Below are 225,307 nucleotides of genomic sequence, written 5' to 3'. Positions count from 1 at the left end.
GGCTCTGGGTTTGTGTCCCTGTGCTGGGCTCTGGGTTTGTGTCCCTTTGCTGGGCTCTGGGTTTGTGTCCCTTTGCTGGGCTCTGGGGCTCTGTCCCTGTGCTGGGCTCTGGGTTTGTGTCCCTGTGCTGGGCTCTGGGGCTGTGTCCCTTTGTGGCCTCTGGGGCTGTGTCCCTTTGCTGGGCTCTGGGGCTGTGTCCCTGTGCTGGGCTCTGGGTTTGTGTCCCTTTGCTGGGCTCTGGGGCTGTGTCCCTGTGCTGGGCTCTGGGGCTCTGTCCCTGTGCTGGGCTCTGGGTTTGTGTCCCTGTGCTGGGCTCTGGGGCTGTGTCCCTGTGCTGGGCTCTGGGTTTGTGTCCCTTTGCTGGGCGCTGGCTTTGGCTGTGTTGGGTGAGGCCGGGGCTGGCACTGTCCAGCCCAGCCCATCCCTCGCTGTCTCCCGGGCCCGGTTGTTGGGGCTGCGGGATTTCCCGGCAGGGTTCAGGTTCCCGGCTCCCGCCCCGACCCCGCAGCTCACGCCGGGCTCTCTGCTCCCACATTTCCCCGTGGCTGCTCCTGCTCCCCCTTCCCAGGGCAGCTCCTCGCTGCCTGCGGGGAGGATGAGGAGGGGGAGGATGAGGTCCCTTCCTGAGGATGTGAATCACGCTCCAGGGGCGGCTGCCCTGCTCCCGCTGCCTCCTGTGCCCCGGCAGCCGAGCCGGGCTGTGGCAGCTCCGTGGAGATCCCTGTGGCCTGGCAGGCAGCGAGATCCTCACTGCGCTGGGTTTGGTGCTGCTCTGCAGCAGGAGCTGGTGCAGGGGAAAGCAGCATTAGAACAGAGGCTTTCATGGGAACAGGAGGGAGCTGGGCTGGTTTCCCCTCTGCGCTCCCCCGAGAGCGGCTGCTCGGGGCTGTTTTTGTGTGTGAGAGTCCCTCTGCACACCTGGGGACTGCCCCTGCTTTAACAAATGCAACAGCTTCCTCAGAGGAAGGAGCTGCTGGGGTGTTCATCCCCACGTCTCAGACTGCTGGGGCATCTGGGTCCTCAGCTTTGTGAAAATTAGCATGGCCGTGAAGATCCTGCCTTTAATATGACGTGACTCAGAGCGCACTAAATAATAAAAAAAGTAAAATTAAGTGGAATTACGTAAACTAAGGAAAGAAAGCAAATCCCCTGAGAGCAAGAACTGTACCTGGCTTTTGTGCTTTTGTACAGAGGCCCAGCAGTGACAAAAGTTTGAACATGATTATCATGATTATCAACACTCGTAGGGGGAAATGAAAGCCATATTCTCTGCATTCCACATGCAGCAGTTATGGGGGCTGTCCTTGGGAAATGGGAACACACAGTAAAAACAACAAGGCAGAGGCAGGCAGAGCCCAGAGTTTACAGTAAAAAGAGCAGAATCCAGCCCAGAACAGCTCCACGTGCAGAGCAGCAGCGCTGAGGGGAACACCTCTCTCCCCTCCAACAGTGCAGAGGGAAGGAGCCAAACTGCTCTGTAATTATTGCCATTATTGCTGGGCTCCTTCCCGTGCAGGAGGAGTTATTTGTGCCTCACAGCTCGCTGGGTGAGCTGCAGCGATCAGGGCTCCCGGGGCAGGGGTCCCCCAGCATGGCCAGTGCTGCTGGGGACAGAAACCCCCACGTGTGGCCCCCACACACCCCCATCCCCTCCCAGCACGGCACAGCCCCAGCAGCACCGGCTGCCTTTCATTTCTCCTCCTTAGCAGGAAAATCAGCCGGTGCTGAGGGATGGAGGCAGCCTGCTGTTCCTGCGAGGGTGATATCAGCAGGACAGGTCAGCCCCGGTTTATCACTGCAGCGAGCCTTTTAGAGCAGCTGCATAATAACAGCCCTGGGCCTATTTCGGGAAAGCCTCCCGGGTGTTTAATTCCATGGAGTGAGTGGGGCTTTCTTCACAGAAAGAGCATGTAGGATGGAGGGCTGGATCACAGCGGAGCAGGGATGGTCCCGGGCCTCAAAAGGGGAAGGATCACGTGGATGCAGATCCAGAATTAAACCCCAGAAGTGAGAATTTAGAAAGGCTTGTTTGTGGAAATAGGGTTACGTTTCCCTTGGAGTTGTCTCATGTTTTGATTTGAATTCTCATCTCCTCAGCACCCAGAGCAGGACGATGCAGCACCAGGCGGGCCCAGGGAGACCTGGGTGTCAGAGGAGGAGGCTGATGGATCTGATTTTCCATGTCTGTGGGTGCTGTCAGGGAGTGAGAGAGATGAATGGTGGATGTGGTTGGAAAACTCCTCTGTGCCAGCCAGCTGAGATGCTTGCAGGGGGTTGGTAAAAGAAGATCATTATTCCAAATGCAAATTCAAATTCAAAACATCATTCCCAGAGGCCCACTGAGCTGGTGGTTTGTGCCCAGTGTCTGTGTGAGCCCAGTGTCTGTGTGAGCCCTGTGTCTGTGTGTGTGATCCCTGTGTCTGTGTGATTCCCATGTCTGTGTGATCCCTGTGTCTGTGTGATCCCTGTGTCTGTGTGATCCCCATGTCTCTGTGATCCCTGTGTCTGTGTGTATGATGCCTGTGTCTGTGTGATCCCCGTATCTGTGTGAGCCCAGTGTCTGTGTGTGTGATCCCTGTGTCTGTGTGAGCCCCGTGTCTGTGTGAGCCCCGTGTCTGTGTGAGCCCTGTGTCTGTGTGTGTGATCCCTGTGTCTGTGTGAGCCCCGTGTCTGTGTGATCCCTGTGTCTGTGTGAGCCCAGTGTCTGTGTGATCCCCGTGTCTGTGTGAGCCCCGTGTCTGTGTGAGCCCCGTGTCTGTGTGAGCCCCGTGTCTGTGTGAGCCCTGTGTCTGTGTGTGTGATCCCTGTGTCTGTGTGAGCCCCGTGTCTGTGTGATCCCTGTGTCTGTGTGATCCCTGTGTCTGTGTGAGCCCTGTGTCTGTGTGATCCCTGTGTCTGTGTGAGCCCTGTGTCTGTGTGAGCCCTGTGTCTGTGTGTGTGATCCCCATGTCTGTGTGATCCCCATGTCTGTATGATCCCCGTGTCTGTGCGATCCCCGTGTCTGTGTGAGCCCAGTGCCCAGCCTGGCACAGCTGCTGTGCCCCAGCTCCTGCCTGGATCCCCTCTGGACTTGACTCATGTTCTGCAGAAAATCAGGGTAGAAAAGAAAACATTCTGGCCTCAACAGTGGGAAGTCTGGGACCCAGGAGGACCCAGCAGTGTCACTGCCAGTCCTGCAGAGGGCATGGGGCAGTGCAGGTGTCTCCATGGCCGGCACAAACACATCCATATCTACGTCCCACTGAATCCTGCTTGTTCCCTCACCTGCCAGCTCAGGCTGTGGGACAGGACGATGTCCCTGCCTTGGTGACACTGCCTCACGCAGGCCACTGGCCAGGTCTGTGCCTGCCCCGGGCTCTGTCCCTGCCCATTCCCAGTGTCCATCCCAGCCTGTTCCCAGTGTCCATCCTTGTCCATGTCCTGTGTCCGTCCCAGCCCATTCCCGGTGTCCATCCCTGTCCATTCCTGGTGCCCATCCCTGCCCATTCCCTCTGTCCATCCCTGCCCATTCCCAGTGTCCATCCCTGTCCATTCCCTCTGTCCATCCCTGCCCATTCCCAGTGTCCATCCCTGCCCATTCCCTCTGTCCATCCCTGCCCATTCCCAGTGTCCATCCCAGCCCATTCCCGGTGTCCATCCCTGTCCGTGCCCGGTGTCCATCTCTGTCCATTCCCGGCGTCCATCCCTGCCCATTCCCAGTGTCCATCCCTGTCCATTCCCTCTGTCCATCCCTGTCCATTCCCGCTGTCCATCCCTGCCCATTCCCAGTGTCCATCCCTGCCCATTCCCAGTGTCCATCCCTGCCCATTCCCTCTGTCCATCCCTGTCCATTCCCGGTGTCCATCCCAGTGTCCATCCCTGCCCATTCCCGCTGTCCATCCCTGTCCATTCCCAGTGTCCATCCCTGCCCATTCCCTCTGTCCATCCCTGCCCATTCCCGGTGTCCATCCCAGTGTCCATCCCTGCCCATTCCCTCTGTCCATCCCTGTCCGTGCCCGGCTCTCCCCGCGCATCCCCGCGGGATGCAGACGCTCTATGCAAATGAAGGGCGGCCCTGGCCCCTATGCAAATCAACATGCAAATCGAGCGGGGGGCGTGGCCGTGCCGAGACGCGCGGGGGGCGGGGCCTGCGGTGCCGCGAGGTGCCGGGGGCGGGGCCGGCGATGCAGATGAGGGCGGGGCGGTGCCGTATGTAAATGAGGGGGCGTGGCGCGGCGGGCGGTGTCGGAGCCTCCCGCCAGCTGCGGGCAGCGGCCCCGAGCGCGGCCCCGGCAGCGCAGCCGGAGCGGCGGCAGCGGCGGCGGAGGAGCGGCGTTAGCGGAGCGGGCCGGGCCGGGCCCGCAGCCCCCGCGCAGCATGGCCGAGCCGCCCGCGGCAGCGCCGGCCCCCGAGGGCGAGGAGGGCCCGGTGCGCTTCGCCCGCAAGGGCGCCCTGCGGCAGAAGAACGTGCACGAGGTGAAGAACCACAAGTTCACGGCGCGCTTCTTCAAGCAGCCCACCTTCTGCAGCCACTGCACCGACTTCATCTGGTGAGCCTTGCCCGCTCCGCCGCGGCCGCTCCGGGACACCGGCTCGGCGGGACACCCCTCCTCGGGCTCACCCTGGCCATCCTCCGGGCCCCCCTTTCTTTCCGTCCTGCTCCCCCCATCCCATCCCATCCCATCCCATCCCATCCCATCCCATCCCATCCCATCCCGGTGCCCGTTCCCCTCCGGCCGGCGGCTCGGGCAGGGTCTCTGCGCCGCGGGGCCGGGGCCGGTGTCTCACTGCGCCTCTCTCTCCGCAGGGGCTTCGGCAAGCAGGGCTTCCAGTGTCAAGGTGAGTGTGGCGCTGCCGGGGGGCTCAGGGGGTCCGCGCTCCGCCTCCGTCCCCCGGGACCGGCCCGAGCATCCCCGCGTCCCCTGCGGGCACCATCCCCGGGCACCGGCCCCGAGCATCCCCGCGGCACGCCAAGCAGCTTAGTCATTTTTTAATCAACCCAGCAACTAGTCGGTGCCTTTAAGCCGGTCGTGTCTCGTTAGCAGAGATAAGCGCCCGGGAGTTCAGCTAAATCCCCCGAAAAAGGCCGAGGGGAGTTTGTTTTTAATGTACTTAACGCCAAAACATGTGCTGGGTGGCGAACGGGCTGGGCGAGGGCTCCGCGGCTGGAACTGCGCAGCCGGCGAGGGCTTGAATGGCTTGGTTGTGTTGCTGGGGAAAAAAACGAGGCTTTATAACCAAGTATGTTGCGGTAGCCGGGTTACTATGACCATAATTCTTTGTTCCGATGATGCTGGGGTTCCGGAGAGGCTCTGCAGGGACCGGGGATGTCCCCCCGGGCCATTGGGCTGAATCACCCCGGCGTTATCGGGCTGTAGCCAGCCCAGCTGGGGGCTGCTCCTGCCCGGCCTCCCCTGGTCCCACCTGCGAGGGTTCAATCGGGGCTGCTCTCGCAGCTGCTGGCAGCGAAATTTTCCTTTTGTGAATATTTGGGACAGAGGTTTATTTTGGCGGGTGGCTGGCTCCCAAGTTGAGGTATTTGGCATGAAAACAAACGTGCTTTAGAGCTCTGAAAGGCTCCTCTTTGCAGCTGTCCTTGGGCTTTTGGAGTGGCACACGGTGTGAGGAGCTGGGCTGGGTCTGGAGCATCCCTGCAGCTGCCTGTACGAGCAGTGTCAGCCTAATCCAATTTAAATGATGCTGCTCCTCATCCGTAACACTTACCACACACATGTAACCTTAAAATACCAAAGCCATCTCCCTGCCACCTCCCAGAGCCCAGCCTGGAGGCCTGCACAGGTGTTGGCAGGCAGAGGAGAGTGGATGTGGAGACTAAAACGTATCCCAGGGCTGTTCTCAAGGTCACAGCTTCCCCTGGTACCTGAGGTTTCACACATGGCCAGCTCAGCCACGGTACTGAGAGGAATTCTGTGCACCCTGGTCTGGTGTTGCCAGGCATTCCTGGCTGTGAATGAATTCCCTGAGCTCCCTTACAGCGAGGTGTATTTGTGCAAACACCGTGTCTGTGAAATCCAGAGCGTGTTATGGAGGGGTGGGCACCAGCCCAGCCCGGCGGGGTTTGCCTGCGTTATTTGCAGAGCCTGCTCAGTTCTACCTGAGCATCCAGTGTCGGGTGCCTGGCGCCTTTCCAAGTCTCCTCCAGCTGTCAGGCGCTGTTATCCAGACCTGATACGGTGCTCCTGGTTCAAGGTTTGCCCTCAGATGGTTTTGGGCAGGGTTGAAGCAGCCCAGCTGGGCTCGGGGTGGCTGGGCAGTGCAGCCCCGGCTCGGGGGGCAGCAGCCCTTGTGAGCTGCAGTGGCACCAGCAGCGCTGCCAGGGGGTCGGTGCCACCGCCGGGGGTGTGGGACAGGTCTGTGACATCCCCTTGTGCCTTAGAACCCCCTTGGCAGGGGTCGGGGGTCACCGTGGTGTTACAGACATGTGTGTGCCACAGGGAATACTGACTGTGCGGCAGGGAATCCTGCAGCTCCAGCTCTGCACACCGGCCCAGCCTCGGCTTTCCCGAAATCACCGATCTGTGCGCCAGGTGGGACGTGCTGGGGTGCCCAGGGGAAGGTATTCCCGTGGGGGAGGCAGTTCTGGGGTGATGCCCATCACGGCGAGGGCACCCCAGCTGTGCCCCAGGGTGGAGGACGCTGCTCCGTGTCCCTGCAGGGCATTTCCAGCTCAGAAATTCAACCCAGAGGTGTCTCCGCTGCCACCTGCTCTGGAATCACGGCTTGTCCTGCTGTGAGGCAGAACTGGGGATGCCAGGGCTGGCGCTGCCCTGTCCAGCCGTGCCAGGGGAGCCGTGCCCATGCCGGACTGAGCAGGGATCACCATCTTTGGGTCTGTGCCCCACAGGTTGTGCCGCAGCTGCTGTTGAGCTTGGCAAATATTGGCACAGAGCAGAAAATGCCAGGGCCGGTTTGTGTACGGGGGTTCCTCAGCTCTGGGGTGAGGGTCTGCTCTCCCTTTGCCGCGCACAGCTTTAATTTAACTTTCCCAACTTCCCCGAGTGCCTCACACTGTGCTGCGGGATGGCCGGGGTGCAGCTGGGGCTCACGCCTGTCTGCTCCCAGCCGTGCCCGCTTTAAGTAGGTTTTCACCTGTGCCCTGATTTCTTTCTAGGGCATTTGCAATAATTAGATTGTTAATTAGCTCATTACTTGTGACTTTTGGCAGGAAGTTAGCAGAAACCGACTCTTTGTAGCCTGAAATACCAATGGGTACCACAAAATGCCACTTAATAGCCTGCTAATCTGCTGCTTATCCTCGCACACCATCTCCTCCTTATCCTCGTGCTCATCTGAGCACTTCCTGGGCCAACGTCTCTCTGGTGAGCCAGAAAGCGGCTGGGTGTGGGCAGGGAGGCTGAGCACAGCCCTCCAGGAGCAGGGCTGCTTCTGGCGCCCGGACAAAAAGAAATCAATACCTCGTGGGTGTTGGAAAGCCGAGGGATGTGCCTGGAGCCGCCAGGAGGATGTGAGCCGCTCCCGAGCGAGGCTCGGTGCCCCCTGGCTGCTCTCAGCCCGTGCTACAGAGGGGTTCTCCCCTCTGGAAGGTGCAGGGACTTGTCCGGAATGGAGAAAAGCAGCGTGTGTGTGTTTGCGTGCGTATCTGCGGTCCATCCAGGCAGTGCCAGCACCAGGGATGCTTTGGGAGGGAGGGAGGGATGAGCAGCCCCTGGTGTCTGCAGCCTGGGGAAGCCAAGCCTTGGCTCTCCTGAGGTGCTGTGGGATGCTGAAGGAAAGGGAGCTGCTCTGGAAGCTTCTGAGACCGAGTTCAGCTCGCCCCGTGGGAATGTGCTGCTGCTGGCAGCCGGCAGCCCTCGCTCCCTGCTGGTGTTTCCCCCGCCTTGGCACCCTCGGGGCCGTTCTGCTGCTGCCCAGGCAGCTCCTGCGGGTCAGGGCTGGCATCCTGGGAGGGGGATCCCTGCAGCTGGGCGTGCTCAGCCCGCAGCCGCTGTGGCTGGGCAGAGGTGAGGAGCAGGGGAACATGATTCACACTTGGGAGCAAAAAATAACCTGCATCTGTCGCTGCTTTCGTGTGTGCCGTGTAGCCAAGCTCTTGGAAAGGAGAATCTTGATTCTTCCTGAAGAGAAAGGGGGGGAAAAAAAAGCATAATTTGGTGATGTGTGCTTGGGTGTCACGCAGTAACTTTTCTGGGGAGAATGTTTACTTCTTGTCCCTGCTTGTGACTCAGTGAGCAGAGAGGCTCTTCAGATTAGATCTCCTTCCAAGGCTCGCAGCGCACAGGATTCCTCCCTGCAGGTTTGCCTCTCCCTGTCCTCCAAGGCCAGCGCTCTCCTTCTGCTTTGTGTTCCCACCAGTCAGCGTCTGAGGGCGGCTGGGAAATGTCACCCCGGCCGAGCGAGCATTTCTCTCTGCTCAGAGCCCTCCCAAGGCACCTTCCTCCCCCCAGGAGGAAGTGAAACCCATCACACTTCGCTCTCCCCTGCAGCCTCTGCGGGCTGCCCGGGCTCCCCTTGCCTGCACCAAACGAGGCAGAAACAAAAGCAAAACAAACCCCAATCAGCCCTAGCCGCCTCAAACCCAGTAATTTCGTGTCAACATATTATGCACACTGGAGAAATGTTAGTGTTCAAATAGACTAATTAAAAATGTTACTGCAATTACTTTTTTTGCAACACAAACGATGTTAATTATATAATGCTGCAGAAATTGGAAACGTGATTTTGGAGGGGGTTTTGGTGCGGCGGTGACGCGGCTCTGGGTGCTGGAACTGTGTCCCCAGGCCAGAGGGGTGTGTGTCCCCAGGCTGTCCCCAGGCCAGGAGGGGTGTGTGTCTGTCCCCAGGCCGGCAGTGTGTCTGTCCCCAGTGTGTCCCCAGGCCGGCAGTGTGTCTGTCCCCAGTCTGTCCCCAGGCTGGCAGTGTGTCTGTCCCCAGGCTGTCCCCAGCCCAGCAGTGTGTCTGTCCCCAGCCCGGCAGTGTGTCTGTCCCCAGCCCAGCAGTGTGTCTGTCCCCAGTCTGTCCCCAGCCCAGCAGTGTGTCCGTCCCCTGTCTGTCCCCAGGCCGGCAGTGTGTCTGTCCCCAGGCCGGCAGTGTGTCTGTCCCCAGCCCAGCAGTGTGTCTGTCCCCAGTCTGTCCCCAGGCTGGCAGTGTGTCTGTCCCCAGGCTGGCAGTGTGTCTGTCCCCAGGCCGGCAGTGTGTCTGTCCCCAGCCCGGCAGTGTGTCCATCCCCAGTCTGTCCCCAGCCCAGCAGTGTGTCTGTCCCCAGTCTGTCCCCAGCCCAGCAGTGTGTCTGTCCCCAGTCTGTCCCCAGCCCAGCAGTGTGTCCGTCCCCTGTCTGTCCCCAGGCCGGCAGTGTGTCTGTCCCCAGGCCGGCAGTGTGTCTGTCCCCAGCCCAGCAGTGTGTCCGTCCCCTGTCTGTCCCCAGGCTGGCAGTGTGTCTGTCCCCAGGCTGTCCCCAGCCCGGCAGTGTGTCCGTCCCCAGCCCGGCAGTGTGTCCGTCCCCAGCCCGGCAGTGTGTCTGTCCCCAGCCCGGCAGTGTGTCTGTCCCCAGCCCAGCAGTGTGTCTGTCCCCAGTCTGTCCCCAGCCCAGCAGTGTGTCTGTCCCCACGCTGTCCCCAGGCCAGTGAAGTGTCCCCAGCCCGGCAGTGTGTCTGTCCCCAGGCTGGCAGTGTGTCTGTCCCCAGCCCAGCAGTGTGTCCGTCCCCTGTCTGTCCCCAGGCTGGCAGTGTGTCTGTCCCCAGGCTGTCCCCAGCCCGGCAGTGTGTCTGTCCCCAGCCCGGCAGTGTGTCTGTCCCCAGCCCGGCAGTGTGTCTGTCCCCAGCCCAGCAGTGTGTCTGTCCCCAGCCCAGCAGTGTGTCTGTCCCCAGTGTGTCCCCAGGCTGGCAGTGTGTCTGTCCCCAGGCTGTCCCCAGCCCGGCAGTGTGTCCGTCCCCAGCCCGGCAGTGTGTCCGTCCCCAGCCCGGCAGTGTGTCTGTCCCCAGCCCGGCAGTGTGTCTGTCCCCAGGCCAGCAGTGTGTCTGTCCCCAGGCTGTCCCCAGGCCGGCAGTGTGTCTGTCCCCAGGCCGGCAGTGTGTCTGTCCCCAGCCCGGCAGTGTGTCTGTCCCCAGCCCAGCAGTGTGTCCCCAGGGCAGCCCTGCAGAGCAGGCACAGCAGAAAGGGGAAGCGGGGCTGCCCTGCTGCCTGCACGGATGGGCTGTGGTGCTGCACAGCCCGGTGCACACAGAGCTGACAGAGATGGGAGCCCGTGTCCCCCGCCTGTCCCTGCCGGGCTGGCCCTGGAGCTGTCCCTGGGCTGGCAGGGAGCTGTTTTGGAGGGATCCCTTTTGTCGGGACCTGTTTTGGGGTGCTTTTTGGGCCGTGCAGGGCAGGGACAGCTCTGTCCCTCTGCTGTCCCCATGCAGCACTCAGGGCTCGCCCATCTCTCTCTCTCACACTGGAAGTGGTTTCTCCTGCCCTCCCCCCGCAGTGCAGGGTGGGTTTTTCTTTCTTATCTCCGGAGATAGCTGGCATCCTAAAACCATCTGGGGCTGGCTAATGAGGGCGCCTGGTTCCTCGCTGGGGTATTTGTTGCTGGCCCATAGAACGCTGCCTGTGGGGCTGGAGCTGGCACTGGGCGCCGGGGTGGCAGCAGGGTGTGCAGCACGGTGCCCGATGGCTCTGACACCCCTGCAGGGGTTAAACCACCCCGTCCTGAGCCTCTGCCGCGGTTATTCTCCAGCCATCGAGACTTCCTGGGGAATTGGGTGCCTGGGCTGTCTCTAAGGAGACTCCTCAGCAAACAGGGCTGGCGTTTCTGCACGCCTGCTCGCTGGCACACGTGTGATCCTGCAGGTGTGTGGGGCACCCTCCCCGGGCAGCGAGCTGGGGGTGGGCTCCCACTGTCTGGGCTGTGAAACGGAGCAGGACCTCGAGGGTTTGGTGCCTGTGAGGAGCAGGAGGAGGGGCTGAGCCTGCTCCAGCACTGGCTGTGGGTTCTGTTATCTGCTGGGCTCTGTGGGAGCGGCATGGAGGGCATTGTGCAAGCCCTGGCTGTGGCTGCTGCCCTTCCTCCTTCCAGCCAGCACTGCTCCTCCTCCTCCTGCAGCTCCCCAGCAAGGACCTGAGAGCACCAGAGAGGCTCCTCAGTGCCCCTCGGGTCTGTTGGCAGGATCAGAGTGCCTGGGGAATGGAATTGAATTCACTCTGGCTGTGCCTGGGGGATGGAGTTAACTCCAGCTGTGCCTGTGACCCGGCCAGGGCAGGGTGCCTGCCTCACCCTGTGACAGGGTGGGCTCAGCAGGGCACGGTGGAGGTGCCTTCCCCTGTCCTGCAGGTGTGTGCTGGCAGAGGGGGGGTCTGCCGTGGTGCCTGGGTGGGACTGTGCCAAGGTGAAGGGTTTGGGGCTGTTCCTGCAGCTGTGGGAGGGTTGGCAGCACAGGACACAGCTGGCACACACCCCCTGTGCGTGCCCGTGGTCCGGCTCAGCCCCAGGGCCAGCACGGCGTGTGCTGCTGAGGTTGATGCCACCCGTGTGGCTCCGTGAGTCACTGCTCTGCCAGCCCATCCGTCCATCAGCCGCTCCAAGGGTGAGTAAGGAGCTCCCTGCAGGGGAGGAGCAGCCCCAGGTGCTGGGCAGCGCGCTCTGAGCTCAGGGAGGCTGCAGCCTGGCACAAAGGAGCTCCTGGGAAAAGGCAGTGGCACAAAACCGGGGGTGCTGGTGTGGGGGTCCTGCCTGCAGCCCTGGGTTGGCAGCCCCGTGCTCTGGGCTTGCCCTGTGTGCTGCCCACAGCTGGGGACAGAGATCACGGGGGGCTCCGAGCCCCTCCAGCCCTCCCAGGTGATGCTGCTGCAGGAAATGAAGCCTGGCCAAGGACGTTCCCCTTCCCTGGAATGGCTCAGCCCTGCGCTCTGAGGTTCAGCAGAACCCACAGGTGCTGTGCTCCTTGCAGGGACCCTGCAGGGGCTCCCTGGGTGGCACAGTGCCCTCACACCTGGTACCTGAACAGAGATGTGGGGCTCAGGGTGGCAGAGACCAGGGCTGTCCCTTGGGTTTGCCTTTCTGCAGGGAAAGGGCAGCTCTGGGCAGCTGTTCCCCAGCTCTGAGCCCATCCCTGCATCCCTGCATCCATCCCTGCATCCATCCCTGCATCCATCCCTGCATCCATCCCTGCATCCATCCCTGCATCCATCCCTGCATCCATCCCTGCATCCATCCCTGCATCCATCCCTGCATCCATCCCTGCATCCATCCCTGCATCCATCCCTGCATCCATCCCTGCATCCCTCCATCCATCCCTGCATCCCTCCATCCATCCCTGCATCCCTGCATCCCTCCATCCCTGCATCCCTCCACCCACCCACCCATTGCTGGTCCAGGCTGGTGTTGGTGGCCTCTGTGCCACAGCCAGGAGTCCCTGGAGGCAGAAAGGTGCCGTGGACATCAGGGATGGGAAATGACACAGAAACGGCCTCAGTTTTGCCCTGCCCCGATGGATGAAGGTTAAAAATCTCTCTGGGGCCCTGCAGCCCCAGCAGGGCAGGTGCCAGGGGCTGGGGAAGGGACAGCCTGGCCCTGTTCTGCAGCACCCTGCCCCAGGCACTCAGTGTTTCCATGAGAGCCACAGAGGGGACGGGGGGACAGGAAGGGAGCCCTGGTGCTGTTTGTAGCAGCTGAATTCTGTGTGAAGCAGAAGCAATGCCCAGAAGAGGCAGTGCCGGCTGTGGCTGTTCCTGGGAAGGGAAGGCGCAGCTCCAAACCACAGCCTGCTCCTGCTGGCAGCACCCAGAGCCCTGCAGGGACAGGCTGCCCTCACCCAGGAGCTGGGGATCCCCATGGGCCCCGCCTGAGAGGCTCTGGGGTCTCTGCGCCCCATCCCAAGGGGGGCTGTGCCAAGGAAGTGGCTCTGGCTGTGCTGAGGGGCTGCAGGGACAGACTGCGTGCCGGGGGCTGCCTCTCTCAGCCCCCCAGAGGGGTCTCTCAGCCCCTTTGGAGAGGGTGGCCAAGGCTGGGCTGGCCCAGCCAGGGGGATGGCTCTGGCCAAAGGGCTCCTCCTGTGTGCAGGTGGTTTGTGTGGCTTTGCTGTGCTGCCCTGGGCTCTGGGGAGCACTTTGCTGCGGGCTCTGGGGGATTGATCCGTCCTGGTTCGGACTGGCCTCCACAGGAAAAGCGAAACCGATGGAAATGTTGTGCTGTGAGGGGCACCTGAGCTCTGTAACTCACAACCTGCCAGCAGCACTGGCTGCTCCTGCCGAGGGTGACTCCTGCTCGTGGTGGGGAGCTGGCTGAGCCCTGGCTGTGGTTTCTGACAGCTGAGGCTGCCCCTGTGGCGGGCAGTGCCTTTCATGAGAGGTGACAGCTCTGCTCTGCAGCATCGTGGGGCAGATGGGGCTCAGCTCTGCTCTGCTGCTGCTCCCTGGCAGCTGCTGGGCCCTGCTGGCCACTGCCCGTTCCCTGTGCCCGTTCCCTGTGCCCGTTCCCTGTGCCATTCTCTGCCCATTCCCTGTGCCATTCCCAGGCCATTCCCTGTGCCCGTTCCCTGGGCCATTCTCTGCCCGTTCCCCGTGCCCGTTCCCTGTGCCCATTCCCAGGCCATTCCCTGGCCTTGCCTCATCCTGCCCCTGCAGCCCTGTGTCCCACATGGGGACAGGGCTCTGTGTCACCTCTGCCAGCCACGCTGTCCCTCCTGTGCCTCTGCTCAGGCTCTTTGCTTTTCAGGGATTTTGGGCTCACTCCCTCCGCTGTTTATCCCCCTGTGCTCTTCCCATTGTGTGGAAGAACAAAATAAATCCCAGTGCAGCCCTGTTCTGGAATCAGTGAGTGTTTGGGGTGGGTAACCTCGTGTGCCCCCTGTTTGGGAGCTGAACTCCTGTGCCCAGAGCAGGAGCCTCCCTGCCCAGTGATGGGCACTGGCTGCGAGTGCTCAGAGCTACATCTTGTCAATTTAAATAATTTGCTTCCATATTTGGTCTTGCTTTTGTGCCAGATTTATACATCTTGTTTAAATCTGACAAGCAGAATATACTTGCTGCTAATCCGAGCTGGACAAGGCAGCGCCTGCCAAAAAATCCAATATTAATAAGCTCCGGTACATGGAAGTTACTGGATTTGCAAACTTGAGGCTTGTTATGGCACAGCTCCCTGAAAAGTGGCTTTTTTGCATCTACTTAAATCTGGGTTTTTCCGAGGAGCCAGTCTGTGAGCTTCCCTCTTTGGGTGGGAAGCTCAGTCTTTGGAACAAGGGAAGCTTTCCAGCTCCGAGCAGGAGATGAGCTGTGTATTTTTGGGGTGTGGTTGGGAAGATGGGGGATAGCTGCTGTCTGTGCAGGGGGGTCTGCAGCAGGGCTGTGAGCTGTGCCTGGGGACTGGGGCTGCTGGAGCCAGGCCAGAGGAACCCAGGGCTGGAGCCAGGCTGGCAGAGCTGGGGGGGCTCACCTGGACAGGAGAGGGATCCAGGGAGAGCCCAGAGCCCTGGCAGGGCCTGAAGGGGCTCCAGGAGAGCTGCAGAGGGGCTGGGGACAGGGATGGAGGGACAGCACACAGGGAATGGCTCCCAGTGCCAGAGGGCAGGGCTGGATGGGACATTGGGAACTGGGAATTGCTGTGCCCTGGCACAGGTGCCCAGAGCAGCTGTGGCTGCCCCTGGATCCCTGGCAGTGCCCAAGGCCAGCCTGGACGGGTCTTGGTGGAACCTGGCACAGTGAAAAGTGTCCCTGCCCATGGCAAGGGTTGGAACAAGATGAGCCTCAAGGTCCCTTCCAACCCAAAGCATCCCAGGGTTCTCTGATTCTATGTTTAACATCTCCAGTCTCTTGTGGCTCTGCTCTTGTCTTCCTACATTTGGTATTTAGTCAGCAGCAGGGAAGCTAAAAAAGATTCAGATGTCTAAATCTCAGCCTTCAGCTGTTCTTCCTCTTCCTCGTGCTGCCTGCCAGCGCGCTCCAGCTGATCCCGCCGGTGGATCCCTCCCTGCCTTTTGTTGCCGTGCGAAAGGATGCAACAGGAATAGCTTCACCTTTGGGGGGAGCGGCTAAATGCCTTTGTTGTGCTGGTCCGCACAGAGAGCACCGGCTCATTGAATAGCTGACACCCGGAGCACATGAACAAATGCATTTTCATGATTTCCAATTATAGCAGAAGAATGAGAGAGTGAGGTGGTGAAGAGGAGTGAAAGCCGTCCTGGCTCCCCGAAGGCTTCCTGCAGCCGCGGTGACATCGCGATGAAGTCAGGATTGTTTTATAATATCACTGAGGAGCCGGAGTGAGGGGGAAGTGGCCCATGAATTTCATTTGCATCACTGAGTGGATTAGCTCCTGACGCAGTGCAAAGTCATTATTTACTGTGTCTCGGGCTCCGGAGCCCTCCCAGCGCAGCAGCTGCCGGGGAGAGGCGGATTCAGAGGGCGAGCAGCTCCGGGAGCAGCCCTGGGTGCTGGGACAGGGGTGGTGGAGCCCGGCATGGGATCGAGATGGAGCCTGTGCCATGGGGATGGAGCCTGGGAGGGGACAGGGATGATGGAGCCTGGCATGGCCCAGGGATGGAGTCTGTGCCATGGGGATGGAGCCTGGGAGGGCATGGGGATGGAGCTGGGAGGGGACAGGGATGATGGAGCCTGTGCCATGGGGATGGAGCCTGGCAGGGCTGGATAATGGAACCTGTGCCATGGGGATGGGGGCTGTCTGAGGATCAGGCTTTGGTTCTGGCATTCACTGCACTTCCATGCTGAACTTGAGCTTGGCTTAGAGAAATGCCTGGCCGAGCTCCAGAGCCTGGCCTTAGCTGAGAGCAGCCAGGAGGAGGAGGCTGCCCAAGGGACAGCAGTGGTGCCTGGGGCAGATGCACTGTCCCTATCATGCGGGAGCCATGCTGTGCCAGGCCATGCTGTGCCAGGCTGTGCCGTGCCATGCCAGCCCGTGCCATGCCAGCCCATGCCACGCTGGCAGGGACAGCTCTGGAGCCCCTCTGTTCTCACTCACAGTAAGTCACTGCCCCCCAGAAGATTTCTGCACAGCTGGAATTGATTCCCCAAATGGTTGTTTCTGATTCCCGTGCCTCAGTGCCATTTTTGCCGTGGAGGTGCCTTTGCTGGCTCTGGTGGTGGAGAGGGGCTCTGGGAGAGGTTTGCTGATGCTGTCTGCCCCAGGGTTTGTGTGGGCTGCTTGGGCAACCAGCCCTGGCTGGGGAGGGATCCACAGCTCCATGTTCTCTTGGTTTCTGGGGAGTTGGATGGAGTAATTTGCTTTTTGGGGGTCTGATCGGAGCCAAGTGCCCTTTCATGCAGCACGTGTGATTGCCAGGGGGTTTCTGAGCATGGCAGAGCTGCCAGGAGGGCCATCCCTGTGTGCGAGGGGCACAAAGGCTGAGCAGGAGCCGTGTGTCCCCTCCCTCCCTCCCCAGCCTGGCAGGGCAGATTTCTGCCCCAGGAATGGCTCTAAAACTGGACTATTTCCTTTTGTGTGATCCTGTGTCTGAGGACCATCTCCAACAGCTCGGTCCATTCATTTCCAAATCTGTGTTGCTGCTTGTATTGATGGAGAGGAGCCTCAGGGCCTTGTCAGAGGAGGGCTGAGGGCTGTCACTGGTTAACCTGGGCCATCCCAGTGAGGAGCAGCAGGGAGAGGAGCAGGACCGGCCCTGGTGGCTCTGCCTTGGCAGCAGGGCACGGCCACAAGGGCAGAGCTGCCAGCCTGGTGTCTCCCAGGGCTCCCGAGGTGGAACCAGTCTCACTTACTGGGTCATTCACAGACCGAATCTGGGCTTTTGGCAGGAGGAAAGGCTTTAATTAGCTGCTGCTCAGTAGGGCTGCTATTAGATCTTCAGAGCAAGATGCTGCCGGACTGGAAAAAACGCAGCAATAGCTCATTTGCTCAGGAAGCCATGATGGTGATTTGCATTTCGGTCTGGTGCTGAACCCTGGTAGAGAATTCTTCTAAAATAACTTCAAACTGCAGCTCAGGTTCCCTCCCTCTCTGCAGCTGGGTGGACGCTGGTCCCAAGAGCTGGGGTGTGAATTCCTTTGTTTGCAGCACCCAGCTCTGCAGGCAGGGCTGGGCTGTGGACATGTCCTGTCAGCGAGTGCTGCATGACAAATGGCTTCTGTCTCTGCACCTTGGAGCAGAATCCAATTCTACCTTATTATGTACCTAAAAGGATTTTTCTGCTCTGCCAGCAGCCCCCCTGCTGACCTGAATACCCAAGAGATGTGTGGCAGGGTAGGAAGCTTTGCAGTGCATCTCCTGAGCCTCAGCTCCGCCGCTGCTGGAGGACAAGGACCTTTGAGATGTGTTCTCAACACTTTGAAATGTGTTTTGGGCATTTTTTTTGTTTGTTTCTCCTGTGTTGTCAGCTTGTTTAAGTGCAGAATGAGAGCAAACCCCACACCCTGGGGCTGGCTCATGCTGCAGGCTCTGTGGTGGGAGCAATGCTGTGCCCTCACCTTTGGTTTGATGGGAATGTGGCTGTGCCCTCACCCTTGGTTTGCTGGGGATGTGGCTGTGCCCTCATCCTTGGTTTGATGGGAATGTGGCTGTGCCTTTACCTTTGGTTTGACGGGAATGTGGCTGTGCCCTCACCTTTGGTTTGATGGGAATGTGGCTGTGCCCTCACCTTTGGTTTGATGGGAATGTGGCTGTGCCTTTACCTTTGGTTTGATGGCAATGTGGCTGTGCCCTCACCTTTGGTTTGCTGGCAATGTGACTGTGCCCTCACCTTTGGTTTGATGGGAATGTGGCTGTGCCTTTACCTTTGGTTTGACGGGAATGTGGCTGTGCCCTCACCTTTGGTTTGACGGGAATGTGGCTGTGCCTTCACCTTTGGTTTGCTGGGAATGTGGCTGTGCCCTCACCTTTGGTTTGCTGGGAATGTGGCTGTGCCCTCACCTTTGGTTTGATGGGAATGTGGCTGTGCCTTTACCTTTGGTTTGATGGGGATGTGGCTGTGCCCTCACCTTTGGTTTAATGGGAATGTGGCTGTGCCTTTACCTTTGGCTGTGCCCTCACCTTTGGTTTGATGGGGATGTGGCTGTGCCCTCACCTTTGGTTTGCTGGGGATGTGGCTGTGCCCTCACCTTTGGTTTGATGGGGATGTGGCTGTGCCTTTACCTTTGGTTTGATGGCAATGTGGCTGTGCCTTCACCTTTGGTTTAATGGGAATGTGGCTGTGCCTTTACCTTTGGCTGTGCCCTCACCTTTGGTTTGATGGGGATGTGGCTGCTCCTTTCCTGAGCTGGGAATTCCCAGCTGCCCTGGCCTCTGTGCCAGGTTTGGAAGGTGCAGTCCCTCTGCTGTCACCTGGTGCAGTTTCCCCATCAGGTTACAAGGAAAGAGCCTGGTTTATCTTTGAGGTCATTTGAGCCATTTCCCCGGGGTGTGGGTGGGAACACGGGATAAGGAGGGTGACACAACCCAGCACATCCTGCCTGGGGACAGCCCCTCAGAGCAGGAAGGTGCCTGCAGCCCGTGCTGCCTGCTGGGCTGGGGACAGGAGCCACAGCAGCAGATCCCATGGTCCCTGCTGCTGCTGGGGAGCTCCCTCCAAAACCACCTCCCCTCTCCTGGGCTCTGCACATTTGGAATAAACTTAATTCCTCTGCCGGTGCTATTAACTGAGTCCGAGAGGATGGAAATAAATGCCTGTTGGGAAGGGCAGGCTGACTCACTTTCTCATTCTCCTGTAAATTTCCATTTAAGTTTCGGTTTAAGCTCAGGTATGAGGGGAGTGAAAGCCGGTAATTTGTGACAAAAACTTCTATTTTAACCCGCAGCAGAAGAACTCCCTTTTTAATTGCAGAAATTATAAGGCTGGATTCCTGTGAGGGAAGGCTGGCTGCAGTGGGTACCTGCTGGCTGCCGTGGGGGCCTTGCTCCACATCTCCTGTGGCTGCACACCCCTCCAGGGCAGGGGAGGCTCCCCTGGCCCACGCTGGGTTTGCTCTCACTGTGCTGATGGGGTTGGAAGCAGCACCATTGTGGGGTGGTCCTCAGAGCGGCCAACCGTCCCTCCTGCCAGGACTCTGTGGCTTCATGGTGTCCCCATCACCTGTGGCTTCATGGTGTCCCCATCACCTGTGGCTTCATGGTGTCCCCCATCATCTGTGGCTTTATGGTGTCCCCCATCATCCGTGGCTTCATGGTGCCCCCATCACCTGTGGCTTTATGATGTCCCCATCACCTGTGGCTTCATGGTGTCCCCCATCATCTGTGGCTTTATGGTGTCCCCCATCATCCGTGGCTTCATGGTGTCCCCCATCACCTGTGGCTTTATGGTGTCCCCCGTCATCCGTGGCTTTATGGTGTCCCCCATCATCTGTGGCTTCATGGTGTCCCCATCACCTGTGGCTTCATGGTGTCCCCTGTCATCCATGGCTTTATGGTGTCCCCCACCATCTGTCCCACCCCAGGCTGGGCTTTGCCTTCTCCATCACTCTCCATACACAACCAACTCCATATTTTGGTCGCCTTGCCCTCGGCTGGACCTCTTCCTGCTCTCTGGGGTTTGGGGGCAGCAAGCCCTTCCTGCTGTGGCTTGCTGGGGTTGGAAGCAGCTCCATTGTGGGGTGGTCCTCAGAGCAGCCATTCCTCCCTCCTGCCAGGACTCTGTGGCTTTATGGTGTCCCCCACCATCCATTTGTGGCTTCTTGGTGTCCCCCATCATTTGTGGCTTCTTGGTGTCCCACATCACCTGTCCCACCCCAGGCTGGGCTTTGCAGCCTTCTCCACTTTCCATACACACCCAACTCCATATTTTGGCCACCTTGCCCTTCCTGGACCTCTCCTGCTCTCTGGGGTGTGGGGGCAGCAAGCCCTTGGTGCTGTGGGTGGGGGGCTGCCCTGCCTGCCCCAGCACTGGGGCCCCTTGCCTGCTGTGGGTCCCTTATCTCACCCCTGGATCGGGCTCTGCAGCCGCTTCTTCCCTTATCGCTCCTGCCTGGCTGGAAATTCACTTCCACTGTGTCAGAGCGAAACACGAAAACTTCTTTAAAAAGCAGGAGGAGAGTCATGTGAGGGAGCGGTGTTGTGTCAGCACTCACAGAGGGTTCAGAATAACGTGGCCCATCTGGTGCCTGCCAAAAGGGGAAGCTCAGGGCTCCAGGGCAGGGCTGGGGCACCCAGGGGAGCTCTGTGGGACCAGCTGGGCTGGAGGGACCCCACAGCCCACCCAGTGCCACCCCTGCCATGGCAGGGACACCTTCCCCTGTGCCAGGCTGCTCCAAGCTCCATCCAGCCTGGCCTTGGCTGCTCGCAGGGATGCAGGGGCAGCCCCACGGGATCCTCCCCTCTTGCAGCCCCTGTAGGGACAGGAAGGTGCTCCCAGTCCAACGTCCCCCGGGGGTGGCAGCAGCAGCATCCCCTCCCTGGCAGCCTGTGCCCTAAATTAGAGCACAAGATGCTGCACTGGGTCCATATGGAGACTCCTAAAATAATAGCTGTCAGCTCCCTGCTGACTGGCACGGGGTGCTAAAGCTTTGGGCTTTGGGAACGGGGGTTTGGGGAGCAGGGATGGGGGTGGGCTGGGGCCAGACGGGAGGTGCTGCTGGCCTGGCCCCACCCGGGCTGGGATGGGCGTGCTCAGGACCATCCTGTGCTGCTGTTGGAGCATCCCCCACGCTCTGGGAGCTGCTGGCACCCATCCATTCAGCACCAGGCTGACGCTGGGCTGGCAGGGGGGAGCGCTTGTGCTAGAGAGGGAACCTGGGCCAGGTGTGCCTGATGTGGGGCAGTGCTGCAGGGACGTGGGGCAGTGCTGGAGCCCTGGCTCGCTGCTGTTCAACAGCTCAGGGCTCTGTGGATGCTGCTGCTCACGCTCCAGTCCCACCCTGCTGCCCTTTGCCTCTGATGTCCCTCCCTGTGAGGAGCTGGGCCTTGCATGTCTGATAACGAGCTCCTATCTCATCTATCTCATCTTCCTCGCTGCTCCTCGGGCCTGTTGGGTCTCTAATTGCTCTGCAGTGGCCGTGGGAGGTGGCTCCTGTCAGGACAGCTGCGCCTTTGATCGGCCCATTGCACATTCAGCTCTTGTCCTGCTCGGGGTTTATTTGCTGCCCGGGCCCTGCCAAGCCATTACACTGAAACGAGCGCCTTAATTGCGAGGGCTCGGCATCACCCTGGGGCTCAGCAGCCCCTGCTGGGATTGGGAGAGCTGTGCTGGGAGTGGGAGCTGTGCTGCTGCCCTGGCACAGCCAGCCAGGAGCGCGGCTGATGCTGCTGCTGCTCCAGGAGCATCTCTGGTACCCGGGGGCACCAAGCAAGCCTGTGCTGGAACAGCTCAGAAAAGCGCTGGTTTCTCGTGTCCAGTTCTCAGGACAATGCCCTGCTCCCTGTGGAGCTGCCTGCTGGGGATGCTGCTCCTCCCTGCACAGCCTCTGGCCCTGTGCTGCTGCCTTTGGACCCCGTCTGTGCTTTGGGACCCAGCTCTGGTGTCCCCCAAACCCTGGGGAGCTGGGCAGGAGGAGGCAGCTCCTGGCAGGATGGTCCTGGTGGCCTCGGTGCCTTCCTGGGGCTCTCTGTGCAAGAGGCAGGTTTTGTAAGTGGGGCTGTGCTGAGCTAACACAGAAACCATGCAGGAACTTCCTGTGAGTGACTCTGACTGGCAGAGGAATGAAAATCACACAGCCTTTGAAAGGGCTGAGATGGAGGATCTAAGGGTGCATTTCTGTGTGTAATGTGTGAGGAAGGGTCATTGTTGAAGTTTGTTTGCATCCACGTGGCAGGTGGGGGAGCAGCCTGCTGTGCCAGGGCTTGGGGTAACTGAGCTGTGTGTCTGGGGGAGGTGACACCCAGCTGCCACCCCCTGTGCCATCCCCTGTCACTCTGCCACCCCAGCTGTGCCCATGCGGTGTCCCTGTCACTGTCCCACCCCGGCTCGCAGCCTTCCCCCTCTGTGCCGTGTTTGCCATCAGCCTCTGCCTGTGCTCTGCCTGACACCCAGTGATTTTTCTCTCTGTGCAGGTTTCTGAGCAGTCTAAATTGAGGAAGGGGAGGATCGCTTACAGACACGGCGCTGCCTTGGCTCTATTTTGGGGGAGGATTTTTGAGGTTTGACTCAACGGTAGCAGCTCCTCTGCAGGGAGGGCCGGATTGATAGTCAGGAGCGCTAGCAGGTCAGGTGGGCTATTTTTGGCAGGGCTGTTTAATTGTCTGGTGTGATTCTTGCAGGGCTGGTGGCTGGATGATGGTTACTTATCTGCTGTCAGGGTTTGTTAGCGCCAGGCAGCTCTGGTTACACGCGGATATTGAATCAGAAACCCACGAGAGGGGCTGGCATCTGCTCTGTCTCACTTGCTTGGGAGGGTGGCAGGGGATAAGGCACTCGGCAGCTCTGCTTTAATGCCAGAATCTGCTCCAGGCCTGCTGTGAGTGTCTTCTCCCCCACCGCGTTGGGGCTGTCACTCGGGGGGCACCACTGCCCACCCGGGACTGCCCAGCCCGGCTCTGCTGCCCTCCCTGCCCACTGCACCCACAGGTTTGGGGTCTGAGGTGGGCTCAGAGGGGTTTCCCAGCCCCAGGCATTCTGTGTGCCTGGGGAGGGCTCTCCCTGCTGGATTTGCTGCTGGATTTGAGGAGGCCCAAGCCATGTTCCAGCCGTGCCCATGGATGCCCACAAACCCTGGCACAGCCCCTCTCCTCCTGCAGCTCCCCAGGCCCATCCCTGGGGGTGTCACCCTGCAGATGGGTGTCCCAGCATCTCCTGGTGCAGCATTTCCCCACCACCAGCGACAGCAGGCAGTGCCAGGGCAGGGTTTGGGTCCTGCCCAGTCCCTGGGAGTTGCTCAGACCTGGTTAAGGCATTGCTTTTGGATCTGTGGAATGTGAGTTCTCAGAACCCTCTTTGACCTTGGGGTGTTTCAGTCTTGGTCAGGAAATCCCACTGTGAGCCCTGGAAAAGGGAAGGGAGGATGAGGACAGGCTGAGGCAGGGAGGGTTTGCCTGAGCTGCTCCTCCTGCATGTCCTGCCTGTCCCAGCTCGTTTCTGGCCCTGGTTTCCCTGGCTGCCTCCAGTCACCAACGTGTCCAGCCTCCCCTTGGTGGGCAGCTGTGGCTTCAGCTGCAGTGTGACCTCTGCAGGATGGGGAAAAGCTCCTCAAAGGCCCCTGTGCCTAGTGAGGAGCGCAGTCTCTGATGTCTGTGTGATGGAGGGACTCGTTCCCTGAGCCTTCTGCTGCAGGAGGTGGGAGCCAGGCCCTGGGCTGGTGTCCCTGGGGATGGACGGTGTCCCTGGGGATGGACGGTGTCCCTGGGGATGGATGGTGTTCCTGGGGATGGATGGTGTCTCTGGCATGGACGGTGTTCCCAGGGATGTGTCTTGGGATGGCGTTCCTGGGGTGGTGCCCTGGGACTGTCCCCTGCATGCCCCCGGTGCCCCTGGCCCTGCCTGGGCTCCTGGCTCGGGGAACACGTGGCCTGGGATGAGTATTTTGTTCAGTTTCATTCTTAGGCTGTCCTTGCTGTGCTGACTCACGCCCAGCTCTGGGAACCCCAGCACAGGGCTGCTGAGGGGGCAGAGGGGGCAGAGCAGAGCTGGCACTGCTGGGACAGAGCCCAGAGCTGGCACTGCCGGGACAGAGCCCAGAGCCCAGAGCAGAGCTGGCACTGCCAGGACAGAGCCCAGAGCTGGCACTGCCGGGACAGAGCCCAGAGCCCAGAGCAGAGCTGGCACTGCCGGGACAGAGCCCAGAGCAGGGCTGGCACTGCCGGGACAGAGCCCAGAGCCCAGAGCAGAGCTGGCACTGCTGGGACAGAGCCCAGAGCAGAGCTGGCACTGCCGGGACAGAGCCCAGAGCCCAGAACAGGGCTGGCAAGAGCAGAGCTGGCACTGCCGGCTGTGGGGCCGTGCTGGTGCCTCGGTGTGGGGCAGCCAAAGGAAGTCTGAGGTCAGGCTGCGCTCAGAGCACCGCCAGGGCTGCGTGGGGTGCAGGGGGTGCAGCAGCATCACCCTCAGCCGGGTTTCTCCGGGGTTCCTCCAGGTTCTCCTGCAGCACAGCTGCTGGGGGGCTCTCTGGCAGTGCCGTGGGAGAGCAGGAAGGGGCAGCAGCAGGGCAGTGCCAGGGCTGTGCCCCAGAAGTCCCCGTGCGTGCCCCAGAGCGCTGTCTGTGGTATCACTTCCCCAGAGCTATTTCTGACACCGGCGGGTTCTCGCTGCTCGGCCTCAGCTTGGCTTGTTTTGTGTCTGGGGAGCCTGAGCCCGGGTCCTGGTGGGCAGGTCCTGGTGGGCAGGGTCCTGGTGGGCAGGGTGCTGGTGGGCAGGGTGCTGGTGGGCAGGTCCTGGTGGGCAGGTCCTGGTGGGCAGGGTCCTGGTGGGCAGGGTGCTGCTGCTCCTGGCCCTGGGAAGGTGCTGGAGCAGGGGCTGCTCTGCAGTCACACTCTCAGTGCCCCCAGGGACCTTGGGCTGTCCCCTCACCGTGCCCCAAGGGCCAGGTCCTGCCAGGGGGGCTGCCTCAGGCTCTGCCCATGCTGGCAGATTTGGGGGGCTGTTTGCAGGCTCTGGCAGTTTTGGGGGGCTGTCCCCAGCACTGCAGCACCGTGTCTGTGAGGGGTGTGAGTGGGCAGGCTGGCAGGGGGTGCAGCTCCTTGCTGTTCCTCCTAATTGCTCTCCCACTTTGTGCTCAGCGAGCAGGGAGCTGTCTTGGCTGGCTCCCTGGGGACCCTGCCTGCTTCTGTCATCCAGCGCTGCACCGTCCCTGCACAGGGCCCTTTCAAAGGAATCCTCCTCTGTTTTGACTCGGTCCATCTTCCCCCTGACGTGGGAATGATGCTCCTGCCTCCTGATGTGCTGGATGATGCCGGGGCTGTGCTGGAGGCTCCTCAGCGGGGGCGAGGGCTCCTGGGACGGCTCCCATGGGCTGTGGGAGCTGTGGGAGCAGGGCTCCATCCCCAGCCTTCGCCTCGACAGTGCCTCGCTCCAGACTTGTTACTAGAGGCTGATAATAAAATTTGTAGGAGGTTTTTTTCTGATGGAAAGCGTGGGGGAGTGCGGGAGGAGCTCCCCTGGTGCGCTCAGCGCGCTCTGGGATTGTGTTTGGCACCAGCCCGAGGCCGGGCCGTGGGGTGGGAGCCTGGATTTTGGGGACACGGGGGCTCAGGGGTTCCCTGCGCTGTGTGAGCCCGGGCAGGACCCAGGCATGGCCCAGGTGAGGCAGGGCTGGCCCAAAGCTGCCCCAGGAGCTGCTCTGGGGGCTGTGCCACATTGCTGTGATGTCCCTGCAGGGCTGGGCAGTGCCTTCCAAAGCAGCAGCACCGACCTGCTTGGAGCTGGGAAGGGTGCTGCTCCTCCCCTGCTGCTCTCTGGGAGCCTGGGATGCGCTCAGGCCGCTCCTCACAGCAAGCTCTCATTGCCCTGTGCCCTGGGATGTGCCAACGCTGCTCCTCACAGCAGCTCTCAGTGCCCTGTGCCAGCTGCAGGTGGCTGCTGGGTGCTGCTCTCACCAGGTGCCTGGCAGGGCTCAGCTGAGCTCTGTTCATGTCTCTCTGCAGTCACACACGTGCCCAATGACAAAAACTTTGGATCTTTCTCAAGGAAAGAATGAAATTCCATCCATGACTGCGTGGAAGGTGTTTGCAGGGAGCAGGAGTGCTGGGGAGGGAAGCTGCCAGCTCATGGCATGGGTTGGGTTGGAAGGACCTTAAAGGACACCCAGTGCCACCTGTGCCATGGCAGGGACACCTTCACTGTCCCAGCTGCTCCAAGCCCTGTCCAGCCTGGCCTGGGCACTGCCAGGGATCCAGGGGCAGCCACAGCTGCTCTGGGCACCTGTGCCAGGGCCTGCCCCTCCGTCCCAGGGAATAAATGAAAAGGAGCTTTTTCTGCACCAGAATTACTCAGCAAATTTCCCCTGGAAGTTGACTTCAGGCTGATTCTGCTGAACATTGATTGTTGGAGTTTTTTTTAGTTTTTTCTGGTTGTTGTATTTGTAGAAATAATGATGTCTAAGCGCTGTCTTACCAGCTGGTCAGGAATTCTCTGGAGAGCTGATAATTTCCAAAGGAAACATTCCTGCAGCAGTAACTCCCAGTTGGAGCGTGCCCACCTGGAGGCTTTTTCCCTGGAGGCAGGTTGTGTTTCAGTGCTGGTTAAACACCTTCTCCTCCCTGCAGCTGCCACCGGCCCTTCTGTTGAGAGCCATCAGAGCCCATCTCCACAAACCAGCTGCTTTGGGATTGCTGGGATGTGCTGCATGGACAGACAGTGTGGGGCGGCTTCAGACTGAGAGGGGACACTGAGGTTACATATTGGGAACGAATCCTTCCCTGTGAGGGTGCCCAGAGCAGCCCCTGCATCCCTGGCAGTGCCCCAGGCCAGGCTTTGGGGCACCTGGCACAGTGGAGGCGTCCCTGCCATGGCAGGGCTGGCACTGGGAGGGCTCTGGGGTCTCTCCCGGCCCAAGCCTGCTGTGGTTTGGGGGTTTCTGTGCCCCCAGGTGCCGTCCCAGCCCCATCCCACCGCTCCCAGCCAGCTCGGGGCTGCTGTTGCCACGGGAACGTTCTGGAGTGGGAAACCTCCTCTGATTCCCTCTCCCTGCTATCAAGGCGCTCAGATGGATCTGGAGTCACAAATACAATAGTTTTGGGGTGGTGCAGGGAGTTGAAGGATCTCTCCCTGCTGAAGGAGCTGCCTGAACTCTCTCGGGGTTGAATGAGATTTTCCCCTCGGTGCCCACTCAAAGCCCACTTTGCCAGCTCCGTGTGTGTGGGGCTGCTCCCTCTGCCACCTGCGGGGATAATTAAGACCTTCCAGGTTGCCATAGAGAGTATTTTGCCTCCTAATATTGCTCCAATTTATATTTGGGATATTTTTCTCTGAAATTGCCGGTGCAGAGGCTGCTGTCTTTGTCAGGTGCGCCGGTGGCAGGTACAGGAGGGGAGGCCTTACCCAGCCTGTCATTGGCAGCATGGAGGAGACGCTCAGCGCTCCTGCCATTTCTTTACCTTTGGTATTTCTCACAAGCACCATCCAGAACGTTCCTTCCTCGCTGAGGGCCGTCAGCAGCCTGCTGCAGGAGGGATGGGATCCTATGCAGGCCAAGCCCTGCACGAGGAGCTGGGTCTGCCCCTGGGAGCTTGCTCACCCTCCCTTGCTTCTGGAAACCCTTTCCTGCTTTCTGAACCCCCATGGCTCGTTCAGGTGGGGATGGAACCAGGGCTGCTCTGGGGCTGCAGCTCCAGCCCTTCCCCAGCACTCACCCCTGCTCCTCTGGGAAGCTGCAGCACTGGAAAGGGCAGCACAAAGGCTTGTGTTGAGTGAGAGCTTCACAGCGAAGGGCTGCTCTGAAGGGAGATGTGAATGCTGCCCTTGACCCCAGGATGGGAGCTGGGACAGCAGCAGGAGCTGGGGCTGGCAGGGAGGAGAGAAAAGGGCTGGGGCAGCACAAACACTGACCCCAGGGAGAAAAGGGCTGGGGCAGCAGCTGAGCCCTGCCTGGTCACCCCCTGACCCCTCAGGGCATTTCTGGGTGTGGGGTGAGCCTGCAGCTCCCCACAGCTGAGTGCTGGGGGCCTGCAGGGATGCTCGGGAGGGATCCTGGCATGGCAGGGCTTGCAGGGCAGGGAGAGAGCCCAGAGTGGGCTGGGCACGGGGGCAAGGGCTGCTCCTGAGCCAGGGCAAAGCCGGGGAGCCCTGGGCTCCTTGTCCCTGCAGCTCCCAGAGAGGGGACAGGGCAGTTCCAGCAGCTCCTGGAGAGGGGACAGAGACGGGGACAGGGACAGGGCAGCTCCAGCACTGGGGGCTGCAGCTCTCACTCACTCTCACTCACTCTCTCCCTGCCCGGAAGGAGCTGTAATTCCATTAACGAGCTGAATCTGCTGGGGTCAGCCTTTGCCATCCCAAATAAGACGGTAATGAAGGGGAATTAGGAGGTAATTGTGATGAATGGCCCCGCTGGCAGGGAGCTGACGCAGGTGGGTGGGTGCCTTGTGGGACCACGGCCCAGCAATGCAGGTGAGGATGGGAGGAGGGAGGAAGGTCCTGGGGGATGATGTGAGGCAGGAGAAGGTGCAGTCCAGGAGGAGGTTCACCATGTAAATGTGGTTTATTTTAGAAGCAGTTTGCTGTGAATTATCACCTGGCAGGGTGCAAAGCGTGAGTTTTTGGGGAGGCACCTTTTGGTGGGTGTTTGGCGTTCCAGAGGCCGAGGGGCAGAGGGGAGCTGCCCTCGGGGTGGCTGGCAGTGAGCCGAGTCCTGGGCTGAACCTGCCTCCTCTCCTAAAGCTCCAGCCCCCATCGCTGCCGGGAGAGGCTGTCTGCGGTGATTTACAGAGGGACCCAGCTGATGCCAGCTGCGAGCTGCGGGGGCTCCGGAGCCTTTGGCAGCTCTGCCAGGCTGCTGGTGCAGGGGAAGGGAGGATGAGCCCTGTGGTGAGGGGAGGGCTGGAACGGGCTGCCCAGGCACGGTGTGGAGTGTCCCTGCCCGGAGATACCCAAAGCCAGCTGGGCACGGTCCGGGCAGGCTGCCCTGGGCGAGCAGAGGGACACGGTGACCTCCAGAAATCCCCTCCAGCCTGAGCCGTTCTGGGGTTTTATGGAGAGAGAGAGATGGGAGAGCTGATGGAGCTGCGCTCCTGCAAAGCTTTGCTGGGGCTGAGGAGGAATGAGGAGGTGCCAAGTGAGGCTCTGCAGGCCGGGAGGAGCGAGCCCCAGAGCCCTGGAGCTCCCTGATGGTGCGGGGACAGAGCAGGGACAGGGGACAGAGCGGGGCCAGCAGGGACAGAGGGGACAGTGGGACGGGGGGACAGCAGGGACAGAGGGGACAGAGGGGACAGTGGGACAGCAGGGACAGAGGGGACAGTGGGACGGGGGGACAGCAGGGACAGAGGGGACAGAGGGGACAGTGGGACGGGGGGACAGCAGGGACAGGGGACAGCAGGGACAGAGGGGACAGTGGGGCCGGAGCAGTGCTCAGCAGCCGGAGCCGGCTCTTTCCCCAGCCGGGCGATGTGTTGTGACTGTTTATGTAAAAATAACAGATCTTTCCAAATATTTATCGCTGGATCATGTGCTGAGGAGCGGGTGCCGTGCGCTCGGAGATGGAAAGCCGCCCCCGAGCAGCTGCCAATCCGGGCTGGGGCTGGCACGGCGTGCGGCTCTGGGGAAGGGCAGCAGCTGGGGTGGTCACAGGGATGGGTGTGAGGGACAGCGCTGTGAGCTGGGCTGGCATCAGGTCTGCTTCAATGGACACCTATTTTAGGGGTTTTCTAACCCCAGACCCTCCCAAGTTTGTGTTGGCAGGAACTTTGAGTGGCTTTGGGGCAGTGTGGAGGGGAACCATCCCCTTGGAGGAACTGGGTGCTGGGTACGTGTCTCCCTGTGCAAGGCCAGCAGCTCAGGTTCAGGTAAAGCAGCTGAGGGTTCAGGCAGCCTTTAACCTCCCAGGATCGCTGTTCCTCCTGCAGGAGCTGCTGGGCAGGGCTGGGGCCGGCCATCCATCCATCCATCCATCCATCCATCCATCCATCCATCCATCCATCCATCCATCCATCCCGTCATCCCTCCATTTATCATCCACCCATCCATCCACCCACCTGTCCATCCATCCTTTTATCCCTCCATTCATCATCCATCCATCCTGCAGCATTCCCCACGCTCTGCAGCCGCTGCCAGGCGCCAGGCTGGTGCTGTGGGGATGCTGCATTTCCTTTTGGAAGGGGAAACTCCTGGTGGGAAGGTTGCTGGGAGCTGGGATGAAATGTTTGATGCAGTTGCTGCAGCTGCCCTGCTGAGGTGCTGGCCCTGCAGTGTGTCACAGGTAAAGGATGAGCATCCCTTCTGCTGAACATCAGGGTTTTATTCCAAAAACCAAACTGGTGGCATGGAAAAGCTGGGCACAGAGCTGGGGCTGCTGCCCATGTGAGAGATGGAGCTGCAGCCTCCGAGGGGTCACCAGGAGCTTCTGCTTCTCCTCATCTTGGCTGTGCTGGCAGCTCCTCAGAGAGCCTCATCTCTGCTCATCCTCAGCACAGGGCACATGGGAGAGGCCAGTGGGAGCTGCAGCCATGGCTGGGCACACACAGCTCAGAATTTCAGTATTTCTGAAATCTGCCCTGGTTTGTTCCTCTCAAGTGCTGCAGAACAGCTGGGAGACATTTTGGGCGCGCTCACAGATTTTTAGTGTCCCACTTAGTCTGTTATGTACGGAGCTCTCCCCTTCACTGCCTTACTCGAACAGCCTGGATGTGAAGCTGCCTCTGGGCACCATGGCTGGGGCAGGGTGGGCGCTGTGCCAGCACAGGGTTGGGATGGAATGTCCCCTCGTGGCACCAGGGCCACTCTGGGTGGCACCAGGGCCACTCTGGGTGGCACCAGGGCTGGCAGGAGCTCTGGGGCTGCATCCCTGTGCTTTGGGTGAGGCTTCTGCAGCCTGGCTCGCTGGGGAGCTGCTAAATTGCTTCTCCAAATGTCATTAACAATGCAAATGGGCTCCTTCAGCGGGACAGAGCTGCATGAAGAAGTAGGGCACGTTGGAAGCATTAACAAAGTCCCACTGGCCAGCAGGGACGGGGACGGGCACAGTGAGCCAGGAAAGCCCTTGCAGGGCTCCACGGAAATAAAGCAGCTCCTCTCCTCTCCCCTGCCCTCCTCCCTCGAGCTGCCAGCCCAGATAAGGCTCTCATGGAGCCAGTGGTGTGTGATGGCACAGGACTGCTCCCCACGAACAGCAAACCCAGTCCCTGGGCTGGTGGAGCTTTTTAGGGCAGCAGAAGGCAAAGGCTTCAGCCACTTTGTTACAACAAAATTCACCTAAGGGATAATTTCTGTTAAAAGAAGGTAAACCATGGAGCAGGTTTGATTTCCTCCTCCCCAGCAACGTGCTTTAAAACCCTTCCCTTAATGTGATCCTGCAGGGAGTGTCTGATTTCACCTTCCCTGCTGACCTTGGCCAGGGCTGGTGCTCCCGTGTCCCAGCTCTCCATGGCATCACCTTGAGCAGGTTCCTGAGCTCGTCCCACACACTGCTGCATCCCAGAGCCTCCCTGGGGACAGGGACAGATGGACTGGGACAGACAGATCCCTGGGACAGACAGATTGCTGGGACAGGGACAGACAGATCCCTGGGACAGACAGATCCCAGGGACAGAGCTGCCCACTCCTCCTGTACCAAGGTGACTCTCCAGCTCTGCACTGCCAGTAAAACCCTGCTCTGAGCAGCCCTGGCTGGAGCAGGGGCAGCAGCCACAGTAAATCTGCGTGTTGGAAATGTTGTTTTAATACCTTGTCCGTGGAGCATCGAGCACGGTGCCAAGTGCAGGAGCTCGGTGCCAGCTGCAGCCCTTTGGGTGTGCTGGAGCAGAGGTGCTGCTGTGCAGCCTGGCAGGACTCGGGGCCTGTTCTCCAGGCAGGAGAGCCAAGCAGAGCCATGGGATGCCCTCCCCTGCCCGTGGCCCAGGGCTGCGGCTGCCAGGGCAGTGCTGAGGGGTTCTGCTGCTCTGCTGCTGCTGGCAAACCTCTCAGGGAAGTGAGCATCCCTCTCCTGGCTGGGGCCCAGCAGAGCAGCAAGCAGCATCCCTCCTTCCCTGCCTTCTGTGTGCCCTGCCAGGTGCCAACGCCCGCCAGGGCAGCCAGGCTGGGCTGGCACTCGGGTGAGCCCCGTGCCAGGGCTTGGCCAGGTCTGCCTCAGTGGGAGGGTGAGCACAGCCCAGCCTGGGAAAGCCAAAGCCTCAGCAGGAGCCGGGGCTGAGCATCCTCAGGGTGGCCCAAGGTGTTCTGTGCCATTCTGTGCCGTTCTGTGCCGTGCTGTGATGTGCTGTGATGTGCTGTGCTGTGCCGTTCTGTGCCGTTCTGTGCCGTTCTGTGCCGTTCTGTGCCGTGCTGTGCCGTGCTGGGCTGTGCTGCAGCCCTCCCTCCCTGCAGCTGCTGCTTCCTGCACAGGAAGTGGCAGCATTTCTTATCTTGGCAGCTCCCTCCCTCCTTCCCTCCCAAGAGTTTAGGGCTGAGCAGGGCTGAGAGCAGCTGGAAGGCAGGTTGTGGGTGCCCCAGCCATGGCTGGAGTGCTCCATGCCCCAGCCCCTGTGCAGGGCGGTATTTTGGGGAGGTCTGGCTGCAGGGAGGGGCTGGGCTGTTGCTGGAACAAAACTGGGGGGGATTGCAGCTCTGTGCCCAGCTCTGTCTGTGCCTGATGTATGCCTGCCATCCATCCATCCATCCATCCATCCATCCATCCATCCATCCATCCATCCATCCATCCATCCATCCATCCATCCATCCACCCATCCACCCATCCATCCACCCATCCATCCATCCATCCATCCATCCATCCATCCATCCATCCATCCATCCATCCATCCATCCATCCATCCATCCATCCATCCATCCATCCATCCATCCATCCATCCATCCATTATCCCTCCATCCCTCCCTTCTCCTTGGCTCTGGCCCTGCCCTTGCTCCCCAGCTCTGCTGTTTGTTCTCATGCTAAAAGCCCTGTGTTTGACAAATGTTTTTTTCCCAGGCCTGGAAGTTTTGCAGCCCATTGGGATTCTCCTGTGCTGTTTTCCCTGCTCTCCTCTCTCCCTGTCTCCGGTGGGAGGCAGCACTGCAGGATGGACAAATCCTGTGGGAGTTTCCTCACACCCAGCCTGGGCCTGGAGCTGCAGGAGGGGGCAGTGGGCAGAGGCTGTGACCCCAGCAGGGCTGGGGATGGCCCCTTTCCCATTGCTGTGGGGATTAGGCCAGTGTGTGCAGTGTTTCCAGTGAGGTGCTCCTGGGAGGGTTTCACCTGAGGGATGGGCAGGGTGGGAGGCTGGCAGGGATGGGGGTCCCTGGTAATACCCAGGCTGTGCCATGCAGCAGCAGGGAGGGGCTGCAATAACACATCCAACAGCAGCACAGAGAGGGACAGAGAAGCATCCTGAGATGGTCTGAGAGCCCTTTGCTCAGTGGTGTGCCCAGGAGGTGTGCCATGGCAGGAGCTGCTGGTGCCCATGGTGTGCCCAGGAGGTGTGCCATGGCAGGAGCTGGGGGTGCCCATGGTGTGCCCAGGAGGTGTGCCATGGCAGGAGCTGCTGGTGCCCATGGTGTGCCCAGGAGGTGTGCCATGGCAGGGGCTGCTGGTGCCCATGGTGTGCACAGGAGGTGTGCCATGGCAGGAGCTGCTGGTGCCCATGGTGTGCCCAGGAGGTGTGCCATGGCAGGGGCTGGGAGTGCCCATGGTGTGCCCAGGAGGTGTGCCATGGCAGGAGCTGCTGGTGCCCATGGTGTGCACAGAAGCTGTGCCATGGCAGGAGCTGCTGGTGCCCAAAGTGCTGCCAGGGCACATTTGGACGGGGAGGGATCATTGAAACCCCAAGTTCATGGGGTCCTGTGCTGGTCACAGCCCCAGGGAAGTGCTGTGCTGTCGGTGTGGCCGCAGAGGGTTCACAGCCAGTGCTTGGTGTTGGGAAGCCAGGGCTGTGCACAGCCACACAACTGCAACACCAAATAAAAACCTTCTGGAGGCAGCTCCACCCTAGCAGGGCCCTGGCTAATTGATGCTTTCACTTGTAGTCGGATCGAGCTGTTCGCGTTCCTGGGTGCTCAGGAAACCCTTCAAACATTGTTTGGTGTGTGGAGAACAAGCCCTCCTAAGATGCTGCCAGCTGAAAATAAGCCCGAGGCAGCAGCAGGGAAGTCATTAGTCTTCATATCGGACACACAGAAATATGTTTCTGTTGTGTTCGTGATTATTTTTGTTTTCTGCACTTCCTGGAAAGCAAAGGGACCATGCAGCGTGGTGGTTTTTTTTAGAAATGCAGAGGGGAGCAGGATTACAGCCCGTGCTCTTCAGCAGTGTATAAGTTGCTCCCAGCCCTTGCTGTGCAGTGACTCTGGGCTCACACTCTGCTCCTGATGGGGTTTTGTCCAAAGAGCTGAGGTTGGCCACATTTGGGGGCTGGTTTGGAGCCCAGCTGGTGGCTCACTGGGCACCCTCTGGAGGGAAGGTGAGGCTCTGGCAGAGCCCCTTTGGGAGGGCTCCCAATCCCCTCACCTTGCCGGGCGTCCCTGTGCCAGGCTGGAGCCACCTCTGTGGATGTGCCCTCTGACCAGTGGCACCAACGGCACTGCTGATACCAGTGGCACCAGGGCTGGGACAGCTGGGTGGGCGCCAGCTGCAGGCACAGCTGGAATTGAGAGCCTTTGAGTGCCCAAAGACTTCACCAGCCTGATGTCCCTGCACGTCCCGGCCTGTTTGCAGGTGCAGGCAGTGCCCCTGGGCAGTGCCACCTGGGCTCTGCTTTTGGAAATAAGACAGTGCTCAGAATAGCCAGAATTAAGGGGGATGGAGGGGGGGTGCAAGGAAGAAGATGTGAGTGAAGTTCCCCTCTCTGTCTTGGAGATAAGCTCCGAAATCCAGCTTTAAGTGACTTGCATGATTAGCACTTTGGGGACTGGGTTTTTATCTGCCTGGAACAGGATTAATGCGCTGTGACAAACAGGACTGGCTTCAAAGCAGGCATGGCTGGGGCTGGGAGCTGAGGGAGCCAGGCTGGGGGTTATCTGTGCTGGGATGCCCTCTCCCAATGCCTGCCCTCTGCTCGGGGCACCGCTGATCCTGCCGGGATCCCTTCCCACCCTTCTCCCTGCTCCCAGGAGCCTGACCCACCGTTTCAATTACAATATTAAATTACCAGGTCACCAGAGTCAAAGTAGGCTGCCAAGTTTTTAATGATCTTCTCTTTCTTCTCATGTGGAGTTGTTTTGTTTTTTTTTTTTTTCCGAGCCTCCTTTCCATCTCTGCACTTTTAATTGAGACCATCTGTAATTTAACACATCGCCACAGTTGTGTAACTGGTGCAGGGCTTTAGGAGGACTCGGTGCTCATCCTCAGGGACTGCAGCAGCTTTCCACTGGCTTCCAGTGCCTTCCTGAGAAACCCAGAACTAATTGCCAGGACCGTTTAATCTGCTCCCTGGGGGCTTTGATTAATCACTCGGTGCTTATTTTCCATCTCTGCCTGCTGCAGGAGCTGAGGGTGCAGTGGTGGGCTGGGGCCGGTCCCCATCAGGCTGGTGTGCGGGTGTGGGTGAGTGGAGCTGGCTGCAGGCACCGGGGATGGCACCAGGGATGGCACCAGGGACAGAGCCCAGCCCTTGGGGTCAGGTTTGGGCTCACAGGGTGTCCTTGCTGCCTGTCCCCGCTTGTCTGAGGCACCAGCCCAGTCTGTCCATCAGTTCTGCATCTCAGGGGCTTCTCCTCTGCCTGGCCTTGGCCAGCCCCTGCCTGCTCCTCCTCCCCATCACCAGTGTCCCTGCTAGCCCTGGCCACGGTGGCCCCGGGTGTGGGGCTGTCCCCTCCAGCCCAGGCGTGCCTCTCACCCTGCCAGCCCCCTCGGATCACAGGGCTCATAACCCAGGCTTTAGGAACGAGTTAGGAGGGATTGGTGGCATGGAAAGAACCAAATTCCAGCTCTAAAACCTCCCCGATGGTGCTGCTGCTGCTGCAGTGTGAGCTGGCTGTGGTGGGGGACTGTTCCTGCAGGGCTCCTGTTGGATGGGAGCTGGAGCTGCCCTGGGCAGGGACGCAGGAGCTGCAGGAGAACGGTGCCTGCTCCTGGCCTGGAGCTCCCCCCAGCCCAGCCCTGCCCCCGTGTTTGGGGAGGGGGTGATGGTTTCTGCACACCCTGGGGCCATTCCCACCCTGCACAGCCCCCCTGAGGCTGCCCCAGGAGCTGCTGCTCTCTGCATGGCTCCTGTTGAGGTGGGGCTGGGCCAGGCACCTGCACAGGACATGAGGAGGGATAGAGTGTAAGGAAATGGTGTAGAGGGGATTTTCACACTTGAGGAGTTGCAGTTGTACCAATTACTAAAGATTAGGAACAGGCTTGTTTTTAACAAGTTACAGCTGTGCTTAATAATGATGAGTGCTATAGAGGGGTGGGTTAGCTGGGTGGGGAGATGAGCTGGGGCTTGTTGGTTGTGCAGTGAAGAAGGAGTCAGTGCTGTGGAGAGCTGCCTGTGAGAAATCACGGAGAAGGTATGGGACTTTTGCAATAAGATACCAACAGGCACAGGGCAGGGCAAGAGCTGTTCCCCCAGAGATGTTGGGATGCTCTGCCTGCTGCTCCCAAGCAGCTTTTTGGACGCAAACAACTTGGAGAGGAGGCAGGAGCTGCACTTGTGCCATGCCCTGGGTGGAGGAACCACATCCAAATGTGGCACAGGTTCTTGTGCCAGCCAGAGCCACGGAACCTGGCCAGCTACACTCCTGGTGCTGCTACCCAGGGCATCCCCTGTGCCCTGCAGCCTGTCCCTGCAGAGGCTCTGGGTGCTGCAGGGTGAGGGTCTCTCTCTGTGCACGGCGAGGGTCTCTGCACAATGAGGATCTCTGCGCACACTGAGAATCTCTCTCTGTGCACAGTGAGGGTCTCTGTGTGCAGGGTAAGGATTTCTCTCTTTGCACAGTGAGGGTCTCTCAGCAGAGTGAGGGTGTTTCTGCACACAGTGAGGATCTCTCTGCACAATGAGGATCTCTCTCTGCACAGAATGAGGATCTCTCTGTGCAGGATAAGCATCTCTCTCTGCACACACTGAGGATCTCTCTCTGCACACAGTGAGGATCTCTCTCTCTCTGCACACAGTGAGGATCTCTCTCTCTCTCTGCACACACTGAGGATCTCTCTCTCTGCACACAGTGAGGATCTCTCTCTCTCTGCACACACTGAGGATCTCTCTCTCTCTGCACACACTGAGGATCTCTCTCTCTCTGCACACACTGAGGATCTCTCTCTCTCTGCACACACTGAGGATCTCTCTCTCTCTGCACACACTGAGGATCTCTCTCTCTCTGCACACACTGAGGATCTCTCTCTCTCTCTGCACACAGTGAGGATCTCTCTCTCTCTCTGCACACAGTGAGGATCTCTCTCTCTCTGCACACACTGAGGATCTCTCTCTCTGCACACAGTGAGGATCTCTCTCTCTCTGCACACACTGAGGATCTCTCTCTCTCTGCACACACTGAGGATCTCTCTCTCTCTCTGCACACAGTGAGGATCTCTCTCTCTCTCTGTGCACAGTGAGGGTCTCTGTGTGCAGGGTAAGGATTTCTCTCTTTGCACAGTGAGGGTGTTTCTGCACACACTGAGGATCTCTCTCTGCACACACTGAGGATCTCTCTCTCTCTCTGCACACAGTGAGGATCTCTCTCTCTGCACACAGTGAGGATCTCTCTCTCTCTCTCTGCACACAGTGAGGATCTCTCTCTCTCTCTCTGCACACTGAGGATCTCTCTCTCTCTGCACACAGTGAGGATCTCTCTCTCTCTGCACACAGTGAGGATCTCTCTCTCTCTGCACACAGTGAGGATCTCTCTCTCTCTCTGCACACAGTGAGGATCTCTCTCTCTCTGCACACAGTGAGGATCTCTCTCTCTCTCTGCACACAGTGAGGATCTCTCTCTCTCTGCACACAGTGAGGATCTCTCTCTCTCTCTCTGCACACAGTGAGGATCTCTCTCTCTCTGCACACAGTGAGGATCTCTCTCTCTCTCTGCACACACTGAGGATCTCTCTCTCTCTCTGCACACAGTGAGGATCTCTCTCTCTCTGCACACAGTGAGGATCTCTCTCTCTCTGCACACACTGAGGATCTCTCTCTCTCTCTCTCTCTCTCTCTGCACACAGTGAGGATCTCTCTCTCTCTCTCTGCACACAGTGAGGATCTCTCTCTCTCTCTCTCTGCACACAGTGAGGATCTCTCTCTCTCTCTCTCTGCACACAGTGAGGATCTCTCTCTCTCTCTCTGCACACAGTGAGGATCTCTCTCTCTCTCTCTGCACACACTGAGGATCTCTCTCTCTCTCTCTCTGCACACACTGAGGATCTCTCTCTCTGCACACTGAGGATCTCTCCCATCCCAGCTCTGCTGCTGCCATGGTCCCGTCCCCACCCACTCCCCTTCCCTGCCGGCGATGATTGATGCTGCTCATCCCGCTGGCTCCAGCTCGTTCATTGTCATGCAGAGGATGTTGTCACTTCATTCTGGTATTTCATGGAAAACTGCAGGCGGCTCGGGCTGTTTTGTTCATGAAGCCCTTCTGAGAGCACGTGGCTGGGCCCGAAATACTCAGCCCCTTTCAGTGAAAAAAGAGGGGTTGGTAAAGAGTTCCCTTTGGGAAGCAGAGGCACAGCAGCCTCCCTGCCCCTCCGGCCCAGTGCTGGGCTGGTGTGGGGCACTGGGAGCACTGGGGACACCGGGTTCACAGCAGCTGTGCTGGCCAGGGCTTGCCCCAGGAGCTGCAGTGCCACTTGTGCCCAGCTCTGCTGCAGCCTGGCGTTGATGGTGACATCCCAGAGCCCCCGATGACATCCCAGGGTTCTGGTGACATCCCTGCCTTTGTCCCCCCACCAAGGAGCACCCAGCCCGCGATCCCAGACCTGCCCCATGTCACCTCCCCATCCCTGGAGCTGTTCCCGGTGCTGCCCAGAAATCCCTGAGGATCACAGCTGGGATTTCACCGGAGCTGACAGTGGGAAAACAGCTCAAGTCTGAGGAGCTGACGGTGGCTGCGCTGTAAGAACCCCAGAAAGCTTTTAACCAAAGCCGGGGATTAAATCCAAAGAGCACAAATTTTAGCTCAGCTCCTCTCTCTGTGTGCTCTAAGTGATTAAAAGCTGTAAAGCGCTGTCAGAAATTCAGGACTTCCCCTCCTGGAGCCCTTCTCTCCCCTTATTTTATGATTACCATGCTTCGCTGGCTCTGTTTGATGTCGTGAGTGTGATTTTTTAGCATGCAAAGGAAAGGAAAGCCGTGGGCAGCTCTGCCTGGGGCACATTTTGGTGCCTCCCCGGGCCGGGTGGTGCCTCTGACCCCGGGGGTTTGCCCAGCGTGGGTAGAGAAGCACAAAGCTCCCTGAAAAAGTCATTTTTTCTCTCGTTTTTTGGTGTTATTTTGTTTCCCTCAGTTTTGCTAATCTGAATTCCAAGCTGTTTCCCAAAGCTGTTGTTCCTTGGGAAGAGGAGTCGTTATCCAAATGAGAATATCCACAGGTTGGAAGGGAGCAGCCTCACACTGAGATGTGCTCGAAATAATCTCTGAGCTTCCCTGGTATTGGAGCCATCTGCCAAAGCTCAGCTCCAGCAGCTCCCCGGGGATGCTTGAACCCCTCCCTGGCTTTGATTTTTAGATGAATCTTGCTTGAACCTTCTCCTGTCTCTGTTAACTCTCCATCTGTCTCCCTCACTTGACATGCTGCATCCGAGGCTGTTCCCGGTTCTTCCAGAGCTCTCCCTGGCCTGAGGAGAGGAACAGAGGCTTCCCTTGGTGGGGATGAGTGTTCTGGGAAGGGCTGGGCTCAGGAGCCACCGGAGGTGACGGCCCTGAATTATTCATTCAGCAAAGGACCGGGGGAAATTGATGATTCCCTTCTGCAGAACACTGGGACAAGGCGTTCGTGCGATGCAATCAGAGCACCAAATGGAGCTCGGGGAAGGCAGGGCTCACCCTGCAGGAGCTGCTCGGCAGGGCTGGGCCCTCCTGCAGGTGAGGGTGTTCCATGTGGGACGTGGGGCCAATGCCCCTCCTGTGCCAGCTGGGAGCCAGCGGGGCACCAGGGCGTTTGCCACCCTGCTCCTGCCCTGTGTGCCATTTGTCACCCTGCTCCTCCACGTGTGCCAGGGCTGCCATGGGGTTTGTGCCCTTCAGGATGGGCTCAGCAGCCTCGGGAGTTTGCCAGGGAAGCGCTGCCCTGAGCCTTTCCCATTGCTGGGAGTGCATTTGCCACCCTGCTCCTCCTCTGTGTGCCAGGGCTGCCGTGGGGTTTGTGCCCTTCACTGCCAGTGAAGCTCTGCCTTGAGCCTTTCCTGGCCTTTCCCATTGCTGGGATAGCTGGGCTGGGCTGGGCTGGCTCCCAGGGTAGCCTGGTGCTGGTATCAGCAGCTTGAAGCTCAGACAAAGGGCCCTTAGGGCTTTTCCCGGGCACAGACCCCAGCCTGGGAGGGCTTTTCTATTCTGAGGGCAGATCTTTGGGCAAAGTGTCAGGTGAGGGATGGCAGGGAGTGCTCCTGAGCCTGCTCACAGGGTGGAAACGGGAGAGGAGGGAGCGTCCTGCAGGAACAGGGACCGTGTGCAGCCTGGGCTGGCAGGGCTGCAGTTTCTGCTGCTGCAGGAGTTGGCAGCAGGGTTCCAGGGCATGCAGCAGCCTCTGCTCAGAGCTGCACCCCTGCAGTCCTGCATCCCTGCACCCCAGGCACACCTGGGCAGCTGCAGCTGTTCCCTTGCCAGGGCCAGCCCTGCCCTGCTGGAGCTGCAGCCAGACGTGTGTTCTGCAGCCCTCAAACGCCTGGAACACGTTCTGATGTGGTTCCTCTGATTGGCAGCTCTGGAATCAGCAGGGAAATGCTTGATGGTTTTTCTGGAGGGTTTGTGAGCAGTGGTTTGAGCCAAGACGCCTTTCTCTGTCTGTGTGTGTGTGTATATATATATATATATTTGAGCAATACTGTGTTAGCATTTTCTAGCATTTTCTCTCTTTCCATCCTCCACAATAAGACGTTTCCTAGGGTTTGAGAATGCCCTGCTGCTGTGGTTTCCTAGCTCTCAAACCCAGCCTTCCAGGAGGTCTTTAGGATTCCCAGGACTGTGTCAGGATCCCAGGGAGCACAGGTGTGTGACCTTGCCCCGGTGTTTTGGTGCAGATCTTTTCAGATCTGAGGCACTGTCCAGGGGCTGCTGTGGGAAATGTGCATCCCAGAAAATGTCCCACAGAAGCTGCTGGGCTCGGGGTTTGTGTCCTTCCCTGCTCCCAGAACAGGGCTGTCTCCCCACACCCAATGGATCTGGCCCTGAAGGAGGGTTTAGGGCCAGGAAACCCTCCTGCACTATGCAGTGAGGAATGGGAAAGGTTAATCTTCCATTCTTGTTGTGTACAAACGGCTTGGGATGTTTGTAGCCAGCCAGCCAGTGGGATTTGATAACTTTATTACCCAAATAATAAGATTTACAAATTAACTGTCTAATTAGCGACCTGGGAAAGCTGCCGCTCGTGCTGGGGTTTCCAAGCTGACAAAGACATGGGCTGAGGCTGCTCAAGTGTGATGGCAGCGGGGAGGAGGAACAGGATGCAGCCTCCTCACATCCCCTGGGCAGGTCAAGGGAGCAGGGACAGGATTGCTGCCCTGAGATCCTGCTCCTGATTCGCCCTCATTTCCTTGTGCGTGGATGGAGCACTCACCTGAGCTCTCACCTGAGCGTGGGCAGGGCTCCAGAGGAGGGTGCAGAGCCCCCAGTGCTGCTGGGGCACAGTGTGACCGTGCTCACAGGGGTTTTCAGGTGAGGGGAGACACGAGAATGTTGACTCCATGTTCAGAAGGCTTGATTTATTATTTTATGATGTATATATTACATTAAAACTATACAAAAAATAATAGAAGGAAAAGTTTCATCTCAGAAGGCTGGCAAAGCTAAGAATAGAATGGAAAGGAATAAAAAACAAAGGTCTGTGGCTTGGACAGAGAGAGAGAGCCCGCTCTGCTGTGACTGGTCACCAATTTCAAACATCTACATGAGAACCAATCCCAGATGCACCTGTTGCATTCCACAGCAGCAGATTATCAGTGTTTACAGTTTGTTTCTGAGGCCTCTCGGCTTCTCAGGAGGAAAAATCCCAAGAAAAAGATTTTCATAAAGAGATGTCTGCGACAGCACAGAGCCCCCAGTGCTGCTGGGGCACAGAGCTCTCTCTGCCTTGCCCTGTGTGTGCAGGGATGTTCTGCTCGCCCATCTTCCCGTGGATTACCTTGCACAGGTTAGAATCACAGAATCCTGCCATGCTTTGGGTGGGAAGGGCCCTCAGAGCCCACCCAGTGCCACCCTGCCATGGCAGGGACACCTTCACTGTGCCAGGCTGCCCCAGCCCTGTCCAGCCCGGCCTGGGACATGCCAGGGATGGCTTTGAGGTCCCTTCCCACCCAAAGCATTCCATGGCAGGTTCAGCCTGGTGTCCCTCTGGCTTCCCTGCAGAGCTGGAATGGTCCCAGTTTCCCTGTCCCAGAGCCCAGCCCTGGCAGCAGAGCCATGCCCGGGGTGCCACAGAGCTCTCTGGGTTTGCACACACACACACTTAGGAGAAACCCCTGCTAATAGAGCTCTAATTCCTTCCTTCCTGCTTCCCAGATGCTTCTGTCTCCATGTACAAATGACAGAAATGGTGAGCAATGCTTTCAAGAAAATGTTTGTTTGTTTGACTCAGAAAAGCAAGTGAGAGGTCCTGCAAGGAGAGAGCTCTTGGCAGCTGTTCTGCCTCTAAAACCTTCTGGGTTTGTTTTTGTTCACAATGGAAAATGTGAAAAGGGAAACGAATTTGCAGCTGGATGTGGCAGGGCACAAAGAGAGGATTGTGAGGTTCATGGCTGATGTCACTTGCCTTTTCCTTGTTCCTTAGGAAAAGTCCCGTGGTGCTGCAACTGGAGCCTGCTCTGTTCCTGCACAGCTCAGTTTGGTTCCTGTGCTGTCTCCAAACCTCAGTCCCTGCTCCTCATCCTGCAGAGGCTCTTATTCAGTGTAACTGCAGCTCTGGGAAGGGACGTGGTAGATGGGAGAGCCCTGGGGCAGAGCAGAGTGTGGTACCAGGGCTGGTTCCTTGGCTCCCTTTGGGCCCTGGAGCTGTGTCATTGTGTGGGACAGGCATGGCAGGCATGGATGCTGCCCTCAGAGCAAACCAGGGCTGGTTCCTTGGCTGCCTTTGGGCCTGGAGCTGAGGTTTCACCTGTGGGACAGGCAAGGGACAAATGATTCTTTAGGGTCTGCACCTGCAGGAGATGCTCTTGCTCCACTCCCGGGGCTGAGGGCACCCCAGGGTTGCTGTTTCACACTTGATGGGGTGTTCTAGGTTGGAAAAGCCCCCAAGAATCATCCAGTCCAACCATTCCCCAGCACTCCCAAGGCCGCCACTGCCCCACCTCTCCCCATGCCACGTGCACATGGCTCTAAAGCCCTTCAGGGACTGGATTCTGTAGTTGTGGGGACTCTCACAGGTGTCTATGAGAGCACTCAAACCATGCAGTAACTCGTGCTCAGCAGAGCAGAGGGAACATGGGAGGCAGAGATTTCCCTTTGGGGCTGAGCCTGCAGCCCTGCCCCAATGTCCTTCCCTGCCTGTAGTCACAAAACCCAGCATGACAGTAAATTTGAAGGTGCTTATTTGGCATTTGTGGGAAAAACCAGCCTTGAAATTCAGAGCTCTGGCCGCACAAACTGCAGAGACAGCGCCGGCAGCTTCAGGCAGGCACATGCTGAAAGGGTTTGGTGGCTGTGGGATGGGGTTTGGCTCTGGATTCCTCTCCTGGGAGCCTGGGCAGGGGCAGTGGGATTGGTTTCCCTCTCCCGAAGGGCAGGGCTGGCATTGACGTGTGTGAGGGGAGGAGGACGTGCGCGTCTGCTGGTCTGGCAAACGGGGGCTGGGGAGATGCTGCAGAGAAGCAGAGCTGTGGGAGGAACATTGCCCACCTGTTCCCTTCGGTACAATCTTCCATTTTTGGCCACATGCACTTTTCAGCTCAGATCCACGTTCTCCCTCTTTTTATTCCCAGCAGTGACCTCAGAGCGTGTGCCACGGGTGACAGTGAGCTCAGGGAACAGCATTGTCCCCAGCCCTCCTCTGACGTGCACCCAACACTTTGTTCTGCCGAGTTTCACCAAAAGGCCTGGGGATATTCCATAAGGGTTCAAAACCTGCCAGGGGTTTGCTTGAAAACCCTCCTGACACTGCTCAGAAATCCACACGGCTGTGGTTTCTTTTGTTCCCTCTGGGCTCTGACATGGCTGTTCTTCGTTTTGTCATTTCTTGGCCCTCATGGTGCTGTGCCCTGACCCTGTCCCTGTGCTCTCTTTGCAGTTTGCTGCTTTGTGGTGCACAAGAGGTGCCATGAATTCGTCACCTTCTCCTGCCCCGGTGCTGACAAGGGCCCTGCCTCGGATGTAAGTACAGGTTCAGTGCTGGGCTGGGCTTGCTGGGCTTCACAGCGCCTGCAGGAGATGCTGCTCCACTCCCTGGGCTGCACAGCGCCTGCAGGAGATGCTGCTCCACTCCCTGGGCTGGCAGCACCTGCAGAAGGTGTTCCTTCAGTCCCTGGGCTGGCAGCACCTGCAGGAGATGCTGCTCCACTCCCTGGGCTGAGGGCACCCCAGGGTTGCTGTTTCACACTTGATGGGGTGGTCTAGGTTGGAAAAGCCCCCAAGAATCATCCAGTCCAACCATTCCCCAGCACTCCCAAGGCCACCACTGCCCCACCTCTCCCCATGCCACGTGCACATGGCTCTAAAGCCCTTCAGGGACTGGATTCTGTAGTTGTGGGGACTCTCATGGGTTTCTGGATACTTAAAACAGTCAAAGCACGCAGTAACTTGTGCTCAGCAGAGCAGAGGGAACATGGGAGGCAGAGATTTCCCTTTGGGGCTGAGCTGCAGCCCTGCCCTGATGTCCTTCTCTCCCTTGTGTCACAAACCCCCCAGCCCTGCCAGCAGAGTCCCAGCCTTGTTTCCCTGAGCATTTCTGTCCCCGTGGATCCCTGGCTTGGGGCAGCAGCGCTGGGAGCCCACTCTGCCAGCAGCACTCAGGTCTGTCTGGCAGGTTCTGGGCTTTTCCGTGGAAACTGGCTAATTTGGGGAACTGCTGGGAGAGAGGAGCTCGAATTGGGGAAACGACAGAGCACCACAGCTCTCACCCTTAAAAATAGAAGTGGTGGGAGCAGGCGGCATAGCAGGCAGCGGGAGGTGGAGGCTAAACACGCCTGGTGCCCCAGAATGGGGCCGTGCCCTGCCAGGGACAGGGGAGAGGGCTGGGCATGAGGCTCTGGGGGCAGCAGCACTTGGGGGGGTTTGTTCTGGTGCCTGTGCCCCTTTCCTGAGCCCTGCTGTCTGTGCAGCGTCCCATGGGGCACCCACTGCCCTCCCTGCACCCGTGCCACCAGCCCAGGGTGGCACTGCTGTCACCCACACAGGGACAGGAGCCCCTGAGGGCTCCCTGTGCCAGGGACAAGCAGGGAGTGGTGCTGGGGATGTGGGCAGGAGCTGGTGCCTGCATGGAGCGAGGGGCGAGGCTGGGCTGGGGCACCAGAGCATCCCTGTGCTGGCACTGCCAGGGCCTGTCCCAGGAGTAGGGGTACCAGGGCACCCCTGCTCCCTCTGCATGGCACTGCCAGGGCCTGTGCCAGGAGCATCCCTGTTCCCTGTGCATGGCACTGCCAGGGCCTGTCCCAGGTCACCTGGGGTACCAGAGCATCCCTGTTCCCTGTGCATGGCACTGCCAGGGTGCAGGGATGCTCTGGTACCCCTGCTGCTGCCACAGGGATGCAGGCAGGGCGAGCTTCCTTCCTGCTGCTCTGCCAGTCTTGCTCTTCCAGCAGCATAATTATATCCCTCATATATCATATTTGTAATTATATAATCATATCATCCTGAAGGAGCTTTGAAGCAGGAGAGGACGAGCTGCTTCAGCACCCAGTAATGCCTTGGTGGCCTCAGCACTGAGCCAGGGCCACGGGCTGTGCTGGGAACAATGGAAGGTGCAGTGAGTTTCCCCAAGGTGCAGTGAGTTTCCCAACGCTGCAGTGAGTTTCCCAACGCTGCAGTGAGTTTCCCAACGCTGCAGTGAGTTGAGTTTCCCAACGCTGGAGTTCCCTCTGCTCTGTGCCTGCTGATAACCACAGTGAGGATCCAGAGCCACCTGCACTGGGGGCTGACCTGGTGCCCTCAGGCTCTGCTGCTCACTGGGGTGGGTTTTGGTAAATCTTCATGAATATGAATATGAACCCCACAGAAAAGAGGTAATTTTATTGCAGGTGTCAAACCTTGCAGTGGCCCAGTGGTTCTGCTGAGCAGGGCAGGGATGCTGCAGCCTGGCTGGGGCTTTGCTGCCAGCCCAGAGCTGCTTTCCCCGTGGCCTAGAGCTGGAGCCAAGGATAAAAATGTGTTGAAAGCAAAATATCTCCTAGCTTCACTCCTTGAACTCTGTGTCTGAATAGTGCTGGAGAATTGGGGAGAAAACCATTCTGTAGCTGTGCAGTGCTGGTGGTGAACCTGCAAGTTTCCAGTTTAGCAGCTGGGTAATTCTGATTACTGGGCTAGAGCTGTGCCCTGGGAGCTCGGGGGGTGCTGGAGCTTGGTGTGTGCACTGAGAACCTGTGGGGAGCAGAGCAGAGCCCTGGAGACAGGGAAATGTCACAGTCCCCATCTCTGCTCCTGTCTGATCTGGCTGAGTCTGAGCCTCCTTGGGCAGAGTGGGAGTGTGGCTGTGTGTTTAACCTTGGCAGGGAGCAGGAGCTTCCATCTGGGAGAGAGCACTAATTACACATGATAGTGTCTCCAAGCAGGGAAAAATGAAAGATTAATTGCTTCTTGCAGCAGGGAATGGAGCAGCGGTGCTGCAGGCGCGGGGCTGTGTTTGTGCTGCACAGCTCTGCAGCAGGGCAGGACCTGGGCTCCTCACTGGTGTCCCGTGTGCCTGGGGTCCCTCCTGGAGCAGGGAGAGCTGCTGAGCAGGGGCTGAGAGCCCACAGCCCCTGCTGTGTGTGACTGACCCACAGCGAGGGCTCCAGGACCCAGAGCCAGCCTGGGTAATGTATGCCAGTTGGCAAACCTAATTAGAGCTGGAGCTATTAGCAGAATGCGTAATTATTTAAATTGTAGAGAAAATAATCATTAAGATGACCTTCTTTGCGTGATCCTGCTAAAGGTCATCTAATCAGGATGCGTTAATAAACATCAGAGTTGCTCTGGGAAGGTAAGGGGCCGGTGTAGCTACATTTCAATTTTGTGTGTAAATTGTCCCTGTTTGTGGGAGAGGAGCTCAGGAAGGATTCCAGGAGGGATTTCTCCATGGAAAGGGCTCCCCCATGCTGTGCCCCAGGCTTCCTCTTACCCTGGTGCTGTCCCTGAGGACAGGACCCCAATCCCTGCTCCCGGCTCCTTTCCTTCCTCTGGATCCCTGCTCCCAGCTCCATCCCTGCTCCCAGCTCCTTTCCTTCCTCTGGATCCTGGCTCCCAGCTCCATCCCTGCTCCCAGCTCCTTTCCTTCCTTTGGATCCCTGCTCCCAGCTCCTTTCCTTCCTCTGGATCCCTGCTCCCAGCTCCATCCCTGCTCCCAGCTCCTTTCCTTCCTTTGGATCCCTGCTCCCAGCTCCCTTCCTTTTCTCACAGCTCCTTTCTTTCTGAGCTGCCCTGGCCAGCATTTTGGCAAACCCTCCCAGCCTTCCTGCGACTTGCTGCTTTCTGTTGTCCTGCTAATTAACTCCTCCAGGCCTCTGCTGTGCCATCTGCCCCTGGAGCAGGCACCTGCTGCTGCTGACAGCTCCCGTGGGATGAAGATGTCTCAGCCTCGCTCCCTCCCAGCCCCTCCTGCTGCTGTCCCAGCCCCACCGAGCCTCTGCTCCCCCTGCCAGGCTGCCCTGGCTTCATCCCGGTGCCTGCCCAGCCCTTCCCTCCTTGGCCTGGGCAGGGCAGGGGTCTGAGCCCAGCTCAGAGGGATGGTGGGCTCTGTGCCCTCCCCTGCCCAGCCTCCTGCCATCCGTGCTTGCCCTGCCAGGGAAACCAGGGAGCCGTTTCTGCCTGCTGGGAGCTGTTCCCCGCACACCCGGGGGAACTTCCACACGGGAAATGTGGGGATCAGACACGAGGGTTTGGGTTTGTGTCCCTGCCAGGGTTTGCTGAGTGCGGGCAGTAAGCTGTGGCTGTGGTGTATTTGCTGTTATGCTGTTTAAATGACTATGAAATTCACTTTTAAATGGCCTCTTCCCATGAACTGCGCTAATTCTCCTTCAGCAGAGATAATTTAAAGCTTTCTTTGCAATGAGACGGGGAGAGCAGCAGCCCCTGCTCCTGAAGGCAAGGCTCTGTGTTCTGTCAAACGCAGCAGATGTGAGCGCAGAGGTTTCAAACACCCCTGGCTGTCCATGTGGGTGCAGCAGAGCTCCAGGGCTCTGGGGACCGGTGGCACTGTCACCTTCCACTGTCACCTTCCACTGTCCCAGCCCCATCCAGCCTGGCCTTGGGCACTGCCAGGGACCCAGGGGCAGCCCCAGCTGTGCCAGCGCCTGCCCACCCTGCCAGGGAGGGATTTTATTCTTATTTGGACAAGGAAACAGGAGAAACTTCAGATGCAATGAGTCAGGGCGGGGATGTTGCAGGGGGTGCTGGATCTGCAGCCCTGATGGGAAGGGAAGGGAAGGGCCTCAGCATGCACTGGCTCTGCTCATGGCATTTTCCAGCTCTGCTCCACAGAAATCTGTTCCTGCCCCGCTCCTCAGGCTGGCTCAGCGCTGCTGGGGGAGGAGTGGAGCCTTTTCCTTTCCTTTTCTTGGCAAACTTCTTTTTAACCATTCTTGTTTTAAGTCTCAGCATCTGCATGCGCAGTGTTCTCGTCAGTCCTGTCTCCGTGGTACAAAAATAGTCTCTGTGCAGCCACTGCAGCCCAGCTCAGCAATGATCCCCACCACTGCCTCTTTCTGGCACTTTCTCAGGCGCTGCCCAAGGTGCCCCTCTCAGCCAGAGAGAGCCCTGCAGCTCCTCCTCTGCAGCCTGGCTGCTCCATCGCAGCTTTGGCTGTGCCCCTGTGCTCGGGAGCAGGAGGGGAAGCCCTGCTTGGGGCAGGGATGCTGCTCTGGGGAGCCCAGCCCCATTCTGGGGGAGTCAGCCCTGCTTTGGGGAGCCCATCCTGCTCTCTTCCTTTTTCCAGCTCTGGCTTCTCGAACCCTGGGTGCCAGTGGGAATTCAACATCCTTTTCGTGGGGTGGGAATTGCCTCCTTCTGCACAGAGCTGGTGTTTTTTATGAATGACTGATGCTCTGGCTCGCCTGAGCAGGAGTCTCTGTTCCTGGAAGGGAGTGCAGCAGCTCGGGGGTGATCCCGTGGGTGGCACGGGCTGGCACATGTCCCCCGTGTCCCCCACGTCACCTGCCCAGAGCAGGGGTGCTGTGCTGAGCCCGGGGGCTCTGCAGGATGCAGGGCTGGGCAGCCACAGCTCCTCTCTCCCAGGATATTGCAAGGGAATCGGGATCACGGCGTGGGTTGGGATGGAACTTTCCAGACCATCCATCTCAAGTCCTGGCTGCCCGCCCTGAGTTTCATGGGGAAACTGCCCCCACCTCCTGTTCCAGCCTAAAATCCAGGCTTAAATTCTCTGCTCTCCTGTAAATGTCTGAGGAATGAGAAGGCTCTCAGACCTGCAGAGTCACTGGCTGCTTGGGGTGTCCAGAGCACAGGTCTGTGACCTGACACAGCACAGGCTGACTGTGACCCCTTGTCCCCTCAGCCTCCCCAGCTTCAGCCCTGCTGTCTGCAGCACTTTCCTCAGGTAAAACGTGAGATATTTCCAGTTTCAGTGCCCTGGCTGGAGCCTGTGCCCAATCCCTGGCACGGCACAGGCCAAGTTAAAGGAAGCTCTGTTGGTTTTCCCCTCCTGGGTGCCATTGGGGGTTTCTGTGGTGCTGAGCACCAGAGCAGAATGCTGGTGATTAATGCAGCTGGAGGCTCCAATGCAACAGTGCTGGGAAATTAATTTCAGGGGGATGGAATGTATTGGCGGTGATGTTATAGCTCGCTTCTGATTCCACTCTTTATTTATTTACTCTGCTCACAGTGCCCTGAAAAGGTGTCTCTGCTAATGCCTGGGCAGCTTTCCAGGCCATTAAAAAGCTGCTCAGCTCGAATGACAGAGCTGGGACTGAGCCTCATCCCTAACCCTTAAACAATTAACGTGAGCTGAAACCAAGCTGCTCCTGCTGGAGCCTGCCCTGCCTGTGCTGCTGCTGGGGTGTGAGCCCAGCACTGCCCTGCCCAGCCCCTGCTCCAGGCTCTCCTGAGCCCCAGGACTGTGTCCCGTGTCCTCCCTTGCAGGAACATGCCAGGGAATGCCAAACCCGTGCTCTGTCCCCGTGCTGGGCTCTGGCTCCCTGTGCAGAAGCTGTTCCTTATGGAAGTTCTCTCTGGCACAGGCGCCCAGAACAGCTGTGGCAGTGCCCAGGCCAGGTTGGAGGAGTTTGGGGCACCCTGGGACAGTGAAGGTGTCCCTGCCATGGCAGGGGTGGCACTGGATGGGATTTAAGTTCCCTCCCAACCCATTGCGGTTCCTTTATTTGGGTTTGTTTGGCTCTAACTCCTGCTGACCCTTGCTGGAGCCCAGGAGTTTGCCCAGTGCCTGCACAAGGGATAAACTGGGCTCTGCTGGCTCTGCACCCTCTGCTGCTGGGCAAAAATCTGCCCTTGCTTGTAAAAAAACTCAAAATATTAAAGTGTCCCCTGAGCAGCTTGGATGCCTGGGAGGCATTCAATGCCTGTGAGGAGAGGGCTGGCACCAGAGCACAGGAGATGTTCCCCGGGCAGGTTTAATTTAGATGGAATCACAGGTGGCTTTTCCTGCTCTGTGTGGAAGCTGGGCGCTGTCCAGCCCTTCTGTTGGTCTGTACCCACCACCTTCACCTGGTGCTTTCCATGCAAAGAGGGAGTTATTGGAAAACAGTGAGTCCCCAGCCAAGGCAGTGCATTGCTTTTCCATTGTTATGGCAACACGGATGAAGAGGAACGAGGCTGGATGCTGGTGCCTGCTGGAAGCGTCCCCACCAGTCGGTGGCAGTTGACTGAAGTGCATCAGCAGCACCTCCGGGGCCAGCTGGCACTGGGAACGGGCACAGCAGGGCTGCCCTGCCAACCCTGGATGCCAGTTCATAATCCTTGTCCTTTGTTTTCCTCCAGGACCCCCGGAGCAAACACAAATTCAAAATCCACACGTACTCCAGCCCCACCTTCTGTGACCACTGCGGGTCCCTGCTCTACGGGCTCATTCACCAGGGCATGAAATGTGACAGTAAGTGATGATGGCAGGGGGCTCAGGAGCCCCAGATGCAGGGCTGCAGCCCAGACCCCGTGCCCTGTGCTAGCAGTGTGGAGCTGCAGGGCTCTGAGTGCCCGAGGGGCACCAGCGGGCACCTCCTCACCCGCTGTGGGCAGTGCCTGGGGCTGCTGCAGGGAGAGGGGAGGGCAGGGCGCTGCCTTGGGGGGAGGCTCCCCCATCCCTCTGCAGCAGCATCCCCCCACATCCCTCTGTGCAACACCCCCACAATCGCCACTTCAGCAGCATCCCCCAGACTCCTCTCCAGAAGCACCCCCAGAGCAGCATCCCCTGCAACACCCTGTGATCCCTGCATCCCCCCACAGCATCCTGCCCTGCCCTGCATCCCCCCACAGCATCCTCTGATCCCCTGCATCCCCCCACAGCATCCTGCACTCCCCTGCATCCCCCACAGCATCCTGCCCTGCATCCCCCACAGCATCCTGCCCTGCCCTGCAGCATCCTGCCCTGCCCTGCATCTCCTGCATCCTGCACTCCCCCGTACTCCCCTGCATCCCCCACAGCATCCTACGGTCCCCTGCATCCCCGCAGCATCCTGCCCTGCCCTGCATCTCCTGCATCCCCCTCAGCATCCTGCGGTCCCCTGCATCCCCCGCAGCACCCTGTGCTCCCCTGCATCCCCCGCAGCATCCTGCGCTCCCCTGCGCTCCCCAGCCTCCCCTGCCTCCCCGCAGCCGCCGCTCTCCGCGCTGGCTCCGAGTGACACCCTGTGGCCGGGCCGGGCGCTGCCGCTCTCCCGGCGCTGCGGCGGGGGAATCGCTGCGCGGGGAGCGGAGCACGGGGGCTGGCGGCGGAGGGAAGGGATGGATCGGTGATTTTCCGAGTTAATCCTGTGTGTTCCTATTTAAGGGGACTGGGACAGGCAGCATGTGCGAGCTGGGCTGCTCCCTGCTCGGGGATGGGGAAGCTCGGCTGTCTGGGAACAGCTTATTCCTTAGAACCTTGGGAACCCTGCCAAGGGGAAGCGAGCTGCTGCAAAATGTAAATACTGATATGTGGGTCTCTATAGATAGATAGAGAGCTCTCCGTGCCTCTCCCTGTGTGTGCAGACACTCGGGTAGGCTTTAATGCCCCTTTTGGCTCCTGCTGGATCCAGCTGAGCGCCCCGGGGGTGATGGGGGAGAATTTTAATGAGCCAGCAGAACTGAAGCAGCTGAGTGAGGGCCCAAAGCCCTCTGGGGTCTGTCGGGCAGGGCCCAGAGCTGCTGGCAGGGGTTCCTGTGGGTTATTCCTGAGCCCGGGCTCTGCAGAGCCTCCAGCTGCCCCTGCAGATCCATTTGCCCGGCGTTCACCCCTCACACCGGCCCGGGCTGGGAGGGGGGCAGGCTGTCCCCGTGCCCCGCTCACGTGCTGAGTGTGCCCCGTGTCCCCTGTGCCCCCCAGCCTGCATGATGAACGTGCACAAGCGCTGCGTGATGAACGTGCCCAGCCTGTGCGGGACCGACCACACGGAGCGCCGGGGCCGCATCTACATCCGCGCCGACATCGACAAGGACGTGCTCACCGTCGTAGGTACGCGCTGCCAGGGCTGCCAGGGCTGCCAGAGGCATTGCGGGTAGGACAGTCGGGATGGACGGAGACGAGAGATCTCTGCAGCCAGGTCGTGGGATTTGGGGTTTATGGCAAAGGGCCTGGGTGCAGGGCCCTGCTGGGATTTGGGGTTTATGGCACAGGGCCTGGGTGCAGGGCCCTGCTGGGAGCTGCCACAGCTCAGAGCAGGCCCCAGAGAAGAGAGGGGAAGAGAGGATGAGAGGGTAAGAGAGCAAAAGCATAAGAGAGTAAAAGGGGTAAGAGAGCAAGGTTCCCGTTACAATACAATAAATCTTCTTCTGTGCTGAATATTCTAATTCTCACTAACCAATCTAGTACAAGATACAAATCCTACAGCATTTACATACAGCCTGTAAGAATCACTACATTACCACACTGTGTTACATTTTAAACCCTACAAATTCCTCTTTGGGCCCTTCTGCCAAGCTGTAGGGTCTGCTTTGAGCCTTGGGCCTGTCTGCAAGCAGAGGGTGTTGTTCCATCAATAGGGGATCACCTTCAGTGGCCACACCATTGTTTTCCAGTTGTTCAGTGACTGAGGGATCTCAAGGCTCGCTTTCATTTCAATCTCGCTTATAGTTTCCATATTCTCAAAATCTTTTGCCAGGCAATCATGTTGATAAGGCTTTCCTGTTCCATCTTCCCCAGCAGGCTGGGCAGGGGCTCCTGCCCACACGGGACCAGGCAGCCCAGGGCAGGCTGAGCTGTCTGGGTTATTCCCAGCTGAGCCAAAGCCAGGGGTGTGAAGTGCCCCGGGTGGGTGGGACCCTGACCTGGCAGCCCCTGGTCCTCCTCCATGGCTGGCTCTCCCTCAGCCTGGCTCCCACAGCCTGGCACCGTCGGGGGAGCTGTGACATCCTGGGTTGGGTCTGTGGGATGGGGGCGGCTCCGTGGTGCTCCTCGCTGCTCTGGTGGGCGCTTGTGTCCCCCGAGAGCCGGCAGGGCTGTTCTCAGGAAAAACAGCAAGTTGTTGAAAATGTTAATGAGAAACTGGGAAAAGTTGTGGAGGACTTCATAATTTATTTTTTGATGGATTTGTCCTTGAAGGAGAGCCTCAGTGAAGCAGGCAGAGCTATGTTTGCACAGGTCCTGCTTCCCAGGCACCCTCCTGAAGGTTGGACATGGTGATCTTGGAGATCTCAGTGATCTTGGAGGTCTTTTCCAGCCCTATTGATCCTGAGGTTCCCTCCAGCCTCCATCAGATGCCCGTGGGTGCAGATCCCACCCTGCTGCTGGCACCACGGGCTCCCTGTGCTGCATTGCCACCACTCCAGGGGCAGGGAGGAGCTCCCAGCCCCGTTCTGTGCAGCTGGATTCCATCTCTTCAGCTGGCTTTGAAAGGCTGGTTTATTTCTGGCCCGCTCTGGAGGTGTTGGTGCAAACGTGTCAGCTGTTGGCTTTTCCAGAAAGGAAGGGAAGCGTGCTGAGCTCTCCAGAGCCGAGTGGGAGTGCTTTGGGAGAGGAGAAATGGGCACTGGGGAGCCCAGGTGGCCCCAGAGCACAGCGGGCACCCAGCCCTGGGGAGATGGAGCCACCCAGGGCTGTGCTGGCACTGCTGGGGAACCAACTGGAGCCCTGGGCTCTCACAACAGCGACAGTGAGGGGCTGGAGCGTGGCCAGGGAGGGGAATGGGGCTGGGCAGGGGCTGCAGAATCCCTGAGGGAGCCGGGCAGGGGCTCAGCCTGGAGCAAAGGGGGATCAGGGGGAATTTCTGGCTCTGCACAGCTCCTGCCAGGAGGGCACAGCCGGGAGCAGGGGCAGGAGCACAGGGAACGGCCTCAGGCTGGGCCAGGGCAGCTCAGGGTGGGATTTTGGGAGAATTTCCTCCTGGGGGGAGTTAAAAGCCTCGTGGCTGTGGCACTTGGGGACATGGGACAGTGCTGACCTGGGCAGTGCTGCAGCAGGGGCTGGACTGGATGGAATCTCCCGAGCTGAACAATCCCTGCAGGGCACGCTGGGGAGTGCTGTGGGAGTGGGCAGAGCCAGGCTGCTCTGAGCAGATTGCAGGTGGGAAATGCCCTTTGCAGGCTCCCTGCAGGAATCCCAGCGAGGGCGAGTTCTGTGGGGGAGGAGGGGGATGCAGAGAGGGATGCAGGGGGATGGATGGAGGGGCATGCAGGGGGCTGGAAAGGGACGCAGGGGGGTTGAAGGGGGGATGGATGCAGGGGGATGAGGAGGATGGAGAGGGATGCAGAGGAATGGAAGGGGATGCAGGGGGCTGGAGAAGGATGCAGGGGGATGAGGAGGATGGAGAGGGATGCAGAGGAATGGAAGGGGATGCAGGGGGCTGGAGAAGGATGCAGGGGGATGAGGAGGATGGAGAGGGATGCAGAGGAATGGAAGGGGATGCAGGGGGCTGGAGCAGCCCCTGAGCCCCGCGGGATGTGAGGCAGCACCGTGAGCCCGCCCTGCTCCTGCCGCTCGGGAAAGCGGGGCTATTGCTGCTGCTGCTGCTGCTGCTGGGGCCGCGTTCCCCTCTCCCCGGGAATTGGGGATCCGTGGAGCCGGAGCAGCCGCAGGAAGGAGCCCGGCGCCTGCAGGCGGCAGCACGGGCACGGCCAATTCTGCTGTGGAGCTGACAAACCTGCAGGGTGTGCCCAGTGCTCCTCCGCTCTGCGCTTTCCTCCCCTCTTATTCTGGGTTCCCCTTCTCTTCGTAAAGCTGCTCTTTCTCTCCTGGTGGAAAACTCTGATTTTCACAGAATCATCGAGTGCTGGAATGGTTTGGATGGGAAGGGACCTTTAAAATTCATCTCCAAAGCTCGTGGGCAAGGAGATCTTTGACTAACCAGGCTGCTCCCTGTGTGTGTGTGGGGCAGAGGATGCCCTGTTTGTGTGGGGCAGAGAATGCCCTGTGTGTGTCTGTGTGTCTGTCTTGTCCGTAAGGCAGAGGGTGCCCTGTTCTCCTCCCCGTCCCTCAGAGATGTCCCTGTGCCCATATTCCCAATGTTCCCAGCTGTTCGTGCCCAGTTGAGCCCCCCTGGCAGCCCTGAACTTCCTCTTTACCCACCTGATGAGGGAAAACAGTGACCAAAACTGAAACCAATTATGCTGATTAGATAAACGAGCTGGAAGTGCATTAATTAATAATCACCGGCCCGGGCAGATGCAGCTGTAATGAGTGCTGTGCCTTTCCCATTGTAGGAGCACGCACAAATACATCCTTACCAGAGCATTAATTAGCTGTTTTAACTCACAGGGTGTTAATGAGAGTGCTGGGTGCTCCTGCTCTGGCTGTTGGTGCTGCAACTCAGCCCAAGCTCCATCCCCTCCAAATTCCCAGCAAGAGCTGTGGGATCGAGGGCAGGAGAGGTGATGGGCTGGGAGGAGGGCCTGCAGGGATCCGGGCTTTGGGAGGGTTTTAGCAGATCCATGGAATCCTGGAATGGTTTTTTAAAGGCCATCTGGCTGCAAGCCCTTGCCATGGGCAGGAGTGGGTTTGTTGTGGGGCAGCACCAGGTTTGCTGTGGGGCAGGACCGGGTTTGCTGTGGGGCAGCACCGGGTTCGTTGTGGGCTCTCTTTTCATTTCCCATCAGAGGGAGCCCCACGTGGCAGAGCCAGGAAACCTCTCACTGGGGTTTGTTTGTGCAGTGCATCAATCTTGCCTGTCCTTGGAGGCCTGGGGGCTGGGGAAGGGCCCTGCCCTGGTGCCAGAGCCTCAGAGAGCTCCTGGGCTGCCCCCCGTACCCCCATGCTCTGGGTGTGTGTCAGACTGATCTGCTCCCGCCTTCCAGGGACTCGTGGGTGTCTCTCCCCAGGCTCTGCAGTTACAGCTGCCAGAGCCATTCAGAGATTTTGTCTGATCTGTAACTGAGAGGCTGCTGCAAGCTTGGCAGAGGGAATTCAGGTATCATTCACCCCGGCACAGAGGTGACGGTGGCACTGCAGCAGTGTCCCCATGCTGTGTGCAGAGCAGGCATTGCCCCCCTGAGCCCCCCACCCCAGACACGCCCAGGGCTCACCAGCATCTCCCCCTGGCCACGCTGAGCCCCCAGTGCCATCTCCTTGGCCACACTGGGAGCCCAGAGTGATTTAGGGCTGGCTTTAAAGGCAATCGTAACATCCTTACTCATCTCTGTTAATAATGATGTTACTGCTTCTTAATGATGCACGGAACCGTCAGGATGTGAGAGGTATAAAACTGTTTTACATCAGATTTAGCTGTCAGATGGATGCCGTGAGTGCTGGCGAGGAGCACTGCTCCCCTGCCGTGAGGGATCGCTGCTGTGCCACTCCACGTTTGCATTTTTCCTTGGCTCCATTGTTGCTTTCTGCTTGAAAACTCAGGGAGTTTCTTAAGGTCAAGCAGAAGCATTTCGGGTTTTTAAATGAACAGATAAAATTATTCCCATTAATGAAATTCTGAGGCCTGCACGCTGAGATAATAACATGAGGTAATCAAATCTCATGCTTCAGGGCATAAACTGATTAACTGCAGGGCCAGGACGGCTTCTCCTGCTCCTTAAAGGGGAGAAGGACAAACAGCAGAGGGCTGTTCGTGGGTCTCCAGAGGCCGGGCTGGCTCTGGGACAGTGGCACACGGAGCAGAGTGGCATTGGTTCGGTGTGGCATCATTCAGTGAGGCATTGGCTCAGTGTGACATCATTCTGTGTCCCCTCCCAGTGAGGCATTGGCTCGGTGTGACATCGTTCAGTGAGGCATTGGCTCAGTGTGACATCGTTCAGAGTGGCATTGGCTCGGTGTGACATCATCCAGTGAGGCATTGGCTCAGTGTGACATCATTCTGTGTCCCCTCCCAGTGAGGCATTGGCTCGGTGTGACATCGTTCAGTGAGGCATTGGCTCAGTGTGACATCGTTCAGTGAGGCATTGGCTCAGTGTGACATCATTCTGTGTCCCCTCCCCGTGAGGGGACCCCAGGCTCTGCCAGCCCTGGTCTCCCTCTGCTGCTCCCATGGGGGTCCTGGGGTGTTTCTGCTGCCCCTGGGCAGGAGGAGGGTGAGAACCACCCCAGTGCCCTGCCCTGGCGCTGCCACCTGTGCCTGGCACTGCCCAGGGGCTGTCCCTGGGGCTCCCAGTGCTGCAGGGGCACTGAGAACACGTTTCCAGGCTGGATCTACAGCCAGGGAGGGGACAGGAGGCAGGAGGAGCTCGGGATGGGGTGTGTGGGCAGCCCAGGCTCAGCAGGCACTGGGAGCATCGTTCCCCGTGCCCTGGCAGCACCAAGGGAGCCCCAGAGGGTGGCACTGGGTGGGCTTTAGGTTCCTTTCTGATCCAAACAGCCCCAGGAGTCGGTGATTCTGTGCCAGCATCCCCAGCTGGTGCCACCCTCCAGGCAGAAGGGGCTGGAGCTGCTGCAGGGCCCCTCAGTGTGGATGGATGGGGGGGCAGCCACGCTTCCCACAGCTCTGCTGCCTCCCAGGCTGCTCCCAGGGCTGTCACCTTTGATAAACGAGCTCGTTTATGAACGCGGAGCAGAATTTTGGCCGCCAGTTCGATTCCATGGAGCTGGAGATTGGGCAGTGCTCCGGGAGGACAGCAATAGATGGCAGATTGGGGGGCATTAATTTGCTTTTCAAAGCTCTCTGGTCCCCAGCCTCATCAGCAATTCCTTGCTGGTCAGTTGGGAGCTGGGCAATTGGTTTTACCCTTTTCTCTGAAAGTGCCTTGGGCATCCTGTGGTGCTGCACACGGAGCTGGAGTTCTGTCCTCCTCCTCATGGCATTGGGGGATGCACTGAGCCCCTGTGAGCCCCCAGAGCTGCTGCTGGGATTCCAGGCTGTTCCCAGCAGGGCAGGACCCTCTGTGCCTGATCCCTGCTCTGCCCCTCCTCACAAACAGCTTTTCCCCAGGTTATGGCTCGGCTCCATCCTGACCCATCAGACTTCCCATCTCTGCTATCTGTGCTCAGCCTGGGGGCAAGATAAGATCCTTCTCCTGGCAGACAGACCTTTTTGGACTTAATCTGGGCGAAGAGACTCAGCTCGGGCTGGCTGTATTTAATTTGCCCAAGCTGCAATCCAATTAGGAGCAGCTGAGTCACCTCAGGTTTGCTCTTCCCGCTCTGCTGCCGCTTCCTGGAGCAGCTGCTGGCCCCCGAGCTGGGCGGAGGATGGAGCCCCTGGCACCCCCAGGGCCACGGGGGGCTCCGGGGTGGGCTGGGTGCTGGACGTGGCCGCTCCTGTGCCGCCTTTGGGCTCCTGCTCCCACCTCCCTCCCGTGGCTGCTCCCGCTCCTCGAGGGGAGCTCCAGCCCCAGGCCCCCACAATTCGCTGCAGTTCTGCTTCCCGGGGCCCAGGAGGAAACAAATCAGCTTTAAACTGCTTAAAGCCCGGAGCAAACAACAAACCAGCCTGTCAGAAAGTAAAAATAATCTCCTGAGCCGACCCTGCAGCCTCCCCCGTGCACGGGAGCTGCGTGTGCTCGGCGCTGACGGCGTCGCTCCTCATGTAATGCCCGTGTCTGCACAGATCCAGCCTAATTCTGCTTTTAATCACTATTTTCACACTTGCTCTTGGCACGCAGGGAAGTTGTCAGTTGTTGGGTATTTTTATAGCTGGAATGCTGAATTTAATCCTTTTTCTCTTCCCCAGTAAGAGATGCTAAAAACCTAGTTCCTATGGACCCTAATGGCTTGTCAGATCCCTACGTGAAGCTTAAGCTAATCCCTGACCCCAAAAACGAAAGCAAACAGAAGACCAAAACTATCAAGTGCTCCCTGAATCCCGAGTGGAACGAGACATTTAAATTGTAAGTACAAGGAAAACGTTTAAATTTCTAAAGTGAATTTTCTCACCACCAAGAATTCATGTGGCTTTATTTGCTCTGATTTAATTATTCAGAGGCATTGAGCTGACTCAAGTGAGAAATGATTCTTTTTTGTTCCGTAAGGGACACAGAAGCACCCAAAGCTCTGCCTTGACCCTGCTCAGAGCACAGTGTGTCTGGGCAGGAGCTCTGTGCTCTCTGTGAGGGTCAGATGTGCCCTGAGATCAGATGTTGGAGACCCAGCAGGCCCTGGGGACCATCCCTTCCCTTGCACCCTGTCCGCGTGGAGTGTGGGGGGCTCAGGGTGGGATCATCCCCTTTGCCATCCGTCCCTTTTCCATCCATCCCTTTGCTGTCCCCTTTTCCCACCCCTTTCCCTTGTCTCTTGCAGCCAGCTGAAGGAGGCTGACAAGGACAGGAGGTTGTCTGTGGAGATCTGGGACTGGGATCTGACCAGCAGGAACGACTTCATGGGCTCCCTGTCCTTTGGCATCTCTGAGCTGCAGAAGTCAGGCGTGGATGGATGGTGAGATGTCCTTGTTGTGTCACCACCAGGGTCACAGAGCAGCCCAGGGTGTTTGTGCCTGGGATGGGGCAGCCCCTCAGACCTCACAGCTGCCCTCTGCTCCAGGAACCCTCCCAGCTCCACGGATGGGGCTGCTGAGCATCGCTGCTGCCATGGGGAGTCTGTGTGGCACCAGGGCATGGACCATGGGCTGCCTTTGTGTGACCTCCTCCATGGCCTGGAGGGTTGGGAAATGGAGAGGAGGAGCACAGACAGAAGGCTAAAAGATAATAATGAAAACTTATGACTCTCTCCAGGGCCTTGACACAGCCTGGCTGTGATTGGTCATTAAATCAAAACGATTCACATGAAACCAATCAAACAGTGGCCAGTTGGTAAACAATGTCCAAACCACATTCCAAAGCAGCAAAACACAGGAGAAGCAATCAGATAATTATTGGTTCCATTTTTCTCAGAGGTTTCTTAGCTTCCCAGGAGGAGAATCCTGGCGAAGGGATTTTTCAGAAAATGACAGTGACACGGTGGCATTGTGCTGGTCACCTGCCAGTCCCTGATGGGGCAGGGCTTCCCCTCGGGAGGCCAGCAGGGATCTGTCCCTTCCCAGCTCCCAGTGCCCTGTCAGGGTGTGTGTGTGTGTGTGCCATGCACTGCCAGTTCCCAAAGCCCCTCCCAGCCTGTTCAAACGCTTGGAAGTGGAGATCTAAGTGGTTTTCCTTGTCACGGTGCTGGCTGGATAACCTGCAGGAGAAGGAGCTCTGATCCATATTTCATAGCCAAACAGCTGCAGTTAATGGAGGAGCCAGCTCAGGGCAGAGCCTGGGCAGGCAGGGCTGTCCTGGAGCAGCCCCTGGCATCACACCCAGTTCACCTGGGCTGGGCACCCCTGGGCTGTGCCCCAGCAGGGTCAAACTCCTGCCAGCTGAGTGGAGTTCCCATCATTTCTGACCACTGCTGCTGAAGCTTTTCTCCTCCTTTGTGGAGCGTCCTGTCTGTGTGCTCAGGGTGGCAGTGCCAGCCTGGCACGTGCCATGTGCTGTCTGTCCTTGTGGGGCAGCTGCTGGAAGGGCTTTGCCCACACCTGTGGCTGTCACCTGTCACTACAGGACACGAAAGAACACAAGCACACACCGCTGTTCTCAAGGTGAAGAAAAAAGGGAAGTTTATTTTCTGACTCCAACATTTATGGTTTTCCAAAAGTGACGGTGGATTGGAGGGTGACAGTGCCACCTCTGCAATGACACTGGTCAAACCAACAGCCCATCAACTCTCTCCTCCTCCATAAAGGAATGCAAAACAATGAGTTATTTACAGAAAGTGTGTGAGAAAGCTCACTACAAGAATGTCAGCATCAGAAGGCTTAGAAAATCTTAAAGAACCAGGGTGACAGTCACCAGAAGCACGATTTTGTGTGTGGGTTTGGGTCAGGAGTGGTTTGGCAGGGACACCAGTGCTCTGTGTGCCCACCACAGCAGGCAGGGGATGCACCCCCTGGGCTGGGGGGTCCCCAGGACACAGAGGGACCAGAACATCCCTGGGAGGGTCCCCTGGGTGCTGTACAGGGAGGGTGCTGGGGCAGGGGGCCCTGCCTGCCCAGCCCTGAGCTGTGCCCTCTCTGTCCCTGCAGGTTCAAGCTGCTCAGCCAGGAGGAGGGCGAGTATTTCAACGTCCCCGTGCCTCCCGAGGGAGAGGAAGGAAACGAGGAGCTGAGGCAGAAGTTTGAGGTGAGTTGATTGTCCTTGGGCTCAGGGGTGTTCCTCGCTGCCTGCCATGCCCTCAGGAAGGGGCTCTCCCTGGCAGGGCAGGGACGTGGGGCAGGCTCCTGCTGCCCTCAGAGGCTCCAAGGGGAAATGTCTGTTTGCTGCCTAATAAGCCATGGCAGTTCTTGCTGAATGATGGATCCAGACCTTGCTGAGTGAGCAGAAATTGGCCATTTCTCAGTGCAGCTGGAGCCTCCACAGAACCCCAGGAATGAGCGTGGTGCATCTGGAGACCCACATGCAATGAGCCTTGCAGAAATGAGAGAGTTGCCCTTATGGTTCTCAGCATGAACTCTGTGATTGCAGCACAGACTGGAGAGTTAGCTCCTGCTCTGCTTTCTCTTTATCTTATTTATACACAACTTTCCTCCTGCTCAGGGACTCAGTGTCAGGGCAGGAATCCCCCTCCAGCTGGGCTGCGGTTGGTGCTGGAGTGAGGATGAGGATGAGGAGTGTGCTGGGGCCTGGGACACGCCGGGGTCACCCCAATGGGTGTGGAAAGAGCCCCTTGCTCGGGCTGGCAGTGCAGGAGCTGTTCCCGTGCTCTCAGGGCTGCAGGTGACCTTGAGAGGGGCGTTCTGCAGCCTGGAGCAGCGCGAGAGAAGCAATTAGAGGCAGCAGCAGAGGCTGAGGTTCCCCGGGAGGGGCTGTCTGCAGGGGCTGCCGCAGCAGCAGCCAAATGGAGCCGCCGGGGTCGGGTTAATGGAATTTCACGCTAGGCTGAGCCCAGCACAGCCTCACAGTGCTGGGAGTGAGGGGGATAAATCCTGGGAGAGCCTTGGGGGAGCAGGATCAGCACAGCCCTGGGCAGGGGGCACCGGCCGCTGCTGGGGGCTGGGGCTTAAAAATGGGGCTTAAAAATGGGGCTTTGTGAGGGGCAGCTGTGATGGCCAGGGGCAGGAGGGGCTGTGTGTCTGTCTGTCTGTCAGGCTGTCTGTCTGTCTGTTCAGGAGGCTTTCTGTTCTGGACTGTTCCAAATGCGTTCGTGGCTTCCTCTGCCATCCCCTCCAGTTTCAGATGCAATCACAGGACATCTCCAATGGGAGGGACCACAGGGCAGCAATGGACGTGGGGCTGGATAAAAAGTCCCGTGTTTTACCTTCATGTATTTATGTTCACCCCTCTTTTTCTGGTGAAGAAGAGTCAGAGGCAGTTTTTGCCCCAGAAGAGCTTCCTTAGGGCTGTTTGCCATGCTCTGGATGGCCGGGCACAGGCAGGGTGGCAGGGCAGGCTGCAGTGTCCCACTGGCACAGGGGTGACCAGGGCCACAGGTGATTCCCAGCTCTCCGGCATCACCGGGATGAACTGGGAAGCAGCAGAGCAGTGCCACGTGCCAGGGCTGGTGGCTCCTGCAGAGCCTTTCTTGGTGCCCATCACGCCCATGGAAAAGGCTCCCAAAGCTCAGGGTGGTTTCTGAGCTGGGAAGGAGCTGCTCAGGTGGGATTTGGGGAGCACCCCTGGGTTTGCAATGCCCATTGTCCCTGCTGCCCCCAGTGATGCTCTCCTCCCTGCCCCGTCTCCCCTTCTGCAGAGAGCCAAGATTGGCACGGGCTCCAAGGCTGCGGATGAGAAGACACGAAATGCCATCTCCAAACTGGACAACAACGGCAGCCGGGACCGCATGAAGCTCTCGGACTTCAACTTCCTGATGGTGCTGGGCAAAGGGAGCTTTGGGAAGGTGAGCTGCCCCTGTGTCTGCTCTGAGCACCCATGGGGGCACTGGGAGCACTGAACACCCCCAGTGGGACTGGGAGCACTGGTATCACAGCACTGGGAGCCCAGCTTGGCTCCCCTGTGTCCCACAGGGGACCCCATAGATGTCTGATGACACCACCACAAACTGCATCCTTTTGGGAAGACAAGCTGTGTATTTAAAGCTCTTTTTTATTTGGTTGGGGTTTCCTTCTTCTCTAACAATTACAAGTATATGGGACATTTTAATTAACTTCCCAGACTGGTTGTGAGCAGTAACAGAATTTCCTTCTCCTGGTGATGATGTGACTTGGAGCCTTCATTTTTTCATTTCACCAATCCCAGATGCACCTGTCGCATTCCACAGCAGCAGATAACCATTGTTTACATTTTGTTCCTGAGGCCTCTCAGCTTCTCAGGAGGAGAAATCCCAAGGAAAGGAATTTTATAAAAGATGTCTGTGGCACCCCCATGCTGTGGGTTGGCATCCCGGGGTGCAGGACAGCCCTGTGCCCCTGCCCTGCTGCTCTCTCACAGGAATGTCCCCTGTGCCCCTCCCAGAGCCCGTGCTGGCATCTGGGGGCTCCGTGCCTGTGCCGCGTCCCCGCCGCCTTCTCCCCCTGAATCTGAGCAACATTAGCAAACTCCTCAGCCGGCTCTGCCTTATATAAGGGAGAGTGTGACAGAAACTGTTCCCTGGAACAGCATGTTATAAATATGCTAATTAGCGCTAATTAAAACAGCACGTTGGTTCCTCCGGGTGGCTGCGGCCTCGCCCTCACGTGTGCCTGCACCTCGCCAGGCATCCCTGGGCATCCCGGCACGGGGACGCCCAGGTGCCGCCGCCCCGGCCCCGCCTCCTGCGCCAACAGAGGTGCCAGATGTGCGGGAGGAGCCTGGCAGGGGTGTCTGGAGCCGGGAGAGCAGCTCCTGGTGTGCCCAGCAGCTGGCTGTGCCCATGGCACTGCCATCCCTCTCCAGGCTGGCACCGTGTCCTTCCCTCTCCGGGGCTGGCACCTGCTCCTGTGCCTGCTGCCAGTCCCTGCTGGCTGGCAGAGCTCTGGGGCTGCAGTCACACTGTTTGAGTGAACTCTGTCTGTCTCTGTTAACCCTTTGGCACCCCAGATGTCCCGCTCAGCGTTTTGCTCTCTCCAGGGTCAGCAGTGCCCACCCACTGCCCTCAGTGGCTGTCCAGTTTGACAAACTTGCTTTCTCTGTGCTCAGAACATCTCCAGTCCTTGTGCTGGAGCATTCCCAAACAAACACTCTATATTGCAGGAATAAATCAAGTTAAATATCAGCTTTTTTTCTGCAGCAATAAAAAGTTAAACAGGAATGCAATCTGCTTCCCAGCGAGCGCGCTGGCAGATGGAGATCCCCGAGCCAGGCCTGGGGGTGGAAATGGATGTGCCTGGGAAAAGAGGGGCGTGGGGCTGTGTGCTCTGCCTTGGCACGCTCAGCCTGGCACACAGGTGCCCCTGCTGCCCTGGGGTCCCTGTGGGCTGCCCAGGATGGGGCTGGTGGCAGCTCCATAGGGCTGGAGCCGCTCCCACGGAGGGAGGCAGCGCCTGGCACGGCCAGCCTGGGTTTGCTTTGCTGCATTATAAATAGAGCAGAGGGAAATTAGGTGGCTTGCTCATATTTCTGCAGCTGATCAATCTGTGGTGCTCTGGAGCTGTCAGGCTTTTTGGGGTTTGTGTTGTTTGCTGAGCAGGGTGGAGCCTTTGGGCAATGCAGCTCTGGGCTCCAGGGCAGGGAGGGTTCCCTGGGCTGAGGTGACCCCCGGGCTCTGCTCTGCTCTGGGTGTGACACCGGGCAGCAGGGCAGGGCACGGGCGAGGCTGGCTCCCTGCTCCCCTGTCACCCATCCGTGTCCCCGTCCTGGGCTCCGGGCTGTGCCAGGGGCACTCAGCTGTTTGGATCTTTGGGGTTTGGGCACCTTCAGACAGCAGCAGGAATTTGTTCCTGGAAAGGGTGCTCAGGCACTGGCAAGGGCTGCCCAGGGAGGTTTGGAGTGCCCGTCCCTGCAGGTGTCCAAGGAGTGTTGGGATGTGGCACTCAGGGCTCTGGGGACAGGGTTGGGATCGGGCACAGCTGGGATTCAGTGGGCTGGGAGGGCTTTTCCAGCCTAAAGGTTTTCTGGGGTTCTGTGACACAGAGGGGAATCCAGCCCAGCTGTGCCCCAGCAGCGCAGCCCTGGGTGGATTAGAGCCCCACTCACAGCATGGACAGCCCTGAGCAGGTTCTGCATTATGGGGGCACCCCAGCCAGGCTGTCCCTGCAGAGGGCTGGGAGCCAGGTGCTCAGCAAGGTCCCTCAGGGCAGAGGCAGCTGCCAGGCTCAGAGGCTCCCTGCTTTAGTCACCTTTCCTCTGACAGGGCTGTGGATGGCAAGGCAGGTCTGTACAGAACTGATATTCTATATAATGCTCTTACACTCAGGTAACAGGTTTAATTTGCCCTCAAAATACGTTCCTGCAGTGGTTACTGCTTCTTTTCCACCAATTTTGAGCAACCAAAGCACTTCTGCTTTTGTCACCTAAAATGAGCTCTGGTTTTAGCACCTGTGTGAGGTGCCGTGTGAAGCTCAGTGGGTGTAAAATGGTGATAAATGGAGGCACTGAACCAAAGCAGCTCCGTTTGAGCAGAGCCCCAGGGGAGGGCAGGGGTGCAGGCACTGTGTGAGGCAGCTGTGTCTGCTGCCCTGCCACACAAACAGGGCCTGCCTTGGGCTGGGAGAGACTTTAGAGATCACCCAGTGCCATGGTAGGGACACCTCCCTCTGTGCCAGGTGCTCCCAGCCCTGTCCAGCCTGGCCTGGGCACTGCCAGGGCTCCAGGGGCAGCCACAGCTGTGCCAGTGCCTGAGCCTTGCTGGGTTCCATCTCACATCACAAGGAGCTGCTCTGGGTACCCAGGGCTCTTCAAGGATGAGCAGGCGAATAAATCCCATCCCAAAGTCCCTGACAGCCCCATGGCTCAGCCCTGCTGTGGGATGAGCTGGCTGCAGCCCTGCCCACCCATGGCAATGGCAGAGCCCTGTGCCTTGTGCCCTGTGCCCTGTTCCCTGCACCCAAACCAGTGGGTGGCACCACAGACCTCACTCCCCAGGCTGTGCCCCAGACTGGAATCACAGAGTCTCTGAGCTTGGAAAAGCCCTCTGGGATACTGAGTCCCACCCTAGCACTGCCACCCCCTGTCCCAAGTGCCACATCTGCCATCTGTGAAATCCCTCAGGGTGGCACTGCCCCCTGCCCGGGCAGCCTGTGGAGCTGCAGAGGGCTGGAACACCAGAGGGTTCATTCTGTAAATTCTGTAAGTTCTGCTGGCCCTGGTGTCTCTGAAGTCACCCTGAGAGCCGCTCGTGTGTCCTCTGCCCGTCTGGCCCAGCCTGGAGCGCGTTTCAGTTCCACCCTATCGATGGTGCCTCCACGTAATTTATTCCCCGAAGCCCCGAGCTGCTGTTCCTGATCCATGCAGGATCTGTGCCAGCTCCTTCAATGAAGAGCAATTCATTTCCACCAGCACTCCAGTCTGAGGCCATGAGAGGGTGAGGGAGGGAAAACAGGAACCAAAGGAGGTTTCAAGAGGGTTTATGTGCCGGCAGCCCAAGGAGCAGCTTGAGCTGATGGAGCCTGTGCTGGGTCAGGCAGGGACCCTGGCTGGGCTGGTGGGGTTAACCCAGGGATTGGCACCAGCAGGAGCAGTGAATCCCATTTACTGCAGTGAATAAACCTGCACTGGGTGGGACTGGCTGGGACTGGGAGGTTGGGTGGGCTCTGCTGGCTGAGAGGTGCCTTGGCTGGGTGATGAACCAGCTCCTGATGGGGTCTGCTTATTGTTCTGGAGGGGGAAACTGAGGCACAGAAAATCATGGGGTTTTTTATTACCATTCACTAGAGTCTAACTCTTTTCCACCTCAAATATTCACCACCTTGTAATTTGATGGGCTCTGTGCTCAGCCTCTGGACACCCTCACCCTGAGGGTGCCAAACCCCTGAGGAGAGCTGGGCCCAGGGACCATCAGACCCCTGGGGCCGGCTCCTGGAGGCACTGAGGTGGTGAGGAAGGAGATGGTTAACCCTTAGGTCCCTGGATGCTCTTGGGAGCAGCTGTGTGTGGTTTGGCCCCTCCTCGGGGCAGCCCCCGGTGCGGAGCCAGCAGCTGGGGCCGTTCCAGCTGGAGGCTCTGCAGCTGCCCGTGCCCCTCGGTGTGCTGTGCCCCTGCAGGTGATGCTGGCAGAGAGGAAGGGCACGGACGAGCTGTATGCTGTGAAGATCCTGAAGAAGGACGTGGTGATCCAGGACGACGACGTGGAGTGCACCATGGTGGAGAAGCGCGTGCTGGCGCTCTCGGGGAAGCCTCCCTTCCTCACCCAGCTGCACTCCTGCTTCCAGACCATGGTAAGGGCTGCTGGGCTGGGCACCTGAGCACGGGGAGCCCGACGCTCTGGGAAATGGATTGGAATGGTGCCCCAGGCCAGGATGGACAACCTGGGACAGTGGGAGGTGTCCCTGCCCATGGCAGGGGTGGCGCTGGGTGGGATTTAGGGTCCCTTCCACCCCAAACCACTCCAGGATTTTATATTCTCTGTACATCACTGCACCTGCCATAGCAATTGTGTGTTCTCTGCCTTGGCAGCCTCACACCTTCTCCAGTTCACTGGCAAAGGTGCCCCCAGGACCAAAGTGTGTGTGTGTGACATGGAAGGGTCATGTACAACAGCTGGGCCCTGAGATGTGCTCAGCAGGGAGCTGTGGGGACACCAGAGGTGATTCCCAGCCCCTCAGGTGCCCACAGCATCCCTTAGGGCTCAGTGGCAAAGGGCTGCACTTTGCCCAGGACTCAATCCTCTGATCAAAGCCCTGAGCACAGGGAGAAGGCGAATCCAAACTGCAGGAAATCCACTTTGCCATGGGTGTGGGGTTGGGTTTGTGTGAGTCAGGAGTGCAGAGGGGACAGGGCACCTTCAATGCAATCCCTGCCTGGCCCTGGAGCAGTGAATGAGAATGTCCAGGTGCACATCAGTGGAGCCAGCAGAGCCCTTTAGAACGGTGACAATGCTTTCCAGGAGGATTACATTTTAATATTGTCCCAGAAATTTCATTTCCCAAACACACTGGGTGTATTTAAAGCCTGCAGCCCGGCTTTGCAGCGCAGCAATCAGGCTGAGGCAGGAGCAGCTATTTCACACAGCATCTCCTGGCATCTGAAGTGAGTCAGCACGGGATTATTCCTGGCAGACCCATAGTAGCTTAATAGTAATCGTATTTGTAATGTAATCAAAATGTATAGCAGGCTGTATTATCAAAGGCTGGCACAAAGCACTTTGATTTCTGGGAGCACGGGCCTGAGCACAGTTCCCCACCAGGGCTGTTGGCTCAGCGGCTCCAGGAGACACAGAAGCCCTAAATCTTGCCTTTAAAGAGCAAGGGAGGATGAGCAGGGAGAGAGCTCCTGCCTGGGGCTGGGGGACCTGAGAGGCCGCAGGTCAGAGCCTGGGCTCGGGCAGGGGGTGAGGGGGTCCCTGGGGGACCCCAGGTGAGCTGTGCCTTGGCAGTGAAGGGCACAGCAGCCACAGCCTCACTGAGATTGTGTGAGATGATGAATCACACAGTCCTGCAATGGTTTGGGCTGGAAAGGATCTTGAACACCATCCATGGGCAGGGACAGCTTCCACTGTGCCAGGGTGCTCTGAGCCTCATCCAGCCTGGCCTGGGCACTGCCAGGGATCCAGGGCCAGCCACAGCTGCTCGGGGCACCTGTGCCAGGGCCTGCCCACCCTCCCAGGGAGGGATTTCTCCCTAATATCTGGTAAGGGGTGGATGGGGAGCATGGCTGTTGTCCTGGCTCTGCCCCTTGTTCCCAGCGTGCAGCCAGGCAGGCCATGGAGCAGTTCATTGGCAGACACTGGAAGGAACCCTGGCAGTGCCATTCTGGCTGCCCAGGGACAGGGGCGTGCCACCAGCTCTGTGCCAGGCTCTGCAGTGCATTTCCATCTGTGTCTGGGGGCTGCCCAGGGGTGTGCATGCTGCAGCCCTGGCCAGGGCTGTCCTTGGTGGCAGGGGCAGGGCCAGGCCAGCTCGGTGCCCATCCCTGCTGTAGCCCATGGGCAGCCGTGCCATCTGCCTGCTGTCCCTGGTGGCAGGGGCAGGGCCAGGCCAGCTCGGTGCCCATCCCTGCTGTAGCCCATCTGCCTGCCTGAGTCACTCCCGGCTCTGCTGGGCACAGCACTCCCTTCCCCACCCAAAGCTCCTGCTTTTAGAGCTCAGCTGGCTGCCTCGAGAGGCAGTGTATTTAATGCTCTTCCTCCTTGAAGCAGATCGATATATTTAGGAGGCAGCTGCAGCCCAGCCCAGCGCTGCTCTGCCTGCTCAAGGTGACATTGCCACACGTGGGCTGGCCGGCCCTGCCAGGGCTGCCCTGCACTCAGGGGTGCTCCCAAACCCCCAGGCAGTGAAAAGCTGAAATCCCTGCTCTATCCCCTCAGTTTTACACAATTCCCTGCTCTATCCCATGAGTGCAGTGTGTTTTACACAATTCCCTGCTCTGTCCCCTCAGTGCAGTGTGTTTTACACAATTCCCTGCTCTGTCCCATGAGTGCAGTGTGTTTTACACAATTCCCTGCTCTATCCCCTCAGTGCAGTGTGTTTTACACAATTCCCTGCTCTATCCCCTCAGTGCAGTGTGTTTTACACAATTCCCTGCTCTATCCCATGAGTGCAGTGTGTTTTACACAATTCCCTGCTCTATCCCATGAGTGCAGTGTGTTTTACACAATTCCCTGCTCTATCCCATGAGTGCAGTGTGTTTTACACAATTCCCTGCTCTATCCCCTCAGTGCAGTGTGTTTTACACAATTCCCTGCTCTATCCCATGAGTGCAGTGTGTTTTACACAATTCCCTGCTCTATCCCATGAGTGCAGTGTGTTTTACACAATTCCCTGCTCTATCCCCTCAGTGCAGTGTGTTTTACACAATTCCCTGCTCTGTCCCCTCAGTGCAGTGTGTTTTACACAATTCCCTGCTCTGTCCCCTCAGTGCAGTGTGTTTTACACTATTCCCTGCTCTATCCCCTCAGTGCAGTGTGTTTTACACTATTCCCTGCTCTATCCCATGAGTGCAGTGTGTTTTACACAGCCCCACTGCCCCTGTGCCGCTGTGCTCCATCCCTGGGGCTGCCCCACAGCTGGGGGGGGGCAGCACTGCTGAGCCCAGCTCCTCTGGGTGGGCACTGCCAGGCTGGGAAATGCCCTGTGGGTGCTGGGTGGGCACTGCCAGGCTGGGAAATGCTCCATGTCGTCCCCTCTGGACCCCCTTTGCCCCCTGAGCATGGCCAGAGCGACCCTCAGAGCAGGCTGGAAGGGGTGAGGAGTGGGAGCAGCCCCCTCCTGCCTGCCCTGCACCCCAGCACTGCCATCCTGGGACAGGGCTGGGGGTGTCACAGCCCCTCCTGGGCCTGGCCCAGCCCTGGTGGCCCTGGATGGAGCTCAGTCCCCTTGGGAACTGCTCGTGTCTCTGTGCTTGCCCTGACTGGAGCCAGGGAGTGCCAGGGAAATGCCAGCGGGGACCTGCAGAGCAGCTCTCTGGAAATGGCTCCTGTCAGGAAGGGCAAATGTGCTCCTGGCAGGGAAAAACCTCTGGTTTAGGGGTTCCTCCACTTGCCTTCTCCAGGGGATGTGTCTGCAGAGGGGCAGAGCCCCGGTCCCAAGGCATTAATGCTCATGGGCTCTGTGTGGTCAGCAGCCCCTGGGGAGCACGGGGATGGTGGCTGTGCTCCCTGCAATGACAGCCTGGGGCTGCCAGGGCCCTTGGCACCTGTTCCTGACCCTGCAGGCTCCCTGCTCTGATCGTCCTGCTGCTAACTGCTCCCTTCTTCCCCCCAGGATCGCTTGTACTTTGTGATGGAATATGTGAACGGTGGGGACCTGATGTACCAGATCCAGCAGGTCGGGAGGTTCAAGGAGCCCCACGCTGTGTGAGTGCGCTGCTTTGGCACCCCGGGGTACCTGTGGGGTGCACTGTGCCACAGACAGAGCCCGGGGCTCTGCAGGGCAGCTCCTGGCAGGAATCAGGGACGGGAAGGTGCAGCAGAGCTCTTTGTCTGGTGCTGCTGCCTCCACCTCACCCTTGGGGTGCATTGTATTGTAAGTAATTGAGGGAAATGGAAATCGATAAATGTGGGTACATAAAGGCAATAGAAATAGATAAATGTAGGCACATAAAGGCAGTAGAAATAGATAAACGGAGGCACATAAAGGCACCATGCAGAGGGTGTGGAGGCTTCCTGGGAGACACCAGGGCTCTGCTCTCCCTGGTCCCTTCCCAGGGCAGGTTTGGCTGCTCTGCCAGGTGCCCAAGCCCAGTGTTAACTCTTGGCTCCTGTTCCTTGAGAGCTGGGCAGAGCAGGATGTGTTCCTGGGAGCCTCCAGGTGCTCACATAGACCCACAAACACTGAGCACAGCCTGGTGGGCTGAATGGTGTCTGAGAGCCCTCTGAGACCCGGGGCATGCCCCAGGGCAGTGTGGCAGTACTTGTGGCAGTGCCTGCTGGCCCCAGGAGCAGGGATGGCTCTCTGAGCCGTGCTGCCAGCCTGTCCTGAGGAGCAGCCCTGGGTCCAGCTCCTGCTTAATCCGTGCCACCAGAAGTGCCAGCCCCCAGAGACATCCCTGCCAGCTCAGGCTGCCCTGGATCATCCCCTGCGACCCTCCTCTGGAATTTCCCTGCCTTGTCCTTGCTCGCACCTGCCTGACGCGCTCCCTTCACTGCCACCCCATTGGGAAGGTTTTATTGATCTCCTGTAATTGTCAGTTTTAAACCTCCTCTTTCAGGTTCTACGCAGCAGAAATAGCCATCGGGCTGTTCTTCCTGCAGAGCAAAGGCATCATTTACCGGTAGGTGAGCTCGTTCCTGCCTCCCTCCTTGCCCCAGAGCTGCTCCAGGGCCTGTCCCTGCCCGTGCCACGGATGGGGCTGGCAGCTGCCCACAGCACCATGGCAGCATCCTTAGGGTTGGGAAGGACCTGTGGGATCACTGGGTGCAGCCATGCACGTGGTGTGTCCCAAAAGGAGCCGTGGGTGCCCCCGGTCTGGGGGAGGATCCTGCTTTACCCCAGCTGATGGGAAGGCAGCTCTGGCTCTCCCCTGCCCTGTTCCATGTGTTCTCTCCACACAACACAAATGCTCCCTGGCAGCCGGGACCAGCTCCCAGCCCCGGGTTTGGCCGCAGGGCCCTGCTCTCTTACGCTGCCCCTGGAGTCAGCGTGTGCCAGTGGCCTGTTCGAGCTCTGCGGTGCCACCCTGTCGCTTCTGCTTGGCCACCGAGGCTTCAGTGCCATCCCCAGTGCGCTGCCAGCAGCCAGAGGTCGCTGCCATGTGCAGCACCAGGCTCACAGGCTGCTGGCTGAGCTCTGGAGGCAGCGCTCGCTGCTCCTCCCTGCTGGGAGAGCTGGCAGAGCCCAGGGTGGAGCGCAGCATCCTAATGAGTGTCAGATACCATTACGTGCTCTGTGAAGGGAGATGCCAGCAGTGCTGCTGGAGTCAGGAGATGCTAAAGATGAAAGAAGTGGAGCAAACTTGACGTGAGGGCTGTTTCTTGCCATCAGCTGCTGTGGAGAGATTCTAGGTCTGCTGGTCCCCAGTGGCTCTGCTTCCTTCCTTCCTCGGAATCTGAATCCCAGCTCGTGTCCGTGTGCCTTTGGCCTGTCAGGGTTCTGAGCACTGACAGGATAATTAGAAAACACAGCCTTGAACCCAGCCAGAATGTAGAAACTGCACCAGAATGCCCAGTGCTTGCTACAGAGGTGTCCTTGAGGCTGCAGCATCCACCTCTGGAGGGTGGCTCGAGGCTGGGATTGAGATCCAGGGATGTGTGGTTGGATCCACCTCTACAGCTGGTGCAGAGGAGCAGAGCTGGGGGCTGGTACCACAAACAGGCACTCTGGGGCTGGGCAGCACGGGGAAACACAGCTGCTTTGTATTTCAGGGGGCAGAGTGCAGGTGAGGCAGGAACTTGTGTCACGGTCTGCTTTGCCCTGCAGGGACCTGAAGCTGGACAATGTGATGCTGGACAGCGAGGGGCACATCAAGATCGCCGACTTTGGCATGTGCAAGGAGAACATCTGGGATGGGGTCACCACCAAGACCTTCTGTGGCACCCCGGACTACATCGCGCCCGAGGTAGGGACAGAACTGATCCCTGTGCTCCCTCCTGGCCTTGGGCAGCTCTGCAGCTGAAACAGGGGTTCAGGAATTCACTAAATTCACCATCCCTGTGCTCCCCGTGCTCCCTCCTGGCCTTGGGCAGCTCTGCAGCTGAAACAGGGACATTCAGGAATCCACCATCAGCCTGCAGAGTTCATGCCCCCAGCCCTGTGCATCCCCACATCCCCCTAAGGGAACAGGGGTGCTGGATCTGCCTGCCTGGGGTGCTGTGTGCTGCTCCCACCTCCAAGAGCAGCACATCCTCATGCTGCTCTCCCTGCAGGGGGATTTCCTCACTGGGGTTTTCCTGTGTCCATCCTGCTGCCAGCTCTGAGCCTGCTCTGTCCTTGGCATGCTCAGACCCACTGCAGGTTGTTCCTGACTCACTCCTGGAAATGGCAAACCCAGGGCTCAGCTCTGCCCCTCACTGTGTGTGATAGAAGCTTCCAGCACAACATGACCAGTGAGAAACGGGATTATCAGTGAATAATATTTCCACGTGGAGGGGAAATCTTTGGATCTGTCCAGCTCACTGTTTGCAGTGAGGGGCCATGTCTGATGGGGAGAGGCTCCCCATCCATGGCTCTAGATCCCCACAATATGAATTTGGATTTGGTTATTACTGGTGTGATAGAGTCACACATTACACTTCCATGAGGTGCTGTATGGGCACAGTTTAATCCAGACTTGTGAAATTCAGAGCAGTAATTATTCTCAAATGTCTGTTCCCTTCACTTAAAAGTGTCTCTCCAAACTCTTGTCACTCTGCTGAATTTGCAATGATGAAGTTAGTATTTATTCATTTAGATATTTCAGAGAGAGATTCTCTTTGCTGGGACATCAGTGCTCTTGTGTGCTGAACCACATTGTGTTTGCTGCTCCAGTGAGGTTTCCCATTCCTGGATCCATCCCTCATCCCACCAGGATTAATTCTGGTGCTGCTGGTGCAGAGCTGGTGACTGTGGGTGATTAATGCTCCTTCACAGCAGGACAAATCACCAGCTCTCCCTGTGTATGCCCAAGTGTTTTCACTTTAACTCTTATTTTCTTCTCCTTGCCCTAATTTGTCTTTTTCCAAAAGCAGAACAGCAAGTGGGAAATTAGGATGCAAATCACTTTGGCACCCAGGAATGGCCCTGTCACCTGCAGGGCTGTGAGCTTCCCACACCAGCAGTGGGGAACAGCACAGGACAGGGGATTTCTTTCAAGTGCTCTTTCCTTTTGAAGGCCTGTGTGGTGTGAACTGCTCCCACCTGAATTTCCCAGGGCGCTGTAGAGAGCAAGGGGAGGGTCTGGGGTCCCTCGGGGGGGGGTTCCAGTGCTGAAGTGTGTCCCAGGGAATAACCCCATCCCTGTGACCCACTGCAGCTCGGGGTGGCTTTGCCCTGTGTCAGAGCTGGGGGGTAACACTGCTGTTGCTGCTATTGCACTGATATTGCACTGATATTGCACTGATATTACACTGATATTACTCTGATATTACACTGTAATTTTTGTGTAATTTTTGTGCTGTTGCTGTTTGCAGATCATTGCCTACCAGCCCTACGGGAAGTCGGTGGATTGGTGGGCGTTTGGAGTGCTGCTCTATGAGATGCTGGCTGGCCAGGTGACTGAGTTGGGCTCCTCTGGGTGGGCTGGGTCCATTGTGAGCACAGGACAGGCTGCTGTGGCATTGCCACGCCTGGCACGTGGGTGGGCACCCCCTGAGCTGGGGGCGATGCTGGTCTGGGGATTGCAGTGACAGGACCAGTGTCACTGTGGGGCTGGCTCCAGGCCAAGGAGCAGAGCAGCCCCAGGGATCTTTGGGACCCAGGAGGGCCCCTGAAGCTGTGTCTGCTTGGCTCCAGGCCCCCTTTGAGGGAGAAGATGAAGATGAGCTCTTCCAGTCCATCATGGAGCACAACGTCGCCTACCCCAAGTCCATGTCCAAGGAGGCCGTGGCCATCTGCAAAGGGGTAAGGGCAGGGCAGGGGGAGTGTGGGGAGGGACAGCCTGCCCCCGGGTCCCAGCCTGCCCCCCCTGGGTCCCAGCCCCCCACTGCTCCCACCATGGCCAGGCTCTGGCACTCTTGGGTTCTGGTGCCTGTGCCCGCCAGGGCTAAAGCCACAGCTTGTGCCACTGTGTGTGTGTGTCCTAAACCCAGGTTAAAATGACACCTGCATCCTCCCTGTGCCCCTGCACTGAGCACAAATGCAGCTGGGACTGGGGCTGGCCTGGGAGAACTGGGGTGCTGGCTGGAGGGTGGGAAGGGAGGGCTCCTGCCAGTGAGGACAGGGCAGCTCTGAGAGCTTTGCCTGAAGTGAAAACTGATGCTCAGGGAAAACGGGTGTTATTCCCAAACAGTTTTCCTAAGATCAGAGACAAAACCTTCATCCTCCCACTTAGCTGTGATAAGTTGCCCTTCAGGACAACCCGAAGCTCTGCTGGTGTCTCCATGAGGTCAGGGCAGCATTTTCATTATCCTGCCTCTTAATTTGCAGTGAAGCTCTGCCTTGCCCAGCATAACAAGCTGGGCTCTCCGTGGACTGGGCCTAGGCCTGGCTTAATTGCAGCCTGAGTTAATTTGGGATGTGATGGATAAAGGCTGGCGGGGTCCTGGTGCTGTTCTGTGTGCCTGGGACTGAGCCTCATCTCACCCCCCAGTGCCACACTGCTATAAATAAGTGTTTGTGTAGGAATTTAAGAAATGTTTGCTTATAATAGTTAATATTGAAAATATCTGAATGTTCTGTGTCTCAAAATAGAGTTTCTATCTCCAAATGACACATCCTGCGCTTCTCGCTCCCACTGCGGCATTTCAGAGCCTCTTGCTGGCGTTGCCAGGATTCTGAGCTGCTGCTAAAGAGGAGCATTCCCTTGTCCCGTGGGGAAAAGCTGCTGCAGGAGCTCCCACCTGGAATGGGGCACGGGGAGGGGGTGCTGCCCTGCCACAGCCAGCAGGAAAATCAAATCCTTCATTCAGAAACCGCTGGGTGGCTGGAGGGGCATCCCACCGAGGCTGTCGCCATCTGCCATCCCCTTGCTGGTGCGATTTGGGATGTAGAGGGAAAATCCAGAGTGTTCCTGGCCTGGCAGGTGCTGGGGCACGCTCAGAGCTGCCGAGCAGCCCTGGGCTGGAGCAGGGCCGGGCTCGGGGCTGGCTGTGTGTGCTGCTGCCCCAGGCACGGGCTGGGAGCTGTGAATCACCGAGCAGGGGCTGCCCAGCCTGCAGAGCCTGCCAGCCCCTCGCTGCCTCTGCAAGGGCTTTCCAGGGAGAGGCTGCTGCCTCGGGAAGCTGCTCTCCAGCACTCCTCCAGCTGCAGATGCTGTCCCAGCTGGAGCAGGGATGCGCTGCTGTTTGCTCACAGAGCAGTCGGTGGCTTTGCTCTCTCCTTGTATTTCTTGGAGGTTTTTTTTGTCATTTCAGGGTTTTAGTTTGGGTTTTTTTCCCAGGGTTTCCCTTGCTTTCAGTGCCCTGTTGCAGTTAAAGATGGGCTCTCCTGAGCAGGTTTGTTCTGTGCCCTGGGGTGGCAGGGCTGACCTGTACCCAGTGGTGGGGGTGTCTCAGCTCCCCAGCCGAGCACTGGCACCTCCTGCCCCCCACGGGGGTCTCACAGCCCCCAGCCCTGGCACACAGGGCCAGGCTTGCTGCAGCCCTGGCATCAGGGTGAACTGCCCTGATTTAATGAAGCAGTGTTTTGTTGGGAGCACAAAGCTCATATTCTCCATCCTTATCGACGTCTTGTGAATCTCTGGCATCTCCATCTGATCTGTGAGCAGGGCTCAGACCCTGCCCCAGGATATTAATGTGGTACAGCTGCCCGTGGTTCCTGGGGCCCCTTTCCCTTACTGAGCCAGGGAAGAGGAGAAGTTTAGATGATAAACAACATTAATGGGCTGTTTGTGCTATTTTCCCTCCAAAGGGCAGCTTGCCCATGTCAAAGGGGCAGTGGGGTTTGCAGTTAACCCTGCAGGTGCTGAGAAGTTTGTGCCAAGCAAAGGGACCGCTGGGCAGCTCCCCTGCTGCAGCCAGGTGCTGAGGGAGCCCTGCCAGCTCCTGGGGATGTTCCTTGGCAAACCAGTTCCATTCCCAGACGGGAAGGGGATGTGCCCATCCTGCCAGTGCTCGTGTACCTGCCATCTGCACAGTCTGCTCTCATAAAGCACTGTCAGCCTGCCCTGCCCCTGAGTCACTCCAGCTCCTTCCTCAGTGTCCTCCTCTCCTTGGAGCCCCAATGCACCTGCAGGAGGTGGGGCCCTGATGTGGGGCGTCCAGAGGGGACATTCTGGGGGGCAGAGGGACAGGAGTGACTGTGTCCTGCCTCCTGTCCCCAGCTGATGACCAAGCACCCTGCCAAGCGCCTGGGCTGCGGCCCCGAGGGGGAGCGGGACATCAAGGAGCACGCCTTCTTCCGCTACATCGACTGGGACAAGCTGGAGCGCAAGGAGATCCAGCCCCCCTTCAAGCCAAAGGCTGTAAGTGTGCTGGGCCCCCCTGTCCCACTGCTGGGCCACCACTGTCCCACTGCTGGCCCTCCAATGTCCCACTGCTGGGTCCTTCACTGTCCCACTGCTGTGTCCCGCCCTGAGCCCCAGTGTGGGTGTCCCTGCCCATGGTGCTGCTCTGTGCCCCAAACTCTGCCTGGCCCCGTGTTGTCCCTTTGCTCTCCCTGCCCTCATGTACACACAGGAGCAGGGATGTCCCTGCCTGGATTTCCCTTTGTCACTGGGGTCTGGCAGGGTCACAGCAGAGTCTCTGTGGGGCTCCAGGTCCTCAAGGCTTGGATTGTTCTCGTGCCTCCCCCGGGTGCTGTTGGCTGCAGTGCCCCAGCTGGGCTCTGCTGTTTCACAGAGAGCTGGATCCCCACTGGATCTGCTCTTGTGGCTGCTATTTATGGTCAGTGTGGGGACATTAATCCTGAATCCATCCTCCCAGGCCAGCGCAGAGCTGGGGAATGCTCTGTGTGCTCACCTGCAGCCTCGCTGTCCCTGTGCCCATAACAGCCTTCTGCACCTCTGCTTTTCCTCTGCTTTACAGATACCCTGCTCCTTTGAGGGCCCCTTTGGTGCTTGGAAAACTCTGCTTTCAGGGAGAGTGTGGAGGGTGCTGGGTGCCTCTAGCTCTGCTCTTTCTCTGTGCCTCTCTGCTCCCGCAGGATTTTCCCTCCCACAGCTCCTTTCCTGGTCCAGCTGGGATGGAACACCCCTGTGGTGGCTGGGCAGGGGTGCTGGCCTGGAGAGCTGCCCCTTGCCCTGTGTTTGGGGCTGGCGTTTGAATTTCAGGCAGATGTTCTCCCCCAGGCCCAGTGCTGGCAGTGGAGCCTCTGCAGGGAGCTCGTGGTGCTGTCCTTGGCTCAGAGCTGCCCTCACAGTGTGAGCTGTGCCCCCTCAGAGGGGCAGTGTGCTGCTCTCCCTCCTGCCTGGCAGTGGGGGCACGCAGGGTGGGCAGCACAGGGGTCTGGGTGCTGCCTGCTGCCTTTCCCTGGAGGGGAGGGACCCTCCAGGACATGGACCCCGCAGGAGCAGCATCGCTGGCAGAGCTGCACCTTTGATATCAAGGTATCAGCGCTGTGCAAGTGTTTGGGGCTGTCTGTGCCCCCCTGATTCACTGTCTGGGGCTGGCATCTGACCCTTGTGCCAGGGATGCTGAGGTACAAGGGGGATCCCTGAGCTCCAGCTGTGCAGGGATCCTGGTCCACACCTGGATTCACTGAAGGGGCACCGTGGGGTCATTCTGCACAAGTCCCTGTCTCCTGAACCCACAGCTGCTGCCATCTCCCACCTCTGTGCCCATTTCCCAGTGAAGCTGCTGCTGCTGTGTCCCCTCCTGCCATCTCTCTCTTCCTTCCCAGTGTCACTGCCTGCCCTGGGCAGGGGCACAGCATTGGTGTTTGGTGCTTTGCACTGAAAAACCACTGAATTCCATCAAAAGCCCTTTCTTACTGCTCTGCTGCTTTAAACTGTGCAAATTCTGTCCTGTTTTAGATGCCTCCTTCCTCTAGAAATCCCTGTGACACCAGCCCTGCTGTAAGCTGCCGGCTGTCGCTTCCCCCGGCGGCTGGCACCCGGAAAATTCCCTGTGTGATAGGGCAGGGAGATTAACTGCGGCTGATTTGGGATTTAGGGAGGATTAAGACAACTCAGGTACCTGCTGATAGCTGATATTTCTCCTGCAGTGCTGGAAAAAGCTCTTTCTTTGGTGCCAGCACAGGGCAGAGCAGCAGGGATGGCAGTGGGGCTTGGGCACTGCAGGGAGGGTTTGGGGTGACAGAGGACATGTGCCCCAGTGTTTGTGACCTGTGATCGTCCTGATGGCCACACCAGGGCCAAGTGCTGCTGCACACAGGGCTGGTGCTGGCCTGGCTCCTCTCCTTGGCTCGAGGCTATTTTGTTTTCCTTTTATTTTTTCATAGTTAGCAACTGTAAAGGTCAGGCTGCAGTAATTGTCTGTATGCAGAGCTTCAAAACAAGGAGTGAGATGCAAATGAGGGCTGGGAGTCAGCCCCCAGCTGCTGTCCCCAGCCTTGCCCTTCTGCAGAGCATGCTCAGCCCGGGGAGCACCAGCCAAGGGGAGCAGAGCCCCATCCACACTGTGTCCAGGTTTGTTTTGCCCCTCAGAGTCCGTGTCTGGTGTGAGCTGAGGCTCAGCTCCCCAGATTGTCTCCAGGTTTGTTTTGCCCCTCAGAGTCCATGCCTGGTGTGAGCTGGGGCTCAGCTCCCCAGATTGTCTCCAGGTTTGTTTTGCTCCTCAGAGTTCATGTTTTCTGTGAGCTGGGGCTCAGCTCCCCAGATTGTCTCCAGGTTTGTCTTGCTCCTCAGAGTTCATGTTTTCTGTGAGCTGGGGCTCAGCTCCCCAGCCCCTCCTGGTCCCACAGAGCCCCCTGTGCCCCTGCAGCAGCAGCCACAGCTCCTCTGGGCACATCCCTGTGCTCCTGGGGCCCCTCTGCAGTTTGGGGTGGGGGCTCAGGGGGTCCTGGGGGGCTCTCAGTGCCTGCCCAGCGCTGCTGCCGTGGATCCCTGCCCGAAGCTCCATCATTTCCCGCTGACAGCAGTGGATGGAGGCTCCTGGCCGCAGCTCAGAGCCAATTCCTCAATTCCCAGGAGCTCCTGTGTTGCTTTGTGCTTGATTAACCTTTATCACAGAGTCAGGAACAAGACAGATCAGGGGCTGGCTTGTCTTTGGTGCTTCTGACGTGGGGCTCTGCTTGGCTGCTCCCCGCTCGGGCTGGTGCATAACAATTCCTTTCCTGGGTCTGCAGCTACCCTGGGAGTGTGTTTACACTTCCCTGCTCTCCCTGTCTCTCGTTGAGATAATTATTGTTTTTGGTATCTAATTACTCCTTTACTTTACATAAAGCCTAGTGATTTGAAAAGTCTCATTTTGAAAGCACTGAAATCGCACAGCAGAGCCCAGGATTATTCACAACAGCACGGGGGGTTAAAAAATGGCTTTTAATCTAATAATTTTTAATTGCATAAATTAATTTCCCCCTAACTGCTCGGAGTTAATTAATGCTGAAAGGCCACTTACAGACCTGGATGTGTGAAAACACCAGTTCCATGCACGGGGGTTTGCAGCCTTAGTCCAGCCTGGGCAGGGTGAGTTCTGATGTTTGCACAAGTGATTTCCTAATTAGATGGGATTTAAGGATCGAGGGGCTGACATTGGGCAGGTGGATGTGCTGAGGTTAAACACCTCAGCTAACCCAGCCATGGTTTGCTCTGGGAGACCCAGGGCCCTGTAAAGACTTTGGGATTTCCCAGACTCTTCAGCCTGTGTTTTCAGGGCAGAAATTTGGCTTTTCCCTGGCAGAGGGATGGTCCCACACCAGGAGCACTGGATGCTCCCTTTGAGAGCAGCAGGGATAAAGGGATGAGCTGCAGCATCCCAAACTGAGCCACACACAGTGAAAGGCACCCCTGACCAGCACAGGGGTCCCCAGTGTGGCCCCCGGGTTGTGCTGTCACCCAGATTCCCCTAAATGGGACTGCCAGAAGAGCCCTGGTCCTGCCCAGGGTGCAGCAGGGAGCCAGAGCAGCCCTAGGAAGGTCAGACTCACCCAGGAGGTGCCTGCAAAGCCAGTGAGATTGTGGCTGTGCCACAGTTTGGGACCAAACCCTGGGAAATCCAGGGTGTGAGCATCTCCCCTTGGCACGGAGTGAGGGTGGGGGGCAGCAGCATCCTCAGCTCCTGGTGGTCCTTGACTGCATCCCGGGATCAATGGCAAATATTTTATTGTGCCTTTTGTCTCTATTTGAAACCAAGCAGGGAGGTGATTAAATACAAGGCCATCTTTGGAGCTGACAGGTTTATTTCTGCAGCTCAGGAGGAAAAGCCATTCTGTGCTGGCTATAAATATTGGGCAGGACACACCGGGATTTATGTAAGATAAATTCCCAGCCTCCCCCTTTCTCCAGGCAGGATGGAGTGATGCCTGTACGTTAATGCCACACTAAAATGAGCACAATTTCTCACTAGATGGCTTTAGATAAATGTAAAATTTCATATGGCGTCTGTGTCCACTGAGCAGGAGCTCGGTTTGGGATGCTGTAGAGAAGGTGCCCGTGCAGACAGTGACCATTCCTGCCCGGAGCAGTGGGATTGAGCAGCAGGACCCTCCCTGCTCCCCTCACCAGGCTGGGCCAGACCTGGAGCCTGGCACTCCCCTCCTCCAGGGCTTGGGCTGGCATGTGCCCTCCAGAAACTCAAAGGCAGTTTCCAACTTCAAGGTATTGAATTCACCCATCCATTTTGTCTGCATCCAAACAGAAAGCCCATAAATTCCACACAGCAGGGCAGGAAATACCATGGGTAGATGCAACTTTTCAGATTTTCCATCCACATATTCTTCCCTCGTCGCGTGATAGTGAGAAATCCTCGCTTGCCAATATGCATATTAAAATATATTTGTGCTTCCTATTCCAATAACTGGCAGCCTCTCATCAGGATTAATTTTCCAATCCTTCTGAGGGGGTTGCTGGTTTGGTTTTATTATATTTTTATTTTATTTTTTTCCCTAAGGCAGCAGATTTCTCTGTAGCCATGAGGCAAAGGCAGGGCTGTCAGACACAGCACATGGGCTGCCCTGCCTGTCTGCACTGGGGCTGGCAGGGGCTGGCAACGGGGCAGGGGGCTCTGGGGGGCTCTGGGTGTGCACTGGGCTCTGCTGGGTCCAGCCCTGCTGAGCTCAGGCCTTGCAGTTTAACCAAGCCAGACTAGAAATGTGAAGATGTGGTGCTACCAAGGCAAGGGTTCTGTGGTTTCAATGCTGGAGGGGCTGGAGCTGGGGTTAAATCCACTCAAACGTTGTCCCTGAGCTTTGTGTACAGGTTTGAGGGCAAGGGTCTCACTTGGTGCTGTAAGGACATTCAAGAGCTGCCAAAGGAGCAGCCCATCAGAGGCTGATGGATATTCATGTTGTCTTCCCTGAAAGCTCTGAGCAGAGGAAGGAATTGGGAGACATCGACTTCTGCGTGTATTTGTCATTAATATTTTATTACGTTTAGTCTGATGTTTATTAAAAATGCAAATCTGTTTACTTAACAAATGCAAGTTAAATGCCCAGGAAAAATTGTGGCAGCTCTTGGAGCGTGTGTTCTCCTTGGGGGACTGGGAGCTGCTGCCCAAGGGACTGGGCTCTGCTGCCTGAGCTGGGTGTGACAGGAGGGACAGTGCCAGCCCCGTGCCATCCATGGGGATGTGACACGAGGGTGACAGGCAGGGATGGATCCTGGTCCGTGGCTGTGCAGTGACCTGGCATCCACCTGATCCCAGCTGCTGCTGTTGTTATTCCCTTAAATCAGGGTTTGCAGCCTGGGAAGCTGCACCACCCTTGTTCTGATTGCTGAGGAAATTAAATCGGGTTTTGGCACCACTGGGGCCATAAGGCTGTGGACTATTGTGGTCTGACTGGGCTGTAGGGCAGGGACAGCCCTGGGAATCAGAACCATGGAATTCCAACCTGGTTTGGGTTGGAAGGGACCTTAAATCCCATCCAGTCATGGCAGGGACACCTTCCCCTGCCCCAGGCTGCTCCCAGCCCTGTCCAGCCTGGCCTGGGGTGGGTTCTCTCCTCTCCTCGACCAGGAGGAAACCTCTGAGCAGTCCAGCCTCGATGGGAACCCCCTGCTCTGGAAACCCCCTGGGAAGGGGGGATGCCCATGTGGGCACTGCCCTGTGAGCAGGCGCCAGGTGTGTGTGAGCAGGTGCCAGGTGTGTGTGTGCAGGTGCCAGGTGTGTGTGAGCCATCGCAGCCCATCTCATTCCTGCTGCATTCATTCCGTGGCACAGCGGGGTTAGCCGGCCCTGGCTGTGCCGTGCCATGCCGTGCCATGCCGTGCCATGCCATGCCCCCATGACCACCCAGGTGTGCTCTGCCCCTTTCCCCGCCCATCCCACCTTCCCGCCCCACCCACCTCCGTTCTTTTCTCCTCCCCCAGTGCGGACGCAATGCTGAAAACTTCGACCGGTTTTTCACCCGGCACCCGCCCGTGCTAACTCCTCCCGACCAGGAAGTCGTCGGGAACATTGACCAGTCAGAATTCGAAGGATTTTCCTTTGTTAACTCAGAGTTTTCTAAGCCTCAAGCCAAGAGCTAAGCTGCTGTGCAGATCTCATCCCCGCGTCTGTCGTCGGGTCCCCGCTGCCGTTGTGGTGACACATTCCATTGCAGAACTCGCATCCATGGGCTTGCTTTAGTTCCTTACTAGAGTGACCATGTCTCAAGTGTCTTCCTGTTATCTGGGGTGTCGCTGGAGGGGAGTGATGTGCAAGAAGTGCTGCAAATGGGCTTTTGTAACGTTTTGTTTGGAGAAAATGCAAACTGCTCAGTGGGTGACAACAAAAACGGAGACATGGTGACAACTGGGAGAAATCCCTTCATCATGTGCTTTAATTCCCTCTCTTTCCTTTTTCTAGTCTTTGAAATAACCATGAAAATTTAATATTTAGCCTTCTCAGCCTTAGTGGCAAGAAGTGTCATTTTTTAATGAAACCGTTCCCCAGAGTGTCTCCTCCCAAAAGCTCAGGAGAGCCAAGGTGCTGGTTCTGGCTCCCTTTTGGCCGTGTCCTGCTGTGTGTCCAGCCCCTGCACAGCTCCCCTTCCCTGCACAGATGCTTTGGGCCGGCTGGGTCCCCAGCAGTGGGATAAGTTATTGGGGAAGGCAGAGCTGCCCTTGGCAGAGATTTCTCCTGATAGTGCAGCTTCTAAGTAGCATTTTTTAAAATCAAAACAAACATCCCCTGGTAAATGGGAAATTTGGAAGAGCTGCCTTTGAACCCTTGGTCACCCTAGTAAACACCACCAACATCCATTCCATAGCAAAGCTTTTTCTTCTTCTCAAATGCCAAAGCCATTGATGGAGTTTGTTACCTGTGCTTTAAATGTGTCAAAAATGGTATTGACCGTAATGGGAGGTACTTAACTCTGACCAGTATTGTGAATTCTGATATGAAGGGTGTAAAATCCTTGTTTCAACGGGTACTTCTATCCTTAAAAATGGCCCGAGTTTTGTTTCTGGCATCAAAGGAAACATTTCAGGCAGGGTGAGTTTCTCTTCAAAGGACAACAATCACACTGCTTCCTTTTATACCCTTGCAGGTGTTCGTGGGCTGTCACTGTATCAATCTGCTTGATTTGTAATGTGCCAATTTGTTTTTTTTCTGATACCGATGATAAAATAAAAAGAAAGAAAACCCGCCCCAGAAACCTGCCTGTGTTTGGCAATAATGAGTTTCTGCAGTTCAGCCAGGTGATTCCTGCCGACAGCCGGGGCTGGAAGCCGCCCTGGCTGCGGGGGGATGCTGGCTCAGGGGCGGCGGTGGAGCCGCTCCTCGTCGTTCCTCTGTTTGTCCCAAAAACCCGAGCTGGGATGTGCCGGAAGCATCATCTGGGAGGGAGCGACTGCCCACAGCCTCCTGCAGCAGTGCCCACTGCTCCGGGCTCCACACGGCCGGGGAAGGAGCTGGTGGTGTGGGTGAGACCAGGAAGGACTGTCCGGGTGAGGACATGGAAGGAAGGATGGTCCTGGATGAGGAGACAGCAGGAAGGATGGTCTGGGCTGAAGACACGACAGGAAGGACAGTCAGAGGTGAGGACACAGGTCAGCAGGAAGGACGGTCCAGGGTCAGCAGGAAGGACGGTCCAAGGTGAGGACACGGCAGGAAGGATGGTCCAGGGTCAGCAGGAAGGACGGTCCAAGGTGGGGACACGGCAGGAAGGACGGTCCAAGGTGAGGACACGGCAGGAAGGACGGTCCAGGACCGGCACAGCGCATCCCTGGCACCACCTCGCGCTCCCCGAGCTGCAGAGCCCGGTGTGACTCATCCGTCCATCCATCCATCCATCCCTGCCCGCTCTCCCAGGAGCACTCGTTAGAAGCGGTTGGCACTTCCATCTAAAGAGGGATTACAGGCTGCTGTGAACCTCCCTGCTGCCTCTGGGAGTCGGCCGCTGCCAAGTTGGGACGCTGCAAGGTTGTTCCGAGAGGTCCTGACCATCAGCAGGAGCTGCTGCAGCTCTGCCGTGGAGAGGGGGCTCCGTGGCAGGATCCCCATCCCTGGGCCAGGCAGAGATCCTGCTCCGGGCCAGCCCTACCTGGGCACAGTGCCAGGGGCAGAGGGACCCCAGCCATGCCACCAGTACAACGTGCCACCACCGCGCCGTGTCACCAGCATATCGTGCCACCAGCACAAGGTGCCACCACCACGCCGTGTCACCAGCACAACATGCCACCAGCACGCCGCGTCACCACCACACCGTGCCACCACCACGCCACCCCGCTGTGCTCCTCGCTGTGCCCCTCACCACCTCCCAGAGTCAATTTGCCCATCGCTGGAGGCACTGCCAGCCCTGATTTTCCCCTGCGCTCCCCTCTCTCCGTGAGACCCGCACAGCCGTCTGCTCCCAGAGAGGTTGTTCCCTGCCTGCTCCCAGAGAGGTTGTTCATCATCTTGACAGAGGCCAAATTGCCACCAGTTCAGGCAGAATTCAAGGTAAGATTCCAGCAAACCCACACTTTGCTGTGCTCAGCCTCCAGCCAAGGCCCCAAGGAGTGGGGGCTGCTGCAGAGGGCAGTGCAGGGGAGTGGGCTGCCCTGAGCCCCCACCCGGGCTCATTGCAGCCTCTCCCAGAGCTTTCTGCTGCCCAAAAGCAGCAGCAGGAGGGATTTCCCACTCCAGGGCTCCCAGGCTGAGCACTCCCGAGGGCTGGGGACCGCGGTGGCAGCCTGCACCAGTCACATGTGGATGTGTCATTCCCTTTGCAGCATCCCAAAGCATTCCTGCTCAGGAGAAGCTCCTGGCTTGGTAGGACAGTGCTGTCTGGCCCACGTTGCTTTGGATGGATGTGGCGTTCAGGAACCATCTCAGCACTCTCCAGGAGCCTTGGACAACTTTCCACAGAGAGACCCCGAGCACAGCCACGGCCAGGGAGCACCCTGGGGCACCCTGCTGCCATCGAGGTGGGCTTGTCCTCACATTCCCACTGCTTCACCCTTTGCCTGCAGAACTCTGCACCTGAAGCTGACCCTGTCACCCTGTCTGCTCCCTGCTCCTGCTCTGTGCCCCCGAATCCACATCTCCTTCCTTCTCTGTGGTGGAGAGAGGTGCCCTGGAGGGACCTTGGTGCCCAGGGCCCGGCTGGGAGCCACAGATACTGGTGCCCTGGGGAACATCTCCCTGTGCTCACAGCCTGACAGCACAGCCACAGCCTGCCTCTCCTCCTGCCTCTTCTGCTTCTCCTCTCTCAGCTCCTCGAGCTCCATCCAGACCTGTTTTCTTCCCACCTCGTCTCTGCTCCATCGTCCTTGGCTTTTCCTGATCTTCCTCCCCGAGGCTGAAGCCATCCTGATGGGATTTCTGCTGGGGCAGTGGAATCTGCAGCACCCCCGAGGTCCTGATGCACTGCTGGCTCATCTCCCAGGGCTCAATCCAGCTGCAGTGTGGTGCCCCTGGCCTGTCCAGGCTGGCAGGAAGACCTGGCTCGGTGTCCTGGCCATGCTCCTGCTCGAGGATGAAGGTGCTCCAGTGTCCCAGTGGGCCAGGAGGGGCTGCAGGGAGGACACAGCATCTGTCCTGCCAGGTCCTTCCCCAGCACAGCCGTGGGAGCTCAGCCATGGGGATGGGGTGCAGGAACTGCAGGACCCCCACACTCACTTTCCTCAGTTCAAGCCGGCAGATTCATCCAGGGTTGGAAATCCTGGTGCAGCAGAGCCCAGCGAGGGCCTGGCATGGTGGGGCCACACTTCAAAGGCAAAGTCTGGGAAAAACAGAAAACAAATACAGTTTCTTCAAGGCTGGCAGGGTCCTACCTGTGTCACAGCAGGGGAAGGTGACCTCCAGCAGGGAGCTGGGGTCTGTCCTGTGTGGGGACATGGAAGAAGGGCTGGAGAAGCCTTTTGTCCCTGGTGGCTTTGGTAACGAGCAGAGCAGAGCCAGCTCCTGGCTGCCAGTGTCCCTCCACCACCGGTCACTGTGGGTGAGGGGCCTGGGGTGCTCGTGCTGTACCCTCGGTGCTCAGTCGCCCTCCAGCCATGGCTGTGCCCCCTCCCACAGCAGGACAGCCCCGAGGCGGGCGCTCTGGGATCTGCAGGGTTTGGAGGAGCAGCCCACGCGCTCCCTGAGCAGGCTCCGCAGTGCTGAGAGCAGGTTCCCGGTGCTAATCCTGACACTAACGTCCTTTCTTTCCCTTTTTTGGCTTGGGTGTAGCTGCAAAGTTGTTCTCCTTAAGAAATTGCAAGGAGGAAGTGTTGCATATGTGGAATTTTCCTTCTGAGAGGTTTTGAAGTGCTGTGTGTTTTCTCTCTGTATAACCCTGGAGCAAATCACATCCTCCATCAATGAACCAGTGTTGCTTAACACCATATCACGGCATCATTCAAAAATCAAGCCTAAAGCAGAAAGAGCTCTTACAGCTGATTATTTTGTGCAGATTTTGACATGGTAGTGACTGTTGCTGCCATTTCGAGGCATGTTGCTTCCTCCAGGCTCCTTCCTCCTGTGCAGTGCCGAGCTCTGGTTGCAGTGGGGGTTCTGCATGCTGAGAACTGCTCCGTGCTCTCTCTCTCCCGCAGCAAACAGGGCAGGAGGGATGCTCCCTTCCCACCACGGCTCTCACCTGTCCCTCTGTGTCCTGCTCGTGTGTCTCAGGCGTGTTAAACCGGTGTTCTCCCCTTCCTGCTGCTGGTGTGGGGCTGCTTCTGTTCCACAGGGCTGGGAGCTCCTGCTCGGGGGCAGCTTGAGAAACAGCGTGCAGTGTGGAGTGCTGGGACAGTGCAGCTCCCTGGGGACAGCCCCGGTGCTGTCACCTGTGCTGGTGCTGTCCCCTCTGGTGGCTCGCTCCTTCCCCAGTTTAACTCTGTGCTTTCCGTTTAACAGAAGGACAAACGCGACACTTCCAACTTCGACAAAGAGTTCACCCGGCAGCCGGTGGAGCTGACGCCCACGGACAAACTCTTCATCATGAACTTGGACCAGAACGAGTTTGCTGGCTTCTCCTACACCAACCCCGAGTTTGTCATTAACGTGTAGTCGCGGCGCAGCCCTGTCCTCGCTGTCCCTCGCCAGGTGGCCCTGTACATAGGACACTAGTCTTCCGGGATTAGCAGTGCAGACACACGTCCCCTCCCGCCCAACACGCCGGCCGCTTCTCCCCGGAGCCTCTCCGTGTCCGTGCCACTCGCTAGCTTGGCTTCCCTAGCCGGAGTGTCCGGGGTGCCAGTTACCGGTCAGTGATACTTCTAGGAACTATAGTTGGTGGTGACTAATAGAGTTTTTAAACAGAAATATACCAAACCGCTACGGTCTCTGTAATTTTCGCAGCGGGACGCTGAGATCCCGGTGGCCCAGCTAGTCCCAAAGCGTTGCTGTGGAATGCTAAGCATGGTTGATCGCTTAAAGCGTTGTGCTGAAGCTTGCGATGAGTGTGAGCTTGTCTTAGAGGAGCCTTTTGTTCAAGACATGGATATATTTGATCAGTGTGGAAAAATCTGCTTCTAGACCTCTATTTCCCAATGCATTGTCCATAGGGTCAGCCCAGCTCCCACCACCTGCCTTCCCTGCCTCGGGCATCGCGACTCCCAACCACTCCCGTGCCAGTTCTTGTAAATCAGAGCAAACCTTTTTCTAAGTGAGAGGTGGGGGGTTTTTGTAACATCTGGAACAGTTTGCAGTTTTGATACGCTCTGTCAGCACTCGCATAAATCTTTCACAGACGCTGTTGAGATGTAACAGCTCTGTAAAGGATATTAATATTCTGCCAAAACAAAACACATTTATATTCTTGGTTTACAATTTACCGACTGAAAACACGCCCAAGACCAAAGGGCTGCACTGAGGGCTATTTATAACGGAAACTTTTCTACTTTCCACCCTCTGCTATTCTCTTCCAGGCTCCAAACCCATGGATTTCACAGACATCTTGATTTCCCTGATTCCCACCAAATTCCTGGGGGTTTTAGTCAGTAATAATTTTTTTAAAATTCTGAGTGAGAAGAGACAATTCCAGCAGCTGCTTGTGAGGCAGAGCCGTGGCGTGCGGGAGGGCAGGGGCAGGAGGGAGCAAGGACAGGAGGGAGAAGGCAGGGGTGGGCACGGGTGGGCAGGAGAGACGGGGCAGGGAGAGGTGGGCAGGAGCAGGCAGAGGAGGGCAGGAACAGACAGGGGCAGGGAGACAGGGAGAAGAGAGCAGGAATGGGCAGGAGCAGGCAGAGGAGGGCAGGAGAAGGAAGAGGAGGGCAGGAACAGGCAGGAACGGGCAGGAGCAGGGAGAGGAGGGCGGGAGAAGGAAGAGGAGGGCAGGAACAGGCAGGAACGGGCAGGAGCAGGGAGAGGAGGGCGGGAGGAGGGAGGAACAGGGAGAGGAGGGTAGGAGCAGTCAGGAACAGGCAGGAGCAGGCAGAGGAGGGCAGGAGCAGGGAGAGGAGGGCAGGAGCAGGCAGGAACAGGGAGAGGAGAGTAGGAGCAGGCAGGAACAGGGAGAGGAGGGCAGGAGAAGGAAGAGGAGGGCAGGAACAGGCAGGAATGGGCAGGAGCAGGGAGAGGAGGGCGGGAGGAACAGGGAGAGGAGGGCAGGAGCAGTCAGGAACAGGCAGGAGCAGGCAGAGGAGGGCAGGAACAGGAAGAGGAGGGCAGGAACAGGCAGGAACGGGCAGGAGCAGGGAGAGGAGGGCGGGAGCAGGGAGGAACAGGGAGAGGAGGGCAGGAACAGAGAGAAGAGGGCAGGAGCAGGCAGGAACAGGGAGAGGAGAGTAGAAGCAGGCAGGAACAGGGAGAGGAGGGCAGGAACAGGCAGGAACAGGGAGAGGAGGGCAGGAACAGGCAGGAACAGGGAGAGGAGGGCAGGAGCAGACAGGAACAGGGAGAGGAGAGTAGAAGCAGGCAGGAACAGGGAGAGGAGGGCAGGAGCAGGCAGGAACAGGGAGAGGAGGGCAGGAGCAGGCAGGAACAGGGAGAGGAGGGCAGGAGCAGACAGGAACAGGGAGAGGAGAGTAGAAGCAGGCAGGAACAGGGAGAGGAGGGCAGGAACAGGCGGGAACAGGGAGAGGAGGGCAGGAGCAGGCAGGAACAGGGAGAGGAGGGCAGGAGCAGACAGGAACAGGGAGAGGAGAGTAGAAGCAGGCAGGAACAGGGAGAGGAGGGCAGGAGCAGGCAGGAACAGGGAGAGGAGAGTAGAAGCAGGCAGGAACAGGCAGGAGCAGGCAGGAACAGGAAGAGAAGGGCAGGAGAGGCAGAGGAGGGCAGGAACAGGCGGGCACTGCCCATCGGTGGCCAGCCAGTGGGTGAGCCTGGCTGACTGTTGGGTTGGCAGAGGCCGGGCCCCAGGTGAGCATCCCCCAGGCCCTGTCACCCCGCTCCCCTCACGGCCCACGGTGGTTTGCAGAACCCCAGGAGGGTTTTCTGAGCCAGCCCTGGTTCTGCTGCATGCAGCCATTCCTCCAGGCCCCAGGGAAATGGGGGGGATTTTATCAATCATGAGGAATTCTACAGAGGAAATTCTAGTTTGTAGATCTTTTATAAACATGAAACTCGAGCTTTGGAAATTATTTTTTTCTTTTAATGATTCCTTGAGAACTAGAGGCTGCCAGCAGCTGAGGCGCTGTCAGGGGATGAGTGTCCCCTCCCTGTCACCCAGCCACGGGCACTGTCCTGGGCCTGCTGGGGGTGAGGGCTGAGCCCGTGGCCTCGGGTCCTGCCCTGGGCTGGAGGAACCCAAACAAACCCAGAAAAACTGCAAATTGTGCCAGATCCAGGAGGGGTTCACGAGGGGCTCTGCAGCGGGCGAGGCCCAGGGGTCAGGGCTGGGGGCTGCTGGGGGCTCCCCAAGCCTGGCACACCCTGAGGACATGGGCCAGCCTCTGCAGACCACAGCTGCATCAGAGCTTGTGTGTTCCTGTGACTCCAAACCTGCTGCTGCAGCATCTGTATCACTTCAGTGGTCAATGTTCTTCATTTCCATACCTTTGGCTCTGAGGGTGCCCCCGGGATGTGCTGGGAGGACTCGGGGCTGAGGGGCACAGTGCAGGAGCAGCTGTGGGGCAGTCACACCTTTCTGTCTGGAGCTGCTGTGTCTGTGTTGGGGTGACACTGGTGCATGGAGCAGGCACTGCTGGACGCTGAGCAGAGCAGGCGGCTCCGAGGGGACCTGCAGGGAGGCTGGGACGTGGCACCAGGGGTGTGGCACCAGGGATGTGGCACCAGGGGTGTGGGATCAGGGGTGTGGCACCAGGGGTGTGGCACCAGGGATGTGGCACCAGGGATGTGGGATCAGGGATGTGGCACCATGGATGTGGCACCAGGGGTGTGGCACCAGGGATGTGGGATCAGGGATGTGGCACCATGGATGTGGCACCAGGGGTGTGGCACCAGGGGTGTGCACCAGGCAGCTTTGGAGGCAGTTTGGGATGGAGATCCACGCTCCAGGGCGAGCTGGGCCAGTGCCAGGTCCCCCTCTCAGGACTCATACCTTGAGCATCCCTGACCCTGTCCGCTCTGCTGCTTGCCACAGTTATTGCAAGACTTCCAGATGTCCTGTATCTCCTGTGGGGGAATGTACAGTGGGGTGTGCTGGCCCTGCACAGACACTCAGATCTGTGTGGACTCCTCCAAGGAAGGGCAGAGTGACAGGGTTTGAGTCACTCTTTATGTCATTTGATGATTTAATCCTCACAGTTGGATGGGGAAGGCAGAGCTCTGGGAGGATGCTCAGAGCCTCAGGAGAGCCCAGGTGCTCCTCAGGTGTGTGGAGACAGCCCAAGGAATCCCTACCTGGAGCTGCTGGGGATGCAGGGAAGGGGCCTCAGCTCTGGATTCAGCAGGGCTGGCAGGGGTCCCCTGTGGCATAGGGGCACCCAGAGCCCGGGGGAGGGCAGAGGAGGGGCTGAGTTGGCAGGACATGCGCAGGATGGCACGTCCTGGCTTTGTCCCACGTGGATTACACCCCAGTGCTACAGGTAAGTGGGCCCAGGCTCTCCCTGGGACAGGGCGGGTCAGAGAGCTGCCCCTGGGCTGTGCTGAGCCCTTGGCTGCTGCTCTGGGGCAGCTCCAGCTCCTGCCCTGCTCCCAGTGCAGCTCCACTGGTTCTGGCTGGGAGCTGCTGCTGCTGCTGTGCCCTGTTGGGGCTCTGAGCAGCCCGCTCGTCATGAGAGCATGGCCAAAGCAGCTATCGATTGATTAATCCATTTAACGAATGAATAAATGGGGGTTTGTGCAGTGGCGGCCCAGGCAGGCAGAGGGAGGTGAGTGCAGGGCAGTGCTGTGCTCCGGTGGTTGTGAGTCCCAGAGCTGTGACCCCGGGAGGAGCCCAGGGCATTGGGGCACAGCACACGGATGGGCTGTGCCAGAGGCTGGGATGGCACCTGCAGGGTGCCCAGACCTGCTCCCACTGCCCTGGGGCAGGAGCAGCTGTGTGAGCACAGCCTCTGGCTCCATGCATGGGAGTGTCGCCTGAGCTCTTTATTTCTGATCACATTCAAAGTGGCAGTTAAAACAAGGAGGGAAAAAAATTAAAAAATAATAAAAAAAAGAGAAAATGTTTATTGTTGATGAGTTTGTGTTTGTGAATTTGATTTCACCTGCAAGTATTTGATGACTTTTCTACATCCTAGACTACCTGCTGTGTGTTGTCAAACGGTTCTCATGAAGACCTCCTTTTAGATGGGCATATACTCTTGATTCAATTTGCTGCATGTATGAAAAAATAAAATATTTAATTTTAAAGAAACCCTGAGAGCTTGGCTTCCTTTGCCCACGAGCCGGGGTCTGTGGGGTTGGGGTGTCCTGGGGGGCCGCACAGCAGGAAATGCCGGGAATTTTCAGGGGTTTGGTCAAAAACCTGTACGGCTGTGCGGTCAGTGAGTGCAGCTGTGCAGTGAGCGCGGCTGCCCCAGAGAGGAGGCGGCACCGAAAGGGGCACGGAGGGGACAGAGGGTTAATTGTCAGTTAATTGCCCGCTGATGAGTTACTAAAGCTGCCGCAGAGGCTCCCCCGGAGCAGCAGCTGCAGCCCCTGGAGCCGGGCGGGGCTGGGGGCACCGGGCACGGCCGTGGGCACAGGGCTGTGGGCACAGGGCTGTGGGCACAGGGCTGGGGGCACCGCACAGGGCAGGGCTGCGGGCATCGGGCTGTGGGCACAGGGCTGCGGGCACAGGGCTGCGGGCACCGGGCTGCGGGCACCGGGCTGTGGGCACAGGGCTGCGAGCACCGGGCGGCTGCAGCGCTGGGCGTTGGGCAGGGGGCTCGGGACCCTCCGGGATCCCCTGGTACCCGCAGCGGCTCCGGGGGCTGTGGGGGCTCCTGGCCCGGTGCACCCCCAGTCTCTGCCCAGCCCCGCAGCGCCTGCACGTCCCTGCCCGTCTCCATCGAGGAAATCCGCTTTTTTAGGAAGTGTCCGTGTGGAACCGGGTGAGTGCGTCGGGAGCGGCTTCTCCCCCTGTCTTTGGGGACGTTAGCCAAGCTTCCAGCAAAATGGCCTCGTCTCTGCCACCCCATGCGGCTGATGGTCACCAGGGACACCCCAATTCACCCGGGGGTGGGAAAATGCCGGGCTCAGCCAGCCCTGGCACTGCGGGCACCCCCTGGCATCTGCTCCAGGCTGGGCAGCCCTGGGGGTGCCCCCGAGCCCCAGCCCCTGCTCTCCCCTCACCCCCAGCCCGGGACAGGGGTTTGGGGTGCCAGGACTGGGATTTGGGGTGCCAGGACAGAGACTGGGGTGCCAGGACAGAGATTTGGGGTGCCTGGCTGAGCCCCTCCCCAGCCTCGCTGTTGGAACGCTCCTGCGCTTTGCCTCTCCTGGCTTGTGTAAGTGAAACATTTGGTTTTGTGACACTTTCCTTAATTATGGGAGCTAATGACAAAACCATTGTGACAAATGACTCAGCTTTTGATAGTGAAGTTAATTAATTCTGAGGTTAGCGCCTCCATTGGAGTATCTGGAGGAGCCCGATTAGGAGGTGCGCTCGCCCAGCGTGACGCGGGCAGCAGGAGCGCGGCTCCCCGGGCACCAGGTGAACCCTCCCGCGGCCGGCAGGGAGCACTGCCCGCAGCGAGGGGACAAAGGCCGGGCATCCTGGTCCCGATCCATCCCTGCATCCACCAAAGCGCCAGGGAACACAGCCTCGTTAGTGCTGGACCGAGTGACCAGCAGCAGCTCTGCATTGGGAGCTGACCTTCAAGAGCGTCTCCCCGAAGCCATCTTTCATCTCTTTCATTTGCATTACAATCCTGTTTGCCTCATTATTCCTCATCCACTTCTTCTTCAAAGGATTTAAATCAAATCAATTAAATTGTGGCAGGCTGGAGCAGCAGCGAACCTTTCCTCGTGGCTCAGCGTGGTCCGGCTGGACCTGACTGCAGAATGGGTTTAATCTTCTGCTATTTGTTCTTTTATTGCCTCTGGGCTGCCACTGCCCACAGATGCCTTTGTTCCCTGTCCATCCTTCTGCCCGTCCCATGTGCAGGCTGCTCTCCGTCTGACCTTGGGGAAGGGATTCTCTTTGGGAAGGTGGGGAGCTGCTGGCCATGGAGCGGCTGTGGGAGCCCAGGGGCACTGCCACAATGCGTGCTGTCCTGTGCCATCCCTTCCCATGTCCTCTGCTTGTTCTGTCTGCCCAGGGAATGGAAGGATCATGGAACCACTCAGCTTCGCAATGCTCTCTAAGCCCATCGTGTTCAACTGCTCCTGCAGCACTGCCGAGCCACCACTGCCCCATGGTCCCCTGTGCCGCATCTGCACAGCTTTTAAACCCCTGCAGTTGTGGGGACTCTGCCACCCGGCAGCCCTTTCAGTGAAGAAATTTCCCCAAATATCCAATTTAAACCTTCTGGCGCAAATCCAGGCTGTGTCCCCTTGTCCTGTCCCTTGTTCCCTGGGAGAAGGGACTGAGCCCCACCTGGCTGCCCCTCTGTCAGGCAGTCAGTGTCAGCACGGAGGGGGAAATGCTGGGGGAGCATCACAAGCGCGGGCAAACAGCCGGATCTGGGCACAGCTGCTGCCAGAGCGGCCGCCCAGGCCCGGAAGGTGCGTGGGGCCGGCCCACACACGGCCACCCCTGCTCCCCCAGCATCTCCCAGAATAAAGAGCTTAATCAGAATGGATTTCTGTTCCTGCCCTGCTATTTTTATTGCTGCTCAACTGTCGGAAATCCAGCAGGGAGAGCAGAGCTGGTAGGGAATTGCACTGAGCCAGCTGCTCGTGTCATGGGCCCTGTGGTGTGGCACGAGTGGCGTCGCTGGCACCCCTGGCAGCTCCTCACACAGGGACAGCCCAGCCTCACCACTGGAGCCCTGCTGGAGCCAGGGGGTTGCAGCCAGCGCTTCCAAAGTGGTGCAGATATAAATAATCCCCTCGTAGGAGTGGGGAAGGATGAGCGCAATGTGCCCAAGGCTCCGGAGCCCTCATCCCCTCGCAGCCCCCGGGAGCAGGGAGTGAAGTGAAGGCTGGGCAGGGCTGGAGCACCTCCCTGCATCGCTAATGACCCAAACTCGCCTTGTCTCAGCCTCTCTTCCTTCAAGGAAAAACCTAATCCAGCTAGGGATTATTTCTGACTGCTGACTTCCTGTCACTTTGCCAATTTCAATGCAGCAGAGCTTTCATCGCTGGATTTGGGAGGACAAAGCCTAACAGATCTCGGGTTAGGACATTTTTGCCTGCAAGGACAGCTTTTTTCTTGTAAGAGTTGTACAATCTTTGCAGTGTGGGCTGGATCTTTTATGTGCTTCTACTTTGCCCATTGCAGGAGGGTCCAGGAGCAGGAGGATGATGATGGACAGGACAGGGAAAAGGAAGAGAAGATGGACATGGAGCTGGAGAGCCCAGGCTGCCCTGGTCAGCGTGCCAGGCTGTGACCCTGCAGTGTGAGCTGCAGAGCAGGACACCAAGGTCACCGAGTTCCCATTGGTCCCAAACCTCAGCAAAGCCCTGGGGAGCCCAGAGCTCCCAGCTCGCTCCTGGAGCTGACACCCCATTCCTGGAGCAGGGAGAGGAGCGCAGGGGTGTCCCCACCTCCAGCCCCACAGGGGCCAACACGATCTGACACGGACTTTGCTTCTGTTTGAGCTCGCTTTGTTCAAAGCCTAGGAAACGGTACATGTGCACTCTGCTCACACCTACACACGCTGTGTTAAAATAACACAATTAAGGCTGCAAAATCCCCCACTCACAACGCAATTTGCAGCCCCTCAGCTGTGGGTGGGAGATATCTTTGCTGCCTCTGCGCAGGCCGGGGGCCGGGCAGGGCGCTGGCGTCAGGCGCTGTGGCAGGGCTGGCAGGGCTGGCAGGGCTGGCAGGACCAGGGGCGGCGTGAGGCAGGTGTCCCACAGAACTCGGCCTTTCCCTGTGCCCTGAGCCACCTGCACGGTGCCCACGGGATTGCTCGGGACCAGGGCCTGGGAAAACCATGAGCAGCAACTTTTTACACAGGCAGGTAGTGACAGGACAAGAGGGAATGGCTGTGAATTAACAGAGGAGAGATTTATGTTGGATATTGGGAGGAAGTTCTTTCCTGTGAGGGTGGCCCAGGGTGCCCAGAGCAGCTGTGGCTGCCCCTGGATCCCTGGCAGTGCCCAGGCCAGGCTGGACAGGGCCTGGAGCAGCTGGGACAGTGGGAGGTGTCCCTGCCATGGCAGGGGTGGCACTGGATGGGCTTTAGGATTCCTTCCAGCCCAAACCATTCTGGGTTCTGTGATTCTCTGCCCAGTGTCCCAGTGCAGCCATGCCCAGGGCTCATCCCAGTGTCCAGTCTGTGACACCAAGGTGTGACCTGGGAACCAACGCGTGCCTCCGCCAGTGCACACGATGGTTCTCTCCCCAAAACTGAGAAGCAATAACCTCTCCTCAAAAATGCCCGGATGACCCCTGTGACACAGGGTGGGTGGGCGGGTGGGCACTGCCGACCCCAGCCCTGTGCCCCCACTCCTCAGAGGGCTGTGTCTCCTCCCAGCTCCCAGCTCTGCCTCTCCAGATGGAAGCGCTGGGAAGCAGGAGCTGTGTGCCCAGAGCCTGGGCAGAGCTGCGCCGCCTCCAGCCTGCCTGGGAAGCAGGCACGGGGCCGTGGGGAAGCGGGGAATGAAGCAGGGCGATCCGGAGCCGGGAGCCCGGGCGAGCTGGGGCGGGAGGCGGCGGGGCCGCAATCAGCGCGCCCTGCCTGGGGAGCGCAACCAGCCCTGATTGCAGGGTGAGGAGCTGCTTAATTTCCGCATTCTTAATTTCTCAGCGCCTTCATAATTCTCTGTTTGCCTTTTTGGAGTAAATAACTAGTATTTCCATGTGAGTGCATGCAGATGAGGGCTGGGGAGGCACTCGGCACCGTGTAAATCAGCCGCTTTCCCGTCTCACCGCGGCCCTCTCAGGAGCCTGAATTCCAGAGGTAAGTGTGTTCTAGGGCTTGTTGGAAAGGTCGCATGAGTCATGGGCTCATCCATCCGGCTGAGGGATGTTCCAGGGAGCTGAGGAGACAGCGGAGAGGGCGAGGGCAGGGGGGTAACTGCTGGCAATGGCGCAGGAGTGGCTTGTGGGTACGGGGGATGTTCAGGCTGAAGCAGCTCCTGCGCAGGGGATGAACGCCGGGCTGCCGGGGCAGGGACAGCTCCGTGCCAGCGTGGGCAGGTGCTGCGCCCTCCCTGGGGCCGCTGTGTGCGTGTGTGCCCCCAGCCCCTTGTCGCGGTGCCAGCGGTGCCCGGTACCGGTGCAGCAGCTCGGGCACCGAGCAGACAGAGCTGGGGGGACCCAGGGAACCGAGCGGCCCCGTGCCGGGGGCTGGCGCGGGTGGGTGACCGTCCCTGGGGCGGCACTGCCACTTGTAGGGGATTTCCGCGTCCCGGGACAGTCCCGGGCCGGTCCCAGAGCCCCGGTGGTCCCCGGGGCGGTCTCGGTCCCCCGGTCCCCGCTCAGTCCCGGCGCCCAGCGGCGGGATCCCCCTGCCCAGTCCGGGTTTGGTTGTCGGGTCCCTCTCCCGTTCCCCCGGGGCAGTCCCGACCCCAGCACCCCGAGGTGGGGGGGGGTGGTTCCCGGGGCAGTCCCGACCCCAGCACCCGGGGTGGGCTTCCCGGGGCAGCCACGGTCGCGGTCCCCGCCCAGTCCCGGCACCCGGGCTGGATTTCCCGTGCGGTGCCGTCCCCGGTGCCGCGGGAGCGGGCGGGGGGCGGTGTCCCGGCGGCGCAGCCCCCCGCGGGTCCCGCCCCCGCCGCCCCCCGCCGCTGCCTTGGCCGGGCGGCGCGGGGGAGGCGCCGGGAGAGGCGGCGGGAGCGCACGGCGGAGCCGCTCCGCCGGGCTGGGCTGCCGCGCTCCGCGCTCGGGCCATGCGAGCCGCGCTCCCCGGGGCCGGGCCGCCCCGCTCCGCGCCGCCGCGGGGGCCCGGCTCTCCGCCGCCCGCGGGGGCATGAGGCGGCGGGCGGCGGGCGGCGGCGCCGGCCCTTCCCCTGCGAGCCGCCGCCGGAGGATGAAGCAGCATGAGGATGTGTGACAGAGGCGTCCAGATGCTCGTCACCACGGTGGGAGCCTTCGCAGCCTTCAGCCTGATGACCATCGCCGTGGGCACCGACTACTGGCTCTACTCGCGCGGCGTGTGCAGGACTAAGTCCATGAGCGACAACGACACGAGCCGCAAGAACGAGGAGGTGATGACCCACTCGGGGCTCTGGAGGACGTGCTGCCTGGAAGGTACCGACCCCCGCGGCCCCCAAACTTCGGGGGAAGGGTTGCACCGCGGGACCCCCCTCCCCAGATCCGGGCCCCCGGCGGGCGAGCGGCGCATCCCTGGCCCCTCCGAGCATCCCCCGGCCCGGCGGCCCCGCCGCTCCCGCTGCCGCCTCCCGCACCCCTCCCCGGGCTCTGGCCCCGAGCTGGGAGCTCGGGGGGCCGCTCCTGGCGGGGCGCGGGGCCGGGGGAGCGGGGCTGCGGCTCCCCCCGTGCCGGGCAGCGCCGGCGGCAGACGCGCCGTGTCCTCCCGGCCAGCTCCGGGCTGAGGGGCCACAGGTCCCTCTCCTGATCGGGAATGCGGGAGCGACAGGCCCGCGGCTGCTGCCCCTCTCCGAGGCTCGGCCGGCCCCGCGTTCCTGTCACGGGGGGAACGCACCGCGCCCGGCGCTTCCATCACCGAGCCCCGGCTCCAGCGCCAGCCCCTTCCCTGTGAGCGCACAGCCGGGCAGGGGGGGCTGTGCCGCCCCAGCGCTGCTGCTGCCCCAGCGCCGCTCGTCCCCACGGCGGGGCTGCCCCGGCACGGCTGCCCCACGGCCGAGCTCTGCCCGCCCGGCCCCGCTGCTCCCCTCCCGCAGCAGCGCCTGCCTGGCCAGGCCCCAGCAGCTGCCGCCCTCCTGCAGCACAGGCCACGGTTCGGGGCAGTTTTGCCCCAGAGCTGCTGCTCGAGGCGTCTCTGAGCACCCACGGGCTGTGGTTAAAGATGAGCTCGAACAGAGCCAGGTGCCGGTACCTGCGCAGCGATGCGCGGCCGGTGGCATCGCCCTGGGCCCTAACTTTGGCAGCGAGGGCAGCAGCGGGTGTCCTGCGTGCTCAGGAGAACCTGCCCCGCTGCCCTGATGGGCCCTGGCCGTGTCAGAGCGCCCCGGGCCCGGAGCGACCCGTCCAGCGCCAGGGGCAGGCGCTGAGCGGCTCCTCCACGTTGGAAAGTTCTCGGTGAGTCACGGATGCAGAAATACCCTGTCTGTGCCTGGTGCTCGGTCCTGAACCCGGTGAAGTCAGTCAGAGCTTGCTTATTGATTCAAGGAGGGTTTGGATCATGCTCTAATTCCATAATAAATAATTTGAGATAATCTGTCTCCCCTCTTGGGCTGAGGGAGCCAAGGAGGCAGCAGCCAGGGATGTGAAAGATGGGATCGCTGGCGGCATGAGTAATATCCAAAATTCTTTGGTTTGCTACATGTATTTCTTTTTCCAGCCAATGCTTTATGTTTCCCTCACTGTGATCAATCACTGCTTTGGAAGGAGCCAGAGAGACCCCGCTGCCCTGGGCACAGCTCACTCGGGAAAGGGTTTGGCAGTGCCGTGGCAGAGCTCAGAGCTGGATGCCAGCCCTGCGCCCTGAGCCTGGGCACGGGGCTGGGAGCGACAGGGCAGGGGCTCGCCGTGGGCTCAGCACTCCCTGTTCCACATCCTGCCCCTGCCGGGGCTCTCAGAGCTGCGGGAGTGGGAGAGGAGCCGTGCGGGGCTCGCCCGTACCCGCGGCACCCCCGGGCCTGGTGCGGGGCACGGGCTCCGTCAGCCCCGTGCGGGTGGCAGCGGGGCTGCGGGGACAGGGACAGGGACACGGAGGGTCCCGGCTGTGCTGGGGAGGATGTGGGGCTGGGATGGTGCTGGGGGACGTGCTGGGGCCGCCTGTCACCTTCCCGAATCCTGCAGGGGAAGGCGCCTCGCAGGCTGTGAACCAGCGCGGGGCTGGCAAGGGAAAACTTCCCCGGGCGAGCTGCGCAGGGCTCAGGAGCCGGGGCGGGGAAGGAGCGTGCTGGGGCGGGGGCCGAGCGGCCCCGCAGCCGGGGGAGGGCCGGGGGCAAAGCCCGGACCCGTTACACGCGGTGCGATTGCCGCTGCAGGGCCTCGCTGCTCTCTGTGCGCTCGGAGCGGGGACAGCGGCTCCATCCCCGGCCCGGGACCGGCTCTGCCGCAGGGGCCGCTTCTCCTGCGGGGCACAAATGCTTTTAGCACCGAGCAGAGCCCCCTGCCCCTCGGGAGCCGCCTCAGCTCTGAACTTTCCGCCGTCGGTGGGGGCCGGACGCGTGTGCGGGGCAGGAGTCGCGCTGGAGTCGCCGCGGCTCGGCCCGACGGGAGCGACGGCTCCGAGCGAGCATTCCCGGGGCTCCGAGCATCCCCTGCAGCTCCGAGCATTCCCGGGGCTCCGAGCATTCCCGGGGCTCCGAGCATTCCCGGGGCTCCGAGCGAGCATCCCCGCGGCTCCGAGCATCCCCGGCGGCCCCGGCGCAGCGCCTGCGTGGGAGCCCCCACCACGTGAGCGTCACAAGCCCTTCGGCGAGAGCGGATAAATCCTGAATGGAGCCGCCGCAGACCCATGGAGAGCCACCCACACGGGGAAACACAAATTAGCGCTTGACTCAGTCGCTGGAGCCAGGCAGGTGTTCCCAGCCTGCTGGGCCGTGACAGCCTGCTCGGAATGGCAGCCTTTGGATCCTGGTTATTGCTTTGACAAGGTGCGGACGCTCGGCAGGTGTCCCCGCGTGTGTCCAGCTCAGGTGTGACTGGGCTGGTCCGTGTGTGTCCCCCGTGGCTGTCCCAGTGTCACCTGCTGTCCTGTGTGCCCACCGTGTCGGTTCAGAAGGAAGGGGAGCTCATGGCACTTTGGGCAGAGAGCTGAAGTTGAGAAATAGCTGCTCAGGCTAGTGGTGTTTTCAAGAAAGTAACAGAACTTTGGTTTTCATCAAACTTAATTAAATTCAGCATCATTAAATGCAGCATCATTAAATGCAGGGAGGCTCCGTGTCCTCCCTGCTGCGTGGTGTAGATTGGGACTGGCTCCATGGCATCATGCGGATCTGAAACAGGCAGAAGGAGCAGGAGGATTTGGCCAAGGCTGCTCAAAATACCATATTTTAAGGCGATGTGGTACTTTTCCTTTCCTCCTTCATTTCCCTCATCAGAATAAAGTGCTCTGTCATTTCTGGAGGAGGCCAAGCATTGCTCTGCCTGCCTCCCTCACAGAGGATGCTCAGCACCCTGCATTCCTCTGGGCTGGTTTGTGGGGTGTTTGGCAGGGGACACAGACATCTCATGTCCCAGAGCTGTCCTTCAGCTGGGCTGTCCCCCTCGGGCCCACCCTGGCCCCTCAGTGTCCCCCAGAGCAGCTCCAGCGCAGCCTTTGCCAGCCAGCAGTTCCTCCTTGGGGAGCTTTCAGGGCTGGTCCTTTGGGACGATCCTGTCTGGATTTACACACAACACTGCAGGTGCCACCAGCTGACCCCACAGCCCTCGGGACCCTCCCTGCCCAGTCCTTCCTGCACCTGACCTGCAGCTCAGTGCTGGTGCACGGTCACTCCTGGAGGCTGCACCCCCGGGTGATGAGCCGTGTCCCTGGGCCAGGGGTTCCACTGGAGAGCCCGAGAGCTCCTCCAACTCCCCCTGAACACAAGAAATGATCTCTGGTACCTGGGTCTCCTGTGGGCTGTGTGTCCCTGTTCTGCCTGCTGTGAGTCTGGCTGCACGCTGAGGTCACTGAGCCCCTCACAGGGAGTCCCCAGAAGGGTGGGACCCCTCAGCCCATCTGGTGGGACTGGGCAGCATCTCCAGCCCCAAACTGGAACTGGCTCTCCTGGTTCCTCACTCCCAGCCCTTGGAGCTGGCTGTATGGAGATGGCCATGGCTGAACGGGCCCAAGGTACCGAGCTGCCCAAATCTGCCTGGCTCACCTCCCTCATCCCTCAATATTCCCATCTCTCTTTTCTCTGCCATTTCCCTGGTTTACTCCCAATTATTTCATGTTTTATTCAATGCTCCGAATGAAGACGTTGCCATAGCTCAGCTCTGTCCTTGTAACAGGCAACCCTGTGCAGGAACATCCCTTGGATGGAGGGACTGTCTCTGGGAGCTCCCAGCCCAGGTAATAAAGCACTGTTGATTCTGCATAATGCAGGTCTTTAACTTTTTCAGGAGAGCCAAATCAAATACCCTGTGGAACTCTTAAATGTATTATGTTACTGATTTCCTTTATCAACTGAATCTATAACTATATCAGAAAAAATGTATGAAGATTGACAAATCTGTTTTCCAGGAGGCTGTTTGACATTTGCCTCCTCCTCTGCTAAGCCATGGGCAATGCTGGGGACACAGCTCCTGCCACTGCCCATCACATCCCTCCTGGCAGTAAACCAGCTTCTCCCTTCTTCCAGAAACTCAACAGAATGCCAAGGTTTATTAAAATCCATTTCAGATCTTCAGAAGCCTTCTCAGCCCATTCTCTGGATGCTCCTGGGAGGGAGTTCTCTGGTCCTCCCCGTTCCATGTTTACACTTTGCTGTCACTGCTCAGCATCCCCCAGCTCCTGCCAGAACCCGGGAGCCTGTTTGTCTCCAAGTAGAGAACAGAAGTATCTGATGAATAAATAAGCATGTGTCACTTCTGCTCCATGACTGACAGTTACACTGTTGTGATCCAGCCGTGGTTTACACGTCAGGAGAGCTCCTTCCAACACAATGACAGAGCTCCTCCTTGTTGTGCCTTGACCTTTCAGCTGCAGATTTATTTTAACTGATCCCATCAGCTCCTCCCATCAGCCACTTGTGTGTGGCCTGCTACTTCCCATATCAAAGTCCCTGATTTTTAATTTTTTAATTCAATTCCCCCTTTCCAGCAGGGGTTTGAGGCGCAGGAAAGCTCCTGCCCTTGCTCCCGAGTTTCCATTTTCCCTGTTGGTTCTGTCCTGGCTGGTTTTGGCTCCGCTGAGCTGAGCTGGGTCACAGTGAAGGCATTAAACTGGGCTGGGAGCCCTGCCCCGCCTCCAGCTCCTCTCAGCCCTCTGAGTGAGGCCAAGCAGAGAATTTCCCCAAGGTGACAGCAAGATTGTTTCTGTTAGAAAGTTATTATCTTTAATTTTTAAAAGCGCCAAGCAAATGTCCCTGAGATTGCAATCACCCGTGATGGAGCACTTTTTCTCACTACTCATTATGGGCAGGTATTTAAGGAGCTGCTCATCCTGTTCCCCTGTCTGGTCAGTGTCTGGGATAGATTCTCATCTCCACCCCAACGTGGTGCCTGATGCAGCTCAGTGCCAGTGCTGCTGATGGAGTGGAGGGGCTGCCAGGCCAGGCTGACCACACTGACCACGCTGACCACGCTGACCACACTGACTATACTGACCATGCTGACCACGCTGACCACGCTGACCACGCTGACCACACTGACCACGCTGACCACGCTGACCACACTGACTATACTGACCACGCTGACCACGCTGATCATACTGACCACACTGACCACGCTGATCATACTGACCACGCTGACCATGCTGACCATATTGACCACACTGACCACGCTGACCATACTGACCACGCTGATCATACTGACCACGCTGACCACGCTGATCATACTGACCATGCTGACCATGCTGACTATACTGACCACGCTGATCATACTGACCACACTGACCACGCTGATCATACTGACCACGCTGTCCACACCGACCACACTGACCACACTGACTATACTGACCACGCTGACCATACTGACCACACTGACCACACTGACTGACCATGCTGACCACGCTGATCATACTGACCACACTGACCACACTGACCACGCTGACCACACTGACTATACTGACCACACTGACCACGCTGACCACGCTGTCCATACCGACCACGCTGACCATGCTGACCATATTGACCATGCTGACCACGCTGACCACACTGACCATACTGACCATGCTGACCACACTGACCATACTGACCACGCTGACCATACTGACCACACTGACCACACTGACCATGCTGACCACACTGACCACACTGACTAATACTGACCATGCTGACCACACTGACCACGCTGACCATGTTGACCATGCTGACTACACTGACCACGCTGACCATGCTGACTACACTGACCATGCTGACTACGCTGCCCAGCACCCCTGGCATGGCTCCCCAAGTGCCCCCAGCTACAGCTCTGCCCAGGGATGGCAGGTGTGGGGCAGGGGAGCACAGGTGGGGACTGCCAGCGAGGGATGGAGGGGCCAGGGCTTCTCTGTGCAGCCAGGCAGGTTTGGGGGTGCTGGGAAGGGCTGTTTGCTCATTTTGCTCATTTTTTCCTGAGGGCTGGGCCGTGTTGAGTTTTCCTGTGTGATGGAAATTCAGGATGTGATGGAGGCACTTCAGGAGAGGTGTGGGATGAAGGTGGAGAGGAAGTTACCTGTCTGAGATTACCTGGTGGGATTACCAGGCTGCAGTTTAACCCAGTGAGACTTTCCATCAGGACAGGCTGGAGCAGGGGCAGCCCAGCCCTGGCACTGCTGTCACACAGCACCAAACACGGGGCTCTGAGAGGGGTCACAAACAGCACCCAGGCACAGCCCTGGGTTTAGGGAATCCCCGAGCCTCGCCCTGGTGGAGGATGTACCGGATAGAAGTGAATTACTGTCCTCTAATGGAGATGGAAATGAGGCTGGCTGGACCCTCCGGCTGCTCCAGCCCCATGTTCTGGTGGCACATGGCCAGATGCCACGAGTCATAAGAATCCTTCTCCTGGGCACAGAGGGGCTGGTGCCCCTGCCAGCTGGCACCGTGGCTCCAGGGCTGCTTGGAGAGTGTCCGGGGAGGAGCTGTGCCTCAGCTCGCTGCCACCAGCTCTGCCTCGAGCACGGGGTGCAGAATTCACCCTCCTGGGCTGCTGCGGTGTTTTCTGGGCACAAATGCTGACTCGTGGGGCGGGTGAAAGAGCCGGCTCCCTCGCTGCCTGCGAGCAGCACGTGATGAGTAAAATGCTGCGAACGGCTCAGAAACGGGCATTTTACTGCTGCATAGGCGTGGTGCAGAGCCTGTCATCTCCGGAGCTGTTCCCGTGTAAGAGAGGTGCAAGGCAGAATTTGAATGAGGCTCAAGTGGGTTTTTTCCCATGCAAGGTCACTGGCTCCACGCCGGCTGTAAATAATTAGGGCTGGCTGCCGAGGGCTGCGAGCCGGGCTCTGGGGGTGCGGGCAGCCGTGCTGGGCTGGGCTGGGCTGGGCTGGGCTGTGCTGTGCTGGGCTGGGCTGGGCTGTGCTGTGCCGTGCTGTGCTGTGCAGGGCTGTGCTGGGCTGTGCCGTGCTGTGCTGTGCTGTGCTGGGCTGTGCCGTGCTGTGCTGGTCTGGGCCGTGCTGGGCTGTGCCGTGCTGTGCTGTGCTATGCTGTGCTGGGCTGTGCTGTGCTGTGCTGGGCTGTGCTGGGCTGTGCTGGGCCATGCTGTGCTGTGCTGTGCTGGGCTGTGCTGTACTGTGCTGTGCTGGGCTGTGCTGGGCTGTGCTGGGCTGGGCTGTGCTGTGCTGTGCTGGGCTGTGCTGTGCTGTGCTGGGCTGTGCTGGGCCATGCTGTGCTGTGCTATGCTGGGCTGTGCTGGGCTGTGCTGTGCCGTGTTGGGCTGTGCTGTGGAGAGGGTGCCCCCAGGATGGATGCTGGGTCCCCGGGCTCCCAGCGAGGTGGGCACTGCCCAGGAGGTGCCAGCCATGACGTTTGCTGGAGCAGCCGGGGAGTGATGCCCCACTCTGCTGCCAAGAGCTGTGTGGCGTTTGGTGAATCCCTTCCCTCAGCACGAGTTTTGCCTTCTGTGAGGTGAAGTCAGGTGGATTTGGCAGTGCTCTACTCCCACGGCTCCGGGGAAGTGCCCCCGCTGGTCTGCAGGGTGATGCCATCCCGTGCCCCTGGCACAGCCCCGGGCACTGCTCAGGGGACAGGCCAGGTGTGCACACCTGCCATGCTCTGCTCTCTGGGATGAACTGGCCAGGTGTGCACACCTGCCATGCTCTGCTCTCTGGGACAGCCAGGTGTGCACACGTGCCATGCTCTGCTCTCTGGGATGAACTGGCCAGGTGTGCACACGTGCCATGCTCTGCTCTCTGGGACAGCCAGGTGTGCACACCTGCCATGCTCTGCTCTCTGGGATGGGCTGAGGTGAGGCAGCCGAGCATTAATCTTGCTCAGTGCTCCTCGCCTCTCCTGCTTCCTGTTCACATGGGTTTCACCATGGATTTTTAATGAACACTGTGCACTTCATAACTACAGTAACGTCCTTTTTCGGGAAAATCACAAACGGCCTTCAATTGATATAAATGCACTAATCCGTAGGCGTGGGGGATCCTGCCCGAGGGGCCCCTCCCTGCCCCACCTGCAGCCAGGTGAGGGAGCAGCTGCCGGCATCCGCTGCCATTAACAGCAGTGCCGGCAGTGCGGGGCCGGGGCGGCCCAAGGGGGAAGGTGTGGCATGGACGCCTGCAGAGTGCCCGCAGGGAGGTGGGGAGGGGTCCTGCCCGCTGCCCGCTCCCTTCCCAGAAGGGTTCCGGCTTTCCAGCGCCTCCAGGCCGCTTCAGCCCCTGGAGTGCCCCTGGGAGGGGTTTCCCCTGAAGCTGCTGGATGCATTGCGGCTCGGTGCTCGGCGTGGAGGGGCGGGGGTCTCTCCTGAGCGCTCCCGGCTGGCTTTGCTGTGGTGATGGGCTCCGCTCCCGAGGTTTGGGAAGCTCTCCTCGGGGTGAGGAGCTGCTTGCTCTGCTCGGTCCCACGGGGCTGTGAGGAGCCGCGGCTCGCTGGGGAGTGCAGCAGCTCCAGATGAGGGCTCTGATTAAGAAGACACGCTGTGATAAGGAATGACAGCGCCGGGTGACAGCGGGTGGCTGTCCCTGTGCCTGGGGTGTGTGTGCTGACAGCCCTGCGGCGGGAGAGGCTGCTGGGCTGTGCGGGGAGGGGCAGGGGCTGCATCCCTCCCCGGGACCTGCGACACAGCCCTGGGAACACCCGGGGCTGCTGGGGAACGCTCTCATTGCACACTGCTGCCGTTTCCCAGCCTTCTCCTGCCCAGCTATGGAAGGGGCTGCGGGACGGACAGGCCAGGCCAGGGGACGCTGCGGGCTCAGAGCTGGCCTGAGCCTTTCGGTCCCTTCCAAACAATTCGGGCGTTCTGAGGTGCTGTGATCCCTTTCCAGAGGATAAGTGGGGGATCCTCTTGCAGCAGGCTCTTGGTCCCTTTTGGATGTGCCAGCACCCCTGGGCTTTGCTCAGCCTGAACATGGCAGGAATCCCCCACTCCCTGCGGGTGCTGAGCACACCAGGGTTGGCAGCAGGAGGGATGGTGCCTGCTGATAGAGTGTGATGATTTTCTCCGATATTGCTTGCTTCTTATCTCCTGACACCACAATGAAGAGACAAATCTCGTGCTGCTGGGCAGCAGAGGGAGGCTGAGCTGTTCCTGTTCCAGGTCCCTGGGAATGGTGCTGTTTAATCACACGGTCCTGTGGCAATGCCAGGGTGGCAGGAGGGGCAGTGGGCAGGTTTGGGGGCAGGTCACTCCCTGGTGCCATCCTGTCACCCTCCCTGGGGCTCTGTGTTTGCTGTTTGCCAAGTGGGGTGTGCTGAAGGAGGAGAATTGAGGTGTGCAGGAGCCCCGGGGCGGGGACAGGGACAAGGGGGGATGTGTGACCCCCCCAGCCCTTCTGGGGACACTGGGATCTCATGGGGACACTGGGCACTCATGGGGATGGTGGCACTGGTCATACATCCTGTGGGACTGTAGTGAGCAGTGACAAAGGTGGTGTTTGAAGGTGACATTTGCGTTCCTGCCTCTCAAATGATCACATTTCCAATTTCACTGGTGTTTTGGTCATTGTCCCCTAGTTATACCTTTAATCTCAGTTTGTGCCTGGAGTCACAAGGGGAGGGGAGAGCACCCCAAAAAGACTACGAACAAGCAACGGTCCTTTTGAGGTGTGCCTGATGTAAGTAACTAAAATCAGCCTTGGCTTGTGCTGCAAGCAGCTCGTGTCCTGAACTTGCCTGGTGCCAGAGATGGCACCTCCATCCCCCTGGAGAGGCTGGGCTCCCTCCTGACACGGAGCAGGAACCTGCAGGCCAGGCCGGCGATGCTCAGCCGGTGTTAAACACCAGCTCCCCGCAGCCGTGTGTGACACCTCAGCATCCCCAGTGCCTCGCACAGCGCCAGCACCGAGCGCTGCGAGGGGCCGCGCCTTCCCGGGCCGCTGTCACCCTCCGAGGCACGCCGTGACCTGCGGCAGCCGCCAGCCCGGCTGTGTCCGGCCAGCGGGGACACTCACTGCTGCCGGGATGCCCGGGCCTCCATCTGCCTGAGCAGCCTGCCTCGGCACATCGCGGTGCGGCAGCTGTGCCACGGCTGGGCTGGGCTGGGCTGGGCTGGCACCGCTTCAGATGGGCACGGGCTGGAGCCCTGCCTGCCCGGCTGCTCCGGGGGCTGCGAGCCTCCCGCGGCTCCTTCTCCTCTGCTGGGAGAATCTCCTGTCGCTCCTCAGCGCTCCAGCCAGGGATGAGCGTGTTCTCTGTGCGTCAGTCTCCGGCCTCCTCTCCAGCGAGAGAGGCTGGAGCATCACAGCGATCGCGCCTTGCATGGGAAGCAGCAGAGCTGCGGCGGGGTGTGAGCTCAGCCGGGGCTGCCGCTTCTGTCCCCCGGCTGCGGGAGAGGGGCGGCGGGGCTGGGGAGGCGTGTTGGAAACAGCTGCGTCCGGTGACATTGGAGATACCCTGTCTATTGCCCGGACTGCCCCAATTCATTCTGTCCCTGAGCCTGCAGCAGCTCCGGGAGCCCAGCCCGTGCCCGCAGCCGGGCCCGTGTGGCTGCTGCCAGCCCCGCTCAGCGTGGCCGAGGTGCGAGACAGCCGCTCCTCCTCCTCCTCCTCCTCCTCCTCCTCCTCCTCCTCCTCCTCCTCCCCCCGAGCCCCGTCTGCCCGCACCGCGCTCGGCCCTGCCCTGGGGACCCGGCCTGGGGACTGCGGGGACGGGATGGCCCCTGTGCGGGATGGCCCCTGTGCCCCTGCAGCCTGCGGGAGCTGCGGGACATCGGCCGTGAGGGAGCTGCCGTCCAGGGGCTCTCCCGGAGCTCCCGGCCATCCCGCGCCGGTGCCGTGCGTGGCACCGTCCGTGCCGCTCCCTGAGGGGCTGAGGAACAGCTCAGGGGCTGCTCAGGGCACACCAGCTCAGACACTCTTTAGAAACCTCTTGCCACGTCAGTTTGAGCAGATGTCCCTTTAGGGACGAGGGGAAGTCTCCCCCCAGGCAGAGAAGCAGAACGCCCCAGGCAGGCAGGCAGGGGCGGGCCGGGGGTGACAGCAGCGGCACCTCCCGCGCAGAGCCTGTGCCAGGGCTGTGACATCCCCGGCTCCAGCTGAGCACCCAGAGCGAGCAGATGCTCGTGATCTGCATCTCCGCAGTGCTGCCCTACCCGTCTGTAAATTGGGAGAGTAGAATCACCGCACTGTGGAATGGTTTGGGTTGGAAGGGACCTTCAAGGTATTCAGTGCTATGGGCAGGGACACCTTCCACTGTCCCAGGCTGCTCCAAGCTCCATCCAGCCTGGCCTGGGGCACTGCCAGGGATCCAGGGGCAGCCACAGCTGCTCTGGGCACCTGTGCCAGGGCCTGCCCACCCTCCCAGGGCAGGATTCCTTCCATATATCCAATCTAAGCCTCCCCTTTGCCTGTGTGAAACCATTCCCCCTTGTCCTGTCATTCCCTGCCCTTGTCCACAGTCCCTCTCCAGCTTTCCTCGGGGCTGCTCTCCATCCATCCATTGTCCTTCCAGCCCGTAGCCTCAGCTGCTGGAGCATCACCCCAGAGCAGGTGGGAGCCCTCAGGGGAGCTGCTGGGCTGCACCTGGGACGGAGCCATCAAAGGCTGCTGCAGGCACAGCCCTCCCTGCAGGGATGTGTGCTGAGGGCAATGCCACGGACCCTGGGCACCATCCAGAGCTGAAAACAGGGCAGTACAGCCACAGGGACAGCCCCAGGTAAGTGCCAGGCCCCGGTGGAACTCCCTCTGTCCTTGATGGCAGAGCAGCACCTGGGATGGGCTCTCTGTGATTCAGAGCAGAGGAGGAGGATGGAAAGCCGTGGGGGAGAGCTGAAGCTCTCTGCTGCCACCGTCTCGGGGCTTTCACGTCTTTCTGCTCTTCCCTCAGAGCTCTCGTTGGCTCCTGAAGGGCAGAGCCTTGGGGAGCTGGGCTTGTTTGGGGTTTGCAATGGCAGGGCCAGGCGGACTTGGGGCTGTTTAAAAGCTCCGATGTTTTCTAGCAACAGATTTTGTGCTTTGAGGTTTGGGAAGCTGGGTTAGGTGGGACTATTTAATTGCCAAGGTGATGGTGAGAGTGGCTCAGGGACCAGGAGCAGCTTGCCCAGCTCTGACCTGAGTGAAGCAGCTCTGTAGCCAGGAGTGGGGTCCTGCTCCCTGGGCTGGAGGGCGCAGTGAGGGCAGGGACACCACAGCCTCAGACAGAGGAGTCCCTGAGGCAGGGCAGTGCTTCAGGGCCCTGCAGTGTACCCTGCAGTGTCTCAGGGCCCTGCAGTGTACCCTGCAGTGTCTCAGGGCCCTGCAGTGTACCATGCAGTGTCTCAGGGCCCTGCAGTGTCTCAGGGCCCTGCGGTGTACCCTGCAGTGTCTTAGGGCCCTGCAGTGTACCCTGCAGTGTCTCAGGGCCCTGGAGTCTATCCTGCAGTGTCTCAGGGCCCTGCAGTGTATCCTGCAGTGTCTCAGGGCCCTGCAGTGTATCCTGCAGTGTCTCAGGGCCCTGCAGTGTATCCTGCAGTGTCTCAGGGCCCTGCAGTGTACCATGCAGTGTCTCAGGGCCCTGCAGTGTACCATGCAGTGTCTCAGGGCCCTGCAGTGTCTCAGGGGGCTGGAGTGTACCCTGCAGTGTCTCAGGGCCCTGCAGTGTACCATGCAGTGTCTCAGGGCCCTGCAGTGTCTTAGGGCCCTGCGGTGTACCCTGCAGTGTCTCAGGGCCCTGCAGTGTACCCTGCAGTGTCTCAGGGCCTGGAGCAGCTGGCTGCCGTGTGCTGGGGGATTTTGGTGCTGTGAAATCCCAAAGTGCTGTGTGAGGGATGAGATGCACCCTCCCCACCCAGGCAGGGGCCTGCTGCCAGTGCAGCAGTGTCAAGGTGTTCCCAAACAGGGCAGGGGGAGTGTGGAATGCCCCGGGAGTGGCTCTGGGTCTCTGGGCAGCTCAGAAGGGCAGCTTTTGTTTCGTGGATGGGGAAGACGAGGCTGGCGTCGCTCACTGGTTCACCAGCAAAGTTCTCTCCTGATGCTCCGTCTGCAGGAGAGTTCCTCCTTGTTCTCCCAAAAAAGCCAGGAGTGGAACGATGGTGCTACTCCTGAATATGGCTTTCCCCATCTGGGGCGTTGGAGCCGCTCCCCGGGGCTGCTTCCCTCCCGCAGATGGTGAGGAGGCGGCGCTGCCTCCGGCACCCGGAGCTAAATCCGGCCGGGCTGGCGGCGCTCGGAGCGGCGGGGCCGGGCCGGACCCGGGCCGGGGAGCCGGGGAGCCGGAGGGGAGCGGGGACCGGGGCTGCCATCCCTCCATCCCTCCCTCCCTCCCGCACAGCACAGTGCCCACTGCATCCCCCGGAATAAATGGGCTGTGATGGATCGAGGCCCTTTTAACACATCAGCTGAAGACTTCAAATATTTATACCGGGAAGATGTGACACAAGTATGGATATATTTTAGAAAAGGCAGGTGCTGGAGTGGCAGTCGTGTATTTGAACTTCAAATACTTGCCTTCAAATCTATGCCATAAAAGAGGAAGAACGTGATAAATTTAATATTGCTTTTTCAGGGAAAACAACCTGCCGAGCCTCCTCCCAGGCTAAATGTGCTTTAAAGATTGACTGTGCAGCTGTAATAACTATTGATGAACTGTAAACATGAAAAGATCTCCCTGCTCCCGGCCTGTCAGGAGCATTAGGGTGGAAATGCTCTGTGCTCCGCTCTGGCATGACTCACCGAGGCCTCGGCAAATGTGTTTATTTGTAAAGATCCTTATTTCAGAAATAGTGACCTTTTTAATGCCTCGTGCAGCGAGCTCAGAAATTCCAAATTGCCTTTTGGCGACTGCCTCGTCTCGCTGCAGCTCTGACAGTGCTTTTCATGGCCATTTACATATTTTTAGCCTGGATATTCTGCACTGTGGGGCTCCTTTGCAGAATGATTTGCTTTTTGCAGCCCTGGGCCTGCAGTGCTGAGGGCATGGAGGGGCTCACTGCTCACCGGGCTCCTCTGGCACCTGGTATAAATAGGTGAGCCTCTGCCCAGAGCCCTCCCTTTATGGGATGCAGTTAGTAACAGCCTCCTTCAAACAGACCGTGGTGCTGGTCACAGATTTAAGCAGCTGCTTCACCTTGAAACAGGGAATATTGAGGGTGGGCAGGCCCTGGCACAGGTGCCCAGAGCAGCTGTGGCTGCCCCTGGATCCCTGGCAGAGCCCCAGACAGGGCTTGGAGCAGCCTGGGACAGTGGAAGCTGTCCCTGCCATGGCAGAGGTGGCACTGGATGGGCTTTGAGGGCCCTTCTAGCCCAGGCTACTCTGGAATCCTGTGATGATTCCATGAATAAATCCTGTGATGATTCCATGAATAAATCTGTTTTTCCAGGCTGCTGCACACCAGCACACCAGGATGTCCCTGCTGGCCCCCACACTGTCACAGTCACCTGCCGGGCTCTGTGTCACTGTCACTGCCCCTGCTGTTGGCTGCACCAAAGCCAGTGTGACCAGTGGCTGTGTTACTCTGTGCCAGTGGCTGTCCCCTTGTTCTGAGTCCCTGCTTGTGCCACCAGTGCCAGCCCATGCCCTGGAGCAGCGGCAGAGCTGCAGGGTGGGCAGAGCAGCCTCTCAGCCCTTCCCTTCCCTTCCCTTCCCTTCCCTTCCCTTCCCTTCCCTTCCCTTCCCTTCCCTTCCCTTCCCTTCCCTTCCCTTCCCTTCCCTTCCCTTCCCTTCCCTTCCCTTCCCTTCCCTTCCCTTCCCTTCCCTTCCCTTCCCCTCCCTTCCCGCACTCCCCAGGGCTGGCACTGCGTCCTCCCGGCCCAGGATGAGGGTGTGCTGTGTGAAAATGCCATGATCAGTTATTTAACATTTCTGGGGCCTGTGACTAAGGCTGCTGCTGCGTTGTTTGGTGGCGGGCGGTGGCACTGCTCCTTTCTGTGCTGCTGCTCATCCAATGCACTGGGGAAGGACGTTCTGGTGCTTTTCCGCTGCTTCTTCCAGCCTTTATCGGCGCTCTACAATTCCGAGTTGCTGATTTATATTCAGAGTTATGAATATCTCCTTTCTTCTCTTTGTTGGGCCTGTTTTTATTTTTATAGCTGTTTGCTTATTAGCCAGGCAGTTTCTAAACCAATGCAAGCTCCTGTCATGGTGATGAGTTTTCGGGCAAAACGCTCTTAAATCATTCTCTGTACACAGTTGTGCTTTTATGCTCAAATCCATTCTCCTAAGTGATTTGGCTTATAATTGTTTTCTGCTCTGTGAATGGACCTCTCAAAGCACCAGGAGTCTGTGCTGGTGCCTCGGACTTGCCTCTGTGTGCCCATAAGGAGCATCATCAAGCCATGATTGCTTGGACTTGAGCAGCAACTAGTTTTTAATTCTGTGATCCATTCCCCTTCAGCTGTCAACACGGAGTCGAAAATAGCACTCCCCTGTGCTGGATGCCACGCTTCACAGCTATGAAATTGTCATTTATAGGTTTTTAGAAATTCAGAGGACATTTTAATACCGGTGAAGTGAAACCTCCAGCTCCCCATCATAATGCAGCTTCTCTTGTCCCTGGTATAAATAGGTGCCTCAGCAGCCCGGGGATGATCCGGCCTGTGCTCGGGGTGGGAGCAGACACCCGGGCACCCACAGCCACAGATTCTCTTTGGCTGGATTCTGGCAGCTTGTTTCACCAGAGGATCCCAGGTTTTACCCTCTGGACTCTTGGTTTTCCCCCCGGTCCCATCTGGGCAGGTTTTGTCCCCAGTGCTCTGGACGTGAAACTCGAGGGTCAAACTGACTCCTACAAATGAGAGTGTCTGGATCTGTCTGTTAATTATCCAGCTGGATAATGGGATCATGGAATGGTTTGGGTTGGAAGAGACCCTAAAGACCTGCCACTCATGCCAGGGTTGGGCTGGGAGCTTCTTCCAGCTCTTGGAGGGGTGGAAAGGGGAGGAGGGGGATGAGCCCAAGCGCCCTTTGCCAAATGGGCACAGAGCCCCCACCCTGCAGGACAGACCCCTTCCCCACACCCTGCTGGACAAGGACGTGGGATCCAGCAACCTCCCAGAGCTGAGCTGGCCACCCCTGTTCCCTTCAGCCAGAGAGGAGGCTGGAAGGCAACAAACCCTTCCCAGGGGCTCAGCAGTTAACCCAAGGAAATCTAAAATGTTCATTAGAGAGGGAGAGCAGGATCCTGGAGGGTCAGGGGAGGTCCTGGTGCCCCAGGCTCTGGGCTCAGCTGGGCCAGGCCTCCTGCCCTGCCCCATTTCCTACCATCCATGACTCCAAGCAGACAAACAAACCAAAGATCATTATGTTTTTTATATAATTGCCAGAATTGTATTAATTTAAACAGATAAACTCAATCAGTGAAGCTCATTAATTTCTAGCACACGGCTTATTTACGCCAATTCCGGCTGCTCCAGCGCTCATTGCGCTCTCGTAGGAATGTCAATTACCTTTTAAAATAAAAATCAATGTTTATCCACTGTTAAAGATAAAACATTAAATGATTTCCTTAGACATGCTGATGAGTGCTCTCCTCCCCAGCATGATCTGAGTGCTCCCGGAGTTGGCATCTGCTGCCCATTGCCACGTGCCATGGAGGGCACAGCAGAGAAAGGACACCCAGAGCCCCTGCACCTTCCTGCCCCATCCCAGCCATGGGGGAGCAGCAGAGAAGGGGCACCCAGAGCCCCTGCACTTTCCTACCCCATCCCTGCATCCTCCCAGGAGCCTGGTGTTTTCCTGCCATGACCTCCAGCAATGTGGAAGGACAGAGGGAGGAAGGCTGGGAGGATGCAGGGAGGAAGGAAGCTCAGGAGAGCGTGGGGGGAGCCCCTGGAAGCAGCTCCAGAGTGTTACCTGATTACTTTTCTAATGAGGAAAAATGAGAAAACCCTCAGAGCAAAGGGCTGGAAATTACCCATCAGCTGCAAACTTTTTTTTCCTCCTCTATTATTCAGAATTGTTTTGCTTTTCTGAACTGCCTTGTGTAGGTTGCACCAACCCCACAGATTCCAGAATGGGAGATGATGAGTCACTGTCAAAATGTAGATTTTTTTCCCCCCTTTTTTCCCGTTTAACACCGCTGAGGGAGTGAAGTCCCTGTGCCACGCGCCGATCGCTGGCACCGCGCGGGCTGGCGCTGGCAGGAGCTCCCGGCCCACCCGAGGTGTGAGTGAGTGCCAAGCTGCGCTCGCCGTGTCCCCCTGGGGATGCCCATCCCGGGCATCTCCTGCTCCCCACACCCTGCCAGCCCTGGGGGTGCCGGGGCTCTGTCCCTCTGTCCCCAGGTGTGCTCGGGTGTGTGCTCACACCGGGCTCTGCTCGGCCACCGCGGCCACGGCGCAGCCACCCCTGCTGCCTCCTCGCTCCTGCTCTCCTTCCATCTGACTTGGGTTTTTTCCACTGGTGGGGGTTTTTTTTAATACATAAAGCCAGGGAAAAGTGTCCTTCGGAACAGGCGTATCTGTGTAGGTGCCTCTGCTCAGGCACAAGCCACCACCGCAGCGAGGGGGAGAGGGTGTGAAAGGCAGACGGAGCCGCCGGGGGAGCTGCTGTGGGGCTGCTGGCCGCCGGGATGTGCTGCGGGACAGCTCAGCTCTGCCGAGGAGGAGGAGGATTCCTCCCACTGCCAGGTGTTGAGGGGCCCAGCACCCATCCCGGCACCAGCAGGGCTGGGGGCTTTCGGCCTCTGCTTTCCCTCGGCCGCTCTCCTGGGCTCGGGGCCAGCAGGTGCAGGAACGGTCTGGGGAGTCACAGAGCTGGTGGGATGGCAGGGACAGCTCCCCTGGCTCCCCAGGGCTTCCCTTGCCTGCTGGAGAGCAGCCCCTGTCCTCAGCTCCAGCAGCAGCTCCAGGGGATTTACTCAGTGCTGCAGATCAAGGGCTGTAGCCACCCCACCAGCCTTCTCTGCTGCTCTTCTAAGCTGCTGTGTGCCTTTGAACTGAGGCTGTGTTGAAAATGTGGTGATGCAGGAGGCAAACAATGTTCTGGGGGGTGGCTGAGACCCCCCCACAGCCATCCCAGGGCCGCAGGAGCTGCTTGGTGGCACCCACTGGGCCCTGTGCAGTGGCCCCTGGCTGCTGGCCGTGGCTAGCACAGACCCAGAACCCCGGAGCTCTGCAATCTCACACCGGGGACCTTGTGCAAAGAGCCCCAGGATGCCTTGCAGAGCCTGGAGCTGGGGAAGGGAAGGAATATGGATGAATTTCTCTCCATCTCTCCAAGCATCTGGGAGGTGGGTGGGAGGTAAAAAAAGATGAGCCCTGAAGTTTTAATTCCTCGGAGATATTTAGGTATCTTGCTCTTGTTACTCAGGGAGTGCAGAGCCTGAGCATCTCTGGGATTGTGCAGCAGGCTCCTTCCTACCCCAGCACTCCCCAGCTCAGCTCCGACCTCTGGTTCTCCAAACTATTAATTTTCAGAGAACTTAGACCATAATGACCCGCCATTCCCTCAGATGGATTCGGTGTAACACAGTGCCTTCAGAAGGCCATTACTGGAAACCACAACTTGGGAGATAACTCACTTGGATTTATCAGCAGGAGCAGAGAGCTGAGGGCTGGAATGTGACCTTGGCTCCTGGCTGAGCCACCACGAGGGGAGCGAGGAATTTTGTTCTCATTTGAGAGCGGTCTCAGCTCATCCTCCTCAGCCTGAGTCTTCCTTTGCACACCCCAGTAGCACCCAGAACGGTCCCTGGAAAAATGGTTCCACCAGAATGAAAAGTAATGAGATTTTAACACCATAACTGGAGCTCTTTAGCCTCCCGGCTCGTCGGGCTGGGATCGATATTCTTGGCTGTATTTCCACCCTCACAGCCCGCCCTGGGGGAAGGGGCTCCGAGAGGAAAACAACCTGAGATCAAATCAATTAATTGCCTCTGCATGTGCCGATCAGGGCGGGGCGGGAGCTCGGCGGTACCGCGGAGCAGGGAGAGCACAGAGCCCGTTCGGGGTAGGGAGAGTGCAGACCCTGCCCGGGAAGGGAAGGGAAGGGAAGGGAAGGGAAGGGAAGGGAAGGGAAGGGAAGGGAAGGGAAGGGAAGGGAAGGGAAGGGAAGGGAAGGGAAGGGAAGGGAAGGGAAGGGAAGGGAAGGGAAGGGAAGGGAAGGGAAGGGAAGGGAAGGGAAGGGAAGGGAAGGGAAGGGAACCCGCGGCCTCTGAGTGTGCCGAACGAGCTCATCGCTGCCAAATGAAAGCCCGTGTCACCCATCCCGAGGCAGGGCTCTCTGCGGAGCCTGGGCCGCCGGGCAGGGACAAGGACAGGGACAGCCTGCAGGCACCCCGCAGTCCCATTGCTGGTAGAGACAAAAAGCCCTGGGAGGTTTCCCAGCTGGAGGGGATTCCCTGGATTGAGGTGAGGCCATCACACGGAGAGTTTGGGCTGCAGTTGGGTGAGGCTGCGGCCGCCGCAGCTCCCAGGGCAGGATTCCCTCCCTGGGGAGCCCCTCGGAGGTCAGAGGGGATTTTTGGGATTGCAGCCTTGTTGTGGTGTGCGCTTGCAGGCTGGAGTTGTGTGTCAGGTGGCTCGGCATTGCCATGACGACGGGCATCAGTTGGTGAACAGAGGGAGTAAAGGAGACGAATGTCAGAGTGTGAGCGGATGCTGTGGGGCCGGGGCTGCCCCTGCCTGGGCAGCCGGGGGTGCTGCTCTGCCCGTGCCTGCTCCATCCATCCCTCACTGCTGCAGCCCCGCTCTGGCCCTGCCTGGCGGCTGCAGAGCAGAGGGACCCGTGGGGCAGAGCCCTGGGGCTCTGGCTACTGGGACAAGGTGGGTGGAACCCAGAGCTGCGAGGAGGAGGAGGAGGCTGGGGGCTCTGCCGTGAGCTGGTGTCCTCGCCGTGCCCAGTGCATCCCCTTCTCCCACAGTTCCCAAAGCAACGGCAGCAGGCGATTCTCCCTCCTTTGCTGTGTCTCCCTCTGGATGACAGCCTGCCTCCCCCAGAGCTTCATCTCCAGCCTCTGACTGATGCCTGTCGTGCTGCTCAGCTCCCCCAGCACAGCCTGGAGCGTGCAGGACCCCCTGAGGGCTGGCTGGTGCTGTCTGGAGCCCTGGTCCCTGGTGCCATGGCAGAGGGCACAGAGCCTGCGTGACCCGAGCCCGTGCTCCAGAGCCAGGATGCTGGGGGGCTGCCCTTCTTGCGGGGAGGTGCTGCAGCTCCTGCCACCCCTCCCGGCCCCTGGCTGCTCCAGGGCAGTCCCACGCTGGGCCTCAGTGCCCATTTAGAACATGAAGGCCCCTGGGCTGCTGCCCACCCTGGCCCGCAGAACTGAGCATTCCCTGCCTTGTGTCTCCCCAGGAACCTTCCGAGGAGTGTGCAAGAAAATCGACCACTTCCCCGAGGATGCAGACTACGAGCAAGACACGGCCGAGTACCTGCTCCGTGAGTGCTCCCCTGTGCTCACATCCCCTGGGCCCTGCAGGGCACCCCTCCCTGTGCCCCGGTGTCACCCAGCAGGGTCACAGCCCCCAGGCTCCCCGTGCAGCCTCAGGGACCCTCTGGCTCCCCGAGCCTGGCACTGCCATGCCTCAGTGCCATGGGCTCCTGGCACGCTGGGCTGGCACTCGCTGTCCCTGCAGCCAGTCCCAGCAGTGGCTGCACAGCCCGAGTGCCCTGGTGCCCCCACAGGGGACCGGGACCCCACAGGTCCGAGGTGCAGCCCCACAGGGACCCCTGTCCCTGTCCCTGCTGGTGTCCCTGCTCCCCGAGCCCCCAGCCAGGCTGGGCTCACTGGGAGAGCAGAGGAGCAGCTCCAGGTGCTCTGCCCTGGCAGCCAAGCACAGGGACACAGAGGGAGCTGAACTGGCACGTTTCCTGTCCCAGGGGCCAGCCAAGCTCCGGGGCAGGACCACAGGCCTTCCCACACCATCCCAGAATGGCCCAGCTTGGAAGGGAGCTTAAAGCCCAGCCCAATCCACTTCCCTACATGGATCAGCTTCCAAAGTGACAGTAGAGAGTAATGAATGCAGCAGATCACTACCTGCTGCACCAAAAATACACTGTGCCTTGGCTTGGGCTCTCATCCCTCAGATAGGGCCGTTATTAAAGCAGAGAAATACAGAGAAGCTCCATTAAAATTCCACTCCTGGGGGCTTTAAAATAGACTTTTTACTTCAAATGTGAGAGGGGGTGGGAGAACTTCAGCACTAATCTACTAAAACTGCAAAGCCATTTCATTAAACTCACTCTCCTCTCCACTGGGTGAGCAGAGATGTGGAAATCTGAGAGTGCAGAGCAACAGCTGGGTGAGCAGCAGCTGGGTCAGTCAGAGGGCTGAGCATGAGGCCATGGGCACAGGGCCCTTCTCCCAGGACTCCTCCAGCCCCAGCAGCTCAGGGGGTGCCCAGGGCTGCTGCACACCCTGAGCTGCCCCTGTTGTTGTTTGGGAATGCAGAGCCTGGGCTGAGCCCTCAGCAGTCTGGCACACACGTGTGGCTCTGCATGCCAGGGTGTCATTTGTGTCACAGTGCCTGGCACCTGCTCACCCTGAGGGCACAGTGTCCCTTGGCTGCAGGCCCACCCTCACCCAGCCTTGGGACTGCCCATGCCTTCCGCTGAAAGAGGGGAAATCCAGGTGAGATATACAGACGGAATCCTTCCCTTGGAGGTGGGCAGGCCCTGGCACAGGTGCCCAGAGCAGCTGAGGCTGCCCCTGGATCCCTGGTGGTGCCCAAGGCCAGGCTGGGTGGGGCTTGGATCAAGCTGGGATAGTGGAAGGTGTCCCTGCCATGGCAGGGCTGGCACTGGATGGTGTCAGGGTCCTTTCCAACCCAAACCACTCCAGAGGTCCATGACAAGCAGAGGATGCCTAGTGAGGACCAGGGCTGTGTCTCCCCATCCATCCTGGCAGCACAAAGGGTGCCCTTGCACAGACCCTTCCCTGGTGCAGGTTCAGGGGGTGCTGGGGGCTGATGCTGCCCCTGTCCCTGTCCCACAGGTGCAGTGAGGGCATCCAGCATCTTCCCCATCCTCAGCGTGGGGCTGCTGTTCTTTGGGGGCCTGTGCGTGGCCGCCAGCGAGTTCTACAAGAGCAAACACAACGTCATCCTCAGCGCTGGCATCTTCTTCGTCTCTGCAGGTAGGAGCTGCCCCGGGGCCCCTCCAGCCTGGGGGACACAGGGGGGACATATGGGCGGGGTGTGGGTCCTCCCAGGCTGTCAGCACTGAGAGGTTCTGAGGTTTGAGAGCTGTTCCAGCCCTGTGGAAAATCCCCACAGAAGGGAAAGGTTGTCAGGGGTCTCTGGCCATGGTCCCTGTGCCAGACAGGGCTTCAAGTGTCCCCTGCCCTGCCTCAAGCAGAGCCCATGTGGGGGCACAGCCCAGGAGGGGCTCCCCAAGTGCAGCCATCCCCTGGGGTCACCAGACCCTGGGACAGGACTGGGGCTCTGCCCTCCATCCTGGACAGTCAGTGGGCACTGTGCCAGCAGCAGCACCAGGCAGAAGGGCTGCCACATGGAAACCACTCTCTGGAGAGGCTGTTCCTGCTGGATTACTCATTTCTCTGTGCTGTTCCCCACCGCTTCCCCTGATTATCGCGTGACAATGTCTTTGTCTCGAGGAACCGCTCTATTTTGTGTTTTTCTTCTCCCCACAAAAAGACAAATGACTCTTCCTCCTTGGCTGGCAGGAGCTGCTGATGCAGATGAGAAAACAGCAGAGAGAACATAATTGATTCATTAAGTAAATCTGGGAATGCACCAGCCTCTCCCCAGCCTGCAGCACAGCCCTGCTGGCTGCTGGTGGAACACAGGCTGCCCCTGCCCCAGACAAAGCCTCAGGACTCCACCAGAAACGGAAAAGGAAGAGCCATTCCAGCTTCCCTGTTCTCCCAGGGCCATGGTGACCTGGCTTCATGCTGGGGGGATCCCCCTCTACCCCTCAGGCTGGCTGTGCTGCTGCATGACACCAGCCAGGCTCCTGCATTCCCTGCTCTGCAAAGCAGAGCACAACCAGCTCCTGAAATGTCCCTTTTCTGGAGAAAACTGTGGTTGTTCCTCCTTCCTGGGAGGAGGGACAAGGGAATGTGTAAGGAATAATTGTGTAAGGGAATATAAGGGTGTCCTGGGAGACCAGTAGCGGTCTGCAAGGGGGTTTGGTCCCAGTGTGCTGGCAGAGGGTTGGTGCCCCACGGGGACACGTCTCCCCCATCCGCTCCTGCCACTCAGGTGAGCACCTGCCCCACTTGTCCCCCCCGCAGGTCTCAGCAACATCATCGGGATCATAGTGTACATCTCGGCCAACGCGGGGGACCCGGGGCAGAGCGACTCCAAGAAGAGCTACTCCTACGGCTGGTCCTTCTACTTCGGGGCGCTGTCCTTCATCATCGCCGAGATGGTGGGCGTGATCGCCGTGCACATGTACATCGAGAAGCACCGCCAGATCCGCGCCAGGTCGCACTCGGAGCTGCTCAAGAGGTCGGCCTTCACCCGCCTGCCGCCCTACAGGTACCGCTTCCGCCGGCGGTCCAGCTCCCGCTCCACCGAGCCCCGCTCCCGGGACATGTCGCCCATCAGCAAAGGGTTCAGCACCATCCCCTCCACCGACATCTCCATGTTCACCCTCTCCAGGGATCCCTCCAAGGTCACCATGGGGACGCTGCTCAACTCGGAGCGGGACCACGGTTTTTTACAGGTCCACAACTCCATCCCCAAAGAGTTCAAGGAGTCTTTGCACAACAACCCGGCCAACAGACGAACCACGCCGGTCTGAGGCGGGCTGGGCCGTGGGCAGGCTGCATGGCATCACCCTCGTGACGGTGTAACCTGTGAAACCCCGTTTTTAAGGACAAACCCGGAGGCTCCCCGTGCCCCTGCCCGTGGGGCTGGTTTTTCACTCCTGAAATGCCACTGGCCGGGCCGGGCCGCTGCACCTGCAGTGGGAGCGGGACCCCCGAGGGGAGGGGACGGGGCCGCGCTGGGACCCCGGCCCTGGTGTCCCACAGACTGAGCGGGCTCCAGCCCCCGGGACAGCGGCTTCCCGAGGTCTCCATCGTTCGTGTGATCATAACCGCAGTGTTCCCATAGCTGTGTGTCCATGGAAATGCTGGCGATAGCCCTGTCCGTGAGAACCCTTACCCGGTATTACCTTTCGGTGGAATCGCCTGGAAGGCCGCAGCTGGAAGCACTGAGCTAGTGCCGGAGCGATGCTTGTGTTCCGAACCCCCTTCCCTGTCGTGCTGGATGGAGTGCTCGGGCTGGGTTCCTCTATGGCGTTTCGTGCATGCATTAAATAGCTTGGAATTCAATTTTGTCATGTCGGGTTGGAAGAAACATCCTTTTGCAATTTTCTGTGGTCTCGAAAGGGCTTATTTCCTTCCCTTCCTTCCCTCCCTTCCCTCCCTTCCCTCCCATGAAAGGACTCAGGAGCAGAATTACTCCAGTGACTGGTAGCAAGTATCCAGCGCTTAATTCACCTCTAATGTTGCAAGCAAACGAATTACTTCCCTGCAGTTGGTACACACGCAGTCAGAGATGACTGGCTGGGCACAGCCGAGGGGCAACGCGCGACCGTGGTGCTGCGGGAGCGGCTGCGGCCGCGTGCGGATGGGGTGTGATTCCCGAATGGCTGGGAGATCCATGAGAAAAACAATAAAATTGTCCAGTTTGGCAAGTTCCTTGGCTGAGTAGGTCACAGTGACCCTGCAGAGGCACCGAGAGCGGCGCAGCGTGGCCGGCAGGGAGGAGGGAGGCCAGGCTGGGCTGCAGGGAGCGCGTGAGCAGACGGAGGTTCGGCTCTGAACTCTCCCACTGGAGCAGAGCCCGTCTAAGTGCAGGCAGTTTGGAAGCAGTTGGTCCGCGGTGATGTGTCACTCAATTGAAATCTTATTTAACCTTCTGACAGAAGTGGCAGAGTCCCACAGGGTCCCCGGGGCCGCTCTGGGGCCAGCAGGGCTCTCATTCACTCCTCCCGCAGAAGGGGAACATCTGGTGCGCAGTGTGTGTGCCTGAACAGCCTCGCCCTGGCTCTGCTGCCCCGAGTCTGCACATCCCAGTCCTTACTGGGAGAAATGGACAGGCCACTGGGAAACCCAGCACAGGAGCTCTGCTGGAGTGAAATCCTCCTGGGAGCTCCGCAAACAGCCTCAGCCAGGGCTGCGCTCCCTTCACAGAACCACAGAATGCTTTTGGGTGGAATGGACCTTAAAGCTCAAATCATTCCAGGGGCAGGGACAGCTTCCATCCTCCCAGGCCGGTCCAAGCCCCATCCAACCTGGCCTTGGGCACTTCCAGGGGTCCAGGGGCAGCCACAGCAGCTCTGGGCACCTGTGCCAGGGCCTGCCCACCCTCACAGGGAGAATTTCAACTCCTTCGCCCTTATTTGCTACTGTTGAAAAGGGGGTTGTTCGAGAAGGCTGATTCAGATGCTAATTAAGCCTCTTAATTGCCGTAGTTGCTGATAGCGTGTGTTAAAAACAGTCAAAGGAGAGATGCACCCCCATCTTAGGGCAATATTTAAAAGCAAAGCAGTGAAAGGGCTGGCAGCGCTGAACACGGGGCAGAATGGAGTGGAATAGTGCAGTTGGAAAGGACCTACAATGACCATCTCCAACTTCCCCAGCAATTGGTTTTGATCGTGGCTGACCAAAAGCTAAAGCAGGGCCTTGAGGGCAGAGCCCAAAGCCCTTTCCAGCCGCTCCAGGCAGGCTCTGGGCACGCCGGGGGCGCAGCAAGGCTGCGGAGCCGCAGTGCCGGACCGGCCGCCTGTGTGCATGGAGGCAGAGCGGGCAGTGATTGAAGGTGTTTACTGCCACGCGTAATATCTTCCCTTTGTGCCGATGTCTTTCCCCTGGAAGAGAAAATCGATACCCAGGCTAAATCTGGAGGCTTCAATATTTCTCAGAGAAGTGCAAATCAATATGGATTTCTTAACAAGTTTAATTTCAATACCTGAAAGTGCACATTCTGCCCATTTCCTGACCTTTGCAATCCCCGGGAGAGGAGGATTAAAAAGATTTGTTCAAATTCAACGAATTGAATCAGCAGATGCCCCATTAGCTTGTTTTCTTTCCGCCAGACCTTGATAAACAGTATGATAGCCCATCGTCTACGCGCGGCTGCCAGCGCCGCTCCGACGCCAGCCTCGCCGGGCACGGCAGTGTCCTGGTCACCTCCATGGCGGGCAGGACAGCCCAGGGGGTGGCACAGGGGCCGGTGGCACACGGAGAGGCACCCGCTCCCCCTCCCCGAGTGCCCGCGGACCCACATCCATCCCCCGTGAGCCCGATCCTGCCGCGCTGCCGAGCCCGCTGATTTATGGTGCTGCAGCGCTCTATATTTATCTACAATGGCTTTGTGCAGCGTTAGATCATCGTGGGAGCCCGGTAAACACCGCGGAGCGAGCGGGGCGTGCGGGCCCGGCCGGCCGGGGCGCAGCACTCGGGGAGATTCGGTGTGTTTGCCCTCGGAACGATCCCAGGGGCGGGAGAGCCGGACCGCATCCCGCAGGAGAAGCGGGCAGCCCGCGGTGGCGGTGACAGCCCCGCAGTGTCTGTCTGTCTGTCTGTCCCTCGGGTCACAGTCTGTCTGTCTGTCTGTCCCTTGGGGTCACGCACAGCTCCCCGCAGGTGCAGCGGGGCCGGTGCAGCCCGCGGTGGCGGTGACAGCCCAGCAGTGTCTGTCTGTCTGTCTGTCTGTCCCTCGGGTCACGCACAGCCCCAGCAGTGTCTGTCTGTCTGTCTGTCCCTCGGGTCACGCACAGCCCCAGCAGTGTCTGTCTGTCTGTCTGTCTGTCCCTCGGGTCACGCACAGCCCCCCGCAGGTGCAGCGGGGCCGGGCACGGTGCGGGCTCGCTGCGGGCACGGCGCAGCCCCGGGGGGCTCCAGCCCCGCTGCGGCGATGCCGGGCCGGGCCCGGGGCTGCCGCTGCCGTTGGCCTCCCCAGGGAGGGGTTTAATTGCTGTGTTGGTGCTGCGATGACAAAGCCGGCGGCGGAGCGCTGTCAGCCCGCGGGAGCTGCTGCTGGCACCGAGCCCGCCCAGGAAATGGCAGCCGGGTCCTGGCTGCCGCGCTGAGCTTTGCCTTTCACCCTCCTTTCCTAATTCCACACCTTCATCGGGACAAACGCACTGCCCTCTCCGCTGCCTGCTGCAGAGGAAGCTCCCTGGTCCCTACTCCTGCAGAGTGCTCCTTCCTCAAAAGCATCTTTTGTCCTTTATGGGTTTGATTTTTTGGGGATTTTTACTGTTTGCCATAGCTCATGAGAGTCTGGGTAAGGCCAGACCGTTTATATCGTTTACTTGATGGACAGTAATGGTTTCTGTGCTGCCATTACTACCTGTCATCTAAATCCAAACGCTGAGGTGCTGTAAAGGGCAGCCTTTCACCGGGGGCTGGAATAGCTTCTCCAGCATCGTTATCCTGCACATCCGTAAATCCCCGGCCGACCACAGCCGCTAAACACAGCCCTCAAAAGTTCCCCGGAAAATTTTCAACAAATAAGATTTTCACCTGCTCTTCAGTAATAAACTGCTGTCCCTCTGGCATTATCCTCACTCCAGCCACTAGAGGAGAAAATCCTCCTTCAGCACGTGAGCTGGTGTTGGAGAAGGTCAGCGGGAGCTGGGGGTGTTTGGGGATGGGAGCTCTGTGCCTGTGGCTGCAGCTCTGGGGCTGCTGCACGCTGGGGAGCCCTGACAGGTGCCCTGGGAGCACCATGGCAAACAGGGATGCAGGTAAATGCAATTAGGAATTAATTACCACAGCTTCTCATTGCCTGCTTCTGGTGATCCAGTACCCAAAGGGAGCCTGCAGGAAAGGTGGAGGGAAACTATTTACCAGGGCATGTCGTGACAGGGCAGGGAGGAATGTCAGGGAGTGGGCTGGGATTAGATATTGGGGAAAGCCCTTCCTTGGGGTGCTGAGGCCCTGGCACAGGGTGCCCAGGGAAGCTGTGGCTGCTGCAGCCCTGGCAGTGACCAAGGCCAGGCTTGGAGCAGCCTGGGATAGTGGAAGGTGCCTCTGCCCCTGGCAGGGAGTTGGATGAGGTGCTGCTATAACTTTGCTGAATTAAAGTTTCAGCTTCTTCAATAACCTGCATGTCCGCTGGAAAATTGTGACGAGTGGCATCGAGAAGCAACTCGGTAAGTTTATTTTGATGAAATACAATAATTATCATGCTTAGCAGCTGTTGCTATTTAAAATAAGAAAAAACGGGGCTTGCATTGAAAATGTTTTGTAAACCATGTGCACCAACAATCTGTTCCAATGAAACCAGCCATTATGGAAACGGTATAATAGCAGGAGCTCATTATGGAAAGTTAAATTGCAAATCATATTTTGTTTCAAATGAGCTGGATGAATGCATAATTTGCCTCAAAGAAATAGTTTTGTAGTTCTGATCCTCCTGCCAAGAGCTGAAGCTCTTGGGCTGCAGCTGCCGGGGCGGCCTGATTGTCCATTTCAAACTGCAGGAAGTTTGGGTTTCAAAGGAAGGTTTGAAGAGAGAAAAGGGGGGAAAAATGTGAAGGAATAAAAGGCAGAGCAGTGGGAGCTCTCGGTTCGTTCCCAATGTGAGATTCTGGTGGTGCAGTGTGGGTTTCAAACACACCAAGGGTGTGTATGGGGCTGATCACAGTCCCTGTGCTGGAGCCAGAGCCCGCAGCCTGGGCAGAGCTGGTTCCCCAGGAGCCGAGGTGACAGCCGAGGTGACAGCCATGGTGACAGCCGAGGTGACAGCCGAGGTGACTGACAGCCATGGTGACAGCCGAGGTGACAGCCGTGCCCAGGAAGGGCAGCATGTGCAGTGCCACTCAGGCTGGGGGTGGCACCTGAACACACATGCCAGAGCAGGGTTCTGGGGCCACCCGAGCCCCCCATGGCACAGCACCTGTGCAGGTGTTCCCTGAGCTCTGCCAGCTCTGGCCTCAGCCAGGTGTCACCGGAGATGCCCCAGAGCCACCACCCAGGTGACAAAGCCCCAGCCCTGCAGGAGCTGCTGGCACTGCTCTGGTGCTCAGTGCTGCAGGGCTAACATGTGGTGCCCTGTGCCCAGAGACCTGACCTGCAGGTGGTGACATGTGAGATGCCACACGAGCAGCTGATGGCATTGTGAGATGCCACATGAACGGCTCATGGCACTGTGAGATGCCACACGAACAGCTAATGGCATTTCCTTGTCACAGGGTGGCTCTGGGGACGGGCAGCGGCGGCACAGGGGACACGGAGCCTGCGCTCATGGCTGTGCCACCACGACGTGGCTGATGGGGAGTGATGGGCAGGTGGCCACAGCAGGACCCTCTGCCATGGGGCCAAGCCCAGAAAGTGCCCAGAGCCCCCTGCACCCTCCCTGCTGGGTGGGGACGCTCAGCACAGGTGGCTCTGTCCCTTTTGGCAGGACACACGTCACACCTGCTGTGCTCCAAGCACGAGCTCCTGGGGCCAGGGTCACCCCAGCCGTGGTGGCTTTGCAGGACCCAGGAGGGGCAGCCCCTCTTGGCACCCCAGGCTGTCCCTGTGCCTCACTGCAGGCACTCTCGGGGTGCTCCAGTGTCCCTCAGCCCCGCTGCTGCATCCAGCCCAGCCCAGCCCAGAGGCAGCTTCATTAAATATTAAATCCAGCAGCTGCTGGCAGTGTTGGGGGGTGGGTAAAGACAGCAGAAGCAATTTGCAATTAAAATGTGTTTATCTTCGGAAAGAAGTCCCGGAAACTTGTAATTAAAATGTTTATACCAAGGGCAGGATTTCATAGCCTGAACCTTCAGAAATCGTAGTGAAGCAGCAGTGGCACAGGTGAGGCTGGCACAGGACAGATGGGAGCTGAGCTCCGGGCAGTGCTGGGGTGGGGAACCATGTCCTGCATGCCTGGAGCAGCCCCACAAGCCTTGCAGAACAAAAGTCCCCACCCAGGCACTGTGCCCAGGGGATGCAGGAGGGCAGCAGCAGCGGGGGATGCAGCAGCAGCAGGGATGCAGCAGCAGCCGGGATGCAGCAGAGCAGCAGTGCGTGCAGCTCCTCCCCTGGTGATGCTTGGCCACATCACTGCCAGGCACACCACGGTGGCTCCTGGCAAATCCCTGTTGGGCTGCTGCTTTCCTCAGCACCCCCCACTCCTCTAGGGGTGTTTTTGTGCATTTCCAAGCTTGTTTTGCCTCCAGTTACAGCAGGTAGGAACTTCCCATGCAGAGCAGGTGTGATAAAAACATCTCCTGATTTGGGAGTTGTACAATCACAGCCCCAAGCTCCCCCTTTGTTGGTCCTGCAGCAGCAAGGTCTCGGTTGAGAGTCTGAATTTAGATCCTCTTCATATTTATTTCACAGTGATAAGATGAAAAATAAATAGAAGTAGAAGAAGGGCATGGAGCTGGCTCTGTGTGAGTGGAGAAGCCATAAATCACTCTGAGAGTGTGTCCCAGAGGCTCTCACCTTGGTTAATAGCTGCCTTTTAAAAGCGCCTTATACCCTCCCAGACCATGGAAAGCCTGCAGCCGGTGCTGCTGGGCCCCAAAGAAGCCTTTGGGGCAGTTTTTCTCAGCAGAGCCAGAGTGGGTGCCCTGCTGAGCTGCCCCTCTGCCAGGCAGCCCCTTCAGCAGCCTCAGCTGCAGCCTCTCCTGGCTCTTCTCCCATCCCTCCCTACTGATCCAGCTGGCAGGGAACTCTCTGGAGAGCTGGAGCTGCCCCTGCCCTGGGTTAGCTGAGACTGCCAGGATGGCAGGGCATAAAACCCAGAACAGAGAAAATTATATTAAACAACTGTGAAAGAAATCATTTATTTCCATATTGTCTGTGTTTTGGGCTGAAGGAGAAAGCCCACGACTTTTCCTGCCAAGCCACCAAGTGGCAGGCGGTTCGTTAGCTCGGATCGTCGCTGCTCAGAATGTAATCATCTTTAAAGGGAACAAAAATGTAAACCCCACTGATCAGAGGTGGCTGAGGGCTCTACATGTTCAGCATCCCCATCCATCACCCTGGAGGTGTTCGGTGATCCCTGCTGTGCCCAGCCTGGGGCATTGTGGGGTAAGTGTCCCTGCCTGGGTGCCGGGCAGTCACCGAGCAGACTGTCCTGGTGTCCCAACCTGTCCTGGTGTCCCAAGCTGTCCCTGCCTTCTCCTGCCCTCTCCAGAGCAGCTGGGAACCTGGAGCCTTCCTTGCAGCACTGCAGGGAGCACAGGATTGCACTGGGAGCTGAAGGAGCAGGCACTGCCAGGTTTTTGCAGGGTCTTCAGAGAAAGAATCGGAGAATCCCAAACCGGTGTGGGTTGCAGGGGACCTTAAAGACCCTCTCATTCCACCCCTGCCCTGACAGGGACACTTCCACCGTCCCAGCTGCTCCAAGCCCCAATGTCCAGCCTGGCCTGGGGCACTGCCAGGGACCCAGGGGCAGCCCCAGCTGCTCTGGGCACCTGTGCCAGTGAAGTCAAGAGCGCAGGTGAGTGCCAAAGGGTGAGTGCCATGGGGTGAGCCGGGTGCTGGACCCTCCTGGTCTCAACAATGGTGTGACCCCACAATGGGGCCCACGTGGAGCCCGCAGGCTGGGCTGAGGATGCCAGGAGAGGCTGTGCTCGTGGCATGGAAAGGTCTGGATGGAGAGGAGAGCTCAGCACAGCACAGCACCCACAGAGCTGCCAGTCTAGCACTGCTCTGCACCCACTCCAAGCTCCCTAGTGGAGCCCGGGAGCTCTGGGGCTCCAAGCAGGAGGGAAGGGAGTGAAATCAGGGAGTGTGAAATCAAGGAGAGTGAAACCTGCCTGTAGGGCTGGCCAGAGTGCTGGGCACGGGCACTGGCACAGGCCTCAGGGACGCTCTGGCAGGAGCACCAGGCTCTGCCAGGGCTCTGTTGAATATTCATCTGTAGGAAATGGTTATTCATGAGCACAAGGAAGATGATCGTTCTGCATTCCGAACTACTCAGCCCGGCTCCCGTTTGATGCGGTGAGGCTCTCGCAGTGCATTTGCATTAGAGAAAGCATTACTACTTCTGATGAGGAGAAGGATTACAGGAGAAATCTGCATAAATTTATTGGTAAATGTCATTTAGCATGTGTCCAAGTGTAATTCATCACAGGGCTGTAGTGCAGCCCGGTGACTCATACAGGGCCGGGGTTTTTCAATAGACGGATAAATAACCCTGGGGACAAAATTACCTCATTGATATTAAATCACTGGAGTTGCAGGTGAGCAGAGCCTGCCTGGGACAAGCTCCTCGGGGAATGGCAGTCCCAGGGGGATGAGTGATGGGAAATGCCCGTCCTGGGGGATGCTGGCCGCTCCTCCTGTGCCTGCTGAGCCTCACCCAGCTCTGCCTGTGTGCCACCAGCCTGCCCAGCTCTCCATCTGCCCCAGCCTCCCTGCTCCCTCCCGGCACAGAACCGTGCTGAGCCCTTGTCCCAGTGCCACTCCAGCTGCCAGGGACATCCCTGCCCTCCTGGCTCCTCTCCTGGCAGCCCCCACAAGCCCAGCCACTGCCAGGGCACCGAGGGACCTGCAGCATCCTCCTCGGAGGGGCTTCCTCGCAAATCACCAGCTCGGTGCCACTCAGGCTCTGTCGGGGTCCATCCCACAGCTGCAGGGGTTGTGGTGTCCTTGATTCGCTCTCCCAGGGGAAGGGCTCATGCACAGCCTGCTTTGATCTCCTGGATTTCCCGTGTGATGTGAGGATGCTGTAGGTGTTGGCTCCGACAGGGTGAGCACTTCTCACAGCCAGGCCCTGCCACAGCGACAGGCTCAGAGCAGGTCCTGCCTCAGCACAGTGTCAGCTGGAGCTGGGCGTCCTTGTCCATCCCCACAGACACCAGCACCCATGCCCACAGCCCCAGTGTGGTTTTAGCTGTCATTCCAGCCTGGCAGAGGTGAAGGTCCCTATGGAAAGTTCATGGAATGGGATAAACACGACGGCATTGGGTCTCCTACCCCTTCTCACCACCTCTCCCTCTCCAGAGGAGGAACATCCCAGGGGTATTGGGAGAGCAGCTCCAGGCAGGGATTAGGGAGCTGTCTCTCGAGAACCAACCAGTCATTGGCTTTTTAAATTTAATTTTCCCAAATGCAACAAGGCACACCCAAACTCCCTGAGCTGGGGAGGAGGGAGCAGGCACATCTGCATCACACCTGCCCTGTGTTCAGGTGCCCTCTGGCCCTTCCTGAGGAGGCCAAGCTGAGCACTGGCACTTCCAGCCTGCTCTGAGCTCCAGGCCTGGCAAAGCTGGAGCCTGAATCCAAACCTCAGTGCCCCCAGCCCAGGAAGCTCTCCCTGCTGTGGGATATCCATGTCTGCAGCAATTCCTGCTTTCACACATCTCTTAGAGCAAGCAATCTCCTGCTCCATCCTCACTGCCTGATACGCCTTATCGTCGTGTTAGCAATTAATATTAGCATGGTAGAAATTGCTAATTTGTGATATACAATAATTAGAATTCAATTTAATTGCTCTCAAACTTTGCATACAAATGTGGCTTCCACTCCCTGGGCTGGGGAGAACAACAGAGGAGGAGAACTTCATCCCTGGTGACACGGGTGAGGCCAGCACAGCACGGTGTCCCACCTGTGGGTGAGTGGAGAGGCTGGAGAAGCAGAGCTGGGGCTGAGCTCACTGCCAGGTGGGTTCTGGGGGAGTGTAGGTGGGCTGGATCAGGGCAGGCAGCACCCAACGCTCACCTGTGCCTCATTGCAGGAGAGGCTGGGCCTTTCCCCCTGCTCCTGGGGCTTAGGTGAGCTTGGGAACGGGGACGCTGCCTCTGGAAACAGCACAGGCTTCGTGAATCACTGCAGGTACAAAAAGGAAATTAAAGAGTGGGAATCAAAGAGGGTTTCCCAGGGGTTGATGCCCCTCAGACCCACACTGGGCCCTGCCTTGCAGGCTGAGATGGCAGTGGGTGCAGCAGAGGGTGAGGGCATGGCCAGGAAGAGCAGGGGCAAAGGGGGGCACACCCAGAGATGGGAGCACTGGACAGGCTCAAAGACAGGGTAGGTACCAGCACATATGAGCCCAGTGCAATGATGTGGTTCATCCCTGGGTACCCACAGGAAATGCCAAAGCAAGTCTCAGAGGGGAAGGTTCCCTGCACAGCACCAGCCAGCCCAGTAACAACCTGGGGGCAGTGCTGGTGTCTCTGCTCCCAGCAAGGCTGAGAAGCTGCAGAGTCCTGGCGGGGGCTCTGAGAGCTGCTTGAGGAATGGAAATCTGCCAGGGTTGAAAGATTAAAGAGGTGAGTCGAGGGGGTTAAAGATCGCTCAGTTGTGGTCTCCAGTTGCCATGTGGGAAGTTGGTGATGGATGGCACAAGCAGCTGTGTAACTGAGAGAGATTTAAACTGGGATAAAACACCTTTTAACAAAGGGAGAAATTAAAGTAGGAACAATGTACTGACAGACACATACAAGGTGTTAGAATGAAGGTCACAAAAGATGCTGGATTTCAGCTCACCCTTGCTGGGGAGCTGTACCAGGCACAGGGGGTCCTGCTGGTCCTGCTGCTGGGGATGCAGGACTGTGCTGGGGAAGGGGGGAGCTCCCCGGGCCTTGGAGGAACAGGCTGTGTGCTGAATGGTTCTGGGAAGGCAGGAGCCCCCAGGGCTGCTGAGCAGGAGCGGCTGAGAGCCCTGGCTCTGGGGAGGCCAGCTCCCAAGGTGGCAGGGAGCTGGCACACCCCCCAAGTGTGTCCCGGAGTGCTCCCACCAGAGCCTCAGCTCACACGGATTTATTGCTGGTTTGAAGAGCAGGCAGAGGCAGCAGTACCTGCGTGGAGAGAGCTGGATGAGGCCCTTATCTCCAAGGGATTAGCGGCTGTGTGACTCACAACCAGGATGACTCAAAGACAGACAGAATCCAGGGATAAAGTCAAGCACGGTCCCATCAGCAGCCAATTCCACAAACTCAGCAGCGTCTGCTGAGCGATTAGTGCAGCCACGCAGGGAGCTGCAGAGGAGCAGCGCTCGGGTTTGCCCTCCCTCTGCTGATCCTCGGCATCTGCAGCCCGTGATAGCTGCTGTGTGCAGCCAGCCTGGCCGGGAGGGGAGGGCTCCAGGGCGCAGCAGAAGGGCCCGTTGATCCCTCTAATTAATTCTGGTTTCAAACCTATTGAGGCGTTGAGAATGAGGAGGGGAGGTGGGGCTGCTTTGATGTGTGCGAGTGGATGGATGCAGACAAGAGGCTGCACAGAGGACACAGATTCCCGAAGCAAGAAAGGTTGGAGGCGAGGAGCTCGGCCAGAAGGGTGAGAGTGCTGATGGGGATGGACACGCTGGTGCTGCCACGGGAGCTGCTGGCACTGGGAGCGGCGCAGGAGCTGCCCAGTGCCCGGCAGTGGTGCCCAGAGGTGCCCAGAGGTGCTTGCTCTCTGCAGAGGGCTCGGACACACAGCACAGCCCCGGCTGCTCCGTGCCCGTGGGAGCCTCTGGGGCAGCTTGAGCCAGGGCTCTGGGAGCAGCCACGGGGCTGTGCTGGGCATGAACCACTGCTGGTCTTCTGCTGGACATGGCTGAGATGTATGCCCATGACTGGGCATCTCCTGCCCTTCTGAACAGAAACCACCACCCAAAACGGGCACCAGAGCTCTTTTCAGCTGTAAGGTTGTTCAGTCTGGAGAAGAGAAGGCCTTCTCAGAACCCCGTTCTGTGCCTAAAGGGACTCCAAGAGAGCAGAAAAGGACTTTTTACACGACAAGGGGGAATGGCTCCAAACGCTTAGATTAGATATTAGGAATAAACTCCCCCGTGGGAGGGTGGGCAGTCCTGGCACAGGTGCCCAGAGAAACTGGCTGCCCCTGGATCCCTGGCAGGGTCCCAGGCCAGGCTGGACAGGGCTGGAGCAGCCTGGGACAGTGGAAGGTGTCCCTGCCCAGGGCAGGAGCCGCCGCCGGTCCCTCTCCCGGTGCTCAAATGACCTCTAGTGGCAGGCGGGGACGGGGGCGGAGGGTTCGCTCTCCTTGGTGAAAAAACACCCTAAGCTAAAATAAAAAAGTAAATTGCGTCGGGCTCCTCCTCTCCCGAGGTAGCAATGGTCAGGTAATTTTATCTTTTCTTTCGCCGAGCAGCTTAATCAGTGACTCGAAATTCAAGCAGCAAGGCCACCCTGGTGCTGCCACACCGAGGGGGATCAGGCGGGGAGGTGATGCCCGGCAGCGTCGGTGATGAGACAACGAGCCGGCTCTTCCCAGAGCCTCTGGATTGCCGGCAGGAGGGCGAGATGTGCCCGCCAGCAGCGTTATCCCCCTCTGTGCCCACAGCTCGGGCACCGCAGGACAGGGGATGCTGCGGGCTCTGCTCCCAGCCCTCCCTGCCAGGGCACAGGGCTCCGTGGGCAGTGCCAGAGCTGACCCGAGCCATCCCCGGGCATCCTTCGGGGCTGGGACCAAAGGAAAGCCCTCTGCAGAGGAGAGCTTGCTGTGATTTGGGGTCACCACCCAGGGATGGCCCCGAGAGGGTGGGTTCACTGTGGGGTGCTGGAGCCAGGATCCTCAGGTGGGAGCAGCCCTGTTCTGGGACAGGCTCCTTGGGGATGCTGCTGGAGCTCTCAATGGCCTTTAGGGTTTTCTGAGTAAATTAGCTCTGATTACCATGGAAGAGTTCCTTTTACTCTGATAGTAACTCTTATGCTGCTCACACAGGGAGGAGGTTATACCTCTCCTGATTCGTTCTGTGATGAGGAACGAGCTCTCATCTTCTTTCTGACTCATTGACAGGGTAAATCTTCTCCTTAGTCCAGAGGGTATTAAAGAGGGGCTGTCCAGGGTTGGGACCCTCTGAAAACGGGGTCAGCACCTTCCAGCAGCCCACAGGGGTGAGCAGGGTCAGTGGTGTGCTGGAGGGTGTAAGTAAAGCCAAGGAGGAGCAGCTCGCTGGACTCTGGGTAATTACAGGCTGGGTTTGCTTGTTTGCTTCCTTGTTTGTTCCTTACCTATGACCTAAAAGCAGCTTTCTGGATTTGTTTCAGTGTTCCAGCACAACTCTTTCAGTTTCCCTCAGTTCTGAGTCCCCTGAGCCTCAGGGAGCTGGCAAACGCTCGTGGATTGATTGCAGGTTGGTAGGAGCTCTGGGAAGCCATCAGTCACTCCTCAGTAAAGCTTAGCTTTAGCCAGTGCCTGCCCCCAGCCCTGGGTGGGGTGATGACACCGGGCTGGGCTGAGGGAGCAGCGTGGGTGTTCCAGCAGAACTGGCCCCGTGCGCTCAGCCTCGGCCCTCCTGGGCTGGGCTGGGACCTTGGGTCAGCCAAGCCCTGAGAGCTCAGGGCAAGGTGAGTTCCTCTCCTCTTGCAGAGCTCAAGCCACAGGATGGAAACAAGTGGCGTCACTGCTGCTGACAGAACAAACTGGAGAAGGAAATACAATTCCACACCCTGCCGCCTTGTCAGCCTGCTCGTCCAGGAGACCTGCCCGCGTGGCTGGGAAGGTGCCAGACCTGATTTGTCCTGCTCAGCTTTGAAGATTTGTTTGTTCCTCTTTGTACAGTTCAGCTGTACAACAGGGGCAGTTCGGTGTCAGCCTCAATCCAAGGCTTGAGAACAAATGTCACAGCCTTAGACGGCCAGAGGGCAGGGTTAGATGGGATTTTGGCAGGGTGGGCAAGCCCTGGCACAGGTGCCCAGAGCAGCTGGGGCTGTCCCTGGATCCCCGGCAGTGCCCAGGCCAGGCTGGACGGGGCTTGGAGCAGCCTGGGACAGTGGAAGGTGTCCCTGCCCGTAGCAGGGGGTGGGAAAGGATGAGTTTTAAGGTCCTTCCCCAACTAAACCATCCTATTAGTCTATGATTCTAGAAGTCAAGCACTTCTCTATTAAAGCATTAAAGCAGCAAAGACCAAAGCTCAGCTGAAGGTGCTCTGAGCAGCAGAACTGTGCTCAGATAAAACTGCTTATAAATCAGCAAAGTACTAAGTGAGATGAAGCTCCCACACAGCTCCCAATAATCCATCATGGTAAACACTGAAACTCCATGTTACAGCAAATAGTTTCTGTTTATTGCTCATTTTTTAAACTAATGTCTGAGCATGACCTAAAAAGTGCCAACACATTTTTGTTGTTCTGCAGAACTTAGAGAACAGCAGCTATAACAGTTTTTTGCTGAATATATTTGAAGTGAAAGAGTTCAAAGTTTCAGAACTAATTTAAAGATAACAAGAACAGCCCGGGTGCCCACAGGTGTGCAGAGACCACCAAGCCTCAACACTGCTTTAGCATTTTCTGGCTTTCAGAGTAACCCAGCCCCTCTAAAAGCCACGAGGTATTGCTTTGCCTCATCAGGAAGTTCACGTTTTGTTTTTTAAAGTTGTGGATGTGGGTGGCTGAGGACACTTGATGTGACATGAGCATTTCTGTCACATGCAGGAAACAGCCTGGAACAGGCACATCAGGCCTTTCCTTTGGCTCTGATAGGTTTGTCCAGGGCATGGCAGCATTCCCTGAACCTGGAGCTGGTGACACATCCTGGAGTCATGGAAGATGACACATCCTGGAGATGGTTTGGGTGGGAAGGGACCTCAAAGGACATCCATCCCCTGCCATGGGCAGGGACACATTCCACTGTCCCAGAACCCCATCCAGCCTGTCTGTCCATGTCCCCAGCCCCTGTCTGTCCATGTCCCCAACTCCTGTCTGTCTGTCCATGTCCCCAGCCGTAGCCCACAGCCCAGGCTGAGATCAGTCAGTTCCTTTATGCTGCAGTGTCCCGGGGAGCAGCCAGGCAGGTTCTGTGGGACACGGGAGCCCAATTCCCCACAGGGATCACAAGCTTAGACTAAAACCTTACATGAGAAGAGTTCGTTCCAAGGCTTCACTATTTTTATTTGAAAACTAACTTGTCTTTGGATAGATTTCCTTGAGACAGCCATGCAGCAGCTGGTGGGCAAAAGGTTTCTTGTGTAGAAATTTACGAACTAGAAAGTAAATATTTGTAAAGTGAAGTGTTGTTGGTAAGTTTCAATAGACGGGTTGAACACGACAGCAGTGCCTACATTGCAAGAGGCAGGGCTGAAGCAGGGCACGATGGCAATAGGAAGCCCTGAGCCAGTCGGTGAACACTTTTGGGCTGTACAGTCAATATTCACCTCTGTCCCAGTCCATCACTCTTTAGGCTATACAGTCAATATTCACCTCAGTCCCGGTCCGTGACTCTTTTGGGCTGTACAGTCAATATTCACCTCTGTCCCGGTCCGTGATTCCTTAGGCTATACAGTCAATATTCACCTCTGTCCCAGTCCATCGCTCTTTAGGCTATACAGTCAATATTCCCCTCAGTCCCGGTCCGTGACTCTTTTGGGCTGTACAGTCAATATTCCCCTCAGTCCCGGTCCGTGATTCCTTAGGCTGTACAGTCGATATTCCCCTCAGTCCCGGTCCGTGACTCTTTAGGCTGTACAGTCGATATTCCCCTCAGTCCCGGTCCGTGATTCCTTAGGCTGTACAGTCGATATTCCCCTCAGTCCCGGTCCGTGATTCCTTAGGCTGTACAGTCGATATTCCCCTCAGTCCCGGTCCGTGATTCCTTAGGCTGTACAGTCGATATTCCCCTCAGTCCCGGTCCGTGATTCCTTAGGCTATACAGTCGATATTCCCCTCAGTCCCGGTCCGTGATTCCTTAGGCTGTACAGTCGATATTCCCCTCAGTCCCGGTCCGTGATTCCTTAGGCTGTATAGTCGATATTCCCCTCAGTCCCGGTCCGTGATTCCTTAGGCTGTACAGTCGATATTCCCCTCAGTCCCAGCCCTTCCCTTCCCGTCCCCTCATGAGGGCAGCAGCCCACGCGCTCCGCTAGGGGGCGCTCGCGACAGAGGGCGGGGCCGTCGCTCCCACGTGACCGCGTGTCACGCGCGGCGCCGGGTCACGTGCGGCGTGGTGGACGCGCTCCGTCTGCGCATGCTCGCGCGGCCCGTGCGGTGTCGGCCGGGAAACCCCTCGGCGCAGCGCTGAGGGCAGGGGCGGCCGCGGGAGCCGCCATCGGGGCCGAGCCGGGCCGAGCGGGGCCGAGCCGGGCCGAGCGGGACCGGGCGCGGCCCATCCTGAAGCGAGCGGGGCGGCGCCGGGCCGAGCGGGCCCGAGCCCCAACCCGAACCGAGCGGGGCCGGGCAGAGCCGAGCGGGGCCGAGTCCTAGTCGAGCCCGAACCAAGCGAGGCCGAGCCAGAGCCGAGCCCGAACCGAGCGGGGCCCGGGCCGGGTCGAGCGGGGCCGAGAGCAGGAGCCGGGCGGGCGCGCCGCGCTCGCCGAGGGCCGCGGTCGTTGCGGGGCGGGGGCCGCGGGCTCGCCACGATGGAGAGCTGAGGCCTGCCGAGCCCTGAGGCCGCGGCCCGGCCATGGCGCAGCGCCGCGGGCTCTGAGCGCCGCTCGCCGCCCCAGCGCCGCCGCCCCGGCCCCCGCGGGCCGTGCCCGACCCCCGCGGGCCCTGCCCGACCCCCGCGGCCCCGCCGCGCCAGAGCGGGCGCCGCCCGCGCCCCGCCATGTCGTGCGTGCACTACAAGTTCTCCTCCAAGCTCAACTATGACACGGTCACCTTCGACGGGCTGCACATCTCCCTGAGCGACCTCAAGCGCCAGATCATGGGCCGGGAGAAGCTGAAGGCGGCCGACTGCGACCTGCAGATCACCAACGCGCAGACCAAAGAAGGTGCGTGGGGTTCGGGGGCAGCGGTGATGGAGCGGTGGCTGCTGCGGGCTCGGAGCTGTTCCTTTGTAGCTGCTGCTCTCACAGCACCGTCCGAGCAGTTCTGCGTGCGGAGGTGCTGCAAAAGTTTGGGTTTCCTGGAGTTGTGGGTAAAATGGGGGCGATGGGGGGCAGGATGTGTGACCATAACAAACCTGCCTGCTTTCTCTGAAATCTGGCAGAGAAATGTGAAGGTTATCACAAGGAGTATAGCGCATGGCTAATTTCAATGAGGGAAGAAAAGTGTGTTTGATGACTGAACTTTGTCGTCAATTTCTCTTTGCCCTCTTCATTGGAAAGTGCTTTGCTGCTTTTTTTACCCGCCTTTCATTGAAGACAAGTGCCCCTTGCAGTAATTGCTTGCAAGCAACAATTTGTATCGAGTGTATCACTGAGTTACAATTTCTGCAGACCCTTAAAGCCTCTCTCACAATCAGCGTTCTGTGTAGTAAAATTACTCGGGGGAATTCGTGTTAATGTAAGTTTTCCAAACAAAAGACGCCGTAGTTTGGATACTGCTGAGCATCATTTCATCATTCTTGTCTAATGTTGTTTTGATTTTTTTTTTCTTCCTGGCACTTAATGCTTGCTGTATCAGGGCAGTCCTGAAGTTTTATGGCGGAACATTTACAGTGAATGTATGTAAGAAATACATGTTTACAGTGAATATATGTTTTTTGGGAAGTCATAAATTCTCTTAAATCTAATAAATAGTGCTTGATTCTGTGGTGTGAATATGGGTTTGTGTTACTATGATGCTTCGGTTAGGTAATGTGCCATCCTGATAAGTTTGAATGTGATTAAAGACTTCGGAGTGTGACTTTTCAGAAACAAAAAGAATTGTATTTTCATTCCTGCAACGTTAAACCTTTTTCTTTCCCCATCCTGTGGTTCTGTGTCTCAGCAGTTTTTTCCTTTGAAAGTTGTAAGAGAAAAAAGATGCAGGTAAATATCCCCTCATGAGGTATTACTGCAGCATCCATGGTACCAGATTGACCAGGGAGTTACTTTGTTTTCACATGTAACCAGAGTCCAGGGAAGGAAAGGGCTTTGCCTCACTAGAAGCTGCTGTTGCCTCAAGGTGAAGTTAAAAAAGGATGGTCCTGAGTCTGCTAGGCAGGTTGTGTTGCACTTTAACCTCTAAAAAATGAGTATAAAATTTTAAATATATAACTATGTAAAATACATAATTTTAAATTCTATATTAGTGATACACATGCTTATTGAAGCTTTCCTAAGGGTGATTTCCATGTGAAAAGGCAAAAATCTCTCTGTGGTTTGCAAAGCATAGCTAGAGAATGTATTTCCAAATTCTGTGTATGTCAAATCTTTGGTTCATATGCATAATTGTGAATCTCAGTTTTTTATTAATCAGATGTAAATGCTTAAATTAACCTGCAGAAATTAAAATAACAACTAGACTGGGATATTCTACCTAAGTGGGATGTTAGGAATTCTTACGTGTGGACATAAGTATTGGGTTTTTTAACTTTGTCTATTCAGGAGTCCTGAGTAAATGTTAAAATGATCTTTGGAAAGAACAAAATGAGCCGTGATTGGTCCAAGATCCTGGAAGCTTTTACAGTTCTGGAGCTGTTACTTTTCCTAATGGAAAGCTAGTAATAGGAGAACTGCTAAAATAGGCCAAAAGTACACAGGATTTTAAATATCAGTGGGAAAAAAGGATCTGATGGACTGTGTAAGATTCTGGGAATGCAAAATGGGTGGGTGGGACCTGTTTTATGTAGGGGGTTCCTATTCCATACCTGCTATCAAGGCATGTTCTCTAAAGCCTGTGCTCGAGATTGGTGCTTTTAAACTTGCCTCCATTTCATTGGATCTGGATTATTTTACTTGTCTTCTATGACAGGTGTTCCTAGAATATTGTGGAAGAGCTGTGAGCTCCACAACAGAGGTCTCTTGAGTGCTCTTTCCTGTGCTGTGACATTCTGAAACAGAACACTAGGAAAATGTGCAGTACTTACAGGGCAAAATACCAAGAAAATAAACCCCAAAGTTGGCTCTGAGCTGGTGTGGGACGGCTGAATGGTTTTGGGGCAGAGTAGTGCCCCAGCAGTTCAGGCTGACACCACATCAGAGCCCAGAGGGCCCTAAAGCAGGGCAGGTGGTGTAATGCGATTAATGATTGGGAGTTGGGTGGATTTGAGGGACTCATCCCTTCAGAGCAGGGCAGGGGCTCTCGTGGGGCCAGAGCTGTGCAAACAGTGCCGTGGAGATTCCCTGGGCTGTGTGACCTCCTGAGCCGGCTTGTTCCAGATCAGGGATTCCTGTTCTGGGGGAAGCAGAAAATCCAGCATGAGTGGCCCTGTCTGTTACTCTGCAAGTTTCAAGGGTGCCTTCGTAGCCAGCTACAGCAGTGGCTTGTCCCAAAGTGAGCAAGTGATGGTGATGAGAACAGAGTTAAATCCTGTCTAGGGAGAAAATGTGTTCCAGGGAATTCCCTGTGTTCTGGTGGGGCAGCCTGGCATGTTGGCAGGCATTGCAGCTCTTACCTGCACATCCTTCTCCCAGCAGCTGCTTAGCAAGGCTTTTCCCTGCCCTGGCACACCTTGGCTTGCATTCCCAGGACTCGTGGTGAGTTCTGTACTCCACCTGAGTGAAAAACCTCTCAGAGTGCTCAGAGCTGTTTGGGCAATGCTGGCAGATAAACCGTGAATGAAAGCAGGCCAGAAAATAACATGGGAACTTTTGTCACTAATTTGTTTATAGCATACATAAACACAAATTATTAAAACTAGCAGAAATTCTTATAATAGATAAATTTAAAAGCGGGGGTTTTAAATTGCTCATTCAGTATGAAGCAGCGTAAACTTGCCAGCAAATCTGAGCTCTTTGCACCTAGCTGTAAGAAGGCTGTGGACACTGATGCAGTAGTTGATGTCAGATTTCTGTGTCAGTGTGAGGCAGCAGTCAGCTGACTAACTAGTTTGCCTCCATTCATGCCTTGAAATACTTAATCTGGACTCTTTCAAGCTACTATTTTCTTGTAGGATAAACAGCAAGTTTTAGACTGTTGTGTCTCTTCTGCTCTAAGCTTTAATATCCAGATTTTTCTTTGTTTTTACAGTCATTTTGTGTTAGTTGGGTACTTACAATCACAGCTCAGATTGAGAAATTCCAGTAGCCACTTCCTGGCCATCACTGGTGGTAAAACAAGTTTGAACTATATGGGAATGGCAGTGAACAATGCTGCTGCCTCCAGCTTGGAGCGTTTCTGTTGGAGCTCTGCTTGGACACATGTGAGCAGTAGCTGTGTGGAGTTGGCCTCACTGCTCACCTTGAGGTGTGGAGTCATGGAGAGACAGGGGCAGACACAAGTAGAAACAGCTGCTCTGGGCTTCCAGAACTGCAGCTGGCACCATCTTCCAGGTGTTTGTCTCAGCCTCAGCGCTGCTTGAGCTCCTTCTCCATCAGAAAGTCCCGCTGTGGCCTCTTTGACAGGTGGCTGTGTGAGGAGCAGAGCTCCAGGGCTTGTGTCAGGATGTGGCTTCTGTAAGAGCTGCTGTTTCTGTCACTGCTAGTCCTTTCACCCACAGTTTTAAACTGCTCTGCAGTCCAGAGGAGTCTCACTGTTCGGTTCCCTGGGGGGATGATCAGAAATTAGTTTCAGCTAAATGATTTCTCACTTTTCTGAAGAAATGTTCTGTTAGCTGGAAATAGAAGTAAAACTTTAATTTCATGGTTGAAGTGATGTCTTCTGCTAGGTATGTTTTGGTCTAAGGGAGGTTCCTGCCTGTAGGAATAATATACTGAAAAATTGAGCATAAATTGTGAGATACTCGTATTTTGTGTGTGATCACTGAGCAAACTCATCCTGACAAAGCTTGACTAGATATATAACAGTACTAGGTTTCAGACCAGTGCTTTGATTCAGTCTGCAGAGGTAAGGGATTGGAATAACTAACACTGCAGGCACATCACAGGGAAGGACTTCTCATGGTGCTTTACAATATTTAGTCATATACAGCCTGTGTAAGTTCTGTATAAAAACCATTCTTATGAAGAGGGCTTTGCATTTTAAGTTTATTCAAAGTGTCTGAGAATTGGATTTTTCTTTGGGCCTTATGTAAAAGGTCAGGGGGCTTTTCTTCTTTTCAGACAACCAGCACAGTACAGGCCCAGGCAGAGCAGGGATGGCTCCAGGCACATGCTGTTTTCCAAAGGCTTTTCAAGACTTCAGAAGTCATTTTGTTTGAGTCTCTCTTCTCTACAGAGAGTGAGTGGAAAGAACTTGTGTCCCTCTGGTTAATTCAGACTAGATTGTGAGCTTAAGGGAGGAGGTACCACTTTAGTTTGAGCCACTTGTGTCCTGCTTGTGAAAGCAGCTCAGAAACCCCCAAGTTTTCGTGCTCCAGACTCCAGTGCTGTCGGTTTCAGTTGCATTTCTCTGTCAGGCCCTGAGCAGCTGCCCAGCCTGCTTGGGGACGGTGCAGCTCCAAGCACAGAGCTGGTGCCTCTGCTGTTCTGTCAGGCCTGAGCAGGGCAGCAGAGGGGAGTCAGGGGTACTTAACAAGCTGAAAGCAGTGCTGCAGAGTTTCCCTGCTTTAGCTGATGCCTGGTTTGTTCAGGACAAGTATTCACAGACTTTACAATCTGTTTTATGCAGGTGAGGTTCAGCTTTGGTTTGTTTTGCTCCAGAGATCTCTTGGTTTCATAGCCAAACAGAAGCAAAAACAGCTTAAAACAGATCAGGGAAAAACCTCATGAATTATCAGACTCTACTTTAGTGCAATTTGAAACCATTTTGCTCCTGGCATTCAAACTAACTTTAAAAACTGAAAATTATTTTGCTGCTTGTGCTTGATAATCAAACCTGAAGATTCCTTGACAGGTGCTGCTGGTGTGTTGAGAGGATGAAAGCTTGATGTTATGTATAAAATTTTGCTTTTAGATCTGTAACGGGATTCTCGAAAGTGCTCTGTAATTACCTATTAAATACATTCTTATAAATTGACTAATGTTTTTTCTGTATTGATGTCGTTTCCAGAATACACCGATGATAGTGCTCTGATTCCCAAGAACTCATCGGTGATTGTGAGGAGAATCCCCATTGGAGGAGTTAAAGCTACCAGCAAAACATACGTTATGTAAGTACTGCGAACATTCTCTTGTTTGGGAGGGGTCAGTGTGCCCACCTTGTTATTGACAGCACTTGCAGAGGCACTGGGCTTGTAACTTGCTTGTTAAAACTGCTGCTGGTGTTTGTAGTCATGGGGTAGCTTTCAAAGTCTCTGTCCCAAAGGAGACTTAGATTTTGGTGTTCAGACACCAGCAGTGGTAACTTTGGAGATGATTCTATTGAGCTTGGTTTGGAGTTTATTTTTCTGAGATTCAAATTTTCTGAAATTCCTGTTTCCTCTACATGGGGAGATTCCTTATAATATGTGTCTGCCTTTTTAACAAAGGCAGGTATACATTCATGAACTTAGCATTCGTTCATGGCTCAAAAGAGTTTGATTCTGGGTGTTGGACTGTCACCTGCATTTGGGGGAGGTGGGGCAGGATATGACAGGTATTTTTCTGCCTCAGACATGGGGGAGTTATATAGTAGTCATAGAGGAAAGACCAAGGGTTGCCAGCTGGTAAGCCATGCAAACAAGGAGTTTCATTCCTAAGTGACTCCTGTGTGTTTCCTAAACACACAGTATCTGTTTGAGGCAAGAGATAAAGAACCATACCCTAAAGGGTACTGGCTTTTGTGCAAGTACCATGAAATAAACAGTTAATCCTGTCCAGAGTCAAATCTCAGAAGCAGTTCAGCACATTACCAAATGTACTGGGTACCTTTCTGAGTCCGTCTGTACCCGAGCTGGGATCTGTGCTCCATATTTTAGTTCTGTATTTCTGAGGTTTACACCTGATTCTCTGTCCTCAGTATTGATTGAAATCACAGAGACTCAAATGCAATCCTGACTCCAGGATTATGGCTGCATTGATGTTTTCATACAGTCCAGATCCTTAAAGCCATGCCTCTTCACCACCAGCAGGAGATATTATTAGCTTGTGGTTTTGCCATGTCTTTCTAATGTTGGTTCTCAGGAAAGTACCCTAAGGAGTTACAGTGTGTCTTGAACAAACAATACAGCAGCATCCTGGTACCCATGAACCATTGGCAAGCAAAATCCCCGAATGGATGTGGCTCTGCATGTAACCTTGGGGCATGTTACTGCAGCAGTTGGTGCAGTGCTTCCCAGCTCTCCCTCAGGATTCTGCCCGCCAGCTTTGTGCCTGTAAACACAGCCTTGCTTTGGGGCTCGTTTCACTGAGTGCTGTCCTGCCAGTGCACCTTGCCTGGTGCTGTAAAGTCCTCCAGAGAATCAAAGCTGGCAGCAAAGATTCTGTCACTACTGGTGTGGGGGATCAGCAAAGAACAGCACTGCTGTGGTAGATTTGGAAATTAACCAGGCAGATGAGCCTTCTGTTCCCCAGCTGGAAACACTGCAGAAACCACTGACAGGGTGGTTAATGTTTGGGGATGGGGAATGTCTGCTGGGATGGTGAGAGGCCTTCAGAAAGGCACTACTCACCTTGCAGTAAATGGCTGGAGCAGCTATTGTGTGGTAATCCAAAGTATTTCCTCACCTCCTCACCCTCAGGAGGTATAATTGGGAGCCTGGGGGTGTTCAGCAGTGGCAGGAAGCTGAGCCTCTCCATTGGCATGTAAATTCCCCAGCAGCCTTGCATTGCTTCTGCTCATGGGACTCTTGGGATGATGCGTGGATTGTTTGTTAGCTCTCTCGGTGGCTGCATGAGTGGTTCACGATGAGGAGCATGCAGGTCCACACCACCGAGTATGTGGAATCTCAGCAAGTTTTCAAATGTAAAGCGTATTTCCTAAAATATTGTAAAGTATTCAAGATTATCTTATAGCAAATTCTGGCAATTAAGACCTTTTTTTTTGTCACAGGACTCCTAAATCGCACAAAATCCTAGAAACTACTTTCAGGTGACATTTCTACTACTACTTTTAGTCAATATAGCATATGTAACATGTTTAATATTTTGGCACTTTGATGGCTAAATATAGTAGATCTCTGAACACAGTGCTTGGGCTTCCACAAAGCAACACTGTTCTAGCACTGTTCAGTGCTGCTGACACTGTTATGTTGCCCCTTTGTCACATGACTGTTTTTCACTTGAGCAAACTTGCACTTGTAGATTATCACTGTTCTTCACTGAAACTGAAGCCCTGTACCTGGTACCTGTGTGCCTTTCCAGGGATGTACATGTTGGCCAAAGCTGCCCCACGCTTTGGTGATTGATTATTTGAGAACACAGAACTCTAGTACAGACTTCACATGGATTTGATACTTGGAGAGCAGAGACAAAATGTCTCATGACTTCCTCTTGCACTGTTGTGTTCTAGATCTGTAAGTCTTGAGTAATTTGTGACAATGTAGAAATGTGATTTTGGGGTGTTTTTTAGTTGCACCAAATGTACCAAGAGAGAACAGTTTATGTTACAAATAAATGTCTATGTTCGCTAGAGTATTGGAGCATAATGTGATGTTCAGGTTCTGGAATCTTTGTGTCGGGTACAAATGATTTGTTTCAAATTCTCATCACCTTTATTTCTTCTTCTAGAAGTCGAAGTGAGCCAGTGAGTGGGACATCAAAAGCAGTATGTAAAAACACAATCTCACACTTTTTTTCCTACACACTGCACTTAGTTCTAAACAATGCAGCCTTTTATTAATTTGCCAAACGTTAACTTAATATATTTTCCAGTAAAACCTAGTGTATGTTGTAAATACTTTGTATTTGATTCAGCATAGTAAAAACTGGGTAATGCCATCATTTGCAGAGTTCTAATGTGAATATTGGTATTTGTGCCTAGTAATGCATTGTATTTCATATTGAATATGCCAGAATCTCTCCTGTATGACTCTGTGTTGTACAGATAATGTATGATCGTTTCCAGATCCTGTAGGCTCAAGGTTTGCACACTGAACATGGTGCCATGTTCTACATCTGTCTGTCTATAGCTAGTGATATGTATGTTTGTATAGGTTGTTGTGTGCTTTTTGTTTCTTGCAATAAAAACTGTTTGGAGTGTATTTTTTGCCATTTTCACATTGTATCACTTAGCTTTTGTTTTTAAATACCTTTTTTTTGCCTAATGGTTTTTGAAAATGTTATCAAAAACCACTGAGAAATCATTATTGTGAAACTTGGTGCTGTTCCTTACTTTTGACTTGGGGGTTCAAACAAATACCAAACCCAGCATATCCCAGATGTTTTCAGGACAGTTCTGTGCAGATAAATGATTCCTTCTTATGTCCTTAAATATTTGGGTATTTGTTCCTGAAACTGTGTAATTGAAGTGATATTGTTTGGGCCCTCCTGAGTACAGAAATGTCTTTAATAGCCTGACGTGAATTTCAATATCGCTGCTACACAGAGTGGTATTCTAAAGTTCTGCATTTGATTCTTTCCCCTTTATCTGATAAAGCAGTTTAGTTCAGCAGTTTGTCTGCAAATGACAATATCTAACACAAATTTTGGCACCAAGTTAGAGCCTGGGGCATTTGGGAGTGAAATCCCTGTCACTTTTCTTAACTTCTGCCTGCAGCACATTTTTGGGTCTGGGTGACTCCAGGGCTGGCTGCTGCTTTAATTCCCAAAGGTTAAGCCTTTCTTTAGTATACCACCACTTGGAATTCACATTTGAAAAAGGGGCAGCATTTTCCTTCAGGTTTGCAAACACTTGTACTGCTGCTAACGGATAATCCCACACGGAAACCCGTGCCTGGTGATGGGCTAGATCTTAATGTGCCACTTGGGTCAGTACTGTGTGCAACTGTGTTTTTCCAATAGTCCTTAGAGTATCAAAGTACTATTTGGTGGGGTTTATTTTTTATCTTTATTTTAAGTATAACTGCTTCTCCTTCACTAGACTGGTGTGAGGCATTACACTAACCCTGGATCATTGGATCTGATCACTTGATCAGCTATTAGGATAACTTAATTTAGAAATTCCTGAACTCTGGGGCTGTGTTCTGGGAAGAATGCAGCCTCTGGTTCCCATGGAAACAATCAACTTCAAATTGCAAACTTACTGTGTGTAGGTCTAAAACCACTAAATGTAACATCCATAATTCTGTTGCTGATTGATTGCAATTCCTTTTGGAGATGAATGCCTCTCATTGTGAGTTGGAGTTAGTTGCACTGGCCCAGTGACCCTAGCAGTTAATGTAATGCATTTATGTAAACCACGTTTATAGTATTTGATCTAATTCAGAAGGGTTTTTATTTCTTGAAAACAGTTCTTTTTCTTTTTGTTTACTAGCATGTGTATAAACACAAACCACATGTTCATAAATAAAGTTAACATTCTTTTAGCCTCGTGTGTTCCCTGGCATGTCTGTATTACATCTTACCATAAGCTAACGTAGATGTGTCAAAAAGAAAAAAGGAGAAATCCCAGAGTGGGAGGGAAAACAGTGTGAGTGAGAACTAACAGCAGGAAAGGAAAAGCTAAGCCATTCCCTGGTGTGCTCTGACTGTCCCTGGTCTGGGAGGGTGGAAGCCTTGAATCCCTCTGTACAGGCCCTCTCTCACTGGAAAAGCCCTGCAGCCTCAGCAGCTTCTGGGGCTAGGAACACAAAGAGTTTATTCTTAAAGTTAATTCAGGTCTTGGTGCGGGGGGATTGTTTGCCTTTTTTTTTTTTTTTTTTAACACAAATATTTCTGCATGTATTTCAGAGCAGAAGCTGGGTCTTGTGTAGTTGGAGTAAATCACTAGGAATCTTGTCAGTTATTGATGGAGAGTAAAGCTGCAGAGTTAAAATCAGTTTTCTTTTTTTAATGGATGCACAAAAGCTTCTTCTTTTGAGTACTTTTTCATTGTCATAGTGCCGTACCAGGTGCCATCCCAGCCTTGGCCAGCCATACCAGGGCGTGGAGCCTGGGAGAGGCTGCGGAAGGGCTGAGCTGTGCTCGTGGGGTCAGCACCAGGGGCACACCTGGAGCCTCCCTGGCTGACCTTGTGTGTAGCCAGGCTTGGCTCTGGGGAAAGCCCTGGCATGTCAGTGTAGCACTCCAGCAGTGAGATCAGCCTCTTCCTCCTCTTTTCTGTCCTCTTGCCCACTTGGCTTGCTGTTAGTTTCTGTTTAGTCTGCTGTACAACATGCGAGTTAAAACATCAGCTGTTGAGTTTAGGGTTTGGGGGTTACTCTTTCTGGGTTGTGTTTTGGTTTTTTAACAATACTTCTGCAGTGTTATCTTAGGGTTGCCTGCAAATTCATAGAGATGTTGTTTCTACTCGACCATTTTGAGGGACTGCCAGGAAATAGTTCATTAGAAATCTAAAAGGAAAAATATTGGAGAAAATATAGGATGGTTGAAGGATGGCCATGGGCAAATGCGCTGATGAGTACATTAACTGTCTGTTTGCTCCTTCTGGTAACTGTTCAATATCACCTCCTTTAAGAAATTAGACTGTTGCCTGCAGGCTGTGTAATAGCAGCTTCCTGAAAAAAGAATTAATAGTTTATTAACTGTTTGTGTTTCAGTTCCTGGTCAGTACTAGACCTAAAGCTTTCCTAATTTCTTGTTTGTTTCTGAAAAAACACAAAATTATAGCTGTGCTTGCCCTGAGAGAATGCTGGTCTGCTTTTTCATGTGTAAAAGAGTGGCATATGGAGGATGAAGCTTCAAAATGCTTGTGCAGACCTCCTTTTGAACAGAACTAGGTACAAAATATTCTGGAAGGAAGGAGAGATGAATCTTGTGGTACAACTTGCAGTGGAATGAAGGTCTTTTTGTCTAGATCTCTGTGTTCCTCTTCAAAGGAAGAAGACTTTAGTCTCAAAGCATCAAGAGCTCTTTAGTCAGTAATGCAGGGATACTGTGTGTACTTTCCTGAAAACACAGAACAGGAACAACTTAGTGGTGTGAGGAATCATCTTGTGCATGGAAATACCTTTTCCCAGTCTACTAAAACTGTTCCCTCGAATTCTCTACTACGTTAGGTAGCAAAGGACAAGACCTTTTTTAAGGAAAGGTTTTAATCTCTTTGCTGACCTGTTTAGTGACTTCTTGGAGAGCTGTTCAGTTCACATTGTGAACTTTTATTCTATGTTTTTGAGCAGGTTAGATGTAGTAAGCAGTGATTCAGGTATCTTTCTGGTACTGTTGTGTTAGCTCAAGTGCTGCTAGTGGCATGATAAAATTCAATGTACTGCAGAAGGAACTAGATCGAGTTAACCTTTTTACTTTGGCAAAACTGCTTTTCAGCACTAGTTGTCTGGCTTCTAGCCTGAGGATGTCATTCCTGAGAGCTGTTCCATAGGCAACTGGGAGGAGAAAAATGGAGACAAAAATTCCAGGCTTGTGCTCTGAATCCATGTCTTTTTCATCAGGAGTATGCTTTGCAATTTCCTTTGTTCATTTAGTATTGGGCTGCTATTAAAGATCAGGTTTGGTCTGATTGCAAGGAATCATCTAAATTCTCATTGATTTGGGTGGTAGGGCCTATGGTCTAGTAATATACAAGAAATCAGTTTTTAAATTTTTATAGTCTACTCTGTCATTACAAACACCTTTATTTAAATTATTTAAGCAGTTGGCTTTTCTCCAGAAGTGACAGGTTGTGGCTGCTGTTCTAGATTGGCTTGTATTTGGGTTTATTTGGGTACTGACAGGAGGGGCAGAGTGTGTTTTGGGGCTGCTGGGGATGGCCTTCATTCTGACAGGACAGCTCTGGGTTCACAAAATCATCGCTGTGTGCATACAGAAATGATGAGACATTCACTCATTCATTTGCAAACTACACTAATACTATGTTACCTGGAGTGATACTTCTTCCTCAACTAAACTTAAATATTTTTTAAAATCCTTTTTAGCTGAAAATTCACAACTTCCCATTACTATTTTGAAAGAGGTCCCTCTCTGAGATATTCTGAACAATAAGTAGATCTCCAGTGGGGTTGGTTATTTTAATTTCTTCTCATAAGCACATAGATACTCTTAAGCCATCATAGGTTTGGACTTTGTTTTGAATAAATACAAATTACACTGGGTTGGGATTTCCTTTGGGTGACACTCAGGGGGATGTAGTGCAGGCATTCAGATTATAGTAGAGGTTAACTGTTGTTGTGTTTTGACTGTAGAACTTGAATATGTGTTTAATTTTTTGTGAACAGATTGATGACTCTTCTGCATCTATTTCTCTGGCCCAGCTTACTAAGGTATATATATATATATATATATATTCTTGTCAAATACTTCAAAAGTGTTTGCTTCCTATTTTTAAATTGATACTGTGACCTATTGGTGAATAACTGTTGTAATTGAAAGCCCCCTTTAATTTTTATTAACCTAAAGTATTTATTTTAACTTTAAAATGTGTGTATATTTTGATACTATCCTGTAAAGAGTAGTTCCCAGTTTGGGAAGATAGAAGGGGGAGTACCTTATCAGCCTCAGCATAATGTTGCAGTATTACTCATCCTCAAGACACAAAGAAGAAGCTCTTCAGAAGCTGTTTTACCGTTTTTCATACGTTTCATTAATTTTACGTTGGAAACTAACCCAGTTTGTACAGAAGAATTTAATTGGCTGTAAGTTACGGACATTCCAGGGGGGTGTGACCACCACAAGAGAAGCGGTTCTGTACCATGGACAATTGCATGGCTATTTTTGAATCCCTAGTCATAGTTACAGACCCATTCTCTGAATGCTGCACAATTCCATAAATTGTGGGATCTATACAGTGGACAACCCGATCTAATTTGTTTGAACGCAGACTGTGTAAATTGTGTAAATGTACCTCATTGTTTATAGGAATATACCAATGTGTACGTGTGGCATCTGAGCAGCTGTGACCTTTTGAAACTGTTGTAATGCCATGTTTTGCTCGGGAACTGCTTGCATTTTTGCTCACCAATGTGTAATTTGTCTGGGAAAGCACTAGTGACTGCACTGTGTGGACAGCCGAGTGCTCAACCACCAGTCCCTAAAGCTACAGCCAGTAGAGTAGGCAGGGCCTGAGGCAGAGCAGCTAGTTCTTTGTCAGCAAGATAAAGGCTGGAGTTCATTTCTAATAAAAAGAAATCTCTTCCCACTGGTAACTTGGTAACTTTTCCCCTCTTCGCTACAGAAATTAAATTGTATACATTTGGCCAAAAAAAAACCCCATTATATATAAATATCTCTAGTTTGGAAGGTAGCCACCCAAGGAATTGGTTCCCATTAGTGCTGTCCCTAAATGTGTGCTCGGGTCTGTAACCTCATGTGAAGTTTTACTCTAAAGTGTGCAAAGCTGTCCAAGGGGTGGGGGTACACATTTAAGCTTTTGAGGATATTGAAGTAGTTCAGAAATGGCAGGAAGATGACACCAAGTGGCTCAGCACTGTTACTCCCTCTAACAGCTCTAGTGCAGCCCGGCTCAGCACGGAGGCAATGTGTTAACAGTTCTCTGGTGATTATTACTATGTATGAAATGCCATATTTGAATTTTGGTCTATTCCTACTAATGTTTTGTGGCTTTTGGATGTGTTTTGTAAACCGTTTGGGTTCAAACAAATTAGTCAAGTATTATCTGTAAAGCTTTCTGTAACTGTTAATGGAAATGATTTCATAGTTGGCGATCCGGATTCTGTTACTGTGGAGAAACTGTGTATATGAAACAACCATTTAATAAAATGTTGAAACTAGTTGGTTGCTTTTGTGAATGAATGCATACAAAACCAAACCATGAGTGCTTGAGCTGAGTGATAGGTGCTTGAAGGCCCAAGTCATTTGCAGTCACTCCCTTAGACCCTGCTTGTATCTGGACTAGTGTGTAATAAAAATATTTGAACAAATATGACTTAAAAATCAGCTGACTTCAGTAATTTGAAGGTCTAGTTGTACAGAAGGTTTATATTAAAATTTGTGTGTTAAAAGGACATAGTCAACTGGAAAAAAACTAAGATAGTCTTCACTCTAGTTAAGTCACAGGAAGAAGTTAGGAGGGGGAACATGCAGTTTGCACTCCCTGCAGCTCCTGCTGGGCAAATCTCTGCTGTAAAGAATTTTGCTTTGCTGAGAGTTTGCAAAATCCTTTAGTACTTTTAATACTTGTATGTCTGAAGCTGAGTTTCAGCAAACAAACCTAACTGCCCCACCTCTGCAGTTCTGTGTCCTTTTAATACTACAAAATGTAAATAATGCTGCTTGTATCCATCTTAATTCCTTGTCCAGTGGAGAGCTTCTCCTGAATATAGTCTGGAGCTTAAAAATCAGCATTAAAAATACTGGATATTGTTGTTTATCTACACATAGCTTCAGTCATCTGAAGGAAATTGGATTGGTTACACAAGTCTTGCTGTAAGGTACAAACAGAGCCTAAGGTTTGAGTGCCCAAGAGTGCTCTTTTCTAGTAGGTTCTCAGGCACATAAACATCATGTCATGGCATAAGGACTCCCCAGACCATCTTCAGCACAAATCTGTTTGGTATAAGCAGCTGCTCTCATGCAAGCTCAGTTAGTGTAGTGCTGCTCTTTACAGGATTGGATGAGTGGTGTTGTCTTGGGCTGTGTGGGCTTAAATGTGTTTCTAATGTGTGTGTCAAATAATTACCTGTTGCACAGACTGCCAATCTGGCTGAAGCCAATGCTTCCGAGGAGGATAAAATAAAAGCTATGATGACACAGTCTGGCCATGAATATGATCCAGTCAAGTAAGTGTTGCTAACATGGAACTCGTTCTTTGAAGTTGATGTAAAAATTGTAGAGCTGGTTTGTTTAAATAAGAGAGACACATTAATCTCTTTTCCTTTTTTCCCCCAAAAACTTGCAGTTACATGAAGAAACCCGTGGGGCCACCTCCACCCTCCTACACCTGTTTTCGCTGTGGCAAACCTGGGCACTACATAAAGAACTGTCCAACAAATGGGGTAAGACTTGGGGGCCTTGGGGGGTGCTCAGTTTTTAGTTTTTATCTGGAGAGTTACATAACAAACGTGAATACAGTAAGAATTGTGTATTTTGGTGTGAAGTACAGAGGTTACATGGCAGTGTTGCAAAACCCTTTGGATTTAAGAAAAACCTGGAATTGTAAAATTTTCTTTTCGTTAGGTCAGAGGCACTAAATATTCCCATAGATCTTTTCTGTGAATCCCTATGCTAGAAATATCTCAAAACAAGTTTCTCCAAGCCCTGAGTCCAGCTCCCTCTGAATTGCCCTTTGGAGGAGGAGCCAGTTTGAGGGATTTCACCCTTCAGGAATCTGTAGTTAAGCCAAAGAATGTCAATGAGTTCAAAACATTGTTCTAGCCTCTGGAACACCCTGGCTGCATTCATTTAGGGAAAAGGGTATTTTAGTCCCTTACACTAGGTAAGAGGAGAGGGTTAAAGGTTTTTGTGCTTAAAATAGTCACTGAAATCTCATTTTCAGTGTGGTTCTTGAAATACGTCTGCCTTTCTTAACAGGACAAAAATTTCGAGTCTGTTCCCAGAATTAAAAAAAGCACAGGAATTCCAAGAAGTTTTATGATGGAGGTGAAGGACCCCAACACAAAGGGTGCCATGCTGACCAACACTGGGAAATATGCAATTCCAACCATAGATGCGTAAGTATGGAATTGGTTGGACTGATCCCAAAGGGGAATGGGAGAAACCAGACAGAGATGCACAAGTGGCGGTGCAGCTACGTTGGCCAGCACCTGGACATGTGGGGAGGAAGCATTGGCACTGGATTTCAGCTTTAAAGTCCATGCTGCTGCCTAACAACAAAGAGGGGGGTCCTCACACCCCTGGGAGCTGGTTAAACATGGGGTGTGCTGAGACTATTTCTGCAGAACATTCCACCAGCATTTGTAATTGGGGTTATTCTCTCTGGGAACTCCTTTTGATTCTAGTTTGTCTTTCAAAGGTTTCATGTAAAACGTAATAAAGCAGCTGTTGGACTGTGACTCCCTCCCTCAGATGTGAAGCAGGCTTAATTTTTCGTCTTGCTATAAACTAGGAAAACACTTGTGTGTGCTGAGCACAGTGGCTGTTCTAAAATACTCTTGGTAGCCCTTCTGGTTTTCTCACCTGGATGTCCTTTTTTGGAAGCTGTAACACAGACTTCTTTCACTTGGAAAATGTCATTACTGGGATACCAGCTTTATCCTGAGCCTCCAATTTACATTTAGCCTCTGGCAAAGGAGATTCATGTCACCTGATATAAGCTGTCAAATGTTTTTCTAGTCTGAACTGATTTCTTAGCTGATCCACTGAACTGGATAGCTCTGCAGGAGAATTCCTCCCTCCTTCTTCTTATGTTAGGGCTATAGAAAAGTAGCTCAAACTAAACAGCTGTATTTAGGAAGGCCAGTGGAGAGGGAGAAGAATACCACATATTGTCTTTTTTTTATAAAATTCAAAGCTTGGAAGAGTTTTCCCTTTAACTTCTTTCTTTTGCTTTCCCCACTCTACTTCCAGGGAAGCTTATGCTATAGGAAAGAAGGAGAAGCCTCCCTTCCTACCTGAGGAGCCATCCTCCTCCTCAGAAGAAGATGATCCTATTCCAGATGAGCTGTTGTGTCTCATTTGTAAGGATATAATGACGGATGCAGTTGTTATTCCCTGCTGTGGAAACAGTTACTGTGATGAATGTAAGTGTTACTGCCAAATTTGTTAATTTCAGACATCAAATTTGATTTTCTGAGAGCAGAAATAGGAGATAAGGAAATTGCTGTGTTAGTTCTGTTAAATACTTCAGCGTGTCATGAGCAGGGAAAGACTCTTCTTGTGTAGATGGTGAAAAAAAGGTAGAAAGCTTTTTTCCTTCCTTAGGTTTCTAGTTAAATCCTGTTTACCTGCAGAGGGAAGAGGATGAGGGAAGTGCATATTAGTGCAGGTGGTTACAGTATTAGATATAGAATGCATTTATTTTGTCCACAGCCCTTTCCCTCACACAGAATTATGTATCCAGCTTTGGGCACTTAGTGCGGACTACAAAGAACTGATGTTGAGGCATTTCGTCCACATGCTTCCCTAGAGCTGGTTAAAACCTTCAGAAATCAAACCTCATGATTTTTTGAAATGTGTTTTGTTCATTAACATGGAATGACTTTTTGCTGTACTAGAGTGGAAAAAAGACCAATTGAGCTGTCACATGCCAGTCTGCTCTGCATCTTTACATATTACCGCAATTAAATATTGACCCTTTGCTGTATGCTAGAAATTGTTGTAGAATTTCAGAGTGGTTTGAGTTGGCCTTCCACTAGCCCAGCTTGCTCCAAGTCCCATCCAAACTAGTCTTGAACACTTCCAGGGATGCTACATCTTCTCTGGGCAACCTGTTCCTCTGCCAGTTTTTCCCACTATAGAACATGAACAGCTCCATGCTTGCGGTTTAAGACCATATTTCCCCATTAATCATATGCTTGTTTTTGTAATTAATGAGAATGAAAAAGTTTACTTAGTTTGGCTATAAACTACTTAAATATTCTAATTATTCCCAGGTATTAGAACAGCACTGCTGGAGTCCGAGGAACACACCTGCCCTACCTGCCATCAGACAGATGTTTCTCCTGATGCTTTAATCGCCAATAAGTTTCTGCGCCAGGTAATGTTGTGACTTTAGCCTGAACTCTTTGTTAGAAAAATCTATTTGTAAAGAGTTGAAATGGGTGAAAATATTAATTTAGATCTCCTTAAGCAAGGCTGAACTCAACAAAACTAAGTTTACTTTTCAAATACGTGATCTGTTTTTACAGAAGCCTACTGCTCATTAGAGACAATCTGGCAAATTCAGGATACACATGTCTTTAATGGGATGTCCTCACTTTCAAATTGGGTGTTAACAGCAAAGTACTTTTAATGCAGAGACTCTGAGGTACCAGTCATTGATACCAGAGTTCCATAGGGTGTGTTCATAGCTGTTTGTTAGTTGGTTTAGGATTAATAGCACTTACAGGAACACACAGTGATTTTCCTGTAGAAATGCTTTTGTTCATATTCATATTTCTACTGAAGTTTATTATCACCTTCTCAAACATGTTTCCCTACCTCTAGGCTGTCAACAACTTCAAGAATGAAACCGGTTACACAAAAAGGCTCCGTAAGATTCAGCAGCAGCAGCAGCAGCAGCAGCTGCCGCCACCCCCGCCGCCACCGCCGCCGCTGATGCGGCAGACGATCACGCGCACCCTGCAGCCGCTGATGCGGCCGGCCATGGCCCGGCAGCAGGACCCGCTCATGATCCCGCTGGCCTCGCTGGCCTCCCGCTCCGCCCTCTCCTCCCTGGGCCCCGGGCCGTCCATGGCAGCTGGGCTGCCGGTCAATCCGTCTTCTGTGGTTGTCTCCGATCTCCCTCCGGCAGTGTCCCTCTCTCTCCGTGGGGAAAAGCCAGATGGACCTTTTCGGTAAGGAGATCTGGAGATCAACAGCAATGTAAAAGAAATCAAAATGCTCAGGTTAGATTTTTCTTGAGCTTTGCAGCTAGCAAAGTGTATCATTAGTGAAAGCTGAAGGTCACTGTGGAACTTGTGGTTCTGTTTTTGCTTGGAATGAGGACAATTCAGTAAGCAGAACATGCAGGAATTTTCTTGGCAGTATTTTTGTTAGGTTCCCCTACCAGTCATTCAGCGCAAGTTTGCCCTGAAGAAGGGACTGGTTTTGATTTGAAGTGGCCAGCCATTCATAGAGTACCCATTTATTTCCATTAGACCTTAGTGTCTCATTATTTTCTCTTTATTACTGAGGAAATAATATTTTCATGTAAAAATCTGTTACGAGTGTTTAGGGTTACATCCTTTAATCCTGCTGCCTTGGATGCACAGAACCAGTGTGTGCAGAGGGCTGCCAGGCTCAGCTGTGCCATCAGTACAAGGATCACGATTCAAAGGAGCACAGAAACATTTTCTAATGGAATTTCAGTTCTTGTATCTTCCAAAGCTGAGGTTCAGTGCACAGGTTATATGGATTCTCATCCTTTCAAGTGCTGCTTAATCAAATATTTTTCCAGAGAGCTTCCTCACTAAATGCCAACATCCCAACAGACTCCTCAGCAGTGCTTCCTCTGGAGCCTGGCAACTTCACAGGTGTAAATCTGGTGAAGATTATTTTAAAATATGTTTTTTATTTAGTGAAATCAGCCTTTTCTCACCTTGGACTTTATATTTAAAAATATTTATTATATTTCAATTCAAAGCAGTGTTTCGATAATAAAAATGTTTTGTTTTTGTAGTGATGCCGATGCTGTTTTGCCTCCTGCTCTGATGACTGCTGCTGAGCTTTCCAAATCTTCCCCTTTGTCAATCAGCAGTTTGTTGGAAGAGAAGGTAGATTTTATTTCATCACATAATCACATACAATGATTCTTATGTTCTAGTAGAGCTTGTTTTGTGACTGTTTGCATTTATTCCCAAGGGCTATCAGGTTCCTGTACTGAGACAGCCAGCGATACCAAGTCTTCTGGGCCCTCAAGGACAATCAATACCTACAACTGGTAAGAAACTAGAACTTAGAATTTTGTCCAAAAAGTTGTCTTCAGATAAACTTACTGGGACTTTTTTTTTCCTGTCCCTGCTGCAAAAGGTCATCCAATGAGAGCTGGTGCACTTCGCAGGCCAGGCTGGGAGCTGTAAGTATTCAACAGAAATTGAATGTATTACTAGTTGTAACCAGTTGTAAATTAATCTGTAACACATCGCTTAGACAACAGCTGATTTATAATGAAATAATAGTTGTGGAGAATTCAAGTGGTAATTAATTTTCAAGTGGCTTCATTTAAATTAACTTTAACAAAGGGGACCTGTGCTTACAGTAAGATTATTGAAAAATAAAACTCCAGTACATAATTGAAGAGAAGATTCTGACTAATGAACACTTTTTGGGAAGCCTAAATTACATATAAAAATTAAATGTAATTAAAAGATCAAATGGAAAAGCACCCTTTTGATTGCTGACTGAATAGGGCTGAAGAAATTGATTTCCCAGTAGAAATCACCCTCCAACGTTCTTTCTTTAACAACTTAGTTGATACTGATTGAGCAAATTATTGAAAAATTAGAGGCTGTTATTTTTATGACAGTTTTGTATCTCTGCAGTTTAGTCATCACAAAGTGCCAAGCTCCTTTTTCTCATTAGAGAGAGGAGCCTGTTTATCTGTTATCACAGCATCAAATTAGTCCTTCATTCGTTAGAGATTTGTTACAGCCAGGCTGTAAGGGTCATTGTTTTTATAAAGTCTGAAAGATATATCAAAACAAAATCCAGCATCCGTCCCCCAGATTATCTAAAATCTCAAATCCAGTAAACAAGAAAAAAACAATTCAGGGACAAGAACAGGCCAATGCATCGCGAGGCAGGAGCTCAGGAAGCAAATGTAGGAGAGGTTAGGAGAGTTGTGAGAGGTGAGTTAATTCCTGCGCAGTGCTCGGAAGCCCGGGAGTGCAGAGCTCAAGGTGTGTCCAGCAGGGGCAGAGGAGCAGTGGGTGCTTGGCTCGTGGGAGATGGGGGTCTCATGGCAGCCTCGCCCGCAGTCCCAAAGCTGAGTGTAAGGAGAGAAGGCTGAGGGAGCTGCTGGGGCGAAGATGTGCAAGGCAAGTACGAGGCTCCAGGACTGAGTTTAGTCTCGAGCGAACAGAAAGCCGGAGACCAGTGAGAACCAGGAGTGCTCCCGCCGTGCTGCCGCTTCGCTTTCCTCTGTACGCTCAGGGCAGGCTGTGACAAACAGTGACACGTGTTTTTGGGTTTCTTTAAAGTTCAAATCGAGGACGCCCGCACAGTGACCGTGCCCAAAGGACTCAGGCCCCATCACTGCCAGCATCAGCACCAGTCTTTGTGCCTGTGCCTCCACCTCCCTTGTATCCTCCACCACCCCATGCTCTTCCTCTTCCTCCGGGGGTACCACCACCACAGTTTCCTCCTCAGTTTCCACCTGGGCAGCCTCCATCCGCTGGGTACACTGTCCCCCCTCCCGGATATCCCCCAGCTCCTGCAAACATGTCATCAGCTTGGGTCCCAACAGCAGTGCCAGCGGCTCATTCAAACACCATCCCAACGACACAAGCACCTCCTCTCTCTAGGGAGGAGTTTTACAGAGAGCAACGGAGGCTTAAAGAGGAGTAAGTATTTGGCTCACTAACGTTGCCTTGTTTTCATGTCTGTATCGGGGGAGCGTATTGGACTGCGATTACGCTAAAGTGCATCTGACCTAGCAAAAGTGACATAGCGTTTCTTCCAATATACTTTTTCATCGCAGATGGTAAATATGCAAAGCTAAACCAAGACAAATGTAATTCTAGAACTTTTCCTAAAACTTGTAGGAACTGTTTTTGCTTAAATAGGATGTTCACCTTTTGCATTGCATGCAGTAAACATTTTCTCATATTGGCCATGTTTTGTTTCTTGATGTCTTTTGTAATAAAGGTCAAACTATAATTGTAATAAAGGTCAAACTTATTTTAACAGGGAAAAGAAAAAGTCCAAACTTGATGAGTTTACAAATGATTTTGCTAAGGAATTGATGGAATATAAAAAGATTCAAAAGGAGCGTAGGCGTTCGTTTTCCAGGTAACTGCTTTACATGTCCGTAATGGAGAAGCAGATTGTCTAGAGGAATCAGGAGGAGTTCCACTCCACCTCCCTGTCTTTAGATTGATTGGATGATTGAGGGATGAGCAGTGACAGGAGTGTCATATGCAAGTTATTGGCTCCAGTGTGGCAGAGATTGCAGGTGACTGAATTAGCGTTGGGCAGCAGGCGCTGAGGAGCGCTAAGCATCTGTCTTGCTAAGGTATCTCTGCAGTGGTATCCTTCACTGCCTGACAGCCCTGAGGAGGCCAGGAGCAGAATAGCTGTAAGGGCTGCATTTTCAGCGTCTCGCTATTCTGATTGTAACTGAGCAGTCCAAGCAGTTTGGAGGAGATAGGTGAGAGAAATCATCCTCATTTCTGCTTTTGTCCATCTCATGTTGGTACATGAGATGTTTGAACCTAGACTGCAGACTGGGGGCTTTCACTTGTTGGGTGACGTTGTTAAATTTTTATTGGGAATTAAAAGCTGAGACTTATTTTTAAGGAAATCTGAAAATGGTGAGGGACTTGGAGCGGAGGAATGATGCTAATGAACATATGAATCATGTGAAATGATTCATTAAAAAACAGTAGAAGAAAACCTGAGGGTAGCTGCTGTTTTCTGTCCCCAGATATCCCTTGGGCAGGAGTAGTTGTTAGCAGTGCTGTCAGGAGCTTTCCCAGAGTCATGGCACTGGGGCATGTGACTAGAGACTGAGGGTAGAAGCTTTTAGATGGGATTTTTCTTGCAATGCAGTCACTTGCCTTGGTTATTGCTGGAGGGATGTGCAGGATGTTTTTGGGACACCTGCCTGGCAGTGTGGATTCCACAGGCCTGTCAGTAGGTCCTTTGCAGTATTGGGATTGTGCATCCTGTCCAAACTCCCAAAAAAGGGTGCAGTTAATAGACCGAGCTGGTGTTTTAACATTGGGCTTTGCTGTCTTCAGGCTATGTGGTGTTTTCTGGGTGTGATTCTGCACTGTAGCCACTCAGATTTGCTCTTTTTTCATCTTACTGCAACAAAAATGATTTGCACTGCATGTGGTTGCCGAGTAGTGACAAATGTGCGTGTTCCCATACCAGTAGAGGCCAGTGTAACCACCTGAAATCTGTCCGTAGCTCTGGTAGCTCATGTGATAGAGTGAGTGGAAGTAGACTGACCCTTCTGTGTGTTCTGACACTAACAAAGCAGCAGCTGTTCTGTCTTGTGAGCAGAAACTTTTACGTGTTATCAAGTTCTTCAATTCGCAGTAGCTTTATGTCAGCAGCTGAAAGAAGCTTTGACATAAGCATGTGGAGAGGAAAGAAAAAATAAGTGTGGGAGGAAAAGATTTGAAGAGAAAGACTGTTTGGAATTAACTTCATCTGTTTTTTTTTTGTTGTGTTTTTTTAAGGTCCAAGTCTCCCTATAGTGCTTCATCTTACTCTAGAAGCTCATACACCTACTCCAAGTCACGCTCAGGTTCGTCGCGCTCCCGCTCCTACTCGCGCTCCTTCAGCCGCTCCCACTCCCGCTCCTACTCGCGGTCGCCGCCCTATCAGAGACGAGGCAAAGGGAAGAGTCGGAACTACCGCTCCCGCTCGCGCTCGCACGGCTACCACCGCTCGCGCTCCCGCTCGCCCCCGTACCGGCGCTACCACTCCCGCTCCAGGTCTCCGGTGTTCCGGGGCCAGTCCCCCACCAAACGGACGGTCCCGCAGGGCGAGGCCGAGCGCGAGTACTTCAACCGCTACCGAGAGGTGCCCCCGTACGACATGAAGGCCTACTACGGCCGCTCGGTGGACTTCAGAGACCCCTTTGAGAAGGAGAGGTACAGAGAGTGGGAGAGGAACTACAGAGAGTGGTACGAGAAGTTTTACAAGGGCTATGCTGTGGGCGCTCAGCCACGGCCTCCAGTGAGCAGAGAGAACTTCTCTCCAGAACGGTTTGGCCCACCTGGGACCAGACGAGAGAATTCACCGTATGCTCGGGGACGGAGGGAGGAGTATCCTGCTGGGCAGAGCCACAGGAATCGTAATGTAGCTGGAAACTACCCCGAAAAGCCCGGGAGAGAGAGCCATGGCATCAAAGATCCTACAAAATCAAAAGAGAAGGAGGTGGAAAATCCACTGGGAGATGGAAAAGGCAATAAACATAAAAAACACCGGAAGAGAAGAAAAGGGGATGAGAATGAAGGATTTCCCAACGTTGAGCTGTTAGAAGGGGCAAGAAAACCAAGAGAGCCAGTTCCAGCAGAAGATGCTAAAACAGACTCTCTGTTCATGCTGCCAAGCAGGGATGATGCCACCCCTGTAAGGGATGAGCCCATGGAAGCGGATTCCATTGCTTTCAAACCAGTGTCTGAAAAGGAGAAAAAAGAGAAGGATAAGCCAAAAGCAAAGGTTGAGAAAACAAAGCGGAAAGTAGAAGTGGCGGCTGCTCCAAAGAAAGACAGCGTAGCAAAGCCAGCTAAAGCTTCCCAGGAAAAGGTGGACCCCGATCGCGAAAAATCTCCTCGAACGGAACCTCCTGTGAAAAAAGTCAAAGAGGAGCTGCCAAAACCAGACAGTGTTAAAACCTCTTCCTCTCAGAAAGATGAGAAGACTCTTGGTACACCACGGAAGGCTCATCCCAAAGTGACAAAGGACCACCCAGAAGCCAGACCAGCCAAGGAGGAGAAGGCAAAGAAAGAACACCCTAAAGAAGCCAAGGCAGAGAAGCCCTCCAGCAAGGAGGAGAAGTCAAAGAAACCTGCTGAGAAAAGCAAACTTTCTGATGCCAAACTTGAGAAAAGGAAAAGAAAAGCAGAGGAAAAGGCCGATAAAGAACATGAGGCCACTTCTGCAAAGGCCTATAAACCTGAAAGTGCAGAATTGAAAACATCACCCAAGGGGAAGGCTGAGCCCGAGGGGGAGAAAGGAGAGCGGACCCCAGAAAAGGATAAAGCTGCTTTTCTTAACAACCCATCCAAAAAGATTAAACTTAACCGAGAAACTGGAAAAAAGATTGTGAGTGGAGAAAATGTGCCACCTGGAAAAGAAGCTGTGGAGAAACCTGAGCCCAGCAGCAGCAAAGTTAAAGCGGAAAAGACAAAGGGAAAAACAAGGAGGAAAGTGACAGCAGCTGATGGCGGTAGCTCAACTCTTGTGGATTACACCAGGTACCCCAGGCAGTTCTTGTTCTTTTCCTTTTCTTTCTTTCCTCCTCCCCTCCTCCAGTTGTTTATGGGGCTTAAGGAAAGGAACAGCTAAATTTGTGCTAAACAAGGGAATAATCCATGATCTTCCTTATGAGACTGTACATGGGTCAAACTCAGCTGTTGTTAAGGAAAACGAGCAGTTTGTACTGCACAGGAAGCTGGTGTAGGGTTCATTTGCTGATGATGCAAACTCAAAGCATTTAAGACATCTGTTGAAGACTTAAGATAGTGTCTTGGTAATCTAAAAAGTATTTAAAATGTCCATTTTTCTAAGGAAGAACTGGGGCATAAGGATAAAACTTTGCCTGTCTGTACCTCTCCATAATTGCTTGCTTTCATGTTGAAAGAAGAATGGATATCTAATTTATCTGCCATTGGGAGAAATAGGACATGAAGGAATTACCAGATCAGACAGTCCCCAATCTGATAATCTTGTGTCTTTCTTAATTAAATGTATAGTAGCAAGATACTAAATTAATTGATTGCTCATAATCTCAGCCAGTGGACTCAGCCTTTCTCTTGTCTGTTCCCTTAATTGAACATCCTTAAGGAAAATGCTGAGAATTTAGAATTGAAACACAAGCCAGTTTATAAAATGTTCCCAGAGCTGGCTGTGTGTGCATCCCATTACTAATGTCCGTGTTTTTCCTCCCAGCACGAGTTCCACTGGGGGAAGCCCTGTCAGGAAGCCTGAGGAGAAGCCAGACACCAAACGAACTGTCATTAAGACCCTGGAGGAGTATAACAACGACATAACAGCCCCTGCTGAGGATGTCATTATCATGATCCAGGTCCCTCAGTCCAAGTGGGATAAAGATGACTTTGAGTCTGAAGAGGAAGACATCAAATCCACCACCCAGGTGCCCCCAACTGTAGGAAAACCAACCAGTGTTATCAAACCTGTGAGTGCAAAGGCACCAAACCCCCTCAAACACACTGAAAAGGAGACAGAGCCTCTGGAGAAAATACAGAAGGCTGCAAAAGAGACAAGTTATGAGAGCACCCAACACGATGCCAAGAGTTCAAAAAGTTCCTTGTCAAGTGAAAAAGGTAAAACCAAAGACCGGGATCATTCTTTGTCAGACAAGGACAGTTCTGAGAAGAGGAAGAGCAGTGTTCAGCCAGAAAAAGAGCACTCAGAACGAACAGTTGAACAAGGAAATGGAAAAACTGTATCTCAGTCTTCTAAAGATGGCAGATCTTCAGAGAAGCATGACAGTGGCCGTAGCTCCTCTGTGAAGGACTTCACTCCCAACCGGGACAAGAAGTCTGACCATGATGGCAGCAGGGAGCATTCGAGTTCCAAGCGCAGAGATGAGAAGAGTGAATCAGGACGGAGGAAAGACTCCCCATCCCGGATCAGAGACTCCACAGCAGTGCAGAAGAGCAAACCGAGAGAGGAGCGCGCGGAGCCACCCAAGAAGGGCCCTGCGGAGGCCAAGCGGAGCAGCTACAGCCCCCCGCGGGAGCGCAAGCCCGCCGAGCACAAAGCCGTGCACGAGCCCAAGCGCCCCGCTGAGGAACACAAACCCCCGGACAAAAACCCGGGCAAGGAGAAGGAGAAGGAAAAAGAGAAGCATGTCCCGGAAGTCAAGAGCAATAAGGAGAAAGAGCCAGGTGGGAATAAGCCACCGGTGAAACAGGACTCGCCAGAAGTTAAAGTGGAGAAGGAGAACGTGGTGGGTCAGAGCGATAAAGGCGCGGCGAAGCCCAAGCCGCCGGTGAGCAGCGCCGCGCGCCTCTCGTCCGACCTCACCCGCGAGACTGACGAGGCCGCTTTCGTGCCAGACTACAACGAGAGCGACAGCGAGAGCAACGTGTCTGCAAAGGACGAGGAGGCTGCGGGGAAAACGCCCAAAGAGGCGAAGGAAAAGGCTGTGGATAAAGCGAAAGAGGAGGCGGTGGCCCCGGCTCCCGCCGAGCAGCCAGAGGTGGGCAGGAGCCAGAGCCAGAGCAGCCCCAGCGTCAGCCGCAGCCGCAGCCACAGCCCCTCTGAGAGCCAGACACGCAGCCACAGCAGCAGTGCCAGCTCAGGGGAGAGCCAGGACAGCAAGAAAAAGAAAAAGAAGAAAGAGAAGAAGAAGCACAAGAAGCACAAGAAACATAAGAAGCATAAGAAACACATGGGAAATGAAACAGAATTGGAAAAGAGCCAAAAACACAAACACAAGAAGAAAAAATCGAAGAAGAGCAAAGATAAAGAGAAAGACGACCAAAAAGTGAAATCTGTCACGACATAAACCGACAGATAGTGAAAAAATGACTTAATTACTAAGTCATCTGTATGATCTTTGTTAAAATGTAAACGACTTCAAGCGTTGTAAATAATGACATGAAAGACCCTGTGCTGCACTTAAAATATTGCTGCTTGATTATTTGATTTTTACATCAGAGCTTTATAAAAGTGAACATTTTGTACAGAATTGTGAGTTGTGACCATGTAACATGAAAGGTTTTGCTGGGGCATCTTCTTTTTAACCACCGTTAATTATTTTGGGTGGAGTTTACTGTACTGTGAAGATTTTCACATTTGGGTTTTTTTTAATTGCCTGGCAGAAGCAGCTGGTACCAGTTACCAAATACCAGCGGATAAAATGCAGAATACATTACAGCCCTGTTATGTCACTTTTTGATTACAATAAAAAAAGTTTTCAATAAATGACCCAATGTGAGATTTCCAGTGGGAGTTGCACATGAGCAGGGAGCATCCCAAGCCTTCCCATTCCTGGAAGTGTCCAAGGCCAGGTTGATCCTGGCCTGGAGCAGCCTGGTGTAATGGAAGTTGTCCCTGCCTGTGGCAGAGAGGTGGGACTGGGTGGGCTTTATGGTCCCTCAACCCAAACCATTCCAGGATTCTAACAGTAGTGCCAGAGAAAAAGGTTGGTGGGAACTATTGTGTGGGAAAAACAACTTACAGGGGGGTTTAATTTTGGGGAAACTGGCAGGACCTGCCCTGGTGGAGGGTGAGGAGATGCTGAGGATGGTGTGTGCTGCTCTGTGTGCCAAGGAGTAGGGGTTTGTAGGGTAGAACATGGGATGGCCCCAAAGCTGCAGCCCCTCTCAGTGCTGGCACTGGCTGCTTCAGGTAAGGTCACACAGGAAGCTGCCACGTGGCTGCTTTGTTCTGGTTTGTTTGGAGAGCTGTTGTCCATCGGGCTTGGAGCTCTGTGGTCATTGAGGTCCCTTCCAGCCAAAACCAGTCCAGGATCTGGCAGCACACATTTGCACACAGGGTTAAACTCGCTGTAATTTGCATTTTCTCTCCCGATGCTGCTCACCAGGTGATGTTTTAAACAGAACTGTTAGGTAGGTGTTGGACACGGCGGTGACCCCTCTGTGATGTGTGGGGCTCAGAAGGGGCAGGACAGGGAGTCTGGCTCAGGATCCCGCTCTGAACAGCGCGGGTGTCCCCGGGGACAGCCCCGTGGTGAGCGGTGCCACCCTGGCAGACCCGGCACGGCCGTGTCGGTGCGCACGGCGATGGAGCAGCGCCCGCTGGGCCGTGCCCGGCTCCCCTGGGCGGCGGCGGGAGGGCTCTGCCGGAGGATGAGGATGGCGATGGGGAGGAAGGAGCCGGGCAGAGCCGGCCGGGCTGCCCCGCTGCCGGGCTGACGTCAGGCGGGCACGGGGGGACAGCGCCGCTGCCGAGCCCTGACCCGCTTTCCTTCGCTCCGCTCGCCGCTTCCCGGCTCCGGTCCAGCGCCGCTCCGCGCCGCGCTGTGCACAGCCCGCCCCGCCGGGCCCCGAACCGCCTCTCCTCCTGCTCCTCGTCCTGCGTGGAAATGCCCCCGCGAGCTCTGCCAGCGCGCGTGCCTTTGAGAGGTAAATGAGAGCTCAGTAATTAGCGATGGGGCATTGAGGGGCGAAATTCCTCGGGTTTCTTTTCCATAGCTCTGCTATGGCTGTCGCGCGTCCCGGGCTGGGGACGTGGCTGGGGCCGCTCGGGCCGGGCACCCTCCGCCCCGTCACCCTCCGAGGGGCCGGGACAGGACGAGGCTTCGCCGGCGCTTGTGCATCCAGTCCGTGTGTTTGTGTGTCTGTGTGCACACGCCGGGGCTGCTGTCACCCTTTTGTGAGCGAAATGGCTGTTTGGTAGCAGCGAGCGAGGGCTCCTTGCCAAGCTGCCTAATTAAGACTAAGCATATGCAGATTCGCCTTGTTTTCAGCTAATGACAGCTGCAAACAGTTATTTGTCGGGCTCGCTGGCGCTGGGTTGGTGACACGAGGCCAGCGACGCCCGAGTGATGTGGCCGTGCGCAGCAGCAGCCCCACGGGCGAGGGTGTGAGGGGCACCGGCCTCCCGGGCACTGCTGGGGCCAGCCCGTGCCCCCGGTGCCCCCCGAGGGACCAGCTGGTCAGCCCTGCCTCGGCAGCCTTGGCATCGCCCCCAGCTCCTTCAGTTGGGAGCTGCCAGAGAGGGATGTTTTGCTTCGCTTTGTTTTGCTTTGTTTTGCTTTGTTTGGTTTTGAGCGTTGCCAGCAGCACAGACATATCATGATGTTTCACAGGAAAACATAAATATGTGTGCAAACGTGGGTGACATTTGTGGTTCCCCAGCCAGCGGCCTTCAGCAGTGCTCTGCCAGCTGAGAACCGAAGCAGAGACCGAGGTGGGAACTCCTTCCCCGAAGCCCTGCCCCGAGGGCAGCTGGCAGCTCTCCAGAATCCCGGGCTTCCTGAGGATGCTCCCAGAAAGAGAGAGTTTTCATTGGGTTTGTCACTGTTGTGATGGTGCTGATGGAAGGACAGAGCCTGGCCCAGCACGGGAGGCCTGAGCTCGTGGAACACTCCACGCTGCTCTAAGGATGCAGGGAAATGAGGACAAGGGGGAGAAGTCACCCTGGAGATATAATCGAGTCCTGTGTGACACACATCCTGCTGGTGAGCTGTGCCTCGGGGCTGGGGTGCTCTGTGTCCCTGTCCCCACAGCCTGCCAGGAGAGGATGTGCTCGGGTCTGGAATAGAGGATTTGGGGATCCCAGTACATCTATTCCAGCTGTTTCTAACCCAGGGCACCGGGCAGGAGTGGGGACAAGGCCAGCTCTGCTCTGCCCCATGGGCATGGCACAGCCCAAAGGCTGGGAGCCAGGGCTGGGCTGTGGCCCTGGCCCTGTTTGTCTGTCATTACGTGTCCTTCACCCTGAGGACCAGGAGCAAACTGCACTGGGAATCTGAGCTGGGCTGACACCAGCAGCCCGAGGTGGGGAGGATGCAGAGGCACCCCCATCCCATCCCAACCCCATCTGAGACAGTTTGGGAGAGCTGGGGGTGTTCAGCCTGTGGCACTGTGTTAGGTGATGGAATGTCATCACAAGCCCCCAGCCAGGTAATGATTAACATTGACTCCATGATTCTCAGAAGGTTAATCAATCAATCTCTTTATTATACTATATTTATTAAAAACCCACTGCTTTTATAGACAGTTGTGATACAGGTGGACCTAATTGGTCCTCCAATTAAAACACCATCACCATTGGCTAATTAAGAAACCACCCTTTGGTAAACAGATCTCCATAACACATTCCACATGTTCACAACAACAGGTGCAGCAAGTGAATATAAGAATTGTTTCTCATGCTTTTCTCTGATCTCACAGCCCTCCCCGGGACAATGCCTGGGAAAGTTGTGCTGCTCTCTGTGGCCAGAGAGCTGCTGCCACACTGGAATAGCCTTTCCTGGGAAGAAGGGGCTTAGGATGGGCTCAGGGCTCTCCCCCTGCCCTGCAGGGCCTGAGGGTCCCACCAGGACAGAGACACCCCTGGGACACGCTGCCCTTCCAGCATGTGGGGGTGGTCTCTGCACCAGCAGCAACTTTTCCATCACTTGCTTTCCTTATTTGGTATTTCGTTAATAATTAGTGGCAGATTTTGTACTTATGTTTGCAATTATCTGGATGCCTCTGGGACATGTTCTGCTGGATAATTGAATCTCCTGGACTGTGACTGCAGGGGTGGCTGGGGAGAGAAGGCTGGAGCCCAGGAATGCCGTGATGCCTGTTGGTGTCATGTTAAGATAAAATGAGCTTTTTAATTTTAAAAAAATTATTGGAAACAAAGCATTTGGGCACTCGGCCCGGCTGGCACTGCAGAGCCGGCCCACGGGCACCCAGAGCTGCAGGCTGCCTCATCCCGGTGGTTTTCCTGCCCTTTTGGCTCTCCAGAGCAGGATGCTGCTGGCACTGGCCCCTCCTCCTCCGGAGATGCTGCGGAGCCGCGAGTGCTCTCCAGCAGCGCCTCCCGAACCAGCACGGGGCCGCACCGCGGGGTGAGGCACCAGCCCTGGCACCCCGTGCCCAGGGAGGGGCTGGCACGGCCGCCCCAGCCCCATCACCCCCGTGCCAGTGCTGCGGTGCCAGGAGCTGCCCAGCGGTGACCCCGGGCACGGGCTGCGGATGGAACCCCAGATGGAGACCGGCTCGGTGGCTCCTCTCTGTCCCCTTGTCCCCGCCTGTGCTCGCTGCTCACCGCGGCTCCCGGGAGCTGCAGGCAGCGTGTCCCGTGTGCCGGGAATGCCGATGAGGAGCGGCCCAGCCCGCAGCGAGCAGCGCGGGGAATGCAGAGCAGCACAGCATGGGGAGCGGGGCTGGGGCTGCTGCCCGATTAGCTGAACTAATTGCCAGCGAGGAGGGAGGGCTGGCTGCCAGGTACCCCCGGCCCTCTCCACAGAGCTCTGATCCTGCAGCGCCGCCGGATTTCCAGAGGGAAGAGGTTCCTCTGTGTTTCCCTGATCTGTCCATCAGTGTGCAGCAGAGCTGGGCTGGAATTACAGCCGGTGGATGCGCAGTGGGGCCGGGGCAGGTTTGTCACCCTGTCCTTGTGCCAGTGTCACATCCCCGTGCCCTGCCTGCCCCCGGGACGTTGTGACAATCCTGCTGGCCGGTCCCACCCAGGGAATGTCGGTCAGGAGGCAAGGGGTGAGATACTTGTTTGTGGAATTGCAGAAATGCACATGCCTTGCTATTTTCTACTTGAAATTAAGAAATAATGTAAAATTTGCTCCTGATAAGGCAGGAACGAGCCTTTGGAAGTATCCTCAGCTCTTTCTGGCTGGGAAAACAAGACGTACATAGACATTTTTAAATATAAGTGTGTGAATATAGCTGTAGCAGGGTTCTGTAGGGGCGGCAGGGTGGGCTCCAGCCCGGTGCCTTGTCCGGCCGTGGGATGGGCGGGTGCTCACTGAGTCCCTCCCGACCTCCTGTGACAGATTCCAGCTTGATTGAGGCACAAACACCGCCCCACAAGAGCGGTGTGGATTTGGTTATTAACAAAGGACGGATTCAGACGGGGCTGGCGCCGCTCCAAGCGCGGGAGCTGCTGAGGAGCGTGGAGGGTGCATTAAATATTCATCAAAATCTTGGCACTTCATTCCTGTCTCTTGCTCTCCTGCCCCCTCCCCTCGAAATTATTTGGTCCTAAATGTTAGAAGCCTGATTCGAACATTAATCATTTCATTAACCCCTTTATAAATTAGGTTTTTACAGCTAAGTTTTTCAGGGCTGTGGCAAAACGGGTCGTGGTGTCACCTCATCAGGTTCGCTCCTCACGTGAGCCCTGACCCCAGCACGTGATGGTGCTACCGGTGCTGCGGCAGCATGTGACCCTGAATGCGACGTGAGCACAAAAAAGAAATTAAACACGAAACTCGCGGCAGGTTTGTGTCCTGCCGTCCCCTGCCCGCGCTGCCCAGCCCTGCCCTTTGCCGGCAGCCCGGCCCCCATCCGGTGAGTGAGCCCGCAGATCCCGCCAGCGATTAATCGCCGCTGCCGCCTGCCTCATTAGCATCTCATTAGCATGCGGGGCACGCGCGGGCTCCTCGCGGCCCCGGCCGGGCAGGGTCAGGCGTGAGGGCGGGGAGGCCTCTCCGGCCGATGTCCGAGCGTCCGTCCGAGTGTCCGTCCGAGCGTCCTGGTGTTCCAAAGGGCCCTCGGGCCGGGGGTTCCGCGGGCTCCGCTGCCCGTGCCGGGCTCGAACCGCGGCGCGTCCCGCCCGGGGCTTTGGGGGCTCCTCTGCCCCCGAGGGCGCTCGGTGCGGGCGCTCAGCGGGGATGCCGGGCTGCCATTGGAGCGGCAGCTCCCGCACAATGCCGGGTTTGTTCCAGCGCTCACCCGGCGCCTCGGCGCTCCCCGTGATGTCCCCAGCGATGCCCCGCTGATCCCCGCCGGAGCGGGGCCTCCCGCTCTCCCCGGTGGCCGCTGCGGGAGCGGGGCCGGATCCGGATCCGCGGGGCCGGGCAGGGCCCGAGGGAGCCGCTGCCCATCATTAGGATGCAGGTCCACCGCCATCTCCCTGGAGACCACGGGAACTGAGTCGCGGCTGGCAGAGGGCAGCTGCGTGCCGGCCGGGGATGAATTACTGCCCTGTGCCGCCTTTGTTGGCGCTGTCAGCAGGGACGGGAGGGAGCGGGGCACAGCGCCCGGGGCACGGCGGGCACGGACCGGCCCCGCACCCGCCGCGGGCTCAGCCGCCGGTAGCGATCTCGTGTTTTCTGTCCTTGAACTAATTATTCACAAAAGCTCTCTGGGGCTGACACCGATAGGAGCTGCCGATCCCGTGTTAAACCCTCGGAGCGTTCCTGGGCCGCTGCGAGCCCTTTGTGCCGCCGAAGGGAGCCATGTGCTGCAGAGGCACCTCTGAGGATCCCGCTGGAGCAGCAGAGAAAGGCGTTTCTGGTGCTGCTGAACGCGAATGCCATCCATGCCATCCCCCCGGGTTCGGCGGACGCGCGGGGCCGGCTCGGGCAGACCGGGCTCGCGTTTGGAGCCGGGATTTGCCATCTGCGAGAATGAGCTCCACGGGCTCTTCATTGGCCCCGGTGTCCGCCCTGCCCCGCTCTCGCGTTCGCTGCCGCTCCCAAACCCGCTCCCGTTCAATTCCGTCCGAGGGACGGCGGTGGCGCTGCCGGAGGATGATTTTCCCCGCTGCTCGCACAGTTTGTCCCTGCCTGGCAGGTGGCTGTCCCTGAGCTCACCAGCCAGACCCCGCTCTCTCTCCCGCAGCACTTTGCTCACATTCTGGATTTTTATTGGCTTTAATTGGCTCTGTAATAATTTCATGGCAGGAATTCTGCCCCCGTCAAAACCTGCTCCTGTGAATGCTCCCCTGTGGTAGGAGTGAGGTGAGGTAGGTGAAGGAGAGGATGTGCTGGAAACCCCGGTGCCAGCTCGGCATCCCGGCCTGCTGTGCAGCCCCGGGGTCTCACCTGCAGCCCCGTGGGGCATCTCCAGCCCTGGGGTCTCACCTGCAGCCCCGGGCACAGCTCCTGGCAGGCACCAGCTGTGCTGAGGGACACCTCCATCCCACTGCAGCAGCTTCTCAAGCCACAAAGCCAGAGCCACCCCAGGCGGGGAGATTTCCTCCCCTCTCCTCCTCCTCCTCCTCACTCCCTGCCAGCGCTGGGCCCAGCCCTGCCACCCTGTGCTCTGCTCCGGCTGCTCCCTGCGGATCACGAGCTCCAGGGCTGCCCTCAGGTGCTTCTCCTGCAGCTCCTCTTGCTGCTTCCAGCGCAGTTCATGTGCTGATCTCTCCTAAGGGACTGGGACCCGCAGAGCTGGGGAGATTCCTGAAGAAAAGAGAGGGGGCAGCCACCATCCAGCAGCCACCCCCAGGGACCTTCCACCAGGACCTCCCTCCCACACCAGGGACCTTCCACCAGCTCTCCTTGGACTGTGCTTTTCCGTCTACTCATTCCTCCTTGGACTGTGCTTTTCTGTCTGCCCATCCCTCCTTGGACTGTGCTTTTCTGTCTACTCATCCCTCCTTGGACTGTTGTTTTATTCCTCCTCCTGCTTCTCACACCCAAATGGGCAGGGCTGGGGCTCCCCCCTCAGCCAGGGCACAGCTGGGCCCAGACACCCCCAGCCACTCCAAAGAGTCTCTGGGATCCTCAGCACACAAAGCAGAGCTCTCCCTTTTGATTTAATAAGTATCTGCAAATGTCATAAAAGACATGATAATGAAATATCAGATGCAGGGAAATGAGTAGCCAAAGGCATTGGAAACAGGGACGAGAGTGAACGCAGTAGATTAAGACACTAATTCCCATTCCTTGTGTGCTCTCCATCTTGCCTGTGTTTTGCAGACAGGAATGAGTGTCCTCGCCTCCCGGGAAGCGCTGTCTGCCTCTCCCTGCCCGATTGTCACCACGGATTGTCACCACGGTGCCCGCAGCCCTCGCAGCCCGTTTGTGCTCCAGATCCGATGCTTTGTCCCTCTCAGGGAGAGGCTGCGCTGCCTCATCCCCACTCCCACCGCCAGCCCTGCTTCAGGGGCAGGTCAGATTCCAATGGTGATGCCTAAATTTGATTTTTACTGCTCTCGGGTCTTTCTGCAAACTAAAGACCCAAATCGTGCCTTTGTTTGGACCACGCAACAGAACCTGAAGGGAAAATTATCTCAGGGATTTGGAGCAGCTGGCAGGTGCTGCTGTAACTCTGACACAGTGAGAGCTGGGCGTGGGGATTGCTTCCAAAGGCAGCTTTGGAGCAAATCAACGGCCAGGAAATTGCCGAGCCCAACACAAGCTGTGAAGGCGGGAGCAGGACCAGCAGCAAGGTGATGGATGTGTTAATGTTTTAACAGCCCAACCAGCCCATAAATAATTTGCTGGGTTCTGGAGAAACTGACCTGGTCACGATGGCAATAAAGGGCTGTCCCCTGGGCTCTGCTCCAGAGGTCCACAACCCTCCCATGGAAAGGCTTAAGTGGCTTTTAACAATGTCTATTTTATATTGTCAGAGCCCAGGGCTGCACCGGGGCCGCTGTCTGTGCAAACACCAGCGCTCCAGCTCAGGGATGTTGCAGCTAAAAGGGCCAGAAATGATCGGTGAGTGTGGCAGGCATGGCCGAGCTCTGTGCTTGCTCTGTGGGGAGCAGGGGCACCCCTGGGCTCTGTGCTTGCTCTGTGGGGAACAGGGGCACCCCTGGGCTCTGTGCTTGCTCTGTGGGAGCAGAGGCACCCCTGGGCTCTGTGCTTGCCCTGTGGGGAGCAGGGGCACCCCTGGGCTCTGTGCTTGCCCTGTGGGGAGCAGGGGCACCCCTGGGCTCAGTGCTAGTTTTGTGGGGAGCAGGGGCACCCCTGGGCTCTGGGCTTGCTCTGTGGGGAGCAGGGGCACCCCTGGGCTCTGTGCTAGTTTTGTGGGGAGCAGGGGCACCCCTGGGCTCTGTGCTTGCTCTGTGGGAGCAGAGGCACCCCTGGGCTCTGGGCTTGCTCTGTGGGAGCAGAGGCACCCCTGGGCTCTGTGCTTGCTCTGTGGGGAGCAGGGGCACCCCTGGGCTCTGTGCTTGCTCTGTGGGGAGCAGAGGCTGTGTGTGTGTGGAGCGTCCTGCTGGGAGCTCAGCTGGGTGGGAAGCTCAGCAGTGCCCAGCCCAGGGGAGGGTGACCAGCCCAGGGGAGGGTGACCAGCCTGGGGGCTTCACAGGAGCCCACCAGGGACGGGTCCACAGCCACCAGCAGCTCTTCCAGGCAGATGGAGCCCCGGCTGCATCCTACTGGACTCATGGGTGTACTGGCTATTCTGCCTCTGCCCTGGGTGTCCCTCTGGCGTACTGGCTATTCTGCTCAGGTTTTGGGTGCTCCTGGGGCATACTGGGCGTTCCTGTCATTTACTCTTATTCCTCTCCTGTCCTGGACATCCTCACCCTGCGCTGTCACTCTCCAGGCCTGGCGCTGGGAGCAGGGCAGGGCTGCTGTGCTCTTTGGGCTCCTTGCCATTGTGTGCCAGGCTGGTCGTGGCCTCTGCAGCTCTTCCCACAGCCACCGTGGGACGCTTTTGGATGCTCTCTGTGGGCACTGCTGAGCCTGGCCCGTCCCCGCCGGGGCTCCCTGCCCTGGCACAGCCCCAGCACAGCTCCTGCCTTCCCCCGAGCATCCCCTCTCCCGCCGGGCCCTGCACGCACGGCTCGTCCCGGCCGCCAGGGACAAGGGCGGCTGCCGCGAAAAGGAAATTCTACATCCTTGCCCCTGTTTTTGCAAATGAGTGTAACTGTCAACTGCAGAATAAATGACACCTAATTACTGTTGGGGGGAGTGCAGGCAGGAGGGCTCGGCTGGGAGGGGGTCGCAGGGAAGCTCCAGCGCTGATGGAAAATGAGCAAGATGCCGGCTGTAAGGAACCATAATTACAGAGGACTGACACACTGTGAGCTGTTTATGGTAATGAAGTGGTGCATCAAATCAAATTAACCTTAGTTATTTAGCCCAGAATGCGCCGAGGACTTGGCTCAGTAGACGCTAAATCCAAATCCGGAGCCGTGCCCGAGCCGAGGAAGCGGCTCCGGCGCGGCTTTGATTTAGGATTCCTTCGAAGAGCGGCCGCAGCGGCGGGACGGCGATGGCGAGGGCGATGTCGGGCGGAGCGGCGGCGCGGGGAGCCGGGGACAGCCGGGGACAGCCGGGGGCCGAGCCCCGCAGCGAGCCCCGCAGCGAGCGGGCCGTGCTGCGCCCGCCGCCGGAGCGGAGCCGCGGCCAGGTCAGTGCGGGGCCGGGACCAGGGGGAGCGGCCGGGGGGGTCCCTCGGTGCGGCGGGTCCGGCCCCGGCTGCCCCGGGCTGTGCCCGCTCCCGGGCTGTGCCCGCTCCCGGGCTGTGCCCGCTCCCGGGATGTGCCCGGCCCCGGGCAGAGGTGCGGGCGCGCTCCGCTGCCGCCGCTCTCATTGCTCCTCTCTCCTCCCCACCACGGCTGCGGCGCGCAGGAGGAGCGCTCCCGCCGGGATCCCTCGGCGCTGACGGGTGAGTCACCTTCCCAGCTAACCCAAAGGCTCTGGGAAGGATTGATGAGCTTTCGGAACAAGGGTCCCTCTGGGCTGCCGCTGCGTTCTGCGCGCTGGAGGGAGGGATCGCCGTGTCCCGGGATCACCACGCGGGCGATGCCGAAGCCCCGGGATTGCCGTGCCCCGGGGTTACCGCGTCCCGAGATTGTCCCGGGGTTGCCGTGCCACCGAGGATGCCGTGCAGCTGGGATTGCCGTGCGGGCGGTGCCGCGGCCCCGGGGATGCCGTGCGGGCGATGGGACCGGCGGCTCCTGGCAGGAGGGCGAAGGCAGCTCCGGGCAGCGGCTCTGTGCGCGGTGTCACTGCGCTCTTTGTGTCCGCGGCGCTTCTTCGGACACGGGGCAGGCAGGAGGGGCGCGGCGGGCTCAGGTCGGGGGTCCCGGGCTCCGGGGCCGCTCAGGTGCGGGCAGGGCCGGGCTGGCTCTGCCAGGCACGGATGGGCGGTGCTGGCACCGGGCAGAGCAGGCGAGCCCGGCGCGGAGCGCCTGGGGAGCTGCCAGCTGCTGGCACGGCCCAACAGGTGGTTTTGAATTGGTTTGGATTAGGAAATGTTTATTCAGTGCCCTGCGCGCCGGCGGGGGCCTCTGGGGAGCCGAGTCGCTCCTCGGGGAGAGGATTCCTGCGCAGGATTTCCCACTTGTTGGAACAACACCAACTGCATCTCCAGCCGAAGCTTTCCTCTGTGTATTTCACGGAGTTTGATGATTTTGGAGCACCTGCAGTCAGGTCTGTCCTGAATTAAATTCTTTCAGGAACCTGGTGCTCCCCTCCCAGGATGCCAGACTTTACCTAACAGCATTTACGGTGCTGAACAGCCCTGAGGCTCCTCCCAGCCCCTCATCCTCAGCCCTGAGCACGGATAAGCACCCCAGGTGTCATCCCAGCAATTCCTCCCCCAGCACAGGCTCTGGGTCCTGCTCCATGGTGGAGGCATTGGATTTTGTGGTTATGAGTTCATTTCCATCAATATGAAAATGCTGTGTGAGTCCAGAGAGCTAATCACTACTGTGGGGGAATAAAGAGCAGAGATTTCCTCTAATCCCCTTTAAATGGCCTCCAAATGAGGACTCAACAAAGATGACTAATGACAGACATGATTAAACTAATTCAGTAGGTGAAGCTTCAATGGAAGCCCCTAAGCCCAGGTACAGCCTTGGGGCCCAGCTCCTGGAGCTCACTCAGCCTCTTGGCCCTCTCAGCTGAGGAAAACAAACCCGTTAGTTTTGTTTTGTTTTGTTTTGTTTTGTTTTGTTTTGTTTTGTTTTGACCAGAGGATTCCCTTTCTCCATTGAAAATATTTTTGTCTCTTTCAGCAAACCTTTTCCTTGCTGCTGCCAAGCACCATCTCCCTAATGGGATGCTAAATCCAGTTTCAGTTAATAGCCAGCTGCATCCTCATCCCTCACCTGATCCTGCCCCTCGAGGGGCTCCCACTGAACACACATCAGTCTCTCAGCAGCCGACAATACCAATGAAGGAGAAAGGCACTGGAATTTCTCTGGGGATCTCTGGACTGTCTGGGGACCTTCGTGAAAGTGTCTGGGGACCTCTCTGAAGAAGGTTCCTTTCCAAGCCCATAACATACCAAAACCTATGCAGAGAAAAGAGCAAAATTGGGAGTCCCATCCCCACAGCATGAGTAGTGATTAGTGGGGCACCCCTGCAGTCCATCTTGCTTTTGTTTAATTATCTTTTTTCTATCTCTCGTGCCTCCCCAGACCTGAGCGGGCAGGGATGGTTTGATGGATTATTTATGATACCCAGGTCAACACGTCCAAGTGTTGCTGCCTCATGATTTGCTGCTCTGCAGAGGCCAATAGAGATGCCTTGTGTTATTAATTATGCCAATACATTTTCCTGAGCAGTGTGATTAATTGGGCTGTGCAGGCAGGGCCGTGGGCCTGTGCTGAGGCTGTTTGTTCTCAGGTGGAGGTGGCTGGAAGGGACAGCAGGCAGCAAAGTCTGCACTCGGTGCCAGTCCTTCTCTTCAGAGCATTCCTGACATTGCATTTTGCATGCCAGGTAGCCACGGGGCTGCAGGGAGCTGCCTCTGGCTGGGCAGCTGGTCCAGGGGCACGGGCAGTGCCAGAGGGACCACAGGATGGCACCCAGCCCCTCGTGTTCGGCACTGCAGGGGTGGATCACACTTACATTGCAGAGACTCGTCTGCTCTCACTGAACTTCTGAAAGTTGTTCCTGTAACTCATCCCATTTTCTTTTGCCAGCTCAGAGTGCAGAGTCTGTGCTGTGCTGAGCAGCCAGGGTACAGCACCCACAGGGGCACAGGAGGGCTGGGCCCATCCCAGGTGGGATCCTGGTAACTACTACCAATCTGCAGGGTGGAGACAGAGCACAGGGTTAGCAGCTTAGCCACAGTGTGAAAATAATCATAGAAAACCTTTTTTTTGGCAGAAGCCTCCTCAGCTTGCCAGGCACATTTGCTGTGTCAGGGCCTCAGCCTGCCTGGCAGCCTGAGCTGTGCCCCCTGTGCCACGGCCAGCAGCAGGGCCTGGGCAGGGTGTGGTGCCCAGCCCAGCATGCCCAGAGCCTGGCACACGTGGTGCAGCCTGCAGAGCCCAGCTGTGCTGGGTTTCCCGTGGGGATGGTCCTGTCCCTGTCCCAGCCCCCAGGGCGCTGCTCTGAACCCTCTCTGTCTTTTGTCTCCATAAAGGTCACAGAAGAGTCGTCACCCTCTAAGTGCCAAGACGAGTGTCCCACCCTCCGGTGCCAGAAGACTGGGAACAGTAAGGCAGCTGCTCACTCTTCCACGTGGTTGCTCTGTGCTTGCATGTGCACTGGGTTTACTCTGCCTTTTTTGCCCTCCTTGTCATGAGTGTGATTTTGATGGTTTGTGTCTTTTGTGCCACTTAGGCCTGGCAGTCACACAAACCCCTGTGCTGGTGGGAGCTGCCCTGTCCTCCCACTGATCTCACAGACCCTGAGCTGCAATTTCCCCATCAGCAGGTTATCCCTGGGGCAGGAAGAGCAGAAAAAAGGCTGAGGGCAGTCCTGGCTTCCCCAGCATCAGAACCCCCCTGAGTGCATCCAGCAGCCCTTTGGGCTGTCAGAAGCTCCAGCCACAGTCAGAAATCCTTCAGGAAAGGAGCTGCTACTGCAGGGACTGGGAGCTGTCAGGGATTTGTGTGCTCTGGGCAGCAGGAGCTCCCTGTGCCCTACCTGGGGAAGCGCCGTGCACACCGTGACCGCTGCCAATTTCACAGCGCTCTGAGCTCGCCCTGCTGAGCTGGGGAGATGGAAAATGTCTTTGTTAAGGAAAGTCCCAGGCCCCCGACTGGGAGCTAAATGTTGCTTTAATGTGTGCAGGGAGGGAGCCACGGTGGCTGTACACGGGCTGTGCACGGCTGCGGCACACGGACCTGGTGTGTGGTACAGGGACACTGTGTGCCCACCTGTGTGTGGAACAGAGACACCGTGTGCCCACCCGTGTGCGGTACAGGGACACCGTGTGCCCACCTGTGTGTAGTACAAAGACACCGTGTGCCCACCTGTGTGTGGTACAGGGACCCCTGTGTGCCCACCCGTGTGTGGTACAGGGACACTGTGTGTGGTACAGGGACACTGTGTGCCCACCTGTGTGCAGTACAGGGACCCCCCCTGTGCCCACCTGTGTGTGGAACAGGGACACCGTGTGCCCACTCGTGTGTGGCACAGGGACACCGTGTGCCCACCCGTGTGCGGCACAGGGACACCGTGTGCCCACTCGTGTGTGGCACAGGGACACCGTGTGCCCACTTGTGTGTGGAACAGGGACCCCCCCTGAGCCCACCCGTGTGCCCACCCGTGTGCAGCGTGGCCCCTGTGGGGCTGTGCCACGTCTGTGGGCCCCACGCTCCCGCAGCCCCGGCACAGCCAGGGAATTTCTCCCTCCCGCGTTTCCCTCTTTGCTCAAACAGGCGCTAACCCCGGAGCTGAGCCCAGCCCGAGCCTCCCCCGGCTCACAGCCCCACGGCCCCGTTATTATCCCGCATCCCTGTAATTAGCTGCTTAGGCTCTGATTGCCCCATTGTCCGCTGGATGGGTTTAATCGTTCCTTTCTCCTACAGTGGCAATTTTGTTCCAATTAATTATTTCAGTTTGAACGGCAATAGCTGGTTGGGTTTAGAGGGAAATTAAAAGGGTAGGGAAGGATAATGAGGAGTGAGCTAACTAGGGAGAGGCTGCAGACGGGGCTGCGCGGGTCCCCGCTTCCCTTCCAGCCTCTGGCTGGCTCCCCAGAGCTTTATGGGGCTGGGAAAGGCTCACGGGAGGGAGCTCTGGGATCCCTCACCCTGCCGGGCTGGCCCGAACACTGCCATAGATCTCTGACACATCACCAACATGTCCCTCACCAACGCTGGCATCACCCAGCAGCGGAGGTGACGTCCTCAAGGTGATTCTGGACAAGACTGATCTGGATTCCTAAAAATCTAAAAACAAATGAATTTAGGGTTAGCCAAGGTTTTGAAGTGAGTGAAAAAGCCATTAATGCCTTTCAAGATTTACAAAAATGCTGCCTGGGAAATTCATGTATAATTCAATGAATTCCAGAGCAGTTTGAATATTTAAATTATGTACGGTCGAAGCAATAAAAAATCTGCATTTCCTCACTCTGAGCCCCCCAGACACAGCTCTCCCCAGCGCCCCCTCCCCAAAGGCAGCTCCTGCCTCTGCTCCCCGGAGCTATCGAGCCTCGTGGCTCTGAGGAAATTGAGATGGACTGGAAAAACACGGCCGAGAGCGGCTGCTGCTCCCTGCCCCGCTGCTGAGCAGCCTTGCCAGGGCGGCGGGCACGGCTGGCACCGGCCCTGGGGAGGGGAATGGGCACCCGGGGGGCACTGACCCCACTGCCCACAGAGCACAGAGCCGAGCTGTGCAGGGAGGATGGAAGATGGAGCTGGGCAGGGAGGACAGAGGATGGAGCTGAGCGGGGAGGATGGAGGATGGAGCTGGGCAGGGAGGATGGAGCTGCCAAACCAGGCAGGGAGGATGGAGGATGGAGCTGTGCAGGGAGGATGGAGGATGGAGCTGGGCAGGGAGGATGGAGCTGGGCAGGGAGGATGGAGCTGCCAAACCAGGCAGGGAGGATGGAGGATGGAGCTGTGCAGGGAGGATGGAAGATGGAGCTGGGCAGGGAGGATGGAGGATGGAGCTGAGCGGGGAGGATGGAGGATGGAGCTGGGCAGGGAGGATGGAGCTGGGCAGGGAGGATGTAGCAGCCAAACCAGGCAGGGAGGATGGAGGATGGAGCTGTGCAGGGAGGATGGAGGAGCCGAGCCCGCAGCACTGACACAGAGGATGGAGAAGTCTCATCCTCTCATCCCCTGCTGCCACCCCTCTTGGGGTCTCGGGGGCTGCTCTGGCCCCACTGCGCCTTCCCCCATGCTCGGTGCCATCCCTCAGACCCCCTGGATGTGTTTGTCTCCCCTGGCTGGGCCGAGGCAGCTCCTGCTTCTGGCTGCAGCCAGGGAAAAAGGGAAAGCACCGACAAACCGCTCCCCCTGCCCCTCCCTCCAGCCTCCCTCCAGATGCTGTAAATTTTCATTAGTATGCTGTAATTTAATGATCGGTTCCCAAGAGAAAATTATTCTTCAATTTACCAAAACTTCCCTGTTAATTTAAGCATTATAGTGGGGAGCTGGTGCTGAGCCCATCCTGCTGCCCCTCCCACCGGGCAGGGACAGGTGAGAGGGACAATTCTAACAGAAATCCCTCTGAAATCTCCCATCCAGGACTGCAAACGTGTTCCTGGGAGCATGGAAAGGCATTTCCTCCCGAAACAGAGTTTATTTTGAACCTGGCAAAGCGCAGTTCACTGGAGGTTGGTGCTGGCAGACTGGGAACGTGCTGGGCTGGCTGGGAATGTGCCAGAGGAGCCATCGGTGCCCACCCAGGGGGAGCTGCCACCAAACCTTCGGGCCTTTTAAACCATCAGTGGGCCCTGGAGCATCCTTGGCAGAGCTCCCCACCCCGGGCAAACCCTCCCCGGATGGAGGGATCTCTCCACGGGCGTGGGAGAGGATGAGGAGGATGAGGACATGGGAGGAGGCCACATTTGAGCTCCCTGAAGCTGATGGAGGTGAGGGCTTGGCCATGGGGCTGCCCAGCACTGCTGCAGCCCCCAAAGGAGACCCCAGCACCCTCCAGCCCCACTGCACCTCCTGATCCCCCCAGCCAGCCCTGCCCCAGACCTGGCTAAATTAGAAGGGAAATCTATTTCCTGTTTAAAAACAAAACAAGGGAGCAAAGTCACTGTTAAATATAGAGATATGATATGTAAATGAATCTGACAACTGAGTGAATAAAAAATGAAGGTTTAAATTATTGAAGGGTGGGAGGAGATGGCGCATGCAAATAGCGTTAATGTGGAAAGAGGCAGTGCTCAGAACAGGGAAAGGAGGTTTTTGAAACGTAATTATTTCTTTTAAGGAAAGGGCTACACATAAAATAAAAGCCAACAGAGCTGGTGTGTGTTTGTCTCAAAGCCTTTTCTCTCTCGCCTCTCCCTTTATCCTTCTGGCTCTTTTTCCCCCCTGCAAAGCAAAGAGAGAAATCAAAGTCTATTGCATTTTTTGGGGGCTTTAATTAAAATAAGATAAATTAAGTTTTAGTTGCTCACAAGAACAAGTGAGTCCCAGGGATGGCTGATGAGAAGCTGCTGCTGCGAGGGCAGGAGCAGGTGCTGGGTAATTGATTGGTGGGGACAGGGCTCTGTGGCAGTCACAGCCACCCCTGGGACGGGTGGGACATCCAGGACTCTGCGGGGCTTGGCTTCCATGGAGAAGCACCCACCTGAGGGTGCCAGCCTGCCAGCAGGGCTCCAGTGCAGCTCCCTGTGCACACACTGTGCTGGGCTTTGCAGCTCCCTGTGCTGGGCTTTGCTCCTGCTCCTCCCTGCGCTGCAAAGCCCCTGGGGCTGGCTGGGGGAGCACTCACAATTCAGTATTGAAAACTCACGGGTGATTTTTATCCCCGACAAGGGATTCTGGTGGTCAATCTGCAGGCACAGAAAGCGTCCCCATCACCTTCCTCACAGCTGTATTCCTGCCTCCCTGACCCTCTCCAGAACTGAGGGCAGGTTAAGGGTTCCCTTTCCCTAACTCACAATGTGATGGCTTGGGACGACTTGTTAAAGCTATAGATCTAAATGTCATTTATTAGAACAGTGCCTCCCTGGGGATTCTTACCCCGCATTCATTATTTGTGTGTGCTGACAGCGAGCTCTGCTGTGTCTAATCTGTCTCTCTGGCTGTTTACACAGCCCTCACTGTGGCAGCACCTGAGTGTCTCCCTTGGCTAAAAACGATGGTTTGCTTCCCACTCCCTGTGTGCCCTGCACAGCCACGGGGGATTCAGGCTGTATGGAAGGATGTGGGACGGATTTTCCTGTTCTCTGTCTGTGTCCTTGTCCAGGCCAGCCCAGGGGTTTGTGCCCCCTGCATGAACCCATTCAAGCAATATTTCCCCCAGACAGCTTTTGCATCGATGAAATAAGGGGGAAAGGGAATTCCCCCATGGATCCCCCCTCATTTTCACTGTCTGCCTGGCAGATGCCATTCGTGCCCCTCGCCAGGCCGGGTCCCTGGGGTGGCACGGAGCCAGCTCCCCGTCCCAGCCCCTCTGCAGGGCTCAGGCGCTCTCCCTGCGGTCCCTCTCGGCTCCAGGGCTCCCGGGGCTCCCGGTCCATCCCGGTGCGGCGCTCTCCTCCCCTCCTGGCCGTGTCTCCATGGCGACCGCAGCCTCTCCTGCCGCAGAGCATCCTCGGCTCGCCGCTTCCAGCGCTGCGTTTGCGCTCGCAGCCTTTGTCTCCCGCCCGCGCTGGCAGCCGGCCAGCCCCGGCATCCATTTCAAAGCAGCCTTTGTTTTATCGGTGCAGTAGCTGCCCAGAAATCCGCGGCATCCAATCCGGGCGGGAACGCGGCGTTTCCTCCCGCAGCGGGGCCGGTGCGGGCGCAGCCCGGGCAGAGGGCAGCAGGACGGGCAGAGCCAGCGGGGACGGGCGGCTCCCTCCTGTCCCCCTCCCCTGGCACGGCTGGCATCCCCTGCACGGTCAGATGTGCCATATTCAGCACAGCCCTGTCCTGCAGGCTCGGGCAGCCGGACCTGCTGAACTGAGATAGGAATGAAGATTCCAGCCCCCGGCAGAGGAAAGTGCTGGAGTGAGCTCCAGCCCAGAGCTGGGATCCCGGCCAGCTTGCTGCCCGTCTCCCGTGTGACTGCCAGCTGTGCCAGAGGCAGGGCAGGGCCGGCCTGCTGGGCAGTGCAGTCCAGAAGCTGTAATATCCATCCTTGCAGGGAGTTCAAGGGAAGGCGTTACACACCTGCTCAGGTGTGCAGAGATGGATGCACAGGTATGTGCATGCCTCCACAGGTGTATTACTGAGGCTTTGTGGGGCTCTGGTTTGCAGGCACTCGGGTCCCTGTGGATCTTCCCCAGGGCACAGGGAGGCAGCCAGGAGGGGACACAAAAGGGGGCTGTGAAGTGTCATTGCCGAGGTCCTGGTGCTCCCCAGGGCATCCCTACAACCCTCAGAGCATGGAGTGAAGCAGGAGGGAAATGAGAGGAAAATGGGAGAACGGGGAATACTTGATTAAGGGCAGAAGCAGCAGCTGTGTGCCAGCCTTGCCCAGAACAAAAGTCTCCAGGAGAAGCTGTCCCCTGGCAGGGCAGCAGGAGCTGGGCAGCCCATCCTGGGCAGCAGCTGAGGGCAGTTTGTCCAGCAGCTTGTCCTGTCCTGCTGCTCTGGGGGGTGCATGGGACTGGAACCCCTTCAGCCCTGGGCCACATCACTCAGAGCCTGAGCGTGCCCAGCAGGGCTGCAGCTGCAGAGGGCACGAGGAGCTCATCTCCAAGGGATCTCTGGAGGGATCTCTCACAGTGCTGAACCTCAGACACTCTCCTCAGTGATTCACTGCATGGTTGTGGTGAGATGTAACCACTACTGTGCCTGCAACTGGGAGCACTGGGAGTGCTGGGAGCGCTGGGAGCACTGGGAGAATCGGGAGCTCAGGATTTCAGGGTCCCGCAGACAGAGCAGGGCAGGTGCCAGCTGTGGCCCAGGCACGGCAGAGGCTGGAGGAGCCACCCTGGCAGCACTGACATGACTTTGCATGAGGACACTTCCCCACCTGGAGACAGTCCCAGGAGGTAAAGAGTGCCAGAGCTCTTGCTGTGGTCTGTGGTGCTGCTCGATAAAGTGTGTCCTGGCCCCATTTTATTCTCCATAATTAGGAAACTCAGCAGACTGATCGCTCTCTGAAGCCTGAACCGGAGCATACTGCTGGCACAAAAAGAGCTGGTCTGCGGCAGAGCGAGGATTGTTTGTGCCATTTCAGTGAGAAGTGCAAGGAAACAGGTGAAATCTGTTAATGTGGCTGTGTGCTGAGAGAGGGCAGGTGTGAGTGAGGTGATTGATGAGCATTGATCAGGAGGGGCTCGGGGCTGTCAGGCTGGGCGCAGGACAGGGCACAGAGCAGGGGGTGCAGTCCTGGGGCAGGTGAGCTCAGCCCGGGACAGGTGAGCCCTGCCCGGCCCCAGTCCCTGCCCAGCCCCGCCGAACCGGCCCCTCCCGGCTCCGGGCGCTCCCGCTCCTCTCCCGGGGCTCTGGCGTTTCCTCTGGAGAAGCCGCTCCCGTCTCTCGCACCAATTCACCAGCCGAGATCAGCCCCTGAGGATGGGCGAGCTCTGCTGTGGGTGTAGCCGGGCTCAAGGCAGGGGAAGCTGTTTCCTCTGTGAACATCATTAGGGTTTGCATGAGGCCATCACAAACGGGAGGGGAAACACTTCTCCCTGCATGCATCATCTCTACCTTCTGGCTGATTGTTTGTAGCTCTGTGGGCTCTCCAAAAATGCCCCACTATTTTTTGAAATTGTATTTTTGATTAGCAGCAAGCTAGAAAGAGCTGTGGCTGTGGAAGGGAGTTCAGCACGTGCAGAGCCAGCAGACTTCATGTGGGCAAATTGGCTGAGCCACCCACAGGGCAGGTGATGCTCCAGGGCTGGACCCGCTGCTGTGGCAGCATCTCCAGGGGCACCTTTGGGGCTGGAGACACCCCCAGCAGCCCCCACGAGGGGTTTGGGCTGGGCCATGCTCGCTGGCACCTGAGCAGTGCCGGGCACGGGAGCTGGGGAGGGCTGCAGTGAGCCCAGCACTGTGATTCCCCTTGGAAGTGCAATGCAGCCCTGGTAAATAAATAAAGATTGGATCTTGTCAGTCTCTTGTACTGCACCGCTCCCGAGCAGGGGACGCGGGGCTGCCGTAATTGGCTGGATGCAGAGCGAAATCCAGGCTCAGCGATTCCATTTTGCAGTTGGCAGCCTGCCCACAGGCAGATCAGGGAATGCGAGTTGGGCTGGCTTTAAAACACAGGGAAATCCTTCATCTTTGATATTTTTTTTGCTGATTTAAAGGGCAGGATTAAATCCTCATTTAATAACCCCAAGTGCCTGCTCTGCCCTGCTCTGAGTGCTGCCAAGGCACGGGGCCTGGAGGGAAGGCAGGGAATGTTCTCCCGAGCACAGACCCCTTGGCTGTTTGCTGCTGCTGCAGCCCATGAAATAAACCCCACTGGGCAAGCCCCAGCCTCAGCACAGGGTGCTGTTCCTTCCTTTCCAGGTCTGTTTCCAGCCGCTTCCAGGGCTGATTGGAAGGCAGGCCCAGCACTTTCTGCTACCGACTTCCAGTTATGTAATTTGTGGGTTTTTCTCCTAATTAAGGATCCTCAGAGCCCCAGATGTTCGCTCTAGCACACAGCCCAGCTGACTGCGCTGACAGGCTCTGGGGCAGGGATTGTTTTATCAGGAAGTGCTGCCTGCTCAGTACCTTTATGTTGCCACCTCTTGCCGTTGCCTGGGCTATTTTTAAATCCTTAAAGAAAGCGTCTACAGTGGAAAAGAAAGGAGCCTCCTTGCAGAGGAACAGAGAGCCACCACACTGACGAGGAGACTGTTTTCCCTTGTCTGTCAAATCAGCTCATTTAGATTATTTAAGTCGAGAGCAATTTTGCAAACAATCTGTTTTGCCAGTGACAGCGGCTCCGCTCGGTGTGACGATGCTGAATGGAGCAAGCGGCTGCGAGTTATTGATGGCAAATTCTCCACGTCCCCAGGCCCGAGCTCCTCCTGAGACAGCCCCAGCTCTGCTTTCCCCAGACATGAGGCAGAAAGCATTTTCTAACGTGTCGGCTCCCTTTGCCTTGAGAGCAATCTGCAGCTGAAGGGGAAGGGCGGAGGGGATGGGAACGCTGAAATGGCGCCAGCTCCTCTTTAACTGTTTTCAGGCAGTGCATTTCCCTGCCTGCTGCAGTTCGTTCCCTTGCTCTGATGATATGAAAATCCTAATTAAGGAGTGAATGGGGACGTGTGCCAGGCTGGCAGGGTGCAGGTGGTGGCTGCTGTTGCTGGGAGAGGGTATTTGGGGATCAGTGCCCAGGAGGGCATGTTTGCCCAGTGGTGAAAGTGTAACTGCACGGGTCCAGCCCTGAGTGCAGGCCTGCTGTTTGCCCTTGAGGAGCTGCTGCCATGATTCCTGGTTTCTGATGCCATGTGTGAGCAGAGTGCTGCAGAGCCGTGCAAACCCACGCAGGGCAGGACAGCAGTGCCAGCGTGAGGAGGGAGCGTCATGGGGACACGAGCTGGTTCCTCCCTGCACACGCTGCCCAGAGTGCTCCTTCCCACCCAGGAGCGCAGGGGTCCTGGGGCCCATGAGGAAGAGAAGCACTGACTTTCCACAGATGGGAAGATTACACAGATTTATCTACCCTTCAGCTGGAAGCAGCTCCAAAGCCAGGTGGTTATGAACATCATTTTAAGCACAGAGGTGTTTTGCTGTCCCTTTGCTGGAAGAATCAGAATTTGAGTCCTTGGCAAAGAAGTCCAGAGGTCCAAGCCTCAGAGAGCACCAAGGGACAAAGAATGAACCAAAGAACTGTGGTAAGCAGGAGAGCAGGTCCTCCAGAACCCCAGTTCCCAAATAACCCTACGCTCAGACCAGGAGTGGTTAACACCTGAGTGCTGCTGCCAGCCAGCACCCACTACCCCTTCTTTGGATGATGGGCTGCTGCCTGGCTGAAGCTCAATCTGCTGCTCCTTCTAGAAGAAAACATTCTTCCTATTTGAAGATTCCTGAATTTCCCTAGTCCTTCTAGGAATTCACCAGTGTGAATTTCATACACATCAGAACTCAGCTGAGCAAAGTGCTGCTTGTGAGGGTGAGAGGTAAGATCATGAGGTGATGCAAGGAGGAGATGATGGGGTAAGTGGTGGAGGGGTGGTTCCTGCAGAGGCTTTGCTGACGGTGTGGACCCAGCTGCAGCTCTTACATGCAGAAAGAAAGGCATTGCTGCAGTGGTCTAGTTGCTAGGAACACGTGCATAAATAACACCAGAGAACAATCTAAAATAATAAAGCAAGCTGCAGACCTTGACTATGAATTTTATTGACAGTGGCACAATACAGTTAACAAACTGACATAACAGGAGTACATAATGAATTCATCAGCCTTCCCAACTGAGGACAGACTTAACAGCAGCCCTCCTACACCACGTGTAGTGCCTCCAAAGAGACATGAAACAGGGCTGCTGTGAATGGAGCAGTGAGAGAGAGCTGAGTCACACTTCAGCAAATAATGGCTTTCAGTTACACACAATTACATGACAGTCCAAACTTTTTCATATGAAGAAAAATAAACAAGACCAAATTAACTTACAAGTTGTTACGAGGCACCGAGGAACTGATTTCAAGCTGCCACTTCACGGCTGTGCCTGTTCAGCTCACAGCGATGCACTCTGCATTGCTGAGCCTCTAAGGACAAAAATACATTCACTGGCTACTCTCATTGTCATAAACCTTGCCTCTCAGACTGGAGGATCTTCTTCAGCTGGAAATCGCTGTGCTTCGCTCATGCTGGCACAAGGACAGGGGATGCTGCAGCAGATTTCCAGGGACAATGGCTCCTGTGCCCCGGGCACCCATTTGTCTCACAGCGGAATCAAACAGCATTCCTTTTCTCACCAGCATTGGTAAAACCAGCAAAGGCCAAAAACTGGGCTGGAAAATGCTGGTGGCAATGTGCAGCTGGGGTCAGGAGAGAGCAAGAACTTCCCCATGGCAACAAAACCTTGATGGGAGTGCTTGTCAGCTGCAGAAGCATTTACTGGGAATTCCTGTCCACACTCGGTTTTGTGTGTTCCTGACATTACCACTCTCAATTCCAATCCATTATCAGCCCTTTGACTGATTTGATTTTTCTAATTCCTGTGACATTGTTACTGAAGCCTAGTCCAGTAACAGAGCATGGCTCACAGACTCCTCACTCTTCATCTGCTGTATTTGAAGTATCTCTGTGTGTTTTGGATTAAGCTCCATGTGCACATATATCGATCTCTCACCAAGTTTGCCAGTGCTGGGACTCTTCTATTTCCTCCCTCAACCCAACAGTCAGTGGAAGGTTTAGAGAAATGTCTGTGTGGTTATTTAGACATTAACTCTTTTATGTGCCAGTTACTGATGCCCCAAGCTGGGCATAGAGCTGGCACAGCAGCAGCAGCACCCTGGGGTAGCTGCCCCACACAGGGAAACACACATGGAAATAGATGTTCTGTCCATCTGTGCCTTGTCCTGCATCACCTGAGGAAGCACTGTGTTCTGCTGAGAGTGCCTGGAATTCCTGTGTGTCACTGGGATAAATAAAGGCTGCATCCGTGTGTGGGACTTTATTGCTCCCCAAAATCCCCAGCCAGGAGGGCATAGTGAGGTGGGGCTCATCTCCTCTGCCATGCTGCAGAGAGAGGACAAGAGGACACGGCCTTAAGCTGAGACACGGGAGGTTCAGATTAAACATTAGAAATTGTTTGTTCACTTTTCAGGAGGTTAGGCTTTGGAAGGGCTGCCCAGGGAGGTGGTGGAGACCCCATCCCTGGGAGTGTTTGAGAGGTGTCTGATCTGGCACTGGGTGATGCTGTTCTGGGGTTTAGGGGTTACAGTGGTAGTGCTGCTGAAGTAAAGATCTCCTCCAGCCTTGATCACAGAATCTCCTTAGCTGGAAGGGACCGTCAGGGATCACCCAGCCCAACTCTTGGCTGTGCAGAGGACACCCCAACAATCCCCCGTGAGCATCCCTGGCCAAAGCCTCCTGGAGCTCTGGCGGCCTCAGGCCGTGCCCATCCCTGGGGAGCCTGGGCAGTGCCAACACCCTCGGGGGAAAGAACCTTTCTCCAAAATTGACCCCAAACTCCCCTGGCACAGCCGAAGCGATGATTCCGTGACTCTGTCACCCGGACGGGACCCGGCCCGAGGCTCCCGGGCTCCCAGCCCCGATGAGCGGCCCGGGACGGGCTCGGGGTCCCGCTCCATGCCCCGTTCCCTGTCCCGCTCTCCCCGTGCCGGGATCCCGCTCCTGGTCCCGCTTCCCCCGTTCCCCCGCTCCCAGCCCCGTTCCCCCCGTGCCGGCCCCGTTCCCCCGTTCCCGTTCCCCCTCTCCCGGCCCCGTTTTCCCGTTCCCCCTCTCCCGGCCCCGTTCCCGTTCCCCCTCTCCCGGCCCCGCTCCCCCCGTGCCGGCCCCGCTCCTCCGTTCCCGTTCCCCCGTTCCCGTTCCCCCTCTCCCGGCCCCGTTCCCCCGTTCCCGTTCCCCCTCTCCCGGCCCCGCTCCCCCCGTGCCGGCCCCGTTCCCCCGTTCCCGTTCCCCCTCTCCCGGCCCCGTTCCCCCGTTCCCGTTCCCCCGTTCCCGTTCCCCCTCTCCCGGCCCCGTTCCCCCGTTCCCGTTCCCCCGTTCCCGTTGCCCCTCTCCGGCCCCGCTCCCCCCGTGCCGGCCCCGCTCCCCCGTTCCCCCGTTCCCGTTCCCCCTCTCCCGGCCCCGTTCCCCCGTTCCCGTTCCCCCGTTCCCGTTCCCCCTCTCCGGCCCCGCTCCCCCCGGGCGGGCGCCCCGGAAGCGCGGCCGGGGCGGGTTCGCTTCCTGCGCGCGGGGCGGGCGGGCGGCGGCGGCAGGAAATGGCGGCGGAGCTGCGGCTGCAGCTGCCGGGCCCTCCCGCTCCGCAGCGCCGGGCTCAGCCCGCCTAGAGCCGCCGGCCGCGCCGGGCCCGCGCCGCAGCCTCCGGGACGGACTCCGAGCACTTTACATACATGAGGTACCGGGCCGGGCGGCGCCGGGCCGGGCGGGGAAGGGCCGGGCGGCGGGGCAGCCCCGCGGAGCCGCGGCGGACGCGATGGGGATCGGGCTCCCGCGGCAGCGCCGCCGGCCGAGGGGCCGCCCGGAGGGGCCGCGGCGCCCGCCCGGAGCGGGGTGTGCCGGTCCCCCCGCCCGGGCCGAGCCGTGCCCTCCCCGGCTCCGAGTTGGCTCTGCGGGGCCGGCAGCGCCCGTGGCCGCCGGTGCGGCACGGAGCGAACCGGAGCATCCCGGTGCCGCACGGAGCGAGCCGGTGCCGCGCTCGGAGCGCGCTGGGAGCGCGCTGGCGGCTGAAGTGATGCAGCAGAATCGTTTTCCTTAAAGTCCTTGAGACGGCGGAGTGCGGGGAGGGCGCGGGGATGGGTGCGGGGCGCCGGGATGCGGATGGGCTCCGGTGGCCGCTGCGGGCACAGGGATGGTGCCCGGGCACACCGGGCTGGCACGGGCAGGGCTGGCACGGGCAGGGCCCGCCCGCTCCCCTCGCCCGCCCCGGGGACACCGCCGCCCGTCCCTGCTCTCCCCATCCGTCCTGACCAACCCACCTGAGCTCCCTGTGCATCCTGACCCGCACCGGCTTTATTTTCCTGCTGCATTGCTGTTGACATGGAAACCAATACCACTTTCTGTTGCAGAGAATTGGAAGCTAAAGCTACCAAAGAAGTCGAAAGAAAACTAAGCAGGTAAGAGACTCATTTAAATTCCCTCCCACTATTTAGATGGAAAGGTGGCCTAGGGCTAGGAGTAGTTGTGGGCTTTATCGGGAGCTTTAATCTCTTGTTAATTGTAAGGATAAAAAAAAATATCTGAATTTGAAAACGCTGTCTATTGCATGGGGAAATAGACAGAGTTTGAAAACGCTGTCTATTGCATGGGGAAATAGACAGAGTTTGAAAACGCTGTCTATTGCATGGGGAAATAGACAGAGTTTGAAAACGCTGTCTATTGCATGGGGAAATAGAGTTTGAAAACGCTGTCTATTGCAAGCTTAGTTAATTCTGTAGACTAAACACCTTTTTAGCTGTTTGTTTTTTTTATTTTTTTTTTTTTGTTTAACTACTTCAGATGTTTAATACAGTTTATTTAATAGGGGAGGTTTTTGAAGAGAAAAATAACTTTTCTGCACTAAGTTGTAGTACCTAAGAATAACTGGAAAATGAATGAAGAGTTTGGGGTTCTTTTATACACTTCAGCCAAATATTGTTTGGAGGCAAGACAGTTGTGGCAAGAGCTGGGTTAAACTCTGTGTTGCCATATAACCACTGGCTGTGCCTCTTTTGCCATGAGGAGTTAGCTGGTGAATGTCCTGTTTACGTGTAGTTTTTAGAATGAGAGATTAGCAGAATGGGCTGGGGAGTTAACTCCTTAACTGGGGAGTTCAGGGTCACGTTGAAGGAAGAATTCTGTGCCCTAAAGTGTATCTCTTTGTGTTTAAGCAGTTGTTTCTTCTGCACCGTTTGGTTTTGGTCAGGTGACTTTCTCACAAGTATCCGCTCTATGGATTACATTCTTTGTTTTCAACTTCTGGCCTGCTTCCTTTTTGGGTTCTTTTTCAGTTAGACCTTTAAAGGCCTTTTGCTAGTGATCCGTTAAAGGGATTTCCACTGGGGCCGTTTGAGATGTGCCTGAACCCTGAGTATAGCAGATAGAATCTCAGGTTTGGTGCCCTGCTTTTTTCCTTCTCTCCTGAGCCCGAGCAGTCTCCAGCTTCCAGGGTGAGCTGTGACTGGGCTGTGGAATCTGAAAACTGCTTTGCTCCTCTCTGCTCTCAGTGCGGGTCTTCCTTTCGGTTTTTTTATTTTGCTAATACACTTAATGATGTGTAATCAGTGAATGATTTTCCCCACGTTGTTGTTGAAATGCAGGGAATATTTGGGGTGCCTGGGAGCCTCTGAGGTAACCCATCAGTGTTCAGGGACTCGCTGCAGTCGCCATGCCAGAAGTGATTTCAGAACTGTTATTCAGAGTGACAGAGTGCTGAGTTCGGAGCACTACTTGGTGCCAGTCGTAGTAAGTCAGGAGATCTTCACATTTTTATGACCTTAGCAGAGATCTTGTCATGCTGGCAGGCGGTGCTGAATGTGAGGGGAAGTGAAAGGAAACTACAGCGCTTCCAAAATTCGGTGCTTGGAGAGTAAATTCTGCAGTGGAACGGGTCCCGCGTCTCTCTGACACAGAAGAGTATGTTTTATTTATTTAAAAGGTTCTGAACTGGTTTGAAGTTCACATTAATGCCCCGGCTGGTTTATGTTTAGCCAGGGAGCTCTCGTTGTGTGAGCACACAGCTGATAAACCATGGCATGCCTGTGCTGGGTAGACCTGATTAATTGTTTTACTGGGGTAGAGCTCAGCAGATAGCCCTCGTTCTTCCTCCAATGTCATTATTTACTGGCTTATTAAATTTGCAGTGACCTAGTGGAACTGTAAAAGAGCAAATATCCTTTCCTGGCAAGGTACACAGACCTGTGCTAGAGTTTATGTTAATCTCAGATTTCACAGTGTGGATGTAGACTGTGAACTCCACGGGATGTTGGCTTTGTTTTGTGTTCTGAAGTCACTTCTGGAGTTCATGCTTATAAATTAATGGGTAGCAAATACACTTTTTAATCTTGCTGGGAATAGTGGCCTAGACTGTGGGTTTGTGATAGGAAAAGTATTACAGCTTTCAGTGCAGCTTGCTTATCCCATTGGAGTGATTCCTGTTTCACACTCAGGATTAGCATTTGGCTTGTCTGGCCTTTTGGAAAAGAATCCTCATTTGGTCTATGTTCTCTCTAAAATTCATACATGCCTGGTGCTGTGCAAATATTCCTGGTCTCAAAAATCAGCTTAGTGCATGACTGGCGACAGTGATTAAATAAATCCATCCACGCTCTGTTGTGGCATCATGTTACCAATTAAGTGTCACCTGAGCAGCCACAGCAAGAGTGTCTGCTCTTACCTAGGGAAATCTAAGAGTTAAATTTGGTTAAAATCAGGACTGCTGCAAATCACCATTTAGTTCTTCTGATTTAAGGAATAACTTTTCAATTCTGTTTGGTAAACAGGGCTTTCCTGCCTCATTTATGTGGAACTGAGAGAAGGTAAATATCTGAAATACATTGACAATCATGTTCCCAAACCCAGGGCTTTGGCTGTTGCTTCACAAGCATGCAAACCATAGGGAAGAGTCTCCATTGCTTCCATTCACCTGTGGTTCTGCCCACCTTGGTTGCAGACTGGCCATGTGTTGGGAGAGCAAGCTTCTCACCCCTAGCTTCCATCCATGTGCTCTGTAAAGTTATCACTGTACAACTGATTTTTATGCTTTCATGTAATAATAACTGCCATATTTCTGTGATATTTTTCTTATCTGCTGCAGGGAAAACTTAGAGCTGGCCCAGTGATAGAGACATATAAACCAGGGAGAAATGTAGTTGTTTCTGTTGATGTGTAAGCATTTGATTTTCTGTTGGGTTTCTGGGGATGGGTCTTTTTCCTCATAAACATTCTGTTCACGCTTCCAGGACCTTTACAGACACTTGGGTAAATGACACATCCCTTTCTGTTCCACAGACACCCTTGAGGCTGTGCAGGGCTGCCAGGTGTCCCCGTGGGGTCCCTTTGGTGTTCCAGGGGTGCAGCAGCCCCTGTGCAGCAGCAGCACTGCAGCAGCAGGAGAGGGGCAGGTTGCTGCTGGGCTCGAGCAGCTGACTGTGGAGGAGCAGTTTAATCTGCCTTCCTGGTTCCTCATTTGTTACAGGAAGATAGGGATTGTTTATGGCTGCTGCTGGAGTCCTGTGTGGCTGGGTGATAAACTTCTTGGGAAGGAGATCTGTCTTTTGTCTGCTTGTGTAGCAGCAAACATCTTGGGTGAAACTCAAGGGCAAAGCCAACCCAAATATTCCAGAATTCTGGTCCATTTGTAGTCCCTGTATTTGGGAGCATCATTCTGATGAGCCAGTTTGTGTTAGGGAAATGGGAAAGCTGAGAGGATTCCAGGTGACTGGCATGGCAGACGTGGTAGGTAGGATTCTGTCGCTTCACCTTTAGGGTGGAAATTTAAAGACCTGAGGTATTTAAAAGCAAAAACGAAAGTAGCTGATACACATTTTCTAATTAATTATTCATTGAAGTATTTTTTCCCAGTTTTTAGCTTGGCAGCACCTCTCCTCTCTGTTAATAGCTGGAAAGAACACACACACACACACGTCTGGAAATGAGTGGGTTTGTTTTGTTCTCACTGCCTGAGGCTCTCAGTGCTCCCAGGAACACGCTGGGTGGGTTCAGGTGCCAGAGCTTTTCCATCTGAGGCTCTGGCAGGGTTTGTTGGGATTATTTTGTTAACTTCAAAGTACTTGTGTCTGTTTCATAAACTACAAGTGCTCCTTTGGTGTAGTGTGCTGTTCTGTGAATGGCGTTGGTAAAGGATGGTAGGATCCCATTTTAATCAAAATACACATTTTATAATTGATTTTTGTAGAATGCTGGTGAGTAGGAAAGCTAGCTGTTGGTTTTTACAGAGCCTGAGAAATCACGTTCGTTGGCAACTTTATGTAATTGTGTCTTTTCAAAAAATTGAGAGATGAGGGAGCTTGCAGGTCAGAATACAGAAGATTTATCAGTCTCAGGAACATTTGAAAGTCTGCAGAAGATCAGCTGTAGGCTGAGCACGTGGTGCTGTCCTTGCAGAACTGTTAAAGATCTTTCAATGCCTGATACTTACCTGTAGCTACCTGGCAGTGTTCCACCTGTAGCACTGCAAGTTAATTTATAACTAGAAGAAGAGAAAATGGTAGAAAGGATCTATTTATTTATTTATTTATTTATTTATTTATTTATTTATTTATTTATTAAAAATTTAATATGTCCAGCACTGGAAATTTTACACTGGTTTCAGAAGCTGCTGTGTATAATCACTTCTAATTCTTACTTGTGTGTTTGCTCCATAGCTCTGTTCATCCCTCCAGTGATGGATGGGAGCTCACAGTTGTTGCAACCATCATTTCCTCAGTGTGGGGATAGAATTTTGATTTTATTGTGGCAAAACATGTTGCACTTTGATAAATTGTAACAGCAAAGATAGCAAAGCTGCACAAACATTAATTACTTCATCCTCAGCCTGTCTGCCAGGGGAAATATGGGTGAACTTGATTTTGCTCTTCTGCAACCCAAGAATAAAGGTTAACCATGTCTGTTTCAGCCCAGGTATTTTTACAATGCTAAGCTGGAGCTTTAGAAATTAAACATTAATAGTACTTTTTTTTCAAGAAGTAAAGTAATAAGTGAAGCACGTTTTGATACAAATATTACCTGAAATGTTTGCAGTTAGAACATGACAGTTTTTTCCACTTCAGAAGCCAAATAACAAATCAGGTCATACAAAAATAAAATGCCTTGTGCTGTCTTGATAACCTGTCTTAGAAGACTAAAAAGTTGGTTTTGTTTCTTCTGGGCTTTTTAATGGCTTAATTGAGGGAAGTATTTTTGTAGTTTGTTGGATTTTTTTTCCCCTGTATACAAAGAAGAATTGTGCTGGGGTACACAATTGGAACAAAAATTTTCTGTTAAATAAATAACGGTAAATATTTATCTGACCCTCGGTCTGCTTAAATTTATGCAGATAACAGCAGCTTCTCCTTGCCCACCTTCAGAGCCATTAAATGTGCAGTCTCTCCTGAGATCAAGATCCATTTTCATTTTGCCTCACTTGAAAATAAAGCACCTTTCAAGTTAAGCTGTTGAAACCGGAGGCCTTTGTTCTGTCTCCGACGTGGATTTCCTATTGCCGGGGTGTTTTATTTTCACTTGATCTAAATTGAAAAATATGGTTTGCATTTCTGCTAAGGCCGTTTAACCTTGAGCGAGCTAATCCCGTTACCCAGGAGGAGGAGGACATAGCCTGTGCTCTGGTGGAGGCTGGGTGTGTGATGGGGAGCCACAGAGCTGTTTGTAAATTCACCTTATCCATGGAATGCTCTGTCCCTGCTCTTCCCGGGCCAGCTGATGGGCAGCGTGCTGCTGCAAACACTTTGGCCACTCAAGGTGGATGGGTTAGAGCTGCCAGGTGTGGGGAAAGCCCAGCAGTGAACCTGTTCATTTTGGCCACACAAGGTCCATGGGTTAACATGTGTGGGGAAAGCCCAGCAAAGGAACCTGTTCATGTTGGTCACACAAAGTCCATGGATTAACAGATGCCAGGTGTGGGGAAAGCCCAGCAGTGAACCTGTTCATTTTGGCCACACAAGGTCCATGGATTTACAGATGCCAGATGTGGGGAAAGCCCAGCAGTGAACCTGTTCATTTTGGCCACACAAGGTCCATGGGTTAACATGTGTGGGGAAAGCCCAGCAAAGGAACCTGTTCATTTTGGCCACACAAGGTCCATGGATTTACAGATGCCAGGTGTGGGGAAAGCCCAGCAATGAACCTGTTCATTTTCTGGCTCTGTGTGGTTTCCACAAGCCCAGGTTGCTCTGGTGGTTCCTGTGGAGCTGCTGCTGCTCTGTCTGCAGAACCAAGGGGCTGTGAGCCCAGGGGATAAATGGGAAATGCCACGTTCCGCTTCTGCTCCTCAAGGAGCAGTGTCAGAAAGGGAGTTTGTGATGTGTTCCAGCAGAGGCTGGAGCCAGAGGCAGCAATCCCATCACCTGCTGGCTGGTGAGAGGGCCCTGCATTTCTGTGCTGGGGAGAATAAAGGAGACTCATGCTTCCAGCTGTCAGAAATGGAAATTCAGGCGTCCTGCGTGAGACTCTGATGACTGAGGAGGCAAATGTGAATTTTTGTCTCAGGTTTAAGTTTGTGTATTGAGGATGGTGAATAGGCCTTCTTACTTGAAGTGTTCAGTTTTCAGGGAAAGGCAGGGACAGGAAGGGCTTTGCTATTGCTGCTTAGTTGTGCCAATTGGGTTAGTTTTGCTCTGAGATTTGATGTTATAGTGGTAATTAATACCCTTAAAAACTCATAATGAACTATAGGTGGATGGTTTTTATCTAGGGAATACCTAGAGTTCTGATCCCAATCGTAGGGGGGAGTTGTGTCTCCTAAGTTTGCTTTGTAATCTAAAATCTGTTTGTCTTGAAAAGATAAAAATTGAATTGACAGTGTCAGAATTTAGGAGTTCTGATGTTCCTGTGTGACAAAAACCCAGTGATGCTCTGGTGGAATATTCCAGAGATATTGGTATGTTAGTTGTTAGCATCTGTATTCCCAAAGTGAAATGTAATTGTGTTGATTTAACTGTAGCAGGATTGATGAGGTGTTTTTTTTTTTTTTCCTGTGAAAATACTACTTTGCATTCTGCTTGCTGTTGAATGTGCTACAGCTTTCTTCTAAAAGCAGAATGATTTTTCAGTTAATGCAGTTTTGGCATGTGACAGACTGAAATTTGTTACACAAAACAAGTGCTGGTGGCTGCTCAGGGTGTTACAGCTGCTGCAGCTCAGCGGGCCCAGCCCAGCACTGGGTTCCAAGGAGCAAACCAGTGTTCTGCTCCGAGGGGAAGGGGCTGGGATCTCTAAGAGCTTTATTCTGTACTGGCTCCACACCTGGTGCTGCTCTCCAGTTCAAATTGGCTGTTACAATTTGGACTGTCCCAAATTACCCAAACCGAGGGTCAGCATCACCAGTATCCCCGCGGTTCCAAATGCTCAGGGTGGGACAGAGCTGACTGAGGTGTCACCTTTGTAATGCACGAATGTCACTGCAGGTTAATCATTGCCTCGCATTTGCACAGGGAGCAGGGATTGCTCTAAATGGAACTGGAATTGTTTCTGCACTTAGGTGTCTGACCCCTTAGTTGTCCATGAAATCATTTTGGAGACCTAATTGTAAATGTGAGATTGCTTTTGCAGTGAATCCTCCTCGGTGGATCTCACAGCCAGCTGATGGAGCTGTGATAAAATGCAAAACAGCCACATTGTGTTTGATGGTTGTGATTCCTCTGGCAGTGCAGGGGCTCTCAGAAATAACACTCCTGGCTAATTATTTTGCATACCTTAGCACATCAGAAGCCCTTCTTTCTTAAAAGAAGTAGCTGCTGCTTGCTTTCTGTTATTAGAAAATCTCAAAAGCCAGAATCTGGTCAGTGGAAGCTGATGCCTGCACTCGCTCTGAAAGGGGCTCGAGCTGAGTTAGAAGTAGAATTAACTGGTTGTTTATATATCTAGAAAAGTAATGAAGTTTTAGTACCTGTAGACTATCTTGTGGTTTAATACATTCAATTTGCATTGCTTCTGACAGACTATCGAACTATCTTACTGAAAACTGGAGGTTTATGGGAGCTTTGGGGTTAAAGCAGAGCCAGCTCAGTGTTTCCAGGCAGACACACACCTTGCAGTCACTGCCCCAGAGTGACACTGTTAGTTCTTTTTCTCCAAAACATTTGGAAGTCTGTTTTTGAGCAGCATGAGCTGGGCAGAGCTGTTCCTGCTCAGGTTTGGGCAGAGATGCTGTGGTAATGAACGAGTGTTGTTAATTACCGTTCCGAGTTTTGGTTTCACTTTTGCCCAGTTACGGTTTTGTTTCTCGGAGAGGGAGCTCTGAAATGGCCCTGCTGTGCCCCTGCTGTGCCAGCTGTGCCCTGCCCACCCGGGGTGGTTCCTGCAGAGGGGCTTTGGGATGGGGCAGAATCACAGGGGTTTGTGGCTTTGGCCACTGCAGGAGCACTCCAGGCTGCCATGTGCCACAGCTCAGTCACTCCAGTTCAGGGGACACTAAACAACATCTGAACTTGCTGGCTTTTGAGCCAAATGCAAGTGCAAGCTTCACTGTAAGCTTTGGGAGAAGGAGTGCACACCACATCTGCACTGCAAGTCCTGTCGCTGGGGGCTTGCCCTGACCGTGACAGTCCCTGCAGAAATAGGATCCAATTAGAGGCAAAATTCCCCAGTTCCTTTATGTCGCTGTGAAATAATTGTTCTAAAATGAATCTTAAGTGTGTACAGATTGTATTTTGGGAGAGTTAATTGCAAACTGTGTGGTTCAGGGATTTAGTGCAAGAAGAGGAAGAACAGTTGATGGAAGAAAGGAAAAAGAGAAAAGAAGACAAGAAGAAAAAGGAAGCTGCTCAAAAAAAGGTATGTGGAGCACTGAGGAGAAACCCCTGTGCTTGGAGGTGACTTGTTTCATCACTAGTAAAAACAAGTGTTCTCTTATTAATTTAATGTTTTAAATTTAGCTGTGCTGTCAGTTATTTAGAGGTAACTGACATGTTGAGCATTGTAATTGGCTCTGTGTAGTTTCTTACAAAACTAAATTTTCATCTGGGGTGACCCTTCTATTTCCTGATGGTCAGTTGAGGCAGTCTCAGGTTTGTAGCACCTCAGTGTTAATGTATTTACTAGTAGAATAAAAATGCCATTTTAAAGCAGTGGCTTTCAGCTGCTTCCTTATTTTCATATATCTTCTTATTCTTCAGTATGGAAACATGCCACGAGAGAATTTGTAGTAGGGAATAACAATTTAATAAAAAAGAAAATATTGACAGCAAAGATGTTTAGGAGTGGAAACGTCAGAGAAATGCTTGTAAATACTTCAGAATCCCTGTTTCCTGACAAGATCCTCATCATGGCAAGGCATTTTATCCTGTGATAAACTTTTATTCAAATAGATCTCTCATCCTGGCCACAGTACAGGTGTAACCAATGAATCTTGCAAATGAAAGTCTTGAAGCTTTGGCATTTGCTCTCTTATTCTTTTCTATTTCCAGGTCACTCCCCCTTCCCTGCCCTGTTCTGCAATAAAAGTGGCAGCAGCTCTTTGCTTCCAGGCACAGTTTTTAACTCAAAACATCTTAATTTGCAAGTTTAATTTGGTCTGTTTCATGTAGTTATCTTTCAAATTAATTTTGTCTTCTATAACATTTAAACAGCTTTTTAAACATAAGGAATAATAGGCCTGGGTTGGTTAGAGAGAGGCTTCTGAAGTAGATAATTAAATAACTTGAAACCATTTAAAAAGAGGAAAGTCAAATGCTAATGTTGCTTTATGAAGTGGTATGTGTATATGTGGTTTCTCTCTTATCTGCAAAAATCACTGACACTTCTTTTTTCTTGTTCTAGGCCATTGAACAAAAAATCAAAGGTAAGTTACTTTACAGTTAGTTCTACTCTGTGTATTATTTCTGGGGTTTAAAATGTGTTGAATCAAATGTTTCACCTGAAATCTCCTCCCAAAAGTGACAGATGGGACCCTTGAGATTTCAGCTGCACTTTTTCAAAGTGACCACAAAAGTCTAGAAGAGTATCAGCACAGGGTTTATCCAGGGATTGGAGTTGCTGATCTTCCTGTTTTCCATTCTTATTTACTGACAGAGCACCAGGCATAGACATGACACCTGAAGTTCCTTCCCTGCTTGCTTTTTCCTTCCCCTATTTGCTTTGTTTGAAAAGTGCACCAACACTTCAGAATAACTGTGTGTAGGGTGGATCTGTTGGAAACTTAATTTACAGATATTTTAAGTGCAGCTGGGACTGGGAACACTTGATGGAGAAGTAATTAATGTGTCCAGTAATTAATGTGTCCAGTTTTACTCCTGCATATGGAGGGCTCACCCTGCAGGATGATCAGGGTGCCAGTACCCATGAGCTGTAATTTCAATATTCATGGCAGGTGGGAACACTGTGGTTTTCTGGGTGTTTGTGGGGTTTGTAGGGCTCTGCATCCCAACCAGCTCCTACAAAGGGGAAAAAAAGCTTCTTTTCACTTTCTCTTGAGTTGTAGCTCCTCACCTGTTTGTTGGGAAGTGCACAGTAACTGCTGAGGTGGCTATGTGGAGTGCTTGAAGTTTTCTGGGAATGCTGGTTTAATTTAACACTTACTGGGGCAGTGGCAGATGCTCCAGTGCTGCTGAGCAGAGATGGAATTCCTGCTGGAAAAATCAGAAGGTGCTGGAAGGGATGGGGCTGGCAGGGGCACGCTGTGCTGGGAGCAGGAGGGACACAAGTGCCATTCCCAGGGTGGGTGATGAGGAACGTCCCAGCTGGGGTGTGCTGGGAGGGGAGAGGCAGGCTGTGCTCGGGGCACTGCCCTGGGGCTCTGCAGCACCATTCCCAGCCGTGCAGCACCATTCCCAAGCACCATTCCCAGGTGTGCAGCACCATTCCCAGGTGTGCAGCACCATTCCCACGTGTGCAGCACCATTCCCAGCCGTGCAGCACCATTCCCAACCGTGCAGCACCATTCCCAAGCACCATTCCCAGCCGTGCAGCACCATTCCCAGCTGTGCAGCACCATTCCCAGCCGTGCAGCACCATTCCCACGTGTGCAGCACCATTCCCAGCCGTGCAGCACCATTCCCAGCTGTGCAGCACCATTCCCAGGTGTGCAGCACTGTTCCCAGGTGTGCAGCACTGTTCCCAAGCACCATTCCCAGGTGTGCAGCACCGTTCCCAAGCACCATTCCCAGCCGTGCAGCACCATTCCCAGCCGTGCAGCACCATTCCCAGGTGTGCAGCACCATTCCCAGGGCTGGCCTGGCATTTCTGAGCTCAGTGGGTGCTCTGGTGGCTGTGTTCCAACGGGAAAAGCACCTGGACTGAGGAGGAGCAGGGGGTTTGTGCTGTGGGAGGATGAGAGGAGGGAGCTCCTGAGGGCAGCTGTGCTGCTGGACTGGGACATTGTCCTGCCTGGTTTGGACAGGCATTGGTTTGGACAGGCATTGCTGGAGGCAGAGGGGGCTGCAGGAGGCTCTGCGGCATTCCTGGGGTCTCTGGCAGCGATGGAAGCTGCTCTCTGTGTGCCCCTCCATCCTCTGAGCTGACCAGGGCTCCCACTGAAATCCACTGGGAGTTCCAGGTTTGTCTTTGGGCACGGGGCAGCAATTTAAAATAAAACAAAAAGTTAAATTGCTGGAAGACTGTTATAACTAATAAATACTCTTCATTTGTTTTTTAGCATGCCTTTTTCCAAGCAGTGCGTGGAATTGTGTTTGAATACAGGCTAAGGGTTGGTTTTGTTCTGTAACTCCTGCCATAAGGCTTCTGGGATCACAGACCAGATTTACAGAATTATGAAGATGTCTGGGTTTGTTCTGAAGTGATAGAACATGTCTGAGCACACAGTGAAGAAGGAGAGGGGTAGGATGCTTTGCTGTATAATAACAAACACTTGGTGTGCCCATTTGACCCTGTGCTTGGGCTGCACTGGCATCACAAGCAAAGGGCTAAATATAGCCTGGACCAGGGGGGCAGGAATTCTGCTTGGGAGGCTCCCCAGTGGGAATCTTCATGTGGAATGGAAATGTCTTTCTTCTGAAGGACAGAGTAATTAAACATTTTTTATTATTTTTTTTTTCTGCCTTGAGAGAAAGATTCACTGATGGAGGTGTTAAGTTCCAACTTAATGATGTTGGAATTATTTAAAGGGTATTTTATAAAGTTCAGCAGGAATTTAGAGTTGTCAGAGAAACATAAACTGGCAGTGCTGTGGAAGAAAAGATATCATGAGATGCAGATACACAACTTTTTGCTACAGTTTCTATAGGAACAAAATCCGAAGCTTGTGCTGCACATGGCTCTTGCCTTGTTTCACCAGTTTTGCCTCCTTGTGTTCAGGATGCAAATTAATGTTTCATTAGTTTCCAAGTTTCCATCACGTTAATGTCTTAAATAATTTATTCTGTGCATGAGCTGAAGATAAAATACAAGAGTATAGGATCTCTAAATAATTCAGAATTATGTGCCTCTTTCAGAAAAGAAGCTGGTTAAGTGCTGGGGGTGGAAGGGAGGGTATTTCTTGGTTTAAGTGTAGTTTGGACAGCTCCAAACTGTTGTTTTATCTAAGGAAGAAATTGCTGTTGTACCAGCTGAAGCAGCTCCCAGCCTTCCTGTGAAATGACAAGAACCTTCCAAGGGAGTTTGTGGAGCTGGGGTTTTCCTGTTCAGGATTGGGAATTAAAGTAATGAGAAAGATGCTAACAACAACGTTTCTGGTACCAGCAGCAATTTAGTACCATGGTATTGCAGTCAGAAATGCACGTGTGGCATTCCTGCAGATTTCAGGGGTTCTCACCTGCCTGGTTTGGTCCAGCTGGTGTCATTAAAGGAGGGAACAGAGCTTGGGACAGCTAGAGGCCAGTCTATTAGTTGCTAAGTGGAAAGTTTATCTGTTTGTGCAGCAGCTGCACAGCATGTGCCTTCCCAGTTCTTTTGAGCCAGGTTTTCTAGGAAAAAATAAATATAATTCGAGTTCCTGTTTGTTGAAAATACTGTAGAATTGTCAGTTGTAGTGTTCCTCCTAGTATGGCAGAATATGTCCTTGTGCTGTGTTTGAAGTCAGAGCTGTTAGACACACAAGTCAGTCCATTATCCCAAATTTCCCAGCCCAGACCCTGCAGGCATTCCAGTGCTGAGCCCTGCACTGAGGGAAAGGCTGTTCCAGGAGCAGCTTCGAGTCTGTGTGTGCTGCAGGGTGGGAGCTCAGGGGGGCTGAAATGCCCCTGCACACGTGGATGTATGGATGGGGACTGTGTGTGCTCCAGGGCTGAAATGCCCTGTGCACACAGTGGGATGTATGGATGGGGACTGTGGGAGCTCAGAGGGGCTGAAATGCCCTGTACACACAGTGGGATGTATGGATGGGGACTGTGGGAGCTCCATGGCAGGAGCTCAGAGGGGCTGAAATGCCCTGTACACACAGTGGGATATAGGGATGGGGACTGTGGGAGCTCAGAGGGGCTGAAATGCCCCTGCACACATGGATGTATGGATGGGGACTGTGGGAGCTCAGAGGGGCTGAAATGCCCCTGCACACATGGATGTATGGATGGGGACTGTGGGAGCTCAGAGGGGCTGAAATGCCCTGTGCACATGGATGTATGGATGGGGACTGTGGGAGCTCCATGGCGGGAGCTCAGAGGGGCTGAAATACCCTGTGCACACGTGGATGTATGGATGGGGACTGTGGGAGCTCAGGGGGGCTGAAATGCCCTGTGCACACAGTGGGATGTATGGATGGGGACTGTGGGAGCTCTGAGAGGCTGAAATGCCCTGTGCACATGGATGTATGGATGGGGACTGTGTGCGCTCCAGGGCTGAAATGCCCCTGTACACAGTGGGATATATGGATGGGCAGGAATTGACGGGCAGCGCCCAGTGCTGGGCTGGCTCTGGCCGTGGGGCTCAGGGGAGCAGCACGGGCTGTCCCTGCAGCCCAGAAAGTGCCACTTTCATTGCAGAACAGAGTCAACTGAATTGCCCAGTGAAACGGAAAGTGCTCTAAAAATAGCTGGGTGTGGAATTGAAATCTTTGACTCATATTTCCCACCTTGGAAACTTCTTATGCTTGTTCTTCTCGGCGCAGCGGAATGGCCCGAGTGCACAGACCCCGCTGGGTTTGTCGGGGCTGTCGCCTGCCTTACCCTGCTTTTCCCGACTGGAAAACCTCTCCTGCTAGCTGCTGGATCCGGGGGGTGACTGCAGGAATGCAGGGGACGGGCCTGCGGCCGCGCAGCGCCGCGGGAAGGGCGCGCTCACCTCCGTGCGGATCCGCAGGGGTTAAAGCCTTGGCAAACACGAGATATTTTCCAGAGCAGCTCCGAGCTCACAGCTGCGGCCATTTTTCCAGCAGGAAAATTCTAGCACTGCATCTTAGGTGTGCGAGAGGCCGGAGAGGCGGCGCGCTGCGCTCGCCCCGGGGCCGGCAGCCCTGCCCGCCGGGACATGCGGCGCCCGGCGCGTTTCGGGGGGCAGCTCCGGCAGCTCCGCGGGGAGGCAGCGGGGCCCTGCCGGCCTGGCGCCGCTCTTTGTGCGGGGCAGCAGAGCATCTGAGCGCCCTGCGCCGGCCGGGAGCTGCCTCCACCCGCGTTAAAGTTCCTCAAGCAGCTGCCATTTCTTATTGGAGGGGGAGCGCCAGTCCCCGGGCCCCTGCTCCAGGAGGAGTTGGCAGGCAGCTCCTGGAGCAGTAAAATGACACCATGCTTCTCCTCCATTTTCTAATGAAATCTGCAGAGTGGGAAAGCAACACAAGTTGGAAGCGTCTTTCTTTGGAATCTCTCTGTAAACTGTAACTCCACCATCCCCTGCTCTGAGGGTTTGCGGCAGGTTTGTTCTTTATGAAAATCTGTCATTTTTAATGCTAGTTTCTGTAAACTTGCTGTTGCTAGTCAGTTAACTGTGATAAACTGTAAGTTTGTTATTACTATCTTTCTGCCTTAATACAATTCAAAATAAAATGTTGGTGTGTAGAACAAACTTTTATTAACAAGTGACTAGTCTAGAGCAAATTAAAATATTAAGGTAATGATTATGGTGTGCTGGAATTCATAGTAGCCATATTGGAATATTAATGTGTTATTTAGCCTTCTGAGAAGTTGTGGAGCAGAAAACGTTGGACAGGGAGAATTTTATAGCTCAAAACTTACTCTGTGGTTCTCAGGGAAGCGAAGGCAAGGGAATTCTGTTGCACTTTGGATAATTTCAGTTGAAAATTAGCATATAATTGTGGACTCTGTATATTCTGTAGCCTAGCCCTGGGACCTGGCAAGTGTGTTATACAATTTGCTGCTATCATAGTAGATAGAATTGCCGTCTTTGCTAAGGAAACAAATGCTTAGAATCTATGTGAAATATAATATTCATGAGCTGTTAGAGAAGTGCTGTTGGTGTTCTGCCTTAGGGCTGGCTGGGCAGCGAGTACCTTGTTTATTTGTTGCACTCCTTGATAGTCAAAAGTGATTTGAGTTCCTGCAGGTCCCTTGGGGTCGGTTCTAACACACTTGGCCTTAAAGTAGCTTTAATTAGGAGAGCAGAGTGCTGGGGTGCCCTGGGCGTGCTGCTGGCAGCTCTGTCTGGGTGTCCAGGGGTGTCAGATGGAAATGGTTTCACTGTACCCCCGGCAGCAGCGGTGCAGGAGTGCAAGGGGCAGGGAAGGAGAAGTGGCTCAGTGTTACGGGGTGCTGCATGTTGTATTAAAATCTCCTCAGGGGAGGGTGTTTGTGTTTTCTGCTTCAGGTGGCAGTGGAAGGAAAAGGACTGGAGCAGTGTGTGCCACAGGCTGGAGGGGTTTGTGTGTGTGTGTGTGTCCTGCTTGGGGCTGTGGCCCCAGCGCTGCTCTGGGGCTGCACAGGGGTTTCTGTGTGCCACTCTCAGCTCAGCTCAGCTCAGCTGGATGTGCTCCAGGCTCTGAAGGGTCGTCCTTGGCACCAGCTGGGGCAGGGGGCACAGGGAGAGCACCAGAAGTTATGGTTTGGGCACTGCTTACACAGCTTGTGGAGTGTGAACGAACGTGGTTTCATTTCAGAGCCCCTTGCAGTACCTGGACACAGAAAAGTTCAAAGTCCTTCTGCATGCAATTGTCAACAAATTCTCAGCAATTCGCTTAAATAGCACTTCTCCCCCCCTTCAGGGCTTAGTCACTCTCAGTTACTTTATTTATAATGCAAGAAATTTTAGAAGCACCAAATGAAATAGATTTGTTTAATATTATTTCCTACTTGTGAAGTTCAGTTTTGAACCAGAAGTCAGAATCACAGTTTGTGGTCTCATTATGTTCATCAAAATATTTTGCAAGGAACCAGTTACCTTCCCTTAATATAGGGAACAGCTTAGATTGAGGAAATCTGAAGTGGTGGTTGTGATCTTTATCAACTTCCCAGTTGATCTAATAGCCTTTCAATACCTTCTGTTCTCTGTGCTCTGTACAATAAATTGAGTTGTGTCCTGGCCTTTCCTCTCCTTAATTCTGTCCCTCTGCTGTGAGCTGGGAGAGCTGTGTCCCTGCTGTGCCCCACAGGAGCTGGGGGCCCTGGAGGGGCAGCTGAAGTTGGGTGTCCTCACCCTGAGGCTTCTGCCCACCCACTGTCAAGCAAGGTCTCCGAAGTTTTTCTTTTCTGCTTCCCAAAATGCAATATTTCATTAAAACACAACTCAGATGCTGATTCTTCAGTGGCTTTTTATTCTAAAGGCTTCTATTTCATGTTTTTCAGAATACGTAAACTAGAAATAAACAGAGATTATATCATAAGTAGCACTGACAACATTCAAATTGATTCCTTAAACAAAAGCTCGAGTTTGTTTTTGTTTTTTGTTGTATTCCCATGACTCAGTTCCTGAAAGTGAATGATAAAATGGTCTTTAAACATATTTAAAAGGTTTTAAAAGCCCCTGAAAACTACACTCTCAGTCGTGCAGTAACATTATTCCTGGTGCTGAGGGAGGTCATGGTCGAGTATTGAGGTATCTTGGGAAGTTGCACACACAGTAAATATTGACACTTAATGCATATCTCATCCGAGGAATTTGCAAAGCACATTAACATATCAATGCAGTGAGGAGGGGCAGAGCTGCCCTGCAGCTGGAGGGGTGGCAGCAGCAGCAGCAGCATCAGTGCCACAGCAGGAGCTCAGGCCCCTCTCTGCCTGCTGAGCTGTGCCCAGCCTGCCCCTGGGCTTGGTGCTCCCTCTGCCCGTGGTCTGACCTTCGCCTCGCCCTGCTGGGGCCGTGCTGCTGGCTCTGGGATCGTTGGCACCTGCAGTTGCACATTTGGCATTTTCCCAGTGCCAGTGCTGTCCTGTGTGCAGCGTTCCCTGTGCTGGCAGCCCTTCCTGCTGGCAGCAGGCACCTGAGGCCATCAATAACTAGCTGTCCCTGTGCATGTTGGGCTCTCTAAAGCAGGGAACCCTGAGCAGAGTGTCCTGCAGCCCTTCCTGCTGGCAGCAGGCACCTGAGGGCAGGAATAGCTGTCCCTTTGCCTGTTGTGTTCCCTAAAGCAGGGAGCCCGGAGCAGAGTGTCCTGTCGGTCCTGCTTGCCCCTTGTTCTTTTTGGGCCGGGCCAGAGCAGTTTTCTGTAGGAAATACTTAAATGGGAAACTTAATTTTTAATACTTTAACATTTTCTAAATAAAGGTTCAATGCTGAAATAAACTGTGTAGTGCTGATTTGTTGGCAAAGGCTGTAGAAAGGTGGTTAGTGGCATCCTGTAACTGAGATAACTTGGTTAGGAGTGATAGCAAGGCATATTCCTGCTTCCAGGTGTGTGCCATGAAAGTCATTGAGGGATAACAGAGCTTTTCCTTGGGGATGAGTTACAGCTTGAATCACAAGAAATGCTGCCATTACCTCATAAATAAACACCTCTAATAATATTGACTTAGTCTTCAGTTTTTTCAGTGGCTGTTCACATGAATAACTTTGTCCCACTTTCTTTCTTTTTCCTGGGGGTGGGGGCAGTGCCAGAACAAACCAAGACCAGTGTAAGCCAGCCCCAGCCCGTGACCTCCAACGGCACTTCCCCAGGAACCAGCACTCCCAATAATGCCAAGCGGGCCCCAGCCAGCAGCCAGCAGCAGCCCTTGCCTCGGTACCCTCCTCGGGAAGTACCGCCGCGATTCCGACACCAGGAACAGAAGCAGCTTCTGAAACGGGGGCAGCAGTTACCAGGGATAGCTGCGAACCTGGGATCCACCCCCAAGGTGTTCAACGGCCAGCCAGGAGGCAGCACTGGCACCAATAACCAGCCTGTGACCAACGGAGAAGTGCCCAACAGCAGCAAAAAACAGCCAGGTGAGGGCACTGCCTTCTTTTCCTTTAGCTAAAATCAGCTGGCTTAAATTCGCTATCAGGGGAATATTTCAGCCAGCAGTATTTGAACTTGCACTGTAAGCTGGAGCATGAGGAGATCCTTTCCTGTGTCAGAGCTTGACGGTGAGTGTTGCAGGGTGGTTTTGCCTCTCTGGGCAGGTTGCACATGAAGCTCAGCCCCTGTCTCAGGCTCTTGGCAGCAGTGAGTGGCAGACATGGCAGGAGCAGGTGGTGGTTCTAGTGTGGCCTCTGCTGTGCTGCACATTCCCTGATTTGTGCTCAGCACTATCCCAGCATGGCCGTGGTACAAAGCACCTCTGTTGCATCCAGTTTTGGTAGAGGCATCCCAGAAAGAAAGGTTTTTCTCCTGAAGCTTTGTTGTATTACAGAATGGATCCACTTATACCTTTACTGCTACTTAAGTTCAATCATCTTTTGTTATTTTGGTTTGTTATGCATTCCTTCAAACAGTCTTTTAAGAAAGGTGAGCTTCCCTGTTGCACGTGTAGGATGTGCTGTTCAGTGACTGCACTAACATGCAGCTCAGTTAATTTTACAGGACATTAATGTAGTTTATTTTTGTCTGGAAAAAAAGTAACTTTCTGTGAGGGATCTAGCTTTTCAAAGGGATTTGGTATTAATGCATGTCAATGCTTAATACTTTCTTATTTTTATACTAGTATTTACATTTTGATGTGCATGTAGCAGTGATGATGAGTCTCAGCCCCTTTAGTGAAAAAAAGAGAAAAAAAATAAAATCCTGAAAATAGCCTTAGTATTTCAAGTTTGAGTTAAATTTTGAGCTGTTCTGAGTACTGCATACTGAAGAAGCATGATTTAAAATGAAAGTAAACAAAGCACTGGAAGCAGTTTATCCATGACTCTTTGAGGAATGTTTCCCATATTATTTTTTATACTTTCCAGTGTTATTTCTGTAACATACTGATGGAAATCTTTGCCTTTGCAACAGGTAATTTTTAAGTAGCTTCTTTTCTTTGCTTCGCCTGTATGATGTAGTTCCTGTCCCTAGTGGTGTTTAAAGCTACCTTTCATTAAGGTGAAACTTTTCCTGCAGTGTGTATGCTCTACTGGCCAAGGTGTGTGGCAAGGTCCTTTAAATAAGAGTGGTGATTTAAGTAAAAATTCACACGTAAACTAATTTAAGAAGTATTACTGCTTATACAACCTATTAAGTCTCCCAGTTGTATCCAGAGGATTTGTGTGCTGTTCTCCATTGTACTGTGAACACCAGCCCAGCGTTTAATTAGCTGGGTTCCCATTTGTGTGCTGCATTTGTCCAGGTTTGCTCAGTGTTCTGTGGTTTGTGCAGCTGTGGGCAGTGCCAGCAGGTGCCAGGGCTGTGCTCTGAGCTGTGCCCTGCTGGTGTGGGTGCTGTGTCCAGCGAGTGCAGGGTCCTGCAGGGAGGCAGGGCTTGGCCAGATCCCTTTGTCACCTCAGGACAGTGTCTGTGCTGGCTGTAGCTCCTGCCAGAGCTCTGTTCCTGATGTTCTGTGTGTCCCAGGAGAGCTCAGAGCTGCCATCTGAGGCCGGGCACTCAGCTCTGCCTTCTTGGTGCCATGGGTGTGCCTGGAATGTCTCCTTCCCTGCAATAACCAGGAATAACAGCGGGTTTGGATGTGCTGTCATGATCTTTCCTAAACACAGACAAGACGATAATGGAAAGGCAGATGATTTTTCTGTGCTGGGTTTCTGTTTCAAGCTCTGGTCTGGCGCTGGTGAGGTGGGGGAGGCCCCGTCCAGCAGGACTGATGTCTTCTGCCACCTTTGTGTCTGAGAGGAAATGCAGTTGTCATTTGCCTGTCTCAGTTTCACTCACTCTCCCTGCTTCCTCTTTCAGCCTCCCCCAGCAGCTCCAGGTACTCTCTGTGTTACCTTGTTACCTCTGGAGTGCAAAATCTCATGACATTTGACAGATCTATAGGTTGCTTGCATAGACAGGACATCCATGGATAAACCAGGGGCTACTGGGACTGATCTGTATTTTAGGGCTAAAAGAAAAACTGGGGCTTCAAGTGTTCAAGTCAGAATTGCTGGAGTTGGGAATGGCTTTGGGTTTGTGTGTAATTCCTGAAAGGATCTCTCCCCAGTTCAGCTGTGTCGGAATGGTTTGGTAGGTGCTTTGTAAAAGCCAGGTAATGCAGGCAGATACTGCTGAATTTAAACTCTTTAGTTGCCCTGGGCACACTAAGATTTTAAGTTGTTGGTATTGGAGAATTTTTAAATTATAACAGTGGTCTATACCCCATCTCTTTACTTGTGTTTTGTGTGAACAGTTGTCTCCTGTTTGGAAAATCAACATGCTTTGTCCAGAAGTAAGGCTGAAGAAGGGATAGGCCCGTGGGCTGGGTTTTTCCTGCTGTTTTTAGGACATTTGATGTGTTGTTTTAGTAGAGACACATAAATGAAGCTCATGGCTTGTAGTGCTTCTGAAACAGATCCAGGCCAGTGCCAAGATGGTTATTTTTAGAGATCTCCCTAAGTAGCTCTTTATCAGGACACTTCCATTCCCAGTTTATTGTTGTCTTCACTGACGTGCCCCATGTGCAAACTTGACGTGAAGGACAGGGTTGATTGCTGCCCTGGTGTTTGCTCACCTCTGCTCTGGAACACCTTGGGATAGACAGGTGGCTGTTCCACGATGAAATGATTTATCATTATAAACTGAAATATTCCCAGCAGTAACTGCTTTGGCTGTGGCCAGAGCTGAACAGGAGAGCAGGACTGGGCTCCTGGCAGGGCTCCAGTGTGGATTCCTCCCATCTGCCTTTGTCCTGGTGCATCTCACAAAGTTGTGTCCCAGCCAGAGCCCTTGGGAGCAAAAGGTGCCTCCAATAACCTGGGATGGTTCTCGGCTGTTGGGGGACTCAGGGAAGAAGGAGCAGCTGGGATTTGCAGTTGGTGGTGGTGAGGGTTGCATTCATTTGGGGAACATTGCCTTCAGTGTAACAGTTATGGTCTCCAGCTGTAGAATTGTGGGTTTGAAAGATGAAGTTTGATTCTGTAGAGTGGCACAGGGGAGGAGCAGGATGTGAAGGGGGCAGGTGATGGGTTGCTGTGCCCGTGCTTAGGTTCAGTCTGAGCTGGGCCATGCTCAGGTGCTGCTGTTTGCTCAGTCAGGCAGCAGAGCCCTGGCTGGGAGGTGCAGCAAATGTGCTGTTCAGAGAGGGGAGAGGAACTTGCTGAAGTTTCAGGGCTGACTGCTCAACTTCTTAGTCAGTGCAGTCCAAAATGAACTGGTTGTGGTTTCCCTGACTGTATCCTCTTTTTTGTATAAATCAAACTTTTAAGGACACATTAAATTGGTTCATTAAATGCCAAATGTGTAACAAGTAGGTTGTAATTGAAATGTGTCATAAAAGCAGCAGAATTACAAATTCTCACATCCCCAGGCTGAGTTTGTTGCCATGTCCCTGCTCCCTGTGTGGGGAACGTGATTCAGAGCAGACCGTGAGACTGAGCTGGCCCTGAGAGAAACCTGTCCTGAAAAGGGGGTCTAAGGACTGGGTTTACAGCACCGAGTGCTGTGGGGACTGTTCTCTCATTTGCTGAAGTAACACTTCTGTGATTTTCTTGCTTTTTTTTTGTAGGCATGCCTCCCATTCGGGACTTGGTGAGCCACTCCCCTAACCAGTCAGGTTAGCTACTTCCATCTCACCTGCTTTGCACTACGTGTTTGTGGTGGTTACATGTGTCACACAGTTTTGTCTGATTTTTTAATTTTTATTTTTATTTTTGTTCTTTGGCTTATGCTTTTCATTGGCATGGGTGTGTGAATGATCGCAGTATACCTTCTCTGTGCCATTGCATACTAATTTGGTTTAACATTTTTAATTTTCTAATTAAGTCAGAATTCATACTAAGAGTTTTTGTCACCTTAGCATTAAGGTACTGTTTTTTGGGGTTTTTTTACGCTTATGCTTCCATGCTGACTTGCCTCTTATGGTATTGAATAATCTGTGCAAGCTTGTGCTTCCTATCAGAGACATGTCACACTGTGGAGGAAATCATGTCTTGATTTGTTTGCTAAAAGCTCAGGACTGTACTCACTAAAATGCATTTGTTCATAAGGCCCAAAGGTGCAGTGATTGCAAGGTATGGTATTGACAGCCTGGGGTGCCAGGTGTGCTGGAGCAGGAAAAGGAGGCAGAGGGTGCAAGATTCAGGTATTTCTTAATTTACACTTATCAATCCTGTTTATTTTAGCCCATGTGATGACAAACTGCTTTTTGAAATACGTACGGTTTTTTGCAAATGTTTCCTGCAGGATAACTCATAGCTGGAAAGCATTAAATTAAAAATTACCAAAAGCAATCTTAGCAGATTACAGAATTTTAAGAAACTCAGGTTTGTGTAAATGGTTTTTTTGTCAAGGATTTAGGCAGCAAAAGTTCAGTTGCAACTTTAAATAGTTTTGGGAAGAAAAGCAAGAGTGGGCTGTTCTGGCTCCCTGTGCTTGCACCAAATGCAGGGTGTTGTCACATGTTATTTTTCAGTTTTGAGGGTGTTCTGTGGTCCCTGCCAGATACAGAAAGTCAGAGCTGGTATCTGCTTGCTCAGTGTTTGTATCCTTGGTCTCTGAAGTGCACGAGCTGGGGAGGTTCAGGTAGGAATGTTCCAGAACTCATGCTAGACATCACTAACAGTTTATGTGCAGGAGAAGGACTGTTGGTCTAAGTAGTTTTGTGTGTAATGGGAGAAATCAGCTGAGTGGAAGTTAATCACTGAGTGCTGCTTGTGGATCAGCTGTGCACAAACTGCAGCTAAATTCGGGTAACAGAATTGGGATAAACACAGGCTTTCTTCATGTGTTCTGCTGCTGTGCAAATCAGAGTTTGTTTTACCATTTCCCTGTGACTTGTAGTCCTAACCTGTATCTCTCAGTGCTGAATCCAGGCTGTTTGCCATCTGTGTGTGCCTTTGTGTTGCTTTAAAGGGACACTGTTCCTGGGATGGTGTTTGTGTGATCAGGATCTTGTTCTGTGCCGTTGGTTCTGTCGCTCCCCAGAGTGCACACAGCTCTTTGATCAGTCCCTTAGTGCAGGTTAAATGTCCTTTTCTAAAATACCAGGGAGGGAGCTGAAACCTTGACGTTTGTTGGGCAGTTGTTCAGCCATGGCAGTGTTCTTGTGGTGCCACCCGAATGGGCAGGTTCTGGGTTATGCTCAGCCAAATCCTGGCTCTCCCAAGGGTGGTGGTGGCTCTCCAGGACTGTGCAGCTGTCACACACCATCACAGCACTCTGCCTGCCTGCCAAGGGCTTTGCCACTCCTCCTGGTCCAAGCTGCTGGGCCCCCATCCTTGTTCCTCACCTTGGTGTGCCAGGGGAAGCTCAGCTGAGTGCCAGGGCTGAGCTGCAGTGGGTGATCCCTGCTCTGTGCTGCTCCAGCTCTGCAGCCAGGGTCTTGCACTCAGTTCTGTTTCACTGTAGGATCAGTAATATTGATATTGATGACAAATTAATTAAAAATAGGCTTGTGCATTCTGAAAGCAGTATTTCAGAGGGGTCTTGTGCTTTTTGTGCCAAGCTGTTGCTGTATAAAGGAAAATACCTTGAATAACTTGTACTGAAGGCTCCTATACAACGTCTGTAACGGGTGGGAAGGTGTGTGTTCTCTGGCTGCTGTCACACAGCACTTGGTACTGCTGGGCCAGGGCCATGTCCTCTTGGAATTTCTGCTTTTTGGTGTGTTTTCGGGTTTATTTACTATTGTGGTTTTTAATATGTGTATGTGTTTTAGAAAATCGTTTATATGTGGTGATACAGAGTATCCTTTTAAAAATGTTTTTCTGGAAGAAAAAGACCTTTAGGAGTGTAAAGTTTTCTGAGGTTTTTGTGAGGGCGGCTCTGCATGCTGGTAGGTGTTCTGGGTTGTGCGTGGCAGCCTTTGGGCAGCTGTACTTAAAGCTTTCTCTGTCACTTGCCATGACTGTAGTTTTAACAGAAGCAAAATAGTAAACAAAATAATTCCTGGCTTAATATCTTTATACTTTTCCCCCCCCGCCCTTTTCTGCTTAATTAAGTAATAACATTAAACTCATAATAATGCCCTTGGGCTTTCCTTCTTCATTCTAGATCTGAACCACAGTGGTCTAGGATCCCATTATGAAAATTCTCACTGGGGACCAGTCTCTTCAAATAGCGACTCCAGCACAAACTGGGATAAAGTTATCGTAGACGGCTCTGACAAAGAAGCATGGCCATCAATCACTGGCAGTGACCCAGAGCTGACTTCAGAATGTATGGACACTGACTCTGCCTCCAGCTCTGGGTCGGAGCGCAACCTCGTGATCATGGCTTCGGGGAGCGCGGCAGGAGAGGGCGACGGCATTCGCAACGGCCTCGGCCACGGGGCACAGAATAAGTTTGTGGTTGGTAGCAACAGCAATAATGTGGGCAATGGAAGTATTAATGGGCCCTGGGGGTTATCCCACGGGTCCATAATAAGCACATGTCAAGTTTCTGTGGATGCTCCTGACAGCAAATCTGAAAGTAGCAACAATAGAATGAATGCTTGGGGCACCATAAGCTCTTCATCAAATGGAGGGTTAAATCCAAGCACTTTGAATTCAAATGGCAACCATGGTGCCTGGTCCGTGTTGGAGAACAGTGGACATGCCCTGAAAGGGTCCGTGGGGAGTGGGAGTCCTGGCACAAGCATTCAGTGCAGTACCATAGGTCAGATGGCCAACAGCCAGAGTATTAACTCGAAAGTGGGTGGCTCGGCCCACGGTTCCTGGGGAAGCCTTCAGGAAAGTTGTGATTCTGAAGTAAATGGTACAAGGAATGTTTCATTCAGTGGGCAACCTCAAAACCTTAACACTGAAATGAATGGACCAAATAACACTACTAACTTTATGACCTCTAGTTTACCAAACTCTGCTGGTTCGGTGCAGATGAACGAGCTGCCCAGCACTGCAGGGCCCGGGGCCTGGCGCGTGAGCACAATGAATCATTCTCAGATTCAGGCCTCTCCAGTGGCAAACGGCACTTCCATCTCTCACCTGAGCAACGGTGAGGCCAAAACTGGCGGCTCTTACGGTACTACCTGGGGTGCCTATGGTTCTAGTTACTCTGGAGACAAATGTCCAGGCCCTAACAGCCAAGCTAATGGTGACACTGTGAATGCAACTCTAATGCAGCCGGGCGGCAGCGGGCCCGGCAGCACTAACTTTCAAATCAACGGGAATAAAGGCGGAGGGGTGTGGGAGGCAGGGGCAGTCGGCTCCCAGAACATGCCCTGGGGAAACGGGAGCGGTGCGAGCGCTGGCGGGAGCAGAAGAGGATGGGGCAGCCCTGCACAGAGCACTGGCACCAACATGCCCAACGGGGAGTGGAGCAAACTGCCCGGCAATCAGCATTCCAACGAGGGCCTCAATGGAAGCAGCAGGAAGTTTACAAACGGATGGAAGTCTACTGAGGAGGAGGAGCTGAGCAGCCAGGGTTCTGCTGCCTCCCAGATGGCTGAGCAGAGCAGCACGTGGGCCAAAACAGGTACGGGGGACAGCGAGGGCAGCTCGGAGAGCGCCGGCTGCCACGAGGACAGAGCAGCTGCCGAGGGCCAGAACCGAGAGAGGAGGAAAGTCGACCAGCACACGTTACTCCAAAGCATAGTGAACAGAACTGACCTAGATCCGCGCGTCCTTTCCAACTCCGGGTGGGGACAGACTCCAATCAAACAGAACACTGCCTGGGACACCGAAACGTCACCGAGGGGTGAAAGGAAAACTGACAATGGGACAGAGGCCTGGGGGGGCTCTGTGACACAGACTTCCAGCTCAGGGGGGTGTGTGGATAGACCTAGCCCTAATAATAACGATACCTCATCTGTATCGGGGTGGGGAGATCCAAAGTCTGCTACAAGGTGGGGAGACTCCAAAGGGTCAAACAGCCAAGGGGGGTGGGAAGAAGATTCTGCTGCTACAGTAATGGTCAAGAGCAATCAATCGTGGGGAAGTGGCAAAGAAGAAAAGTCATCCTGGAATGACACACCGAAGATGAAGCAGGGATGGGGAGACGGACAGAAGGCCAGCCAGGGTTGGGCAGTGTCTGCTGGTGATAGCTGGGGTGAAAACTCCAGAAGTAACCACTGGGGTGAGGCAAAGAAATCCAGTTCTGGAGGCAGCAACAGCGACAGGTCGGTGTCTGGTTGGAATGAGCCAGGTAAATCAAATTCTGTTACTTGGGGAGGCAACAACGCGACCCCAAACAACTCTTCAGGATGGGATGAGCCTGCGAAGTCTAATCAGAGCCAGGGCTGGGGAGACCCTCCGAAATCCAGTCAGCCTCAAGTCTGGGGGGACTCGTCAAAGGCAGCCAGCTCTCCTGAGTGGAACAAGCAGGATGTTGGCTCTTGGGGAGCCCCGTCTGCCACCAACAAGCCCCCGGGGTCCGGCTGGCTGGGGGGGCCCATGCCAGCCCCAGCCAAGGAGGAGGAGCCCACGGGCTGGGAGGAGCCGTCCCCCGAATCCATTCGCCGCAAGATGGAGATTGATGATGGAACCTCTGCTTGGGGTGATCCCAGCAAGTACAACTACAAAAATGTGAACATGTGGAATAAAAATGTCCCTAACAGTAGCAGCAGTTCAGACCAGCAAGCACAGGTACACCCGCAGCTACTGTCTTCAAGTGCCATGTCTAGCAAGGAGAGCAGCTCGGGTTCTGGTAAGCCTGCCTTTTACCCAAATCTGTGTTTTCTATTGACTGTAAAGCTCCTTTTTAGTCTTGCTTCTTAGAACAATATTTTAGTTTCAGAGTGGAAACGGCAGAGAGGCAATGAAGTACAATTTCTGTTTGTTAAAGAAATGAACAGCATTGTCACAGAGCATTGATGTGTTTGTACAGATTGGAGATCTGCTCCAGTTTTAAATAACTGCAGTAATAAGGGCTAAACAGCTCTGCTTGAGTTCTGGGGAGTGGGAACACAGAGAAAATACTTAAAATAGTGTCTGAGGATTTAAATACTTTCCTAAATTATTCTAAGCAAGATAAAATTTAATTTTGCCAATGAGCCTTCAAAAAAAAAGAAGCACATTGAGCTTCTGCAGGACAGAATGAAGGGTGATGGGTTTATAAGGATTTGGTGTCAGACTTTCTGGTCTTGTAGCTTCATGAGCAGTTAATAATGATTTTGGAGAGGAACTTTATGGGATATAGGAACTATTTTGTGCTGTATCTCTTTTTCAAGTGCCAAATGGGGTCAGTTACATGTAACAAGCAGCTCTTAGCTTAATATCTTAGAAATTTGCATTATCAGAATGCAATTCTGTAAATGCAAAATTTGTACTCTTGTGATTACTTTTATTTAAGGAACAGCTTGCAGTTGTAACAATGACCCTCACACAAAACAAAAATATGTGCTCACGTGCTTTTTACTATATGTTAAGCATATAGAAAAGGCAAAACACTTGAGTCTCTTTAGGTAGCTCTAAAACCCTATTCAGAACGATGCCAATAACTCCCCCTGCTTTGCAAAGGTTGGGGAGAGCCTCCTGCTCCAGCCACCACTGTGGATAACGGGACAGCGGCGTGGGGCAAGCCCATGGACACTGGTACGAGCTGGGGAGAGCCTGTCAGCGATGCAGGAGGCACCTCTGGCTGGGGAAACACTGCCCTGGGGCAGCAGCCTCCGAGCAAGCCTGGTGAGTGCTCTCAGTGTGCTTGGCAAGGCTGAAATCCCTCTCTGGAAGCATCCTGTTTTCCAGGGGTTTTTCCCTTGCACTAGGCTCTTTGGTGGAGCTGCTGCTGCAATGTTCACTGCTGGGTTCTTCCACCACCAGGGCCTAAATCTATGCAAGATAGTTGGTGTGGAGATGACATGCCATTGAGTGGCAGTCGCCAGACCAGCTGGGAGGAAGAGGAGGATGTGGAGATTGGAATGTGGAACAGCGGTTCCTCACAAGAAGCTAACCCCTCGTTGAACTGGCCACCCTACATGAAGAAAATGCCCACAAAGGTGAGGAGCAGCTGAGGACAAGGCTTGCAGTCATTTCTGAAGGCTGAGTCAGAAGGGATTACTGCACTTGCACATTACACTTTAATTTTCATTCTTAACACGTGTTGATGTAATTAAAGTCAGATCTGAGTATCACAGGAATTCCTTTCTGTTTTTAAGGGAATAATGAAAGGTGGAAATAAGCAAGATGAAACATGGATCAATCCATTCATTAAGCAATTCACAAATCTCAGTTTTTCAGTAAGTATTTGTCTCTGTCTGGATTTGCTGCCTTTCCACAGGGCTTGTTGCAATGTGCAGACATGGAAATGCTCAATTGCCAAGTGTTCATTTTCATCCTGGTTTTCTCTTTACTTGTGTTTGTCTCCCCTGTCAGCCATCCCTTTTCTGTGGATTCTCATTGCAAAAAGACCTCTTTATTGAGGAGAAGTGGTTTTGTAACCATTACCCAGGTATTCATCCCATAGCCTGATGCTTTACTGCATTTACTAGGAGTTCTGGTGAGGGAATGTGTTCTTGACTGGATAGGAACTGAAGGGAGGAAATGCTTTAAAATAGCATCTGATTGCCTTGATTTTTCTTTCTTGCAGTTTTGAATTGTAATAGTGTGCAGGAATCTCTTTGTTTTATCTTAAAAAATAAATAACTGTGATTTATTTTGTTACTTCAGAGAGAATCACCAGAAGAAACCATACAGAGCAATAAGATGGACATGTCTGGAGGTAAGAGCAATAGAACCGAACTGGGCTTTATTGCTTTTTCTTCCATACTCTCTTTTACCTTATATCCTTCTGTAAATTACATTTTTCAAATGATATGTAGTGTATATATAGCTATATGTAGTTAAGTGTATATTTCCCTAAAGAAAAGGAATGTCCTTGCAGAGAAGAGTATTTGTGTGTGTGACTAATGCTGCACACAGAATCACCTGGTTGCTATAGGAATATTGGCCACATATCAAACTAAGCTTATCCATATTTATATATGTTAAACTGGCATGAGACGATGTTTTCAGGGTGTGGTGGGGTTGTTCCTTGTAATATAAATATCTTGATTGCCCTCTGGGCACCTCCACTGAGTATAAACAGAAACACACCAAATCCCACACGGGCTCATTGGGTTCATTTTTGGAAACACGTGTTCCGTTCTAAGAACTGAATTAATACTGCACAGTTATTTTAGAAATACTTAAACCTGAGTATAAAATTACTTGGGAGCAGTTACAGTTTATTTGATTCCAATTACTGTTATTTCTTTAGCAAATGAAAAATAATTCTTAATACATTAATTACAGTCTACTGTGATGATAGAATGTTTAACTAAAACTAATTGTAGTTTTTAGTGTAGTTACTCTCTCCTTATTCCACTTCAAAATTGGGTATTTTCACTTTGGGGCTCATAGTCTTTTGGGTTTTAGATTTCAGTATTAATGACAAGCCGGGTATTTAAATTACTGCAAGTTTAAACAATTATACATACTTGATTTTAAGAGCAAGCTGGCAGATATTACTGCGTGAAGCCTTGCAAAGTGTGTTGGTGGTGATTCCACGTCTCAGATGTGTGCGAGCATTGGTACCTGGGGTGTCCTCTCAGAGCTGGGGTGCTGTGTGTCCAGGGCTGTCCTGCCCCAGCTCAGCTCCCCAGCACAAAGCTGGTGTCGGTGTGGCTGGGGCTGAGCCCCCAGGGTGTGCAGCCAGCTCTCTGTGCCCAGGGTTACTGCAGGACAAGAGGATGGAGATGGACAAGCACGGCCTGGGCGTGGGAGATTACAATCGTGTGGTTGGAAAAGGCCCCGGTTCTCGTCCCCAAATTCCCAAAGAGTCTTCCATGGATCGCGGTCCTTACTTCGATAAGGTCAGTGGGGTCTGTGTGGGGACACTGCTGAGCTCCCTCGCTGTGTCCTGGGCAGTGGGCTGTGTGCTCCTGACCTGCTGCAGGGGGGCTGAGGGCTGCCTGGTTAGTCCAGGACACAGATCTGTTCTTGTTAACTCACTGATGACTGTACTAAGCACTCTCTGTAGGCCTGGGCGGTGCCGATGACTAACCTGATCTCTTTTGTTTTCTGCCTATCTCCTGCTGGTGCTGGACTGTCCTGTGACTCTTCCCTTCTGCTCCTGCAATGGTTTCTCCCTTCTGCTTGCTTGCTGGCTGGTTGTTGCGCCTCGGTTTGTCTGTCCCATCAGGATGGCATTGTAGCAGACGAGTCCCAAAACATGCAGTTTATGTCCAATCAAAACATGAAGCTTCCCCCTTCAAATAATGCACTACCTAACCAAGCCCTGGGCTCCCTAGCAGGGCTGGGTATGCAAAGCTTGAATTCTGTTAGACAGGTAAGGCTGTGTGCGTATCCTTGGTGTGTTACTTACTGCATTTAATGCCTTTTGATATAACGTTGTAGCTACTTGTGTAATTGATACCTGTTTAACTTGTGATTGAAATGTGTGGGGTGGGAGAAGCAGCAGAAGAGGTTTTCTGTCACTGACTGCCCGTCTTTTCCCCAGAATGGCAATCCCAGTGTGTTTGGTGTTGGGAATATAGCAGCACAGCCCAGGAGCATGCAGCAGCCTCCAGCACAACCTCTTAATTCATCTCAGCCTAATCCACGTGCTCAAGTGCCTCCTCCATTACTATCCCCTCAGGTAAGTGATACAGAAAGCACTCTGTGTATGAACTATCCAAATGCAGCTTCAGAAAATTGTTCCTTGTTTGTTGGTGCTGCTGATATTTATTCTGTAAATATTTGGGAGCATATTTGGCTTGATGAAGCCAGGCATGTGTTGACCAGAGGTTCCAGTATTCTCATATTCTGGCCTGAGTAGAGCTGTTACAGTTGCCCTTGGCCCTGGTGTGTGTTGCAGGTTCCAGTATCATTACTGAAGTATGCACCAAACAGCGGTGGCCTGAGCCCACTTTTTGGCCCACAACAGGTAGCCATGTTGAATCAACTGTCCCAGTTAAACCAGCTTTCTCAGATCTCCCAGTTACAGGTGAGCTGGTGCTGGCGGTGGCTGCGGGTGGCAGGGGCTGTGTCTGTCCTGCTCTAACCCTGTGTGTCTCGCAGCGGCTGCTGGCTCAGCAGCAGAAGGCGCAGCCCCAGAGGAGTGTGCCTTCAGGGGGTCGGCAGCAGCAGGAGCAGCAGGTAAGGAAACTCCTCGCTCTCCCCTCTCAGGCTCTCCTGGGAGCTGCTTTTCATCCTGAGCTGCATTTCCTGCTGTGACTCGCACTGAGGTGTGCAGGGGTGGATGGAGCTTTGGAGGAGGGACTGGGTGCTGGGCTTTGGCTGTGCAGGATGCACAGGGCACAGAGGTGCATTTCTCTTTCTCAGAACGTGGAAAAGCTTTTGCTCATTGGTGTTGTAACTGCTCTGTTTTTTTAAAGGGTCGATCTCTTAGTATGCAGCAACAGATGATGCAACAGTCCCGTCAGCTTGATCCAAACCTGTTAATGAAGCAGCAAACTCCACCCTCTCAACAGCAGTCACTCCATCAGCCCTCCATGAAATCCTTCCTCGAGAATGTCATGCCCCACACTACTCCTGAGCTGCAGAAAGGGCCCTCACCAATCAATGCATTCAGCAGCTTCCCTATAGGTGGGTGCCCTGCAGTCAGCCCACGTTTGTGTGACACACAGCCCCACTTTTCCCCGTGCCTCCTCCTGGAAAATGACTGTAACCCTGTCAGTGCTTCCCTTTTTAGTGGCAGTAGTAGTTCTGTGTGGGGTTACCCTTGCTCACCAATAACTTTTCCCCAAGTGCACTCATTCCCAGTGAGTGTCCCTGTCTCAGTGCAGAATACTTTACAGTCCTGAGGAATGACAGGCTCCTTTTGGTGCTCCTTTTGTGTCCTGGATCCCCAGGGTGATACAAAGTCCTCATCCCTGGAGCTAAAGGACTTGAAGAAGTAGAATCCATGCACAGAATCCATTGATGTAGGCACTTTTATTGGGAATTCAGAAATGCTTTCAATGGCTCTAGGTTTGCAAAGGTAGAACAGTCACTTTGCCTGTTAGTGGTTTTGTCCAGGAAAGAAAGCTTTTGGCTTTGCATTTTTAAAGAATTGTTGTCTCATTAGGCAAAATGTTTGAACATTTATAAATACAAACATCTCCTGTTTCTTTCTCCCTACATTTTCAGGCTTCTGTCCAATTTCTACTTCAGAAATTCCAGGCTTGTATATTTTCTTCTTACTTTAGGTCCCTTTTTAATGCTATCTTACTACAGCTGTTTACCATTTACCTCTGTTCCTTACCCCCGTTTCTTTCCTCCCCTTCATTTTTGCTTTTCTCTCTATTATTCTAAT

At 55.2% G+C, this 225,307-nt stretch overlaps 5 protein-coding genes across 21 annotated transcripts in view; 4 read left to right on the top strand and 1 right to left on the bottom strand.

Annotated features, from left to right (window-relative positions):
- The first annotated feature begins 4,344 nt into the window (after nt 1-4,344).
- On the top strand, nt 4,345-89,091 carry PRKCB (protein kinase C beta). 2 transcript variants are annotated; one of them, XM_063171568.1, is made up of 17 exons: nt 4,345-4,529; nt 4,787-4,818; nt 43,724-43,806; nt 50,575-50,686; nt 52,115-52,243; nt 58,836-58,992; nt 59,402-59,536; nt 61,161-61,257; nt 62,825-62,971; nt 67,212-67,385; nt 70,869-70,960; nt 71,815-71,877; nt 73,023-73,161; nt 74,711-74,791; nt 75,033-75,140; nt 77,500-77,640; nt 88,541-89,091. In XM_063171568.1, the coding sequence occupies exons 1-17, from the start codon at nt 4,357-4,359 to the stop codon at nt 88,691-88,693; spliced, it is 2,016 nt and encodes a 671-aa protein (XP_063027638.1). In that variant the 5' UTR covers nt 4,345-4,356; the 3' UTR covers nt 88,694-89,091. The 2 variants fall into 2 exon arrangements, with proteins under 2 accessions (XP_063027638.1, XP_063027637.1); XM_063171567.1 differs by lacking the exon at nt 88,541-89,091 and adding an exon at nt 83,605-84,872.
- Nucleotides 89,092-89,923: 832 nt separating this feature from the next.
- On the bottom strand, nt 89,924-91,094 carry LOC134426427 (protein PRRC2C). Its single transcript, XM_063171436.1, has 2 exons — nt 90,213-91,094; nt 89,924-90,179 (listed from the first exon to the last, which is right to left on the bottom strand). Exons 1-2 carry the CDS (start codon nt 91,092-91,094, stop codon nt 90,039-90,041), a joined length of 1,023 nt encoding a protein of 340 aa, XP_063027506.1. The 3' UTR covers nt 89,924-90,038.
- A 6,611-nt stretch (nt 91,095-97,705) lies between these two features.
- On the top strand, nt 97,706-123,974 carry CACNG3 (calcium voltage-gated channel auxiliary subunit gamma 3). Of its 2 annotated transcripts, XM_063171598.1 has the most exons (6): nt 97,706-97,833; nt 97,940-98,025; nt 99,124-99,317; nt 119,660-119,743; nt 121,299-121,439; nt 122,559-123,974. In XM_063171598.1, the coding sequence occupies exons 3-6, from the start codon at nt 99,134-99,136 to the stop codon at nt 123,068-123,070; spliced, it is 921 nt and encodes a 306-aa protein (XP_063027668.1). In that variant the 5' UTR covers nt 97,706-97,833; nt 97,940-98,025; nt 99,124-99,133; the 3' UTR covers nt 123,071-123,974. The 2 variants fall into 2 exon arrangements, with proteins under 2 accessions (XP_063027668.1, XP_063027667.1); XM_063171597.1 differs by lacking the exons at nt 97,706-97,833; nt 97,940-98,025 and having other exon boundaries at nt 99,037-99,317.
- Nucleotides 123,975-139,680: 15,706 nt separating this feature from the next.
- On the top strand, nt 139,681-167,277 carry RBBP6 (RB binding protein 6, ubiquitin ligase). Of its 7 annotated transcripts, XM_063171535.1 has the most exons (18): nt 139,681-139,881; nt 144,926-145,025; nt 146,846-146,884; nt 147,523-147,559; nt 152,085-152,129; nt 154,516-154,604; nt 154,724-154,820; nt 155,356-155,495; nt 156,352-156,524; nt 157,377-157,480; nt 157,930-158,279; nt 159,104-159,197; nt 159,286-159,364; nt 159,454-159,499; nt 160,623-160,985; nt 161,332-161,433; nt 162,831-164,576; nt 165,271-167,277. In XM_063171535.1, exons 1-18 carry the CDS (start codon nt 139,716-139,718, stop codon nt 166,853-166,855), a joined length of 5,355 nt encoding a protein of 1,784 aa, XP_063027605.1. In that variant the 5' UTR covers nt 139,681-139,715; the 3' UTR covers nt 166,856-167,277. The 7 variants fall into 7 exon arrangements, with proteins under 7 accessions (XP_063027605.1, XP_063027606.1, XP_063027607.1 ...); XM_063171536.1 differs by lacking the exon at nt 146,846-146,884; XM_063171537.1 differs by lacking the exon at nt 161,332-161,433.
- Nucleotides 167,278-192,438: 25,161 nt separating this feature from the next.
- Nucleotides 192,439-225,307, top strand: part of TNRC6A (trinucleotide repeat containing adaptor 6A) — a 42,284-nt gene continuing 9,415 nt past the window's right edge. The window contains exons 1-19 of one of the 9 annotated variants that reach the window (XM_063171516.1): nt 192,442-192,502; nt 193,173-193,220; nt 195,585-195,620; nt 201,504-201,594; nt 202,579-202,600; nt 210,685-211,017; nt 214,644-214,691; nt 217,130-219,718; nt 220,531-220,695; nt 220,834-221,009; nt 221,169-221,249; nt 221,680-221,731; nt 222,721-222,863; nt 223,193-223,339; nt 223,511-223,648; nt 223,868-223,996; nt 224,071-224,148; nt 224,388-224,598; nt 225,142-225,174. In XM_063171516.1, coding sequence (XP_063027586.1) covers nt 192,498-192,502; nt 193,173-193,220; nt 195,585-195,620; nt 201,504-201,594; nt 202,579-202,600; nt 210,685-211,017; nt 214,644-214,691; nt 217,130-219,718; nt 220,531-220,695; nt 220,834-221,009; nt 221,169-221,249; nt 221,680-221,731; nt 222,721-222,863; nt 223,193-223,339; nt 223,511-223,648; nt 223,868-223,996; nt 224,071-224,148; nt 224,388-224,598; nt 225,142-225,174 — 4,525 coding nt within the window. In that variant the 5' untranslated portion in view covers nt 192,442-192,497. Of the gene's footprint in view, nt 192,503-193,172; nt 193,221-195,584; nt 195,621-201,503; nt 201,595-202,578; nt 202,601-210,684; nt 211,018-214,643; nt 214,692-217,129; nt 219,719-220,530; nt 220,696-220,833; nt 221,010-221,168; nt 221,250-221,679; nt 221,732-222,720; nt 222,864-223,192; nt 223,340-223,510; nt 223,649-223,867; nt 223,997-224,070; nt 224,149-224,387; nt 224,599-225,141; nt 225,175-225,307 lie in introns of all 9 variants that reach the window. The other 8 variants (XM_063171518.1, XM_063171519.1, XM_063171517.1 and 5 more) reach the window with 8 other exon arrangements.

This window comes from Melospiza melodia, chromosome 18 (genome assembly GCF_035770615.1).
Source record: "Melospiza melodia melodia isolate bMelMel2 chromosome 18, bMelMel2.pri, whole genome shotgun sequence".
Lineage (NCBI taxonomy): Eukaryota > Metazoa > Chordata > Aves > Passeriformes > Passerellidae > Melospiza > Melospiza melodia.
The sequence above is the reverse complement of the archived record's forward strand: the minus strand, read 5'-3'. Positions and strand labels throughout refer to the sequence as shown.

Bases quoted from the DNA above. Each gene is read 5' to 3' on its own strand.
- PRKCB (XM_063171567.1), top strand. From the start codon at position 4,357: ATGGCCGAGCCGCCCGCGGCAGCGCCGGCCCCCGAGGGCGAGGAGGGC. The intron at 52,244-58,835 runs GTACGCGCTGCC...TCTCTTCCCCAG, and splicing joins GGACGTGCTCACCGTCGTAG to TAAGAGATGCTAAAAACCTA. The intron at 74,792-75,032 runs GTGACTGAGTTG...GCTTGGCTCCAG, and splicing joins ATGAGATGCTGGCTGGCCAG to GCCCCCTTTGAGGGAGAAGA.
- LOC134426427 (XM_063171436.1), bottom strand. From the start codon at position 91,094: ATGGCTGCATGCAGCAGAACCAGGGCTGGCTCAGAAAACCCTCCTGGG. The intron at 90,180-90,212 runs CCGCCCTCCTCT...TGCCCATTCCTG, and splicing joins CCCTCCTCTCCCTGTTCCTC to CCTGTTCCTGCCCTCCTCTT.
- RBBP6 (XM_063171535.1), top strand. From the start codon at position 139,716: ATGTCGTGCGTGCACTACAAGTTCTCCTCCAAGCTCAACTATGACACG. The intron at 154,821-155,355 runs GTAAGACTTGGG...CTTTCTTAACAG, and splicing joins AGAACTGTCCAACAAATGGG to GACAAAAATTTCGAGTCTGT. The intron at 155,496-156,351 runs GTAAGTATGGAA...CTCTACTTCCAG, and splicing joins GCAATTCCAACCATAGATGC to GGAAGCTTATGCTATAGGAA.
- CACNG3 (XM_063171597.1), top strand. From the start codon at position 99,107: ATGAGGATGTGTGACAGAGGCGTCCAGATGCTCGTCACCACGGTGGGA. The intron at 99,318-119,659 runs GTACCGACCCCC...GTGTCTCCCCAG, and splicing joins GAGGACGTGCTGCCTGGAAG to GAACCTTCCGAGGAGTGTGC. The intron at 119,744-121,298 runs GTGAGTGCTCCC...CCTGTCCCACAG, and splicing joins CACGGCCGAGTACCTGCTCC to GTGCAGTGAGGGCATCCAGC.